This window comes from Neoarius graeffei, chromosome 20 (assembly GCF_027579695.1).
Source record: "Neoarius graeffei isolate fNeoGra1 chromosome 20, fNeoGra1.pri, whole genome shotgun sequence".
Classification (NCBI taxonomy): Eukaryota; Metazoa; Chordata; class Actinopteri; order Siluriformes; family Ariidae; genus Neoarius; species Neoarius graeffei.
Window position 1 is genome coordinate 63351566 of NC_083588.1, and position 274460 is coordinate 63626025.

At 43.6% G+C, this 274460-nt stretch overlaps 2 protein-coding genes, 1 long non-coding RNA gene and 3 pseudogenes across 3 annotated transcripts; 3 read left to right on the forward strand and 3 right to left on the reverse strand.

Moving 5' to 3' along the window:
* Positions 1–29652: 29652 nt before the first annotated feature.
* Positions 29653–30423, reverse strand: LOC132869346 (electron transfer flavoprotein subunit beta-like; annotated as a pseudogene).
* Positions 30424–33260: 2837 nt separating this feature from the next.
* LOC132869089 (deleted in malignant brain tumors 1 protein-like) lies at positions 33261–156710 on the forward strand. Its single transcript, XM_060902442.1, has 18 exons — positions 33261–33328; positions 44074–44103; positions 47745–48059; positions 48934–49248; positions 54750–54814; positions 85447–85582; positions 107631–107660; positions 113772–114086; positions 128613–128927; positions 129012–129290; positions 135605–135919; positions 136004–136282; positions 141136–141450; positions 141535–141813; positions 147128–147442; positions 147527–147805; positions 154186–154500; positions 154585–156710. The coding sequence occupies exons 1-18, from the start codon at positions 33298–33300 to the stop codon at positions 154866–154868; spliced, it is 4212 nt and encodes a 1403-aa protein (XP_060758425.1). The 5' UTR covers positions 33261–33297; the 3' UTR covers positions 154869–156710.
* A 9622-nt stretch (positions 156711–166332) lies between these two features.
* Positions 166333–175691, forward strand: LOC132869090 (deleted in malignant brain tumors 1 protein-like). The gene is made up of 6 exons (XM_060902443.1): positions 166333–166411; positions 167132–167446; positions 167531–167809; positions 167981–168328; positions 168408–168539; positions 175182–175691. The coding sequence occupies exons 1-6, from the start codon at positions 166333–166335 to the stop codon at positions 175334–175336; spliced, it is 1308 nt and encodes a 435-aa protein (XP_060758426.1). The 3' UTR covers positions 175337–175691.
* On the reverse strand, positions 169900–172069 carry LOC132868916 (uncharacterized). The gene is made up of 3 exons (XR_009650896.1): positions 171463–172069; positions 170208–170372; positions 169900–169929 (listed from the first exon to the last, which is right to left on the reverse strand). It is a non-coding gene; the product is annotated as an uncharacterized LOC132868916 (long non-coding RNA).
* Positions 175692–176102: 411 nt separating the features above from the next.
* On the forward strand, positions 176103–190749 carry LOC132869091 (zona pellucida sperm-binding protein 3-like; annotated as a pseudogene).
* Positions 190750–242029: 51280 nt separating this feature from the next.
* Positions 242030–242799, reverse strand: LOC132868915 (electron transfer flavoprotein subunit beta-like; annotated as a pseudogene).
* Positions 242800–274460: the final 31661 nt, after the last annotated feature.

The following is a 274460-nucleotide window of genomic DNA, read 5'->3' on the forward strand; positions in this document are numbered from 1 at the left end:
TGTTCTGACCATCAAATACTTTTATTCCATATTTTGTTGCGTAAGCCTGGCGACTTGTCCAGGGTGTACCCCGCCTCTCACCCATAGTCAGCTGGGATAGGCTCCAGCTCGCCCATGTCCATGTACAGGATAAGCAGCTACAGATTATGGATGGAGGGATGGATTTTGTTGCTTTTTTGGGTTTTTTTGGGTTTTGTTTTTGAGTAGAGTTTTTATTTCATCCTCGGTTGGTTCAGCAACACATGCCGCCATTTTCTTCTTCTTCTGTAGGGTTTTTTTGGTGGTTGATGCATTACCACCAACAACTGGGCTGGAGTGTGGAACAGGAGTTTTTTTTCGGGGGGGGCTATATTGTAGCTATTTCTGTTTCTTTTAAATACTTGATAACAAAGTGATATGTCTGACTTGATGCACTCTGCCATGTTGTTTTTCTCTCCTCATGATATATGAGCTGATAGCCCAGTCATAGAGCAGCCAATCAGAACACGTGATTGCTCATATCCGCTCATATCCCATGAGGACAGTTGAGGGTTATACCTGTTAAAACTGTTAATATTATAGTCAGGCTGTCTGTTGTTGCCCAAATGAGGATGGGTTCCCTTTTGAGTCTGGTTCCTCTCGAGGTTTCTTCCTCATGTCGTCTGAGGGAGTTTTTCCTTGCCACCGTCGCCACAGGCTTCATCATTGGGGATAGATTAGGGATAAAATTAGCTCATGTTTTAAGTCGTTCAAATTCTGTAAAGCTGCTTTGCGACAATGTTTATTGTTAAAAGCGCTATACAAATAAACTTGATTTGATTTGATATCCAGTGAATGTGGATAGAATAAAAGTAAATAGCCCAAAAACACAACTGTAGTAATCCATGTTATGTCAAGAATCGCTCAACCAAGTAAAGAGAAACGACATCCATGATTACTTTAAGACATGAAGTGACTTTTAATTCGAGGGAATGGATGCAGGCTGAAGGAGTTAAAAAATCATTAAACCCACCTACTTTTTTCTTATCTTATTTTTAATATTTGTATATGTAAATACTTAATTTATCTAGAAGTTTTCTCTATTTTCTATTCTCTGTTTATCAGTGGCAGCTGCTGGTTTTTAAAACAGGGGAAGCCCATTTTACGCATTCATCGTAAAACCTGTAGGCCGGATATCAAAGCATAGAAAGGTGTGCCCCATTAGCATAGTGAACTCGACAACCCTACCTAGTGGCAGAAAGTATTTTTGCTTGTACATTTCATGTTATAGTCTGGCTTGCCAGGCTAGTGCCTCATATCCTTAATCAAAAATATCAAACATCCAAAAATCACCTGCTATTCAACGAAGAGCCTTGAACATCATACCCTGATATGCAACAGAGTCTTTAACACAACACCCAGCTGTGCAACACATCCTTGAACATCTTCTGCAACACAGTCTGGAAATTCATAACCAGGTAGGCTATGCAACACACAGAACCTTGAATATTATACCCAGGTATAACCTATAACACAGAGCCCACCATTCTCTTAACATTACTGAACAATATACACACTTCAGATTCATGAACATGAACACTATTTATACACAAATTCTGCCCTCCGCTCCTTTTCCAGAAAATGGTCTGTGACCCTGTCATACTAGCTGGTTGTGCTTTCCAGAGACTTCACCAATTTCTGTTAGCAGCTAGCACTGCAGATCCCAATAAGGCTCAAGCTAGCCTACAACCAGATTGAACTACAAATGAAATAAACGAGTGAATTCACGAATGATCAAACTGATAGAATGGATGAAAGTTAACGGAGCACAACGAGTAATATTTACATTTATTTACAGAGTAATGTACAGAGACATCAATGAGAAGAAACGTTTATATGAAAAGAAATTCGGACAGCACTTTAGCACACAACTACACTTTCTCGACATCCGCTAGGGACTGACTGATCATACTTCCGTGTTCCTCGCCGAAGTACCGCCCTCCTCATGTCTTTCAAACACTACCTCCAACAATCCTTCATCAGCCCGGCTTCTTGCCCCTCCCACTGTCTCATTTAGTCCCAGAGAAGCCCAGCTTCCCTGGAAGTGACGATTTTGTTGATTTTACCAATAACAACTAGCCGAAATTGGCTGTTCAGAGCCGTCTCGTAGACTGCAACGGATACCCGGCTGCCAGTCAGTGTTGCCAGATACTGCTGACGTTTTCCATCCCAAAATATGTTCAAAACCCGCCAAAATGCACTTAAAACCGCCCAATCTGGCAACACTGCTGCCAGTCCATAGAGCCCATTGAAATAAGAAAGGTTACAGCCTGGCAGCAAAGGTGATTCTCGTAGCGAACTGCAAGTTCGTCAGACATCACTCAAATAAGTTACAGGATAGTTATGAACATAAATACAATCTTGGGCATATATTATGTTATGCAAGTTATTGTTTTAATGAGAATTCAACGTCGTAGACGCCGCAGTTTGGGGAGAGAATTTTAGGGGAAGCTCGGCTTCCATTGTTGTCTCTGAGAAATCGCCCCTGACACACACAAAGTTCTATCTAATCTAATCTAATCTAATCTAATCTAATCTAATCTAATCTAATCTAATCTAATCTAATCTAATGTTAAAGACTTACATGAGCAGCGGCTACAATTATCAACACCTTAATGACCTTTTGGCCATTGCAAAAGTAGAAAAGACTTTCAGTACGTAAATTGTGCACAAATAATTACTCAAACTTCCACTGGAAAAATAATGAGTTGATTCCCGATTACTTAGTGTATCAGATCATGTGACACCATTCCACAATTATCAACACCCAGATGATTATTTATTAAAAAAAATAAAAAAAAATAATCGGTATGTGGTATTAAGTTAACAAAGCAGTTTTTATTTTAAATTTGTTTTCCATAGACTTATATTTAGTACAAAATATCTTTTATATAAATATATGGATGTCGGCATTTATGTAAATGAGGAAGTAATTCTAATGTTTGGAAACAAATGAACTGATAATGTTTAACCTGCGTCAGAAAATCTTTTTGTTTCACTTTCTACCCTCTTTCGAAGTATTTTCGTAGATCACATTTTGTTAATCATTCGTTGTTGTTTGTATTAATTTCTAGTTTTGTAGTTTACCAATAATTCAAACAATGCTCTCATTTGTTGCAATTAGATTCAGATTGGTGAAGCTTCAGTATTTTCAAACAAGTGATTTTATTAAATGAGATTTTAAATTTACAACTAAAAATATAAAATGTCTACTGATATTGTAATATGTGGTAGATATTTGTAACAAATTGCAAAAAAATATTTTCTGAATGGAATAGAAAAATCTGAATATTTCAAGCATGTAATTTTTTATATGCTCGGAATTTAATTCTGGTCTAATTCTATTTATTGCAATCGGATTCCAAATCCTCTATAAACATTCCATTCTGTTATCAATCAGAAAAAAAAGTATTATAAATCACAGCACTTTTATTTTTTTAAAGTACTTCATCTACTTCAACAATATTACACAAAGATCGATCCATAACAGTTGTAAATGTCCCTTAATCCCACAGGGTGTCGATAATGGTGGACACCGGTGAAAGTGATCACTATTATCGACACCTTACGTGATTCTCAAATGTGTGTTTAGATACAAAACGGCGACTGTCAAATGAAAGAGTAAGAAACAAAGTAGGTTTTGACAAGGAGATCATGAAATATCAGTGAATTTGATCAGTAAAAACATGTCCATGATCTTTCCACCGTGCTTACCTGCGATGAAAATGTCTGGGTTTTCCTAAAAATTGCTGATCGTGTTAAAAAAAATTCCATCTCAGGTAACGAGCTGTGTCATCAGATGACAAGATCAAAGGGCAAGGGGGGGGGGGGAGTCTTCAAGTTGACTAATTAACCAATAATAACTCTTGTAACTGAAACACACCTTTGTAAAATAGGTTTTTATTGGTAAATGTGAAAAGCTGTCGATAATCATGGACTGTCGATAATTCTAGCCGCTGCTCTATTGACTTCTCTTTTATAAAGTACCTTTAATAGCTGTAGTTTATTGGAACTCAGAGGTTCACAAAAATTGCTGGTGCGGCCTGGTCACAATTTGAGTTTGATGCCCCTGATCTAGAGAGTAAACCAAATGTATTCAAATGAAAAGTACACTTACCAGCCAGCAGAGAAACTCCAAGAACGCTGACTATGGAGAGAAAATAAAGAGGAGGAATTTCATTAAACCATGTGGTGATGTAAAAACCCTCAGATGTTTGTCAAATAATCTTAGTAACAATAAATTAAACAGAAACATAAATAAACCTCAGCTATATTTAAATATACTACAGTATGCTGTGCTGCAATTCATTTGTTTCTAGAGTAACAGCTCATTCACAGGGACTTGTTTCTCAGACACGCCGTAGAAATTAAGACTAATTAAGAAGGAGTTTCATAAGTGTTCGACAACATCACATGTAACTATAAATGGATAAAAAGTATCATGTGTTATGTTTTAATAATAAAAAATGTAATTGTGGGCTAATTGCTGTGCTATAAGTGGAAAATAATCAACTGTGGGGTGATAATAAAAACTCCACAATGCCATTTTGTGTACAGGTCTGGTGTGAATTCTATATAGTGTGAAAAAGTTGAGTCCTACAGATGATTTCATGATTATTTTTTTGCACGTTCATATTGGCCGAATGAAACAAGACAAGCAAAGTCTGAACCTAATAATAAAATTAAACTATTGTATCCCTTTGTCAAATATTTCTATTTTTTATTCTATCCATATTCACTGGATATGAGCAATCATGCGCTATGATTGGCTACTCTACTACTACACAGTAAAAAATGGAGTGTCAATATTGCAGTGTAAACCTATTTTCCTCTGGATAGAGTAGTTATAACACTATGCAGAGTAAAATCGTCTAAATGGTAGTGTCAAAAGTGAGAGTTAATTCCCACTTGCACACAACGACAAAATCTACTCTGCAGGGTGATGATTCCCCGCGAAAATACAATATAGAGTCAGATTAACTCTGAAAATCTTACACTATCTATAGTGTTAAATATTTTTACACACCTCATTGTTAATTTTGACACAAAATAGAGTAAAATTAACTCTAAAAATCTTACACTGGCTATAGAGTAAATTTTACACTGATTTTGAGTGGGACCAAATGTTATCTGACAGAGAGTTAAATTCAACTCTTAAAGAGTAAAATTGACACTATGATTTTTACTGTGTAGGATATCAGCTCATATACCATGAGTAGAGAAAAACAAAATGGGGGCGCTTCAAGTCAGATGTATCACTTTGTTATCAATATTTAAAAAACCAGATATTACTAAAAGAATGTAGTTTTTTTCCTCAATATCTCCTGTTCCACACTCCAGCCCAGTTGGCGGCATTAATGCACCTTTAAGTTGGTTTGCCAACTGCCAAAAAACCTTAAAGAAGAAGAAGAAAAACAAAATGGCGGAGCGTGTCGCTGAACCAACTGAGGATGAAATAAAACTTCTGCTCGAAAACAAAACCCCAACAAATACAAAAAAAAAGCAACAAAATATGGAATGAAAGTTTTTGATGGTAAGAACGTATGTTTTTTAAAAAAATTCAGGAATTATTATTATTATTATTATAGCATTTTTCACAAACGTTATAATAATGTCACTGGTTTGTTTACATTCTAAGCGGAAATGATTTTGTCTGACATTTTGTATAACGTTTTTATTTCTCATATTTGCAAAAAAAATGCTCTGTTTTTCAAAATCCAGTGAATGCGGATGGAATAAAACAGTTATTTCACTCAATCTCATCGTACATGACTTATAGACAACTCAGTGCTACGTGCCTCGTCGGCTATCAGCTCATGTACGACTCGATTTTGCAGAATAACTGTTAAATATGCTGTGATCAATTTTTGTTAGTTTGTTTGTTTTGATGAGGGGTGCCAAAAATTCTGGAGAAAAGAATTTCCTCTTAAAGACCAGAAAATAAACATAAATAATTCTCACAAATGTTGAAGATTACTGTCTGAGCTCAGCAGTTCTCATTTCAATGGTCTGGGGTTCTTGTACGTCTTAAGCTGCACTTAAACCGAGTGCATCTTGTGAAAGTTAGCAGTTCCTCAAAGAAGACGTGAAACAGTTCACCGCAAAAGTTTGCTACATCTGACAAGTCAAAATAAGTTCAGTGTGTCTCAAACAGGAGTGATCGTGATACCGATATTGAAATATAGTTTATTACAAATTTTTATTCCATCAACGTTTTCCAAAATGTTGATCATAACTGTATTGGAAATATGTTAGATTTTACATAACTTTATGGAAACATGATTTATGTAAGTGTAGTAAGTAAAGTAAATTGTATTTATAGTGCACATTTAAACACAGCTTACGCTGACCAAAGAATCTCATCTCATCTCATTATCTCTAGCCGCTTTATACTTCTACAGGGTCGCAGGCAAGCTGGATCCTATCCCAGCTGACTATGGGTGAGAGGCGGGGTTCACCCTGGACAAGTCGCCAGGTCATCACAGGGCTGACACATAGACACAGACAACCATTCACACTCACATTCACACCTACGCTCAATTTAGAGCCACCAGTTAACCTAACCTGCATGTCTTTGGACTGTGGGGGAAACCGGAGCACCTGGAGGAAACCCACGCGGACACGGGGAGAACATGCAAACTCCACACAGAAAGGCCCTCGCCGGGCACGGGGCTCGAACCCAGAACCTTCTTGCTGTGAGGCGACAGCACTAACCACTACACCACCGTGCCACCCACAATATTTCTTGTATTTGTAATACAACCCCGATTCCAAAAAAGTTGGGACAAAGTACAAATTGTAAATTAAAACAGAATGCAATGATGTGGAAGTTTCAAAATTGCATATTTTATTCAGAATAGAACATAGATGACATATCAAATGTTTAAACTGAGAAAATGTATCATTTAAAGAGAAAAATTACGTGATTTTAAATTTCATGACAACAACACATCTCAAAAAAAAGTTGGGACAAGACCATGTTTCCCACTGTGAGACATCCCCTTTTCTCTTTACAACAGTCTGTAAACGTCTGGGGACTGAGGAGACAAGTTGCTCAAGAGATGCAGGCTTCTGAACTGAGCGCTGATAACAACTTGGGTCGTCCTTCTCTTCTTTAGTCCGAATGACACGGCGTCCCTGATTTCCATAAAGAACTTCAAATTTTGACTCGTCTGACCACAGAACAGTTTTCCACTTTGCCACAGTCCATTTTAAATGAGCCTTGGCCCAGAGAAGACGTCTGCGCTTCTGGATCATGTTTAGATACGGCTTCTTCTTTGAACTATAGAGTTTTAGCTGGCAACGGCGGATGGCACGGTGAATTGTGTTCACAGATAATGTTCTCTGGAAATATTCCTGAGCCCATTTTGTGATTTCCAATACAGAAGCATGCCTGTATGTGATGCAGTGCCGTCTAAGGGCCCGAAGATCACGGGCACCCGGTATGGTTTTCCGGCCTTGACCCTTACGCACAGAGATTCTTCCAGATTCTCTGAATCTTTTGATGATATTATGCACTGTAGATGAAGATATGTTCAAACTCTTTGCAATTTTACACTGTCGAACTCCTTTCTGATATTGCTCCACTATTTGTCGGCGCAGAATTAGGGGGATTGGTGATCCTCTTCCCATCTTTACTTCTGAGAGCCGCTGCCACTCCAAGATGCTCTTTTTATACCCAGTCATGTTAATGGCCTATTGCCAATTGACCTAATGAGTTGCAATTTGGTCCTCCAGCTGTTCCTTTTTTGTACCTTTAACCTTTCCAGCCTCTTATTGCCCCTGTCCCAACTTTTTTGAGATGTGTTGCTGTCATGAAATTTCAAATGAGCCAATATTTGGCATGAAATTTCAAAATGTCTCACTTTCGACATTTGATATGTTGTCTATGTTCTATTGTGAATACAATATCAGTTTTTGAGATTTTTAAATTATTGCATTCCATTTTTATTTACAATTTGTATTTTGTCCCAAGGCGGCACGGTGGTGTAGTGGTTAGCACTGTCGCCTCACAGCAAGAAGGTCCGGGTTCGAGCCCCGTGGCCGGCGAGGGCCTCTCTGTGCGGAGTTTGTATGTTCTCCCCGTGTCCGTGTGGGTTTCCTCCGGGTGCTCCGGTTTCCCCCACAGTCCAAAGACATGCAGGTTAGGTTAACTGGTGACTCTAAATTGAGCGTAGGTGTGAATGTGAGTGTGAATGGTTGTCTGTGTCTATGTGTCAGCCCTGTGATGACCTGGCGACTTGTCCAGGGTGTACCCCGCCTTTTGCCCGTAGTCAGCTGGGATAGGCTCCAGCTTGCCTGTGACCCTGTAGAATAGGATGAGCGGCTACAGATAATGGATGGATGGATATTTCATGGTGTTGCTTCATGTCTTACTTGCTGACATTCCTTGTAATTCAGTTTATATTGCCAAAAGGAATTAATAAACCAATAATAATAATAACAATAAAATCTATTCCCCAGCTGAAAACCCTGAGGTTGGGTCAAGCACTGGGGATGATGATCAGAGCGTCTGCCACCTTGTTTTCCTCTGACGGTAGACACGGTGTGGAACAACTCACTAGCTTGGGTTGTGTCCCCAGCTGGGGCCATAGATCAGAAACCTGAACAAGAGCATCATCAGATTGAGGAGCAGTGGTGTCCAGGGCAGCTTCAGAAGCAAAGGGAAAGGCAGCAGCTTTAGCCACAGCGCTAGCCAAAGCCAAAACAGAAACAAGCAGGACCTCATTCTCTCTGATCTAAAGCAGCAAAGTTATCCTGGCTTTCAGTTTGGCAGTTTTCTCAGACAGATGGGCACAACTTCTACAGGGAACCAGCTGAGAAGCAGAGTGGGGACATACCAGCTCCATGCTAAAAACAAACTACACTCGCAAAATAAACCACACTAGTGCTAACAAACTAAAGAGTCTTTCCTTAAAATCCTCTGAAATCCACTAAATTGTAGTCCAGTTCAGGGTTTTTTTTTTTTTTTTACCTAAAGCCTGGTATTTCCTCAAGTCTGCCATTAGTTTAGACCTCTGTCCAATTGTAAGGCAGTACAACTGTAAGACATGTCTCTGCGTGCGAGTTTAATTAAACATGCACTGTAAATGTCTTTCTCTGAAGAATGTCTTCACAATAAAACAAATATTTAAATTCTAACATCATACCAAGACGAAACAGGTTTTATTTAGTATGTTAATATTTGCATATTTAATCAAACAAGCCTCATTACAAAAATATCAGCAATCAACTGGCAAAGGTTCATCGTAATATATATTGTGTGTGTTTGAGGTTTTTAAAAAAAAATTGTTATTCAAATTAAGAACAAGCCAAATGTATTGATAAAAATGTTGAATTTACCAAGCATTAAATCGAGATGAAGTCTCAGCATCCTGGTCCCTTCAGTTTGGTGGTAATCACAGTGTCCACTGCTGCGGTCTTCTCACAGCGAAACTCATGAGCTTGATGATTTTCTTCTATATATCTGAAGAGGTGGAGTTTACTTTTTTGCCATTTCCTGTTTCTGTGACTGGTTAAAATATACAGTAAATTTCACTTCTACTCTATCACAAGTATTAGTCTACAGTTATTAAAGTGAGTTAAATGCAGATAAAGTTAAAGTGAGGTAAAGTAACAGTCGTAAATATAAAATTATAAATTATAACCAGGGAATCGATCTGTGTCCTTCATGCCATGATCGCCCTACCCCATTTAATGCCAAGAAAGGCTGGTTAATGAGCTGAATTATATTGATGGACACAGAAAAGACCTTTTACACTCTCTGTTCAGCAGAGTACATGAATCAGCTAAATCCATAAAACCCATGTTGTGCTGAATATACTTCAAGTTTGAAGAACTACACTTATTAGAAACTTGTTAGAGTTCATCAATGGTCTAAAATGTTGAAAAAACAACAACAACCCCAAAACACTTCCTCTTGTAGCTTCCTGTCATCTAACCATCCTACAGAGAGGTGACAAATGTAACAGAGCCATATCTTTTTTTGTCACCAGTCTGCATCACTACATAGAACCCCAATTTCAAAAAAAAAAGTTGTGACACTGTAAAACATAAATAAAAACAGAATGTGAAGATTCGCAAATCATGGAAACCCTATATTTCATTGAAAATAGTATAAAGACAACATATCAAACATTGAAACAATGTTATTGTTTTTTGAAAAAAATATGCTCATTTTGAATTTGATGTCAGCAACAGGTTTCGAAAAGTTGGGACGGGGCAACAAAAGAGTGAAAAAGTTGTGTAATGCTAAAAAAAAAATAAAAGCCTAATTTGGTTAATTGGCAACAGATCAGTAAGACGATTGGGCAAAAAAAAAAATAGCATCCCAGAGAGGCGGAGTCTCTCAGAAATAAAAATGGGGAGGAGTTCACCGCTCTGTGAAAGACTGCGTGGGCAAAAAGTGCAACAATTTAAGAATAATGTTCCTTAATGTAAAACTGCAAAGAATTTGCGGATCACATCATCTATAGTACATAATATCATTAAAGATTCAGAGAATCTGGAGAAATCTCTGTATGCAAGAGACAAGGCTGAAAACTGACATTGGATGCCTGTGATCTTCAGGCCCTCAGGAGACACTGCATTAAAAGCCGACACGTGTCTGTAGTGGAAATCACTGTATGGGCTCAGGAACACTTCAGAAAACCATCGTCTGTGAAAACAGTTCATTACTGCATCCACAAATGCAAGTTACAGAGTAAAAAAAATCTGCTCGCGTGAATGTGGTGTTAATTAACAGGATAAATAATAATAATACAAGTGTATTATATGGCTGAGAAAATCCATGTATTATGGTCCAGAATGTCTGTTTGTGTTGACATGGAGCTCCTATCCGTCATTTAATAGACACTCCACTTCCCAAAATCTCATCATCTGCCTGATAATAAAAACAACATGGCTGAATCCGGTAAGTGCCCAGCACAGCAAGATAATTCTTCTGTGAGCCAAAAACATAATGATAAGAAATGCAGTCAAGCTAGAATAAACAATGGCAGTGCCTTTCCAAGATGGAGTACTTTACTCCCTCCCGGTGAAGGAGATGAAGCTGGAAGTAGAACGAACAACATTTACAGATACAGCCGTAAACACAATCTATATGAAGCTCTGAAGTGTTCAAATGACTGATGTTTTTATACCTTAGAGAGCCAGGTGAGACAATGCTTCATATGAACTACCTTCATGCATGACATGTATGTAATGCTAGCTACAGTGGAGCTTGAAAGTTTGTGAACCCTTCAGAATATTCTATATTTCTGCATAAATATGACCTAAAACATCAGATTTTCACAAGTCCTAAAAGTAGATAAAGAGAACCCAGTTAAACAAATGAGACAAAAAATATTATACTTGGTCATTTATTTATTGAGGAAAATGATCCAATATTACGTATCTGTGAGTGGCAAAAGTATGTGAACCTCTAGGATGAGCAGTTTATTTGAAGGTGAAATTAGAGTCAGGTGTTTTCAATCAATGGGGTGACAATCAGGTGTGAGTGGGCACCCTGTTTTATTTAAAGAACAGGGATCTATCAAAGTCTGATCTTCACAACACATGTTTGTGGAAGTGTATCATGGCATGAACAAAGGAGATTTCTGAGGACCTCAGAAAAAGCATTGTTGATGCTCATCAGGCAGGAAAAGGTTACAAAACCATCTCTAAAGAGTTTGGACTCCACCAATCCACAGTCAGACAGATTGTGTACAAATGGAGGAAATTCAAGACCATTGTTACCCTCCCCAGGAGTGGTCGACCAACAAAGATCACTCCAAGAACAAGATGTGTAATAGTCGGCGAGGTTACAAAGGACCCCAGGGTAACTTCTAAGCAACTGAAGGCCTCTCTCACATTGGCTAATGTTAATGTTCATGAGTCCACCATCAGGAGAACACTGAACAACAATGGTGTGCATGGCAGGGTTGCAAGGAGAAAGCCACTGCTCTCCAAAAAGAACATTGCTGCTCATCTGCAGTTTGCTAAAGATCACATGGACAAGCCAGAAGGCTATTGGAAAAATGATTTGTGGATGGATGAGACCAAAATAGAACTTTTTGGTTTAAATGAGAAGTGTTATGTTCGGAGAAAGGAAAACACTGCATTCCACCATAAGAACCTTATCCCTTCTGTGAAACATGGTGGTGGTAGTGTCATGGTTTGGGCCTGTTTTGCTGCATCTGGGCCAGGACGGCTTGCCATCATTGATGGAACAATGAATTCTGAATTATACCAGCGAATTCTAAAGGAAAATGTCAGGACATCTGTCCATGAACTGAATCTCAAGAGAAGGTGGGTCATGCAGGAAGATAATGACCCTAAGCACACAAGTTGTTCTACCAAAGAATGGTTAAAGAAGAATAAAGTTAATGTTTTGGAATGGCCAAGTCAAAGTCCTGACCTTAATCCAGTCGAAATGTGGAAGGACCTGAAGCGAGCAGTTCATGTGAGGAAACCCACCAACATCCCAGAGTTGAAGCTGTTCTGTACGGAGGAACGGGCTCAAATTCCTCCAAGCCGGTGTGCAGGACTGATCAACAGTTACCGCAAACGTTTAGTTGCAGTTATTGCTGCACAAGGGGGTCACACTAGATACTGAAAGCAAAGGTTCACATGCTTTTGCCTCTCACAGATATGTAATATTGGATCATTTTCCTCAATAAATAAATGACCAAGTATAATATTTTTGTCTCATTTGTTTAACTGGGTTCTCTTTATCTACAGTGGTGCTTGAAAGTTTGTGAACCCTTTAGAATTTTCCATATTTCTGCTTAAATATGACCTAAAACATCATCAGATTTTCACACAAGTCCTAAAAGTAGATAAAGAGAACCCAGTTAAACAAATGAGACAAAAATATTATACTTGGTCATTTAATTGTTGAGGAAAATGATCCAATGTTACATATCTGTGAGTGGCAAAAGTATGTGAACCTTTGCTTTCAGTACCTGGTGTGACCCCCTTATGCAGCAATAACTGCAACCAAACGTTTCCGGTAACTGTTGATCAGTCCTGCACACCGGCTTGGAGGAATTTTAGCCCATTCCTCCGTACAGAACAGCTTCAACTCTGGGATGTTGGTGGGTTTCCTCACATGAACTGCTCGCTTCAGGTCCTTCCACAACATTTCGATTGGATTAAGGTCAGGACTTTGACTTGGCCATTCCAAAACATTAACTTTGTTCTTCTTTAACCATTCTCTGGTAGAACGACTTGTGTGCTTAGGGTCGTTGTCTTGCTGCATGACCCGCCTTCTCTTGAGATTCAGTTCATGGACAGATGTCCTGACATTTTCCTTTAGAATTCGCTGGTATAATTCAGAATTCACTGTTCCATCAATGATGGCAAGCCGTCCTGGCCCAGATGCAGCAAAACAGGCCCAAAGCATGATACTACCAATACCATGTTTCACAGATGGGATAAGGTTCTTATGCTGGAATGCAGTGTTTTCCTTTCTCTAAACATAACGCTTCTCATTTAAACCAAAAAGTTCTATTTTGGTCTCATCCATCCACAAAACATTTTTCCAATAGCCTTCTGGCTTGTCCACGTGATCTTTAGCAAACTGCAGACAAGCAGCAATGCTCTTTTTGGAGAGCAGTGGCTTTCTCCTTGTAACCCTGCCATGCACATCATTGTTGTTCAGTGTTCTCCTGATGGTGGACTCATGAACATTAACATTAGCCAATGTGAGAGAGGCCTTCAGTTGCTTAGAAGTTACCCTGGGGTCCGTTGTGACCTTGCCGTCTATTACGCGCCTTGCTCTTGGAGTGATCTTTGTTGGTCGACCACTCCTGGGGAGGGTAACAATGGTCTTGAATTTCCTCCATTTGTACACCATCTGTCTGACTGTGGATTGGTGGAGTCCAAACTCTTTAGAGATGGTTTTGTAACCTTTTCCAGCCTGATGAGCATCAACAACGCTTTTTCTGAGGTCCTCAGTGGCCGACTAGTGTTTATATTAAAGAATATAAATGATTGTTTCGATTAATATTTGCAGCTTTCAAGGCGAACCTCAAAAATGTCTGATCCACATCCAATAAACAATTCACATTAACTCAACTGAAATTGATACTCGCGTTTCTGACGTCCAGTTTTTAAAAATTGGCTATACTTCCTTAGGAGGCTGCGGTCCTTTAACATCTGCAGGAAACTCCTGTGGATGTTCTATCAGTCTGTGGTCACCAGTGTCCTGTTTTACACCGTGGTGTGCTGGGGGGGGCAGCACATCCAAGAAGGACACATCCAGGCTGGACAAACTGATCAGGCGGGCCGGCTCTATGGTCGGCATGAAGCTGGACTCTCTGGTGACGGTGGCAGAGAAGAGGTCTATGGACAAACTGCTGAACATCATGGATGATGCCAGTCACCCTCTGCACACCGTCATCATCAACCAGAGGAGCCTGTTCAGTGACAGAATGCTCCTTCCCAAGTGCAGGACGAACAGACTCAAAAACTCCTTTGTCCCTCACGCCATCAGACTGTACAACTCCTCTCTGGGGGGGAGGAGGGGGAACAGGAGGACAGAGGACGGGAAGGAGCAGTAGCCTAGCCTAACAATAAGCAATACCGGACAATGTGCAATATAAAGTGCAATATCTCTCTTGCCGTCGCCGCCCCCCCTTCTCCCCACCTTTCCCCCCTCCCCCCTTCCTCTCTTCCCCATATCTCATCTCATCTCATTATCTAAAGCTGCTTTATCCTGTTCTACAGGGTCGCAGGCAAGCTGGAGCCTATCCCAGCTGACTACAGGCGAAAAGCGGGGTACACCCTGGACAAGTCGCCAGGTCATCACAGGGCTGCTCTGATTGATATTGATGAGTAATCCAGTGGAAACCGATCAGGAGAGCGAGAGAGAGCCTGAACGCTTTTCCAGGACTCAAAAAGCACCGGCAGTTTCCCGATGTCCTGCGAGCAGAGTTTTTATTCTGTTGTACCGACTTCAACCTGCTGTTACTCCCAAAGTATTGAACAGATCTTAATCAGATACATTTCTGTGGAAAGCAGAGATTATAAGCTTTTTAATGACACTATTCACAATAGAAAATATTCAAGAGTTAAGCAATGGCAGGTTTGGAAACTTAGGCTACATCCACACGACAACGGCAACGAGATTTTATAAAAAAAAAAAATTGCGTCCACATGGGCAACGGATCAGTAAAATATCAGGTCCATATGGCAACGCAACGCTTGCTGAAAACTATCCAATACACATGCCACACCTCTAGGGGCGCTGTAAGACGGTCCCATCGGAGACACCAGAACAATAGAAGAAGTAGACGCATGCGCATAAACCCCTTCTTCTACCTGGTGTGAAGCACTCTCAGGAACAAACACACAACAACAAGAAGAAGATGGCTGCGACTCCACGAGGAAATCGTGCCTTCTGTGTGTACAAATTAGTTTTATTAGTGTGCATAGTTTTATATAACTTAATTTTCTTATTGTGTGTGAACATTTTGAAAAGCATTTTTCTATAATTTATATAACTTTTTATATTGTGTGTGAACATTTTGAAAAGCAGTCTTATCCAATAAAAAAAAAGAAATTCAAGAAATGGTTCAGTTACTTGTTTATTTAAAAGAAAAGCTGTATACAAAAGTGAATGCAATGCAGTGGTTCATACAAAACAGCGAGAGTGCTGCTTGTTCTAGTCATGTGGTTGTGACGTCATCGTAAACAAATCCGTTCTACTCATCCAGACGACTTCGCAACGGCGCCGTTGCCAGATTTTTCCACTCTGGAACCCGTTCTCAAAAAATATCGTTGTGGGGCAACCAAAACGCCGGTGCCGTGTGGACGCCAGGCCGAAACGATAAACAGTTTTATCAGATTCACCTGAATCCATTGCCATGTGGACAGGGCTTTAGATGAATGTCTTTATGGACAGTTTTCACAGCGAACATCTGATCTGCCTAGCAGTAAACATAAATTTACCCCATGATGTAACTGTCAGTGCTTTTTTTCTTTGTCACCAATATGAGAAGGTAACATCACTCATCTTCACACTTTATGCTGTACACAAGATAAACATGAACCTGCCCACAGAAGTGGTATTACTATAAATATCCCTGTGGCTAATGTATGTGGTTGATTGTTTTAACGATAGCAGGGCTTTAGATTCTGTGTTGGAGCAGTGTGAAGTTACAGAAGCATGGAAATATAAAATGCAAAAATGTCGGAACGCTTCCAGAACCCTTGATGGCTAAAATACAGCAACATACAGCTATGAGGAGAAAAAAATATTAGCGAGACCACTTTTAATAGTGACCACCAATAAAAGTAGTCTCTTATTTATTTATTTTTTCCTCAAAGCTGTATATAAGTTCAATTCAACTTCATTTTAGTGCTAAAGTGCTTATCGTCACAACGCAGCTTTAGATTATAAACCTGGAGTATATGGAAATGTGTGTGAGCATGCTGTATGTTCTTCTTTTATCTTTTTTCCATCTCGTACAGAGTGTGAATGACATCAGCACATAAGGTTAACGCTTAGCAAGACACAAGAAAGTAAACATACAAAATAAAATGTACTGCAGATGCTTATTGAGGAAACCAGAGGCATCAGCAGCAAGGAGAAACTGCCTGAGAGGACATGAGAAAGAAACCCTGAGATGAAGCAGACTCAAAAGGGAACCAATCCTCTGCTGGGAGACGTTGAATAGTACTATAAATTAAAGCAGGCATAGTACCATACATAGTATCAAGTTGATTGATTGATTGATTGATTGATTGATAATAGTTTATTTCGAACATGTAAACAATGAATAAATAGACAGAAAATAAGAAAAGCAAAACAGCATTTGCAACAAGAACACATAAAAAGCCACTAAATTAGAAAATAAACCATAAATAATATAGGTAATAATAATATAATATCCAAAACAAAAACAAAAATACGGGCGGCACGGTGGTGTAGTGGTTAGCACTGTCGCCTCACAGCAAGAAGGTCCTGGGTTCGAGCCCCGTGGCCGGCGAGGGCCTTTCTGTGTGGAGTTTGCATGTTGTCCGCGTGGGTTTCCTCCGGGTGCTCCGGTTTCCCCCACAGTCCAAAGACATGCAGGTTAGGTTAACTGGTGACTCTAAATTGAGCGTAGGTGTGAATGTGAGTGTGAATGGTTGTCTGTGTCTATGTGTCAGCCCTGTGATGACCTGGCGACTTGTCCAGGGTGTACCCCGCCTTTCGCCCGTAGTCAGCTGGGATAGGCTCCAGCTTGCCTGCGACCCTGTAGAAGGATAAAGCGGCTAGAGATAACGAGATGAGATGAAAACAAAAATACAAACAAGGACGCACTAATGCCGCTTTTCCACTACCAACACGGTAGTCAATATAAATTGATTATCTAGCTTCCTTATATATACAGTATATATATATATATATATATATATATATATATATATATATATATATCAGTGGCGGCTGCTGGTTTTTAAAACAGGGGAAGCCCATTTTACGCATTCATCGTAAAACCTGTAGGCCGGATATCAAAGCATAGAAAGGTGTGCCCCATTAGCATAGTGAACTAGACAACCCTACCTAGTGGCAGAAAGTATTTTTGCTTGTACATTTCATGTTATAGTCTGGCTTGCCAGGCTAGTGCCTCATATCCTTAATCAAAAATATCAAACATCCAAAAATCACTGGCTATTCAACGAAGAGCCTTGAACATCATACCCTGATATGCAACACAGAGTCTTTAACACAACACCCAGCTGTGCAACACATCCTTGAACATCTTCTGCAACACAGTCTGGAAATTCATAACCAGGTAGGCTATGCAACACACAGAACCTTGAATATCATACCCAGGTATAACCTATAACACAGAGCCCACCATTCTCTTAACATTACTGAACAATATACACACTTCACATTCATGAACATTATATGATGCACACTATTTATACACAAATTCTGCCCTCCGCTCCTTTTCCAGAAAATGGTCTGTGACCCTGTCATACTAGCTGGTTGTGCTTTCCAGAGACTTCACCAATTTCTGTTAGCAGCTAGCACTGCAGATCCCAATAAGGCTCAAGCTAGCCTACAACCAGATTGAACTACAAATGAAATAAACGAGTGAATTCACGAATGATCAAACTGATAGAATGGATGAAAGTTAATGGAGCACAACGAGTAATATTTACATTTATTTACAGAGTAATGTAAAGAGACATCAATGAGAAGAAACGTTTATATGAAAAGAAATTCGGACAGCACTTTGGCACCCGACTACACTTTCTTGACATCCGCTAGGGACTGACTGATCATACTTCCGTGTTCCTCGCCGACGCCAAAGTACAGAGCCCGCCCTCCTCATGTCTTTCAAACACTACCTCCAATAATCCTTCATCAGCCCGGCTTCTTGCCCCTCCCACTGTCTCGTTTAGTCCCAGAGAAGCCCGGCTTCCCTGGAAGTGATGATTTTGTCGATTTTAACCAATAACAACTAGCCGAAATTGGCTGTTCAGAGCCCTCTCATAGACTGCAACGGATACCCGGCTGCCAGCCATAGAGCCCATTGAAATAAGAAAGGTTACAGCCAGTGTTGCCAGATTGGGCGGTTTTAAGTGGATTTTGGTGGGTTTTGAACATATTTTGGCTGGAAAACGTCAGCAGTATCTGGCAACGCTGGTTACAGCCTGGCAGCAAAGGTGATTCTCATAGTGAACTGCAAGTTCGTCAGACATCACTCAAATAAGTTACAGGATCGTTATGAACGTAAATACAATCTTGGGCATATATTATGTTATGCAAGTTATTGTTTTAATGAGAATTCATCGTAGATGCCGCAGTTTGGGGAGAGAATTTTAGGGGAAGCTCGGCTTCCCTTGTTGTCTCTGAGAAATCACCCCTGATATATATATATATATATATATATATATATATATATATATATATATATATATACACACTGACACAGTCCGGTCCAGTCCATCCATGCCTGAGTTTGTGGGACTTCCATGCCGGCTCCAGGCCTGATCCGGGACAGGAATTCAGTCCTGCCCTGCTGTAGGCCATTTTCCTTGAAGGCACTCCCACACCTGCTACCACTCCTCTCCCATCAGCCAGGGCCTTCTTAAGAGCTGTTTAGAGCTACTCCAGTTACCAGACTTTCTCTTGCAGACTTTCCTCGCCTCGCTACAGCCCTTTGGTATTGGGAGTTCTCGATTCCCCCTGCCTGTATCGTTCCATGGGTTTTTTGTCTAGTTTTCTGTCCAGTTTTTGCCCTGTTTTCCCGCCTGTTCTTCTGGATTGTGTTTTTGTTTCCTCTGCCTGGGTTTCCCTTGTCCCTGTTTTCTTCAGTTTTTGTGAAGCTTTTTCTGTCCTGTTTTGTCCCTGACCGTGCCTACCTGCTCTTCTGTGTTTTGACCTCTTGGCCTGTTCTTTGACCGCTGGTTTTTTCCTGAGCCCAGGGGTGCAGATCTGATGTCAGGATTAGGGAGGACACAAGTGATTTTTTTTTTGCCCATATGCCACTCATTCTATGCAGAGATGGAATGCAGAGTCAGAAATGTATTTGTCAAACATTATTTGTTCCACAATTTCTATCTAGAATATGAAGTCTGAAAATACATTTGTTTGTACAATTTTGAATAATTTAGGGGATTTTTTTTATTTGGAGGGGGACAATTCATGTTCTTCAGAAATTGGGGGGGGCATGTCCCCCCCCCCGGGATCTGGACCCATGCCTGAGCCCTATTGTACCTCTGCCCTCAACTTCATTAAAGAAGTTCTTTTCTGTACACTGCCTGTTTTGAGTCTGCTCTTGGGTCCTCGCCTCACCTCGCCATTTCTGACACACATAGAACACTGTATATCAGGGGCGTCAGAAGCATTTTTAATGTGGGGGGGACACACTGGTGGGGGGGGACACACTGGCGGGGGGGTCGTCCCCCAGAAAATTAATTAATTAATTAGATGCCATTTCCTGCATTCTGGTGTATTTTTAACAGGTTGTTAAACATCTAATTTTACCTACAAAAGTCACTTAATTCAATGACTATTTTAGAGACTCAACAATAAGTCCTCATTCAACTCGTCCATATATTCATCAGCCTGTTTTTAAACCCACTGCTGTGCCTAAGATAATGAAATGAATGTCTCGTCTCGTCTTCTTCTGCTTATCCAGGACCGGGTCGCGGAGGCAGCAGTCTAAGCATGGAAGCCCAAACTTCCCTTTCCCCAGACTCCTCGGGAAGAACACCGAGGCGTTCCCAGGCCAGCCGAGAGATATAGTCCCTCCAGCGTGTCCTGGGTCTTCCCCGGGGCCTCCTCCCGGGGGGACATGCCTGGAACACCTCCCCAGGGAGGCGTCCAGGAGGCATCCGAAAAAGATGCCCGAGCCACCTCAGCTGGTTCCTCTCGATGTGGAGGAGCACCGGCTCTACTCCGAGCTCCTCCCGAGTGACTGTGCTTCTCACCCTATCTCTAAGGGAGCGCCCAGCCACCCTGCGAAGGAAACTCATTTCAGCCGCTTGTATCCGCGATCTTGTTCTTTCTGTCATTACCCAAAGCTCATGACCATAGGTGAGAGTCGGAACGTAGATCGACCGGTAAATTGAGAGCTTCGCCTTTTGGCTCAGCTCCTTCTTCACCATGACGGACCGGTAAAGCGACTGCATCACTGCGGAGGCTGCACCGATCCGCCTGTCGATCTCACGCTCCATCCTTCCCTCACTCGTGAACAAGATCCCGAGATACTTAAACTCCTCCACTTGAGGCAGGACTTCTCCACCAACCTGGAGAGGGCAAGCCACCCTTTTCCGGTCGAGAACCATGGCCTCGGACTTGGAGGTGCTGATTCTCATCCCAGCCGCTTCACACTCGACTGCAAACCGCCCCAGTGCATGCTGAATGTCCTGGTTTGAAGAAGCCAACAGGACAACATCATCTGCAAAAAGCAGAGATGAAATCCTGTGGTTCCCAAACAGGATTCCTTCCGGCCCCTGGCTGTGCCTAGAAATTCTGTCCATAAAAATTATGAACAGAACCGGTGACAAAGGGCAGCCCTGACGGAGTCCAACATGCACTGGGAACAGGTCTGACTTACTGCCGGCAATGCGAACCAGACTCCTGCTCCGTTCGTACAGGGACCGGACAGCCCTTAGCAAAGAGCCCCGAACCCCATACTCCCGAAGCACCCCCCACAGAATACCATGGGGGACACGGTCGAATGCCTTCTCCAGATCCACAAAGCACATGTGGACTGGTTGGGCAAACTCCCATGAACCCTCGAGCACCCTATGAAGGGTATAGAGCTGGTCCAGTGTTCCGCGACCAGGACGAAAACCGCATTGTTCCTCCTGGATCCGAGGTTCGACTATTGGTCGAATTCTCCTCTCCAGTACCCTGGAGTAAACTTTCCCTGGGAGGCTGAGAAGTGTGATTCCCCTATAATTGGAGCACACTCTCCGGTCCCCTTTCTTAAAAAGAGGGACCACCACCCCAGTCTGCCACTCCAGAGGCACTGTCCCCGACCGCCACGCGATGTTGCAGAGGCGTGTCAACCAAGACAGCCCCACAACATCCAGAGACTTGAGATACTCAGGGCGGATCTCATCCACCCCCGGTGTCTTGCCACCGAGGAGCTTGCAAACCACCTCAGTGACTTCGGCTTGGGTAATGGACGAGTCCACCTCTGAGTCATCAGCCTCAGTCTCCTCAGTGGAAGACATGACGGTGGGATTGAGGAGATCCTCAAAGTATTCCTTCCACCGCCCGACAATGTCCCCAGTCGAGGTCAACAGCTCCCCACCCGCACTGTAAACAGTGTTGGCAGAGTACTGCTTCCCCCTCCTGAGGCGCCGGACGGTTTGCCAGAATTTCTTCGAGGCCGACCGATAGTCCTTCTCCTTGGCCTCCCCGAACTCCTCCCAGTTCCGAGTTTTTGCCTCCGCAACTGCCCGAGCTGCAGCACGCCTGGCCTGCCGATACCCGTCGGCTGCCTCAGGAGTCCCGGAGGTCAACATGGCCCGATAGGACTCTTTCTTCAGCTTGACGGCATCCCTTACTTCCGGTGTCCACCACCGGGTTCGGGGATTGCCGCCACGACAGGCACCGGAGACCTTGCGGCCACAGCTCCGAACAGCTGCGTCCACAATGGAGGTAGAGAACATGGTCCACTCAGACTCAATGTCCCCCGCCTCCCTCGGAAGCTGGGAAAAGCTCTCCCGGAGGTGGGAGTTAAAGACCTCCCCAACAGAGTGCTCGGCCAGACGTTCCCAGCAGACCCTCACCATACGTTTGGGCCTGCCAGGTCTGTCCAGCTTCCTCCTCCGCCAGCGGATCCAACTCACCACCAGGTGGTGATCAGTTGACAACTCAGCCCCTCTCTTCACCCGAGTGTCCAAGACATAGGGTCGGAGATCAGATGACATGACTACAAAGTCGATCATTGACCTCCGACCTAAGGTGTCCTGGTGCCACGTGCACTTATGGACACCCCTATGCTCGAACATGGTGTTCGTTATGGACAAACTGTGACTAGCACAGAAGTCCAATAACAAAACACCACTCGGGTTCAGATCGGGGAGGCCGTTCCTCCCAACCACGCCCCTTCAGGTGTCACTGTCATCGCCCACGTGAGCATTGAAGTCCCCCAGTAGCACAATGGAGTCCCCAGTCTGAGCACCCCTCAGTACCTCTCCCAGGGACTCCAAGAAGGCCGGATACTCTATACTGCTATTTGGCCCGTAGGCACAAACAACAGCAAGAGCTCTCTCCCCAATCCGAAGGCGCAGAGAGGCGACCCTCTCGTTCACTGGGGTAAACTCCAACACATGGCGGCTGAGCTGGGGAGCTATAAGGAAGCCCACACCAGCCCGCCGCCGCTCACCACGGGCGACTCCAGAGAAGTGGAAAGTCCAGCCCCTCTCGAGGAGCTGGGTTCCAGAGCCCAAGCTGTGCGTGGAGGTGAGCCCGACTATCTCTAGCCGGTACCTCTCAACCTCCCGCACAAGCTCAGGCTCCTTCCCCCCCAGCGAAGTGACATTCCATGTCCCAACAGCCAGCCGCTGTGTCCGGGGATCAGGTCGTCGAGGCCCCTGCCTTCGACTGCCACCCAATCCACACTGCACCAAACCCCTACTGCTACCTCTGTGGGTGGTGAACCCACAGGAGGTCGGGCCCACGTCACCTCTTTGGGCTGAGCCCGGCCGGGCCCCATGGGCAAAGGCCCGGCCACCAAGCGCTCGCATACGAGCCCCAACCCCGGGCCTGGCTCCAGGGTGGGGCCCCGGCTGCGTCCTACCGGGCGACGTCACGGTCCTGGATTTTTTCTCCATAGGGGTTTTTTGGTGAACTGCTCTTGGTCTGGCCTGTCACCTAGGACCTGTCTGCCTTGGGAAACCCTAACAGGGGCATAATGCCCCCGACAACATAGCTCCTAGGATCATTCAAGCACACAAACCCCTCCACCACAATAAGGTGGCAGTTTTAGGAGGGGTGAAATGAATGTGACACAATTTATCACCAACAATGACTTTATGGGTGCATTTTACTTACTTTTTTTGTGTTTACTTTTTTATTTAGTTTTAGATGTAACACAACATGCCACTGTGCCAAGCAATAGTGACCCTCAACTGTATGTTTAAAAAATAAGAATATTCATAATTTCACACAGTGAACTGGCATGACATGGCATCATGCGAACTTCATAACACAAAATCACACAACGGTGACACAAAAAAAAAAAAAACTTCACACAATGAACAGGTGCAATTTTGTTCACCACCAACAGTGATTTTAGTGGGTGCATTTTACTTTTTTCTGATTTAGTGATACTCATAACAAAAATGGCATGGCATCATGCAGTCTTCATAACACACAATCACACTGTGTCAAGCAATGACACATAAAAGAGAACTTCACACAATGAACAAGTGCAGTTTTGTCAACCTACATGCAATGGTGGTACTACAGTAACTTTTATAGATTAGTATAACAAATAGATTTATAGATATAACTCCTTACATTGGTGCCACCACAATTTCTACCACTTCATAACTTTTATCCCCCTTTCCTTCACAATCCACCTGGAATAACATCCATCTCTCTCCATTACTTTCCTTTCTACTATTCCTTCCCCATACACTGATTTCCCATCTTACTTTCCAGAAAACTGCCAAAGACCAGACAAAACAAGTTCTTCAGATCACAACAGGGAATCAATAAATATCATCAGAGCAGACTTGACCTCATTCTTGGCATTACAGTAAGGCAGGCCTACTGGGTTTGAATTAAATGATAGCTAACATTAAGCTAGCTGATACATCACCTAACATTGACTAGCCAGCTAACTGTACTAACATTTCCATTGGGACAAAAAAAAACCCTGTCCTGTGGGTAAATTTCGACTGACTTTTCGCTTCTTTGTAAAGAATGTCCTTATGTCCATTGTGTCTGGGGAGGAGCAAATACTGCAAACAATCCATCAACCAAGAATACCCCATTAGGCTAAGCTTATTTCACTGTTTAGTTGAATATTAATTTAACGTGGCCTAGGGTTAATTTTGAGGGCAGATAACAAAAGAATAAGGTTTTAGCAAAAGCTAGACATTGTGAGGTTGCAATGGGGATGACGTCACCTCCTCCACTTTCCAGCAGCTGCACCAACATTTCTGTGCTCGCGCTGAGATTCATTTCCCTCGCGCGCGGTGAGCTGTTGTCGGTAACGCCCGGAAAACCCGGAGTGGATTTTCAGTGCTCTGTGTCTCTTATCAATCAAGTGGAATGGATTCTTTCACGAAGCAATAGAAACGGCGCTAGGTGAACTCATATTTTATGTTAAATGTGGGGGGGTCCAAACGAAGAATTATGAAATGTGAGAGGGACACGCCCCCTTCATATTCAATGGTGGCGACGCCCATGCTGTATATTAATTATTACTTCAACTATTCAGGTGGCGGCACGGTGGTGTAGTGGTTACTGTCGCCTCACAGCAAGAAGGTCCGGGTTCGAGCCCCGTGGCCGGCGAGGGCCTTTCTGTGCGGAGTTTGCATGTTCTCCCCGTGTCCGCGTGGGTTTCCTCTGGGTGCTCCGGTTTCCCCCACAGTCCAAAGACATGCAGGTTAGGTTAACTGGTGACTCTAAATTGAGCGTAGGTGTGAATGTGAGTGTGAATGGTTGTCTGTGTCTATGTGTCAGCCCTGTGATGACCTGGTGACTTGTCCAGGGTGTACCCCGCCTTTCGCCCGTAGTCAGCTGGGATAGGATCCAGCTTGCCTGCGACCCTGTAGAAGGATAAAGCGGCTACAGATAATGAGATGAGAACTATTCAGGTATCAATTCTCTATGACTGTATCATTTAATTAAAGCAAAAGCCAAGCACAACTTTATTCATCACACACTTGTGAAATTTCCTCTCTGCATTTAACCCATCTGAAGCAGTGAACACATGCGCGCGTGTACACACACACGTGAGCACCCACGTGCAGTGAACCGGTGCTACAGGTGCTCTAGCCCCTGCCCCTTTTCTGTTTACTGTCCAAAGTGCCCTTTTCATAGGGACTGTTTTTTTTTTAATATTTGTAAAAGATAAGTTAGCTCCAACATCAATATTCTCTACAATTTGACAATAATATATGAAATTATAGATTTATAAAATAACGTTTTTCTATGTAAATGTGGGCATCAATCCGTGACGTCATGCATTCAGTGAGCCTCCGTGCAGAAAGCGCATGCAGGCGGTTGGCAGTGGGAGACAGTGCGAGGAACGGCATGGTGAGGTCACACTGAAAGTCTCCTTTCATTTCTTATCTGAACATGCAATATTGTGCAGCTTAGAACACAACAGTAAATGCGTAGGGTTGTTTATCATTTAATGAAGCCGCCTAGGCTATATTTAAACCGTTTGCTCCATCCATTTCATTAACGTGGCAGATTCGGAAACTTTAGTTTGAACGACAGCATTAATAACATATTCTAGCAGCTTCGAAAACTTAAGGCTGAATGACGACGTCCACAACATATTCTATCAAGACACACAGAATGTTCAGTTGCAATTGAAATTTAGTTTTGAATAAAGTTAACTTGTGTGAAAAATTTGTTCCAAGTGCCCTTTTTTGAATGTTGAGCCCCTGCCCCTCCAAAGGTCTTTGCACGGCCCTGCACGTGAGCAATGAGCGCGCGCACACACACACACACACATACCCAGAGCAGTGGGCAGCCATGCTAACAGCGCCTGGGGGGCAGTTAGGAGTTCGGTACCTCAGCCCAAGGCCGTCCCACATTAACCTAACCGCATGTCTTTGGATTGTGGGGGAAACCGGAGCACCTGGAGGAAACCCACGCAGACACGGATGCCCCTTTTCCATCAAAGCAGTTCCAGGGCTGGTTCGGGGCCAGTGCTTAGTTTGGAACCGGGTTTTCTGTTTCCACTGACAAAGAACTGGCTCTGGGGCCAGAAAAAACGGTTCCAGGCTAGCACCAACTCTCTGCTGGGCCAGAGGAAAGAACCGCTTATGTCAGCGGGGGGCAGAGTTGTTAAGACCAACAACAATAACAAGACCGCGAAAGATCGCCATTTTTAAGCAACAAGAAGCAGCAGCTGTACAAACGCGAAGTCAGCCATTATTATTATTACTGTTGTTGTTGCTGCTGCTGCTGCTTCCGTGTTGTTTTTGCTTCGATATTCACGCCAAGGTTTATGCAAACGTAGCAACGTAACTGACGTGGCTTCCCTTAGCACTGCGAGCTATGGAAAAGCAAACTGGTTCTCAGCTGGCTCGCAAGTTGAACGAGTTGTGAACCAGCACCAGCACTGGCCCCGAACCAGCCCTGGAACTGATTTGGTGGAAAAGGGGTATCTGTAAGCAGCAGAAAAGTGCAATGGACATGAAATGAGCAGCGTAACTAGTCCTGAGTACAGCAGAGTCAGAGTCTTATTTTTGCTGAGCCGGGAGGAGTTGAACAGTCTAATGGCCTGAGGGACAAAAGACTTTGGGCGCAATTCACTCATATGCATAAGTAAAAAAAGCACACAGTGATGCAGTTTTCAGTCAGTTTTGCATGTTCTCCCTGTGCCTGTGTGGGTTTCCTCCAGGTGCTCTGATTTCCTCCCCCAATTCCAAAAAAGTTGGGACGCTGTGTCAACTGTAAATAAAAACAGAATGTGATCATTTGCAAATCATGAAAACCCTATATTTCATTTAAAATAATACAAACACAATATATCAAATGTTGAAACTGAGAATTTTTATTGTTTTTTGAAAAATATATGTTCATTTTTAATTTAATGTCAGCAACATGGTTCAAAAAAGTTGGGACAGGGGTGTTTTTACCACTGTGATGCATCACCTCTACTTTTAACAACACTCTGTAAACGTTTGGGAACTGAGGAGACCAATTGCTGTAGTTTTGAAAGAGAAATGTCCCATTCTTGCCTGATATACAGTGGGGCAAAAAAGTATGTAGTCAGTCACCAATTGTGCAAGTTCTCCCACTTAAAAAGATGAGAGAGGCCTGTAATTTTCATCATAGGTACACTTCAACTATGAGAGACAAAATGAGAAAAAAAAATCCAGAAAATCACACTGTCTGATTTTTAAAGAATTTATTTGCAAATTATGGTGGAAAATAAGTATTTGGTCAATAACAAAAGTTCATCTCAATACTTTGTTATATACCCTTTGTTGGCAGTGACAGAGGTCAAATGTTTTCTGTAAGTCTTCACAAGGTTTTCACACACTGTTGCTGGTATTTTGGCCCATTCCTCCATGCAGATCTCCTCTAGAGCAGTGATGTTTTGGGGCTGTCGCTGGGCAACACGGACTTTCAATTCCCTCCAAAGATTTTCTATGGGGTTGAGATCTGGAGACTGGCTAGGCCACTCCAGGACCTTGAAATGCTTCTTACGAAGCCACTCCTTCGTTGCCCGGGTGGTGTGTTTGGGATCATTGTCATGCTGAAAGACCCAGCCACGTTTCATCTTCAATGCCCTTGCTGATGGAAGGAGGTTTTCACTCAAAATCTCACGATACATGGCCCCATTCATTCTTTCCTTTACACGGATCAGTCGTCCTGGTCCCTTTACAGAAAAACATGATGTTTCCACCCCCATGCTTCACAGTAGGTATGGTGTTCTTTGGATGCAACTCAGCATTCTTTCTCCTCCAAACACGACAAGTTGAGTTTTTACCAAAAAGTTCTATTTTGGTTTCATCTGACCATATGACATTCTCCCAATCCTCTTCTGGATCATCCAAATGCTCTCTAGCAAACTTCAGACGGGCCTGGACATGTACTGGCTTAAGCAGGGGGACACGTCTGGCACTGCAGGATTTGAGTCCCTGATGGCGTAGTGTGTTACTGATGGTAGCCTTTGTTACTTTGGTCTCAACTCTCTGCAGGTCATTCACTAGGTCCCCCCGTGTGGTTCTGGGATTTTGCTCACCGTTCTTGTGATCATTTTGACCCCACGGGGTGAGATCTTGCGTGGAGCCCCAGATCGAGGGAGATTATCAGTGGTCTTGTATGTCTTCCATTTTCTAATTGCTCCCACAGTTGATTTCTTCACACCAAGCTGCTTACCTATTGCAGATTCAGTCTTCCCAGCCTGGTGCAGGTCTACAATTTTGTTTCTGGTGTCCTTTGACAGCTCTTTGGTCTTGGCCATAGTGGAGTTTGGAGTGTGACTGTTTGAGGTTGTGGACAGGTGTCTTTTATACTGATAACGAGTTCAAACAGGTGCCATTAATACAGGTAACGAGTGGAGGACAGAGGAGCCTCTTAAAGAAGAAGTTACAGGTCTGTGAGAGCCAGAAATCTTGCTTGTTTGTAGGTGACCAAATACTTATTTTACCGAGGAATTTACCAATTAATTCATTAAAAATCCTACAATGTGATTTCCTGGATTCTTTCCCCCATTTTGTCTCTCATAGTTGAAGTGTACCTATGATGAAAATTACAGGCCTCTCTCATCTTTTTAAGTGGGAGAACTTGCACAATTGGTGGCTGACTAAATACTTTTTTGCCCCACTGTACATTTTCAGTTACTCAACAGTTCAGGGTCTCCGTTGTCGTATTTTGCGCTTCATAATGCACCAAATGTTTTAAATGGTAGACAGGTCTGGACTGTAGACAGGCCAGTTTAGCACCCGGACTCTTTTGCTACGGACGCATGCAGTTGTTTTTTTTTAAATTAGAAAATGGCCTTTATTTATAACGAGTGCACGATCAAACACACTCTCACAACAAACAACTGGAAGCAGGATGGATAAGTTAACGGAAAACAGACACCGCGTGCTCAAATCAAGTAGTGTACAAGTGCTAATCTGGGAAAGGTTTCCAATTTGAGTACCAAGTAAGTAAATATACAGAACACCGCATAAAAAGCAACAACTGTTCCTACATCAGCACTTTTGTCTTGAAACATGAGAAAGTGTCTCTCGGCATTAATCTACACCAGACTGTGGAGTGAAACTGCTACATAAAACAGTGGGCAGGTTCAAAGGACCAAACAAAGCTGGAGTCAGAATACAGAAGGGAGCAGACTCTACTCCAGCCAGGTGGTCAGAGGATCAGTGAGAGGGTCGAGATAATGCAAGGATGTCCATGGGGTTTGATTCAGGGTTTGTGGCAATGAAAGGAAAAAAAAATCACAATGACCATGTGTCCTGCTCCACCTGTTCCTTTCGCCTTTATATCCTTCCTGCCTCCTTCAGTTTGCCCATCAGGTCCTCCACTGGCTCCACTTTCATTCCTGCCTGCCTCTGTGGAGGATCATCCACCCGCAGCACCTCCAGCCAAGAGCTCACATCCACTCCCAGGTCTCCTGGCTTCACGTTGCCGATCTTCTTTTTCTTGGCTTTCATGATGTTAGGCAATGTGGCGTATCGGGGTGTGTTGAGGTGAAGGTCAGCAGTCACCGCGGCAGGCATGTTGATTTTAATCGTCTCCAGTCCTCCATCAATCTCTCGCACCACTTTCAAATTATCTCCTTCAAATGTCACCTCAGAGGCGACAAGACAGCAGCGGTCATCTGACCCGTCTGATTACAGTCATCGTCAATGGCCTGTTTCCCGAGGATGATGAGGGAAGCGTCCTCTTTCTTGGCCAACACGGCGAGGATCTTGGACACCTGGAGAGGCCCGAGAGAGTCGTAGTCCTTTCCGGAAACCTCCACATGAATGCCGCGGTCGGCCCCCATAGCCAGCGCTGTGCGGATGGTCTCCTGCACTTGCTGAGGTCCACAACTCACAGCCACAACCTCCTTCACCAGCTTCTTCTCCTTCAGCCTGATGGCCTCCTCCACCATGATTTCACAGAAAGGATTCATCAAGTGTTTCACACCATCCGTAACGACACCAGTGTTGTCAGGCTTCACTCGGATCTTTACAGCATAGTCGATAACCCGCTTAACTCTGACTAGAACCCGGGCGGTCATGATGGTAGCCCTTGGCTAGCTGAGGAATCACACACATGCAGTTTTAATATGTGCAGAAAGCGATTTGGCATCATCTTGCTGAAAGAAGGAAGGCCTTCCCTGAAAAACATTTTGTCTGGATGGCAGCATATTGATCTGAAAAGTGTTTATATCGTTCAGCCTTAATGATGCCTTCCCAGATGTACAAGCTACCCATGTCATGTGCACTAATGCCCCCTCATACCATCACAGATGCTGGCTTTTGAACTGTGCACTGATAACAAGCCGGATGGTCCCTCTCCTTTTTAGACTAGAGGACATGGGGTCCATGATTTCTTAAAATAATTTCTACTTTTGATTCGTCAGACCTCGGGACAGTTTTCCACTTCGCCTCAGTCCATCATAAAAGAGCTCGGGCCCAGAGAAGGGGGCAGGGTTTCTGGATATTGTTTATATCTGGTTTTTACTTGCATTTATGGATGCAGTAATGAACTGTTTTCACAGACGATGGTTTTCTGAAGTGCTCCTGAGCCCATACAGTGATTTCCACTACAGACACATGTCTGCTTTTAATGCAGTGTCTCCTGAGGGCCTGAAGATCACAGGCATCCAATGTCAGTTTTCAGCCTTGTCTCTCGCATACAGAGATTTCCCCAGATTCTCTGAATCTTTTAATGATATTCTGTACCATAGATGATGTGATCCACAAATTCTTTGTAGTTTTACATTGAGGAACATTATTCTTAAATTGTTGCACTGTTTGCCCTCGCAGTCTTTCACAGAGCGGTGAACCCCGCCCCATTTTTATTTCTGAAAGACTCCGCCTCTCTGGGATGCTCTTTTTTTTCTCAATTGTCTTACTGATCTGTTGCCAATTAAACAAATTAGGTTTTTATTTTATTTTTTTTTAGCATTACACAACTTTTTCACTCTTTTGTTGCCCCGTCCCAACTTTTCTGAAACGTGTTGCTAACATCAAATTCAAAATGAGCAAATATTTTTCCAAAAACACTAAAAATTTCTGTTTCAGTGTTTGATATGTTTTCTTTATATGATTTTCAATGAAATATAAGGTTTCCATGATTTGCAAATCTTCACATTCTGTTTTTATTTGTTTTACACAGTGTCACAACTTATTTATTTATTTGGAATTGGGGTTATACTGTATGTAGTGATGCAGATTGGTGACAAAAAAAGATATGGCTCTGTTACATTTGTCACCTCTCTGTAGGATGGTTAGATGACAGGAAGCTACAAGAGGAAGTGGTTTTTTTTTCTCCAATATTTTAGACCACTGATGAACTCTAACAAGTTTCTATGAAGTGTGGTTCTTCAAACTTGAAGTATATTCAGCACAACATGGTTTTACGGATTTAGCTGATTCATGTACTCTGCTGAACAGAGAGCGTAAAACAGGGGTGGGCAATTATTTTTTCCATGGGGCCACATGAGAAACAGAAAATTTTGTGGAGGGCCGGACCAAAAGGCTGAACTAAATTATGCATATTAATTGTATTTCTTTATATAAAGCAGTAAATAACATTGTTTTTACAAGCTGCTAAGACTGGTAAGAGTATGGAAAAAACGAGGTTGCCTTACAAAAAATGTCATTTATTCAATCAAATTTCCCAAAACAATGGTTAACAAAATGTGAAAGTTTGTACCTTTTTTTTTCAGTCACATTCACCCCAAAACACAATAAAGACATCACAATATTGTCTTTCTACTCCAAATATCAAGCACCAAGTCCACCAAGCACTCTTTCATAAATTCCCCCTCCAAGAATGGCTTACGGTTTTTAGCGATTTTGTGGGAAAGCATAAAGCTGGTCTTGGTTGCTGCATCCCTGGATGTGTGACGCTTGGTAAAAAAGCCTTGCTGCTTTTCTAGCTTAGCCAGCAAAGCTTCCGATGTCCGCGCTATTTCAGCATCAGTCAAGTTTCGGTATTTCTCAGCGTGCTTCGTCTGGTAATGCCGCCTCAAATTGTAGTCTTTGAACACAGCGATCTGCTCTCCGCAAACTAAACACACGGCTTTATCTCTGACTTCAGTAAATAAATACTTAGCAGTCCATGTTTTGTTGAAAGCCCTGCATTCTGCATCTACCTTTCTTCTTTTTGCGGACATTTTGGGGGCTAAAGTCTTCTTGTGATCTGCTCCCAACAACGTCGATTCGGTGTAGGTATCAGATCTACAGATCGGCTCAGGCTCCAGCACCTGCTGGTGACGTCACACTATGTGATTGGCTGGACCGTTTGAAGGATGATGTACAAGTTTGTGGTTGGTCTGGACAAATTACAGAAGTAGTTATCGCGGGATTAGGTTTCGTGGGATTTCATGTCATGTTCATGTCGCGCGCATTGCGTTTTTGTTGAACACAACTTCAAAATAAAAGCAATGCACATTCAGTCCATGCATGGGGTAAAATTAGAAAATACGTTTATTTTGTAATTTCTAATTAACCTTACGTGGGCTGGTCAGAATGAACCAAAGAGCCGGATGCGGCCCGAGGGCCGTAAAATGCCCAGGTCTGGTGTAAAAGGTCTTTTCTGTGTCCATCAATATAATTCAGCTCATTAACCAGCCTTTCTTGGCATTAAATGGGGTAGGGCGATCATGGCATGAAGGACACAGATCGATTCCCTGGTTATAATTTATAATTTTATATTTACGACCGTTACTTTACCTCACTTTAACTTTATCTGCATTTAACTCACTTTAATAACTGTAGACTAATACTTGTGATAGAGTAGAAGTGAAATGTACTGTATATTTTAACCAGTCACAGAAACAGGAAATGGCAAAAAAGTAAACTCCACCTCTTCAGATATATAGAAGAAAATCATCAAGATCATGAGTTTCGCTGTGAGAAGACCGCAGCAGTGAACACTGTGCTTACCACCAAACTGAAGGGACCAGGATGCTGAGACTTCATCTCGATTTAATGCTTGGTAAATTCAACATTTTTATCAATACATTTGGTTTGTTCTTAATTTGAATAACAATTTTTAAAAATCTCAAACACACACACACACACACACACACAAAAAAAAAATATATATTACGATGAACCTTTGCCAGTTGATTGCTGATATTTTTGTAATAAGGCTTGTTTGCAAATATTAACATACTAAATAAAACCTGTTTAGTCTTTGTATGTTGTTAGAATTTGTTTTATTGTGAAGACATTCTTCAGAGAAAGACATTTACAGTGCATGTTTAATTAAACTCGCACGCAGAGACATGTCTTACAGTTGTACTGCCTTACAATTGGACAGAGGTCTAAACTAATGGCAGACTCGAGGAAATACCAGGCTTTATGTAAAAAAAAAACAACAACCCTGAACTGGACTACAATTTAGTGGGTTTCAGAGGATTTTAAGGAAAGACTCTTTAGTTTGTTAGCACTAGTGTGGTTTAATTTGCGAGTGTAGTTTGTTTTTAGCGTGGAGCTGGTATGTCCCCACTCTGCTCCTCAGCTGGTTCCCTGTAGAAGTTGTGCCCATCTGTCTGAGAAAACTGCCAAACTGAAAGCCAGGATAACTTTGCTGCTTTAGATCAGAGAGAATGAGGTCCTGCTTGTTTCTGTTTTGGCTTTGGCTAGCGCTTTGGCTAAAGCTGCTGCCTTTCCCTTTGCTTCTGAAGTTGCCCTGGACACCACTGCTCCTCAATCTGATGATGCTCTTGTTCAGGTTTCTGATCCATGGCCCCAGCTGGGGACACAACCCAAGCTAGTGAGTTGTTCCACACCGTGTCTACTGTCAGAGGAAAACAAGGTGGCAGACGCTCTGATCATCATCCCCAGTGCTTGACCCAACCTCAGGGTTTTCAGCTGGGGAATAGATTTTCAATTTTAGAAGAACATGAAGATTTTCTTCTGTTTCACCTCATGCTCAGTTAGTCATGTTTCAGACCCTGTGTGGTTCATGGAGCCGAGTGCACACTGCTATGCAGCATCCTTCATCTCCAGTCAGGCTTCCAGCAGCTCCACCTCTGTGTTCCTCAGAGCCATGCCATGGCCTCTCCAACCAGCTACACTGATTATGGGAGAGTCAATCATCAGAAATATCAGAAGAAGTACTGCTGTTGTCCATACTCTTTCATGAGCTAAAGTTGCTGATATCCTGCATCACCTGCCCAGTCTGCTGAACAGGGGTGGTGCCAGAGATTTTCTTTTGTTGGTTCTTTTGCTGGGTTGCTTGACTTTTTAGTGAGGGTGCTCTGAAATTTAGGGTTTTCCATTTATGTGCTGGTGGCCACGGTATAATTACCTCTGCCAAGGAGGTTATGCTTTTGGTTTGTTTGTTTGCTGACTGTAAGCAGGATTATGCAAAAATGACCAGACTGATTTTCCTAAAACTTGGTGGAAAGGTCTAGCATGGGTGAAGGAAGAACCCCTTCAATTTTCGAGTGAATCTGACTCACAAGGTGGCTCGATGAATTTAAGTTTCATATGAAACTTAGCATATAAAATTAGCTCATGTTTTAAGTCGTTCAAATTCTGTAAAGCTGCTTTGCGACAATGTTTGTTAAAAGCGCTATACAAATAAACTTGACTTGACTTGATATGTCTGTTAAGGTTCTCAGTCATTCAGATCATCGTAAACCATAGGTGCTAAAGAAGGCAACTGGACTTGCTTGAAATCCTTGAAGACGTTTCACCTCTCATCCAAAAGGCTTCTTCAGTTCTGTCTGACTAGTGGGGAGTTTCAGGTATTTATCCTCTAGTGGACCAAAAGCAACCCTAAGGAGAGTTGTTGAGGTCACATGGGTCATTGACCCTCTCAGCCATCCTGTCAGTGTTAGGGTCCCTGGAGGCTGGGTGTGAACAGTGTTGGCAGGCTAAAGGGTCGTTGGCTCCCTCTGCCATCTTATGAGTCATTGAAGGCTGCTAACGCCATTCACTCCCATCCTCCAGGGACCCTAACAACCTACAGGATGACTGAGAGGGTCAACGACCCATGTGACCTCAACGACTCTCCTTAGGGTTGCTTTTGGTCCACTAGAGGATAAATACCTGGAACTCATCACTAGTCAGACAGAACTGAAGAAGCCTTTTGGATGAGAGGTGAAATGTCTTCAAGGATTTCAAGCAAGTTTTTTTTTTTTTTTAGCAGAATTTAGTTTCAATTTCTCTAACATTGCAGCATTTGGCCTTGGAGGAGGTCTGTGCTGTCCGAGTGCCCTTCTAATTTCTACTGCAACACCCCTGACACATGTACAGGCATGTGCAGTTACAATGCTTAACCCAAGGCAAGATATTCAGCTCATGGGATATAGAATATAATATATTGTGTATAATTTATTGTGTGAATATAAAATTTTACACAATTATGTCACGACCAGGGCTTGCATACATGCAGAAAGCAAAACAGTTTGTGCATATTTCAGTCTCAGATTCTGAGATCACAAACTTCTACTGCCACAGTTACCAACACCTCGACTAATGAATCAGCAGTATTCTGCTGCATGGAGCTAATGTTATACACTCTCAGAAAACAAAGTACATAATTGTACCTTTAACGGTACAATGGCTTGTCACTGGGGCAGTACCCTCTACGGTACTTATTCGTACCATTTATATCCTGATTGAGAAAATATATGTACTTTTTGGACCCTAAAAAGGTACACATAGTTACCTTGAAGTCCAGTAATGAGCCCTAGAGGGTACATTAGTGTAGATTGTACCTTGGGGGACAGAAATGGCCTCCTACTGTACCCCTATTTCTGACAGTGTATGAATGAGCATCACACAGAGATAACTATAAGGACTCAGAATTTGTGCCTCAACTGCCAAATGCATTAAATTTATAATTTGAAATGGAGGGGAAAATCATACACTTACCCCTGGATATCTTCATAACAAAACTACGCATCTGTTGATTGAGATATTTATGAAGTGGAAAAAAAGATCCATTGTGATATCACTATTGTTAAGGAACAAAAAAAGAAAGAAAGAAAAGCTGAGCTCTTACTAACAGGACGTGAATAAGATCAAAAGTTCTCTGTGTGCTGCATCCACTGGCTGAATCAGATCACCTGTGTTGGACTTACATTCTTTCATCTAAAATAATAGTTTATTTTATGAATATATTAATTTATTTTTCAAATGATAAATTCTGGGCAGCACGGTGGTGTAGTGGTTAGCGCTGTCACCTCACAGCAAGAAGGTCCTGGGTTCGAGCCCCAGGGCCGGTGAGGGCCTTTCTGTGTGGAGTTTGCATGTTCTCCCCGTGTCCGCGTGGGTTTCCTCCGGGTGCTCCGGTTTCCCCCACAATCCAAAGACATGCAGGTTAGGTTAACTGGTGACTCTAAATTGAGCGTAGGTGTGAATGTGAGTGTGAATGGTTGTCTGTGTCTATGTGTCAGCCCTGTGATGACCTGGCGACTTGTCCGGGGTGTGCCCCGCCTTTCGCCCGTGGTCGGCTGGGGTGGGCTCCAGCTTGCCTGCGACCCTGTGGAAGGATAAAGCGGCTAGAGATAATGAGATGAGATGAGATGATAAATTCTACTATTCACACATTAAAAATTTTAAATAAACCAAAGAAAGTTCTTGGGGGTGTTAAAGGGGTGCTGTAGCTCTTGTAGGGGTAGCTACAGCATCCCCGGGCCCCTCCATGGTGCTACCCATGCTGTTGAACAAGTACCCATCTGTGCAGAATGTGATTGTCTATGTTGGGTGTACTGACATCCTAGACCAGAGGTCAGAGATCATAAAGGTGGACTTTAACAAGCTTTTCAGCTTTTTTTTTTTTAATCCTGTGGAAAACCGGTCTACATCTTCAGTCCAATTCCACCCCTTGGAAGAGGATCTGGGCGTTTTAGCCCTACTTTAACTCTGCACAGTTGGCACCACGGGACTTGCCCTTCATACAATGTAGGCTTTATTGAAAACTTTAGGTTTTATTGACAACCTCTTAAACTAGATAAAGACTTTATAACAGAATTCACTGACTTCCTGTCCCATAGTGTTCCATTATATGATCGCTTGTTGATTCTGGGTGATTTTAATATTCATGTTTGTTGTTGGGGTAAACCCATGGTTAATGAGTTCAGTCATGTCCTGGATTCCTTTGGTCTTCTCCAGCATATAAATAAGACTGCTTATGTACTTGGACATACTCTCAATCTTATTATGCCTTTTGGATTTTCTATTGATAAATATTGAGGATGCATGTTTCTCTGATCATAAGCCTATTGTGTTCAATGTCCCTTTATCGAGTTTTCTGTCTATTGCTAGAACCCCTGACTACTACTTCCATTATTTTAACTTATCCACTGCTAATATGCTTGCTGAATGTTATCAGAGAAACGCACGGGCGCAGATAGAGGGGGGGACGGGGGGATTCGTCCCACCCAGATTTAAATTCACCTCGTTCGGTCCCCCCCACTTATAGGGAGGAAAAAACGTCTATGCTGTCTTTCTTTGCATAAGGCAAACCTCAGGGAAAAATCAAAAGACTAATTACCATTCGGTTTATTGAGGTGCACAGCAGTGTATACATAGTTGCAACTGCGCAGACTGCACAGGTTGCGAGCTCGAGCTTGGTTGCTATGGTTACCCACAAGTTTGACAGGTATATCGGGGACAGCTCCTCCTAGTTCAGGACCCCAACACGGCATGATGAAGGGTGCCAAAAGGCAGAAAACGATTGCATCGTTTTTTTTCCAAAAAAAAAAAAGACTGTAAGTAAACTGTGCCTTACTTTATCATATCACCTTGCAATTTTTTGATAGTCTGTTCAAAGTAATGTCGTAGTGAAAGTAAAATCGTACGGAGTAGAGATGCCTTTCTGGTAGCCTCCTTCTTTCGGTGGCAGCCTGTAGATACAGTGCTCAGAAGGCAGTTTTAATGTTTAATCTGGCGTTCCCTGCCATAATTTCAGCGAGCATATTGTTTGATAAGGAAACTTTGTGAAGAGTTGTTGACTGACTGCCGCTCACGCAACACACAGGCATAGTTAGAAAGTCAGGATGCACTGGTTTACACTTTACACACACACACATAGCCCAGCCTCTCGCTATGGTTAACAGTTGGAACTTAGCGGTTTTAAAACTAGTTTTGCAGTTTCTGTGCGTGATGATAATGTGCAAACTTTGGATTTCCATAGGCTATGTTAAAATGTTCTCATTGTCCTGGCCTGCAGGTAGTTCCTGGTGATGGCAGTGAGGGAGGTGAAATAACATGTATACACACTACCGTTCAAAAGTTTGGGGTCACCCAGACAATTTTGTGTTTCCCATGAAAAGTCACACTTTTATTTACCACCATAAGTTGTAAAATGAATAGAAAATATAGTCAAGACATTTTTCTGGCCATTTTGAGCATTTAATCGACCCCACAAATGTGATGCTCCAGAAACTCAATCTGCTCAAAGGAAGGTCAGTTTTATAGCTTCTCTAAAGAGCTCAACTGTTTTCAGCTGTGCTAACATGATTGTACAAGGGTTTTCTAATCATCCATTAGCCTTCTGAGGCAATGAGCAAACACATTGTACCATTAGAACACTGGAGTGAGAGTTGCTGGAAATGGGCCTCTATACACCTATGGAGATATTGCACCAAAAACCACACATTTGCAGCTAGAATAGTCATTTACCACATTAGCAATGTATAGAGTGGATTTCTGATTAGTTTAAAGTGATCTTCATTGAAAAGAACAGTGCTTTTCTTTCAAAAATAAGGACATTTCAAAGTGACCCCAAACTTTTGAATGGTAGTATATATATATATATATATATATATATATATATATACACACACTATATATATATATATATATATATATATATATATATATATATATATCATCTCATTATCTCTAGCCGCTTTATCCTTCTACAGGGTCACAGGCAAGCTGGAGCCTATCCCAGCTGACTACGGGTGAAAGGCGGGGTACACCCTGGACAAGTCACCAGCTCATCACAGGGCTGACACATAGACACAGACAACCATTCACACTCACATTCACACCTACGGTCAATTTAGAGTCACCAGTTAACCTAACCTGCATGTGTTTGGACTGTGGGGGAAACCGGAGCACCCGGAGGAAACCCACGCGGACACGGGGAGAACATGCAAACTCCACACAGAAAGGCCCTCGCCGGCCCTGGGGCTCGAACCCAGGACCTTCTTGCTGTGAGGCGACAGCGCTAACCACTACACCACCGTGCCGCCATATATATATATATATATATATATATATATATATATATATATATACACACAAAATGGAATCATTTGTTGACAGCTCAGTCCCCCCCAGTTCAAAAATCCTATCTGCGCCCCTGGAGAAACGCCAATTTCAACCTCTGCTGAGCTTCTTTCAAGCCCAGATGAATTCATTTCCCTTTTTGATTCCTTCTGCTCAGCCATGTTAGATTCAATACATCACATATCACATCACATATCGATGTTCCAAACTCAAACCCCAACAGTAGTGGGATAACTTGTTGGAAAACTAAGTGCAGATGGAAAAAAAAGATCATCTCACAGTTTCTTTTGAAGTTTTTAAAAACTCTCTGCAGAATTATCAGAGAGCAGCCAAAAGAAAGTAAGGGCTAAAGATTCCTCTGATATAATCAATAAACATTCTCACAGACCTAAACATTTTATTCAGCACCATTAATTCTATCATCAGTCCCCATGTATCTCATAATGTTGAAGCATCTCCTGATACACAGGACTTTCTCAGTGGCTATGGGCCATTTCTTCTCACCTATGGTGTCCATCCTGGGACCATTTCTTTTTTGCTTGTCCATGCTGCAACTTGGTAATATTTTTAGGAAATATAACATCTCCTTTCACTTCCATGCTGATGCTTCACAGCTGTATCTCCCACTACAATCTAGCGATTCACTACAGCCGCTCCTGGATTGTCTTGAGGACATTAAAGGTTGGATGGCAAATAATTTCCTCCAGGTTAATTGTGATAAAACTGAATTTGTCATTTTTGGTCCTTCCAAGTGGGGCAGCACGGTGGTGTAGTGGTTAGCACTGTCGCCTCACAGCAAGAAGGTCCTGGGTTTGAGCCGGCGAGGGCCTTTCTGTGTGGAGTTTGCATGTTCTCCACATGTCTGCGTGGGTTTCCTCCGGGTGCTCTGGTTTCCCCCACAGATTAGGTTAATTGGTGGCTCTAAATTGACCGTAGTTGTGAATGGTTGTTTGTTTCTGTGTCAGCCCTGTGATAACCCCGCCTCTCGCCCATAGTCAGCTGGGATAGGCTCCAGCTTGCCTGCGACCCTGTAGAACAGGATAAGCGGCTACAGATAATGGATGGCTGGATGGATGGTCTTTCCAAGTCCAGAAGCTGTCTCACCAGCAAGTTAGACCACCACATCCCTTATGTTAAGTCACATGCCAAAAAAAAAAAAACAACAACAACCCAACCCTGGGTGTTATTTTTGATTCTGTGCTCTGCTTTGACAAAACATTTTTGTTGTTCAAAATAGCTACTACCGGTTAAGAACTATTTTGAAACTCAAATCATTTATATGTCCTTCCATGATCTGGAAAAAAGGAATTCACTCCTTTATTATATCACAGTTTTCCTCAGTCCTTAATACAGTACAGCACAGATATCGTAAACACTGATATTGTAAAGTTATGGATAATGTAAAGTGATTTTCATTTCCCGGCATAAAGTCCATTCAATATGATATAAAACTTTTGGCTTATCATAAACTTGCTTATCATAAATTTTAGGTATAATGTAAAGTCCTTCTGATGTCCCCAGGGGCCATAAATTACACTTATCATAAAGTTTTCCTGTCAAGCACCCCAGAAGCCTGCAAAGTTATCTTAACTCAGAGCCCCCACTGTGTCTCCTCAGCCCATTACTTCATTAGCCTGGAGTGATTGTTAAGTAATTACTGATTGCACTTGACCATTGTTTGTGTTAAGCTTTTTAATGAGTGTCAGGCTGCAGTGAGTAATTATCAATTGCACTTGAGGATCTTGCTGGGCTTGAGCTGATCTGATCAGTAGTTAAGTGGTGATTTGGGGACAGTATAAAAGAGCAAGCTGTTTTCTCAATTGTAAATCAGTCTCAAAATGGCAAGCGAGATCACACCAAAGAAGCGCAAGTTGGAATCAAACACACTGGAAGTAAAGTATCAAGCCCTCAAAGCTGTTGAGGCTGGTCAGCTCAAGAAGAGTGAAAGTGTGTTTCTTTGCTCTCTATTAAAAAGTGACTTTAGGCTTATCATAAAGTTCTGATATCATAAAGTTTTTTCCAATATCCCAAGGACTTTACGATATCAGTGTTGTACTGTATCACAATTACAGATGGTCCAGCTGCAAGACTGTTGATTGGTACTAAAAGGCATGAACATATTACCCCAGTTCTGGTCTCTCTTCACTGGCTTCCTGTTCATTTTAGCATTCAGTTTAAGATCCTATTGATTGTTTTTAAGGCTCTTAATGGGCAGGCCACATTTTATACCTCAGACCTTATCCATCTGCGTTCGGCCCCTTGGTCTCTTAAATCTGCCAGAGAAGTTCTTTTACAAGTCCCTCAGTCACATCTTAAACTAAAAGCTCTTCTTCTTCTTCTTGTATGTCAGTCGTAGTTGACTGTTTACTGCAGATTTGATAGCTAGCTCAGGAGAGCTACCCAGGGTGGCCGTTGAGGATGTAGAGCAGTTCTCATCCAACCATCCACACCGAAGAGCATAAATAAATAAATAAATAAATAAATAAAATTTACTTACTACACTTACATAAATCATGTTTCCATAAAGTTATGTAAAATCTAACATATTTCCAATACAGTTATGATTAACATTTTGGGAAACGTTGATGGAATAAAAATTTGTAATAAACTATATTTCAATATCGATATCACGATCACTCATGTTTGAGACACACTGAACTTATTTTGACTTGTCAGATGTAGCAAACTTTTGCGGTGAACTGTTTCACGTCTTCTTTGAGGAGCTGCTAACTTTCACAAGATGCACTCGGTTTAAGTGCAGCTTAAGACGTACAAGAACCCCAGACCATTGAAATGAGAACTGCTGAGCTCAGACAGTAATCTTCAACATTTGTGAGAATTATTTACGTTTATTTTCTGGTCTTGAAGAGGAAACTCTTTTCTCCAGAATTTTTGGCACCCCTCATCAAAACAAACTAATTAACAAAAATTGATCACAGCATATTTAACAGTTATTCCATAAAATCGAATCGTACATGAGCTGATAGCCAATGAGGCGCGTAGCACTGAGTTGTCTATAAGTCATGTACAATGAGATTGAGTGGAATAACTGTTTTATTCCATCCACATTCACTGGATTTTGAGAAACAGAGCATTTTTTTTTTGCAAATTTGAGAAATAAAAACGTTATACAAAATGTCAGACAAAATCATTTCCGCTTAGCATGTAAACAAACCAGTGACATTATTATAGCATTTGTGAAAAATGCTATTATAATAATTCCTGAAATTTTTTTTTTTAAAACACACGTTCTTACCATCAAAGACTTTCATTCCATATTTTGTTGCTTTTTTTTTTGTATTTGTTGGGGTTTTGTTTTCGAGCAGAATTTTTATTTCATCCTCAGTTGGTTCAGCGACATGCTCCGCCATTTTGTTTTTCTTCTTCTTCTTTAAGGTTTTTTGGCAGTTGGTAAAGATGCATTACCACCACCAACTGGGCTGGAGTGTGGAACAGGAGATATTGAGGGAAAAAACTACATTCTTTTAGTAATATCTGTTTCTTTTAAATACTTTATAACAAAGTGATATATCTGACTTGAAGCGCCGCCATTTTGTTTTTCTCTACTCATGGAATATGAGCTGATATCCTAGTAGTAGAGTAGCCAATCATAGCGCATGATTGCTCATATCCAGTGAATATGGATAGAATAAAAAATAGAAATATTTGACAAAGGGATACAATAGTTTAATTTTATTATTAGGTTCAGACTTTGCTTGTCTTGTTTCATTCGGCCAACATGAACGTGCAAAAAATTAATCGTGAAATCGCCTGCAGGACTCAACTTTTTCACACTATATAGAATTCACAACAGACCTGTACACAAAATGGCGTTGTGGAGTTTTTATTATCACCCCACAGTTGATTATTTTCCACTGATAGCACAGCAATTAGCCCACCCCTTACAGAAAAAACACATGAATTTCCCATGTATTTCACATGTGATCACATGTTACCACATGTGGTAACATGTGGAATACATGGTATCAGATTTTGTAACGTGTTACCATGTAGAGCACATGTGTAAAACATTCCCACATGTGATTCACATAAAATTGGGCCAAAACCACAGGTTTCCCATGTGCAAAACACATTTTCCACATATTTCACATGTGAGAAATCACATGTGAAGTTCATGTGGTTTTTCTGTAAGGGACAATTCCATTTTTTATTATTAAAACATAACACATGATACTTTTTATCCATTTATAGTTACATGTGATGTTGTCGAACACTTATGAAACTCCTTCTTAATTAGTCTTAATTTCTATGGCGTGTCTGAGAAACAAGTCCCTGTGAATGAGCTGTTACTCTAGAAACAAATGAATTGCAGCACAGCATACTGTAGTATATTCAAATATAGCTGAGGTTTATTTATGTTTCTGTTTAATTTATTGTTACTAAGATTATTCGACACATCTGAGGGTTTTTACATCGCCACATGGTTTAATGAAATTCCTCCTCTTTATTTTCTCTCCATAGTCAGCGTTCTTGGAGTTTCTCTGCTGGCTGGTAAGTGAACTTTTCATTTGAATACATTTGGTTTACTCTCTAGATCAGGGGCATCAAACTCAAATTGTGACCAGGCCGCACCAGCAATTTTTGTGAACCTCTGAGTTCCAATAAACTACAGCTATTAAAGGTACTTTATAAAAGAGAAGTCAATAGAGCAGCGGCTAGAATTATCGACAGTCCATAATTATCGACAGCTTTTCACATTTACCAATAAAAACCTATTTTACAAAGGTGTGTTTCAGTTACAAGAGTTATTATTGGTTAATTAATCAACCTGAAGACCCCCCCCCCGCCCTTTGATCTTGTCATCTGATGACACAGCTCGTTACCTGAGATGGAATTTTTTTAGCGCGGTCAGCAATTTTTCGGAAAACCCGGATGTTTTCATCGCAGGTAAGCATGGTGGAAAGATCATGGACATGTTTTTACTGATCAAATTCACCGGTATTTCATGATCTCCTCATCAAAACCTACTTTGTTTCTTACTCTTTCATTTGACAGTCGCCATTTTGTATCTAAACGGACGTTTGAGAATCACGTGAGGTGTCGATAATAGTGATCACTTTCACCGGTGTCCACCATTATCGACACCCTGTGGGATTAAGCGACATTTACAACTGTTATGGATCAATCTTTGTGTAATATTGTTGAAGTAGATGAAGTACTTTAAAAAAATAAAAGTGCTGTGATTTATAATAATTTTTTTTTCTGATTGATAACAGAATGGAATGTTTATAGAGTATTTGGAATCTGAATTTGGGCTATTTACTTTTATTCTATCCACATTCACTGGATATGAGCAATCACGTGTTCTGACTGGCTACTCTATGACTGGGCTATCAGCTCATATATCATGAGTAGAGAAAAACAATACAGCAGAGTGCATCAAGTCAGACATATCACTTTGTTATTAAGTATTTAAAAGAAACAGAAATAGCTACAATATAGCCCCCCCCCGAAAAAAAACTCCTGTTCCACACTCCAGCCCAGCTGGTGGTGGTAATGCATCTTAAAGTTGGCTTGCCAACCACCAAAAAACCCTACAGAAGAAGAAGAAAATGGCAGCATGTGTTGCTGAACCAACCGAGGATGAAATAAAAACTCTACTCAAAAACAAAACACAAAAAAACCACAAAAAAGCAACAAAATCCATCCCTCCATCCATAATCTGTAGCTGCTTATCCTGTACATGGACATGGGCGAGCTGGAGCCTATCCCAGCTGACTATGGGTGAGAGGCGGGGTACACCCTGGACAAGTCGCCAGGCTTACGCAACAAAATATGGAATAAAAGTATTTGATGGTAAGAACATATCTTTTTTTTATTTTTCAAGAATTATCAAATTTTTCACATATTGCTCTCTTCATTTCACCGGTTTGTTTACATTCTAAGTGGAACTGATTTTGTCAGAGGTTTTGTATAAAGTTTTTATTTATCAAATTTGCAAAAAACAAAAAAATATATAAAAATGCTCTGTTTTCTCAAAATCCACTGAATGTGAATAGAATAAAACAGTTATTCCACTCAATCTCGTATATGGATTATAGACAACTCAGTGCTACGCACCTCATCGGCTATCAGCTCACGTACGACTCAATTTTGTGGAATAACCGTTAATTATTATTTTTATAATTTACTATTTACTCTTAGATCTCAAATGCATTAAGAAGGTAAGAAACTCATCCACTAATTACCTTTTGACGAGGCACACCTGTTAAGTGAAAAGCATTCCAGGTGACTCCCTCATGAAGCTGGTTAAGAAAATGCCAATAGTCTGCAAAGCATCATGAAGGTAAACGCTGGATACTTTGAAGAATCTAAATATCAAGCACTTTCTTATTTACCACACAATTCCATAAATAATATAAATGAGAACCCCTGATAGAATGGTGCAAGTGTGTATGATGATAATCAGCCGTTTTGGTCCTTGGTCACTCTCTTATATCAGCGCTACATCAACTTTTCTTTTTTTGTTAAAACATATTTGTCAGGGCGGCACGGTGGTGTAGTGGTTAGCGCTGTCGCCTCACAGCAAGAAGGTCCGGGTTCGAGTCCCGTGGCCAGCGAGGGCCTTTCTGTGTGGAGTTTGCATGTTCTCCCCGTGTCCGCGTGGGTTTCCTCCGGGTGCTCCGGTTTCCCCCACAGTCCAAAGACATGCAGGTTAGGTTAACTGGTGACTCTAAATTGAGCGTAGGTGTGAATGTGAGTGTGAATGGTTGTCTGTGTCTATGTGTCAGCCCTGTGATGACCTGGCAACTTGTCCAGGGTGTACCCCGCCTTTCGCCCGTAGTCAGCTGGGATAGGATCCAGCTTGCCTGCGACCCTGTAGAACAGGATAAAGCAGCTAGAGATAATGAGATGAGATGAGACATATTTGTCAGTCTCTCCACTGGGTGCTACAGTCCAGATTTTAGACTGAATCACACTAGAGGAGAACATGCAACACATTTCTGAGTCTTTTTAGATGCAGGTCTGTCTGCATCAGACACAGCAGATCGATGTCACGTCCACGCACATTTGTGCTCTGTACATGTACCGCACGCTGCAAGGACTAATTACCATGCACCTGTTCCAGATCAGAACGCAATCACAGCACACGCTTATAAGGACTCCGAACACACACAGTTTTGGGCAAAGTATATGCATTGTACTTAGCAGCCCACTTACATCTGTCCAACTGACCATTACTGACAGAAAACTTTGCCATAATGATGGATGTACAAGATGAGTTTATTTACAGGCAAACAATACAAAACCATGAGACAGAGGCGGGGTTGTGAAACAGGCAAGGGTAATTTGAGGATCAATTAGGATGTCAGAGAACATGCAAATCAGAGTCGAGGAAACAGAACACAGAATCGAGAACCAGAGAAGCACAAAACAATTTAAGGCTCAATAACTTGGAGTATTAAGTACAACACGTATACTTCACAGAAAACTGTGTGCGTTTGGAGTCCTTTAAAGCATGCGCTGTGATTGCACTCTGATCTGGAACAGGTGCATGGTAATTAGTCCTTGCAGTGTGCGCTGCGTGTGGTAGTCTTTTGTGCGCACTACGTGTGGTAGTCTTTCGCACGCACTGCATGTACAGAACGCATATGCGCGTGGACGTGACAAGAGATCTCTATTCTTTTAATTTTTCCTCATTTTGGCCTGTTTTGTGGTTAGGTTCTGATAACTGTTCTTACAAATTAGCAGATAAAATTTCCTTTTCTTAGTTTTTTTTTACTACCTTGTACTGTTCCTGTTTTTTTTTTTAGGTTTTTTTTGTTTCATATTTTTTCTCTTTTAATATTTTGTTGATTATTTTTCAAATTTTTTAAAGCTACTATAAGTTTTATTTCTATTTTTTCTTTCTCTTCCTTTAATTTTTTCTCTCCCTCTGTTAGAAGTGTCATTAATACACATGAATAATTATTGATGACAGTCCCTAACAACGTGGATTAAAAAATAGTAATGGATTGAATGTTAAAAGGTGTTAGCGTATCATATAATATTCATTACCCAATGCAAATTATGGAAAGTTCATTGTTCATTATGTTAAAAAAAAGCATTTTTGAAAAATGAATAGGATTGACTTCCATTACTTCATTGTATTATGGTTAATTAACACTAACGTGTTTTGTTGTTTGTCTTAGATGGCGCTAACATACGATTTGCTGGTGGCAATCACTCCTGCTCTGGTAGAGTGGAAGTATATTATAATAGCCAGTGGGGAACAGTGTGTGATGACGACTGGGACATGAATGATGCGCGGGTGGTGTGTCGACAGCTTGGATGTGGTGATGCTGTCACTGCTCATCAAAGTGCACACTTTGGTCAGGGAAGTGGCCCAATATGGCTGGATGATGTTCGGTGTTCCGGAAATGAAAGCAGCATCACACAGTGCCCTCATAATGGATTCGGATCACACAACTGTGGCCATGGTGAAGATGCTGGTGTTACTTGCTCAGGTACAGAAAAACTCTTATGATGATCTCGTCATCCATGTGGTTATATTCGTATTGCATTGATTAACCTTTATTGGTTTGTACAAAAAGTCCACAAGTGGAGCACAATTATTTTTCTGACACTTTAGTAACTTTTAGTAAATTTTAACTGTTTGAACTTTTGGGACAATTTACTTTTTACTACCTGAGATCTCAGAGGTTTATTTGTTATTTCTATTTTCATGGTTTTTTTTTTGTTCAAATCAAAACAACAGTATACCTCGAATCCAACTTTGACTGATGATGTACTAGGTACTGTTTTTTTTTTCCTTCCACAGTACTCACTTTAAGTTACTTACTTTTTTTTGAGATACTGTGCTGCGAAAGGTCTTTATTGCTTTCAATATAACTCCTTTAAAACTTCAGTCTGTTGTTCCGTGTGTCATTGGGGTAGATATTGCAGGTCTGATCCAATAATGGGTCAGGTGAGTCTCAGCAGTCTCCTCATCGGATCTAGAATTAAAGTTAGCCCTAATTTTCTTGTTTGATATTACACTGTCTTAAAGTAACAGGTGCAAGTAGGAGCTACATAAGTTTTATTTCTATTTTTTCTTTCTCTTCCTTTACTTTTTTCCCTCCCTCTGTTAGAAGTGTCATTAATACACATGAATAATTATTGATGACAGTCCCTAACAACGTGGATTAAAAAATAGTAATGGATTGAATGTTAAAAGGTGTTAGCGTATCATATAATATTCATTACCCAATGCAAATTATGGAAAGTTCATTGTTCATTATGTTAAAAAAAAAGCATTTTTGAAAAATGAATAGGATTGACTTCCATTACTTCATTGTATTATGGTTAATTAACACTAACGTGTTTTGTTGTTTGTCTTAGATGGCGCTAACACACGACTCGCTGGTGGCAATCACTCCTGCTCTGGTAGAGTGGAAGTATATTATAATAGCCAGTGGGGAACAGTGTGTGATGACGACTGGGACATGAATGATGCGCGGGTGGTGTGTCGACAGCTTGGATGTGGTGATGCTGTCACTGCTCATCAACGTGCACACTTTGGTCAGGGAAGTGACCCAATATGGCTGGATAATGTTCAGTGTTCCGGAAATGAAAGCAGCATCACACAGTGCCCTCATAATGGATTCGGATCACACGACTGTGGCCATGGTGAAGATGCTGGTGTTACTTGCTCAGGTACAGAAAAGCTCTTATGATGATCTCATCATCCATGTGGTTATATTTGTATTGCATTGATTAACCTTTATTGGTTTGTACAAAAAGTCCACAAGTGGAGCACAATTATTTTTCTGACACTTTAGTAACTTTTAGTAAATTTCAAATCAACCTAACTGGATACAAATATCCTCAGAACTGGGTAACAGCAGCTACACATTTCACAACATGATGACATTAGCTGGCTGTCATTTTAGCATCTATTTCGATAATATCGTGTTCACTGGGTTATTAAAACCCTTTGAGGAGCGGGTCGAGCGGCAGACACAGCAAGAAGCCAGGATGCAGTTAGCTTGGGTGTTTACTGGTAATGATTGTGCAAGACAGTAAAAGCACAAGATCCATCAGTCGCAATGTCTGAGAGAAAAATCTCCTACGTTACACTTGCATACATGTCAACCTTTGGTCAATCAAACCTGTATAACCAACCTCCAAAATCCGTATTTCCCTTATAAAATCCGTATAAGATGCAAATTAAAATAATTTACCTAAAATTTGAATGATAATTAACAATGATTGTGGCAGCGGGGGCGTGGTCAAGCTCCGGTCTGTGACAGGAGGGCGGAGTCAGGGAAGGTAAGTGGCAGAATCACTACACCTGAGAGCAATTAACCTGTGTTTGTGTGTCTTCCCAGTGACCGCGCCCTATTTAAGGAGGGAGAGCGAGAGCAGAGGGGAGCTTCCCTGGACGAGACGCTAGTGTGTCTCTCTCTGTATGTGCCGAAATATTGTTCGACTGAAAAGTGTGGCAATAAAGCCTTGTGTTACACCTGATCTCTGTCCTGCCGTCCTCTGTGCTCCACCCACACGTTCGAACTGGTTACAGTGATATATCCCAGTTACTTTTTATTCAATATTAATAACAATAAACCTTCAGAATGAATACAAAGTATTTTTCCAGTCTCACCTGTGAAAGGTAATCCCATGTGATCTCGTTTGGACGGTAAACCTGTTGGTACAGTTAAACGCAGCACATGAATGAGGCATCTTTATTCTCGGCTACTGTCTAGACGCTATACCAGAGACGGTTGAAGAATCTCCACTTTGCCACATCCAATATGGCGGCGAGGATGACGTATGATTCTACGCAGAAGGCGGCGTCTATGTTTATATGTCTATGACTTCACGGTTGGCGGGATTCTCGCAATGCGGTGTGCGCATGATCAAAAGTGGAACGAAGTCTCGCTACCACAAGATAACGCACGATTTCATGAGACTCTTTACTGGCTGTCTGTGCTGTACAATACGTTTATCATCGTGGGAATTGAGTATAGCTCTAAATATTGAAGTTTTTTTAAAGAATCCGTATAACTTTATTTATACGCCCGTATACTACGTTTATTGAATCAAATCCATATAAAATACGGACATTCCGTATAGGTTGACATGTATGCACTTGGCTGTGTGTTGGAGCTCTTGTTTGGGCACAGAATATGAGTATAGCCTTTGTCCATGCATCGAACTGCAAGCAACCTACAGTACCATTACTTTTGAGCAAATTGATACAGAATAATATAACTGGGTTTAGAACTGACTGAAACAATGAGTACCATTCATCATCGATACCGCTTATCTATCAGGGTCACAGGGGAAGCTGGAGCCAGTCCCAGCCGATTTTGGGTGAAAGGTGAGGTAGAGGTCACCAGTCTATTGCAGGGTTAACACAGAGCTGAACAAACATTCACACCTATGGGCAATTTAGAGTAGCCAGGTGACCTAATCCACATGCCTTTGGACTGTCAGAGGAAACTGGAGCACCCGGACAAAACCACACAGGCACAGAGAGAACATGCAAACGCCAACAGAAAGACCCCAGTCAGCTGTGAGGTTCGAACACATAACTTTCTTGCTGTGAGTTGACAGTGCTAATCACTGAACCACTGTGCCACCCACGAATACCATGAATATATGAATATGCTGCACGTTCACTCACCTTCCACTTTAACAGGGATTTATTCTTGATTCTAAGATCCCTAGTGGAACCCAATGTGTTCTTCTGTTCTGCTGTTGCATGCTGAGATGCTTTTCTGCTCACCATGGTTGTAAAGAGTGATTATATGAGTTACTATGAGTTCCTTCCTGGCAAAAAAAAAGCTCAAACCATGAATCTGTCCATTTCCTTCTGACCCTGTCTTATCAACAAGGCGTTTGTTTCCACCCACAGAACTATCACTCGTTCGATGTTTTTTGTTTTCTGCACCATTCTGTGTAATAGAATAGAATGCCTTTATTGTCACTATACACATGTACAGTGAGATTAAAGCATCTCCAATATCAGTGCAAACAGCGTGTAGAGAGGGAGAGAGAGAGGAAGGGGGGAAGGGAAAAAGAGAGAGAGAAAAAAAGAGGCGGGGTAAGGTGCACAGTCTGAGGTGTATGTGTTGTGTTACACATTATGGAGTGAGGTATTGCACAAAGTATTGCACAGTGACAGTCACATTGTAAATTATTGCACGAGAGAGTCACATTATAAGATAAAAATATTACACATTATGAATTATTGCAAGGTAAGGTGCACAGACTTGAGGTGTATGTGTTGTGTGTAAGGTGCACAGTCCTGAGGTGCATGTGTTGTGTGTAAGGTGCACAGTCCTGAGGTGCATGTGTTGCGTTTCACATTTTGGAGTGTGGTATTGCACATTATAAAAGTATTGTATAGAGAGTCACCTTATAAAGTACTGCACATTTATAAATTAGTAAAATAGTAAAATAAAATAGACTATAAAGTCAGAGCATATCCGAGTTCAGGGCGGTTATGGCTTTTGGAAAGAAGCTGTTTTTTAATCTATTTGTCTTTGCCCTGATGCACCTGTAGCGCCTCCATGAGAGCAACAGGTCGAACAGATCAAAGCCAGGGTGGAAGCTGTCCTTGATAATATTCTTAGCTCTGCTAAGGCAGCGGGAGGTGTAAATGTCCATCAGGGAGGGGAGAGGGCAGCCAATGATCTTCTGTGCTGCCTTTACTACCCTCTGGAGCTTGTCCCTGTCTACAGCAGTGCAGCTGCCGTACCATACTGTAATACAGTACGTCAGTATGCTCTCGATGGATGAGCGGTAAAAGGTCAGCAGCAGGTTGGAGCTTAAGTTGTACTTCCTGAGGACTCTCAGGAAGTGTAGCCACTGCTGAGCCTTCTTAATGACTGCTGTGATGTTCTCTGACAAGGAGATGTCGGCGGAGATGAGGACACCGAGAAACCGGAAGGTGTGGACCCTCTCCACATACTTGTTGTTGATGTAGAGGGGGGCTAGGTCATTGCTGTGCTTCCTGAAGTTAACAATGAGCTCTTTGGTTTTCTTGGTGTTCAGAGTGAGGTTATTTTCTGAACACCAGGCTGCCAACTTCAGGACCTCCTCTCTGTAGGCTGCCTCGTCTCCCTTTGAGATGAGTCCGACCACTGTGGTGTCTTCAGCAAACTTGATGATAAGGTTGTTGTTGTTGTGGGTCGGACTACAGTCGTGGGTGTACCGTAGAGGCAATACAGGAGGGGGCTCAGCACACAGTCCTGTGGAGAGCCGGTGCTCAACGTGCAGGTGGAGGAGAAGTGGGGGCCAAGTCTCACAGTCTGGGGCCGGTTAGTAAGGAAGTCCTTTAACCAGGCACATGTGAGAGGGGGGAGGCCGAGAGTGTTCAGTTTACTAATAAGGATGTCCGGGATTATTGTATTAAAAGCTGAACTGTAATCCACAAAGAGTATGCGGACGTAGCTCTGCTGCTGCTCCAGGTGATTTAGCGCAGAGTGGAGAGCTACGGCAATGGCGTCCTCTGTGGATCTGTTTGTGCAATATGCGTACTGGTAGGGGTCGAAGTCTGGGGGGAGGTGGTCCTTGATGTGCTGAAGAACTAGTCTCTCGAAGCACTTCATGATTACCGGGGTGAGGGCCACAGGATGGTAATCATTCAGGCTGGTGACGGGAGACTTCTTCGGCACTGGGATTATTGTTGCAGATTTTAGGCAGGGCGGGGTGACTGCCTGAGCCAGAGAGAGGTTAAAGATCCTGGTGAAGGTAGGGGCGAGCTGGTGGGCGCATGCTCTGAGCACCTTACCAGGTACACCATCTGGGCCGGCAGCTTTCTTGGGGTTCACTGCCAGGAGCACCTGTCTGACATCGTGCTCCTGTACAGTGAAAGGAGTGGTGTAGGAACTGTGTGGTGGTGGGGGCAGGGCTCTAGAGACTGTTGTGTGTGAAAACCCCAGGAGATCAGCAGCTTCTGAAATACTCAAACCGGTCCATCTGGCTCAAACCAACACCCATACCACAGTGACAGAAAGTCACACTTTGAGATCACAGTTTTTCCCATTCTGATGTTCGAACATTGTGAACATTATCTGAAGCTCCTGGTTTGTGTCTGCATGATTTGATGCATTGCGCTGCTGTCAAGGGATCGGCTGATGAGAGAACTGTATAAAATAAAACAGCAGGTGGATGGGTGTACCTAATAAAGTGGCTGGTGAGTGTCAGAATACAAACTGTGGGGTGTGTCTCCTAGTGGGGCATGAAGGAATTGCATGGGAGTAGGGATGAAAAATAACATGCTAAAATGGGATTTCCAGTTTTTGTTGGAAAGAGAAAAAAAGCTGAAATTTTTGGCTAAACCCAGTAGGCCTGCAACGAAGTGTAACATCTAACACTGTACATATAATGTTCATAATAATTAAAACCGGCCAGTAATTTAAAAGGCTGTTTGTTTGCTTTGCTCTCTGCACTGCGGTCATTCCGTCCGCTCTTCAGACTGTTTGTGCACATGCAGTCGTTTGACGGCAATCTTTTTGAGGAAAAATGGGCAAAACTTCAATACTCTGATATTTGTTCATCTGAGATTCTGTGGTTCAGATATGAAATGGACTTTTAAGTGTCAAAACAAATTGAGAATTCTCAGAATTCAAAGTTCAAGCTTTTCTTCAACCTCAACTGGGTTTTTTTTTTTCAAATATTATTTCATTTTATGGCTCCTGAGTAAAAGTGACAGAAACAATCAGTCATTATTAGTGGCTGATAGTACATCATTAATAAAACCTTCTACCTTTTTGTATAACAAATCAGGACATAATCCACCCGTGTTCATCACTGTGAAAGGTATAGTAAAATAAATTAGTTCTGTTCTACAGTTCAGTGGGTAAAATCTTAATGATGATGGTTTCTCTCTCAGCATTTCTGGCTCCTTACATTGGTGTTGGAGTGACGGCAGGACTGCTTCTCATCTTAGTTCCAGACATCATTTGCTTTGTGAAGACACAAAAAAGACAGAAATTTCTGCTGGATAAGAAGAAGGATTCACAGCGTGAGTTGCTAAAGTCATAAACATTTCACTATATTTATAAAGCACCCACTTTGATGACCAAATTAATTAAATTATTTTATACCACAGGGCCATTTCACACACTACAGTCTCTAGTGTTTACACAGAAGGGTGTGGAAAATTTTTGAATATACCTTAAAACCACCTGCCTAATATTATGTAGGCCCTCCTTGTGCCACCAAAAAAGCTCTGACCCATCAAAGCATGGACTTCACAAAACCTCTGAAGGTGTGCTGTGGTATCTGGCACCAGAACATTAGCAGCAGATTCTTTAAAGCATATACGCAGAGCCATGGCCTCACTTTTTGTTAATAAATGCCTTGAGACCTCAAGAATGGCACAGGAATAGTTTTAAGCACTAACAATAAATCTAATATAGTAATTTTTCCAATTAAAGTGATTCATATAGGTAGCAGGCTGACTGAATGACCTTGACGTCTGTAATGTCACAGCAGGAAGTCTATCGGTCTCATCGCCATTTCCACGATACTAAAACATAGAGCTGACTGCAACTCCGAGCCTCCATTTTGAGCTAATTTATCGCCATGCCACGTAGATGTGTTACTGGCCGGTGCTGCAACATGATAGAAAGTGGATTTACGTTGCATTCATGGCCCAAGAATGTTCAAACTGCAAAGATTTGGATGCGTTTTGCGAGAAGTTCACGGGCACATTGGACGGCTATGAAGTGGTCTCTCCTCTGCTCTGCACATTTTACTGAAGACTCGTACAAGACCTCTGATCTGTTGAGGAGCGTTGGCGATAAGCCCGTATTGAAAGAGGGTGCAGTACCAACAATTAAAGGAAAAGAAAACTACAAGAAAAGGAAAGTATTTATTTTATTTATTTATTCATTTTTTTAAAAAAGGAAAGTAAGTTCAGTTGCACCAGTTCTCCCGGAGTGTGAGCCGAGGGTTGTTGGTAAAACCCATGACGGAATGGGATGTGACATATCACTTGGGTAGTGACCTCCCCGCGGTTGTTGCTAAAACAGGTGATGTCCTGTCCTGGGTTTTAGTAATTGTCTGAGCTGAGCAGTAATGGCGGAGTACTCAGTATGGAGAAAATGGAGAATGAGTGGAGCAGCCATCTGATTTCTCCGCTGGATATTGCCGCCAATCTTGCCCTTACGTGGAAGAAGTGAATGAATGGAGAACTGAACGAACAACTGAAAGTCAGATTGTTTCAAAACAATTGGCCACAAGGTCGGCCTTCAAGAAGCGAGAACACAGACGCGTAAGCTGCGACTCTCATTTGGATACAAAACAACAAAAACAACACATTGTTTACCTGCATTTAGATTAATACATGTAACTTGTATTGTGTGTTTAAGTTACCGGTATAATATTATTTAATTTGCTTCAGAATGTGATTCTCAGTTCATCTGATTATTTAATGAGCCTTTTACGTTTTATCAGTGAAAATGCATGCATGTACATGTATGTTGCATAAGTTATAACACCCATCCTGTTTTAATGAGAGTCAACCCACAATCAATGAAGTCAAATCAGTCTTAGTTGAGCGAGTCGGTAACGCTATTTCTTACTTTCACCATAAATTTTTATTTATATGACTTTGGTCTATAGCTGTAAAAGGCCTCGGCCTTAAAACCGGTTCCCGCTGTGACGTCACGCACTCAGGGCTGGCTGGCTCAGCGGGGCAGCTCCAATCACAACTTTGCGGTCGATTTTAACTCTCAAAATATTTTTAATTCCCATTTATGCAGCATACAAGAGTCAAGGATGGAGATACTATCCACTCAGAAATTTATTTAGAAATAGGGGTTCTGCGTATCTGCTTTAAGTCCTGTAAGTTGTGAGGTGGGACCTCCATGGATCCAATTTGTTTCTCCAGCATATCCCCCAGATGCTTGATTGGACTGAAATCTGGGGAATTTGGAGGCCAAGTCAACACCTTGAACTGGTTTTGATGTTCCTCAAACCATTCCTGAACAATTTTTTGTAGTGTGGCAGGGTGCATTAACCTGCTGAAAGAGGCCAGTGCCATTAGGGAATACTGTTGCCATAAAGTGGTGTATTTGGTCTGTAACACCATTTTGGTAGGTGGTACGCATGGATGCCAGGACCCAAGGATTCCCAGCAGAACATCACTCTGCTTCTGCCGGCTTGCCTTCTTCCCATATTGCATCCTGGTGCCATCTCTTCTCCAGTTAAGTGACGCACATTCGGCCGTCCACATGATGTAAAAATCTGATTTATCAGACCAGACCACCGACTACCATTGCTCCATGGTCCAGTTCTGATGCTCACATGGCCTGGTCTCATAAGCTGGTGGAGGCAGTGTGATGCTCTGGGCAACATTCTGCTGGGAAAGCTTGGGGATATGCTGTTTTGGTGGCACAAGGGGGATTATTTTCCTGTAACAGCACAATACTGAGCATGCTATTCAGAGCTCGTTGAAATTGAATATTGATATACAAATCATGTCTACACTTATATATATATATATATATATATATATATATATATATATATATATATATATATATATATATATATATATATATATATATTTTAACACAATCTTTTTATAGGTGCCCAAAGCCCCCAAAAAGAGAGAGAGACAGGTGATGAAGCTGTCTTTCAAATCACCGAAACTGTTTTCCATGAGAAGAAAGATTTCGACAACTCTGATGATGAAAACATTGATTTTGATGGTTATGAACAAAGAAGTGCCATGGACAATGACTGTATGACTGAAGTCGTCTACGTAAACTATGTAGAGTAGTGTGGAGAATTAAATATTTATCCAGTATCTATAGTCCACAGAGAGTAACATGGCTACTTTTTTTTTGCACTTTAAATACTATATTAATATGTAACAGCTTATTTTTTTATTTAAATATTTATTGCTACCCATTTCTCTCACTGCTACTTGACATTAAAATAGTTTAGTGGTCTAATACAAATTGGTTCTTACAATAAATTTTATTTGTATTTTTTATTTAAAATATTGAAATGCATCAAGATTAAAATAACCAGTCAGTGTTTTCCATAAACTGATGACAAATACAGAAATCAGAAAATACTGATCACACAGAAACTTCTGAAATAGTCCAGCGAAGTCTACTGATATTTTAAAATTAAATTCAGGCCAAGCTTATTAAAAATTAATATTCCATTTATTCAAATACTGCACTATAGTCTAAACATTTTAATTTTTATTTGCTGTTTATCTGTTAATTTTATGTGGATTTTTTTACCTTATTCTTTCAACTTCATATTTTGTGAATTTGTTTTGATGTATGTGTTTAATCCATTTACTTTTATTTGCTCTTTTAAATTGCATAATATATAATCAGTCTTAGGGCGGCACGGTGGTGTAGTGGTTAGCGCTGTCGCCTCACAGCAAGAAGGTCCTGGGTTCGAGCCCCGGGGCCGGCGAGGGCCTTTCTGTGTGGAGTTTGCATGTTCTCCCCGTGTCCGCGTGGGTTTCCTCTGGGTGCTCCGGTTTCCCCCACAGTCCAAAGACATGCAGGTTAGGTTAACTGGTGACTCTAAATTGAGCGTAGGTGTGAATGTGAGTGTGAATGGTTGTCTGTGTCTATGTGTCAGCCCTGTGATGACCTGGCGACTTGTCCAGGGTGTACCCCGCCTTTCGCCCGTAGTCAGCTGGGATAGGCTCCAGCTTGCCTGCGACCCTGTAGAAGGATAAAGCGGCTAGAGATAATGAGATGAGATGAGATGTCCAAAAGTAAGTGAACACCTGCCTTTCTCACACACACACGTGTGCACAGTTCTTCCCCAAACTGTTGCCACAAAGTTGGAAGCACACACTGGTATAGAATGTGTCTTTATGCTGTAGCATTAAGATTTCCCTTCATCACAACTAAGAGGCTTAAACCTATTCCAGCCCCCAAGGGCGCGGCTCTCTCAGTTACACATAAGTCAATTTTTTGCATACTTCCAGTTACACAAACTTCATTTGCACATATTCTTCTTAACTTCAGAAAGTAGATTGATGAAAAAGGCATGATTTATTTCAAATAGAGTCACAATCTTGTGTATTTTGGCTGTCAGGAAAACATGGAATATTGCCTTCTGCATTTCCCACGTGAATATCATTGAAATCCATTCAAACCATAAACCAGGGTCTAAGTTTGAGAATAAATGCAAAGGTAGAGCTCAGCTATATTATAAATCGCCTCAAAGGAAGGTATTAGTTTCGATGTATGACATAAACCTTGAAAAGAAGTAAATATACCAAATGACGTGTGTGCTGGGCCTGTGTATAAAGACGTGTTTGACATGTGGAGCTTCGTTAATAAAAATGCACTATTGAGGAAAAGGTGCAAAAAAAAGCATGTTCCAGTGTTCACACTTGAACTCATGCTGAGTAGATATTATTAAAATGCATTAAAACTATACAGCCTTTCGATTTCATAAAATCAGTGAAATTTTGTTCTCTCTGAAATTTGGTCATTATGATGTATGTTTATTTCTGTAGTATTAAAAAACAAAACAAAACAGGCCATTCTGTGGCTGGGAAGTTATTTAATTTGAGGGAATTAAAGCAAATAATGTGCATGAAATTAAATCGCTCGCTTCCCGCAGTCAAGCAGACAGAGGAAGTCCGTGTGCGCATGCGCAGGTTTACCTTCTTCTTTTGGGTTTTACGGCAGCTGGCATCCACAGTGTTGCATTACTGCCATCTACAGGTTTCCCTTTGAGCGTGCACTGACAGTTCCATCATTCTGTCGCTAAACGAACAGCTGATCACACCGAGGTGCTCACTGAGCGACATATTAGTTTGGTCCTGCGTTTCCTTTCCTTTGTATATAACATAACGTCTTTTCTTCCTGCTTTCTGTGACTGTAGTCGGTCCTTCACGTTTCATTTGCACACTCACGTCCTCCTGTTTCAAATTTGTATCCCACAATGCCTTGCGTGAATGGGGAAAGCCCACCACGTGATGCATGACACAGTATCTTGAATTGAGTCATGGTGAAGCAGGAAAAAATGTAGGGCCACGTGGCTCTAAAGTCATTAATTGTTTTATTTAAAAAAAACCTAACAAATTCAGTAGCTTTCGGTCACTAAACAAAAATAATTGGGCGTCTGGGAAAATTCTTTTTATGACCTAAACTTGAAAAATCTGAAAGGCAGTCTACCTTTAATTATCACTAGTGACTGGTGGCTAATTTCTCTGTGGAAGAAGAGATCAAGATGAGTGAAGGATCAATCAGCTTACTGAATGAAAATCATCTGGCCTCTGCACCTAGAACATCATTGTCAATTAAAGCCAAAAAATAGCTGACATGCAAAGAAAGACAAGCATAAGATTATGCATCATAACAAATGTACCAGCCAATAAACCCCATGTTACAATCTGAATGTGTGAAAGACTAAACAGTAATGCATCAGCCTATGGAAAGCCAATGGGATGGAGGGGAAAAACATTCTGACTCAGAAGTTACTTTTAGAAGACCACCACAGGCTGCTTTGTTAAACAAAATGCATGGCCAACAATACAATTTTGCCAGCACTGCTGAGCCTCTTAGCTAATCCCCTCGCAAGTACATATCCACATTGAGGTAGTGTGATTCTGCACCTGCAGTCTTCTGAATTATGATCAATTTAAGAGTTGGTCCTCGTTTATTTTTATTTGTAGCTAGTGTTCATATGTTACTTTCCAAAATGTATTGGCATGTAGGTACTGCAGTATATCCCTCTCCATTGTCTGAACTAGCTTTAGCAAGCTACACAATTTATGTCCCGACAATGAAATTCAAAAAAGTTGGAGTCAAGTTGGTGCTTTCCCTTGACAACATGCAATAAATTCAATTCTGATTGGATGTTTTTCTCAAAGGAAGCAAAGCAGTTTTCATCATTTATTCCTTACATGAAGGCTAATTAGATCTCACACAGCAGTGTCAGCCACACAACACCTGATGAAATTTAATATCATTGTTAAATAAATACTCAGATTGTCTCAAACTAAACTGTGTTTTATTGTCATCAAATATAGCTCCTTTTTTGTTCTTTTCAAATCTCAAATCACCTCCCTTGCTTCCTCTGATGAGCTGCTATTGTTAGTCAGTGGCGGCTCCTGAATTTTTTTTCAGGGGGGCAATTTTCCCCCGTTATGTCTACACGGACCATAAATGTCCACAGGACTGAAGTAAATTGACCTAGGTAGCAAGTCAATAGTCAACCAAACCCAGAAAAACACCACGGTGACTGGAGTCCTCAGTTTCGTCTTTGCCTCGTAGAGCTAACTCGAACACTCCACAAAATTTCACGCGTTGGATGAGCCGGTTTAATATGTGCCTGTTCTTGCTCACCTCATCGTTGTGGCAGTGAACTGCTAGCCTGTAGCCCTCATCCAGCTGTGTAGCGATGTTCACTCTCCCAAAAGCCGAAAATTTCAGGCAGCTGCCCATGTGAATCTTTGATGACTCATGTTTTTTTATTTTCTCCGACAAATGATGCATGTCCGAAACTCCAGTGACCGTCCAAGCAGTGTTGTCCGTGGAGCCACCTCCAGGGTGGGAAAGTAAGCAGAGGGAGCAGAAAACCACTGAGGCGTCCTTGCAGCCAGCTCGCCAGGATTTGCGCTGGGACCATGTTGAAGTAAAACCTCGAGTATATGATTTCCCCCCCTTGTTGAAATTTGTTTTATGTTTAGATTTGGTCGAGGGGGTCCAGCTTGTTTTGTTGCCAATTTAGCTTGATTTGATCGCTGACTAAATGGAACTTCTTTTAAGGACCGCACTGAATTGCTTTCCGCATCCATCTCACATCAGAAACTGAGCGGATCGAACCGTAGACATATAAACATAGACACATTGAGCTGGTGGCCCCGTTGCTGGGATACGTCAGAGTGTCCGCCATATTTGATGTGGCAAATCTTCCCCGTAAACCAATGCAAGTAAATGGACTGAACTTCATAAAGCCCCTTTCTACAATAATATTTTACTCGATGCCTTTTATTCACCCATTAAGACACACACGTATATATTTGGAAACAAACCGGCATCAAAACAACATATATAACTTTTAATGTGATGGTTATAAATAGTGTGCGAAATACCCTGTACACTGCGAACTAGCGACAGATACGCGATGGATAGCTCAGGTAAGCTAATCAGTCAGCATACCGTAGCAAGCTACCAAAACCTGAGGCCACAATAACCAACCTACAAGACTGAATATGATAAATGATGGAAATAGTGGAAAAACTGGAAATAGTGAATGAAATAAAAATGTACTGTTTTATTTATTGAGTCACCACACAGACCTACTCTCGTTGAATAAAGTGAGCTGAATGAGCGCCAAACTGAGTTCAGCCAGGTTCTAACGTCATACCAAAACAAAATACATCACTGATTCCTTCACATTCAGAAAGGTTAAAAACATTCATCATACGTTCAAAAACATTCATCATAGTGTGGCACTGTATTATCTCATTCTCACTGCTTATAACTCTACACCCACCCGGTGGAGATGAGCTGGGAAACTGAAGACTGAAGGAACAGTATTGAAAAGTATTTTTCCAGTCTCACCTGTGAAAGGTAATCTCATGTGATCTCGTTTGGATGGTAAACCTGTTGGTACAGTTAAACACAGCACATGAATGAGGCATCTTTATTCTCAGCTACTGTCTAGACGCTATACCAGAGACGGTTGAAGAATCTCCACTTTGCCACATCCAATATGGCGGTGAGGATGACGTATGATTCTACGCAGAAGGCGGCGTCTATGTTTATATGTCTATGGGATCGAACGCAACTTTGCCGCGCTGCGCAGTGACGTAAGCACGTTAGGGCAAGCCCCCCCGGAACCCATAGAGATTGCATTGAAGTGTCAGTCAGGAGAAAAAAATATATTAACATGGGACTCTATCAGTGAACTCTTGGGCGATTTTCAACATGACTGAAATCGCCCCAAAAGGTTGCGGTACTCTAGAAGCAAGACCACCCTGATTGGACAATGATACCCAGAGACAGATTAAAACAGCCTAGAGTAGCACTGGTGAAAGTTTGTTTTAAAAAAAGAAAAAAAAACTTTTTTTTTTCGTTTTGGCAGTGCGTCGCCCAATCGCCCTTATGCACCAGCCGCCCTTGATGTTAGTAATCATTCATCATGACTCTTCCAAACTACTCTCTGTTAGCTGAGTTGATTAATGAATGGGTGCCACTCAACTGTTGGTTGCTGTTGGGCTAAAGTTCATGTATAAATGACTCACATTTGTGAGTGGAAAATAATGGTAATGATGACAATTTTGGGTAGAACGCATAAACCTGACTTCAGTGAAGAAGAGCTGGAGGTTCTAGCTTGGTCAGTGACAAAACACCATGCCTTGCTGTATGGTACAGGAGCACTGAAGGCTGAGCTGTGGCAAAAGAATCCTATTTGGTCCCAAATCACCCAAGAGGTGGGTTCAGTGGAGGGATGTAAACACCGCATCTCTGACCTTAAACATAAATGGAGAGATCTGTGCACCTCTGTGAAGGCAAGGTTCTCCAGAAGCCGGAGATATACAACTGTTACAGGTGGTGGACCACCATCATCACCTGTGAATCTGACGTCACTGGAAAAGCAAGTGGCATTCACTCTCTTCACTGTCCATGTGCTTGGAGAGGCAAGTGGAGTTGATGCTGATCAAGGTAATACCTTACTTAGACTTAGATGCTCCTGTGTCTTGTGATGCATGAGGCAGTTAAGCTTGTCCAGCACTTTCGGTCTGCAGCCAGTGTTATTGCATCTTTCCATCCTCTACCAATGAGTTGCAAGTTTCTGTCAATTGTTTGGCACCAGTTCATTTTTGGACATCCCCTCCGATGTTGTTCCTGGGGATTCCATCGTAGAACTTGGTTGGCAAGTCTTGTTGGTGGGAGTCTAACAACATGTCCCAGGCAGCTCAGTCGTTGTTTACAGATGATTGTGGTGTTGGTAACTTGCCAGCGCCCCCTATAACGATCCCACAATCCCTTGCGCGCTCCACCCGGATGTGACGTAAGGTGGAACTGCTTTAACTGTGTCGAGAGCGCCTCGGTTCGCCATCTCGTGTTCTGACTACTGGAGTGGTCGGACGGACTGTTGGCACACTCGCCTACAGTGTTGAGACTAACCGCTATTGTCTGAGAACAGCCTGTTCAAATTAGTTTCGGCCGAACTTTTGAACGACCCGCTAAGTTTCAGTGATATAGTGGTTTCGATTCTAAACCTTTGCAAAGTTTAACTACAGTTAAGTAGTTTTCCACGCTAAGAGGCATTTGCGGACAGCTTCGCTCCTCTCAGCCTTTTCTCGTCGACGCATCACCGGAGGTTTCTCCTGAAGCACCATGGGCCAGCTAGGCCTCCATCTCCCTGCTTCGTTAGCCGCGGTTGGACGCAACTCGCCGCTAACCTCCTCTCCTCGGACCGCGACACTCAGCGCGGACATCGGAGAACGAACTTCCATCGCATTGAGTAGGCACTTGGGCAAATTTTAATTTGTAGCTTATTCAGATGGTTGTTAGGGTCATGTTTAAACTTTGAGCTGTTTAGCATACCCGCTCAGACACGGAAGGTGTTTGTTTTTATTGTTGTTTTGGTTCTGTTTTTTTTTTTTAACTTGTTAGACAGGGTATCTTGCATGATATCTTTCCTTAACTCCATCGCTAGCTTCCCTATCTGATTAGCAGCGCAGCGACAAGTTTGTTATTTTAAGCTCCGAGGCTGGACCGCTACAAGGCCTAGTCCTCTCTATCCAACACCTATTACACACACTCACACACACTCTCTCTCTCTCTCTCTCTCTCTCTCTCTCTCGTTGAGTTCTTTGCCTAGATAGTCTGTTGGAAATTAAGTACAGTGTTTGTATCCAGCTGTAACGTGGTCAGATTCTCCTTAGCAACTTATTGCTAGCTACCTCAGGGTGATACGCTAGCTGGTAGGCTTGTGTTCTCGACTAGGCCTGCAGGCGCCATATTTCCCAACGCCATTTTGTTACCTCCCTCATTGAGTTACCTGTGATACGACACCTAGGCACTGACCGCCATTTTGTTTAAGCATTGCTAGAGTGGCTAGTCATTAGCATCTGCCCACAGATACCTACACAAAGCACACATTAGCCACAGAGCTAATCCTTTGTTCTATTTAGCTAACATTCCTTTGTTTTAGCTAACATTCCTTTGTTTTAGCTAACGACAAGCTAGGTCATACACACACACACCTCCACACACATGCACACACAAGGGATTCTCTTTTCCTATCTCTTTCTCTCTCTTTTCCTCAAATTTATGGTCCAGGTGTAATTGTTCCATTGTTTTGTCTTGTTATTACCTTTGCCCGACATTGAATGTATTTTGTGAGATTATTATTAGTGAGTAGTAGACAAATAAAAGCTAATCAAATTGAATTACATTTTACTTGTTCCTGTTGTTTATTCACAAGGTCAACTATTTAGAACTCCTTTTTCCTTCAGAATTTAGCTTTTGTATACAACTGGGTTTCCCATCTAATGCAGAGCTACCATTAATCTTGAATGTAACCATTCACGGTGAGTATTAAGATTAATAATTTAAGATTTTATGAGACTGATCTTATTTATAAAGTGATTAATTCAATTATCAATTATTACATAATTTATAATTTAATTAATGCTAATTCCACCTACATTAAAGTGGTGCCCCGTGTGAGGCATAGTTTAATGACCTTGTGAATTTCTCAACAATAACTTGTAAACTGCTGTCTACCATAAAATCAACTGCCAAGGTATAACACAGGTGACTTTAATGGTGAATAATTAACAGTGTGTTAATCACAGAACTGAAATTCAGCTGTCAACCACAGTTAGCTGATAAACTGGTTTAATTGATTAGTGCATTAGAGTAATATCTAATCCAGGTACTTAATTAATATTATTAATAATAATTATTATTAACTAATATTATTAATTAAGCTAATTAATACAAGTGAAACATTAGTGAAAAACAAAGTAGCTAAGAAACCACAAACCAATTATTTAGCAACTTGGATTAAATTAAATTCTAACCTAATCAACACCTAGTATTAATTTCCTTTAAGTTAATTAATACATTTCGAACAAAATGTCGCATTCCCCATCAAGTGAGTCAGAAGGGCCCCTCCTCTCTCTCTTCGACGTTGTAGGTGATTTAGGCCAAGTCCTGGAGGATAGGAGAAATTACTTCTGTGGTCTGGACCAAAAGGCTCACTTTGATGAAATACACATAGCTGTTAGGGAACTTAAGGAGCGCACTATGACTCTCCCAGAAGGGCTACCCAAATTGTTCATGGTCTACTATAAGGAAATGGAACATGTGTGTATGACCCTCGAACAAGAGAAAAGAACACTAAAACGACAACTGGCCGAAGCTCAAAGGAGAGCAGACAGCGCGGAGAGTAGCCTCGTGGGCCTGAGAGCCACACAAGATGAACTGAAGCGCGAAATAGAATGCCTCAGAGAAGAAGTGACGCAAGCACGTCGCTCAGATGAGGGATCGGCCAAATCCTCCCAAGAACAGAGTTCCGCTCTGGAGGAGGAAGAACCTGAGCTTAGAACGGTAGATCAGACACCGCACTCAAGCTCAACTCGCGTGAAAGCCGCGCGATCGCCACCTCGTGGCGCTGGGAGTTTTTACTTTACTCCCCACTACACCCCCTCGCGCTTCAATATCGCTGCAGCCTCTAGCCCGCAGAAAACGCCGCACTACGTACCCTCAGATTCCTCTGACGGAGAGGCCACCTACAAGCCGAAACGCAGACATAGGCGATATGAGAGCAGCTCAAATAGCGAAGACAGCGAGGACCCCTACAGGTCAAAATCAAAACGCCTCGTCGCAGAACGCAAAACTAGGATCCGCCAAATCGACGTCCTTGCGAAAGACATAGAGCGTTTTGAGCCGGAAAATCATAGACACCGAAGCGTTAATGATTATTTCCGGGAAATCGAATGTAGCCTCCTGGACCTGCCAGAGGCTACGTCGCATGAAAAGGCCAGACTAGTCTGGAAAACTTTAGGCAGTGGTGTACGAGCATTCGTTGAGACCCTACCGCAGTCAGTTCTCGACAACTACAAGAAAATACGTAAGTACTTGAAAGAGGAATACTCATTGTACGAGGACGAGACTGCTGCGACGATGGGTGCCATTCTAATCAGACAGAAACGAAGCGAACACCCTCGCGAGTACTACCGTCGGCTCCGCGCGGCATACTTTCAGGGCAGAAGCGAGCCCGGGCTAGAGGAAGATCGCAACTTCAAGTCCCTCTTCCTCCATAACCTTCACCCGTGCATCCGTAACCAGGTAACACTCGCGTGTCGCCAGCGCCCCCATACCATGAGAGAAATGTGTCGCACCGCACAACTAACGTGGGAGACGTTCGTCCGACCCACGGACCGCCACGAGGACGATCCCAGAGTCCTCAGCCTATATGAGCAGGAAGGTCAGTCCTTAGGCCTAGAAGGGGGTGAAGCCCCAAACCGCGGACCCCCTTTGGCGAACCCAAACCCCGGCCACCAGACGTCGAGTCATCCCAAAGGCAACTGGAAAGTTCGACAAGCTGGAGCCAAGGGGGAACAGGGCCCCAACGCCAAAGGGCAAGGTAACCGCAAACCTGGCAGTCATGGCCCTAAATCTCAGAGTAGCGGACAGTCAAGGCCCCATCGCAACTCCTCTAGAAGGGGGCAGAGCCCTAAGCTAGCTACCGCTAAACAAGCCAACCAAGAGCCGCTTGGGATGGCAGAACTGAGGGCCGAACTAGCACGGATTAGACAAGCCGACCAAGAGCCGCTTGGGATGGCAGAACTGAGGGCCGAACTAGCACGGATTAGACAAGCCGACCAAGAGCCGCTTGGGATGGCAGAACTGAGGACCGAACTAGCACGGGTTAAACAACTGCTGAGCAATAAGAACAGGAAGGGTAAGCCGAGCAAGGACAGGGACGAACCGTCAGCATGACTAGGTCGGGACCCATCCCCACCACCACGTGTCTACCTCGTGGGGTGGGGAAAGGACCCCTGCCCAATAGGCAGCGATGAGTTGAAACCACCCCCCCCGGTAGTGAAGCCTGACCCGCAGGATGCACCCCTGACGCAGTTTCTTGGAGATTTGGTTAGGAAAGGCAACGCCAAGCGTATCTATACCCCAGTGGTGGTAGAAGGCAACGTTTCCCTCCAAGCTCTCTTGGATACTGGGTCGGAAATCACCCTGATGTGTTCCAAAGTCTTTGCAGAGGTTTCTGATGCGCGGCGCACGCAAGGTAGACCCATCAGAACCGAACGTTGTGACGTCAACTTGGTTAGCTTCACCCAGAATCAAGCCCCAGTAACAACCATTGCATGGTTAGAACTCACGTTCCAGGGCATGTCCATCACTCACCCCACTTACATCTGCTCTGTTGGGGTAGAACCGTTCCTCATTGGCCAAGACCTACTAGATAGGCTAGCGCCCCTCATTGACTGTCGCCGTGGGCAACTGTGGGCTCAGGTCGCGTCCCCACAGACCCCAGATCCTCGTCGTCATGATCGAGCCCGTTGCGATGAAGTTAGCGTGGATGCTACTCCACCGATAGCTGAGTCAGGGCAGGTCCTCGAGACCACTCCGCTCCACCCTGAGCCGAGTCAAGAAGCACCAAACTCAACTGACACTCTTCTCAACCGCAACGCGCTTGATGGCCACCCGTCTTTCCTTTGCTTTCTTGGCGAATCTGCCCCAACCAGGTACTACCCCTGGATATCTGGCAACATTACTGTCAACGGCGTCACGGCACCGGGCGTCAGGTTAGCGCTTTGGTCAGAGAAGTCAGCCATCAGCCAAACGTGGTTCGACATAGTGCGTCAGAGCACTCCTTCCCCTGTCTTTGTGCAGAAGAGCCACCGGCTACTGTCAGCCGAACAACCACAGAGCCCCACCAAAGCTACGGGCGTCTGCGCCGTGTCGCTCGCCATCGGTCAGAGAGAATTTCTCCATTGCTTGAGTGTTGTCCCCGGACTTCCTGACTCACTGGTCATCGGGGCAGACATCTTGGTCAGACTGGGAGCCCAACTGGACCTAGTCAACCGGGTCCTCTGGACCCAAGCCGACGCCGCTAAGCACCCGTTCCAAGCTGACCCGGAACAAATGCGGTCAGGACAAACGATTCCCCAAGCCTGCCATGTCGCTAGCGAAATCGATGTTGTCATTCCCGCTAGGACTGCTGGTTTCCCTCTTAAGCTGGTCATCATGAAAGACCAACAGTTTCATAGCTCCCAGGCGTTCTTCCAGCCTCTCAGATTCTTCATGGAGCTCGACTTAGCCGTGTGTGGGACTCCGCTGCTTGAAGTGAGTCATCGTTCCGCTTACCTCCTGGTTCAAAACTCCACGCGGGACGCCATCACGATCCCCGCCCGTTGGCCTTTAGGCCTTCTGATAGACCAGGCATTCCATGACTTTGAACTCACCATTCCAGTCATCGGTGAGCTGCCAACACCGGACACTCATTCCGATCCAGTGGAACCTCTCTGGGTTACTCTTCCTTTCCACATGATCCGCGTCGAACCTCACGACATGCTTCGCGACGAGCGCATAGTCATGACCAAAACTGACGCCCCAAAACACATGCTGGTGTACGCTCTTGCCACGCAATCGAGCAACGTCACCCCTGCAACTGAGGTCATTGATTCAGCTTTAGGTGAACCGTACCCAGGCTTTGAACAAGAAGTTCAACAACAGCTGGTGAAAGCTGACAGCCTGACCACGGGCGCCCAGAGACGACAGCTCCGTGAACTGTTCTACGACTTCAAGGCGATCTGGGCACGAGATTCCAATGACTGCGGAGTCACGAACATCCACACCGTCCGAATCCCAACAGATCTGAACGCTCCACCGACGTTCGTGCGGCAATACAAAATCCCGTTAGCCGCATACGACTCAATACAAGAAACACTGGACACTCTGCTGGAAAAGCAGATCATTCGCGAGTGTAACTCGACGTACAACTCCCCCTTGTGGCCGGTGCTGAAACCGAACGGCAAGTGGCGCCTCACCATTGACTATAGGCAACTGAACAAGCAAGTGCCCTTGTCAAGATGGCCCATGATCCATCTGGATCAAGAACTTGCCAAGGTGAAGGGTGCAAAGTTCTTCTCCACCACCGACATGGCGAGTGGATTCTGGACCATGCGCCTGGATCCAGCTGATCAGCACAAGCTGGCCTTTTCCTTTGGGAACCGCCAGTTAACCTTCAACCGATGTCCGTTCGGCTACGCGAACTCCCCCGCTGAATTCAACATCTTCTTGCATAAGGCAATGAGCGATGCCGCAGCTCGTGGCAACTTGATCTATGTCGATGACATCCTCATTAGGTCACAGACTTTTGATGCACACCTTGAAGAGATACGCCATGTTCTGTCTCAGCTGTCCAGAGCAGGAGCGAAGCTCTCTGTCACCAAAGGGCAGTGGTGTCGCACCAAAGTCGAATACGTTGGGCTGTGCGTCGGGCCAGATGGCATTGAACCCCAGTCGGGGAGGGTGCGGGCTATCCAAGATATTAAAGCCCCATCCAACGTACCCGAACTCAGGAGCTTCTTAGGGGTCTGCAACTACTCCCAACAGTTCATCGAGGACTACGCGGAGATAGCGCGACCGCTCACCGAGCTCCTCCGAAAGGATAAACCCTTCCAGTGGAGCGACCCTCAAGAACTCGCGTTCAAGAGCATGAAGCAGAAGCTCTGCTCCGCTCCCTGCCTCGTGTATCCCGACAAAGACAAACTGTTCTTCTTGGAGGCTAGTTTCTCCACCCACTGCCTGAGCGCCGCACTGTCACAGCAGCATGACAAAGATCGCCGCGTCGTCACATACGCCAGTCGGCCCCTCAGTGCTGTGGAGTTGAAATTTTCAGACTGCGAAAAAGCCCTGCTGGCCATGGTCTGGGCTGTTGAACACTTTCGCAGTTACATTGGTGGCCAGAAGGTGGTGATAGAGACCAATCATCAACCGGTCTCGTTCTTGAACAGCCAGAGGCTGAGAGAGGGAAGAGTTTCGAACAGTCGCATTGCAGCTTGGATGATGGCATTACAGGGCTACGACGTCGAGGTGAAGTACGCTCAGAACCACAAGATGGCGCTTGGCCGAGGCCTGGCGGAATGCCAGCATTGCGACTGCGAGAATAGTCCGGATCAAACCGAACTAACAACCGTACCTGCTCTCCCCTCCGACCACCACTACTATGATGAGAACGTCTGCAAAGACCTCCCCACAGCTTACATAGATGGATGCTCATTCCATCATGAACGCAAAGTCCAAGCCGGTGTCGGTATCGTATGGGCGAACGGCCCTATACTAGGGAAATACCAACATCGACTCGGGGCTAAGACTAGCCAATATGCGGAGGTAGCAGCCGTGCTCATCGTCCTGCAACAAGCTGCCCGTGAGAACATCAAGCAGTTAGTTCTCTGCTCCGATTCAAACTATGCCAGGCATAGCTTCGTCTCACACTTCCCCTCGTGGAAGGTGAAGGACATGAAAAACGCAAGGGGCAAGGAAGTGAAACACTCCGAACTCTTCCTAGCATGCGATCGACTCGTAACCGAACAGGGAATGTGCGTCTACTGGAAGAAGGTGAAGGGACATTCTCAAGTCCCAGGACCTGACAAAGTCGGTAACGATGAGGCAGATGGCCTCGCCAAAGCGGGAGCCGTAGACGGCCCCCTTTGGGAATTCCAGCCGTCATGGCTTCCCGAGACGCCACGCCATAACGTAACCGCGATTACTCGCCGACAGGCTAGAGCAGGTCAAACTGACGCAGTACCCCAAGCGGGAACAGTGCAACTCGGCCGACTGCCCCAGGACAGGAAAGGGAAAGGGATCCCGTGATCCACCAAATCCGTAAGTTCCTTGCGGACCCTGTGGCGTTCCCAGTTTCCCCACAAGAGTTGCAACAGTCCCGAGACTTAAGTCACCTTCACAATCTCAAAAACGGCTTAAAACTCGAGAAAGGACTCCTGGTGTACACACCACGCAACCAGGGACCTCCCCAGTGGGTCGTGCCCACAGATCATAGGGGGGTCATGTTGCAGTACGCTCACGACAGCCCGTGCGGGGGCCATAGGAACGCTCAGGCGACCTACCAGACACTCCAACAGATTGTCTATTGGCCCTTCATGATTTAGGATGTTACCGAGTATGTCAAAGGGTGTTTGATTTGCTGCCAATTCCGACCAGCCCAACCGTTGAACCGCGCCCCCCTGCAAAGCAAAGGCATCTCATTCCCCTGGTCTAATCTCCAGATAGACTGGGTCGGACCGGTGCCGAAATCGGCTCGAGGTAATAAGTACCTCCTGACCGTCACTTGCGCGTTCACGAAGTGGGTGGAATGCTTGCCCGCCCCCAACGAAATCGCAGAGACCACCGCTCTCCTCCTTATGAACCATGTGTTCAGCCGTTGGGGCTTGCCCCTATCCATTGATTCCGACCGAGGTACTCATTTCACCGCAGAGGTCATGAGAGTGTTGTGGGAGATGCTCGGAGTCAAGGCAAAATTCCACATTGCGTATCATCCTCAGTCTTCCGGTCAGGTTGAACGTGCCAACCAAACCATCGTGAGCATGCTTCGCAAGTATGTCAGCCACCATGGCAAAGATTGGGACATCAAACTCCCTCTGGTGCTGATGGCCATTAGGTCCACTCCTCACCGCACCACCGGAGTCACCCCGTTCGAAATGATGACTGGCCGCGAAATGGTTCTCCCCTTACACCTCCTCTACCGACCAGAGGACCTAAGCGTTGCCACTGCGTACACCGCACACCAGTACGTCACCGACTTGCAACGCCACTTGCAGGCCACATTTGCGTGGGCCCAGGAACACCTCGAAAAGAGTGCGAAAGGCCAGAAAGCTTACTACGACAGAAAGGCGACACACCGTGAGTACGAAGTAGGCGACAGAGTCCTATACTTCAATTTCACCAAACCGGTAGGAGTAGCCAGAAAATTCTTACCCCGTTGGTCCGGTCCTTTCGAAATCGTCGGTAAACTGTCCCCCGTCGCCTACGGCATCAAAACTTCGAAGCCCAGCCAGGCACCTTCGTATAGATGGGTCCATAGCAACCAAATAAAGCTCTTTGAGCAGTCCACACTCCATAGGGGGGTGGACAAACAATAAGTTATAGCCTGCCCAACTTAGTTGCATGCCTCTCAATCCATAAGCGTGCATCTATAAGTAACCACCCTTGTTACCACCCAAATTGGAATAACAAACTCCTGTATGTTGCAGAATGGCCCCTCTCTGGATCCTCGGCATCTTCCTAGTCCTGCAGACCACACGGGCAGGTAGCATAGTGGAACCAGGTCCGCCGAGCGGCATCATTCTCCAAGATGCCCCAGGACTGCTTCTCACCAATTGCCGCGTCCACACCCAGCGCGTGTACACCCGCCTTGATCCTTGGGACGTGTATCGTAAGCATTTTAGGTCACCCACACAAACAAACCTCGAAACCGGACCTGACTCCGAGATTGGGTCCAACATCGAACACGCCAAGCGTACCACAGCTCACATGCTCGAACAGTTACAGAAGTTCATAGTCACTGAGGAGGAACTCAGCGGCAAAACACGCCCTAAACGGTTCCTCGGAGGACTACTTACTGCTGCATCCGCCATCAGCTCTCTGTTCTCACTGGGCCTCTCTGCCGTTAACACCGTTAGCCTGACCGCGGTCAAACGAGAAATGAACATTCTTAAGGAAGAAATGCCAGAAATCCAGGGTAGACTACTAACTCAACAGGAGGAGCTGCAGGGCCTAGGCAAAACCCTGCAGGGAACCATACTAACCGTTAACATGCATTCTACATTAATCAAGAACACAGTACATGCCGTAGACAGGCTAACGACAATCATGAGAAGCGAAGTCAAGTACGTCCGAGTAATCCGAGACCTAATGCAGGACCTGATGAGAGAAGTAAGTAGCTCTCTCAGTACTCTGAGTGGAGGTAAAATCCCACCATATTTGATACCGCTCAGCATGGTTGACAGCATACTCCGATCTACTACCACGACTAACGTTTACTCATCACAGATTCACCTGGCTTATAGTCTTGGCAGTGCTATTCCCATTTTTGTGAACCCTCAAAACCTAGAAATAGGCTTCATCCTCAATCTTCCCGTTATTGAACGGCAAAACATATACAAAATCAAATCTGTCCTTAATGTAGGTTTCTGGAACAATGACGTACACGTACGTTTGCAGACACCTCCTACCATAGCCTATCACGATGACAACCCCTCTATCTACCTCATCCCTAACTTAGACATGTGCACCTCTACCAAAGATATCCACTGGGTCTGCCCCAGCAATCCCTTTATCCGAGACACCACAGACCGTCTCTGTGGATTGACAAAAGTCCCCGATCAGAAGTGTGCAGGCAAATTGTGTATTAAAGATGAAAGAATCGGAACTAGAGTAGAAAGAGCTGGTAATCGGTGGCTAATCAACACTCCCCAAACTGAGATTCTGATATCATATGATCAACATAACACTGCCACTAGAATGAAGATCCCTAACGAAACCTCTCTCCTAAGTGTCCCACTAGGAGCCACTGTTCACGTGGGTGACATCACCCTCCATCACCTTAGCGCTGACCAGTATGAGACTGAGATAGAAATGCCCGATGCCTTCCCAGGTCACGAACTTGAGATAAACTCCACCCTCCAAGCAGAACTACTGCTGGAAGGGACCAAAACCGTGCAATTCAATCTTAAGCCCACTGGCATCGCTACCACTTTCTTGAATAACCGCGCAAACCCCTCGTCCGATCAAGGATCTTTAATAAGCCAAATTGCGCTGGGATTTCTAGCTAGCGGTTGGGTTATCACAGTCTTCATAGCCATCACTCTACATAGGTACATACTGACACTACACCGCAAACTGGACAAAACGATCTACGCACCTGAGAAATTAGATCGTGGCATTGTCCGATTCTCCATCAGGCCTAAGGCCTCCACTAACTTTCTTGAAGAGTAGGCTTGCTAACACGCTAACTAACCCCTCTTTTCCATTTTCTTTTATGGAGTTTTGATTATTATTTTTTTTGGTTTGCTGTGCGAAATGTTGTATGTAGAAGGTAGTTAAGTAGCAATAGTGTAATTGTTTTCATGCCCAAGTGCCTATGCTTTCATGCCCAAGTGCCTATGCATCTTATGGACTGTATGAAATGAATTGAACTGTTGAACTGTGTCTGAAAGACTTTTCACAGAAAGGACCCTTGGAACTACCTCATCGTGGAACTACCTCATCGTGGAACTACCTCATTGTGGAACTACCTCATCGTGGGTCGCGGACTAAACACCATGTGCCCATAGGGTATCACTCCTTTCAGCGCCTATGGCCAAGGGGGGAATGTTGGTAACTTGCCAGCGCCCCCTATAACGATCCCACAATTCCTTGCGCGCTCCACCCGGATGTGACGTAAGGTGGAACTGCTTTAACTGTGTCGAGAGCGCCTCGGTTCGCCATCTCGTGTTCTGACTACTGGAGTGGTCGGACGGACTGTTGACACACTCGCCTACAGTGTTGAGACTAACCGCTATTGTCTGAGAACAGCCTGTTCAAATTAGTTTCGGCCGAACTTTTGAACGACCCGCTAAGTTTCAGTGATATAGTGGTTTCGATTCTAAACCTTTGCAAAGTTTAACTACAGTTAAGTAGTTTTCCACACTAAGAGGCATTTGCGGACAGCTTCGCTCCTCTCAGCCTTTTCTCGTCGACGCATCACCGGAGGTTTCTCCCGAAGCACCGTGGGCCAGCTAGGCCTCCATCTCCCTGCTTCGTTAGCCGCGGTTGGACGCAACTCGCCGCTAACCTCCTCTCCTCGGACCGTGACACTCAGCGCGGACATCGGAGAACGAACTTCCATCGCATTGAGTAGGCACTTGGGCAAATTTTAATTTGTAGCTTATTCAGATGGTTGTTAGGGTCATGTTTAAACTTTGAGCTGTTTAGCATACCCGCTCAGACACGGAAGGTGTTTGTTTTTATTGTTGTTTTGGTTCTGTTTTTTTTTTTTAACTTGTTAGACAGGGTATCTTGCATGATATCTTTCCTTAACTCCATCGCTAGCTTCCCTATCTGATTAGCAGCGCAGCGACAAGTTTGTTATTTTAAGCTCCGAGGCTGGACCGCTACAAGGCCTAGTCCTCTCTATCCAACACCTATTACACACACACTCTCTCTCTCTCTCTCTCTCTCTCTCTCTCTCTCTCTCTCTCTCGTTGAGTTCTTTGCCTAGATAGTCTGTTGGAAATTAAGTACAGTGTTTGTATCCAGCTGTAACGTGGTCAGATTCTCCTTAGCAACTTATTGCTAGCTACCTCAGGGTGATACGCTAGCTGGTAGGCTTGTGTTCTCGACTAGGCCTGCAGGCGCCATATTTCCCAACGCCATTTTGTTACCTCCCTCATTGAGTTACCTGTGATACGACACCTAGGCACTGACCGCCATTTTGTTTAAGCATTGCTAGAGTGGCTAGTCATTAGCATCTGCCCACAGATACCTACACAAAGCACACATTAGCCACAGAGCTAATCCTTTGTTCTATTTAGCTAACATTCCTTTGTTTTAGCTAACATTCCTTTGTTTTAGCTAACGACAAGCTAGGTCATACACACACACACACACACACCTACACACACACACACACACACACACACACACACACACACACACACACACACACACACACACACACACACACAAGGGATTCTCTTTTCCTATCTCTTTCTCTCTCTTTTCCTCAAATTTATGGTCCAGGTGTAATTGTTCCATTGTTTTGTCTTGTTATTACCTTTGCCCGACATTGAATGTATTTTGTGAGATTATTATTAGTGAGTAGTAGACAAATAAAAGCTAATCAAATTGAATTACATTTTACTTGTTCCTGTTGTTTATTCACAAGGTCAACTATTTAGAACTCCTTTTTCCTTCAGAATTTAGCTTTTGTATACAACTGGGTTTCCCATCTAATGCAGAGCTACCATTAATCTTGAATGTAACCATTCACGGTGAGTATTAAGATTAATAATTTAAGATTTTATGAGACTGATCTTATTTATAAAGTGATTAATTCAATTATCAATTATTACATAATTTATAATTTAATTAATGCTAATTCCACCTACAGTGGACACTGGCTGCTGGTTGGGCTGAGATCTGACTTCCTCGTTTGTGATTAAGTCACTGCATCTGATGCCCAGGATTTTTCGGATACACTTAAGGTAATACCTAGTGAATAACAATTCCTAATTAATTTGTTTGAAAATTGAACAGTATCCTAAATCATTCATGTCATAAATAATGGAAGCAAAATATGCCATTGTATGCAGTGGCAGGATCAAGCCATGTGTGATGTGGCAGGGGGAAGCCATGGCCTAATGGTTAGAGGAGCAGCTTTGGGAGTAAAAGGTCGCTGGTTTGATTCCCTGGACCAGCAAGAATGGCTGAAGTGCCCTTGAACAAGGCACCTAACCCCAAACTGCTCCCCAGGCTGCTCTGGGTATGTTGTACGTCACTCTGGATAAGAGCATTTGCTAAATGCCTGTAATGTAATGTGCTGTTCTCATATCCAGAGCAGACAACAGGTGGGTAGACCATACATTGCCATTTGGAGTGATCCATCTGTGAAGGGTGAATGCAGAGAACAGGAATTGTTTTACAAATTACTTGGAACCCCTAGACATGTCTCAGGAGACTGGAATGACTGGGGATGGGAGTATGCCTGCTGTGGAGTCTGTGGAGTGTGAGAATGCACAGTAATACCTAGACAATCCAGCAACAGAATATCGGTGCCTGATAGAAACTGAGAGGAGAGAGAAGAGACTGGCAGATGGGTGAGAAGAAAAGGAGCACCAACAGCAGTTCTGCCAGTTCATCTGTAGCATGTTAGTCAGCATAGATGCCAGTCAAAGTTCAATTAATGGTGCGCTATGCAAACTGGCAGTTGTCTTTCATTCAGTTCAGGGTGTGCAGTCTTCCTTTTCCTCATTCAACCAAGGTCTCAATGCCAAGACAAGGGCCAGGCATTGCTAATGAAATAAATGTTTCCTGATATTTGTTTTATGTAATCTGGTATTATTGGAGGCAGCACAGTGGTGTAGTGGTTAGCAGTGTCACCTCACAGCAAGAAGGTTCTGGGTTCAAGCCTAGTGGCCGACGGGGGCCTTTCTGTGCGGAGTTTGCATGTTCTCCCCGTGTCCGCGTGGGTTTCCTCCGGGTGTTCCTGTTTCCCCCACAGTCCAAAGACATGCAGGTTAGGTTAACTGGTGACTCTAAACTGACCGTAGGGGTGAATGTGAGTTTGAATGGTTGCTTGTCTCTGTGTGTCAGCCCTGTGATGATCTGGCAACTTGTCCAGGGTGTACCCTGCCTCTCGCCCATAGTCAGCTGGGATAGGCTCCAGCTTTCTGCTTTCCACAGAAATGTATCTGGTAAAGATCTGTTCAGTGCTTTGGGAGTAATGGCAGGTTGAAGTCGGTACAACAGAGTAAAAACTCTGCTCGTGTGACGTCGGGAAACTGCCAGTGCTTTTCTTTTTGAGTCACGGGAAAGAGGTCAGGCTCTCTCTCTCTCTTCTGATTGTTTTCCCACTGGATTATTTGTGAATATCAATCAGATAACTTTTATAGGGATGTTCTCTCACTCTCACTGTTTCTGATGAAGAATTCAGCAAAATTTTCCCTCTGCTAGTTTTGATGTTCTGATTCACAGGAGACTTTGAAGTGAGTTTTCATAGCTTTACCTACTTATTTTTTTCAAATCAAACTGATTCCTGTAAATAAATCACTATTTTAGAATATAACTGGAGTTTTTTTGATGAAAAATATTGAGATCTTAGTAGTCTGAATGATATTTAAAAAAAAAAACAGAAGACAGAAACGCGAGTGTCAATTTCAGTTGAGTTAATGTGAATTGTTTATTGGATGTGGATCAGACAGTTTTTTCGAGGTTCGCCTTGAAAGCTGCAAATATTAATCGAAACAATCATTTATATTGTTTCATATAAACACTAGTAGGCCCTACTGAGAAACACAAAGGCCTACAGAGCACAAAGAGGGGATTAGAAATAATCTTTTATTACTTTTTTATTTTGATAGAGAATGGTAGATGTAAGACATTCAATGCTTATTTGTGCGTATTTTATAATTAACATTGATTTCTCCTTCTTTGTGATGTATAAATGAGAGTTAAGATCAGCTTTCTATTGCACAAATAAAGCCATTTGGTGAAACTTTGAAGAAGAGAGTGTACTGATTGAATGGTTTTACCTAATTGACATAATCAATACTAATTAAATATTAATTTGCATAATTTGTTTTTACTAATTTTTTAAACTTTGTATTCAGTACACAACCACCTATGTGCTGCCAATTTCCATGTAAATATCTTGAAATATAGAAAAGTTATTAAGAAAAAACATTTGATCTCATTGGTTAATGAGGCCCATTTTGGACCATGTGATCCTCATACAGAATATTACGGCAGTTTTCGAAAAATGAATCCGTTTTTTCAATCGATGATTTGTACAAGCAATAGTTCAAGAACGGATAAATATGTTTTAAATCTGTAAAAAGGCTGTTGTTTTGAATTCTGAATATAAAATCTACCCGGCTGATTCTAATTAGCACAAGTAGGAGAACTAATTAGTGCAATCAATGTCATTCCACTTTATCTCATCTCATCTCATTATCTCTAGCCGCTTTATCCTTCTACAGGGTCGCAGGCAAGCTGGAGCCTATCCCAGCTGACTACGGGCGAAAGGCGGGGTACACCCTGGACAAGTCGCCAGGTCATCACAGGGCTGACACATAGACACAGACAACCATTCACACTCACATTCACACCTACGCTCAATTTAGAGTCACCAGTTAACCTAACCTGCATGTCTTTGGACTGTGGGGGAAACCGGAGCACCCGGAGGAAACCCACGCGGACACGGGGAGAACATGCAAACTCCGCACAGAAAGGCCCTCGCCGGCCACGGGGCTCGAACCCGGACCTTCTTGCTGTGAAGTGACAGCGCTAACCACTACACCACCGTGCCGCCCCTCATTCCACTTTATTACACATAATTTTTTTAATGAATTGAAATATTAGTATTTCTTTTTTTGTGCAGTTTTTTTTGTGTGTGTCAATACCAAAGCCTGTTCAACATTTCATGTGGATAGCTGCACTGGAAATATGTTTAAAAGAAGAATAGTTGACATGTGGAATACTTATTCCCCCCCCCCACACACACACACACTGTATGCTATATCCTTTAAACACAACACATCTTAACCTAATTTGACACTTACGGGAAATTTTAGAGCAACATATGAGAACGACCTCTCCACCCCCATCACCATGGTCATGATCATCATCAAAACAACAAGTAAGGGAACATTTTTTGGAAGAATGGCGTTCATCCCTTCATTCCAGTTCCAGAGAAGCAGTTCTGGCATCTTGACATGGCCCGACACCTTACTAGGACCCTTTATATTGCTTTTTGCGTCTTTTGTTTTATTTGTAACCCATCTGTTAGGACACAAGATGAAGGGAAATAACAAGAGGAAGTGAATATTTCTGACACTGCATGTACTCTGCGGGTTTGAAGAAATTTTGCTTACAAGGGTGCTTTGGGCTCTTCTTCGAATGTTAAGTACATGCAACAGAAATAGTTTTTTTTTAAATTTCTGCCTTTTATGAACTGAAACTGGCCAAAAAAGAAACTCCGCCTCTTGAGATGTTTGAGAAAAAAGGTTTGTTATGAGAAGACGGCAGCAGTGGACACTGGAATTAGCGCCAAAGCGAACAACACCTCAAGGAGCAGGATGCTGAGAGATCGTCTCACTTTAACACTTGGTAAATTCAACATTATCAATACATCTGGTTTGTTCTTAATGTTATTATATACGGTAATTACTGATAGAAGATATTTTTACAAGTATTTATTATTAACTAGTCTTTGGATGATGTTAGAATTTAGAAATCGAACATGATTCTCATCTCATTCTCATCTCATTATCTCTAGCCGCTTTATCCTTCTACAGGGTCGCAGGCAAGCTGGAGCCTATCCCAGCTGACTACGGGCGAAAGGCGGGGTACACCCTGGACAAGTCGCCAGGTCATCACAGGGCCGACACATAGACACAGACAACCATTCACACTCACATTCACACCTACGGTCAATTTAGAGTCACCAGTTAACCTAACCTGCATGTCTTTGGACTGTGGGGGAAACCGGAGCACCCGGAGGAAACCCACGCGGACACGGGGAGAACATGCAAACTCCGCACAGAAAGGCCCTCGCCGGCCACGGGGCTCGAACCCGGACCTTCTTGCTGTGAAGTGACAGCGCTAACCACTACACCACCGTGCCGCCCCTCATTCCACTTTATTACACATAATTTTTTTAATGAATTGAAATATTAGTATTTCTTTTTTTGTGCAGTTTTTTTTTTGTGTGTGTCAATACCAAAGCCTGTTCAACATTTCATGTGGATAGCTGCACTGGAAATATGTTTAAAAGAAGAATAGTTGACATGTGGAATACTTATTTCCCCCCCCCCCCCCCCCCCCCACACACACACACTCACACACTGTATGCTATATCCTTTAAACACAACACATCTTAACCTAATTTGACACTTACGGGAAATTTTAGAGCAACATATGAGAACGACCTCTCCACCCCCATCACCATGGTCATGATCATCATCAAAACAACAAGTAAGGGAACATTTTTTGGAAGAATGGCGTTCATCCCTTCATTCCAGTTCCAGAGAAGCAGTTCTGGCATCTTGACATGGCCCGACACCTCATACACACACACACACACACACCTCCACACACACACACACACACACACACAAGGGATTCTCTTTTCCTATCTCTTTCTCTCTCTTTTCCTCAAATTTATGGTCCAGGTGTAATTGTTCCATTGTTTTGTCTTGTTATTACCTTTGCCCGACATTGAATGTATTTTGTGAGATTATTATTAGTGAGTAGTAGACAAATAAAAGCTAATCAAATTGAATTACATTTTACTTGTTCCTGTTGTTTATTCACAAGGTCAACTATTTAGAACTCCTTTTTCCTTCAGAATTTAGCTTTTGTATACAACTGGGTTTCCCATCTAATGCAGAGCTACCATTAATCTTGAATGTAACCATTCACGGTGAGTATTAAGATTAATAATTTAAGATTTTATGAGACTGATCTTATTTATAAAGTGATTAATTCAATTATCAATTATTACATAATTTATAATTTAATTAATGCTAATTCCACCTACAGTGGACACTGGCTGCTGGTTGGGCTGAGATCTGACTTCCTCGTTTGTGATTAAGTCACTGCATCTGATGCCCAGGATTTTTCGGATACACTTAAGGTAATACCTAGTGAATAACAATTCCTAATTAATTTGTTTGAAAATTGAACAGTATCCTAAATCATTCATGTCATAAATAATGGAAGCAAAATATGCCATTGTATGCAGTGGCAGGATCAAGCCATGTGTGATGTGGGAGGGGGAAGCCATGGCCTAATGGTTAGAGGAGCAGCTTTGGGAGTAAAAGGTCGCTGGTTTGATTCCCTGGACCAGCAAGAATGGCTGAAGTGCCCTTGAACAAGGCACCTAACCCCAAACTGCTCCCCAGGCTGCTCTGGGTATGTTGTACGTCACTCTGGATAAGAGCATTTGCTAAATGCCTGTAATGTAATGTGCTGTTCTCATATCCAGAGCAGACAACAGGTGGGTAGACCATACATTGCCATTTGGAGTGATCCATCTGTGAAGGGTGAATGCAGAGAACAGGAATTGTTTTACAAATTACTTGGAACCCCTAGACATGTCTCAGGAGACTGGAATGACTGGGGATGGGAGTATGCCTGCTGTGGAGTCTGTGGAGTGTGAGAATGCACAGTAATACCTAGACAATCCAGCAACAGAATATCGGTGCCTGATAGAAACTGAGAGGAGAGAGAAGAGACTGGCAGATGGGTGAGAAGAAAAGGAGCACCAACAGCAGTTCTGCCAGTTCATCTGTAGCATGTTAGTCAGCATAGATGCCAGTCAAAGTTCAATTAATGGTGCGCTATGCAAACTGGCAGTTGTCTTTCATTCAGTTCAGGGTGTGCAGTCTTCCTTTTCCTCATTCAACCAAGGTCTCAATGCCAAGACAAGGGCCAGGCATTGCTAATGAAATAAATGTTTCCTGATATTTGTTTTATGTAATCTGGTATTATTGGAGGCAGCACAGTGGTGTAGTGGTTAGCAGTGTCACCTCACAGCAAGAAGGTTCTGGGTTCAAGCCTAGTGGCCGACGGGGGCCTTTCTGTGCGGAGTTTGCATGTTCTCCCCGTGTCCGCGTGGGTTTCCTCCGGGTGTTCCTGTTTCCCCCACAGTCCAAAGACATGCAGGTTAGGTTAACTGGTGACTCTAAACTGACCGTAGGGGTGAATGTGAGTTTGAATGGTTGCTTGTCTCTGTGTGTCAGCCCTGTGATGATCTGGCAACTTGTCCAGGGTGTACCCTGCCTCTCGCCCATAGTCAGCTGGGATAGGCTCCAGCTTTCTGCTTTCCACAGAAATGTATCTGGTAAAGATCTGTTCAGTGCTTTGGGAGTAATGGCAGGTTGAAGTCGGTACAACAGAGTAAAAACTCTGCTCGTGTGACGTCGGGAAACTGCCAGTGCTTTTCTTTTTGAGTCACGGGAAAGAGGTCAGGCTCTCTCTCTCTCTTCTGATTGTTTTCCCACTGGATTATTTGTGAATATCAATCAGATAACTTTTATAGGGATGTTCTCTCACTCTCACTGTTTCTGATGAAGAATTCAGCAAAATTTTCCCTCTGCTAGTTTTGATGTTCTGATTCACAGGAGACTTTGAAGTGAGTTTTCATAGCTTTACCTACTTATTTTTTTCAAATCAAACTGATTCCTGTAAATAAATCACTATTTTAGAATATAACTGGAGTTTTTTTGATGAAAAATATTGAGATCTTAGTAGTCTGAATGATATTTAAAAAAAAAAACAGAAGACAGAAACGCGAGTGTCAATTTCAGTTGAGTTAATGTGAATTGTTTATTGGATGTGGATCAGACAGTTTTTTCGAGGTTCGCCTTGAAAGCTGCAAATATTAATCGAAACAATCATTTATATTGTTTCATATAAACACTAGTAGGCCCTACTGAGAAACACAAAGGCCTACAGAGCACAAAGAGGGGATTAGAAATAATCTTTTATTACTTTTTTATTTTGATAGAGAATGGTAGATGTAAGACATTCAATGCTTATTTGTGCGTATTTTATAATTAACATTGATTTCTCCTTCTTTGTGATGTATAAATGAGAGTTAAGATCAGCTTTCTATTGCACAAATAAAGCCATTTGGTGAAACTTTGAAGAAGAGAGTGTACTGATTGAATGGTTTTACCTAATTGACATAATCAATACTAATTAAATATTAATTTGCATAATTTGTTTTTACTAATTTTTTAAACTTTGTATTCAGTACACAACCACCTATGTGCTGCCAATTTCCATGTAAATATCTTGAAATATAGAAAAGTTATTAAGAAAAAACATTTGATCTCATTGGTTAATGAGGCCCATTTTGGACCATGTGATCCTCATACAGAATATTACGGCAGTTTTCGAAAAATGAATCCGTTTTTTCAATCGATGATTTGTACAAGCAATAGTTCAAGAACGGATAAATATGTTTTAAATCTGTAAAAAGGCTGTTGTTTTGAATTCTGAATATAAAATCTACCCGGCTGATTCTAATTAGCACAAGTAGGAGAACTAATTAGTGCAATCAATGTCATTCCACTTTATCTCATCTCATCTCATTATCTCTAGCCGCTTTATCCTTCTACAGGGTCGCAGGCAAGCTGGAGCCTATCCCAGCTGACTACGGGCGAAAGGCGGGGTACACCCTGGACAAGTCGCCAGGTCATCACAGGGCTGACACATAGACACAGACAACCATTCACACTCACATTCACACCTACGCTCAATTTAGAGTCACCAGTTAACCTAACCTGCATGTCTTTGGACTGTGGGGGAAACCGGAGCACCCGGAGGAAACCCACGCGGACACGGGGAGAACATGCAAACTCCGCACAGAAAGGCCCTTGCCGGCCACGGGGCTCGAACCCGGACCTTCTTGCTGTGAAGTGACAGCGCTAACCACTACACCACCGTGCCGCCCCTCATTCCACTTTATTACACATAATTTTTTTAATGAATTGAAATATTAGTATTTCTTTTTTTGTGCAGTTTTTTTTTTGTGTGTGTCAATACCAAAGCCTGTTCAACATTTCATGTGGATAGCTGCACTGGAAATATGTTTAAAAGAAGAATAGTTGACATGTGGAATACTTATTCCCCCCCCCCCCCCCCCCCACACACACACACTCACACACTGTATGCTATATCCTTTAAACACAACACATCTTAACCTAATTTGACACTTACGGGAAATTTTAGAGCAACATATGAGAACGACCTCTCCACCCCCATCACCATGGTCATGATCATCATCAAAACAACAAGTAAGGGAACATTTTTTGGAAGAATGGCGTTCATCCCTTCATTCCAGTTCCAGAGAAGCAGTTCTGGCATCTTGACATGGCCCGACACCTTAGGACCCTTTATATTGCTTTTTGCGTCTTTTGTTTTATTTGTAACCCATCTGTTAGGACACAAGATGAAGGGAAATAACAAGAGGAAGTGAATATTTCTGACACTTCATGTACTCTGGGGGTTTGAAGAAATTTTGCTTACAAGGGTGCTTTGGGCTCTTCTTCGAATGTTAAGTACATGCAACAGAAATAGTTTTTTTTTTTAATTTCTGCCTTTTATGAACTGAAACTGGCCAAAAAAGAAACTCCGCCTCTTGAGATGTTTGAGAAAAAAGGTTTGTTATGAGAAGACGGCAGCAGTGGACACTGGAATTAGCGCCAAAGCGAACAACACCTCAAGGAGCAGGATGCTGAGAGATCGTCTCACTTTAACACTTGGTAAATTCAACATTATCAATACATCTGGTTTGTTCTTAATGTTATTATATACGGTAATTACTGATAGAAGATATTTTTACAAGTATTTATTATTAACTATAGTCTTTGGATGATGTTAGAATTTAGAAATCGAACATGATTCTCATCTCATTCTCATCTCATTATCTCTAGCCGCTTTATCCTTCTACAGGGTCGCAGGCAAGCTGGAGCCTATCCCAGCTGACTACGGGCGAAAGGCGGGGTTCACCCTGGACAAGTCACCAGGTCATCACAGGGCTGACACATAGACACAGACAACCATTCACACTCACATTCACACCTACGCTCAATTTAGAGTCACCAGTTAACCTAACCTGCATGTCTTTGGACTGTGGGGGAAACCGGAGCACCCGGAGGAAACCCACGCGGACACGGGGAGAACATGCAAACTCCGCACAGAAGGGCCCTCGCCGGCCCCGGGGCTCGAACCCAGGACCTTCTTGCTGTGAGGCGACAGCGCTAACCACTACACCACCGTGCCACCCCACAGTGTTATTCTGTACGGAATTATTATAAAGTCTTAAATTCCAGTGAGTTGTTTTTAAATGTCCAAGCGACTTTTTCAATCCATGCGCGATTCATGGCTATTTATTTTTATGACAACCGCACATGCTGTGTGTGACATGCGCAGATTCCGCACATTTGTTCACGCTATTTTCACTCGACATCACACACGCATGGTGCTGCTTCTCAGTAGTGGAAATGAAACGCTCAGTATCGGGACAAGTGAAGCACAGGTCTCAGGTGTTCCTCCCACGATATACGGTAGAATGGCCGTGCATTACACCCAGTCAAAAGGGCAATGGATACGCGCACTGCAAACTGTAGAACTGACATTAACATCACTCATGGTGGTCGCAATGACTGCACGCGGCATGTCAACTACAAAAAAAACATATGGAGTATGCTGAAATGGCGAGTCAGGCGGAAAGTTAATCTGGGGGTATCCAGCAGTTTTTTACGAAATCTGTGGATGAAAAGACACGGAACGTGACCCGTGCTGAAGCGGTTGACCTGTGCTTGGAGTTGAACTTGCCGATTAGTGCCATGAAATGTGAGTTAAACTTATTCAGTTTCTTTTTACATTTATGATTTTTATTCACTGAAATATCAAACACTGGCTGTACTTCTTTAATTCAAAGTCTTTTCAGTGTTGCAAGTGCAAATGTACATGTAGTATGATCAAAAACAGAATTTTATGATTAGTGCTGTTGGGATTGTGGCAAAAAATGGATCATTCCACTGTTTTAAATACAATTATAAATGTCATTTTATTCAATGTCTCTTCTGAAGCATTATGCTGAAGTATTTATATATTGGGACATTAAGATAACAATGTCAGACTCTCTTTGGCATGAAATAAGAAATTTTTAAAAAATTTTTATTAGAATCCGTTAACAGGTAGAACATTTTGCCAGGCAATATAATATAATACTTTTGAGGAGTTACATTCAATACCAATGATTGGTAGTCAACCGTAATGTCTGCAAACAGGGAACACTATTATATTTATAAAAATGTGAGAAATTGTATGCTCTAGAAATTTGTTGAGTGGAAATTCAGTTGAGATGGCTGCTCGTGTTTTGTTTATTCAATTCACACAAAACAGTTCTTTTTAATAATTTAAATGTTAAACATATTGGTATATACACCTCTTTATAATGGAAATGCGCATAAATTAATGTTATTGAAAGTCATTCCAAAATACTGAAAAATGTTTTCAAGAATACTGAAATTCAAAATTTGGGGTAGGCATCTCTGTATAGGGCGCGGTCACTGGGGAAGACACACAAACACAGATTAACCAACATCAGGTGCAGTGATTCTGCCACTTACCTTCCCTGACTCCGCCCTCTGGTCACAGACCGATGCTTGACCACGCCCCTGCTGCCACAAATATATATTATGTATTATTTTTATCATTAAATGATTTTATTTTTCTGTTATGGACCCTCTTGTGAGTCTGAAATAAAGATTGAATTGAATTGAAATGTAAAACATGCCAAATCTGACAAAATTTAAAGAAAGAAAGAAAGAAAGAAAGAAAGAAAGAAAGAAATGTTCCACACAGGGAGACGGTGGTTTGTCTTTGGTATTAGGTTCAGACTTTGACATAGAGCTGTTACTACAGAAACAACTAGTAGTTATCACCCGTGAACCTGATTTCGTCTGAATGGCTCAGTGGAGAGTTGAGTATATGTGTATATATGTGATATACAGTGGTGCTTGAAAGTTTGTGAACCCTTTAGAATTTTCTATATTTCTGCACAAATATAACCTGAAACATCATCAGATTTTCACACAAGTCCTAAAAGTAGATAAAGAGAACCCAGTTAAACAAATGAGACAAAAATATTATATTTGGTCATTTATTTATTGCGGAAAATGATCCAATATTACATATCTGTGATTGGCAAAAATATGTGAACCTTTGCTTTCAGTATCTGGTGTGACCCCCTTGTGCAGCAATAACTGCAACTAAACATTTGCGGTAACTGTTGATCAGTCCTGCACACCGGCTTGGAGGAATTTTAGCTTGTTCCACCGTACAGAACAGCTTCAACTCTGGGATGTTGGTGGGTTTCCTCACATGAACTGCTCGCTTCAGGTCCTTCCACAACATTTCCATTGGATTAAGGTCAGGACTTTGACTTGGCCATTCCAAAACATTAACTTTATTCTTCTTTAACCATTCTTTGGTAGAACGACTTGTGTGCTTAGGGTCGTTGTCTTGCTGCATGACCCGCCTTCTCTTGAGATTCAGTTCATGGACAGATGTCCTGACATTTTCCTTTAGAATTCACTGCTATAATTCAGAATTCATTGTTCCATCAATGATGGCAAGCCGTCCTGGCCCAGATGCAGCAAAACAGACCCAAACCATGATACTACCACCACCATGTTTCACAGATGGGATAAGGTTCTTGTACTGGAATGCAGTGTTTTCCTTTCTCCAAACATAACGCTTCTCATTTAAACCAAAAAGTTGTATTTTGGTATCATCCATCCACAAAACATTTTTCCAATAGCCTTCTGGCGTGTACACGTGATCTTTAGCAAACTGCAGATGAGCAGCAATGTTATTTTTGGAGAGCAGTGGCTTTCTCCTTGCAACCCTACCATGCACACCATTGTTGTTCAGTGTTTTCCTGATGGTGGACTCATGAACATTAACATTAGCCAATGTGAGAGAGGCCTTCAGCTGCTTAGAAGTTACCCTGGGGTCCTTTGTGACCTCGCCAACTATTACATGCCTTGCTCTTGGAGTGATCTTTGTTGGTCGACCACTCCTGGGGAGGGTAACAATGGTCTTGAATTTCCTCCATTTGTACACAATCTGTCTGACTGTGGATTGGTGGAGTCCAAACTCTTTAGAGATGGTTTTGTAACCTTTTCCAGCCTGATGAGCATCAACAACACTTTTTCTGAGGTCCTCAGAAATCTCCTTTGTTTGTGCCATGATACACTTCCACAAACATGTTGTGAAGATCAGACTTTGATAGATCCTTGTTCTTTAAATAAAACAGGGTGCCCACTCACACCTGATTGTCATCCCATTGATTGAAAACACCTGACTCTAATTTCACCTTCAAATGAACTGCTAATCCTAGAGGTTCACATACTTTTGCCACTCACAGATATGTAATATTGGATCATTTTCCTCAATAAATAAATGACCAAGTATAATATTTTTGTCTCATTTGTTTAACTGGGTTCTCTTTATCTACTTTTAGGACTTGTGTGAAAATCTGATGATGTTTTAGGTCATATTTATGCAGAAATATAGAAAATTCTAAAGGGTTCACAAACTTTCAAGCACCACTGTATATGTCAGGGGTCGGCAACCTTTTTGCCATGTAGTGCCAATTAGAAATTTTCTTGTTAGTTAGTGTGCCATTCAAATAGGTGTTGTTAAGTATGTGTAATTAGACACCACATGTTTTAGACGGGGCGGCACGGTGGTGTAGTGGTTAGCGCTGTCGCCTCACAGCAAGAAGGTCCTGGGTTCGAGCCCCGGGGCCGGCGAGGGCCTTTCTGTGTGGAGTTTGCGTGTTCTCCCCGTGTCCGCGTGGGTTTCCTCCGGGTGCTCCGGTTTCCCCCACAGTCCAAAGACATGCAGGTTAGGTTAACTGGTGACTCTAAATTGAGCGTAGGTGTGAATGTGAGTGTGAATGGTTGTTTGTGTCTATGTGTCAGCCCTGTGATGACCTGGTGACTTGTCCAGGGTGTACCCCACCTTTCGCCCGTAGTCAGCTGGGATAGGCTCCAGCTTGCCTGCGACCCTGTAGAAGGATAAAGCGGCTAGAGATAATGAGATGAGATGATGTTTTAGACGGATATGGATATTTAATGCATTGAGCAAATGTAAAACACCATTGCACTTGTTTTATGCCATTAACCTCACACACAAGGTTTAAAAACACCCCCCCCCCCACACACACACACACATTGGATAACAACATTGCAAGCAGCTTATACAAATTCACAAAATAACATCCAAAATCTTTCAGTAGGTAACAGGCCCAAGTTATTCACAATAAAGACGTAGCAGCCTAATGGAAATGGAACTGATGAATAATAAAACTGCAGAAAAAAAATTAAATAATGAGTGTCAGAGAACATTGACAAGTAGCCTACATAAAGCGGCTTAACAATAAACTGCAAATTTGAAGTAGCCTTGTTACAAAATAAATGTTTTGCCTATCAGTCAGTGTGATCCCTGGCCCTGCTTCCCCTTACTTAGCTCCGAGATGTGGGGATGGTAATTGGTCACTTTGAGTTGGACGCATGCTTCCGAATGGCCCGTTGTCAGACAACTTCGGGAAGGGCAAAGTGCATTCTTCATGTGCGAAAATATCTGTTCACACAGATATGTTGATCCGAACACTAACAATAAAGCCAGTGCGATATTGCGAAGACAGTTGAACTTTTCGGGTAAAGATGCCCAGCAGGGTTCATTGGCTTTAAACAGCAGAGCTCCTCTCTCACAGTCACATCACAATATCTTGCCATCACTGCCAAATGTGCCACATCATTCACATCTACGCTTTCGTCAAGCGCAATGCTAAATACCGCTGGATCTTTTATGCCAGTTGTTTGCTGCACCCTTACGTTTTCTGCCATTTCACCAATTCGTCACTCAACAGTTCTGGCTGATACGGGCATGTCTTTTATTCTTGATTTTATTGTCTCTTTATTTGGCAGCCCCTCAAAAAGACTATCTGAGCCGGAGAGAAAGGCCTCCTTAATGTATTCACCGTCTGTGAATGGCTTTCCATGTTTAGCTATGCAGTGAGAAATTATATAGCTAGCTTCAGTGGCATTGTTTTTAGCTGAGGTAAAGACTTTTAAAGTGTGGGCTTGCTTCCCATATCCGCACACTGCGCGTGAGATTGATTCGTCCCTATCTGCCTGATCTTTGAAAGTCTTTTCGTGCTTTGCCTCGAAATGACGTTTAAACACTGGATGTTCGACACACAACACTTTCAAAACACAACGTGCACACAGCACGGTCCCTCTGAGAAACAAACCCATATTCTTTGGTCCACGAGGAGAGGAAAGCCCAGACTGTTGGCTTCTTTGTCATCTTAGCGCAACTGCTGCATCAAGTGGGCCCATCTCGAGAGAAATATGGGGAGGGGAAAGTGTTGCCAGATTGGGTGGTTTTAAGTGCATTTTGGCGGGTTTTGAACATATTTTGAGCTGGAAAACGTCAGCAGTATCTGGCAACACTGGGAGGGGGGCGCTATATTGTTGCATAGTCATGCTAAAAGAGCAATTTCGCCATGCAACAGCCAATGACAGTTCAAGATGACATCTGAACATTTTTAATGTGTTGAATAATTAGGTTTGTGTATCATCATCAGTGTGCCACTGGAAATTCCTTGGCGTGCCAGTTGTGGCACGCGTGCCTAGGGTTGCCGACCCCTGGTATGTATATGTTTTCACTGTGTTCTGTCAAAATGACGTAAATCGCTCCCGGCATGTCCTCAGTGACGTAGACTCGGCCCTAGCCGAAGTCTCCAGGTTGCGAGGTCCCATAAAATCAAAACTCTCAGGCGAGTGGGGGAGGGGATTCTCCACGGAGGCTGTGTGCAGTGTGTTAGTGTGAGCATGTAGCCTACAGGAAATGAATCGTGTGTTGGATTAGCACTAATCCCATGTTTTGGAAAATTGATAATGTTGTCTTGGGCCCCTCTGGGGTGTCATTTTTACCTAACAGCATTACTGTAGAGTTACCATCCAATATCACACTCGATACGTCAAACAGTTTTCTGCTTACATCTCTCACATCCACACACTCGCAGCAACATTAAGACTAATCCCCATGCACCTGTTCCTGATTAGAACTCAATCACAGTGCAGACATTTATATAAGGACTCTGAGTAACACACAGATTTTGCGAAAGCTTTGTATTTTGTGTCGCTTTTCTGGTTTTGACCCTGTTTGTGTTTTTGGACTGTGAGTATTGGATCCCTCTGATATCCTGTCTGTGCCTCACTCCATCATTGCCTGTTTTTCAGCTTGTTTTGGATCTGTTTGATAGCGTGTTTTCAATAAAACTCTTCCTCCAAAACTCTTACATCCGTCTATCACCCTTACATGACACAAACTGTCAACTGTCCAACAAACTAGTGGACTAATAAAATTGTTTTAATTTGTTTTATATGAAACTGTCGTGAATATTTTCCATAAAATGTGTGAGTAAATAATCCGATGTTATTTTTTGAAAAGCAAATTAAAAATAATCATCACTGGATAGAAATAAAGATACAAATTTGGTTGTCCGGTGGTCAAGTGTTTTATGAGATATGTTGCTTTGCACTTAGGATCAGGTTCCCTGTGGTGAGACACGTTTGTCGTTCGGTCAAAAGCCATCAAAAATCAGCTTAAGCACAGGGTTCCACTTAGCGCAATTTGTGTGATTTTTTTTCCCCTTTGTGATGGTCACAGAGGTGATCTGATCCATTTAAATAGCTGCCGGAACACCGAATGAAATGAAAATAGCTGCCGGATCCAACGACGGAGGTTCTGGATCTTGTTCCGTCATGTTCCGGCTCAAATTAAGCCCTGGAAATGACGTCAGAGAGCAAATGATCCCGCGAGCGCAGTGAGTTTCTAAGATGGCCGCAGAGCTGAAGATGAAACTGACAAACTCCCGATGTGTCGTGTTCTGGGCCAAACGGCTGACTCGCTGTATTGGAGCTGTTAGAGAGCAGCAACTGCAAGTCGTGCGGATTCATCTTTCTAGATGAGCTGCTTTGCAGGCTGCTTTAGAACATCCCCACACCAAAACTAGCTCTATCAGTATTTACTCACCACGGAAACCAGTTTAACCTTTAACTGAACCACACTCCTGCCTGTCATTACAGTTTAAATCTCCATATTAGTGGAGTCCCATAGGCACAGAGGGGGGAGACATAAAGAAACCCATCGAGTCGTGTTCTGATGGTTTCGGTCCTGTGTGTGTGTGTGTGTGTGTGTGAGAACCAGGGCTTTACATTAGTACCCGCCCACCCGCCAAATGTGGGTAAAATTCAGCTTTGGTGGGTAATAACTTTAATCTCACTAGCCACTTTGGCGGGTGGTTTATTCTGTGGTATGACAATATATTTTAATTGTAGTTTTCACTGAAGGCATCTGATATAATAAACGCATTGCAATTAGGGCTGTGCGATATATCGAATATACTCGATATATCTCCGAAAATTCTGTGTGAGATACATAAAATTATTATATCGTAACTATCGAGTATTTTATGGTCATCTTCCGATTTGCGTTTGTTTCGTGTTTGTTGCATTTGTTTAAAACCTTTTCTGGTGGTTTTCTCCCTGTCCCTCAGGCAGTAACGTTAGAGGCTGCGTAAGGGTAAAAAAAACAATAACGTCACGCACTCGCCAACCAATCCCGGGCAACGTCTTGGTGCTGAAAGGAACTTGTGGGAAGATTTTCTAGTTTCAGTTTACAGCGCTGACTCAGTTTGTGCAATCACTGGTGTTGCATAGGCTACCGTGTAAGCTCTGTCAATTTCAGCAACAAATTAAAAATGGAAGCGGATGAATTGGTTCCTAAAAGAACTAGTAAGGGGTCAGTCATCTGGCATTTTTTTGGATATCGTGAGGAGGACGTGGAAGAGCAAATTCCAATTTGTAAAGTGTGCAAAAAAACCCTGTCATCACGAAAGGCAGCAGCACTACAAATATGTTCCATCACCTGAAAACTCACCCGGTACAGTATGCAGAGTCTCTTAAACTCCAAACTACTTGCCCACGAGCTAAACCCCCCACGAGCTAAACAAATGACCATAGCGGCCTTGTTCTCCAAAGCCACCCCATATGAGAAAACGAGTCAGAGATGGAGAGCTATAATGGATGCAATCACTAATGTCATTGCTGAAGACATGATCCCAATTAGTATAGTGGAAAAACCAGGCTTCAAAAAATTACTAAACACACTCGATCCCAAATATGAGGTGCCTGGTCGCAGACATTTTACAGAGAAGGCAATACTGGAATTATTCACATCTGAGAAGCAGAGCCAGAAAACATTCAGTTCAAAAGTGTGCAAAGAGAAAAATTATGTTTTGCAGATCTCTCTCTCTCTCTCTATTGTGAATGTTCCAGTGGTTCTCAGTAGTCAGGTTAATAGCTTGGAGATCTATTTTTTTAAAATAATTTAATGAATGAGCACTTTTCTTATTTAGGCTAAATGTCTTTCTCAGTGTTGAGCTTGCACTTTATTGATTTGAGCTCTGAGCGGCTCTGTATTGTATTGCCCCTTTGTTGCAATTTTCAAGATTGTTTTTTCAGTTTGTGCCACATCTTTGTTGAATAAAAATAGTCTTATTTCAATTCAATTGTGATTAATCACGAACATGAAAATTTAAAATGTGTTGTTGAAAACCACCTGTAAAGTTAACCAAGAATGTTATTTAATCTGCAGGGATTTTAGTGAAAACAGTAGAGAGTAAAAGTATGGGGTCCTTTAGAGGAGATTTCAATATATCGAGATATATATTGTTGTAACGTTCCCTACGTGTGGGTGGAGCACAGAGGACGGCAGGACAGAGATCAGGGGTAAATAGCGGCTTTATTGCCAAACTTTTCAGTCTAACAATCTGTATACTTTCAATACACAGAGAGACACACATGCACTAGCATCTCGTTCAGGGATCAGCTCTCCTCTGCTCTCAGCTCTCCCTCTTTAAATTGGGCGCGGTCACTGGGAAGACACACAAACACAGGTTAATTGTTCTCAGGTGTAGTGATTCTGCCACTTACCTTCCCTGACTCCGCCCTCCTGTCACAGACCGGTGCTTGACCACGCCCCCGCTGCCACATACCCCCACCGCCCGACTCAGGCCAGGCGGCTGTCCGGCCTGCAGCCGACTCCCCACCCCCCCTTGACGGGAGAGGAAGTCCGCCACGACCATCTGCACCCCCGGCCTGTGGACCACCTTGAAATTAAAGGGTTGGAGCGCCAGATACCAACGGGTTATCCGCGCGTTGGCATCTTTCATGCGGTGGAGCCACTGGAGGGGCGCGTGGTCCGAACAGAGGGTGAAAGGGCGCCCCAGCAGGTAGTACCAGAGGGCAAGGACCGCCCACTTGATGGCCAGACACTCTTTCTCTATGGTGCTGTAGCGCCCCTCATGCACCGACAACTTCCTGCTGATGTACAGGACAGGGCGTTCCTCCCCCTCCACCTCCTGGGACAAAACAGCCCCCAGCCCTCTGTCCGACGCATCGGTCTGCAATATAAAGGGGAGAGAAAAGTCAGGGGAGTGTAGAAGTGGCCCCCCACACAGTGCAGCCTTTACCTCAGAAAAAGCCCGCTGGCATTGCTCTGTCCACTGGACCAGATCGGTTGCCCCCTTTTTAGTGAGATCAGTCAGCGGGCTGGTAATGTCCGAATAATTAGGTATAAACCTACAATAATAGCCAGCCAGCCCCAGGAACTGTCTCACCCCCTTTTTGGTCTTGGGCCTCGGGCAGGCCGCAATTGCTGCTGTCTTGTTAATTTGGGGACGCACCTGCCCATTGCCCAAGTGGAAGCCCAGATACCGTACTTCCACCCGCCCAGTCGCACACTTCTTTGGGTTGGCTGTGAGCCCCGCTCGCCTCAGCGACCTAAGGACGGCCCTTAGGTGTTCAAGGTGCCTCGGCCAGTCATTACTATATATGATTATGTCGTTGAGATAGGCGGCCGCATAGGTGGCGTGGGGGCGGAGGACCCTGTCCATCAGCCGCTGAAACGTAGCGGGCGCCCCAAACAGCCCAAACGGAAGTGTGACGAATTGGTGTAACCCAAACTGTGTGGAAAAGGCCGTTTTTTTCTCGGGATAGTGGAGTCAAGGGGATCTGCCAATATCCCTTCGTCAAATCCAGTGTCGAATAAAAGCGAGCCGTGCCTAGTCGATCGAGCAACTCATCAATACGAGGCATTGGGTACGCGTCGAATTTAGACACCACGTTGACTTTTCTATAGTCCACACAGAACCGGACCGACCCGTCGGCCTTGGGTACCAAGACCACCAGGCTGCTCCAGTCACTGTGGGACTCCTAGACAATGCCCATTTCGAGCATGGTCTGAAGTTCTTCCCGAACCACCTTTTTTTTGTGTTCGGGTAGCCTGTAAGGGTGGCTACGCACTACCACCCCCGGGGGCGTCTCTATGTGGTGCTCTATGAGGTTAGTGCGACCAGGCAGGGGCGAGAACACATCCGAAAACTTGGTCTGCAACTGGGCGACCTCCGTGAGTTGGGTCGGGGAGAGGTGGTCTCCACAGGGGACCGGAGAGGTACATGATGCCAATGTCCCTTTTTGAACCTCCGGCCCCAGCTCCGCCTCCGGAACCACCGACACAAATGCCACGGGGACCTCCTCATTCCAGAGTTTAAGCAGGTTGAGGTGGTAAATCTGTAGCGCCCCACCCCTGTCCGTTCGCCTCACCTCATAGTCGACGTCCCCGACTCGCCGTGTGACCTCAAAGGGTCCTTGCCACTTGGCAATCAATTTAGAGCTCGACGTGGGCAACAGTACGAGTACCTTATCTCCCGGTGTGAACTCCCTAAGGCGCGTACCCTTGTTGTACAGGCGGGCTTGCCGTTCTTGGGCCTGCCGCAAATTCTCCTGGGTTAAGTGGGTGAGCGTGTGGAGTTTTGCGTGCAGGTCCATAATGTATTGAATTTCGTTCTTACTTTGTGAAGGTCCCTCCTCCCAATTTTCCTGCAGCACGTCTAGAATGCCGCGCGGCTTACGCCCATACAATAATTCGAATGGTGAGAACCCCGTGGAGGCTTGGGGGAACTCTCGCACTGAGAACAACAAGGGCTCGAGCCACTTATCCTAATTACGTGCGTCCTCACATACGAATTTTTTAATGATATTTTTGAGGGTGCGATTGAACCGTTCTACTAAACCATCCGTTTGTGGGTGATACACGCTGGTGCGGATCGGCTTAATTCCAAATAACACATACAGTTCGCGCAGTGTCCGTGACATAAATGTAGTGCCTTGATCAGTCAGAATCTCTTTCGGGATTCCGACTCGGGAGATGACGCGGAAGAGTGCCTCGGCAATACTGCGTACTGAGATATTGCGCAGAGGCACTGCTTCCAGGTATTGCGTTGCATAGTCCACCAGGACTAATATAAAGCGGTACCCTCATGCTGACCGATCTAATGGCCCGACGAGAACCATCCCAATTCTTTTGAACGGGGTCTCGATTAAAGGTAGAGGGCGCAAAGGCGCTTTTGTAATGGCCACTGGATTTACTAATTGTCATTCGCGGCACGCCGTACACCACCTACGGACATTGCCGTGAATCCCCGGCCAATAGAATCGGGCCATTATTCGGGCTAGTGTCTTATCCTGCCCTAGGTGTCCAGCCATGGGATTAAAGGGAGCCGCCTGGAATACCAATTCCCGGCGGCTTTTTGGAATTAAAAGCTGCGTGACTCGCTCTTTCGTCTGAGTGTCCTGCGTCACTCGGTATAATCTATCCTTCATAATAGAGAAATAGGGGAAGGACAGAGTGGCGTTCGGCGGGAGCGTTTGACCATCGATTACTCTCACTTGGTCAAACGCATGTCACAGAGTCTCGTCTCGTGATTGTTCTAATGGGAAATCCGCAAGGGATTCCCCAATAGAGAGAGGAGGAGCCAGCGGCTCCTCACTCTGATGCGGAGATGACATAGACGGCTCTGTGACAGCTGCTCCCGCCAAAGCGACCCCGGAACCTCCCCCTGTCAAATGGCAAGACCCACTCTTTACTAAGCGGGTCATTAACCCCCGAAATCCCGGCCAATCAGTCCCCAAAATCAAAGAGTGGGTAAGGCGAGGATTAACCGCTGCCTTCACTATAAATTTTTCCCCTCTGAAGAAAATGTGGACTGACACCAAAGGGTAGCTGTGAACATCCCTGTGCACACACAACACCTTCACCCCCTGTGCTTCCCCCAATGCCTCGTTTTGCACCAGGCTTTGGCGAATTGAGGTCTGATTACAACCCAAATCCACCAACGCCTGATATGTAGCCCCTTGGATACTCACCGGTATGCGATATGCTCCGGCCCGATCGAGGGTGGCCTCTGGCACGTCGGGGATCCGAACCACCGTGCCCACTTCCATTGCCGTGCACTGTTGTTGAAGGTGGCCCGGCTCCCCGCAACGCCAACAAACCGGCCCGGGCTTTCCCTCTGCACCGGTGTTCTGGGGCTCACTCACCTGAGGGGGGGGAGAGACAGACATAGAAGGGAGAAACGGGAGGGCACTGTGGATGCGGCGGGCCAGCTGGGGTGGAGCCGGCCCCCGTCTCCACGGTGGGGGAATGGGGTGAGGATGGGACACAGAAGGAGGGGGAGAGAGAGAAGAGGAGAGAAAGGTCGACGTTGTCTGCTGTCCTGCCGCCGGAACAGCCGTGAAATGATCCTCCGCCAGCTCGACTGCCTGATCCAGCGACGCCGGGCGGTGGCACTGGACCCACTCTGCGGTTCCTGCTGGTAAGCGGGCGATGAATTGTTCCAGCACCTCCTGGTCGATGATCCCCTTAGCGTTACGGTCGTTGGCCCTCAACCACCACCAGCAGGCCTCCCGGAGCTGCTGGCCAAACGCGAACGGCCGGCCGACTTCCTCCAATCGTAGAGCGCGGAAACGCTGGCGCTGTTGGTCCGGCGTGCACCCCACGCGCTGGAGGACAGCCCGGTGGAGGTCTGCGTAGGCCAGCCGGTGGTCGGCGGGGAGCTGTAGCGCGGCCAGCTGTGCCTCTCCTGTTAGGAGGGGGAGGAGGCGCGCCACGCGCTGCTCCATCGGCCACCCCGAGGCTTCCGCGATCTGTTCAAACAGCGTGATGAACGCCTCGGGGTCGTCCTGCGGGCCCATCTTGGTGACGGTGAGGGGAGACGGGCCCGCGGCCGGAGCGCTGGTGGACCCCGCCGACGCGAGGAGGTGCTGGAACGCCTCGCGGTCTTCCTGCTGGGCCTGCACCAGGGCTTCGAAGCATCGCTCTTGTTCCTTCCGGAGTGTGACGAGCGCCTGGTGCTGGCTTTGCTGGGCCGTGGCGAGGGCGTGGACCAGGTCGGCGAATGGGGAGGATTCCATGGGGCTGCTTGGTTGGTGCTCCACTCTGGTTCCTGGGTTTCAGCACCACTGTAACGTTCCCTACGTGTGGGTGGAGCACAGAGGACGGCAGGACAGAGATCAGGGGTAAATAGCGGCTTTATTGCCAAACTTTTCAGTCTAACAATCTGTATACTTTCAATACACAGAGAGACACACACGCACTAGCATCTCGTTCAGGGATCAGCTCTCCTCTGCTCTCAGCTCTCCCTCTTTAAATCGGGCGCAGTCACTGGGAAGACACACAAACACAGGTTAATTGCTCTCAGGTGTAGTGATTCTGCCACTTACCTTCCCTGACTCCGCCCTCCTGTCACAGACCGGCGCTTGACCACGCCCCCGCTGCCTCAATCGTATATCGTGAAATGGAGAAAATGTATCGGGATGTTCATTTTTTCCCATATCGCACAGCCCTAATTTCAATGTAATATTACGCGCCTACAACTCCCATGAGCACCTGCATAAACATTCTGACAACATGTTAGAATTGTTTAGAACGTTCGTTAACGTCTCAGATAAAATCAGTGATACGGTAACCTGCGGTTAATGAACGAAGCAACAAAGTTGCTGACGACTGACAAATGCACTATGTGGCGGCATATAGCTTGAGTTTCAAACCCTGCTGCTCAGGGGAAAAGGGGCAGAGATGATCAGGGCCGGAGCAGCATTTTAAAATCACCGAGGTCCGTGATGCGCAAAGCGCGCGCCGAAACATTTCCGCCATATTTAAATGAGAGGGTGAATTACACATCACACAAGAGATCTATTCCTGAAATTACTTTTAATGGTGTTTGAACTGAATATCGTCAGTTTTGAAAAAAAAATCCTGTATGTGGCAAGAGTAAGAATAATTTAAGCTTGTTTAATGGTTTGATCTGGCCCAAGCAATGAGGACAAAAGACCTTTTGTCGACCTGTGGTCGAGTCGCACAATGGAGCCTTATATCAGCCTCACGATTCATTACATAACAGATGAGTGGAAACTGGCCAGCAGGTGCTTGCAGACTTTGTATTTCCCTAATGACCATACGGGTGAGGCAATAGCAGAAGGATTAAAGGATGCGCTGGAGGAGTCATGGGGCCTCAGGGAAGAATCCCAAGTCTGTATTAACACCGACAACGGCGCAAATGTGATGAAGGCAGTGACGCTAAATGACTGGAGAAGACTGCAATGCTTCGGCCACAGGCTGCATCTCGCCATTGGTAGGTTAAAGTGTTATATATATATCATCAATATATAGCATCAAGACCAGAGCAGCAGCAGAAATTCAAGCACTGCTTGAGAAGCAAGCTGAAGCTATACCTGCCACAGAGTCACCCCCACAAACAAGCACTGCAGCTGCCGGTGGAGCTGTGGAGAGAGAGGCAAAGAAGGTGAAACGAAGTCTGGGCAGTTTTTTTCAAAAAAGCATCCACTCAGCCTGGCCCAGCTGCTCTCTCTGATAGAGATGCCATTGAAGTGGAGATAAAAGGCTACCTGCAGTCAGTGGAAGTTGACGGAGAAGCTAACCCACTAGAGTGGTGGAAGCTGCACCAGGCTAATTTCCCAAGGGTGGCAAACCTCGCAAAAAAATATCTTTGCATTCCTGCCACCAGTGCCCCTTCAGAGAGGGCATTTAGCACTGGTGGCAACATTGTCACATGCCACTGGTCTGCATTAAAGCCAGAGGCTGTGGACAAGCTTGTGTTTCTGGCTAACAACCTATAAAAGAGTTTGGGAACTTGGGAAGCAAGTGAACTGGAGTAAACACTAAGGCCATGTACACACGTAGCCGGGTATTTTTAAAACCGAACATTTTCCCCCCCTCCGTTTATAAAAATGTTTTATCCACACCACCTCGTCTTCGAAAAAAATCCCTTCCACACATAACCGAACATCTGCGTTTTCAATCACATTCGTAAGCATTCCAAACCTGTAGATGGCATTATTTCCCCAAATCCTACCCCCTAATCACATCAGAATAGCCCTCTGTTGGCATCACGTCTGCCTAAACATAAAACATGGCGCCAAGCTCGTTCGTCTGGACAGACTCGGAGACAGAATTGCTTCTAAACACAATTTTGGAGTATAAACTTCAAAAGACGCAAGAAAACGTTGATTGGGAATCTTATCAGTAGTTGGGCTTCTAAAATTAAACATGTAAATAGCACCTGCACAATAATTAACGCTTTCAAGGCACTACTCCGATCCATTACTCTTTGTCCATGCTTAATCTGGCTTCTGCAGTAAACAAAGGTTGCACGTTTGACGTCAGGGCAGATTTGTTGTCATTTTTTTGGCGCAGATTGTGACATTCTAAAACGCAAACCTCCGGTTATCTCTGTCTACACGAAAAGGCATACACGGAGTTTTCAAAAATCTTCACTTTGCCCGGAGTTTTTTAAAATATTCGTTTTTGATGTGTTTTCATGTGGATGACAGGCCAAAACGTAGAAAAATATCTTCGATTTAGCAGATACCCGGCTACGTGTGGACGGGGTCTAAAGTTCAGTGTTGCAGCTTGTGATTTTAATTTGAAATATGCTGCTTTTTGTTATTGTTGTTTTTTGTGTTATTAGAATATCTATTTATTTTTTGTGTTCTTTAAGATGTGGAAAATTTAATGTTTGGTGTCTTTTGCACTATTTTGGATTGCAGAACCTTTTCACTGTTTTTGCCATTTGCCTGATAGAAAACCTCTCTTACTTGAAGTACTGTTTACAATATCCACTTTATTTTTGTAAGAATTTTGTACTTCTGAGGCGCTATCCTTACTTCTGTTGTTCTTCTGCACAATAAATGCTCAAAAAATCACATTATATCTTTGCTTTGTTGTTGTTGTTGTTGTTTAAATCAATTTAGCTTTGCTAAGGGACTACAAAACCCATTCAGAAACACTTCCATTATAAGTTTTACACCGCAACATTTATATCATGATATATACTGTTACCGTGAATAGATTCAGTTTATACTGTGATATGAATTTTGGGTCATACCGCCCAGCCCTACCTGACAATAATGACTCTATATTTATAATGAATATTTATTGGAATGTCTCAACAATAAACATAAACTAAAATATATAAAGACATGGTAAAAATAAACTTTTTTGAAAATAAAACTAGTTCTCATCCCTGAACTAAGTCAATGGCAGGATAGGATCAACATCAAGGCAAACTAAAAGACTGTATAAGAACTTTGTAAAAATAAACTTTTTCGGAAAAAAAAGACTAGTTCTCATCCCTGAACAATGTCAGTGGTAGGATAGAATCAACATCAAGGCAAATTTAAAATGTATAAAAAATTTTGTAAAATAAACTTTTTTGAAAATGAAACTAGTTCTCGTCCCTGAACTAAGTAGCTAAAGTCAATGGCAGGATAGGATCAACATCAAGGCAGAGCATTACTGGTATTTAGTCAGAATCATCCGATAGACTAAGTTCTGAGTGGCAGTCACTGTCAATGTTCATCTTCATCAGAATCATCGGACCCTGAAACATAGCTGAAGTTCAATTTACTTTCGTCATCTTGAGATGGTCTTCCAGGTTTTTCAACTTGTAGTTCTTCGTCTAGTATGAACAGTCTTCTGGTTCTCTTCTTTGGTATCCCAGACGATTTTTCATCTCAGTCTTTTTCTGTCCCCTTGCTTTTTCGGCGTCTTGTAGATAAGTATTTACCAACTGCAGTATTCAAAATTTCTGCAAGTTCCTTTTGGCTCCACACATGATAGTTCACAGCAATAAGCATCTGATTTTGGAGCACTTTGTGTCCCATAGCAAGCCTTTTATCAGTTTGAATGTTCAGAAGGATTGAAAAACCTCTTTCTGTGGTGCTATTGGAGACTGGAATACTCAGGCAAATCTTGGCTAGCATACACAAATTACTAAACTCCTTCTTCCTGTCAGTTAAGATATTGCTCCAGAACTCAAGGGGTTCCACTCCGACATATTTGGATTTTTTAAGTCTCTTCAACTCTGTCCACTCTATGAAAACTCTTTTTGCATCGAAGTTCTGGTGTTCCAATGTCTCCTTGAAATGTTCTGACAACCACGTGATTGCATCGGTGCCAAATGTTTTATCTGATGAAATCCAGTCCCGGCTGTCCATGAACGTCTGCATGTGGGAGAAGATATCTTCATTGAATAATCTAAATCGTTCAGTCATTTTGGACATCAATGAAGGGATGATTTGAGATTTTATAGTCTCTGCAGGGTTTTTCTCACAGTCTGTAATGTGATCCAGACTGAGTGTTACATACTCTCTGTTGTGTGCTTTTCGAAGTCGATGACCTCTTCTGTGTATAATCACCTTTTATAGAAAATCCAGTGGCAGATTCATCATTATCTTTCTCCAGTTTATAACAGTCAGCAGAAGAATGTATATCCGGTGTATCGCCAAACTCAGACAACTTATTGATAGCAGTATTCAACGTATCGATGACTGTCCAAGCCAATACATGTTCTTTCTCAAAAGCCAGAGAAATTGCTGCAGGTGCCAGAATGAAATCTTTGTAAACAGCAACTGTTTTCAAGAACTGATATGATTTGAGCTTCTTAATGAAGCCTTGAACTTTCCCTTGTAGACCAGCCCCTTTTATAGTTTTCATCTCCAATCCCTCACATAGACTTTGAGTCAGGGGTATCCATCCATGTAGTAGAATCCTTAGTCCTCGGAGACGGTGGCTAATGAATCTTGTCCCATATGTTCTAGGAAATGTATAAGAATCAATGTCTAATGATTGACATGCATTGCTATACATTCTGCGGAGTTTTCCTGACTTCTTGTGCAGTTTATATATTTGTATCATAAAATCGTCCACCGCCTTGATTTGACTGTTAGCAAGTAGAACATCTTTCAAAGCCAATTCTGCCCGATGGTTAACACAATGAATTGTCAATATCCATGATCTTTCATTTTTCAATCTGGTGAGAAGACCGGTGTGTATGCCAGTATTTATACTCGCTCCATCTGATGTAGCCAAGACCATACATTTCAGGTAATCTGTATTGGAGATGCCCAGGTCGTGGAATGATTGATCGAGACAAGATTTTAGCCCTTCTGCATCTGCCCCACCATGGTCCTTGACATCTTCAAGTCCAACACAATAATATACCAGCAAGCCATCTTTAACAGTCCTCACAAACACCAATTCTTTCTCGGAACCTGTTTTTTTGGGCTCACTACCATCTGTCAAAATGCCGAAAGTCCCCTCTGTGCACAATAATACTGCTATTTTCTCTCGAATAGCATCAGCTATGTACAACCCCGATTCCAAAAAAGTTGGGACAAAGTACAAATTGTAAATAAAAACGGAATGCAATGACGTGGAAGTTTCAAAATTTCATATTTTATTCAGAATAGAACATAGATGACATATCAAATGTTTAAACTGAGAAAATGTATCATTTAAAGAGAAAAATTAGGTGATTTTAAATTTCATGACAACAACACATCTCAAAAAAGTTGGGACAAGGCCATGTTTACCACTGTGAGACATCCCCTTTTCTCTTTACAACAGTCTGTAAACGTCTGGGGACTGAGGAGACAAGTTGCTCAAGTTTAGGGATAGGAATGTTAACCCATTCTTGTCTAATGTAGGATTCTAGTTGCTCAACTGTCTTAGGTCTTTTTTGTCGTATCTTCTGTTTTATGATGCGCCAAATGTTTTCTATGGGTGAAAGATCTGGACTGCAGGCTGGCCAGTTCAGTACCCGGACCCTTCTTCTACGCAGCCATGATGCTGTAATTGATGCAGTATGTGGTTTGGCATTGTCATGTCGGAAAATGCAAGGTCTTCCCTGAAAGAGACGTCGTCTGGATGGGAGCATATGTTGCTCTAGAACCTGGATATACCTTTCAGCATTGATGGTGTCTTTCCAGATGTGTAAGCTGCCCATGCCACACACACTAATGCAACCCCATACCATCAGAGATGCAGGCTTCTGAACTGAGCGCTGATAACAACTTGGGTCGTCCTTCTCCTCTTTAGTCTGAATGACACGGCGTCCCTGATTTCCATAAAGAATTTCAAATTTTGATTCGTCTGACCACAGAACAGTTTTCCACTTTGCCACAGTCCATTTTAAATGAGCCTTGACCCAGAGAAGACGTCTGCGCTTCTGGATCATGTTTAGATACGGCTTCTTCTTTGAACTATAGAGTTTTAGCTGGCAACGGCGGATGGCACGGTGAATTGTGTTCACAGATAATGTTCTCTGGAAATATTCCTGAGCCCATTTTGTGATTTCCAATACAGAAGCATGCCTGTATGTGATGCAGTGCCATCTAAGGGCCCGAAGATCACGGGCACCCAGTATGGTTTTCCGGCCTTGACCCTTACGCACAGAGATTCTTCCAGATTCTCTGAATCTTTTGATGATATTATGCACTGTAGATGATGATGTGTTCAAACTCTTTGCAATTTTACACTGTCGAACTCCTTTCTGATATTGCTCCACTATTTGTCGGTGCAGAATTAGGGGGATTGGTGATCCTCTTCCCATCTTTACTTCTGAGAGCCGCTGCCACTCCAAGATGCTCTTTTTATACCCAGTCATGTTAATGACCTATTGCCAATTGACCTAATGAGTTGCAATTTGGTCCTCCAGCTGTTACTTTTTTGTACCTTTAACTTTTCCAGCCTCTTATTGCCCTGTCCCAACTTTTTTGAGATGTGTTGCTGTCCTGAAATTTCAAATGAGCCAATATTTGGCATGAAATTTCAAAATGTCTCACTTTTGACATTTGATATGTTGTCTATGTTCTATTGTGAATACAATATCAGTTTTTGAGATTTGTAAATTATTGCATTCCGTTTTTATTTACAATTTGTACTTTGTCCCAACTTTTTTGGAATCGGGGTTGTACTGTATGAACTGAATTCCCTTGCATTCCTCCTGTCCTCAATATTCTTTCCTTCAACTAACTTAGCACTGGAATCCTTCATACACTTCACGAGAACATAGTAGTTTTTGAAAGGCATTCTCTCATTGATTAATCTGTATGCTGCCTTGAATAGTTTCATATAACATTCTTTTGTGTATGTATCGAAGCATTTGTTTATTTTGGGTTGGGTTGACAAACTCGATGGCCCAGCTTGACAGTCAGCTGACTCCTGATGGGTCAATTGTCTCAGCTTGAATAGCACGTTTGTGTATATCTGAATCCAAATGTCTCAGTAGGTGGTGCTTGCTAATGCTTCCTGTAATGCCATCTATGAACCTCATTGCTGACTCTCTCGCCTTTCCACTTGGCAAAGATTTCTTCGTAAAATCGGCATGTGCCTTGCATAACTTGCAGGAAACTCTCTCCAGAAGCACTTTGCCGCCAACTTCCCTCGTATCAACATCAAAGTTGTCAGAAAACGTGAATTTTTTGAATGTAGCGAGTGTGCTTGTCTTTGAACTGTCGAATTTGGACATGTTTATTTTAGTTTCATTTTCGTTACCTGAGATTTCATTTCTGCTATGTACTACAAGCGGTGCCTAGAAAAAATGACCGGCTATTTGGTGGTCGACTGTTCCTTAATTTCCAAACCTTTGTTCGATTTATGCTTCTTGGGGAATGTATCAGTCTTAGGATGAATTGCACATACGTAAACCCCGTGAAATTCCGCAAAATCTACTCAAAATCAATGCGCACCTCGAACTGCTGGTTGTTGTTTTTTTTCGAGCACCACCGGTTAGCCCGGCAGAGGAAATGACATCATCACTCATAAAATTACATACGGAATTGAACGAAAATAGTTGTGATGGCCCTTTTCACCAAATAGATAGTTATTTATATTAAAATTCTTGCCGATTTTCTGAAAATTGGACATTGAAATCGTCACGGCTGATTATAAGGCCCTGACAATATGGTGTCGCGGCCGATATGGTGGCCGGAGCCGATCGGCCGCGACTTATTGTAATCACTGACCCATCGAGTTGAGTTCTGATGGTTTCGGTCCTGTGTGTGTGCGCGTGTGTGTGTGCTCCTGCCACCCCAGGAAACCCAACAGCTGGGTAGTGAGTAACCCATCGAGTTATGTTCTGATGGTTTCGGTCCTGTGTGTGTGTGTGTGTGTGTGTGTGTGTGTGCCTGCCACCCCAGGAAACCCAACAACTAGTGAAGTAGAGTAGTAGTCGGGGCAGTATAGTAGTGAGTAACTGTTGTCGCCCGACATTTTGTGCAACATAAGGAAACAGTATAGTAACTATAACGGTGGAAAAATAAAACAAAAGAGGCTGGCTATGATATAAGAAAATTCCACAACCCAGAAACAGATGGGAGCTCTGCTTTTAGGCAGTGCCTAAATCTATATATTATATTCAAATATAGCTGAGGTTTATTTATATTTCAGTTTAAGATGGCTTTGAGATTTTGCATCACTGGTTTAATCAAATTCCTCCTCTTTGTTTTCTCTCCATAGTCAGTCTTCTTAGCGCTTCACTGCTGGCTGGTAAGTGCATTTTCTTTCTTTTTTTTTTTTGCATTTGAATAAATTCTTCAAAATTATTCAGGATTAGGTCTCTAACAGTAAAGTCGTTGGGTCCAGCAACATTTAAATGCTTTTTTTTTCACTCCTTAAGCAAGTGCATGCAAAGCCACACCTCCAGAACCTCCATAGTTCAACTACAGTTAGCATTAACAATCCCAGTCATGACATCCTTATTAAGTACGCTTGGCCATGCAACTGCTTAAAAACCACGTTACAACACTATAAATACAATAAATTCATCTTATACTGATTTATCAGAATGCCACTGCTGTGTTGTTTTTCTTTGTAATGATCTCTAATGTGTTTTTATGCTTATGTGTGAACATTATTAGCTGCATGTGAGTTAGGTAGCATTACATACATGTCATTGAAGGTAGTTCATACGAAGCATTGTCTCACCTGGCTCTCTAAGGTATAAAAACATATTTACTTGATTCTATGTGTAAAGCAAGTCATTTGAACACTTCAGAGCTTCATATACCGTAGATTGTGTTTACGGATGTATCTGTAAATGTTGTTCGTTCTACTTCCAGCTTCATCTCCTTCACCGGGAGGGAGTAAAGTACTCCATCTTGGAAAGGCACTGCCATTGTTTATTCTAGCTTGACTGCATTTCTTATCATTATGTTTTTGGCTCACAGGAGAATTATCTTGCTGTGCTGGGCACTTACCGGATTCAGCCCTGCTGTTTTTATTGTCAGGCAGATGATGGGATTTTGGGAAGTGGAGTGTCTATTAAATGACAGATAGGAGCTCCATGTAAACACAAACAGACATTCTGGACCATAACACATGGATTTTCTCAGCCATATAATACACTTGTGCTTAGGCTAACGCTTAAACGGCTACTTCAACATGACTAGCTTTAATTTTTTAAAGTATTATTATTTATCCTGTTAATTGACACCAATGACCAAGGCTTAAATTAAGAAATTAAAATAGTATGGATCCAGGAAAAGGAATTTGTATAGAGAAATTATTCAGCAGTACACTGGAATGATTAACATTTATTATAGGGCAGGTGAGGAGACTTGGGATGAGTTTTCAGCTTTTGTAGATTGTGCGAAATTCTTTGCAGGTTGTATCACATTCATATTGCATTAGACAGGATTTACTCTACCCTCTTACCACAAGATAGTTTCTCAGAGTGTCACATATATTGGCCTTCAGGCTTCATTTTTTTCTCTCATTATTTTTGAGACATTGAGGGGAGATATGGGACATTATTTTGGGAGACTTGGGACAAAAATAAAATACCTAGCTTGATTCTACATGTTTAATTTTTATTTATTATCTTGTAAACTTGTCCCGTATGAACTGTATGAACACACAATGCTGGTACAGCAATAGAAAATGTCAGTTTACCCAAAACCTGACTCCACAAAACAGTTCCATCCTCAGTAAGGTTCATCCTCATGCAGGGACACACCCACATTTTTAACAAACATTTTAAAACTATTTTATATTTGTAAACCGTAAGAAAAACCCAGAACATGATGAACTGTCCCAACTCTCCCCATCTGGACATTTTGGAAAAAAAAATCCTTAAATGTTTTTTCTTCAGAATTTAATTTGAATAAATAATTCAATATGGGGGTGGCACGGTGGTGTAGTGGTTAGCGCTGTCGCCTCACAGCAAGAAGGTCCTGGGTTCGAGCCCCGTGGCCGGCGAGGGCCTTTCTGTGCGGAGTTTGCATGTTCTCCCCGTGTCCGCGTGGGTTTCCTCCGGGTGCTCCGGTTTCCCCCACAGTCCAAAGACATGCAGGTTAGGTTAACTGGTGACTCTAAATTGAGCGTAGGTGTGAATGTGAGTGTGAATGGTTGTCTGTGTCTATGTGTCGGCCCTGTGATGACCTGGCGACTTGTCCAGGGTGTACCCCGCCTTTCGCCCGTGGTCAGCTGGGATAGGCTCCAGCTTGCCTGCGACCCTGTAGAACAGGATAAAGCGGCTACAGATAATGAGATGAGATGAATTCAATATGGTAACTTGAGCCTCATCTCATCTCATTATCTCTTGCCGCTTTATCCTTCTACAGGGTCGCAGGCGAGCTGGAGCCTATCCCAGCTGACTACGGGCAAAAGGCGGGGTACACCCTGGACAAGTCGCCAGGTCATCACAGGGCTGACACATAGACACAGACAACCATTCACACTCACATTCACACCTACGCTCAATTTAGAGTCACCAGTTAACCTAACCTGCATGTCTTTGGACTGTGGGGGAAACCGGAGCACCCGGAGGAAACCCACGCGGACACGGGGAGAACATGCAAACTCCACACAGAAAGGCCCTCGCCGGCCCCGGGGCTCGAACCCAGGACCTTCTTGCTGTGAGGCGACAGCGCTAACCACTACACCACCGTGCCGCCCCCCCAGCGTACATTACACCATAAAATGGAGGTGGAGGCGAAGGAGAAAATACAAGTTTTGGTTGAATAAAATATTGAACTACACAAACCTTACTGGAGTGTTCAGCTTCATGGCTCCAAAGGAAGGAGGTTACTGTAAGGGGCAGCATCTAACTTCTTCCCTACTGATTCAAGTTTTTTATTTGGATGGAAAAGCATTTCAGAATAATTTCAAATGTTTTTCAAATACTTAAAATGAAAGGGAACCAATAGTTTTGGCCATGTCTCCTCATTCAAGGAAAAAAAAAATTCTTAACCCATGAAAAGAGTGAAAATCTGGACACACTTTGTCTCAACTCTTCTTACCAGATGGAGACACCTCCTGGTTTAGAGAATACAAATAGAATAGTCAGAATGAAAGTGTGTATAAATGGTCTTCCCTTCAGGAAACAGATGAGTTCCTGTACTCAAAGCACATCACACTGTAGTAAGACATTTTCAGATCTTCTTTTATGATAAAACTATTTTTAACTTTGACACACTGTGCAAGCACATGGTATAATAAAAAGCAAGACACACAAATGTTGTACAATACAATAATACAAAAATATCAAATAGATTGACTGACTGTTCTTCACCACTATCATCATCATCATCATCATCATCATCTTCGTTTGTAATCCTCCAGGCCTGGAGTACAAGTGGTATAAACCTGTAGAATGCAGCAGATCCCAAAACTGTGACCGGTTATGGCTCGAAAATCTTTACACAGTGAAGAAGAGAATGAAATATAATCTGAATTCAGTGATGCGTATACAGTACCAGTCAAAAGTTTGATCACACCTACTCATTCATAAGAGTTTTTTTTGGTCAGTAATGGTGTGGTTAGACAGATGTAAGTGGAAGAAGAGTTTATTTATAGGCATGCAAGCAATACAAAGCCATAAGAAAAGGGCAGGGTTGTGAAGCAAGCAAGGGTCCTTTGAGGTGCAAACAGAGTAATGGAGGCAATCATAAATCAGATTCGAGGTAAAGGGAAAATAGAGCTGATAGCCAGAGAAGCAAAAACAATACAAGGCTTGGTAACCAAGAGATGCCGGTTACAACACATATACTTCACAAAGTCTGTGTGCTTAGAGAGTCCTTATAAGTGCACGCTGTGATTGTGCTCTGATCAGGAACAGGTGCATAGTAATTAGTCCTTGAGGCGCACTCTGCAAGTTCAGACCACAAATGCACGTGGATGTGACAGAACCTCCCCCCAAGGAGCTTCCTCCCAGAGTTAAAATCGTCCTTGGTTGGCCCTGGGAATGAGGACCTGGTGCTGGACGAGGTTCCCTCAGAGCTCCACTCTAGCTCGGGATGGACATGGCACCGGAAACTGGGCTTAGGCGAAGGCTTGGGTTCTGATCGGGCTTTGAATGGGAGCATGGACACAGGTAGAGGCTTTGCTTCAGGCTTGAATTTGGAAATGGACAAGAGGATGGCTAGGGGCTCAGGCATAGACATGAGCGTGGACTCTGACATAGATATGGGCTTGAGTGTGGCATTAAACATGGGCTCAGGCATAGACTCAGACATGGACTCAGGCCTAGACATGGGCTTGAGCATGGGCATGGACTCAGGCGTGGATGTGGGTTTGTACTCTGACTTAGACTCTGACCTTGGCATGGGCTTGGGCATAAACATGGACATGGATTTCATTCAAGTTGATCCATCTCTGCTGAATTTCCCTTTCAAAAAGCCATGCAGTAATGCTGGAATATTTAAAGAGCTGTCTGTTTATATACAGTTTATCTACAACTAGTGACAGACCCTGACTGTCTGAACTCTTTAAATGGGGTTACAATACTTTGGGGAACAGCTTACTGATATTTTTTTTACAACTTTATATTTTTTATGCATATTAAAGCTAGGCGGCGTTTCGATTTCATAAAATCAGTGAAATTTAGTTCTCTCTGAAATGTGGTCATTGTGAGATGTTTATTTATGGAATATCTAAAAAAAATATCAGGCCATTCTGTGGCTGGGAAGTTATTTAATTTGAGGGGATTAAAGCAAATAATGTGCATGAAATCGCTCGCTTCACGCAGTCAAGCAGACAGAGGTAGTCCGTGTGCACATGTGCAGGTTTACCTTCTTCTTCTTTTGGGTTTTACGGCAGCTGGCATCCACAGTGTTGCATTACTGCCATCTACAGGTTTCCCTTTGAGCGTGCACTGACAGTTCCATCATTCTGTCGCTAAACGAACAGCTGATCACACCGAGGTGCTCGCTGAGCGCCCATATTTATTAGTTTGGTCCTGCGTTTCCTTTCCTTCGTATATAACATCTTTTCTTCTCACTTTCCGTTACTGTAGTTGCTCTTTCACGTTTCATTCGCACACTCACGTCCTCCATTTTTCTCTCCTGTTTCAAATTTGTATCCCACAATGCCTTGCATGAACGGGGAAAGCCCACCACGTGATGCATGATGTAGTATCTTGAATTGGGTCATGGTGAAGCAGGAAAAATAGTGGATAATTTAGGGCCACGTGGAGATAAATTCATTAATTGTTCTGTTTAAAAAAAACTAATAAAATTGGAAGTCTGTGATTCAAATTCAGGAGCTTTCAGTCCACTAAACAAAAATAATTGGGTGTCGGGAAAATTATTTTTATGACCCACACTTAAAATCTTAAAGGCAGTCTACCTTTAAGTCTTGCATAGACTAATCTTATTGATTTAATTTATTCACTCATCTCCTCTATGGGGATGTCGACTCATCCAGCTGTAGAAAAAAAGAGTGAGCAGAAGCTAAAATAATTTTTAAAAAGGTTATAAAAAGCTGGAATATTCAATGTAATATTTCAGACTAGATGAAATCAACTTTACAGGCAGCTAAACATTTTTGTAAAAATCTGCTGGAAATTTTTATTTTACTTTGCATTTTGCTTTAATGGAAGGTTTATACTGTATTCACTGATTTACCTGTTTTCTGATTTGTTTTTGTTCTTTGAAAATGTTTTTAATTCTTTTCATTTCATTCCATTCTTCCTCCTCTTAGTTTTTGTCTCTCATGTTTTGTCCTGTTTTGTTTTGTTTTTATTTGTGCTGTTATTTAGTTCTCTTTTGTATTTTATTTTGAATGCAATTTTTATTAATTTTCTAATCTGTATATTTTTCTTTCTTTCTCTCCCTTTACTTTCCTTTTCCCTCTTTCAAGTAGCTTTAATTGTCCATAAAAATGAAATTTTTTATAATATATTGCTAAGAAAATCCTGATCCAAATCTGGAGGTGGTGGGTTAAAAATAGTAAGAAATTGGATTTAAAATGTGTTAACATGCAGTATAACATTTAATTACTTAATTCAAATAATAGTCATTATTATCAACGGCAACTTTGTTGGATGAGATTACGTTTTCGCCTCTGTTTTGTTTGTCATTTCCCAATGTAACTCAAAGTAGTGAACAGATTTTGATGAAATTTTGAAGAAAGGTGAGCCATGGGCCAAGGAACAATTGATCAGATTTTGATGCAAATCCAAATATGTGGCTTGGTGGAGGTATGAACTCTACCGAGTGCCTTTCTAGTTCATTCTGTAAAAGACCTGACTTTTTTTTTTTAGAAACGATTAGGAAAGACAGAAATGTTAGCTTAACACATAGTAGTTCAAGTGCTGTAATATAGTAATGAGATTCATCATGATTAATTAACACTAACGTGTTTTGTTGTTTGTCTTAGATGGCGCTAACACACGACTCGCTGGTGGCAGTCACTCCTGCTCTGGTAGAGTGGAAGTATATTATAATAGCCAGTGGGGAACAGTGTGTGATGACGACTGGGACATGAATGATGCACGGGTGGTGTGTCGGCAGTTTGGATGTGGTGATGCCGTCACTGCTCATCAAAGTGCACACTTTGGTCAGGGAAGTGGCCCAATATGGCTGGATAATGTTCAGTGTTCTGGAAGTGAAAGCAGCATCACACAGTGCCCTCATAATGGATTCGGATCACACAACTGTGGCCATGGTGAAGATGCTGGTGTTACTTGCTCAGGTACAGAAAAACTCATCACCTTGTCATGAATGTGTTATGAATTATATTTCTTTTTGCACTGATTAACTTTTATCACTTAGTAAAACAAACAAACAAACAAAAACCCTTAGAAGTCTAGTGCAATTATTCTGTTGACACCTTAGAGAGTTTAATAAATGTCAATCAACTTAAGTGGATACAGAGTTTCAGAACTGGGGAACAAGAGCTACAAATTCCACCATGTTGAAGTCGCTGGCTATCATTTTGGCATCTGGATAGATTACGTGAGCTAATATATTTTATATGTTATGCCAAAAAAAACCCCACTGGTTTGTTTTGCTTGCCAACCTCTGTAGATAGGCAACAGGATAAAGTGACTGACTGGGCAGTTGAAAATGTGAAGGGTGAATCTTTTTACATAGTAAAACAGTACGTTGTCATCCTTCGATACCTATTTCTGCTTTTTTTTTCATCCTGTGGGCAGCAATATAGCAGCATTTTGACAAGATGCGAACAATTCCCTTTCAATTCATTTATGCACCATGCCTATAATCTGAAATAAGAATATTTGGGGCAGTTTGCCAGGTCAACACTTACAATTGTTCTGGTTGTAGGTTTAATAAAATTAATTGATTTAACCATGCAATAGCCTCTGAAAGGCTCAGTAACAATAACACAAGACAACTGTTTCAAAATAAAATACACTGTACATTTATTTCACAGCAGTGGTGAAGCCGATATTAAAGCTGTATTGCCTTTAAGATTTTTCAAGTGTAGGTCATAAAAAGAATTTTCCCAACACCCAATTATTTTTGTTTAGTGACCGAAAGCTACTGAATTCGAATCACAGACTTCTAATTTTGTTAGTTTTTTTTTTAAACAGAACAATTAATGAATTTATCTCCACATGGTCATAAATTCTCCGCTATGCTTTCCTGCTTCACCATGACCCAATTCAAGATACTACGACATGCATCACGTTTTGGGCTTTCCCCGTTCACGCAAGGCATTGTGGGATACAAATTTGAAACAGGAGAGAAAAATGGAGGATGTGAGCGTGTGAATGAAACATGAAAGACCGACTACAGTAACGGAAAGAAAGCAAGAAGAAAAGATGTTTTGTTATTGTAGCAGTTCATATGGAGGGGTGGTGGAGCACAGAAGGACGGCAGGCCAGAACTGAGTTCACGAACGCTTTTATTTTTACTTTTCAGTAAACTTTCACTCTCTCAGACACACACGCATGCACACACTCCAGTCATCTGGTTGGGGAGAGAGCTCCCTCTGCTCTTGCTCTCTCTCTCCTTAAATAGGGCGCGGTCACTAGGGAAGACACACAAACATTAATTAACCTCAGGTGCAGTGATTCTGCCACTTACCTTCCCTGACTCCGCCCTCCGGTCACAGACCGACGCTTGACCACGCCCCCGCTGCCACATACCCCCATCGCCCGACTCAGGCCGGGCGGCCGTCCGGCCTGCAGCTGACCCCCCTCCCCCCGACGGGAGAGGAAGTCTGCCACGACCATCTGCGCCCCCGGCCTGTGGATCACCTTGAAGTTGAAGGGTTGGAGTGCCAGATACCAACTGGTGAGCCGCACGTTGGCATCTTTCATGCGGTGGAGCCACTGGAGGGGCGCGTGATCCGAACAGAGGGTGAAAAGGCGTCCCAGCAGGTAGTAACGGAGGGCAAGGACTGCCCACTTGATCGCTAGGCACTCCTTTTCGATGGTGCTGTAGCGCCCCTCATGCACCGACAGCTTCTTACTGATATTGAGGTATTTCACTCACGTGACCAAGTCATGTGATGCTGCCATTTTGGACGGCACGGCTCGAATCAGTTTGAATGCGAGGAAGGCGACAAACGAAAAACATAAAAGAAAAAGGAGCGAGATGCAGAAAACACCTTCACTATCCAGCGACGTAGGGCATTTACAGGGCGAGCAGAGGGAGAGGTATTTGCAGAAATTGAGGTTAGCAGGCTTAGAGGACGACGTTTACCTGCTTCCACCAGGATTGTTCACTGACGTACGGAAGTACACGAAGCCCTCGTCTTTACCTGACTTCGGCCCACATGATCTGTATACCTATGTCGTTAAAAACCCATCGCCATACACAGGTATTGATCTGAAAGCGTATAAGAGTTTGGATGCCTACAAATATTTTGTGTCAGGCTGGGTAACATGCCTATATCAGCGGGTCGTCCCTGGAGCCGGTGGTCGCCAACAGCTAAGGTTTGTTCACATTTTTATTTACTTTCGGTCCTCAGGATAAACAAAATGCTATTAAGTGTCATTGAAATAACTTCTTAGTCTGTTGAGACATGGCCCGTTATAAATTTGCTGTTACCATGCAATGACCATGAACTGTATTATTAGGGTCGGTGTAGTTGTAGCAGTGTATTAGCAACTAGCTGTTAGCACTAGCTAATGTCAACAACATCATAGCTGGTATGTTACTGTAGCAATGTTTACGTTCAGTCATTTGGATGACTGTTAAAACCTTTCAGTCTCAAGTTTTTCCTTTACTGGATTTACTAGTTTACTGAGCTAGCGCGCTCGGGCAAGCTGGGAGCCATCGCGCGCTCGGGCAAGCCGGGAGCCATCGCGCGCTCGCCGGCCAAGCCGGGAGCCATCGCGCGCTCGCCGGCCATGCCGGGAGCCATCGCGCGCTCGCCGGCCATGCCGGGAGCCATCGCGCGCTCGCCGGCCATGCCGGGAGCCATCGCGCGCTCGCCGGCCAAGCCGGGAGCCATCGCGCGCTCGCCGGCCAAGCCGGGAGCCATCGCGCGCTCGCCGGCCAAGCCGGGAGCCATCGCGCGCTCGCCGGCCAAGCCGGGAGCCATCGCGCGCTAGCTCAGTAAACTAGTAAATCCAGTAAAGGAAAAACTTGGGACTGAAAGGTTTTAACAGTCATCCAAATGACTGAACGTAAATATTGCTACAGTAACATACTAGCTACTGTTGTTGACATTAGCTAGCTTGCCGTCCAAAATGGTGGACACCGGGGTGTCACGTCATCCTGTGACGTCAGGTGAAATACCTCAATACAACACTGGGCGGTCCTCCCCCTCCACCTCCTGGGACAAAACAGCCCCCAGCCCTCTGTCCGACGCATCCGTCTGTAACATAAAGGGGAGAGAAAAGTCAGGGGAGTGTAAAAGTGGCCCCCCACACAGTGCAGCCTTTACCTCAGAAAAAGCCCGCTGGCATGGCTCCGTCCACTGGACCGGATCTGGTGCCCCCTTTTTAGTCAGATCAGTTAGCGGGCTGGTGACGTCTGAATAATTACTGTAGGTATAAACCTACGATAATAGCCAGCCAGCCCCAGGAACTGTCTCACCCCCTTTTTGGTCTTGGGCCTCGGGCAGGCTGCAATTGCTGCTGTCTTGTTAATTTGGGGACGCACCTGCCCATTGCCCAAGTGGAAGCCCAGATACCGTACTTCCACCTGCCCAATCGCACACTTCTTCGGGTTGGCTGTGAGACCCGCTCGCCTCAGCGACCTAAGGACGGCCCTCAGATGTTGGAGGTGCCTCGGCCAGTCATTACTATAGATAATGATGTCGTCGAGGTAGGCGGCCGCATAGGTGGCATGGGGGCGGAGGACCCTATCTATCAGCCGCTGAAACGTAGCGGGCGCCCCAAACAGCCCAAAAGGAAGTGTGACTGTGGCAGCGGGGGCGTGGTCAAGCACCGGTCTGAGACAGGAGGGCGGAGTCAGGGAAGGTAAGTGGCAGAATCACGACACCTGAGAACAATTAACCTGTGTTTGTGTGTGTCTTCCCAGTGACCGCGCCCTATTTAAGGAGGGAGAGTGAGAGCAGAGGAGATCAGCTCCGGACTAGACGCTGGCTGTGTGTGTGTGTCTGTCTAGCCAAAATACCATTGTTCACTGAAAAGTGTGGCAATAAAGCCTTTCCCAAACCTGATCTCTGTCCTGCTGTCCTCAGTGCTCCACCCACACGTAGGGACTGTTACAGTGGTGCCGAAACCCGGGAGTGGAGCACCAAACCAGCAGCCCCATGGAATCCTCCCCGTTCGCCGATCTGGTCCACGCCCTCGCCACGGCTCAGCAAAGCCAGCACCAGGCACTCGTCACGCTCCGAAAGGAGCAGGAGCAGCGCTTCGAAGCCCTGGTGCTGGCCCAGCAGGAAGATCGCGAGGCGTTCCGGCATCTCCTCGCGTCGGTGGGGTCCACCAGCGCTCCGGCCGCGGGCCCGTCTCCCCTCATTGTCACCAAGATGGGCCCGCAGGACGACCCCGAGGCGTTCATCACGCTGTTTGAACAGATCGCGGAAGCCTCGGGGTGGCCGATCGAGCAGCGCGCGGCGCGCCTCCTCCCCCTGCTCACGGGAGAGGCACAGCTGGCCGCGCTACAGCTCCCCGCCGACCGCCGGCTGGCCTACGCGGACCTCCGCCGGGCCGTCCTCCAGCGCGTGGGGCGCACACCGGAGCAACAGCGCCAGCGCTTCCGCGCGCTGCGACTGGAGGAAGTCGGCCGGCCGTTCGCATTCGGCCAGCAGCTCCGGGACGCCTGCTGGTGGTGGCTGAGGGCCAACAATCGTGACGCCGAGGGAATCGTCGACCAGGTGGTACTGGAACAGTTCGTCGCCCGCTTACCAGCCGGAACCGCGGAGTGGGTCCAGTGCCACCACCCGGCGTCGCTGGATCAGGCAGTCGAGCTGGCGGAGGATCATCTGGCGGCTGTCCCGGCGGCAGGACAGCAGATGGCATCGTCTCTTCTCTCCTCTTCTCTCTCTCTCTCTCCCCCTCTCCTCCTGTGTCCCGTCCTCGCCCCATTCCCCCACCGCGGAGGCGGGGGCCGGCTCCACCCCAGCCGGCCCGCCGCACCCGCGGTGCCCTCCCGTTTCTCCCTTCTGTGTCTGTCTCTCCCCCACCTCAGGTGAGTGAGCCCCAGATCACCGGTGCAGAGGGAAAGCCCTGGCCGGTTTGCTGGCGCTGCGGGGAGCCGGGCCACCTTCATCAGCAGTGCACAGCAATGGAAGTGGGCACGGTGGTTCGGATCCCCGACGCACCAGAGGCCGCCCTCGATCGGGCCGGAGCGTATCGCATACCGGTGAGTATCCAAGGGGCTACATATCAGGCGTTGGTGGATTCTGGTTGTAATCAGACCTCAATTCGCCAAAGCCTGGTTCAAAACGAGGCATTGGGGGGAGCACAAGGGGTGAAGGTGTTGTGTGTGCACGGGGATGTTCACAGCTACCCTTTGGTGTCGGTCCACATTATTTTCAGAGGGGAAAAATTTATAGTGAAGGCGGCGGTTAATCCTCGCCTTACCCACTCGTTAATTTTGGGGACTGATTGGCCGGGATTTTGGGGTTTAATGACACGCCTAGTCGAGAGTGGGTCCTGCCATTTGACAGGGGGAGGTCCCGGTGTCGCTTTGGCGGGAGCAGCTGTCACAGAGCCGTCTACGTCATCTCCGCGTCAGAGTGAGGAGCCGCCGGCTCCTCCTCTCTCTATTGGGGAATCCATCACGGATTTCCCATTAGAGCAGTCGCGAGACGAGACTCTGCGGCATGCGTTTGACCAAGTGAGAGTAATCGATGGTCAAACGCTCCAGCCGAACGCCACCCCGTCCTTCCCCTACTTCGCGATTATGAAGGATAGATTATACCGAGTGACGCAGGACACTCAAACTAAAGAGCGAGTCACGCAGCTTTTAATTCCAAAAAGCCGCCGGGAATTGGTATTCCAGGCGGCTCACTTTAATCCCATGGCTGGACACTTGGGGCAGGATAAAACACTAGCCCGAATAATGGCCCGATTCTATTGGCTGGGGATTCGCGGCGATGTCCGTAGGTGGTGTACGGCATGCTGCGAATGCCAGTAAGTAAATCCAGCGGCCGTTCCAAAAGCGCCTTTGCGCCCTCTACCGTTAATCTAGACCCTGTTTGAGAGAATCGGGATGGATCTCGTCGGGCCATTAGATCGGTCAGCACGAGGGTACCGCTTTATATTAGTTCTGGTGGACTATGCAACGCGATACCCGGAAGCCGTGCCTCTGCGCAATATCTCAGCACGCAGTATTGCAGAGGCCCTCTTCCACGTCATCTCCCGAGTTGGAATCCCGAAAGAGATTCTGACTGATCAAGGCACTATGTTTATGTCACGAACACTGCGCGAACTGTATGGGTTATTGGGGATTAAGCCTATCCGCACCAGCGTGTATCACCCACAAACGGACGGTTTGGTAGAATGATTCAACCGCACCCTCAAAAATATTATTAAAAAATTCGTAAGTGAGGACTCACGTAATTGGGATAAGTGGCTCGAACCCTTGCTGTTCTCAGTGCGAGAGGTCCCCCAAGCCTCCACGGGGTTCTCCCCGTTCAAATTATTATATGGGCGTAAGCCGCGCAGCATCCTGGACGTGCTGCGGGAAAATTGGGAGGAGGGACCTTCACAAAGTAAGAATGAAATTCAGTACGTTATGGACCTGCGCGCAAAACTCCACACGCTCACCCACCTAACTCAGGAGAATTTGCGGCAGGCCCAGAAACGGCAAGCCCGCCTGTACAACAAGGGTACGCGCCTTAGAGAGTTCACTCCGGGAGATAAGGTACTCGTACTGTTGCCCACGTCGAGCTCCAAATTGATCGCCAAGTGGCAAGGACCCTTTGAGGTCACACGGCGAGTCGGGGATGTCGACTATGAGGTGAGGCGAACGGACAGGGGTGGGGCGCTACAGATTTACCACCTCAATCTGCTTAAACTCTGGAACGAGGAGGTCCCCGTGGCGTTGGTGTCGGTAGTTCCGGAGAAGGCGGAGCTGGGGCCGGAGGTTCAAAAAGGAACATTGGCATCACGTACCTCTCCGGTCCCCTGTGGAGACCACCTCTCCCCGACCCAACTCACGGAGGTCGCCCAGTTGCAGACCGAGTTTTCGGATGTGTTCTCGCCCCTGCCCGGTCGCACTAACCTCATAGAGCACCACATAGAGACACCCCCGGGGGTGGTAGTGCATAGCCGCCCTTACAGGCTACCCGAACACAAAAAAAAGGTGGTTCGGGAAGAACTTCAGACCATGCTCGAAATGGGCATCGTCGAGGAGTCCCACAGTGACTGGAGCAGCCCGGTGGTCTTGGTACCCAAGGCCGACGGGTCAGTCCGGTTCTGTGTGGACTATAGAAAAGTCAACGCGGTGTCTAAATTCGACACGTACCCAATGCCTCGTATTGATGAGCTGCTCGATCGACTCGGCACTGCTCGATTTTATTCGACACTGGATTTGACGAAGGGATATTGGCAGATCCCCTTGACTCCACTATCCCGAGAAAAAACGGCCTTTTCCACACCGTTTGGTTTACACCAATTCGTCACCCTTCCGTTTGGGCTGTTTGGGGCGCCCGCGACGTTTCAGCGGCTGATGGACAGAGTCCTCCGCCCTCACGCCATGTATGCGGCAGCATATCTAGATGACATCATCATCTATAGCAATGACTGGCAGCGGCACCTCGAACATCTGAGGGCCGTCCTTAGGTCGCTGAGGCGAGCGGGGCTCACAGCCAACCCAAAGAAGTGTGCGATTGGGCGGGTGGAAGTACGGTACCTGGGCTTCCACTTGGGCAACGGGCTGGTGCGTCCCCAAATTAATAAGACGGCAGCAATTGCGGCCTGCCCGAGGCCCAAGACCAAAAAGGGGGTGAGACAGTTCCTGGGGCTGGCTGGCTATTATCGTAGGTTTATACCTAATTATTCGGACGTCACCAGCCCGCTGACTGATCTCACTAAAAAGGGGGCACCAGATCCGGTCCAGTGGACGGAACAGTGCCAGCAGGCTTTCTCAGAGGTAAAGGCTGCACTGTGTGGGGGGCCACTTCTACACTCCCCTGACTTTTCTCTCCCCTTTATGTTGCAGACCGATGCGTCGGACAGGGGGCTGGGGGCGGTTTTGTCCCAGGAGGTGGAGGGGGAGGACCACCCTGTCCTGTATATCAGCAGGAAGCTGTCGGTGCGTGAGGGGCGCTACAGCACCATCGAGAAAGAGTGTCTGGCCATCAAGTGGGCGGTTCTCGCCCTCCGGTACTACCTACTGGGGCGCCCTTTCACCCTCTGTTCGGACCACGCGCCCCTCCAGTGGCTCCACCGCATGAAAGATGCCAACGCGCGGATCACCCGTTGGTATCTGGCGCTCCAACCCTTTAATTTCAAGGTGGTCCACAGGCCGGGGGCGCAGATGGTCGTGGCGGACTTCCTCTCCCGTCAAGGGGGGGGGAGTCGGCTGCAGGCCGGACGGCCACCCGGCCTGAGTCGGGCGGTGGGGGTATGTGGCAGCGGGGGCGTGGTCAAGCGCCAGTCTGTGACAGGAGGGCGGAGTCAGGGAAGGTAAGTGGCAGAATCACGACACCTGAGAACAATTAACCTGTGTTTGTGTGTGTCTTCCCAGTGACCGCGCCCTATTTAAGGAGGGAGAGTGAGAGCAGAGGAGATCAGCTCCGGACTAGACGCTGGCTGTGTGTGTGTGTGTCTGTCTAGCCAAAATACCATTGTTCACTGAAAAGTGTGGCAATAAAGCCTTTCCCAAACCTGATCTCTGTCCTGCCGTCCTCAGTGCTCCACCCACACGTAGGGAGTCTTACAGTGACAAACTGGTGTAAGCCGAATGGTGTGGAAAAGGCCGTTTTTTCTCGGGATAATGGAGTCAAGGGTATCTGCCAATAACCCTTTGTTAAATCCAGTGTCGAGTAAAAGCGAGCCATGCCTAGTCGATCAAGCAACTCATCAATACGAGGCATTGGGTACGCGTCGAATTTAGACACCGCGTTGACTTTTCTATAGTCTACACAGAACTGGACCGACCCGTCGGCCTTGGGTACCAAGACCACCAAGACTGGGCTGCTCCAGTCACTGTGGGATTCCTCAACAATGCCCATTTCGAGCATGGCCTCGAGTTCTTCCCGAACCACTTTTTTCTTGTGTTCAGGTAGCCTGTAAGGGCGGCTACGCACTACCACCCCTGGGGGCGTCTCAATGTGCTGCTCTATGAGGTTGGTGCGGCCGAGTAGGGGCAAGAACACGTCCGAAAACTTGGTCTGCAACTGGGCAACCTCCGCGACTTGGGTCGGGGAGAGGTGGTCTCCACAAGGGACCGGAGAGGTACGTGATGCCAATGTTCCCTTTTGAACCTCCGGCCCCAGCTCCGCCTTCTCCGGAACCACCAATGCCACAGGGACCTCCTCGTTCCAGAGTTTGAGCAGATTGAGGTGGTAAATCTGTAGCACCCCACCCCTGTCCGCTCGCCTCGCCTCATAGTCAATGTCCCCGACTCGCCGTGTGACCTCAAAGGGTCCTTGCCACTTGCCGACTAATTTGGAGCTCGATGTGGGCAACAGTACAAGTACTTTATCTCCCGGTGCGAACTCCCTGAGGCGTGTACCCTTGTCGTACATGCGGGCTTGTCGTTCTTGGGCCTGCCGCAAATTCTTCTGGGTTAGGTGGGTGAGTGTGTGGAGTTTTGTACGCAGGCCAATAACGCATTGGATTTCATTTTTACTTGGTGAAGGTCCCTCCTCCCAATTTTCCTGCAGCACATCTAGAATGCCGCACGGCTTACGCCCATATAATAAGTCAAACGGGGAGAACCCCGTGGAGGCTTGGGGGACCTCTCGCACTGGAAATAACAATGGTTCAAGCCATTTATCCCAATTATGTGCATCTTCACTTACGAATTGTTTAATTATATTCTTGAGGGTGCGATTAAACCGTTCAACTAAACCGTCGGTTTGTGGGTGATACACACTGGTGCGGATCGGCTTAATACCCAACAACCCATACAGTTCATTTAGTGTACGTGACATAAACAAGGTGCCTTGGTCAGTCAGAATCTCTTTCAGGATTCCAACTCGGGAGATAACGCAGAAGAGTGCTTCCGCAATACTGCGTGCTGAGATATCGCGAAGAGGCACTGCTTCCGGGTATCGCGTTGCATAGTCCACCAGAACTAAAATAAAGCGGTACCCTCGTGTTGACCGGTCTAATGGCCCGACGAGATCCATCCCAATTCTCTTGAACAGGGTCTCGATTAATGGGAGAGGGCTCAAAGGCGCTTTTGGAATGGCCGCTGGATTTACTAACTGGCATTCGCGGCACGCCGTACACCACCTACGGACATCGCAGCGAATCCCTGGCCAATAGAACCGGGCCATTATTCTGGCTAGTGTCTTATCCTGCCCTAAGTGTCCAGCCATGGGGTTAAAGTGAGCCGCCTGAAATACCAATTCCCGGCAGCTCTTCGGAATCAAAAGCTGCGTGACTTGCTCTTTAGTCTGAGCGCCCTGCATCACTCGGTATAATCTATCCTTCATAACTGCGAAGTAGAGGAAGGACGGGGTGGCATTTGGCTGGAGCGTTTGACCTTCGATTACTCTCACTTGGTCAAATGTATGCCGCAGAGTCTCGTCTCGCGACTGCTCTAATGGAAAATCCGCGAGGGATTCCCCAATAGAGAGAGGAGGAGCCGGCGGCTCCTCACTCTGACGCGGAGATGACGTAGACGGCTCTGTGACAGCTGCTCCCGCCAGCGCGACCCCGGGACCTCCCCTTATTAAACTACGGCAGGACCCACTCTTCACTAGGTGACTCATTAATTCCCCAAATCCCGGCCAATCCATCCCCCAAATTATCGAGTGGGTAAGGCAAGGATTAACCGCCGACTTCACTATAAATTTTTCCCCTCGAAAAAAATGTGGACTGACACTAAAGGGTAGTTGTGAACATCCCCGTGCACACACAACACCTTCACCAATTGTACTCCCCCCAATGCCTCGTCTTGCACCAGGTTTTGGTGGATTGAGGTCTGATTACTACCAGAATCCACCAATGCCTGATATGTATCCCCTTGGACACTCACCGGTATGCGATACACTCTGGCCCGATCGAGAGTGGCTCCTGGCATGCCCACCTCCATCACTGAGCACTGCTGTTGGAGGTGGCCCGGCTCCCCGCAGCGCCAGCAAACCGGCCCGGGCTTCCTCTCCGCACTGGTGCTCTGATGCTCACTCACCTGAGGGGGGGGGCCGGCCCCTGCCTCCGTGGTGGGGGAACGGGGCGAGGATGAGACACAGGAGGAGAGGGAGAGAGAGGGAGACAGGAGAGGAGAGAAGAGTAGAGTAGTAGAGTAGAGTAGAGTAACTTTATTGATCCCTAGAGGGAAATTAAAGTGTCAAGTAGCTTATACAAAAATACAAAAAAAAGGTTGTCTGCTGTCCTGCTGTCGGGACAGCCACCAAATGGTCCTCCGCCAGCTCGATTGCCTGATCCAGTGACACCGGGCGGTGGCACTAGACCCACTTTGCAGTTCCGGCTGGCAGGCACGCGATGAACTGCTCCAGTACCACCTGGTCGATGATCCCCTCGGCGTCGCGGTTGTTGGCCCTCAACCACCGCCCGCAGGTGTCCCGGAGTTGCTGGCCAAACGCGAATGGTCGGCCGACTTCCTCCAAGTGCAAAGGGCGGACGCGCTGCCATTGTTTCTTGGGAGTGCACCCCACACGCTGGAGGATGGCCTGGCGAAGGTCCGCGTAGGCCAGCCGGCAGTCGGCGGGGAGCTGTTGCGCGGCCAGCTGCACCTCTCCTGTTAGCAGGGGGAGGAGGTGCGCCGCGCGCTGTTCCACCGGCCACCCCGAGGTCTCTGCTACCTGCTCAAAGAGTGTGAGGAAGGCCTCGGGGTCGTCCTGCGGGCCCATCTTTGTCAGGGTGAAGGGGGACGTGCCCGCGGCGGTGGACCCCACCGACGCAAGGAGGTGCCGGAACGCCTGTTGCTCTTCCTGCTGAGCCAGCACCAGGGCCTCAAACCGCTGTTCCTGTTCCTTACGGAGGGCAACTAGTGCCTGGTGCTGGCTTTGCTGGGCCGTGGCGAGGGCGTGGACCAGGTCAGCGAATGGGGAGGACTCCATGGGGCTGTTTGGCTCCTGCGCTCCAAGTCCCAGGTTTCGGCACCACTGGAGCAGTTCGTATGGGGGGGTGGAGCCCAGAATGACGGCAGGCCAGAACTGATTCACAAACACTTTTATTTTTACTTTTCAGTAAACTTTCACTCTCTCAGCCGCACACACGCACGCACTCCAGTCGTCTGGTTGGGGAGAGAGCTCCCTCTGCTCTCGCTGTCTCTCCTTAAATAGGGCGCGGTCACTGGAGAAGACACACAAACACATTAATTGACGTCAGGTGCAGTGATTCTGCCACTTACCTTCCCTGACTCCGCCCTCTGGTCACAGACCGACACTTGACCACGCCCCCGCTGCCACAGTTATATACGAAGGAAAGGAAACACAGGACCAAACTAATAAACATCGGTGCTCAGTGAGCACCTCGGTGTGATCAGCTGTTCGTTTAGCGCCAGAATGATGGAACTGTCAGTGCACGCTCAAAGGGAAACCTGTAGATGGCAGTAATGCAACACTGTGGATGCCAGCTGCTGTAAAACCCAAAAGAAGAAGGTAAACCTGTGCATGCGCACACGGACTTCCTCTGTCTGCTTGACTGCACAAAGCGAGTGATTTCATGCACGTTATTAGCTTTAATCCCCTCAAATTAAATAACTTCCCAGCCACAGAATAGTCTATTTTTTTTTTAGATATTCCAGAAATAAACATATCACAGGGGCGGCACGGTGATGTAGTGGTTATCACTGTCGCCTCACAGCAAGAAGGTCCGGGTTCGAGCCCCGTGGCCAGCAAGGGCCTTTCTGTGCAGAGTTTGCATGTTCTCCCCGTGTCCGTGTGGGTTTCCTCTGGGTGCTCCAGTTTCCCCCACAGTCCAAAGACATGCAGGTTAGGTTAACTGGTGACTCTAAATTGAGCGTAGGTGTGAATGTGAGTGTGAATGGTTGTCTGTGTCTATGTGTCAGCCCTGTGATGACCTGGTGACTTGTCCAGGGTGTACCCCGCCTTTCACCCGTAGTCAGCTGGGATAGGCTCCAGCTCGCCTGCGACCCTGTAGAAGGATAAAGCGGCAAGCGATAATGAGATGAGATGAGACATATCACAATGACCACATTTCAGAGGGAACTAAATTTCACCGATTTTATGAAATCGAAAGGCTGTCTAGCTTTAAACCTTAGCGTTCTCGCACAATTTAGAGAATCAGAAAACTTGGAATGTAGGTCTACATGATGCAAAATAATAGAATTTGGGGACAATTCTAACCACTGAGACATGACTCATAAAATCAACAAAATAATAGGCAACAATGTCAGGATCATTAAGTAAAAGAACCAGCTAAATTCAGTTTTATCTTTCCTCAGCGTTTCATTACGGTTACTTGCATCTCGGGTAATATTTTTGTTGTTTTTTCTAAAGGTTGCATAAAACTTAAATGGGTCGGGGTGGGAAGAAAAAACAACTGAGGTCCTTCAACTAAAACCCTTCTCTTGCCTCCTTAATGCGCCAGGCCTGTTTTCTACTATAATGATTTGGCAGCAATTATTATCTCATCTCATTATCTGTAGCCACTTTATCCTTCTACAGGGTCGCAGGCAAGCTGGAGCCTATCCCAGCTGACTACGGGCGAAAGGCGGGGTTCACCCTGGACAAGTCGCCAGGTCATCACAGGGCTGACACATAGACACAGACAACCATTCACACTCACATTCATACCTACGCTCAATTTAGAGTCGCAATTATTATTTTTTGATTAATTAAAGAAAAACACCTCATACATTTCATCTATTTATAGTGGCATTTATTTAATGTTGTGAAATGTCTGTGAAATTAGCTTCTGTTATCATGCTATATGTTATAGTAGCTTTACACAGTGGTTCCATCACCATCGTGCAGTTTGTTTGGCACATTGCTAACGGTCCAGGTGTTGTTCACAACTATAGAAATGATCACATTAGAACAGACACATTACTATATTTTAGTCTTTTCCGATGAGCTGCTGTTTAATCCAATGGATGGTAGCAGATTGTTCAGATTAATGTCTGTTCATTTCATGAATGTAAATGCCTCATTGTGCATGTACCCTTTAGTCAAGGCAAAATGAACTGCCATTTTTCCATCAATCCTTTTGTGGCCTGAATTTACTGTATCAAGCTTAAATATTTTGTATTAACCACAATCATTTTAAGGGGAAAAAAGCATGCAAAATATAAAGTTTTGAATATAGTTTGGATTTAAAAAAAAAATTGGTTATTTACAAGACTGGACAAATTCAATATTGTTCAGCATATAAGGATTGAAAACGGGGTATTTCAAAGTTTTCTCAACTGATTTTATTTCTAATATTATTTCTCTTTATTTGACGGCAATCTTTTTGAGGAAAAATGGGCAAAACTTCAATACTCTGATATTTGTTCATCTGAGATTCTGTGGTTCAGATATGAAATGGACTTTTCGGTGTCAAAACAAATTGAGAATTCTCAGAATTCAAAGTTCAAGCTTTTCTTCAGCCTCAAGTGTTTTTTTTTATATTATTTCTTTTTATGGCTCCTGAGTAAAATTGATAGAAAAAAGATCAGTCATTATTAGTGGCTGATAGTACATCATTAGTAAAACCTTCTACCTTTTTGTATAACAAATCAGGACATAATCCAATCAGGCTGGCGAATGGATCGAGTAACTGTTGTGGTCGAGTGGAGATCCAGCACGGTAGGCTTTGGGGAACAGTGTGTGATGATGACTGGGACTTAAAGGATGCAGAGGTGGTGTGTAGACAGCTTGGATGTGGTAAAGCCGTCAGCGCTCCTCATAGTGCACGCTTTGGTCAGGGAAGTGAACCGACCTGGCTGGATGATGTTCAGTGTACTGGAACTGAGAGCTACATAGATCACTGCTCACACAGTGGATTTGGAAAGGAGAACTGTGGACATGGGGAAGATGCTGGAGTCGTATGCTCAAGTAAGTTGTTACTGTTTTTGGAACCGTATCCTGTTTACAATGAACACAACTGCAAAATTATGAAATATATTTCTTTATGATCAGACTTGCAGGCTCCCACATTGACTCGGATCTCCCCAAACTCTGTGGTCTCACCTGGAGAAGTCCTTCAGTTCAGATGTACCACACCCAGCCCAACGTGCACCTCTGTAGACTTCAGTTTATATAAAAATGGGACATTAATAAAGAAGCAAACTGCAGAGTCCACAGCAACATTTTCGCTGACTGTAGATGCCTCACATCAGGGTCAGTACACCTGTGACTACTCATACAGGGAAAGTAACTCCATATCATCCAGGAGCAGCTCCATTCCCATCACTGTGGGTAAGTTCAGAGAGGATATTATACTGAATAGCATTAAGTCATTAATTATTTATTCATGCTGTTCAAATAATTGCCATTGACTACTGTTACACCCACAAGGCTTGCTTGGTGAGACAACATGAACAGGAGACCATGCATAGACTTCCCAGCCACAGAATAGTCTATTTTTTTTTTAGATATTCCAGAAATAAACATATCACAGGGGCGGCACGGTGATGTAGTGGTTATCACTGTCGCCTCACTGCAAGAAGGTCCTGGGTTCGAGCCCCAGGGCCGGCGAGGGCCTTTCTGTGTGGAGTTTGCATGTTGTCCGCGTGGGTTTTCTCCGGGTGCTCCGGTTTCCCCCACAGTCCAAAGACATGCAGGTTAGGTTAACTGGTGACTCTAAATTGACCGTAGGTGTGAAATGTGAGTGTGAATGGTTGTCTGTGTCTATGTGTCGGCCCTGTGATGACCTGGCGACTTGTCCAGGGTGTACCCCGCCTTTCACCCGTAGTCAGCTGGGATAGGCTCCAGCTTGCCTGCGACCCTGTAGAAGGATAAAGCGGCTAGAAATAATGAGATGAGATGAGAAGAGTGCTCACAGAGATGAAATAACATCAGGGTAAGTGGAAGGGTGAGAGAACAAAGAACAACGTACAGTGCAAGCTGGAAAAGAAAGAGAGAGAGAGAATACCATACATCAGCTAGGTAGCTCTTTTATGGCCCAAGCAGGCCAATCAGATAAACTACCTGTGCCTCCAGTACTAGTCAAACATTTTGGCACCCCTACTCATTCATAGGTTTTTCTGTATTTTGTATTTTCTTCATTGTAGAACAAAACTGAAAACATCAAAACAATGAAATAACATCTGGAACATGGATGGAATTATCTCATCTCATCTCATTATCTCTAGCCGCTTTATCCTTCTACAGGGTCGCAGGCGAGCTGGAGCCTATCCCAGCTGACTACGGGCGAAAGGCGGGGTTCACCCTGGACAAGTTGCCAGGTCATCACAGGGCTGACACATAGACACAGACAACCATTCACACTCACATTCACACCTACGCTCAATTTAGAGTCACCAGTTAACCTAACCTGCATATCTTTGGACTGTGGGGGAAACCGGAGCACCCGGAGGAAACCCACGCGGACACAGGGAGAACATGCAAACTCCACACAGAAAGGCCCTCGCCGGGCACGGGGCTCAAACCCGGACCTTCTTGCTGTGAGGTGACAGTGCTAACCACTACACCACCGTGCCGCCCCGTATCCAGCATTTACCTTGATAATGCTTTGCACATTATTGGCATTCTCTTAACCAGCTTCATAAGGGAGTCACCTGGAATGCATTTCAGTTAACAGGTGTGTCTCGTCAACGGGTAATTCGTAGACGAGTTTCTTGCCTTCTTAATGCATTTAAGATCAAACAGTAAATCATAGATAAATAACCCTATAACACAACTGTAGTAATCCATATTATGTCAAGAACCGCTCAGCTAAGTAAAGGGAAATGACATCCATCATTACTTTAAGACATGACGTGACTTTAAATTAATAAAAATAAAGAAAAAGCATTGAATTAGAAGGTGTGTCCAAACTTTTGACTGGAACTGACTGTATTGCTCATCAGCTACCTGGCCAGCTAGCTGACATTGATTTGTATGGGTTACTGCCATCTTTAGATTAGCTATTTTAATAATATTGAATAATATTGGATGGTATTGAGTGGTATATCAGATATATTCCATTCAGCTAGCATGATATTGAACAAGTCAAAGACGAGTAGCTGAATGGAATATATCTCATAGACCTAGAAAAAAGCCATTATTATTATTATTATTATAATACATTCACACTCTCTTCATATCAGCATTCTCGAAGGCTAACGCTAGCTGACCCGCGACTTGGTGCTGTTAGTGTGGCAGTCCAGTTACCTTCCAGCCAGTGTAGTGTAGGCCAAAGCTAGCACAGTCAAGCTGATTATTATTATTATTATTATTATTATTATTTTCCCTGTGTAATTTATTTAATTACTTTTAAAATCAACATTGACAGCTACACACAACAGAGTGACCTGGCAACCAAAATTCTCTCAAAATCTTTCCTTTTTAACAAAGCAAACCTGGCGGCCATGTTTGTTTACAAATTGTCACTGCCACTCGCTAATGCAGAAGTTGTACGTCTCCGATGTGTGACGTCGTGTTGTCTTGACAACGTGCAGTAATGTAAGAATATTGCACGCTCATTCGCCATTGGGTAGAGTGGAGTAATACATGGAGGATAAGCGATATGCTAACAATATTGCATGCTATCAATAAATCCACTAGAAGGGAACAGAATACATGTTTTATTCATGGACAAAGTGCCCTGTGCTTATATTAATAATATAGTTTATTTAGAGATGTTTTGCTTGTGGTTTTTGGCAGAGATGTGGATGATGACTGTGACTCAGTTGACAATTCCCTGTTGAACTTAAAGATCCTTCCATATGCAGCCACTACAGCTTCCTTGTCCTCCAGCAGTCATGGGATTATTCTGTCTGTGGCTTCTGCTTTAGTATCATAGCTTCCTGTTTTGCCATATCTAAGTCATCCAAGCACTTTCCTTTTACTCTGGCTTTATTCCATTGTCATCCCTGTCCATTTGTGACTCCAGATTGGGTTCTGGTTCTGCCAGGTAGGCATGCCCTGTCAGTATTGGCATCACTTTGTATTCTGCACAAGCATGGTTTAATATATGAAAAAAGAAGGAATCCAAGGCACTCTTCGTATCCAACTGTATAAAAAGCCTTTATTTTACATGGCTATTTCATCCAGAAAATATGAGCTGAGCAGCAATCCACGCGTAGCGGCACAGACAGCCTTCTTCAGGGCATGCTGCTCCAACAAACAATTTCCTCTTAAGAGGTAAACTAATTTTAAACACCTGAATGCAAACTGGGGCGGCATGGTGGTGTAGTGGTTATCACTGTCGTCTCACAGCAAGAAGGTCCGGGTTCGAGCTCCGTGGCCGGCGAGGGCCTTTCTGTGTGGAGTTTGCATGTTCTCCCCGTGTCCGCGTGGGTTTCCTCCGGGTGCTCCGGTTTCCCCCACAGTCCAAAGACATGCAGGTTAGGTTAACTGGTGACTCTAAATTGAGCGTAGGTGTGAATGTGAGTGTGAATGGTTGTCTGTGTCTATGTGTCAGCCCTGTGAATACCTGGCGACTTGTCCAGGGTGTACCCCGCCTTTCGCCCGTAGTCAGCTGGGATAGGCTCCAGCTTGCCTGCGACCCTGTAGAACAGGATAAAGCGGCTACAGATAATGAGATGAGAATGAATGCAAACTGGTAATGAATTCACAGGTATGCAGTTCAAAAAAAAACCACTAGATGGCAATACCCCTTAGGTTAAGTTCATAAGAGCTTGAAATAATTTCTTTTTTCATCAATTCCTGAGCACTTTGGATTTTTTTTCTCATCTTATGGTTTAATATATTTCTTTATGATCAGACTTGCAGGCTCCCACATTGACTCGGATCTCCCCAAACTCTGTGGTCTCACCTGGAGAAGTCCTTCAGTTCAGATGTACCACACCCAGCCCAATGCCCATCTCTGTAGACTTCAGTTTATATAAAAATGGGACATTAATAAAGAACCAAACTGCAGAGTCCACAGCAACATTTTCGCTGACTGTAGATGCCTCACATCAGGGTCAGTACACCTGTGACTACTCATACAGGGAGAGTAACTCCATATCATCCAGGAGCAGCTCCATTCCCATCGCTGTGGGTAAGTTCAGAGAGGATATTACAACCCCGATTCCAAAAAAGTTGGGACAAAGTACAAATTGTAAATAAAAACGGAATGCAATAATTTACAAATCTCAAAAACTGATATTGTATTCACAATAGAACATAGACAACATATCAAATGTCGAAAGTGAGACATTTTGAAATTTCATGCCAAATATTGGCTCATTTGAAATTTCATGACAGCAACACATCTCAAAAAAGTTGGGACAGGGGCAATAAGAGGCTGGAAAAGTTAAAGGTACAAAAAAGGAACAGCTGGAGGACCAAATTGCAACTCAATAGGTCAATTGGGAATTATTCCATTGTCATCCCTGTCCATTTGTGACTCCAGATCGGGTTCTGGTTCTGCCAGGTAGGCATGCCCTGTCAGTATTGGCATCACTTTGTATTCTGCACAAGCATGGTTTAATATATGAAAAACGAAGGAATCCAAGGCACTCTTCGAATCCAACTGTATAAAAAGCCTTTATTTTACATGGCTATTTCATCCAGAAAACATGAGCTGAGCAGCAATCCACGCGTAGCGGCACAGACAGCCTTCTTCAGGGCATGCTGCTCCAACAAACAATTTCCTCTTAAGAGGTAAACTAATTTTAAATACCTGAATGCAAACTGGGGCGACATGGTGATGTAGTGGTTATCACTGTCGTCTCACAGCAAGTAGGTCCGGGTTCGGCCGGCGAGGGCCTTTCTGTGTGGAGTTTGCATGTTCTCCCCGTGTCCGCGTGGGTTTCCTCTGGGTGCTCCGGTTTCCCCCACAGTCCAAAGACATGCAGGTTAGGTTAACTGGTGACTCTAAATTGAGCGTAGGTGTGAATGTGAGTGTGAATGGTTGTCTGTGTCTATGTGTCAGCCCTGTGATTACCTGGCGACTTGTCCAGGGTGTACCCCGCCTTTCGCCCGTAGTTAGCTGGGATAGGCTCCAGCTCGCCTGCGACCCTGTAGAACAGGATAAAGCGGCTACAGATAATGAGATGAGATGAGATGAGAACATATCACAATGACCACATTTCAGAGGGAACTAAATTTCACCGATTTTATGAAATCGAAAGGCTGTCTAGCTTTAAACCTTAGCGTTCTCGCACAATTTAGAGAATCAGAAAACTTGGAATGTAGGTCTACATGATGCAAAATAATAGAATTTGGGGACGATTCTAACCACTGAGACATGACTCATAAAATCAACAAAATAATAGGCAAGAATGTCAGGATCATTAAGTAAAAGAACCAGCTAAATTCAGTTTTATCTTTCCTCAGCGTTTCATTACGGTTACTTGCATCTCGGGTAATATTTTTGTTGTTTTTTCTAAAGGTTGCATAAAACTTAAATGGGTCGGGGTGGGAAGAAAAAACAACTGAGGTCCTTCAACTAAAACCCTTCTCTTGCCTCCTTAATGCGCCAGGCCTGTTTTCTACTATAATGATTTGGCAGCAATTATTATCTCATCTCATTATCTCTAGCCGCTTTATCCTGTTCTACAGGGTCGCAGGCGAGCTGGAGCCTATCCCAGCTGACTACGGGTGAAAGGCGGGGTTCACCCTGGACAAGTCGCCAGGTCATCACAGGGCTGACACATAGACACAGACAACCATTCACACTCACATTCATACCTACGGTCAATTTAGAGTCGCAATTATTATTTTTTGATTAATTAAAGAAAAACACCTCATACATTTCATCTATTTATAGTGGCATTTATTTAATGTTGTGAAATGTCTGTGAAATTAGCTTCTGTTATCATGCTATATGTTATAGTAGCTTTACACAGTGGTTCCATCACCATCGTGCAGTTTGTTTGGCACATTGCTAACGGTCCAGGTGTTGTTCACAACTATAGAAATGATCACATTAGAACAGACACATTACTATATTTTAGTCTTTTCCGATGAGCTGCTGTTTAATCCAATGGATGGTAGCAGATTGTTCAGATTAATGTCTGTTCATTTCATGAATGTAAATGCCTCATTGTGCATGTACCCTTTAGTCAAGGCAAAATGAACTGCCATTTTTCCATCAATCCTTTTGTGGCCTGCATTTACTGTATCAAGCTTAAATATTTTGTATTAACCACAATCATTTTAAGGGGAAAAAAGCATGCAAAATATAAAGTTTTGAATATAGTTTGGATTTTAAAAAAAAATTGGTTATTTACAAGACTGGACAAATTCAATATTGTTCAGCATATAAGGATTGAAAACGGGGTATTTCAAAGTTTTCTCAACTGATTTTATTTCTAATATTATTTCTCTTTATTTGACGGCAATCTTTTTGAGGAAAAATGGGCAAAACTTCAATACTCTGATATTTGTTCATCTGAGATTCTGTGGTTCAGATATGAAATGGACTTTTCGGTGTCAAAACAAATTGAGAATTCTCAGAATTCAAAGTTCAAGCTTTTCTTCAGCCTCAAGTGTTTTTTTTTTTATATTATTTCTTTTTATGGCTCCTGAGTAAAATTGATAGAAAAAAGATCAGTCATTATTAGTGGCTGATAGTACATCATTAGTAAAACCTTCTACCTTTTTGTATAACAAATCAGGACATAATCCAATCAGGCTGGCGAATGGATCGAGTAACTGTTGTGGTCGAGTGGAGATCCAGCACAGTAGGCTTTGGGGAACAGTGTGTGATGATTACTGGGACTTAAAGGATGCAGAGGTGGTGTGTAGACAGCTTGGATGTGGTAAAGCCGTCAGCGCTCCTCATAGTGCACGCTTTGGTCAGGGAAGTGAACCGACCTGGCTGGATGATGTTCAGTGTACTGGAACTGAGAGCTACATAGATCGCTGCTCACACAGTGGATTTGGAAAGGAGAACTGTGGACATGGGGAAGATGCTGGAGTCGTATGCTCAAGTAAGTTGTTACTGTTTTTGGAACCATATCCTGTTTACAATGAACACAACTGCAAAATTATGAAATATATTTCTTTATGATCAGACTTGCAGGCTCCCACATTGACTCGGATCTCCCCAAACTCTGTGGTCTCACCTGGAGAAGTCCTTCAGTTCAGATGTACCACACCCAGCCCAACGTGCACCTCTGTAGACTTCAGTTTATATAAAAATGGGACATTAATAAAGAACCAAACTGCAGAGTCCACAGCAACATTTTCGCTGACTGTAGATGCCTCACATCAGGGTCAGTACACCTGTGACTACTCATACAGGGAAAGTAACTCCATATCATCCAGGAGCAGCTCCATTCCCATCACTGTGGGTAAGTTCAGAGAGGTTATTATACTGAATAGCATTAAGTCATTAATTATTTATTCATGCTGTTCAAATAATTGCCATTGACTACTGTTACACCCACAAGGCTTGCTTGGTGAGACAACATGAACAGGAGACCATGCATAGACATCTTTCAAGAAACTAATTTTTTTTTTAGGAAATGAGAGTGCTCACAGGGCGGCACGGTGGTGTAGTGGTTAGCGCTGTCGCCTCACAGCAAGAAGGTCCTGGGTTCGAGCCCCGGGGCCGGCGAGGGCCTTTCTGTGTGGAGTTTGCATGTTGTCCGCGTGGGTTTCCTCCGGGTGCTCCGGTTTCCCCCACAGTCCAAAGACATGCAGGTTAGGTTAACTGGTGACTCTAAATTGACCGTAGGTGTGAATGTGAGTGTGAATGGTTGTCTGTGTCTATGTATCAGCCCTGTGATGACCTGGCGACTGGTCCAGGGTGTACCCCGCCTTTCACCCGTAGTCAGCTGGGATAGGCTCCAGCTTGCCTGCGACCCTGTCGAAGGATAAAGCGGCTAGAAATAATGAGATGAGATGAGAAGAGTGCTCACAGAGATGAAATAACATCAGGGTAAGTGGAAGGGTGAGAGAACAAAGAACAACGTACAGTGCAAGCTGGAAAAGAAAGAGAGAGAGAGAATACCATACATCAGCTAGGTAGCTCTTTTATGGCCCAAGCAGGCCAATCAGATAAGCTACCTGTGCCTCCAGTACTAGTCAAACATTTTGGCACCCCTACTCATTCATAGGTTTTTCTGTATTTTGTATTTTCTTCATTGTATAACAAAACTGAAAACATCAAAACAATGAAATAACATCTGGAACATGGATGGAATTATCTCATCTCATCTCATTATCTCTAGCTGCTTTATCCTTCTACAGGGTCGCAGGCAAGCTGGAGCCTATCCCAGCTGACTACGGGCGAAAGGCGGGGTACACCCTGGACAAGTCGCCAGGTCATCACAGGGCTGACACATAGACACAGACAACCATTCACACTCACATTCACACCTACGCTCAATTTAGAGTCACCAGTTAACCTAACCTGCATGTCTTTGGACTGTGGGGGAAACCGGAGCACCCGGAGGAAAACCACGCGGACACAGGGAGAAAATGCAAACTCCACACAGAAAGGCCCTCGCCGGGCACGGGGCTCAAACCCGGACCTTCTTGCTGTGAGGTGACAGTGCTAACCACTACACCACCGTGCCACCCCGTATCCAGCATTTACCTTGATAATGCTTTGCACATTATTGGCATTCTCTTAACCAGCTTCATAAGGGAGTCACCTGGAATGCATTTCAGTTAACAGGTGTGTCTCGTCAACGGGTAATTCGTAGACGAGTTTCTTGCCTTCTTAATGCATTTAAGATCAAACAGTAAATCATAGATAAATAACCCTATAACACAACTGTAGTAATCCATATTATGTCACGAACCGCTCAGCTAAGTAAAGAGAAATGACATCCATCATTACTTTAAGACATGACGTGACTTTAAATTAATAAAAATAAAGAAAAAGCATTGAATTAGAAGGTGTGTCCAAACTTTTGACTGGTACTGACTGTATTGCTCATCAGCTACCTGGCCAGCTAGCTGACATTGATTTGTATGGGTTACTGCCATCTTTAGATTAGCTGTTTTAATAATATTGAATAATATTGGATGGTATTGAGTGGTATATCAGATATATTCCATTCAGCTAGCATGATATTGAACAAGTCAAAGACGAGTAGCTGAATGGAATATATCTCATAGACCTAGAAAAAAGCCATTATTATTATTATTATTATTATTATACATTCACACTCTCTTCATATCAGCATTCTCGAAGGCTAACGCTAGCTGACCCGCGACTTGGTGCTGTTAGTGTGGCAGTCCAGTTACCTTCCAGCCAGTGTAGTGTAGGCCAAAGCTAGCACAGTCAAGCTGATTATTATTATTATTATTATTATTATTATTATTATTATTATTATTTTCCCTGTGTAATTTATTTAATTACTTTTAAAATCAACATTGACAGCTACACACAACAGAGTGACCTGGCAACCAAAATTCTCTCAAAATCTTTCCTTTTTAACAAAGCAAACCTGGCGGCCATGTTTGTTTACAAATTGTCACTGCCACTCGCTAATGCAGAAGTTGTACGTCTCCGATGTGTGACGTCGTGTTGTCTTGACAACGTGCAGTAATGTAAGAATATTGCACGCTCATTCGCCATTGGGTAGAGTGGAGTAATACATGGAGGATAAGCGATATGCTAACAATATTGCATGCTATCAATAAATCCTCTAGAAGGGAACAGAATACATGTTTTATTCCATGGACAAAGTGCCCTGTGCTTATATTAATAATATAGTTTATTTAGAGATTTTTTGCTTGTGGTTTTTGGCAGAGATGTGGATGATGACTGTGACTCAATTGACAATTCCCTGTTGAACCTAAAGATCCTTCCATATGCAGCCACTACAGCTTCCTTGTCCTCCAGCAGTCATGGGATTATTCTGTCTGTGGCTTCTGCTTTAGTATCATAGCTTCCTGTTTTGCCATATCTAAGTCATCCAAGCACTTTCCTTTTACTCTGGCTTTATTCCATTGTCATCCCTGTCCATTTGTGACTCCAGATTGGGTTCTGGTTCTGCCAGGTAGGCATGCCCTGTCTGTATTGGCATCACTTTGTATTCTGCACAAGCATGGTTTAATATATGAAAAAAGAAGGAATGTAAGGCACTCTTCGAATCCAACTGTATAAAAAGCCTTTATTTTACATGGCTATTTCATCCAGAAAACATGAGCTGAGCAGAAACCCACGCGTAGCGGCACAGACAGCCTTCTTCAGGGCATGCTGCTCCAACAAACAATTTCCTCTTAAGATGTAAACTAATTTTAAATACCTGAATGCAAACTGGGGCGACATGGTGATGTAGTGGTTATCACTGTCATCTCACAGCAAGAAGGTCCGGGTTCGGCCGGCGAGGGCCTTTCTGTGTGGAGTTTGCATGTTCTCCCCGTGTCCGCGTGGGTTTCCTCCGGGTGCTCCGGTTTCCCCCACAGTCCAAAGACATGCAGGTTAGGTTAACTGGTGACTCTAAATTGAGCGTAGGTGTGAATGTGAGTGTGAATGGTTGTCTGTGTCTATGTGTCAGCCCTGTGATGACCTGGCGACTTGTCCAGGGTGTACCCCGCCTTTCGCCCGTAGTCAGCTGGGATAGGCTCCAGCTTGCCTGCGACCCTGTAGAACAGGATAAAGCGGCTACAGATAATGAGATGAGATGAGATGAGAACATATCACAATGACCACATTTCAGAGGGAACTAAATTTCACCGATTTTATGAAATCGAAAGGCTGTCTAGCTTTAAACCTTAGCGTTCTCGCACAGTTTAGAGAATCAGAAAACTTGGAATGTAGGTCTACATGATGCAAAATAATAGAATTTGGGGACGATTCTAACCACTGAGACATGACTCATAAAATCAACAAAATAATAGGCAACAATGTCAGGATCATTAAGTAAAAGAACCAGCTAAATTCAGTTTTATCTTTCCTCAGCGTTTCATTACGGTTACTTGCACCTCGTGTAATATTTTTGTTGTTTTTTCTAAAGGTTGCATAAAACTTAAATGGGTCGGGGTGGGAAGAAAAAACAACTGAGGTCCTTCAACTAAAACCCTTCTCTTGCCTCCTTAATGCGCCAGGCCTGTTTTCTACTATAATGATTTGGCAGCAATTATTATCTCATCTCATTATCTCTAGCCGCTTTATCCTGTTCTACAGGGTCGCAGGCGAGCTGGAGCCTATCCCAGCTGACTACGGGCGAAAGGCGGGGTACACCCTGGACAAGTCGCCAGGTCATCACAGGGCTGACACATAGACACAGACAACCATTCACACTCACATTCATACCTACGGTCAATTTAGAGTCGCAATTATTATTTTTTGATTAATTAAAGAAAAACACCTCATACATTTCATCTATTTATAGTGGCATTTATTTAATGTTGTGAAATGTCTGTGAAATTAGCTTCTGTTATCATGCTATATGTTATAGTAGCTTTACACAGTGGTTCCATCACCATCGTGCAGTTTGTTTGGCACATTGCTAACGGTCCAGGTGTTGTTCACAACTATAGAAATGATCACATTAGAACAGACACATTACTATATTTTAGTCTTTTCCGATGAGCTGCTGTTTAATCCAATGGATGGTAGCAGATTGTTCAGATTAATGTCTGTTCATTTCATGAATGTAAATGCCTCATTGTGCATGTACCCTTTAGTCAAGGCAAAAAGAACTGCCATTTTTCCATCAATCCTTTTGTGGCCTGCATTTACTGTATCAAGCTTAAATATTTTGTATTAACCACAATCATTTTAAGGGGAAAAAAGCATGCAAAATATAAAGTTTTGAATATAGTTTGGATTTAAAAAAAAAATTGGTTATTTACAAGACTGGACAAATTCAATATTGTTCAGCATATAAGGATTGAAAACGGGGTATTTCAAAGTTTTCTCAACTGATTTTATTTCTAATATTATTTCTCTTTATTTGACGGCAATCTTTTTGAGGAAAAATGGGCAAAACTTCAATACTCTGATATTTGTTCATCTGAGATTCTGTGGTTCAGATATGAAATGGACTTTTCGGTGTCAAAACAAATTGAGAATTCTCAGAATTCAAAGTTCAAGCTTTTCTTCAGCCTCAAGTGTTTTTTTTTTTAATATTATTTCTTTTTATGGCTCCTGAGTAAAATTGATAGAAAAAAGATCAGTCATTATTAGTGGCTGATAGTACATCATTAGTAAAACCTTCTACCTTTTTGTATAACAAATCAGGACATAATCCAATCAGGCTGGTGAATGGATCGAGTATCTGTTGTGGTCGAGTGGAGATCCAGCACGGTAGGCGTTGGGGAACAGTGTGTGATGATGACTGGGAATTAATGGATGCAGAGGTGGTGTGTAGACAGCTTGGATGTGGTAAAGCCGTCAGCGCTCCTCATAGTGCACGCTTTGGTCAGGGAAGTGAACCGACCTGGCTGGATAATGTTCAGTGTACTGGAACTGAGAGCTACATAGATCGCTGCTCACACAGTGGATTTGGAAAGGAGAACTGTGGACATGAGGAAGATGCTGGAGTCGTATGCTCAAGTAAGTTGTTACTGTTTTTGGAACCGTATCCTGTTTACAATGAACACAACTGCAAAATTATGAAATATATTTCTTTATGATCAGACTTGCAGGCTCCCACATTGACTCGGATCTCCCCAAACTCTGTGGTCTCACCTGGAGAAGTCCTTCAGTTCAGATGTACCACACCCAGCCCAACGTGCACCTCTGTAGACTTCAGTTTATATAAAAATGGGACATTAATAAAGAACCAAACTGCAGAGTCCACAGCAACATTTTCGCTGACTGTAGATGCCTCACATCAGGGTCAGTACACCTGTGACTACTCATACAGGGAAAGTAACTCCATATCATCCAGGAGCAGCTCCATTCCCATCACTGTGGGTAAGTTCAGAGAGGATATTATACTGAATAGCATTAAGTCATTAATTATTTATTCATGCTGTTCAAATAATTGCCATTGACTACTGTTACACCCACAAGGCTTGCTTGGTGAGACAACATGAACAGGAGACCATGCATAGACATCTTTCAAGAAACTAATTTTTTTTTTAGGAAATAAGAGTGCTCACAGGGTGGCACGGTGGTGTAGTGGTTAGCGCTGTCGCCTCACAGCAAGAAGGTCCTGGGTTCGAGCCCCGGGGCCGGCGAGGGCCTTTCTGTGTGGAGTTTGCATGTTGTCCGCGTGGGTTTTCTCCGGGTGCTCCGGTTTCCCCCACAGTCCAAAGACATGCAGGTTAGGTTAACTGGTGACTCTAAATTGAGCGTAGGTGTGAGTGTGAATGGTTGTCTGTGTCTATGTGTCAGCCCTGTGATGACCTGGCGACTGGTCCAGGGTGTACCCCGCCTTTCACCCGTAGTCAGCTGGGATAGGCTCCAGCTTGCCTGCGACCCTGTCGAAGGATAAAGCGGCTAGAGATAATGAGATGAGATGAGAAGAGTGCTCACAGAGATGAAATAACATCAGGGTAAGTGGAAGGGTGAGAGAACAAAGAACAACGTACAGTGCAAGCTGGAAAAGAAAGAGAGAGAGAGAGAGAATACCATACATCAGCTAGGTAGCGCTTTTTTTGGCCCAAGCAGGCCAATCAGATAAACTACCTGTGCCTCCAGTACTAGTCAAACGTTTTGGCACCCCTACTCATTCATAGGTTTTTCTGTATTTTGTATTTTCTTCATTGTAGAACAAAACTGAAAACATCAAAACAATGAAATAACATCTGGAACATGGATGGAATTATGTGGTAAACAAAAAAAAGTGTTCGAAAATGTTTATTTTAGATTCTTCAGCGTATCCAGCATCTCTCATCTCATCTCATTATCTCTAGCCGCTTTATCCTTTTACAGGGTCGCAGGCAAGCTGGAGCCTATCCCAGCTGACTACGGGCGAAAGGCGGGGTTCACCCTGGACAAGTCGCCAGGTCATCACAGGGCTGACACATAGACACAGACAACCATTCACACTCACATTCACACCTACGCTCAATTTAGAGTCACCAGTTAACCTAACCTGCATGTCTTTGGACTGTGGGGGAAACCGGAGCACCCGGAGGAAACCCACGCGGACACAGGGAGAACATGCAAACTCCACACAGAAAGGCCCTCGCCGGGCACGGGGCTCGAACCCGGACCTTCTTGCTGTGAGGTGACAGCGCTAACCACTACACCACCGTGCCGCCCCGTATCCAGCATTTACCTTGATAATGCTTTGCACATTATTGGCATTCTCTTAACCAGCTTCATAAGGGAGTCACCTGGAATGCATTTCAGTTAACAGGTGTGTCTCGTCAACGGGTAATTCGTAGACGAGTTTCTTGCCTTCTTAATGCATTTAAGATCAAACAGTAAATCATAGATAAATAACCCTATAACACAACTGTAGTAATCCATATTATGTCACGAACCGCTCAGCTAAGTAAAGAGAAATGACATCCATCATTACTTTAAGACATGACGTGACTTTAAATTAATAAAAATAAAGAAAAAGCATTGAATTAGAAGGTGTGTCCAAACTTTTGACTGGTACTGACTGTATTGCTCATCAGCTACCTGACCAGCTAGCTGACATTGATTTGTATGGGTTACTGCCATCTTTAGATTAGCTATTTTAATAATATTGAATAATATTGGATGGTATTGAGTGGTATATCAGATATATTCCATTCAGCTAGCATGATATTGAACAAGTCAAAGACGAGTAGCTGAATGGAATATATCTCATAGACCTAGAAAAAAGCCATTATTATTATTATTATTATTATTATTATTATTATACATTCACACTCTCTTCATATCAGCATTCTCGAAGGCTAACGCTAGCTGACCCGCGACTTGGTGCTGTTAGTGTGGCAGTCCAGTTACCTTCCAGCCAGTGTAGTGTAGGCCAAAGCTAGCACAGTCAAGCTGATTATTATTATTATTATTATTATTATTATTATTATTATTTTCCCTGTGTAATTTATTTAATTACTTTTAAAATCAACATTGACAGCTACACACAACAGAGTGACCTGGCAACCAAAATTCTCTCAAAATCTTTCCTTTTTAACAAAGCAAACCTGGCGGCCATGTTTGTTTACAAATCGTCACTGCCACTCGCTAATGCAGAAGTTGTACATCTCCGATGTGTGACGTCGTGTTGTCTTGACAACGTGCAGTAATGTAAGAATATTGCACGCTCATTCGCTATTGGGTAGAGTGGAGTAATACATGGAGGATAAGCGATATGCTAACAATATTGCATGCTATCAATAAATCCACTAGAAGGGAACAGAATACATGTTTTATTCCATGGACAAAGTGCCCTGTGCTTATCTCATCTCATCTCATTATCTCTAGCCGCTTTATCCTTCTACAGGGTCACAGGCAAGCTGGAGCCTATCCCAGCTGACTACGGGTGAAAGGCGGGGTTCACCCTGGACAAGTCGCCAGGTCATCACAGGGCTGACACATAGACACAGACAACCATTCACACTCACATTCACACCTACGGTCAATTTAGAGTCTCCAGTTAACCTAACCTGCATGTCTTTGGACTGTGGGGGAAACCGGAGCACCCGGAGGAAACCCACGCGGACACGGGGAGAACATGCAAACTCCACACAGAAAGGCCCTCGCCGGCCCCGGGGCTCGAACCCAGGACCTTCTTGCTGTGAGGCGACAGCGCTAACCACTACACCACCGTGCCGCCCCGCCCTGTGCTTATATTAATAATATAGTTTATTTAGAGATTTTTTGCTTGTGGTTTTTGGCAGAGATGTGGATGATGACTGTGACTCAATTGACAATTCCCTGTTGAACCTAAAGATCCTTCCATATGCAGCCACTACAGCTTCCTTGTCCTCCAGCAGTCATGGGATTATTCTGTCTGTGGCTTCTGCTTTAGTATCATAGCTTCCTGTTTTGCCATATCTAAGTCATCCAAGCACTTTCCTTTTACTCTGGCTTTATTCCATTGTCATCCCTGTCCATTTGTGACTCCAGATTGGGTTCTGGATCTGCCAGGTAGGCATGCCCTGTCAGTATTGGCATCACTTTGTATTCTGCACAAGCATGGTTTAATATATGAAAAAAGAAGGAATCCAAGGCACTCTTCATATCCAACTGTATAAAAAGCCTTTATTTTACGTGGTTATTTCATCCAGAAAATATGAGCTGAGCAGCAATCCACGCGTAGCGGCACAGACAGCCTTCTTCAGGGCATGCTGCTCCAACAAACAATTTCCTCTTAAGAGGTAAACTAATTTTAAATACCTGAATGCAAACTGGGGCGACATGGTGATGTAGTGGTTATCACTGTCGTCTCACAGCAAGAAGGTCCGGGTTCGAGCCCCGTGGCCGGCGAGGGCCTTTCTGTGTGGAGTTTGCATGTTCTCCCCGTGTCCGCGTGGGTTTCCTCCGGGTACTCCGGTTTCCCCCACAGTCCAAAGACATGCAGGTTAGGTTAACTGGTGACTCTAAATTGAGCGTAGGTGTGAATGTGAGTGTGAATGGTTGTCTGTGTCTATGTGTCGGCCCTGTGATGACCTGGCGACTTGTCCAGGGTGTACCCCGCCTTTCGCCCGTAGTTAGCTGGGATAGGCTCCAGCTCGCCTGCGACCCTGTAGAACAGGATAAAGCGGCTACAGATAATGAGATGAGATGAGAACATATCACAATGACCACATTTCAGAGGGAACTAAATTTCACCGATTTTATGAAATCGAAAGGCTGTCTAGCTTTAAACCTTAGCATTCTCGCACAATTTAGAGAATCAGAAAACTTGGAATGTAGGTCTACATGATGCAAAATAATAGAATTTGGGGACGATTCTAACCACTGAGACATGACTCATAAAATCAACAAAATAATAGGCAACAATGTCAGGATCATTAAGTAAAAGAACCAGCTAAATTCAGTTTTATCTTTCCTCAGCGTTTCATTACGGTTACTTGCACCTCGGGTAATATTTTTGTTGTTTTTTCTAAAGGTTGCATAAAACTTAAATGGGTCGGGGTGGGAAGAAAAAACAACTGAGGTCCTTCAACTAAAACCCTTCTCTTGCCTCCTTAATGCGCCAGGCCTGTTTTCTACTATAATGATTTGGCAGCAATTATTATCTCATCTCATTATCTCTAGCCGCTTTATCCTGTTCTACAGGGTCGCAGGCGAGCTGGATCCTATCCCAGCTGACTACGGGTGAAAGGCGGGGTTCACCCTGGACAAGTCGCCAGGTCATCACAGGGCTGACACATAGACACAGACAACCATTCACACTCACATTCACACCTACGCTCAATTTAGAGTCGCAATTATTATTTTTTGATTAATTAAAGAAAAACACCTCATACATTTCATCTATTTATAGTGGCATTTTATTTAATGTTGTGAAATGTCTGTGAAATTAGCTTCTGTTATCATGCTATATGTTATAGTAGCTTTACACAGTGGTTCCATCACCATCGTGCAGTTTGTTTGGCACATTGCTGACGGTCCAGGTGTTGTTCACAACTATAGAAATGATCACATTAGAACAGACACATTACTATATTTTAGTCTTTTCCGATGAGCTGCTGTTTAATCCAATGGATGGTAGCAGATTGTTCAGATTAATGTCTGTTCATTTCATGAATGTAAATGCCTCATTGTGCATGTACCCTTTAGTCAAGGCAAAATGAACTGCCATTTTTCCATCAATCCTTTTGTGGCCTGAATTTACTGTATCAAGCTTAAATATTTTGTATTAACCACAATCATTTTAAGGGGAAAAAAGCATGCAAAATATAAAGTTTTGAATATAGTTTGGATTTAAAAAAAAAATTGGTTATTTACAAGACTGGACAAATTCAATATTGTTCAGCATATAAGGATTGAAAACGGGGTATTTCAAAGTTTTCTCAACTGATTTTATTTCTAATATTATTTCTCTTTATTTGACGGCAATCTTTTTGAGGAAAAATGGGCAAAACTTCAATACTCTGATATTTGTTCATCTGAGATTCTGTGGTTCAGATATGAAATGGACTTTTCGGTGTCAAAACAAATTGAGAATTCTCAGAATTCAAAGTTCAAGCTTTTCTTCAGCCTCAAGTGTTTTTTTTTTTTATATTATTTCTTTTTATGGCTCCTGAGTAAAATTGATAGAAAAAAGATCAGTCATTATTAGTGGCTGATAGTACATCATTAGTAAAACCTTCTACCTTTTTGTATAACAAATCAGGACATAATCCAATCAGGCTGGTGAATGGATCGAGTAACTGTTGTGGTCGAGTGGAGATCCAGCACAGTAGGCTTTGGGGAACAGTGTGTGATGATGACTGGGACTTAAAGGATGCAGAGGTGGTGTGTAGACAGCTTGGATGTGGTAAAGCCGTCAGCGCTCCTCATGGTGCACGCTTTGGTCAGGGAAGTGAACCGACCTGGCTGGATAATGTTCAGTGTACTGGAACTGAGAGCTACATAGATCACTGCTCACACAGTGGATTTGGAAATGAGAACTGTGGACATGGGGAAGATGCTGGAGTCGTATGCTCAAGTAAGTTGTTACTGTTTTTGGAACCGTATCCTGTTTACAATGAACACAACTGCAAAATTATGAAATATATTTCTTTATGATCAGACTTGCAGGCTCCCACATTGACTCGGATCTCCCCAAACTCTGTGGTCTCACCTGGAGAAGTCCTTCAGTTCAGATGTACCACACCCAGCCCAACGTGCACCTCTGTAGACTTCAGTTTATATAAAAATGGGACATTAAAAAAGAAGCAAACTGCAGAGTCCACAGCAACATTTTCGCTGACTGTAGATGCCTCACATCAGGGTCAGTACACCTGTGACTACTCATACAGGGAAAGTAACTCCATATCATCCAGGAGCAGCTCCATTCCCATCACTGTGGGTAAGTTCAGAGAGGATATTATACTGAACAGCGTTAAGTCATTAATTATTTATTCATGCTGTTCAAATAATTGCCAGTGACTACTGTTACACCCACAAGGCTTGCTTGGTGAGACAACATGAACAGGAGACCATGCATAGACATCTTTCAAGAAACTAATTTTTTTTTTAGGAAATGAGAGTGCTCACAGGGCGGCACGGTGGTGTAGTGGTTAGCGCTGTCGCCTCACAGCAAGAAGGTCCTGGGTTCGAGCCCCGGGGCCGGCGAGGGCCTTTCTGTGTGGAGTTTGCATGTTGTCCGCGTGGGTTTTCTCCGGGTGCTCCGGTTTCCCCCACAGTCCAAAGACATGCAGGTTAGGTTAACTGGTGACTCTAAATTGAGCGTAGGTGTGAAGGTGAGTGTGAATGGTTGTCTGTGTCTATGTGTCAGCCCTGTGATGACCTGGCGACTTGTCCAGGGTGAACCCCGCCTTTCGCCCGTAGTCAGCTGGGATAGGCTCCAGCTTGCCTGCGACCCTGTCGAAGGATAAAGCGGCTAGAAATAATGAGATGAGATGAGAAGAGTGCTCACAGAGATGAAATAACATCAGGGTAAGTGGAAGGGTGAGAGAACAAAGAACAACGTACAGTGCAAGCTGGAAAAGAAAGAGAGAGAGAGAGAGAGAATACCATACATCAGCTAGGTAGCTCTTTTATGGCCCAAGCAGGCCAATCAGATAAACTACCTGTGCCTCCAGTACTAGTCAAACGTTTTGGCACCCCTACTCATTCATAGGTTTTTCTGTATTTTGTATTTTCTTCATTGTAGAACAAAACTGAAAACATCAAAACAATGAAATAACATCTGGAACATGGATGGAATTATGTAGTAAACAAAAAAAAGTGTTTGAAAATGTTTATTTTAGATTCTTCAGCGTATCCAGCATCTCTCATCTCATCTCATTATCTCTAGCCGCTTTATCCTTCTACAGGGTCGCAGGCAAGCTGGATCCTATCCCAGCTGACTACGGGCGAAAGGCGGGGTTCACCCTGGACAAGTCGCCAGGTCATCACAGGGCTGACACATAGACACAGACAACCATTCACACTCACATTCACACCTACGCTCAATTTAGAGTCACCAGTTAACCTAACCTGCATGTCTTTGGACTGTGGGGGAAACCGGAGCACCCGGAGGAAACCCACGCGGGCACAGGGAGAACATGCAAACTCCGCACAGAAAGGCCCTCGCCGGGCACGGGGCTCAAACCCGGACCTTCTTGCTGTGAGGTGACAGCGCTAACCACTACACCACCGTGCCGCCCCATATCCAGCATTTACCTTGATAATGCTTTGCACATTATTGGCATTCTCTTAACCAGCTTCATAAGGGAGTCACCTGGAATGCATTTCAGTTAACAGGTGTGTCTCGTCAACGGGTAATTCGTAGACGAGTTTCTTGCCTTCTTAATGCATTTAAGATCAAACAGTAAATCATAGATAAATAACCCTATAACACAACTGTAGTAATCCATATTATGTCAAGAACCGCTCAGCTAAGTAAAGGGAAATGACATCCATCATTACTTTAAGACATGACGTGACTTTAAATTAATAAAAATAAAGAAAAAGCATTGAATTAGAAGGTGTGTCCAAACTTTTGACTGGAACTGACTGTATTGCTCATCAGCTACCTGGCCAGCTAGCTGACATTGATTTGTATGGGTTACTGCCATCTTTAGATTAGCTGTTTTAATAATATTGAATAATATTGGATGGTATTGAGTGGTATATCAGATATATTCCATTCAGCTAGCATGATATTGAACAAGTCAAAGACGAGTAGCTGAATGGAATATATCTCATAGACCTAGAAAAAAGCCATTATTATTATTATTATTATTATTATAATACATTCACACTCTCTTCATATCAGCATTCTCGAAGGCTAACGCTAGCTGACCCGCGACTTGGTGCTGTTAGTGTGGCAGTCCAGTTACCTTCCAGCCAGTGTAGTGTAGGCCAAAGCTAGCACAGTCAAGCTGATTATTATTATTATTATTATTATTATTATTATTATTTTCCCTGTGTAATTTATTTAATTACTTTTAAAATCAACATTGACAGCTACACACAACAGAGTGACCTGGCAACCAAAATTCTCTCAAAATCTTTCCTTTTTAACAAAGCAAACCTGGCGGCCATGTTTGTTTACAAATTGTCACTGCCACTCGCTAATGCAGAAGTTGTACGTCTCCGATGTGTGACGTCGTGTTGTCTTGACAACGTGCAGTAATGTAAGAATATTGCACGCTCATTCGCCATTGGGTAGAGTGGAGTAATACATGGAGGATAAGCGATATGCTAACAATATTGCATGCTATCAATAAATCCACTAGAAGGGAACAGAATACATGTTTTATTCATGGACAAAGTGCCCTGTGCTTATATTAATAATATAGTTTATTTAGAGATTTTTTGCTTGTGGTTTTTGGCAGAGATGTGGATGATGACTGTGACTCAGTTGACAATTCCCTGTTGAACCTAAAGATCCTTCCATATGCAGCCACTACAGCTTCCTTGTCCTCCAGCAGTCATGGGATTATTCTGTCTGTGGCTTCTGCTTTAGTATCATAGCTTCCTGTTTTGCCATATCTAAGTCATCCAAGCACTTTCCTTTTACTCTGGCTTTATTCCATTGTCATCCCTGTCCATTTGTGACTCCAGATTGGGTTCTGGTTCTGCCAGGTAGGCATGCCCTGTCTGTATTGGCATCACTTTATATTCTGCACAAGCATGGTTTAATATATGAAAAAAGAAGGAATCCAAGGCACTCTTCGTATCCAACTAGATAAAAAGCCTTTATTTTACATGGCTATTTCATCCAGAACATATGAGCTGAGCAGCAATCCACGCGTAGCGGCACAGACAGCCTTCTTCAGGGCATGCTGCTCCAACAAACAATTTCCTCTTAAGAGGTAAACTAATTTTAAATACCTGAATGCAAACTGGGGCGGCATGGTGGTGTAGTGGTTATCACTGTCGTCTCACAGCAAGAAGGTCCGGGTTCGAGCTCCGTGGCCGGCGAGGGCCTTTCTGTGTGGAGTTTGCATGTTCTCCCCGTGTCCGCGTGGGTTTCCTCCGGGTGCTCCGGTTTCCCCCACAGTCCAAAGACATGCAGGTTAGGTTAACTGGTGACTCTAAATTGAGCGTAGGTGTGAATGTGAGTGTGAATGGTTGTCTGTGTCTATGTGTCAGCCCTGTGATTACCTGGCGACTTGTCCAGGGTGTACCCCGCCTTTCGCCCGTAGTCAGCTGGGATAGGCTCCAGCTTGCCTGCGACCCTGTAGAACAGGATAAAGCGGCTACAGATAATGAGATGAGAATGAATGCAAACTGGTAATGAATTCACAGGTATGCAGTTCAAAAAAAACCCACTAGATGGCAATACCCCTTAGGTTAAGTTCATAAGAGCTTGAAATAATTTCTTTTTTCATCAATTCCTGAGCACTTTGGATTTTTTTTCTCATCTTATGGTTTAATATATTTCTTTATGATCAGACTTGCAGGCTCCCACATTGACTCGGATCTCCCCAAACTCTGTGGTCTCACCTGGAGATGTCCTTCAGTTCAGATGTACCACACCCAGCCCAATGCCCATCTCTGTAGACTTCAGTTTATATAAAAATGGGACATTAATAAAGAACCAAACTGCAGAGTCCACAGCAACATTTAGACTGACTGTAGATGCCTCACATCAGGGTCAGTACACCTGTGACTACTCATACAGGGAGAGTAACTCCATATCATCCAGGAGCAGCTCCATTCCCATCACTGTGGGTAAGTTCAGAGAGGATATTACAACCCCGATTCCAAAAAAGTTGGGACAAAGTACAAATTGTAAATAAAAACGGAATGCAATAATTTACAAATCTCAAAAACTGATATTGTATTCACAATAGAACATAGACAACATATCAAATGTCGAAAGTGAGACATTTTGAAATTTCATGCCAAATATTGGGTCATTTGAAATTTCATGACAGCAACACATCTCAAAAAAGTTGGGACAGGGGCAATAAGAGGCTGGAAAAGTTAAAGGTACAAAAAAGGAACAGCTGGAGGACCAAATTGCAACTCATTAGGTCAATTGGGAATTATTCCATTGTCATCCCTGTCCATTTGTGACTCCAGATTGGGTTCTGGTTCTGCCAGGTAGGCATGCCCTGTCTGTATTGGCATCACTTTGTATTCTGCACAAGCATGGTTTAATATATGAAAAAAGAAGGAATCCAAGGCACTCTTCGAATCCAACTGTATAAAAAGCCTTTATTTTACATGGCTATTTCATCCAGAAAACATGAGCTGAGCAGCAATCCACGCGTAGCGGCACAGACAGCCTTCTTCAGGGCATGCTGCTCCAACAAACAATTTCCTCTTAAGAGGTAAACTAATTTTAAATACCTGAATGCAAACTGGGGGGACATGGTGATGTAGTGGTTATCACTGTCGTCTCACAGCAAGTAGGTCCGGGTTCGGCCGGCGAGGGCCTTTCTGTGTGGAGTTTGCATGTTCTCCCCGTGTCCGCGTGGGTTTCCTCCGGGTGCTCCGGTTTCCCCCACAGTCCAAAGACATGCAGGTTAGGTTAACTGGTGACTCTAAATTGAGCGTAGGTGTGAATGTGAGTGTGAATGGTTGTCTGTGTCTATGTGTCAGCCCTGTGATGACCTGGCGACTTGTCCAGGGTGTACCCCGCCTTTCGCCCGTAGTCAGCTGGGATAGGCTCCAGCTCGCCTGCGACCCTGTAGAACAGGATAAAGCGGCTACAGATAATGAGATGAGATGAGATGAGAACATATCACAATGACCACATTTCAGAGGGAACTAAATTTCACCGATTTTATGAAATCGAAAGGCTGTCTAGCTTTAAACCTTAGCGTTCTCGCACAATTTAGAGAATCAGAAAACTTGGAATGTAGGTCTACATGATGCAAAATAATAGAATTTGGGGACGATTCTAACCACTGAGACATGACTCATAAAATCAACAAAATAATACGCAACAATGTCAGGATCATTAAGTAAAAGAACCAGCTAAATTCAGTTTTATCTTTCCTCAGCGTTTCATTACGGTTACTTGCACCTCGGGTAATATTTTTGTTGTTTTTTCTAAAGGTTGCATAAAACTTAAATGGGTCGGGGTGGGAAGAAAAAACAACTGAGGTCCTTCAACTAAAACCCTTCTCTTGCCTCCTTAATGCGCCAGGCCTGTTTTCTACTATAATGATTTGGCAGCAATTATTATCTCATCTCATTATCTGTAGCCGCTTTATCCTGTTCTACAGGGTCGCAGGCGAGCTGGAGCCTATCCCAGCTGACTACGGGCGAAAGGCGGGGTTCACCCTGGACAAGTCGCCAGGTCATCACAGGGCTGACACATAGACACAGACAACCGTTCACACTCACATTCATACCTACGGTCAATTTAGAGTCGCAATTATTATTTTTTGATTAATTAAAGAAAAACACCTCATACATTTCATCTATTTATAGTGGCATTTATTTAATGTTGTGAAATGTCTGTGAAATTAGCTTCTGTTATCATGCTATATGTTATAGTAGCTTTACACAGTGGTTCCATCACCATCGTGCAGTTTGTTTGGCACATTGCTAACGGTCCAGGTGTTGTTCACAACTATAGAAATGATCACATTAGAACAGACACATTACTATATTTTAGTCTTTTCCGATGAGCTGCTGTTTAATCCAATGGATGGTAGCAGATTGTTCAGATTAATGTCTGTTCATTTCATGAATGTAAATGCCTCATTGTGCATGTACCCTTTAGTCAAGGCAAAATGAACTGCCATTTTTCCATCAATCCTTTTGTGGCCTGAATTTACTGTATCAAGCTTAAATATTTTGTATTAACCACAATCATTTTAAGGGGAAAAAAGCATGCAAAATATAAAGTTTTGAATATAGTTTGGATTTAAAAAAAAAATTGGTTATTTACAAGACTGGACAAATTCAATATTGTTCAGCATATAAGGATTGAAAACGGGGTATTTCAAAGTTTTCTCAACTGATTTTATTTCTAATATTATTTCTCTTTATTTGACGGCAATCTTTTTGAGGAAAAATGGGCAAAACTTCAATACTCTGATATTTGTTCATCTGAGATTCTGTGGTTCAGATATGAAATGGACTTTTCGGTGTCAAAACAAATTGAGAATTCTCAGAATTCAAAGTTCAAGCTTTTCTTCAGCCTCAAGTGTTTTTTTTTTATATTATTTCTTTTTATGGCTCCTGAGTAAAATTGATAGAAAAAAGATCAGTCATTATTAGTGGCTGATAGTACATCATTAGTAAAACCTTCTACCTTTTTGTATAACAAATCAGGACATAATCCAATCAGGCTGGCGAATGGACCGAGTAACTGTTGTGGTCGAGTGGAGATCCAGCACGATAGGCTTTGGGGAACAGTGTGTGATGATGACTGGGACTTAAAGGATGCAGAGGTGGTGTGTAGACAGCTTGGATGTGGTAAAGCCGTCAGCGCTCCTCATGGTGCACGCTTTGGTCAGGGAAGTGAACCGACCTGGCTGGATGATGTTCAGTGTACTGGAACTGAGAGCTACATAGATCACTGCTCACACCGTGGATTTGGAAAGGAGAACTGTGGACATGGGGAAGATGCTGGAGTCGTATGCTCAAGTAAGTTGTTACTGTTTTTGGAACCGTATCCTGTTTACAATGAACACAACTGCAAAATTATGAAATATATTTCTTTATGATTAGACTTGCAGGCTCCCACATTGACTCGGATCTCCCCAAACTCTGTGGTCTCACCTGGAGAAGTCCTTCAGTTCAGATGTACCACACCCAGCCCAACGTGCACCTCTGTAGACTTCAGTTTATATAAAAATGGGACATTAATAAAGAAGCAAACTGCAGAGTCCACAGCAACATTTTCGCTGACTGTAGATGCCTCACATCAGGGTCAGTACACCTGTGACTACTCATACAGGGAAAGTAACTCCACATCATCCAGGAGCAGCTCCATTCCCATCACTGTGGGTTAGTTCAGAGAGGATATTACAACCCCGAGTCCAAAAAAGTTGGGACAAAGTACAAATTGTAAATAAAAACGGAATGCAATAATTTACAAATCTCAAAAACTGATATTGTATTCACAATAGAACATAGACAACATATCAAATGTCGAAAGTGAGACATTTTGAAATTTCATGCCAAATATTGGCTCATTTGAAATTTCATGACAGCAACACATCTCAAAAAAGTTGGGACAGGGGCAATAAGAGGCTGGAAAAGTTAAAGGTACAAAAATGAACAGCTGGAGGACCAAATTGCAACTCATTAGGTCAATTGGCAATTATTCCATTGTCATCCCTGTCCATTTGTGACTCCTGATCGGGTTCTGGTTCTGCCAGGTAGGCATGCCCTGTCAGTCTTGGCATCACTTTGTATTCTGCACAAGCATGGTTTAATATATGAAAAAAGAAGGAATCCAAGGCACTCTTCGTATCCAACTGTATAAAAAGCCTTTATTTTACATGGCTATTTCATCCAGAAAACATGAGCTGAGCAGCAACCCACGCGTAGCGGCACAGACAGCCTTCTTCAGGGCATGCTGCTCCAACAAACAATTTCCTCTTAAGATGTAAACTAATTTTAAATACCTGAATGCAAACTGGGGCGGCATGGTGGTGTAGTGGTTATCACTGTCGTCTCACAGCAAGAAGGTCCGGGTTCGAGCCCCGTGGCCGGCGAGGGCCTTTCTGTGCGGAGTTTGCATGTTCTCCCCGTGTCCGCGTGGTTTCCTCCGGGTGCTCCGGTTTCCCCCTGTTGGGGTCAAATTTTTTTATATGGAGATTATGATCAGAATATGAATCAGAATCAGTAGGTTGAATAAAGATATAGGTATATGTAGTATGTAGAATCTTAGTGAAAAATATTAATTCTCCTTATTCTGATGAATACACCAAACGACCTTAGTCCGGCCGGGCATTGGGCAATGTTTGGGAACATTTTGTTTATGAATGTGTATTTTGAATGTGTATTTTGAAAACAGAGTCTGAAGGTCTGTCTTAGTGTCAGACCACACTCAGAAATAGTAGACTTAAAGTTCACGATCATGCTTATTCATTCAGTTGAATCTTAGGTCATGGCTTCATAAAGGCTATGAAATATACTGAAATATATTGAAATATACTATGGTAATGATTAATGTTAGTTTTATAGATCCCGTAATTAATGATTAATTCCGTGATTAATGTTAGTTTCATAGTTCTAGATTAGTTTCATAATTATAATTAAGATCTTATGATTCTAAGGATTTTTAGTTTAAGAGCATTAACCTAATTTAGTTATAAGTTTAATCCTGTTAGTGGTTTAATTGTTCTCTCTCTATCAGACATATTCTCATTGTTCTTGTGGTTAAGTTGTTCTTATTTTTTTTTATGTTTATCCTCTTACAATATTCATTATTAAGAGCATTTGTTATTTTACTTATGTTGATGGAATCAAAATAATCAAGATGTAATTTACTGACATTTACATTCATGTGTTCAGAATTATTCATGTTAATTATAAGAATTATTCAGATCCTTTCTGTGCAAACTGTGTGCTGTTGACCTTCTACAGTGTCTATGTTTAAACATTCCAAGAATCAGACATATCTGTACCTTACTGTCAGCAAAAATATGTTATTATATTATGATCATTACACATTACATAGACACACACTCTACATAGACACACACTCATTACACACACACACACACACACACACACACACACACACACATGAAGACAAAACATAAACATAGCAACACTATAATACAGTCCCACAAATGTTTTCATTCTGACGAAGCAAGCGAATAAACTGACATGTGAACAACCCACACGTGTTCTCCTGTCCGTTTCTGAGCAAATTGACTCGTCCCGGGCCCGAGGGGAAGGCATCAGCACGAAGGAATCGGGGTCTCTTTCTGGGCGAACCCAACAATTTGGTGTCAGAAGTGGGATACTGCCAACCAGGTGAGTAAATTTAATTTTAATTTAATTTGATTAGGTTATTGATTGGTTGACCGCCTGGTTGGTAGTAATTTCAAAAAAAAAATAGAGACCCATAATTCAGGTTGGTAATCCTCGTGCGGAGGCACGGGACGTAAGGAACCTCGTAAACTTTTTAGAGATTAGATTAGACACTGTTTACGGGACGAGACGGGGCTAGTAGAGCCACGGGATTGAGCTGGTAAACCTCGTAATTTGTTTACGGGACGGTGAGCCTCGTGAAGAAGCTTCAAGGGGGAGAACTGTCACGAGAAGAGCGCGCTTTTAATCTTTGATTCCTTCGTGCGGCCATGGGGGGTAGTTGTGGTAGTAAAGAGGTACTCAGACCCGATTCTGAAGACACTCCACGGGATTGGATGAATCGATGTGATTTGGGATTCTATACTGTTCCTTGGCTGGACCTTTTAGCCGATTGGTCCACGAAACAATTTCAGTCTCGGTTAATTTATCCTCGTGCAGGGACTTTTAGACCAGAGTATCTCGTTTCGGCACACAAACAGATATATGAAGGATTCGGCAACCCAGAATGGGATTATGATTACATGACCAAAGGTTATTTAGAGTGGATTAGAATGAAGCCAATTTGGGATCATTTTCATAGAATTAAAGAGACGAAAGAACAAAAGAATTCAATACCACATCCCAAGCGTAATGCAGAGGTGAAACCTGCTTTATTTAGATCCCTAGCCTCTGCTCCCCCGCTGGTACTCGAGGAAACAAGAAACATTCCTGTAGATACACCGGCGAACGCTTCATGTCCCGCTGATAACGTTCCTAGCGCATCTCATAACACAGGCGCTAGAAGAAAAACTGTAATGAGCAGAAGAAACGAGACAAACGAATCTAATACGGATTCTGACGATGAAATAAACACAGCTTGTGTGTGGGCGCGAAGAGGAAGAGGGTTTAAGATCAATCCGCCTTCAGCATCAGAATTAAAAGACATTATCAAGTTATTGCCTTCGATAAACAACCCAATCAATTTCGTGGACATGCTCGTAAGAATGTGCAGGCACAAACAAATGGTTGGTGCAGATTATCGTTTTCTCATGCATGCTGTTCTTGGGGATAAATATGATGAAGATGCATTGCTAGCCGCCGTACCTTGCTTGAAACCCGAAACGGACGAGTATGAAGTGACGGAGGTGAAGGTGGACGAAGATGGTCAGACTACGACCAAAGAAGTAATGAAGTTTTACTGGAAAGAGACTGATAGAGCTATGAGAGAATTAAGGGAACAATTGACGCGTTATCTGCTCTCACGAAGACAGGCTAGCCGTGATCTGTCACAGGTTACTAATTGTAAACAGGAGAAGGCTGAACTAACTTCCAAGTTTTTGACACGCTTTAGCGAGACGTGGACTTGTTTGGGAAATATGCCACTGAACCAGCAGCAAAGCAATCCTCTCTTTATCTCGACATTTCTGAATAATTGTCGTCCTGATGTACAAAAGGTGTTGAAACATCATTTGAGTGACCGGAGTAATATGGTAGTGAGAGCTCTAGGGGAGAAGATTAGAGTTTTGGAGGGAGATGAGCTTTTGGATCATCAGGTGGCTTGTCTTTCTGTTGCTAGTGGTTACTCACAACAGAATTGGGGTGATCCACAAGACAGGGCAGGGAATAAGGGATTCCCTGGTGATAGATTGTGCTATTATTGTGGTAAAGAAGGACATTGGAAGCGCGAGTGTAGAAAGAAACGGATAGATGAGGATAAGGCACGGCAAAGAGCTGCTTCTGCTTCTTCTTCTAATCTTCAGCGTGGTGTGTCTCTTCCTTCTTCTCCCCCTCCTCCTCCTCTTGCTTTGCCTACGGTGAGCGTAGGCCCATATCGAGCATAGAGCTGCCTACAGAGCTGTGACCCCATGATGTTACATTGTTCTTTCGACTCTTATCTAGCTAGTGATTTGCCTGTTGTAGAATTGGTTGTGGATGGAAAGGTGCTCCCTTTCTTAATTGATACTGGTGCCACAATGTCCTCGGTGGGAAAGTCATACGAGGGTCCGATGTCTAACAAAACTGTTCGCTCTGTGGGAATTGATGGGGTCCCTTTTTCTTCCCCTTGCACTCCTCCGTTATTGGTAACCTGTCTCGCTGACCCAGCACTTCGTAAACATCACTCTTTTGTGTTGATGTCACAGTGTCCTTTTAACTTAATGGGACGGGATCTAATGAGTCTATTACATTTATCCATTTCGTTTCAGGGATCTAAGATGACAATTTGCACTCCTGACTCGCTGCCTCCTGCTTTATCTTATCTTTCTTCACATGTGACTGTGCCAAATATTTCTGCTGTTTGCATGACTTCTGTAAACCCTGTTCTTCCCTCTGCTGACCCTTCTACGGCTTTGGTTGAAATCCCCTCCTCTCTTTGGGCTGAACAGAAGGATGAGGTAGGCCTGGTTAATTGTGTTCCTTATGAAGCTAAGCTGAAACATTTGCTCCCTGTTTATGTTAACCAGTATCCTCTCTCTGAGGATAAAGTCAAAGGGATTGATGTCATCTTACAGTCTCTCCTTGAACAAGGCGTGGTGAGAGAGTGTATCAGCCCGTACAATACACCTGTCAACCCCGTGCCCAAGCCAGACGGTACCTGGCGTTTTACGCAGGACTTGCGTAAGATTAATGAACTGATTGTTCCTGTAGCACCTATTGTACCTGACGTTTCTTCTGTAATATCACAAGTTCCTGCTGATCATTGCTGTTTCTCCGTCATTGATCTCTGCTCTGCTTTTTTCAGCGTTCCGGTTGGAGAAAACACACAGCCTTTGTTTGCGTTCACGCACAGACGGAAGCAGTATACTTGGACACGCCTACCACAAGGTTTTATTGATTCTCCAGCTGTATTTTCAGCTGTAATTCGTAACGCACTTTGTGACCTCTCCCTCCCCCAGGGCTCTGTGATCCTGACCTACGCCGATGATCTTCTGATATCTGCTGAGTCCCTAGAAATCTGCCAAGACGCATCATTGCGCCTGCTCCAACATCTGGCGAAAAAGGGTTTCAAGGTTTCCAGAACCAAGCTCCAGTTCTGCAAGGACGCTGTTAAGTATCTGGGCTTTGAACTCTCACAAGGTTGTCGTAAGCTGTCAGCTGATCGGGTGCAGGCGATTCTAGACACGAAACGCCCTGCCACTAAGCATGCCCTCATGTCTTTTCTGGGTCTTATCAATTATTGCAGACAATGGATCCCTGACTGCTCCTCCTATGACAAGATTCTCCGTTCTGCAATCTCTCATCAAGACCCACAGCGACATCCTTTGACCTGGACTGACACTATGATTAACGCTTATCACTCCCTCAAAAGTGCTCTCTGCTCCGCCCCTGCTCTGGGTTTGCCTGACTACTCCAAGCCCTTTCATCTCTACGCCTGCGAACAACAAGGTACGGCGTCTGGTGTTTTGGCTCAGGAGCATGGAGGGGGGATTCGTCCGTGTGCGTTCTTATCTAAAACATTAGACACTGTTGCTCAAGGCTTGCCTGCGTGTCTAAGAGCTGTCGCCGCCTGTGCCATGATGGTTTCAGATGCAGAGAAATTGGTTTTGTCTCACCCACTGATCTTGCACTCGTCACATCAAGTTAAACAGGTATTGCAAAATTTACAGACTCAACATATGACTGCGCAGCGACGCTCCGGATATGAAACCATTCTCTTTTCTACTGACAATCTTGAAATTCGTGTCACATCCTCTAACACTGTAGGTCACGCTCTCGCACGCCTTCTTAACTCTCAGGGCGACACTTTAGAGGACACTGATCATGATTGTCTATCTGAAATCCTGCATACTACCAGTATCAGGCCTGATCTTTCCTCCAGCCCTCTGGAGACTGGGGAAGTAATCTTTGTTGATGGCTCTTGTTCTAAACCTTCAGATAATGTTTTCCTCTGTGGTTATTCTGTGTGTTCCCTGCCTGACATTGTACACGAGGCCTATGCTCTCCCTTTCTCTTCCGCTCAGGCAGCTGAATTGTATGCACTAATGCGTGCTTGTATTTTGTTTCAGGGCAAGGACGTCACAATCTACACAGACTCTCGTTATGCCTTTGGGGTGGCTCATGATTTTGGGAGGATTTGGCAGTCACGGGGCTTCCACGCCGCAGATGGGAGGCCCATTTCACACTCAACTTTAGTACAAAATCTTATTGATTCTTGTCATCTCCCTAGGTCACTCGCTATAGTCAAGACTAAAGCGCATGCCTCGGGAAACACCCCTGAACGCATGGGTAACTCTCTTGCTGATCGTATGGCAAAATTTGCTGCTGCTTCTGGTGTCATGTCTCCTGGTCTAGACTCTTCATCATGTAATACATCTTGTCTTGCTAGTAGTCTGATCCCAGATTTAGACCTTATCTCTTTACAGGCTTCAGCTTCTCCAAATGATTCTGCCTTTTGGCAGCTACAAGATGCTTATGTCGCCTCTGATGGTCTATGGTACAGCCAAGATGGCCGCCTTTGTCTTCCATCACATTGCCTTCCCTTCCTTGTGCGTGAATTTCATGGCGTAACACACCGTGCACGAAGGGGGGTAAAGGGGGACATGAATAAACTTTTTTGTATAGCCAATCTAAACAGTTTGGTGGATTCAATTCTCGAGAGATGCCTCATTTGCGCACAGAACAATCACTCCAAAGCAGTCGCGAAACACGAGTGTTTACCCATACCGACATCTCCATTCTTAGAATGGCAAATCGACTTCACACACATGCCTCCCTGTGGGCCGTTTAAATATCTTCTGGTGATTGTGGATAAATTTTCTAAATGGGTAGAAGCCTTTCCGTGTTCTAGAGAGAATGCAAAGGTAGTGACTCGTACGCTGGCAAAAGAAATAATACCTCGTTATGGGGTTCCAGATGCCATAGACTCAGACAAAGGTACCCCTTTCGCCTCAAAGGTCACACAAGATCTGTGTAAGTATCTTTCATTAAACTGGCGCTTTCACATTCCATACCATCCTCAATCTTCTGGTATCGTAGAGCGTACTAATCAAACATTGAAAGACAAACTAACTAAGGCTATGCAGACCACGGGTTCCAGAAATTGGGTAGACCTATTACCAGCCACACTGGCTGAAATTCGCATGACATCGAAGCCTAGTCTCGGCGGCTATTCTCCCTACGAGATCATTTTTGGGCGACCGTTCCCTGTCCCCTGGAGAAAAGGGACTCCGGCCCTGGGTACCTCTGATTTGAAGACACACATGGATGAGTATTCTGCAGCCCTTATCGATAAATTGCATGAAATTTGTACTAAAGTCAATAGTACGATATCATTTCCACCATCAGCAAACACACACCCCTTCCAAGTGGGAGACAAGGTGTTGGTGAGACTTTTTAAACGATTCGGACAATTGGGAGAACCTAGATATAGTGAGCCTGCAGAAATAGTCGCCATTACTCGTACTGCTGTCTTAACTGACCTTTTTCCACAGTGGATCCATGCCACCCGACTGAAGAAGGCTCGATAATAAAGTTGTGTTACAATAATCAGTTGCTATTAACGCTTTTTGTGTCCCTATCCAGTCTCTTTCTCTCTCTCTCTTTCTCCCTTTCTCTGTGCTATAGAATTGACCTGTGTGCAAACGCTGACTGAGTTGTGCAGCCCGGCTGACTGAGAATCCGTTACTGCCTGTGAGACGTTGTGAACGAGAAGGGGGAAGAGATCTTGCGTCCAGTCTGGAATCCGAACCGCGAACCGTTTGGAGCCGTGGAACCGAACCACCTCACTACAACCATGATGGTCCACATCGCGGGTCTCGTGACATCACTGCTCGGGGCAGGGCTACCTGCCCGAGCCTTCAGGATCACTTCCTTGCTCGGGGCAGGGTTACCCGCCCGAGCCTTCGTGACTATTCTCCTATTGCTCGGAGCAGGGTTACCCGCTGGAGCTGGACCTCGAGACAACATCTTCTGGCAATTCGCTAACTGGACTGCACGGGCTCACACAAATGAAAGTTGTTATGTATGTCATTTGATGCCATCCTCCACTATTATTACACGCCCACCTTTGCCGTTATGCTCTGAAGCTTTATATTATGCTTGGGGGCCAAAAGGCCAACCTTCTAAATTTTGGGGCCCTTTCTGTAATTACTATCCTCACCCTTCTGTGGTAGCAAAGTTAAACCAAACTTCTTCAGTACATGGCACAAACACCTCCGACATTATATTACAAGATTCTATTCTCACTACTCTAAAAGTAGATATGCCTTCTAATTTTACTTTCCCTCATTGTTTTAGAATGAATTACTCTCAAAAAAGTAACATTTATTTAGGACACATTCCTAAGTCTCAATGCAAGCAGATATATGATCAGAATTCCGTCACCTCTCCATGTCCTCGCTGGGTCCCGAATTCATGTCGATGTAACCCTCCGCTAACCGATTGTACACTCAACAGTATCGGATATATCAAGAATACATGTAGGGCTCATCCTAATTGCGTTCCACCACACCCTAATAATTATCTTGGTGTTAAATTAGCATTAAACTGGTACTGGTACTGCGGTAATAGTAATCTCCTTGTTTCGTTTCCCACCAAGTGGTCAGGCATTTGCGCTCCCATACAACTCAAAAACGCTATCACTGCTATCCATCCTTTCTCTGCTCATCGCCCAAAACGAGATGTTATTCATAATTTTCCGCCCCTGGAACATCATCTTACTACCAGGTGGCACCGGTTTTGGACATCAATGTTTCCTCATTTTGGTGTAGCTGATTTATGGAAGAATGTAGAATTAACACATTATCGCTTGGCCAGCTTTGTTAATGAAACCATTAAAGCCGTCGATGGTATTAGAACAGAATTAACCTCCCTGCGTCTAATGACTACTCAAAATCGTATGGCCCTTGATATTTTGTTAGCAGAAAAGGGGGGTGTTTGTGCTATGATTGGAGACAGCTGTTGCACTTTTATTCCCACTAATGATAACCCGGATGGTGAAATAGGTGCAGCCGTACATCAAATGAGACAAATTGCTCAACAACTAGAACATGATGAACATGGGGATACGGCAGGGTGGGTGTGGTTTTCTGGACTGTTTGGTAATTGGTCTAGTTGGTCTGCTATTTTTTCTATGTGTATTCCTGTAGTGGTGATTGTTCTTTTGTTTATTTTCCTGGGACCTTGCATTTTAAGATGTTTGATGGACAGAATGCATAAGATGATAAATAGTCTTACCCGCAAACCTCTGCATAGAGAGAACAATGTATATTATCGTCCTGCTAGGGTGTAACACTAATCTTAATCATAATCTTACTTACATGTTTACTTAATCAAAATCTAGTTAATACTATGATTAGTATTAAAGGGGGGAACTGTTGGGGTCAAATTTTATTATATGGAGATTATGATCAGAATATGAATCAGAATCAGTAGGTTGAATAAAGATATAGGTATATGTAGTATGTAGAATCTTAGTGAAAAATATTAATTCTCCTTATTCTGATGAATACACCAAACGACCTTAGTCCGGCCGGGCATTGGGCAATGTTTGGGAACATTTTGTTTATGAATGTGTATTTTGAATGTGTATTTTGAAAACAGAGTCTGAAGGTCTGTCTTAGTGTCAGACCACACTCAGAAATAGTAGACTTAAAGTTCACGATCATGCTTATTCATTCAGTTGAATCTTAGGTCATGGCTTCATAAAGGCTATGAAATATACTGAAATATATTGAAATATACTATGGTAATGATTAATGTTAGTTTTATAGATCCCGTAATTAATGATTAATTCCGTGATTAATGTTAGTTTCATAGTTCTAGATTAGTTTCATAATTATAATTAAGATCTTATGATTCTAAGGATTTTTAGTTTAAGAGCATTAACCTAATTTAGTTATAAGTTTAATCCTGTTAGTGGTTTAATTGTTCTCTCTCTATCAGACATATTCTCATTGTTCTTGTGGTTAAGTTGTTCTTATTTTTTTTTATGTTTATCCTCTTACAATATTCATTATTAAGAGCATTTGTTATTTTACTTATGTTGATGGAATCAAAATAATCAAGATGTAATTTACTGACATTTACATTCATGTGTTCAGAATTATTCATGTTAATTATAAGAATTATTCAGATCCTTTCTGTGCAAACTGTGTGCTGTTGACCTTCTACAGTGTCTATGTTTAAACATTCCAAGAATCAGACATAATATCTGTACCTTACTGTCAGCAAAAATATGTTATTATATTATGATCATTACACATTACATAGACACACACTCTACATAGACACACACTCATTACACACACACACACACACATGAAGACAAAACATAAACATAGCAACACTATAATACAGTCCCACAAATGTTTTCATTCTGACGAAGCAAGCGAATAAACTGACATGTGAACAACCCACACGTGTTCTCCTGTCCGTTTCTGAGCAAATTGACTCGTCCCGGGCCCGAGGGGAAGGCATCAGCACGAAGGAATCGGGGTCTCTTTCTGGGCGAACCCAACACCCCCACAGTCCAAAGACATGCAGGTTAGGTTAACTGGTGACTCTAAATTGAGCGTAGGTGTGAATGTGAGTGTGAATGGTTGTCTGTGTCTATGTGTCAGCCCTGTGATGACCTGGCGACTTGTCCAGGGTGTACCCCGCCTTTCGCCCGTAGTCAGCTGGGATAGGCTCCAGCTTGCCTGCGACCCTGTAGAACAGGATAAAGCAGCTACAGATAATGAGATGAGATGAGATGAGCTGAGTACATATCACAATGACCACATTTCAGAGGGAACTAAATTTCACCGATTTTATGAAATCGAAAGGCTGTCTAGCTTTAAACTTTAGCGTTCTCGCACAATTTAGAGAATCAGAAAACTTGGAATGTAGGTCTACATGATGCAAAATAATAGAATTTGGGGACGATTCTAACCACTGAGACATGACTCATAAAATCAACAAAATAATAGGCAACAATGTCAGGATCATTAAGTAAAAGAACCAGCTAAATTCAGTTTTATCTTTCCTCAGCGTTTCATTACGGTTACTTGCATCTCGGGTAATATTTTTGTTGTTTTTTCTAAAGGTTGCATAAAACTTAAATGGGTCGGGGTGGGAAGAAAAAACAACTGAGGTCCTTCAACTAAAACCCTTCTCTTGCCTCCTTAATGCGCCAGGCCTGTTTTCTACTATAATGATTTGGCAGCAATTATTATCTCATCTCATTATCTGTAGCCGCTTTATCCTGTTCTACAGGGTCGCAGGCGAGCTGGAGCCTATCCCAGCTGACTACGGGCGAAAGGCGGGGTACACCCTGGACAAGTCGCCAGGTCATCACAGGGCTGACACATAGACACAGACAACCATTCACACTCACATTCATACCTACGCTCAATTTAGAGTCGCAATTATTATTTTTTGATTAATTAAAGAAAAACACCTCATACATTTCATCTATTTATAGTGGCATTTATTTAATGTTGTGAAATGTCTGTGAAATTAGCTTCTGTTATCATGCTATATGTTATAGTAGCTTTACACAGTGGTTCCATCACCATCGTGCAGTTTGTTTGGCACATTGCTAACGGTCCAGGTGTTGTTCACAACTATAGAAATGATCACATTAGAACAGACACATTACTATATTTTAGTCTTTTCCGATGAGCTGCTGTTTAATCCAATGGATGGTAGCAGATTGTTCAGATTAATGTCTGTTCATTTCATGAATGTAAATGCCTCATTGTGCATGTACCCTTTAGTCAAGGCAAAATGAACTGCCATTTTTCCATCAATCCTTTTGTGGCCTGCATTTACTGTATCAAGCTTAAATATTTTGTATTAACCACAATCATTTTAAGGGGAAAAAAGCATGCAAAATATAAAGTTTTGAATATAGTTTGGATTTTAAAAAAAAATTGGTTATTTACAAGACTGGACAAATTCAATATTGTTCAGCATATAAGGATTGAAAACGGGGTATTTCAAAGTTTTCTCAACTGATTTTATTTCTAATATTATTTCTCTTTATTTGACGGCAATCTTTTTAAGGAAAAATGGGCAAAACTTCAATACTCTGATATTTGTTCATCTGAGATTCTGTGGTTCAGATATGAAATGGACTTTTCAGTGTCAAAACAAATTGAGAATTCTCAGAATTCAAAGTTCAAGCTTTTCTTCAGCCTCAAGTGTTTTTTTTTTATATTATTTCTTTTTATGGCTCCTGAGTAAAATTGATAGAAAAAAGATCAGTCATTATTAGTGGCTGATAGTACATCATTAGTAAAACCTTCTACCTTTTTGTATAACAAATCAGGAGGTAATCCAATCAGGCTGGCGAATGGATCGAGTAACTGTTGTGGTCGAGTGGAGATCCAGCACGATAGGCTTTGGGGAACAGTGTGTGATGATGACTGGGACTTAAAGGATGCAGAGGTGGTGTGTAGACAGCTTGGATGTGGTAAAGCCGTCAGCGCTCCTCATGGTGCACGCTTTGGTCAGGGGAGTGAACCGACCTGGCTGGATAATGTTCAGTGTACTGGAACTGAGAGCTACATAGATCACTGCTCACACCGTGGATTTGGAAAGGAGAACTGTGGACATGGGGAAGATGCTGGAGTCGTATGCTCAAGTAAGTTGTTACTGTTTTTGGAACCGTATCCTGTTTACAATGAACACAACTGCAAAATTATGAAATATATTTCTTTATGATCAGACTTGCAGGCTCCCACATTGACTCGGATCTCCCCAAGCTCTGGGGTCTCACCTGGAGAAGTCCTTCAGTTCAGATGTACCACACCCAGCCCAACGTGCACCTCTGTAGACTTCAGTTTATATAAAAATGGGACATTAATAAAGAACCAAACTGCAGAGTCCACAGCAACATTTTCGCTGACTGTAGATGCCTCACATCAGGGTCAGTACACCTGTGACTACTCATACAGGGAAAGTAACTCCATATCATCCAGGAGCAGCTCCATTCCCATCACTGTGGGTAAGTAACATTTTCTGGACTTTTTTTAACCAGTACCAGACACATTTTCAAGTTCTGATTGCAGTCTAGTTTTGTTAATTTCTTCATTTTCAGTTAGACTCACACTAACTGGCTTTTATATTTGAAATTCATGACAAAAAAAAAAAAAAAAACCTCACTGTTGTTTTCTAGTGAACTTGCAGCAGCCCAATATCTCCTTCCATGCTGATGATGAAGGCTTCCATCGGGGGTTAAACAGATGGTTCCATAGGGAGTCTGATGGACCAGAAGTGGCAAAGGGCTATGGCTTCTCCATCATCTGCTCCACTGAACCTCAGTATCCAGGAGGTTCCTTCCACTTGGAGTTCAGTGAATCCAACATCACCAGGACTCAGACATCTGTTAACCACTCAGCCGTCTTCCTTTTTCCTGAAGCAGATTTTGTCCATCCGGGAAATTACAGCTGTACTTATGAAGTGAACGTGTCTACACGCATCTTTACCTCCACTGCCACTGAACCCTTGGTCATTGTTGTGAAAGGTATAGTAAAATAAACTAGCTCTGTTTTTGTGTTCTGCGGTTTAATATTTCAAAAGCTTGATGATGGTTTCTCTCTCAGCATCTCTGGCTCCCTACATTGGTGTTGGAGTGACGGCAGGATTGCTTCTCATCTTAGTTCCAGTCATCATTTGCTTTGTAAAGACACAGAAAGGATGGAAATTTCAGCTGGATAAGAAGAAGGATTCACAGCGTGAGTTGTGAAAGTCACAAACATTTAATTATATATTTTAAAAAAAAGTCCCATTGAAGATGGAACTAATATCACTTTGGTTTATATCACAGCCCTGTTGCATCTGTAAATCTGATTAATTTTCTTGAACAACAGTTCTGACAGTAGTGCAGCTACAGATCACAGGTTTATATTTACAAGTGGCGACATAGTGGTTAGCACTGTCGCTTCACAACAAGAAGGTTCTGGGTTCGAGCCCAGCAATCAACGGGGGCCTTTCTGTGTGGAGTTTGCATGTTCTCCCCGTGTCTGTGTGGGTTTCCTCCAGGTGCTCCGGTTTACCTCACAGTCCAAAGACATGCAGGTTAGGATAATTGGTGGCTCTAAATCAACTGTAGATGTGGCTGTGAATTGTTGTTTATGTGTATGTGTCAGACCTGCAATGATTATGGCAACTTGTTCAAGGTGTACCCTGCCTCTCACCCATAGTCAGCTAGGATAGTCTCCAGCTTGCCTGTGACCCTGCACAGGATAAGTGGTTACGGATAATAGATGGATGGATGTATTGCTGACATGGTGTAAGTTTCCTACAAGGACATGTTTCTTAAAGGTCATAGGCAGTGGTCAGAGGTGAAATGTAGAATATCAACTTTATTGTCTAGAAGAACGACCCAAAAAGCGAATTCAGTTTCCTTAGTGTCTAATTTGTAGGTTGTGTAAAATGTCTGAAAGCGATAGTGATTTTGAAGTAGGAACTCTCCAAATTGAATATTGAGAGGTGAAACCATATATGTATGAACCTATGGCCGGAAGCAATCGGTGAATCCCAGATAGCAGAGGGTCGTTGATTCGACGTGGAATCATCGGCATGTTCTTCGACCTATACGCCGTCGAATCACCGACGTTGATTCAACACCGCTTTGCTCATACGAGTTTGCGTTGAAACGACGTTGAAAAGTGGATGGTGGTCGACAGAGAATAGACCCCCTTTCACCCTTTATTCAACTACGTATTTTGGTCGATTTATAGTTGAATTTTCGGCGATGATTCATCCAACTTTACTTCCTGTTTTATGTACAACAGGAAGGCTACAAATTAAGCAAAACAGGCTAAATTAAACTAGCTAACAATAAAGCATCGGGGCTCTTGCCTAGGATGAACACACACATGCATACTTCAACCATGAAAGTGAAACTTAATTTATATCAATGTGCGTAGGCTACGTCCTGTTTTATGTACAACAGGATATAAAAATGCATGCAACAATGCACCTCTCCTAATGTTTGTCAAGCTATCTAATGAGGCATAACTTTTAACATTTATAAGGAACAGAACACACTTGAACAAGTTCTTAGAAACATTTTATGATTTATTTATAATTGTGGCCTATATAATCCTGCGGCGCAGACACCTGTACATGGAAACAGAAAAACATAACCAAAATTAATTTGATGCAGCATTGATAAAGAAAGTCAGCAGTAGGCTATGGGTTTCTAAATGCCACCCTACCTCATTATTTGGACATGGGGAAAAACTATATTTAACATCCAAAGAGGGATGGAGGGAGGAAAATTAAAACAAAAGAAAGAAATGAAATATAGAGTAGAGAATATTTGATAAAATTAAGGATGTTTTTATTCAGTAAACATTTAAAAAAATGTTCTACAACACTCTAGCCTAGTGACTTACCAGTAACAAAATAGACTTGAAGTATTCAGATCCGCTCTGCATAAAGCAGCTAAACACTCTCTCTGTCTCCTGGCAGAAAGCTCCTTGGTTTGCTTGTGTCTCAATCACAGCTGGTATTCTGTAGAAAGACTTCTTTTCCCCTTTCCCATCAGCTTTGTTAGAACCCTAACACAGCACAAAAGTTTACCATTGTAGATTTATGATGAACCCGTGGGTTCACATACCGCGCGCTGCCTTTATTTCCCCCAAATCACGAGTTTGTTGGTCTTCCAATGTGGCGCAGGGTTTGTTTACTTCCGGTTTCGGGTGACGTCAGTGAAAGGGGTCTAATGGGGGCATTACCGCCACCCACTGGATTGGGGTGTAAAGCAGTCTGAACAAAACGTGTAAACATAAACATAGGAGAAATGAACCCGTTTTTCTAACTCGTCCTCACTTAGTCTACTTTTCTTTTTTGATTAGTCTGGATTTGATATTGTAAATTTAAATGTGAATCAATGTATATTCATCGGACATGAACAAATGAATAAATCTTGAGTAATCTTGAGGTGTGTGTCCGGGGCGCGGTGTCGCGGGGGGGGATCGAACGAACCCTCCGATCCCCCTGGCTACGGGCCAGTTGCTCATCCTACCAATGTTGAAAACTGGCCGGCAAAAGTGACGATGGTTCAACGTCGTATATTCAACCTTCTCTGACGGTCGACAGATCAACCTTTACCCACGTTGATTCAACGGTGATAAATCGACCCTCTCAGACGGCGGAGAAATCGACGTTTCACGGCGCCGTTTCAACGTTGATTTTCTGACTTACGACGGAAACCGACCATTCTGACCAAGAATCGGCGCCGTTTCAACGTCCCTCTGCTATCGGGTGACATATGTGTCTCACTGGTTTGACCGTGCGGCCTCGGAATCGGACAGCGACTCGGCCGACTCTGATCGCGGTGACCCCAGACCTCAACAAGACTCGCGCCCAAACGATTTATCCTGGTAGTTATGATAAATTCCTACTTTTGTCGTAATACTAAATAAGAGCCCTTTTGAAGAGTAATTAAACCGCCCTCCCTAGTGGATATAGGGAACGATTACTGGACAGTGCGCCGGTAGGCCACATTAGCCTGCCATCCGCGGCATTATACTATTTATAGCCGACTCTAAACGAGGAAATATCCCTTTGTCTCATTTCCACAATGATTGTACAGGATCCCTCAGGATTCGTGACTGTCAATTGCAAGCAAAAGTAAAAAATGTTTACCTCCAATCTTCTCCTTTTTGCTTGAGCATTGCTGCTCCATTTCTTCTTTGACTGCTTGATTTTGTTTCACACGCACAATCCACTCTCCATCTTGTCTCCTCTTCCGGAAAAAAATAACCCTCTGGCTTCACGTGCACAATCCACTCTCTCAGAAAAATGTAAACTTCTTCCTGAACCGGTCCCATTGTTACAGTTCACTGCACAACAATAAGGCATGTTTTTTCTTTGGAAATTCCACAACGATTTGTACAGGATCCCTCAGGATTCTTGACTGTCAATTGCAAGCAAAAGTAAAAATGTTTACCTCCAATCTTATTTTTGCTTGAGCGTTGCTGCTCTGTTTCTTCTTTGACTGCTTGATTTTGTTTCACGCGCACAATCCACTCTCTCCACCTCATCTCCTCCTCTTCCGGAAAAAAACAACCCTCTGGCTTCATGCGCACAATCTACTCTCTCCGCCTCGTCTTCTCTTCCGGAAAAAAACAACCCTCTGGCTTCACGTGCACAATCCACTCTCTCTGCCTCTTCTCTCTTGGAAAAACTTCTTCCTGAACTGGTCCTGTTGTGACAGTTCACTGCACAACAATAAGGCATGGTTTTTCTTCGTCTCCTCTTTCGTAAAAAGCCAACCTACTCGCTTTGCCTCTTCTCCTTTTTTGGAAAAAGCCAACCCTCTCGCTCCGCCTCTTTTCCTTTTTCGTAAAAAGCCAACCCTCTCGCTCTGCCTCTTCTCCTCTTCCAGAAAAAGCCAATCCACTCTCTGTCTCTTCTCCTCTCTCGGAAAAAGGTAAAAACTTCTTCCTGAACCAGTCCCATTGTTACAGCGCACTGCACAACAATAAGGCATGGTTTTTCTTTGGAAATTCCTGAACGCACGTCTGCACTCAAGCCGAATGGCAATGTAAGTAAACAGAAGTGGACTCAACTCAAGCTGTTTGTTTGTCTTAAATGACATCATGCGCCGAGTGGTCACGAAAATAGCCGAACAGAAATTCGCCGCGATCCGCGCTAACTTCATCTCATCTCATTATCTCTAGCTGCTTTATCCTGTTCTACAGGGTCGCAGGCAAGCTGGAGCCTATCCCAGCTGACTACGGGCGAAAGGCAGGGTACACCCTGGACAAGTCGCCAGGTCATCACAGGGCTGACACATAGACACAGACAACCATTCACATTCACACCTACGGTCAATTTAGAGTCACCAGTTAACCTAACCTGCATGTCTTTGGACTGTGGGGGAAACCGGAGCACCCGGAGGAAACCCACGCGGACACGGGGAGAACATGTAAACTCCGCACAGAAAGGCCCTCGTCGGCCACGGGGCTCGAACCCGGACCTTCTTGCTGTGAGGCGACAGTGCTAACCACTACACCACCGTGCCGCCCTCGCACTAACTTTATTTTAATTATTATTTATTAACAATACTTCTTGGGACCAGAAGAAAATTACAGAGGGTTTAACATATAAAGTTTCACTCACTCATCTCATTTTCATCCGCTTATCCGGGACCGGGTCGCAGAGGCAGCAGTCTGAGCATGGAAGCCCAAACTTCCCTCTCCCCAGACACCTCGGGAAGAACATCGAGGCGTTCCCAGGCTAGCCGAGAGACATGGTCCCTCCAGCATGTCCTGGGTCTTCCCTGGGGCCTCCTCCTGGGGGGACATGCCTGGAACACCTCCCCAGGGAGGCGTCCAGGAGGCATCCAAAAGAGATGCCCAAGCCACCTCAACTGATTCCTCTCGGTGTGGAGGAGCAGCGGCTCTACTCCGAGCTCCTCCCGAGTGACTGTGCTTCTCACCCTATCTCTAAGGGAGTGCCCAGCCACCCTGTGAAGGAAACTCATTTCGGCCGCTTTTATCCGCAATCTTGTTCTTTTGGTCATTACCCAAAGCTCATGACCATAGGTGAAAGTCGGAACGTAGATTGATTGTATAAAGTTTCAAATGTGCATAAAATTAAAACCTTTGCCTATGAGCTTTAAGTATTTCTGGAAGGAGTTTTTAGTGTCAGCACTTTTAAAAAGTCAGAGGTAAAGCTATAATTTTTTCAACAAGGGAATGCCTTCACCGCAGAAGAGTTTGCAGAGAAACACTTTGTAGTTTCTCAGTTACATGACAAGCTGCTGCTGTATTTGTTTTTTTCACTTCAAGAAAGAGAAAAAAGAGGCTGGTGAGGGAACAGCTGTTTATGGCTGCTATAACATAAGTGAGAGCAGGAACTAACTTGTGTTGCAGACCTTGCAAAACAAGTCAATATAAATGGATAAAAAGTACACTGCCTGGCCAAAAAAACCTTGTCATTTGAATTTAAATAAACACATAAGAGCCTTTGATTGGATAATTACTGCAGCGATTAATATTTCAGCTGCAACAATTCTTTTAACCCTAACTGAAGCAGTCAGTAGCTTCTCATTTCTTAAACAAACATATCGGAAGATGCATCCCATGGCCATGGAAAAGATGTGACTGTGTTTCAGAAGGTCAAATTATTGACCTGCAGCAAACATCCATTATCCGTAATGGCTTATCTTGTGCAGGGTTGCGGGCAAGCTGGAGCCTATTCAAGCTGACTATGGGCAAGGGGCGGGGTTCACCCTGGACAAGTCACCAGGTCATCACAGGGCTGGTGCATAGAGACAACCAACCATTCATACACTCATTCACACCTACAGTCAATTTAGAGCCAACAATTGACCTAACCTGCATGTCTTTGGACTGTGGGGGAAACCGGAGCACCCAGGGAAAACCCATGCAAACACAGGGAGAACATGCAAACTTTGCACAGAAAGGCCCCTGTCAGCCACTGGGCTTGAACCCAGAACCTTCTTGCTGTGAGGTGACCGTGCTAACCACTACACCACCATGCTGCCCTGCATTAAGCAAAGAAAACAGTTTAGGAGATTGCTGAAGTGTCTGGAATTGGGTTAAGTCCAATGTTGTCCAACGCATTATTAAAACCTGGAAGGATAGTGGTGAACCATCAACTTTGCAGAAGGAATGTGGTCAGAAAAAACTCCTGACTGACCATGATCGGAGATCACTTAAGCACTTAGTGAAGCTGAATCATAAAAATCAACAGCAGAACTCACGGCTATGTTTAATAGTGAATGTAAGAGCATTTCCACATTCACAATGCAATGAGAACTCACAGGTGGTATTTTCCAGAGTGGTTCAGGAAGCATGAGGAATCATTTTCACACGTGAATTAACCACCACAGAGTCCCAACCTTGACCCCACTGAATGTCTTTGGGATGCTGGAGAAGACTTTACAGAGAGGTTCAACTCTCCTGTTGTCAAGACAAGATCATGACAAACAATTAATGCAACTCTGGATGGAAATAAATTTCGCAATGTTGCATAAGATTGTTGAAACAATGCCATGGTGAAATTGCACCATAATCAAATCTAAAGGTGGTCCACAGAAATATTAGTGTGTGAGACTTTTTTTTTTTTGGCCATGCAATCTATATTTCATTCATGGAAAAAATTAATCAATGGCAAATTTCTTAGGCACAAGAAGACAATCATCATTGTTGATTATTTTCTTGTAACAGCATGACAGTTTTATTTATGACTTGTATTATCCATCCATCGTCTGTAACCGCTTATCCTGTGCAGGGTCGCGGGTTACATGTATTATTCTTGTTTAAATTGAATATATCTTGATATTGAAAAATGACCTGGAAATGTTTGTGTATTTTGACTTAATCAACTTGTAGGGCCCAAAAACACATACGAGAGTCCCCAAGGAGAGATTGAGATGGATGATGTTTATGAAACCACTTTCTACCAGAAGGAAGATTCAGAGGATTCGGATAATGACTACCACAATGTTGATGCTGATGAACAAAGAATGGACATGAACAATGACTGAGGATGAAGAGGATTCGGATAATGACTACCTCAATGTTGATGCTGATGAGCATAGAAGTAACGTGGACAATGACTATGAGGATGAAGAAATTTATGCAAACTGTGTAGCATAGTGTGAAGAACTAAAAAAGTGTCCAATATTCACAGTCCAGAAACAATAACATGGTTAAATGAGGTAATTTTCCATCGTTAAGATATCATTATTGTTAATTATACATGGTTTAAATTACACACACTTCAGAATCAGTTTGTTCTTTACTCATTAATCTTTTCAGATGTAACAAGATTAAAAACTTTTAATTTAATTTTCTTACCGGTTTCATACACATTTATGTTACGACTCCTTAACATTGAAATAATTTAGAGAGCAAATAAATTGGTTATTTTAATGTTAAATATTGAAGATTAAAATCAACAGTCAGCATTGTACAGTGTTTAGATGTTTTACAGCCGTACAGAACCTGTTTTTATATATATATAATTTTTTTTAGTGGATTTGGGCCAATCTTTTAAAAAAATATAATTAAAATTTTAATTTAATAAACTATTTTTGTATAGTCTAAAATTATTATTGGGTTTTATTACATTCTGTTTAATCTATTGACTCTCTCTTATATTTCTGTCATAAATAATCAGTATTATGAATAGCACATTGGGATTTTGTAGATTTTGGATCAAAAATTGAAATTTTGGTGCAAATAATTATACAAGTATTTATTTGTGATAAAAATGCAATTAGTTTTATTACCTATTTAAAATTGTTAGAAATGTATGTTAAAGAACTTGTGGTGGTATGTATATGCTCCTTTTGCTATGAAGAGCATGTATGATTTTTAAATTAATCATTTGTATGTTTGTGACAACAAAGCATTGAAGATTTATATAAATAAAAGTATAATGATCTGATTCACTAAAAAACCTGGAATTCCCCATTCAAAGTTAACCAGTTCCTGAAGATAGATAGATAGATAGATAGATAGATAGATAGATAGATAGATAGATAGATAGATAGATAGATAGATGAATTAATGTGAGTTGCATGATTTTTTTTAAATTACAACCAGTGAATAAAATGCAACACAGTGCAATGTTCTTTATTCACCATTATACACAATGTTTCTCATAAGATCTCTTTATAGCCTTGCCACAAATTGCACTTTGTTGTATTATTTTCTATTCATGCTTGCTCTATAACTTATAATTTGTTTTGTATTAATATACATTCACTCTACAGTGGATATAAAAAATTCTACCCATCCTTGTGAAAATTGCATGTTTTCTGATGTGAGAAATGAAACCAAGATACATGTTATAAAAACAGACTGCAGGATACAAATGCAGGTTAAAGATTTTGTTAAAAGCTGCACAAACAGACAGGCCCAAAACAAGAGACAATATTGAGGGCCAGAAAAGAAAAAAAAAAGCCAGAAAGGTCAGGTGTTCAATAAGGTCTCATCTCATTATCTCTAGCCGCTTTATCCTGTTCTACAGGGTCACAGGCAAGCTGGAGCCTATCCCAGCTGACTACGGGCGAAAGGCGGGGTACACCCTGGACAAGTCGCCAGGTCATCACAGGGCCGACACATAGACACAGACAACCATTCACACTCACATTCACACCTACGCTCAATTTAGAGTCACCAGTTAGCCTAACCTGCATGTCTTTGGACTGTGGGGGAAACCGGAGCACCCGGAGGAAACCCACGCGGACACGGGGAGAACATGCAAACTCCGCACAGAAAGGCCCTCGCCGGCCACGGGGCTCGAACCCAGACCTTCTTGCTGTGAGGCAATGGCGCTAACCACTACACCACCGTGCCACCCGTTCAATAAGGTATCAAAGGAAAAAAGAAAAAAGTCCTCAAACAAGGACTATAATTATATTTTATTTCTGTGTTTACCAAATTGCTTTGCGAGGTCATGTGTCCTAGATAATTAAGACAATTGTGGACAATAATTGGTCCAATCAAAAGTAGGGGGTAGTAAACTTCTAATTGCTGTCATCTGTTAGGTAGTCTAATTAGTAACTCAACAGGCCTAGAAGCCTGAATTACTGCATAAATAGGAAGTGCTCTGGCAGTAGTGGTGTCCTTGCAATCATTTGTTAATAGATTATAAATAAGTAAGAGTAGGTGTGCTGTTAGTCTTTGTAGTTGGTTTATCAGCAGCATAGTGGCAAAGTTTGGGGAATAGCCAAGCTCTTGCTAGACTTGACACTGATGTTTTACAGCATCTTTCATTGCAAATTAATGCTGGGTTGCCTTCTCAATAGACTCAAGGTAGCTTTCAAGCTGGAAGCTCTGCAGTAGCCCCACTTGGACTGCAACTTCAAAATCCTTCAGCTGCTGAAGGCCAGCAAGTAACTTGGTAACTGGTGAAACAACTGACTTGGTGTTTTTCCAGTAGCACCACAAATCCCAACCCCAATGTATTTTATAAGACTACCTTGTCCTGTTCTCTCGGAGGGTAATAACAAGGTGCAGTGAGAATGCAGTGTATGTTGAGGTGATTGAAAGATCTACTTGGGGCTGATGCATCCTTTGATGTAGCTCTTCACACACTGGGAGGTTGTGCTGCTAAAGGGATGGATGCTTCCTGATTCCTCATCTATGAATCAGCAATGCATGACTGCAACAGCAAGTTGATTTTTAAGTCTTCTTTTGCATAAGTACCTTTAAGTTTTGCTTCAGCTTTTCTGGATGGCTTTACACATTACCTCTTTCAGGTGACTGCAAATGAGCTGGTCTATATGTGGCTCCATGTATGGCTCTAGTGCCTCCAAGTGGCTCTTCACTTCTGAGAAGTGCTGGTGCTCAGGTCCTCATGGAGTGTCTCTATCCAAGGTAAGTGTGGCCTCATACAAATAAATCTGCTTGGACTTCCTTGGGAGGCTGTACTTGGTTGTGATGGCCTTGTTCCACTGCTTTCCAGGCTCCACAATGTGAGTAGCAGTGGTCTTATGCCTGCTTGGATCCCACATGCTTCAGCCCCAGCTGCTGAGGAGCCCCTTGTCTTTTTCCCTTGAGGATCATGATGGGTTTGTGTCCTGGTTAGGTTGTAGCTTGTTTGAGGAATCTACTAATGAGATCTCTCTTGTTGTAGAGGACTGGCTATTCCAAAGGCCCTCCAACCAGTATTATCTGGGTGAGCTTATAAATATTGAGGCTTCAGTACTGCAGTTCCACCATGTGCCCCTGTGTGTCCTTGTAGACAGCTGTGTGGCCACTCCTGTCCCTGACATGAATGCTGTCCCAAGATATTACTTCATTGATAACCATGGGTGAGTGAGCTTCTGTGGAGCCTCTGTAAGCTGACTTGAACTGTCCTAACTGACTCCTTCCAGGTGCCTGATTGGTGCCAAGCTTACCCAGTCCAGTTCCCACTTCATGCCTAACACTCAAGCAACTAAGCTGAGGTTTCAGCTGGAAGCTTTCAGATTTCAACAAGGGAACAGTAGCTTGGAAGTGTTAGGGTTTTGCTGGGATTCGAACCTGGTTCGTTGGTGTGATGATCCAGCAAACCCCCACTAGGCCACCAGGGGGATGACTCAAATGCAGAGGCGTGAGGCAGAAGTAGAAAAAGTAACAAAAGGTTTATTTATACTATGTACACTATATACAATCCAGGGCAAAACAAAAAAACAAAAACAAAGAGTATAATACAAAAGTGCAAAAGGAAAAAGGCAAAAATGCAAAAAGCTCAGAAGATCCACAAAACACAGTACAAAGGAAACTGGAGATCAACATAACAGCACAAAGACTCCGTGACAAGAGGACTGAACTCAGGGGTATAAATACACAAACTAATTAAGGACACAGGTGAAGATAATTAGGACTAAACAGGCAATTAACAAAAACACAAAACACAGGAACAGTGGCGGCCTCTAGAGGCCAAAATAAACATGACACGAAAAGGAAATAACAGTGGCCTCTAGAGGCCAAAACAGTTCAAGTCCTAACAGGACCCCCCCCTCTAGGAGCGTCTCCTGACGTTCCCAGGGCGATCCGGATGGGCCGAATGGAAGTCCCGACACAGTTCTTTATCAAGGACATCCCGAGCAGGAACCCAGCAGCGCTCCTCAGGACCATAGCCCTCCCAGTCCACCAGATATTGCAACCCGCCGCGGACCCGGCGGGAGTCAAGCAGGCGATGCACAGTGAACACAGTCTGCCCCTGGAAGATGCGGGGGGGTGGGGGGTTCCTAGGGGCAGGGGCATACGTAGACGTCAGAACAGGCCGCAACAGGGAAACATGGAAAGTGGGGTTGATCCTCAGAGTCCGGGGCAACTGGAGCCGGTAGGAGACAGGGTTCACCCTGCGCACCACCTTGAAGGGGCCAATGTAGCGAGGAGCAAGCTTGCGGTTCTCCACCCGCAGCGGAAGGTCCTTAGTGGACAGCCAAACCCGCTGCCCAGGGCGGAAAGTGTGTGCAGGTCTTCTATGGCGGTTGGCCTGAGTCTGGTTGGTTCTGGAGGTCTGTATGAGAGTCTTCCTGACCTTGCTCCAGGTCTTGCGACACCGTCTCACATATTGGTTGACCGAGGGCACCCCCGCGTCCTCCTCCTGGTCCGGTAACAGAGGTGGCTGGAACCCGAATTGGCACTGGAATGGCGACAGCTTGGTGGCCGATGACTGCAGGGTGTTGTGGGCGTACTCTGCCCATGGCAGCCAGGTGCTCCACGATGTCGGGTTATCCATAGCCAGGCCTCGCAGGGTGGTTTCCAGGTCCTGGTTGAGCCTCTCCGTCTGACCATTGGACTGTGGGTGAAACCCCGAGGAGAGGCTGGCAGTGGCTCCGATGACCTTGCAGAACCCATGCCACACTCGGGAGGAGAACTGGGGCCCTCGGTCTGAGACGATGTCCTGTGGAAGACCAAAGACTCGGAAGACATGATTAAATATAAGTTTCGCTGTTTCAAGAGCAGAGGGGAGTTTGCACAGAGGTATGAAGCGGCAGGCCTTGGAGAATCTGTCAACAATGACCAAAATGACCGTGTTACCTTGTGACTCAGGGAGACCCGTGATGAAGTCGACTGCCACGTGGGACCAGGGACGCCGGGGAATGGTCAGAGGATGCAGGAGACCCTGGGGACGCTGTCGTGGGTTCTTGGTTCTGGTGCAAACCTCACAGGACAGGACAAATGACCTTACTTCCTGCTCCATGTTAGGCCACCAGAAGCGTCTTTTCAGGAAGTCCAGGGTCCTCCGAGCTCCCGGGTGGGCGGTGAGAGGGGAAGAGTGACCCCACTGGAGAACCTTGGCCCGGGCTTGATGTGGGACGTACAAGAGGCCCGGTGGCCCTGTCCCAGGACCGGGGTCCTGGCGTTGGGCTCGTCGGACAGCCTCCTCAATACCCCAGCGGACAGGGGCCACAATCCGGGACACAGGGATAATAGGCCCGACTTCATTCTCCCTGTTAGTGGCAGAGAACAGCCTGGACAGTGCGTCAGGTTTGGTGTTCTTGGAGCCGGGGCGATACGAGAGGGTGAAGTCAAACCGACTGAAAAACAGGGCCCACCTAGCCTGTCGAGGGTTAAGTCTCTTGGCTTGCTGGAAGTACTCCAGGTTCTTGTGGTCAGTCCAAACCAGGAATGGATGTTGCGCTCCCTCCAGCCAGTGCCTCCACTCCTCAAGGGCCAGTTTGACCGCTAGCAGTTCTCGATCCCCCACATCGTACCGGGACTCCGCAGGACTCAGGCGGTGGGAGAAGTAAGCGCAGGGGTGCAGCTTTCCTTCTGAACGTTGAGAGAGCACCCCGCCGACACCACTGTCCGAGGCGTCCACCTCCACGATGAATGGTTGGGAGGTGTCCGGGAGGACCAGAATTGGTGCCGTGCAGAAGCGGTCCTTGAGGTCTTTGAACGCCTTTTCTGCCTGAGGAGACCAGCCATAAGATCCACCTGTCCCTTTGGTGAGGTCTGACATGGGTGCTGCTACAGAACTGAAGTTCCTGATGAACTTGCGGTAGAAGTTAGCGAATCCTAAGAACCGCTGAACCTCCTTAACGGACTTGGGAATAGGCCAGTCCCGGACGGCCAGGGTCTTGGCAGGGTCCATTTGGAGTTGGCCTGTCCGTACAATAAATCCCAGAAAGGAGACCTCGGGAACATGAAATTCGCATTTCTGGGCCTTGGTGAACAGATTGTTCTGTAGCAGCCTCTGGAGAACCTGGCGGACATGGTGGCGGTGCTCCTGCACGGTCTTGGAAAAGATAAGGATGTCATCGAGGTAGACAAAGACGTACAGGTTAATCATGTCCCTTAAGACGTCATTGATTAGGGCCTGAAAAACAGCTGGTGCGTTGGTGAGTCCGAAGGGCATCACCTGGTATTCGTAGTGCCCAGACGGGGTGTTAAAGGCAGTCTTCCACTCGTCTCCCTGTCGGATACGGATGAGGTGGTATGCGTTCCGTAGGTCCAACTTGGTGAAGACGGTGGCGCCTTGGAGCAGGTCGAAAGCAGTGGACATCAGCGGAAGGGGATATCGGTTGCGCACAGTGATCTTATTCAGGCCCCTGTAGTCAATACATGGTCGAAGCCCCCCATCCTTCTTGCCGACAAAGAAGAAGCCGGCACCAGCAGGTGAGGTGGAGGGTCGAATGAACCCAGAGACCAGGGCGTCTTTGAGGTATTCCTCCATGGCCTTGCGTTCTGGCTGAGAGAGGGAAAACAGTCTGCCACGAGGAGGGGTAGTCCCAGGGAGCAAGTCGATGGCACAGTCGTAGGCCCGGTGCGGAGGAAGAACGGCGGCCCTGCTCTTGCTGAATACCTCCTTGAGATCCCAGTACTCTGTGGGAACTTGAGATAACTCGGTGAGATCAGGGGGCTCGGCAGGAGACACAGGAGAGCTAGAGAGCAGACAAGAGGCATGGCATGCAGGGCCCCATTCCACAACCTGGCTTGTTACCCAGTCTATGTGAGGGTTGTGGCGAGTAAGCCAAGGAAGGCCTAGAATAACTGGGAACTCAGGTGAAGGAATCAGGTGCAGGGATATTTCTTCCTTGTGACCTTGAGACTGGAGGAAGACTGGAGAAGTAACTTGGGTGACTCTTCCATCACCTAATGCTTGGCCATCGAGGGCAGACACAGACAGAGGGATTTCAAGAGGTGCAGTAGGTATATTGATGCTTTGGGCGAAGTGAATATCCATAAAGTTCCCAGCCGCCCCTGAGTCTATCAAAGCTTGACAAGAGTGGACAGACTCACCCCAGGAGATGGAGACCGGGATGTAGATTCCTTGGCCAGGGAGTCCGGGAGAGAGGGTGGGCCCCGTCACAACCCTCCCTCGGCTGGACGGGGCGGTCCTTTTCCCAAGAGTTCGGGACATGATGCTCGGAAGTGACCAGGGTTGCCACAGTAGATGCAGCACTTGTCCCTCCTTCTGCGCTCCCTCTCAGATGCGGAGAGGCGAGTACGACCCACTTGCATGGGTTCTGGACAGTCACTGAAGGAGGTAGACGGTTTCCAGGTAGAGGCAGGGAGGCTGGGGGGGCTCAAGGCCTGGTGGCGTTCTCTCATCCTGTTGTCCAGACGAATAGCATGTGAGATAAGGGTTTCGAGGTCACTTGGGCATCCAATAGAGGCCAGACCGTCCTTGATGGGATCAGACAGACCATGGTGGAAGGCTGACACCAGGGCAGTCTCGTTCCATCCACTTACTGCTGCGAGCATTCGGAATGAGATGGCATAATCTGCGACGCTCCCTCCTTGCCTGATGGACATGAGCTTTCGGGCTGCGTCGGTACTGATGTCCGCCTGATCGAAGACCCGAAGCATCTCTTCAGAAAACAGCTGGAAATCAAGGCACTCAGGTCCCTGTCTTTGCCAGATAGCAGTAGCCCAGGCTCGCGCCTTACCAGCTAATAAGGTGATCACAAAGGCAATCTTGCGGCGATCCGTAGTGTAGGTCGTAGGCTGAAGCTCAAAGGTGAGTTGACACTGGGTAAGGAACTCTCGGCACTCACTGTGCTTGCCGTCATACCTCTGTGGTGCAGGAAGGCTGGGTTCGCGAGGTGAAGGCAGCATGGCAGGAGGCACAGGAGCGGGAGCTGGAGCTGGATCAGGAGATGCAGGCAGAGATGTCAGCTGTGCCAGGGTCTTCACGATTTGCTGAAGCAGTTCCTCGTGGCGAGCAAGGGCCTCACGTTGGCTGATGAGCGTACGTCCATGAGCGTCCATGGTCGCTCCGAAGCGTGTCAAAGCTGCCGTAATTCCCTGAAGGTTGGCCGGGTAGACAGTTGAAGCAGCCTCTGCTGAGTCGGTCATGACGGAGTCTTTCTGTTAGGGTTTTGCTGGGATTCGAACCTGGTTCGTTGGTGTGATGATCCAGCAAACCCCCACTAGGCCACCAGGGGGATGACTCAAATGCAGAGGCGTGAGGCAGAAGTAGAAAAAGTAACAAAAGGTTTATTTATACTATGTACACTATATACAATCCAGGGCAAAACAAAAAAACAAAAACAAAGAGTATAATACAAAAGTGCAAAAGGAAAAAGGCAAAAATGCAAAAAGCTCAGAAGATCCACAAAACACAGTACAAAGGAAACTGGAGATCAACATAACAGCACAAAGACTCCGTGACAAGAGGACTGAACTCAGGGGTATAAATACACAAACTAATTAAGGACACAGGTGAAGATAATTAGGACTAAACAGGCAATTAACAAAAACACAAAACACAGGAACAGTGGCGGCCTCTAGAGGCCAAAATAAACATGACACGAAAAGGAAATAACAGTGGCCTCTAGAGGCCAAAACAGTTCAAGTCCTAACAGGAAGGTAATGCATGGTGTACCAGGGTTGACTGGCCTGTTCAGCTGTCAGATTTTGATGTATACTGTTTTGCCAGGTTTGTATTGCCTGCAGGTTGAAGGCAACAGCAGCATCTGTTGATGCTGACAGAGGTGGAAAGTAACGAATTACATTACTCGCGTTACTGTACTTGAGTAGCTTTTTTGTGTACTTATACTTTTTCAAGTAATTTTTAAAGAGTGTACTTTTACTTTTACTTAAGTATGTTTTCTTTTAAGTAGTGTACTTCAGTACATTTTACATCACAACCGTTACTGAGTAAAAAATAAATAAATTAAATAAATAATAATAAAAAAGGCTAAAACGGAGAAGGGGAAATGCGTTCTGGAAATGAATCACGGGAAGGACAGTTGCCGCGCGCGCGAGTCTCACACAGACGATGGCGGACATGCACCGGCGCTTTAAGGGGGGCAGGGGGGGCTCAAGCCCCTGGGCCACAGCCAATCAGGGGCCTTGTAATATTAATAAAATAATAAACTGTCAGAATCGTGGGCCTACATTAATGTACGGATAGAAATAAGGTTAGAAATAAATGAGCGCACAGTAGCCTGCTGTAAGAGACATGGCGGATGTGGTTCGCGAAACGAACACCCACAACTGGACCAGAATAAAATGTAAGGCCCCGGTCACACCGCCCGAACTTTGCTGGAGCGTTCCTGGAGCGGTGAAAAAAATTCATCACCGCTCGTAACCGTTCACCACCGTTAACAAAAGTTGGCCCCCGTTAAAGCAACACCGTATACGCTCGGCCACCGCTGATGTTTCTCGAGGGGCCCTCCTACCGCTCCAAAAGTTTTGAGCTGCACAAAATATTGCGAGCGGTGAGGAGGGGGAAATTTTCCGCCCCGGCAAAGTTCACCCCCGCTCCACCAACGCCCAGTCAAAGTTTGGCACCGCTAGACGCAAGTTCGTGGATGCTTGGGTCCGCTAGGCCAACGCAGAAATCTTGAACGCTGGACCACCGTTGCTTCGCCAGCGTTGCCCGGGCGGCGATTAAACGTTGCACAAACTTCGGTGGAGCGGTTGTAAGTGTTTTACGAGCGGACACGGGGTTGCTGGAACGGTGTCGGGCGTTGAAGCAGCTATCCATGGCGGCGATGAACTTTGGTTTGGCGTTGGTATAGAGGTGTCGGAGCGGGACCAGAATTTGGCTATAAATACGGGGAGAAATGGACCAGGAGCTCATTTGGAATCGAGCTGCCGTTGAGTTCAGACCTCATCTATATCGAATTTGCTCAAAGTTACAGTAAAACTGTATCACCATGGATGCTGAGAGACTTGCTATGATTGGTGCACTAGTCCAGCAGCAGAATCAGAACCTCCTCAGATTGCAACAAGCTGTTGACAGATTTTTTTGATTTGATTTGATTTTATTCGATCATAATGTAAAATGAAGTACAAAATACTTTAAAATCAGGATTACACAAGAAAGCGCAAGCACTTATTTCCATTGTGGTCCCATTAAAACACGTAAAACAGCAATGGCAACGTTATGATTTGACTTAATATTGACTCACTGTACTATGTAAATGGTGAAAATAATAATAATAATAATTATAATAATAATAACAACAACCACAATAATAAAATAATAATAATAATAATAATAATAATAATAAATTGACTTAAATTGACTAGACTAGTAGACAATGAAAATGAATTGTATAGACTAGACTGGAATTTGATTATAAAATTTGATTTCAAAAAGTATTACTAGTACCTATGGATAACAATTATAAAGTAAAATGTTGTATATATTAATAGTAAATATTAAATGATGATTAAATAATGATAAAGATAATATAATAGCAAATAATAATAACATTAAGGAAAAGACAGCAAAAACATAATGAAAATAGAAATAATCTGACTGACAGCAAACAATAAACAAAAAATAAAGTAATATGAATGATAATAAAAAAGTATAAAGTAATATAAATAATAATATTAATAACAAACGTTTTTATAGATAAAAATATAATAAGATCAACTAGACAGTGAAAAAAGGGGAAAAGCTATACAGACAACAGAACAGTAATAAGAATTTTAACTAGAAAAAAAGAAGGAGAAGAGAGAGAAGAAGGAGAGACAGAGTTGTGTGGGTCAGACAGTGGATACTGAGAAGGCCTGAACATGGACTGTATGACAAGCTGATGGTGGAGCTTCTATCAAAAATCTATCAGAACTTGTATCAAAACGATCCGTTCAGCTCCGTAGTCACAAGCGGTATGCCGCCCCCGCCGAGCCAAGCCCGCATGCGCAGAACGCCGCTAAACCAACGCTCGCTACCGCTAAACCAACGCTAAAGCAACGCCGGCTTCAGCGGTGCACCGCTAAGCCAACGCCCGTGTTTTCGATTTTTTTTCCCATTTTGTGCGCAGTGACGAGCGTTGTCGAAATTCGGCCCCCCCTCCCTACCGTTCAAGGAACGCTCCAGCAAAGTTCGGGCGGTGTGACCGGGGCTTAACAAAATGTAACGTCACGCACGAAAGCGCGCCAAAGACTGCAGACTACAGAGACACAAATTTAGAGGCTTTGAAAGATGAAGCGTTCACATGTTAGCGGGGCGCATAAAAGGAAAAAGAGAGAGATGCAGGTAATGATAGAATCACTGCCTAAAGTCACAGACTTTTTTAAGGTAAGGATCACCAATCTGTTCAGAATATCAGCTACTTATCAGTTATCAGCCTACCAGCAGCTCGGCTATGTGCAGCTAGGCTAGATATGCTATGATCTGTCCAGCAGTAAAATAAATCAGTTGTGATTTGAATACGTGTCGTGTGATTTGAACTTATACGAATTTACCACTGTCTTAGTAGTAAATCCTTATAAATATAAGGATGAATCCTTATAAGGATTTATAAATAAATATATATGCCATGTATGATTTACTCCTGAAAGTGGCCCCTTTTGCATTTTCCTCATACAAATTTTTTATGAAAATCTAGTATGTATGAAGTGAACATTGTGCATGGTTTTTACAGATAATGTGTATGATGAATTACACTGTCTTTGTATGCTTCATGTAATGTTTGTGGTTTTAAATTATATTTTACAGTTTAAAATGTATATGCCTTTTATATGTAAATCCACACAAACATATATGTTTTTGTTTGAATTGTGGATGTATCGTAAAGGTATTCTATGATGGCTCTCTATGTTTTTTATATGTCAACCTACTGAAAAAGACAGGTTTATTGTATGACTTCTTTAGGTTTATAGATGTTTTTATATGTCGATCAATTACTATAAATGTAAAAATAGAAGAGGTTTTTTTGGATGAATTGTTCAGGTTTATCTATGTTTTTAAAATGTCAACCAATTACTGTCAATGTAATGTTGACATATAAAAAACATAGAGAGCCATCATAGAATACCTTTACGATACATCCACAATTCAAACAAAAACATATATGTTTGTGTGGATTTACATATAAAAGGCATATACATTTTAAACTGTAAAATATAATTTAAAACCACAAACATTACATGAAGCATACAAAGACAGTGTAATTCATCATACACATTATCTGTAAAAACCATGCACAATGTTCACTTCATACATACTAGATTTTCATAAAAAATTTGTATGAGGAAAATGCAAAAGGGGCCACTTTCAGGAGTAAATCATACATGGCATATATATTTATTTATAAATCCTTATAAGGATTTATCCTTATATTTATAAGGATTTACTACTAAGACAGTGGTAAATTCGTATAAGTTCTTTACTGTTTTTTTTCGTATGGGATATAATCCTGTTAGTATAATAGCATATTTCTGTGGGGATAATAAAATGTCTAAAACGGCATCTACTGAAGAAATTGATGAAAAGATTGTAGCCTATAATTGTCACAGTTCAGGCAGCAGACAGAGTAAGCATACTGAGGGGAATAGCAATACAAAGCTAGCGCAGATCCTCATTTCTCGCTAGCTGTGTTGGGTGTGTTGTTAACCCGTGTGGATTTAAGTGAAATACTTGAGAAGTTCTGTGGTCAAAACAACGTTTTAAGGTAAGGACACTTGATTATTAATGTTTGCCCGCCGTGGCTTGTTGTTGACGAAAGGCCCACGTGATTTTGCCTTATGCAGCTACTGCTAGCGTCATGCTTTGAACTAGGTTAAGCTCATTTGCGCTAAAGGATGGGTTTATTGAAGGACTTTGATGTAGCTAGTTTCTTTTTAAAAAATCGTATGCTCAAAACAGTATGCCCGTGTTCATCATGTTTAACTTTTTTCTTGATGGAGTGCGTGAAATATTGTTGCAAGTGGTATTTCAATGCAGTCATGTCAAAAAGGCAGTTGAATGCACGGTCTTATTCAAGGAGAAGGAAGACTTGCATGATGATTGAACATAGATCGGTAAAATAGACCCTAGTAGGACTTGGTTTCGTGTATTTCGGTCTGTAGAGTTATGAGTTTGGCCGCTGTCCATGGTGTTTACGTTTCATGTGGCCGCCGAGCCAAGTACCTTGACTTGCAGTGAATGTTTGTTTTCATGCCGCCGAGCTATTTTTATGTATTTTATTTTTTAAAAGGACTTGTCTGTAGGTGTGTGTTTTATGTTTACACATAGGTCTACATTATCGCGCACGCGCGCTTGTGTGGTTATCTCTGGCCATGCCCCTGCGTGAAAGTTACGCAGTATCACTGTCCTGTCCGTGGTAATAATCAGAACCGGCTCTGTAATGATAATGCGCGTGTTCTTCTCTCCCTCTGTGGTCGGATGTGTTGAGCGATGTGAGCGTGGGCCTTGTGCAGCTACGCTGAGCCAAACGTAACCTATCGTAGGCTTCTAGGCTAATTACGCGCTTACACTGTAAATGCTTGACACGTATTGCAAATAAAATAAGAGTGTTTTCCTGGCCAATGGTAAGGGTAGGGTTGACAGGTAGCCTATGAGGGGCCTAGCCCCTGGGCCACGGGTATTGATAAAGCGCCCCTGTGGACATGGAGGAGACCGAGGAACCTGTGGTGGACGACCCTGCAGAAAACGCAATTTCTTCCAGTAATGAAGTGCACCCCTGGCCCTACATACGTGATCACTTCAGCTTCGTAGAGAAAAGGGGTGGCAGTTTCATTATGCAATGCAGATTATGTGTGCCCAAGAAGACAACCATTGCGGCATACAAAAATTCGACGTCTAATCTGCGCAAGCATGTTGAGGTAAGTATTGTCATTGGCATAATGTTTCCTTTCCATAGTAAAACCGACAATAGGCTGGTTATATTCCAAAAATAGTGGATGGCATTGCTAATGTTGAAATAGCAACCTGTTGGTACTGTAACATAACGGTAACTAGTCTGTTATTCGGTTGGCTAATCATGCAAGCAAGTTAGCTCGCCAACCTGACGTGATCAGTCCTCCTACCATTCTACATCCAACAGGCCAGAAAGGAATACTAAGCAAAACAAATAATGTTTGAATTGAATTGTTCAATAACACACAGTGCACACAGGCAAGCTACGAGATTTCGGTGCAACATTTCACTTTCATATTTCATGTACAATGCTTTGTGTGTGGTCAGGGCGATGTAAACGACATGACTGTGTGTATTGACCTTTTTTGTTTGTCTCAGTTTTAATGCAGCATTATTCTAAGCATTCAATTTGATACACTTCCTTTACATAAAACACCTGGGTTGAGATGTACATATATCCTTGTTTCCTCTTCTTTTTCATTTTTGCACAACACAATGGAGGCAGAAAACACCCATTGTTAAAAGTAACGTTTTACTTTTACTCAAAGTACATTTTAAATGATCTACTTTTTACTTTTACTTGAGTAGATTTTTTGTCTGGTAACTTTACTTGTACTTAAGTAAAATTTCATCAGAGTAACAGTACTTGTACTTGAGTATAATATTTTAGTACTCTTTCCACCTCTGCTAATTTGTAAGAACAGATATCAGAATCTAATCACAAAACAGGCCAAAATGAGGAAAAATTAAAAGAACAGAAATCTCGTCACGTCTACGCACATATGCATTCTGTACATGCAGCGCGTGCGAAAGACTACCACACATAGCGTGTGCGAAAGACTACCACACGCAGTGCGCACTGCAAGGACTAATTACCATGCACCTGTTCCGGATCAGAGTGCAATCACAGCGCACGCTTTAAAGGACTCCAAACGCACACAGTTTTGTGTGAAGTATACGTGTTGTACTTAATACTCCACGTTATTGAGCCTTACTGTATATTGTTTTGTGCTTCTCTGGTTCTCGACTCTGTGTTCCGTTTCCTCGACTCTGATTTGCGTGTTCTCTGACATCCTAATTGATCCTCAAATTACCCTTGCCTGTTTCACAGCCCCACCTCTGTCTCATGGTTTTGTATTGTTTGCCTGTAAATAAACTCTTCTTGTATATCCATCGTTATGGCAACGTTTTCTGTCAGTAATGGGCAGTTGGACAAATGTAAGTGGGCTGCTAAGTACAATGCATCTACTTTGCCCAAAACTGTGTGTGTTCGGAGTCCTTATAAGCATGTGCTGTGATTGCGTTCTGATCTGGAACAGGTGCATGGTAATTAGTCCTTGCAGCGTGCGGTACATGTACAGAGCACAAATGTGCGTGGACGTGACATCGATCTGCTGTGTCTGACGCAGACAGACCTGCATCTAAAAAGACTCAGAAATGTGTTGCATGTTCTCCTCTAGTGTGATTCAGTCTAAAATCTGGACTGTAGCACCCAGTGGAGAGACTGACAAATATGTTTTAACAAAAAAAAGAAAAGTTGATGTAGCGCTGAGATAAGAGAGTGGCCAAGGACCAAAACGGCTGATTATCATCATACACACTTACACTATTCTGTCAGGGGTTCTCATTTATATTATATATGGAATTGTGTGGTAAATAAGAAAGTGCTTGATATTTAGATTCTTTAAAGTATCCAGCGTTTACCTTCATGATGCTTTGCAGACTATTGGCATTTTCTTAACCAGCTTCATGAGGGAGTCACTTGGAAAGCTTTTCAATTAACAGGTGTGCCTCATCAAAAGGTAATTAGTGGATGAGTTTCTTACCTTCTTAATGCATTTGAGATCTAAGAGTAAATAGTAAATTATAAAAATAATAATTAACAGTTATTCCACAAAATTGAGTCGTACGTGAGCTGATAGCCGATGAGGTGTGTAGCACTGAGTTGTCTATAATCCATATACGAGATTGAGTGGAATCAGGGGCGGTCCTGGGGGCGGTCCGACCGGGCAGCCGCCCGGGGCGGCATCGCGGGGGGGGCGGCATGAGCGCGGGCGCGAAAAAAAAAAACGGTCCCAAAAAAAAAAAAAGGTCCCCCCCCAAAAAAAACCCGAAAAAAAAAAACAAGACGGGCGGGGGGGGTGAACATTTTGGATGGGGAAGCCCAATACCAAAGTTGCGCAGGTGACGTTATCAGTGTGTGTGTGTCTAACTTGTCGTTGCCCCATAATATGCACAATCCCGCCAGCGGAACGTTGTACTAGTCATCAAAAAGACTTTACTACCATAGTACTACACTACTATGACATTACACAGAGTCTTAAGTAATACATTACGACTTGATCATTGCCATTCTGGTAACATCAAATTTATAACGGGCCATGTCCGCGACGTACAACACACGACGAGAAATGTTTAAAAGACCATGTAAAGCTGTTAACATTCTGTTGGCTAATACAGAGCCCAACGCGGGGGGGGGGCAGCACGAGCGCGGGCGTGAAAAAAAAAAAACGGTCCCAAAAAAAAAGTGGTCCCCCCCCCCCGAAAAAAGTGGTCCCCCCCAAAAAAAGCCCGAAAAAAAAAAACAAGATGGCAGGGGCCCAGCAGGGGGTTTCGCCTGGGGAGTAAATCACTCTAGGATCGCCACTGAGTGGAATAACTGTGGATGAATTCTATTCACATTCAGTGGATTTTGAGAAACAGAGCATTTTTTTTTTTTTGCAAATTTGATAAATAAAAAATTTATACAAAACCTCTGACAAAATCAGTTCCACTTAGAATGTAAACAAACCGGCGAAATGAAGAGAGCAATATGTGAAAAATTTTATAATAATTCTTAAAAAATAAAAAAGATATGTTCTGATCATTAAATACTTTTATTCCATATTTTGTTGCGTAAGCCTGGCGACTTGTCCAGGGTGTACCCCGCCTCTCACCCATAGTCAGCTGGGATAGGCTCCAGCTCGCCCATGTCCATGTACAGGATAAGCAGCTACAGATTATGGATGGAGGGGTGGATTTTGTTGCTTTTTTTGTGTTTTTTGGGGGGTTTTGTTTTTGAGTAGAGTTTTTATTTCATCCTCGGTTGGTTCAGCAACACACGCCACCATTTTCTTCTTCTGTAGGGTTTTTTTGGCGGTTGGCAAGCCAACTTTAAGATGCATTACCGCCACCAACTGGGCTGGAGGGTGGAACAGGAGGTTTTTTTTCACTCAACCAAATAAAGAGAAACGACATCCATTATTACTTTAAGACATGAAGTGATTTTTAATTAGAGGGAATGGATGCAGGCTGAAGGAGTTAAAAAAAAATCATTAAACCCACCTACTTTTTTCTTATCTTATTTTTAATATTTGTATATGTAAATACTTAATTTATCTAGAAGTTTTCTCTATTTTCTATTCTCTGTTTATCCTGTAATGATGCTACTGGAATTTTCCTTTCCCTGAGAGAACCCTCCCAAAGGGATCAATAAAGTTCTAATCTAATCTAATCTAATGTTAAAGACTTACTTGAGCAGTGGCTACAATTATCAACACCTTAACGATCTTTTGGCCGTTGCAAAAGTAGAAAAGGCTTTCAATACGTAAATTGTGCACAAATAATTACTCAGACTTCCACTGGAAAAAGAATGAGTTGATTCCCGATTACTTAGTGTATCAGATCATGTGACACCATTCCACAATTATCGACACCCAGATGATTATTTCAAGTCAAGTCAACTTTATTGTCATATATGCTATACATGCTCGACATACAGCACAGATGAAATTTCAGTCCTCTCTGACCCACGGTGCAAACAGGCAATGCAATAAATAAAAATAGAATAATTGAAATAAACAATATAAACACTCTAGATAAGAAATAGACATAGACTAAACACTCATATATATACACGTGTGCGCACACACACACACATATAAATTGGAGCAAAAGGCCATAAAATAAACAGTCAAGGGCACTTGAGGTATAGCAGGTAAACATGAGATAAGCAGTATAAACAATAAACTAATAGCTGTTAAGGTGAGGTAGTGCGGAATAGTGCAAATGAGCGAGGTAAAGTGAAATGTGCAGGGTTGTCTGTAAAGACATCTTCTCTGGGGAACTGTGAGGGTGACATGATGTCAGATGCTGAAGGGGGGTAGGGGGGTGCAGGGGCAGAATCTGTGGCACGGGGCAGAGGGGGGAGGCTCCGCAATCTCCTCCCTGACGGCAGCAGACTGAAGAGGCTGTGAGATGGGTGGGTGGGGTCACCTGCAATCCTGATGGCTTTGCGGGTGAGGCGGGAGTTATAGATATCCATAAGAGAAGGGAGAGAGACACCAATGATCCTCTCAGCTGCTCTCACGATGCGCTGCAGAGTCTTGCAGCAGGACACGGTGCAGGCGCCGTACCACACGGTGATGCAGCTGGTCAGGATGTTCTCGATGGTGCCTCTGCAGAAAGTGTGCATGATGGGGGCCGGGGCTCTTGCTCTCCTCAGTTTGTGGAAGAAGTACAGACACTGTTGGGCTTTTTTGGCCAGTGATGCGGTGTTGTTGCTCCAGGACAGGTCTTCAGAGATGTGCACACCCAGAAACTTGGTGCTGCTCACCCTCTCCACTGCAACACCATCGATAGTTAGTGGAGCATGCTGGGTGTGCGCTCTCCTGAAGTCCACAACAATCTCCTTCGTCTTCTCCACGTTCAGGTGGAGATTGTTGTCCTTGCACCACATGGCCAAGCGGCTCACCTCACTCCTGTAGATTGTCTCATCGCCACTGTTGATGAGACCCACCACAGTCATGTCATCCGCAAACTTAATGAAGAGGTTGGAGCTGGATGTTGGTGTGCAGTCATGGGTCAGCAGAGTGAAGAGGAGGGGGCTCAGCACACATCCTTGGGGGGGCCTCCGTGTTCAATGTGATGGTGCTGGAGGAAGAGTTGCTGCCGACCCGTACAGCCTGTGGTCTCCCAGTCAGGAAGTCCAGCAGCCAGTTGCACAGGGAGGTGTTGAGTCCCAGCTGGTCCAGTTTATGAATGAGCTGTTGAGGAATGATTGTGTTGAATGCTGAGCTAAAGTCTATGAACAGCATTCTAACATACGAGTCTTTTGTCTCCAGGTGGGTGAGGGCTGAGTGGAGGGCAGTGGAGATGGCATCATCGGTCGAGCGGTTGGACTGATATGCAAACTGGAAAGGGTCCAGGGTGGGGGGGAGCACAGACTTGATATGCCGCATGACTAGCCGCTCGAAACACTTCATGAGGATGGGAGTGAGTGTGACCAGGCGGTAGTCATTGAAGCAAAGGGAGACGGCTTCTTCGGGACTGGGATGATGGTGGTGGCTTTGAGGCACGTGGGGACAACAGCCTGGCTCAACAAGATGTTGAAGATGTCTGTAAAGACATCTGTGAGCTCCTCGGCACAGTCTCTCAGGACACGACCAAGAATGTTATCAGGACCCAGGGTTTTCCATACATTTTCGTCCTGAGAGCTCTCCTCACGCTGTCTGGGGACCAGAGGTGGAAAAACTGGATTGACAAAGTAAAAGTCCTGCTTAGGTTTTCCTTCTGCCTGTGCTCTCAACACAGGTGATTTCACCAATTAGCTCATCAACCTGGCTTAGGGGATGTGGTAATTAGGATCAGCTGGTTCATTGAATTGGCTGGAGCAAAAATGTGGCAGGGTTTTTACTTTCTGCACCCGGGTTTTTCCACCTCTGCTGGGGACAGCATCAACACCTGGTCGCTGGGAGGTGGTGGGGTCTTCTGTGCCGTGGAGCTGTTGTCTGCCTCAAAGTGAGCGAAGAAGTCGTTCAACTGATTCAGCAGAGAGGTGGAGTTATCACAGGTCTGCGGTGAGGGCTTGTAGCCTGTGATGGTCTGAATCCCCCGCCACAGGTTTCTGGTGTCTCTGCTGTCGTTGAAGTAGTCAGCAATGTTCTTGGAATACTGTCTCTTGGCCACCCTGATGCCTCATGATATGTTTGCCCTAGCTGTCCTCAGGCCCACCTTGTCCCCAGCTCTGAAGGTGGCGTTCCGAGCCCTCAGGAGCCTGTGGACTTCCCCTGTCAGCCATGGCTTCTGATTTGCCCGAATGGAGATGGTTCTGGTGACTGTAACGTCGTCCATACACTTCCTCATGTAGGCAGTGACGGTCTCCGTGTACTCCTGGAGATCTGTAGTGTTGTTGTAGATGGCCACCTGTCTGAACATGCTCCAGTCATGCCCCTTTTCCACCAAAGCAGTTCCAGGGCTGGTTCGGGGCCAGTGCTTAGTTTTGAACCGGGTTTTCTGTTTCCACTGACAAAGAACTGGCTCTGGGGCCAGAAAAACCGGTTCCAGGCTAGCACCAACTCTCTGCTGGGCCAGAGGAAAGAACCACTTACGTCAGTGGGGGGGCGGAGTTGTTAAGACCAACAACAATAACAAGACCGTGAAAGATCGCCATTTTTAAGCGACGAGAAGCAGCAGCTGTACAAATACGAAGTCAGCCATTATTATTATTATTATTATTGTTGTTGCTGCTTCTTCCATGTTGTTTTTGCTTTGATATTCGTGCCAAGGTTTATGTAAACGTAGTGCCGTAACTGACGTATACAGTGACGTAATGACGTATACAGTGATGTAATGACGTGGCTCTGCTTAGCACCGCAACCTATGGAAAAGCAAACTGGTTCTCAGCTGGCTCGCAAGTTGAACGAGTTGTGAACCAGCACCAGCACTGGCTCCGAACCAGCCCTGGAACTGATTTGGTGGAAAAGGGGTATCAGTGGTGGAAAAAGAGTCCTGGAGTGCCTCTGAGGACCCCTCTGGCCACACACATACCTGCTTTGTAGCTGGTTTGGTGACTTTAACCAGCGGCCTGTATGCTGGCATTAGCATAACAGTGGAGTGATCTGAGGGCCCAAGGTGGGGGAGGGCTTTGTAGGCGCCTTTATACATGGTGTAAACATTGTCCAGAGTATTGTTTCCACATGTGGGAAAGTTGATATGTCCATAGAGTTTTGGAAACACGCTCCTGGGGTTTGCATGGTTGAAATCCCTAGTCAGGATGAGGAAAGCATCTGGGTGGGCTGTCTGCTGCTCACTGTTGTGCTGATAGAGTTCATTCAGTGCTTCACTCCTGTTGTTATTGGAGCCGGGAGGGATGTACCCAGTATATTGCTACCAGCAATATGGCAGTAAATTCCCTCGGCAGGTAGAATGGCCGGCACTTAATAATTATAAACTCCACCAGTGGTGAGCAGTGTTTGCAGACCACGACAGCATCGCGGCACCAGGCATCACTGATGTAAACACAGAGTCCTCCACCGCGAGTCTTCCCCCCACAGATTCTGCCCGTACACCCCCCTGCCCCCCCTTCAGCATCTGACATCATGTCACCCTCATAGTTCCCCCCCCTCAACACACACACACACACACACACACACACACACACACACACACACACACACACATAAATTGGAGCAAAAGGACATAAAATAAACAGTCAAGGGCACTTGAGGTATAGCAGGTAAACATTAGATAAGCAGTATAAACAAACTAATAGCTGTTAAGATGAGGTAGTGCGGAATAGTGCAAATGAGCGGGGTAAAGTGAAATGTGCAGTCCCTGAGTTCAGTGTGTTAATGAATGTTGAGAGGGTGTGTGTGTGTGTTGGGGGGGAACTGTGAGGGTGACATGATGTCAGATGCTGAAGGGGGGGCAGGGGGGTGTACGGGCAGAATCTGTGGCATGGGGCAGAGGGGGGAGGAGGGGCAGAACAGGGAGGGAGTTGAGCCTCCTGACCGCCTGGTGAAAGAAACTGTTCTTGAGCCTGCTGGTTTTGGCCCGGAGACTCCGCAGTCTCCTCCCTGACGGCAGCAGACTGAAGAGGCTGTGAGATGGGTGGGTGGGGTCACCTGCAATCCTGATGGCTTTGCGGGTGAGGCGGGAGTTATAAATATCCATAAGAGAAGGGAGAGAGACACCAATGATCCTCTCAGCTGCTCTCACAATGCGCTGCAGAGTCTTGCAGCAGGACACGGTGTCCGTACCACACGGTGATGCAGCTGGTCAGGATGTTCTCGATGGTGCCTCTGTAGAAAGTGTGCATGATGGGGGCCAGGGCTCTTGCTCTCCTCAGTTTGCGGAAGAAGTACAGACACTGTTGGGCTTTTTTGGCCAGTGATGCGGTGTTGTTGCTCCAGGACAGGTCTTCAGAGATGTGCACACCCAGAAACTTGGTGCTGCTCACCCTCTCCACTGCAGCACCGTTGATAGTTAGTGGAGCATGCTGGGTGTGCGCTCTCCTGAAGTCCACAACAATCTCCTTCGTCTTCTCCACGTTCAGGTGGAGATTGTTGTCCTTGCACCACATAGCCAAGCGGCTCACCTCACTCCTGTAGATTGTCTCATCGCCATTGTTGATGAGACCCACCACAGTTGTGTCATCCGCAAACTTAATGAAGAGGTTGGAGCTGGATGTTGGTGTGCAGTCATGGGTCAGCAAAGTGAAGAGGAGGAGGCTCAGCACACATCCTTGGGGGGGTCCCCCATGTTCAATGTGATGGTGCTGGAGGAAGAGTTGCTGCCGACCCATACAGCCTGTGGTCTCCCCGTCAGGAAGTCCAGCAGCCAGTTGCACAGGGAGGTGTTGAGTCCCAGCTGGTCCAGTTTATGAATGAGCTGTTGAGGAATGATTGTGTTGAATGTTGAGCTAAAGTCTATGAACAGCATTCTAACATACGAGTCTTAGGTGGCCACCTGTCTGAACATGCTCCAGTCAGTGGTGGAAAAAGAGTCCTGGAGTGCCTCTGAGGACCCCTCTGGCCACACACGTACCTGCTTTGTAGCTGGTTTGGTGACTTTAACCAGCGGCCTGTATGCTGGCATTAGCATAACAGTGGAGTGATCTGAGGGCCCAAGGTGGGGGAGGGGGAGGGCTTTGTAGGCACCTTTATGCATGGTGTAAACATTGTCCAGAGTATTGTCTCCACATGTAGGAAAGTTGATATGTCCATAGAGTTTTGGAAACACGCTCCTGGGGTTTGCATGGTTGAAACCCCTAGTCAGGATGAGGAAAGCATCTGGGTGGGCTGTCTGCTGCTCACTGATGTGCTGATAGAGTTCATTCAGTGCTTCACTCCTGTTGTTATTGGAGCCGGGAGGGATGTATAATGCTACCAGCAATATGGCAGTAAATTCCCTCGGCAGGTAGAATGGCCAGCACTTAATAATTATAAACTCCACCAGTGGTGAGCAGTGTTTGCAGACCACGACAGCATCGCGGCACCAGGCATCACTGATGTAAACACAGAGTCCTCCACCGCGAGCCTCCCTCAACTAGCACTCTGTCTGACCAGTAGCATGTTAGCCGGGCTAGCTGGCTAACATAATAATTTTTTTTCAATAAAATTTTTTTATTTTTTTTTATTTATTAAAAAAAATAAATAATAATAAAAATAAATAAATAATAATAATAATAATAATAATAATCATCACCGGTATGTGGTATTAGATTCAGATTGGTGAAGCTTCAGTATTTTCAAACAAGTGATTTTATTAATTGAGATTTTAAATTTAAAACTAAAAATATAAAATGTCTACTGATATTGTAATATGTGGTAGATATTTGTAACAAATTGCAAAAAAAATTTTCTGAATGGAATAGAAAAATCTGAATATTTCAAGCATGTAATTTTTTATATGCTCGGAATTTAATTCTGGTCTAATTCTATTTATTGCAATCGGATTCCAAATCCTCTATAAACATTCCATTCTGTTATCTCATCTCATCTCATCTCATCTCATTATCTCTAGCCGCTTTATCCTTCTACAGGGTCGCAGGCAAGCTGGAGCCTATCCCAGCTGACTACGGGTGAAAGGCGGGGTTCACCCTGGACAAGTCACCAGGTCATCACAGGGCTGACACATAGACACAGACAACCATTCACACTCACATTCACACCTACGCTCAATTTAGAGTCACCAGTTAACCTAACCTGCATGTCTTTGGACTGTGGGGGAAACTGGAGCACCCGGAGGAAACCCACGCAGACATGGGGAGAACATGCAAACTCCACACAGAAAGGCCCTCGCCGGCCACGGGGCTCGAACCCGGACCTTCTTGCTGTGAGGCAACAGCACTAACCACTCGCGGGACCCGCCGCAAAGCAGTGCGGCGCGGGACAAATTTTGAAAGCTCATTGCGGGCGCGGGCGGGACCGGAAGTGCACATATGCGTGCGCGGGCAGGAGCGGGAGTGCACATATGCGGCGCGGGCAGGAGCGGTGATAAGCTGCAGTCCCGCTAACTAAAAACGTGTTTGAAATAAAATTTATAAATTATTAATTTATGTCTATCATATATAATTTGTGCTGGATATTTTATTTGCCATTAATAAAAACATTTTAAGATGCCTAAATTTGCTGAGAGAGTCAGATTGCCAAATTGAGTGAGGAATGGCATCTTAAATTTGCCATTGATCACCCTAACGGGCGATCCTTTGAGCACTCTAATGACTCGCCGTTCACACCCAGCCTCCACTAACATGATGCCTCAATGACACCTTAGATGAGCTGGTCATCAGAATTCTGATTCTGATCCAGGAGAGGATAAATAACTCTTGTTCGTTTCTCGATTATTTTTCTCTTCCGTGTTTGAGATCTCCGATCATGGCAGAAGAGCAGAGCTCCTTTACTGAATCTCACAGTGCTTCAAAAGTAAGTGCTGCTTTAAAAAGAGGTACATTTACCGTTTAAAAAGTCAAGAGTCCTGAAATCGGACATTTGGAAGTCGTTCTCACTCGTGTGTGACGCGGATGGAAATCAGCTGCCCTTTGCTTGCTGTGATAAGTGCCAAAAGGTTCTGACATACAACGGCCATAAATCAGGTAGTTAGAAATGCTTAACAAATGTAAACTGGGTTAGCCTAATGTTTTGTATGGCTGAACAAATATACCAAATTTCCACTTGGAATTACGTGCTCGCCTGTCTTTTATTATTAGGGCCCGAGCCCTATGGGCGAAGGCCCTATTGTTCTTGTAAGAGTTCACTATTATTAGGGCCCGAGCCCTATAGGGCGAAGGCCCTATTGTTCTTGTAAGAGTTCACTATTATTATTCTTCTTTATTTTTCTCCGCTGTTGGGCCATTTTCGGGGCGCTTGCCATGGGCGAAAACGCGCGAAATTTGGCGCCACTTCCGAGAATTGCCACCGCTACTCAGAACCAAAAGCCCACACTTGGCCGGGGCTCAGGGCCTCTATAGCGCCCCCTAAGTCGTTGTGATTTTGGCCTCCCGCATTAAGGTGCCTGGTTGCCATATAGTTTGTAGTAGTGGCATGCCATTTGGTATGCATATGTATCTCACTAAGCCGGACAAAAATGTAATGCCAATGCATTAGCCACGCCCAACAGGAAGTGAGGTAATTTCACTTTTGTGTGAAATGCATGGCCACGAAGACGGCGCAACTCCTCCTAGACCGTTCATAGGAATGTCACCAAAATTGATACACATCATCTAGAGACATGGCTGACAAAAGTTACTAAATACGTTTCACGTAGGATAAACCGTTCAGAAGTTATACGTCAATCAATTTTCACTTCAAAATTTTACATGCTAAAAAATTCATAACAAATCTTCTAATTGCTCAAAACTGCTCATACTTCACACGCTTATCACTCATTGGGCTTCTGACATGTTACCCAATTTCTGTGATATTTCGCCACTGGGGGCGCTATTTTTGGGCAAAAAATCCAATCTTTCCTCAAATTTGGTCAAACTTCACGGCCACCCTCTTACTACCTCCCATGTCATGTATACCACATTTTGGGAATTTTCGTCCATGGGGGGCGCTGTTTTTGGCCGACGCAATTTCTCCAAAACGGGTTTTTCGTAAATTATTCCATAATGCTTTTCCTTCACACCACTACCTTGTGATAGTACGTTGCTGTTGTAGACGCTTATTTTTCCAACTCATAATCGCTCATGTACAGCATAGCGCCACCTTCTGACATTGGAAAAACCAAAAAATTTAATCTTCAGAAATCTATATCTCATCTTCTATTTACTCAATTGTCATCAAACTTCATACGCAAACTCTTCATAGCTCACCTGACATGTACGCCAAATTTCGTGCACTTTCGCCCCTGGGGGTGCTGGTTATGGCAGATATGATATTGCAGCTTCTGATTTGTCAAACTTGGCAAGCAAACTCTTTACAAGACCCTTATTGGGGCGCTTGCCATGGTCGACAACGCACGAAATTTGGCTCCTTTTTCTTAGACTGCCACCGCTACTGAGAACCAGAAGCCCAGATCCAGGCGGGCCTCAGGGCCTCTATAGCGCCCCCTAACTCATTGTGATTTTGGCCTCCCGCATTAAGGTGCCTGGTTGCCATGTAGTTTGTAGTAGTGGCATGCCATTTGGTATGTATATGTATCTCACTAAGCCGGACAAAAATGTAATGCCAATGCATTAGCCACGCCCAACAGGAAGTGAGGTAATTTCACTTTTGTGCGAAATGCATGGCCACGAAGACGGCGCAACTCCTCCTAGACCGTTCATAGCAATGTCACCAAAATTGATACACATCATCTACAGACATGGCTGACAAAAGTTCCTAAATACGTTTCACGTAGAATAAACCGTTCAGAAGTTATACGTCAATCAATTTTCAATGCAAAATTTTACATGCTTAAAAATTCATAACAAATCTTCAAATTGCTCAAAACTGCTCATACTTCACACGCAAATCACTCATTGGGCCTCTGACATGTTACCCAATTTCTGTGATATTTCGCCACTGGGGGCGCTATTTTTGGGCAAAAACTCCAATCTTTCCTCAAATTTGGTCAAACTTCATGGCCACCCTCTTACTACCTCCCATGTCATGTACACCACATTTTGGGAATTTTCGTCCATGGGGGGCGCTGTTTTTGGCCAACGCAATTGCTCCGAAACAGGTTTTTGGTTAATAATTCCATAATGCTTCTCCTTCACACCACTACCTTGTCATAGTACGTTGCTGTTGTAGACACTTATTTTTCCAACTCATAATCGCTCATGTGCAGCATAGCGCCACCTACTGACATGGGAGAAACCAAAAAATTTATTCTTCAAAAATCAATATCTCATCTTCTATTTTCTCAATCTTGATCAAACTTGATACGCACACTCTTAACAGGTCACCTGACATATTTGCCAAATTTTGTGAACTTTTGCCACTGGGGGCGCTGTTTTCAGGCAACAATTTATATCTCGGCTTCTGATTGGTCAAACTTGATCAAACTTTACAAAACAACTCTTCATAGGTCCCTTGACATGTCTACCAAATTTGGTGAACTTTCACCACTGGGGGCGCTCATTGCGCTGTAGCAGTTGCAGGAGAGGTGTTTACAATCATGAGGCACCAGGAGTATGTTGTTTTGGTTGCCTTAACCACACATGACTTGTGGACCACTGGGGGCGCTCATTGCGCTGTAGCAGTTGGAGGAGAGGTGTTTACAATCATGAGGCACCAGGAGTATGTTGTTTTGGTTGCCTTAAACACACATGACTTGTGGGGAATGGGTAGGCAGTCAGGAGCAAGTGTTGTAGCGTTACATACAGACTAATAGATGTCTAACAGAAGACAATCCTATGTAGCTATAGCTTGGTGACTGATGAGGTAAATACATTAATTTGGTTGGGAAACCATGGCATAAAATGTTCTGTCCATGACTACATCTCAGCGCACCGTGTACTCTGTGTCCAATTCTGTGCTTTGTCACCATTGTGGGAGTAATGTCTCTTGCCAAAGAAGCTGTGGAAGGTATTTCACGGGGACGCATGCCCCCGCCCCCCTTGGCCGCTGGCGCGAGGGCCCGTCGAGGCCGCTTGCGGCTTTAATTATTCTTCCGTCTTCTTTATTTTTCTCCGCTGTTGGGCCATTTTCGGGGCACTTGCCATGGGCGAAAACGCACGAAATTTGGCACCAGTTCCGAGAATTTCCACCGCTACTCAGACCCAAAAGCCCAAACTTGGCCTGGGCTCAGGGCCTCTATAGCGCCCCCTAAGTCGTTGTTATTTTGGTCTCCCGCATTAAGGTGCCTGGTTGCCATGTAGTTAGTAGTAGTGGCATGCCATTTGGTATGCATATGTATCTCACTAAACCGGACAAAAATGTAATGCCAATGCATTAGCCACGCCCAACAGGAAGTGAGGTAATTTCACTTTTGTGCGAAATGCATGGCCACGAAGACGGCGCAACTCCTCCTAGACCGTTCATAGGAATGTCACCAAAATTGATACACATCATCTACAGACATGGCTGACAAAAGTTACTAAATACATTTCACGTAGGATAAACCGTTCAGAAGTTATACGTCAATCAATTTTCGATGCAAAATTTTACATGCTTAAAAATTCATAACAAATCTTCTGATTGCTCAAAACTGCTCATACTTCACACGCTAATCACTCATTGGGCTTCTGACATGTTACCCAATATCTGTGATATTTCGCCACTGGGGGCGCTATTTTTGGGCAAAAAATCCAATCTTTCCTCAAATTTGGTCAAACTTCACGGCCACCCTCTTACTACCTCCCATGTCATGTATACCACATTTTGGGAATTTTCGTCCATGGGGGGGCGCTGTTTTTGGCCGACGCAATTGCTCCAAAACGGGTTTTTGGTAAATAATTCCATAATGCTTTTCCTTCACACCACTACCTTGTGATAGTACGTTGCTGTTGTGGACGCTTATTTTTCCAACTCATAATCACTCATGTACAGCATAGCGCCACCTTCTGACATGGGAAAAACCAAAAAATGTATTCTTCAAAAATCTACATCTCATCTTCTATTTACTCAATTGTCATCAAACTTCATACGCAAACTCTTCATAGCTCACCTGACATGTACGCCAAATTTTGTGCACTTTCGCCCCTGGGGGTGCTGGTTATGGCAGAAATGATATTGCAGCTTCTGATTTGTCAAACTTGGCAAGCAAACTCTTTACAAGACCCTTATTGGGGCGCTTGCCATGGTCGACAACGCACGAAATTTGGCTCCTTTTTCTTAGACTGCCACCGCTACTGAGAACCAGAAGCCCAGATCCAGGCGGGCCTCAGGGCCTCTATAGCGCCCCCTAACTCGTTGTGATTTTGGCCTCCCGCATTAAGGTGCCTGGTTGCCATGTAGTTTGTAGTAGTGGCATGCCATTTGGTACGCATATGTATCTCACTAAGCCGGACAAAAATGTAATGCCAATGCATTAGCCACGCCCAACAGGAAGTGAGGTAATTTCACTTTTGTGCGAAATGCATGGCCACGAAGACGGCGCAACTCCTCCTAGACCGTTCATAGGAATGTCACCAAAATTGATACACATCATCTACAGACATGGCTGACAAAAGTTACTTAATATGTTTCACGTAGCATAAACCGTTCAGAAGTTATACGTCAATCAATTTTCAATGCAATATTTTACATGCTTAACAATTCATAACAAATCTTCTAATTGCTCAAAACTGCTCATACTTCACACGCAAATCCCTCATTGGGCTTCTGACATGTTACCCAATTTCTGTGCTATTTCGCCACTGGGGGCGCTATTTTTGGGCAAAAAATCCAATCTTTCCTCTTTCCGTCTTCTTCTTCTTCTTCTTCTTCTTCTTCTTCTTTATTTTTCTCCGCTGTTGGGCCATTTTCGGGGCACTTGCCATGGGCGAAAACGCACGAAATTTGGCGCCAGTTCCGAGAATTGCCACCGCTACTAAGAACCAGAAGCCCAAACTTGGCCGGGGCTCAGGGCCTCTATAGCGCCCCCTAACTCGTTGTGATTTTGGCCTCCCGCATTAAGGTGCCTGGTTGCCATGTAGTTTGTAGTAGTGGCATGCCATTTGGTACGCATATGTATCTCACTAAGCCGGACAAAAATGTATTGCCAATGCATTAGCCACGCCCAACAGGAAGTGAGGTAATTTCACTTTTGTGCGAAATGCATGGCCACGCAGACGGCGCAACTCCTCCTAGACCGTTCATAGGAATGTCACCAAAATTGATACACATCATCTACAGACATGGCTGACAAAAGTTACTAAATAGGTTTCACGTAGCATTAACCGTTCAGAAGTTATACGTCAATCATTTTTTAATGCAACATTTTACATGCTTAAAAATTCATAACAAATCTTCTACTTGCTCAAAACTGCTCATACTTCACACCCAAATCACTCATTGGGCTTCTGACACGTTACCCACTTTCTGTGATATTTCGCCACTGGGGGCGCTATTTTTGGGCAAAAATTCCAGTCTTTCCTCAAATTTGGTCAAACTTCACGGCCACCCTCTTCCTACCTCCCATGTCATGTATACCACATTTTGGGAATTTTCGTCCATGGGGGGCGCTGTTTTTGGCCGACGCAATTGCTCCAAAACGGGTTTTTGGTAAATAATTCCATAATGCTTTTCCTTCACACCACTACCTTGTGATAGTGCGTTGCTGTTGTAGACACTTATTTTTCCAACTCATAATCGCTCATGTACAGCATAGCGCCACCTACTGACATGGGAAAAACCAAAAATTTTATTCTTCAAAAATCTATATCTCATCTTCTATTTACTCAATTGTCATCAAACTTCATACGCAAACTCTTCATAGCTCACCTGACATGTTCGCCTAATTTTGTGCACTTTCGCCCCTGGGGGTGCTGGTTATGGCAAAAATGATATTGCAGCTTCTGATTTGTCAAACTTGGCAAGCAAACTCTTTACAAGACCCTTATTAAGGCGCTATTATTATTAGGGCCCAAGCACCGTACAGTGCGAGACCCTATCGTTGCCATGTGTCCAATTCTGTTCTTTGTCGCCATTGCGGGAGTAATGTCTCTTGCCGAAGAAGCTGTGGAAGGTTTTTCGCGGGGACGCATGCCCCCGCCCCCCTTGGCCGCTGGCGCGAGGGCCCGTCGAGGCCGCTTGCGGCTTTAATTAGGGCCCGAGCCCTATAGGGCGAAGGCCCTATTGTTCTTGTAAGAGTTCACTATTATTAGGGCCCGAGCCCTATGGGCGAAGGCCCTATTGTTCTTGTAAGAGTTCACTATTATTAGGGCCCGAGCCCTATGGGCGAAGGCCCTATTGTTCTTGTAAGAGTTCACTATTATTAGGGCCCGAGCCCTATGGGCGAAGGCCCTATTGTTCTTGTAAGAGTTCACTATTATTATTCTTCCGTCTTCTTCTTCTTCTTCTTCCGTCTTCTTCTTCTTCTTTATTTTTCTCCGCTGTTGGGCCCTATTGTTCTTGTAAGAGTTCACTATTATTATTCTTCCGTCTTCTTCTTCTTCTTCCGTCTTCTTCTTCTTTTTTATTTTTCTCCGCTGTTGGGCCATTTTCGGGGCGCTTGCCATGGGCGAAAACGCACGAAATTTGGCACCAGTTCCGAGAATTGCCACCGCTACTCAGAACCAGAAGCTCAAACTTGGCCGGGGCTCAGGGCCTCTATAGCGCCCCCTAAGTCGTTGTGATTTTGGCCTCCCGCATTAAGGTGCCTGGGTGCCATGTAGTTTGTAGTGGTGGCATGCCATTTGGTACGCATATGTATCTCACTAAGCCGGACAAAAATGTAATGCCAATGCATTAGCCACGCCCAACAGGAAGTGAGGTAATTTCACTTTTGTACGAAATGCATGGCCACGAAGACGGCGCAACTCCTCCTAGACCGTTCATAGGAATGTCACCAAAATTGATACACATCATCTACAGACATGGCTGACAAAAGTTACTAAATACGTTTCACGTAGGATTAACCGTTCAGAAGTTATACGTCAATCAATTTTCGATGCAAAATTTTACAAGCTTAAAAATTCATAACAAATCTTCTGATTGCTCAAAACTGCTCATACTTCACACGCAAATCACGCATTGGGCTTCTGACATGTTACCCTATTTCTGTGATATTTCGCCACTGGGGGCGCTATTTTTGGGCAAAAATTCCAATCTTTCCTCAAATTTGGTCAAACTTCACGGCCACCCTCTTACTACCTCCCATGTCATGTATACCACATTTTGGAAATTTTCGCCCATGGGGGGCGCTGTTTTTGGCCGACGCAATTGCTCCAAAACGGGTTTTTGGTAAATAATTCCATTATGCTTTTCCTTCACACCACTACCTTGTGATAGTACGTTGCTGTTGTAGACACTTATTTTTCCAACTCATAATCGCTCATGTACAGCATAGCGCCACCTACTGACATGGGAAAAACCAAAAAATTTATTCTTCAAAAATCTATATCTCATCTTCTATTTACTCAATTGTCATCAAACTTCATACGCAAACTCTTCATAGCTCACCTGATGTCTACGCCAAATTTTGTGCACTTTCGCCCCTGGGGGTGCTGGTTATGGCAAAAATGATATTGCAGCTTCTGATTTGTCAAACTTGCCAAGCAAACTCTTTACAGGACCCTTATTGGGGCGCTTGCCATGGTCGACAACGCACGAAATTTGGCTCCTTTTTCTTAGACTGCCACCGCTTCTGAGAACCAGAAGCCCAGATCCAGGCGGGCCTCAGGGCCTCTATAGCGCCCCCTAACTCGTTGTGATTTTGGCCTCCCGCATTAAGGTGCCTGGTTGCCATGTAGTTTGTAGTAGTGGCATGCCATTTGGTACGCATATGTATCTCACTAAGCCGGACAAAAATGTAATGCCAATGCATTAGCCACGCCCAACAGGAAGTGAGGTAATTTCACTTTTGTGCGAAATGCATGGCCGCGAAGACGGCGCAACTCCTCCTAGACCGTTCATACGAATGTCACCAAAATTGATACACATCATCTACAGACATGGCTGACAAAAGTTACTAAATAGATTTCACGTAGCATAAACCGTTCAGAAGTTATACGTCAATCAATTTTCAATGCAACATTTTACATGCTTAAAAATTCATAACAAATCTTCTACTTGCTCAAAACTGCTCATACTTCACACGCAGATCACTCATTGGGCTTCTGACATGTTACCCACTTTCTGTGATATTTCGCCACTGGGGGCGCTATTTTTGGGCAAAAATTCCAGTCTTTCCTCAAATTTGGTCAAACTTCACGGCCACCCTCTTCCTACCTCCCATGTCATGTATATCACATTTTGGGAATTTTCGTCCATGGGGGGCGCTGTTTTTGGCCGATGCAATTTCTCCAAAACGGGTTTTTGGTAAATTATTCCATAATGCTTTTCCTTCACACCACTACCTTGTTATAGTGCGTTCCTGTTGTAGACACTTATTTTTCCAACTCATAATCGCTCATGTACAGCGTAGCGCCACCTACTGACATGGGAAAAACCAAAAATTTTATTCTTCAAAAATCTATATCTCATCTTCTATTTACTCAATTGTCATCAAACTTCATACGCAAACTCTTCATAGCTCACCTGACATGTACGCCTAATTTTGTGCACTTTCGCCCCTGGGGGTGCTGGTTATGGCAGAAATGATATTGCAGCTTCTGATTTGACAAACTTGGCAAGCAAACTCTTTACAAGACCCTTATTAGGGCGCTATTATTATTAGGGCCCGAGCACCGTCCAGTGCGAGACCCTATCGTTGCCATGTGTCCAATTCTGTTCTTTGTCGCCATTGCGGGAGTAATGTCTCTTGCCGAAGAAGCTGTGGAAGGTATATCGCGGGGACGCATGCCCCCGCCCCCCATGGCCGCTGGCGCGAGGGCCCGTCGAGGCCGCTTGCGGCTTTAATTATTCTTCCGTCTTCTTCTTCTTCTTCTTCTTCCGTCTTCTTCTTCTTCTTTATTTTTCTCCGCTGTTGGGCCATTTTCGGGGCACTTGCCATGGGCGAAAACGCACGAAATTTGGCACCAGTTCCGAGAATTGCCACCGCTACTCAGAACCAGAAGCCCAAACTTGGCCGGGGCTCAGGGCCTCTATAGCGCCCCCTAAGTCATTGTGATTTTGGCCTCCCGCATTAAGGTGCCTGGGTGCCATGTAGTTTGTAGTAGTGGCATGCCATTTGGTAGACATATGTATCTCTCTAAGCCGGACAAAAATGTAATGCCAATGCATTAGCCACGCCCAACAGGAAGTGAGGTAATTTCACTTTTGTGCGAAATGCATGGCCACGAAGACGGCGCAACTCCTCCTAGACCGTTCATAGGAATGTCACCAAAATTGATAGACATCATCTACAGACATGGCTGACAAAAGTTTCTAAATAGGTTTCACGTAGGATTTACCGTTCAGAAGTTATACGTCTATCAATTTTCGATGCAAAATTTTACATGCTTAAAAATTCATAACAAATCTTCTGATTGCTCAAACCTGCTCATACTTCACAAGCAAATCACTCATTGGGCTTCTGACATGTTACCCAATTTCTGTGATACTTCGCCACTGGGGGCGCTATTTTTGGGCAAAAATTCCAATCTTTCCTCAAATTTGGTCAAACTTCACGGCCACCCTCTTTCTACCTCCCATGTCATGTATACCACATTTTGGAAATTTTCGTCCATGGGGGGCGCTGTTTTTGGCCGACGCAATTGCTCCAAAACGGGTTTTTGGTAAATAATTCCATAATGCTTTTCCTTCACACCACTACCTTGTGATAGTACGTTGCTGTTGTGGACACTTATTTTTCCAACTCATAATCGCTCATGTACAGCATAGCGCCACCTACTGACATGGGAAAAACCAAAAAATTTATTCTTCAAAAATCTCTATCTCATCTTCTATTTACTCTATTGTCATCAAACTTCATACGCAAACTCTTCATAGCTCACCTGACATATACGCCAAATTTTGTGCACTTTCACCACTGGGGGCGCTATTTTTGGGCAAAAAGTCCAATCTTTCCTCAAATTTGGTCAAACTTCACGGCCACCCTCTTCCTACCTCCCATGTCATGTATACCACATTTTGGGAATTTTTGTCCATGGGGGGCGCTGTTTTTGGCCGACGCAATTGCTCCATAACGGGTTTTTGGTAAATAATTCCATAATGCTTTCCCTTCACACCACTACCTTGTGATAGTACGTTGCTGTTGTAGACACTTATTTTTCCAACTCATAATCGCTCATGTACAGCATAGCGCCACCTACTGACATGGGAAAAACCAAAAAATTTATTCTTCAAAAATCTATATCTCATCTTCTATTTATTCAATTGTCATCAAACTTCATACACAAACTCTTCATAGCTCACCTGACATATTCGCCAAATTTTGTGCACTTTCGCCCCTGGGGGTGCTGGTTATGGCAAAAATGATATTGCAGCTTCTGATTTGTCAAACTTGGCAAGCAAACTCTTTACAAGACCCTTACTGGGGCGCTTGCCATGGTCGACTACGCACGAAATTTGGCTCCTTTTTCTTAGACTGCCACCGCTACTGAGAACCAGAAGCCCAGATCCAGGCGGGCCTCAGGGCCTCTATAGCGCCCCCCGAGCACCGTGCAGTGCGAGACCCTATTGTTACCATGTGTCCAATTCTGTGCTTTGTCACCATTGTGGGAGTAATGTCTCTTGCCGAAGAAGCTGTGGAAGTTATTTCGCGGGGACGCATGCCCCCGCCCCCCTTGGCCGCTGGCGCGAGGGCCCGTCGAGGCCGCTTGCGGCTTTAATTATTCTTCCGTCTTCTTCTTTATTTTTCTCCGCTGTTGGGCCATTTTCGGGGCGCTTGCCATGGGCGAAAACGCACGAAATTTGGCACCAGTTCCGAGAATTGCCACCGCTACTCAGCACCAAAAGCCCAAACTTGGCCGGGGCTCAGGGCCTCTATAGCGCCCCCTAAGTCGTTGTGATTTTGGTCTCCCGCATTAAGGTGCCTGGTTGCCATGTAGTTTGTAGTAGTGGCATGCCATTTGGTACGCATATGTATCTCACTAAGCCGGACAAAAATGTAATGCCAATGCATTAGCCACGCCCAACAGGAAGTGAGGTAGTTTCACTTTTGTGCGAAATGCATTGCCGCGAAGACGGCGCAACTCCTCCTAGACCGTTCATAGGAATGTCGCCAAAATTGATACACATCATCTACAGACATGGCTGACAAAAGTTACTAAATAGGTTTCACGTAGCATAAACCGTTCAGAAGTTATACGTCAATCAATTTTCGATGCAAAATTTTACATGCTTAAAAATTCATAACAAATCTTCTGATTGCTCAAAACTGCTCATACTTCACACGCAAATCTCTCATTGGGCTTCTGACATGTTACCCAATTTCTGTGATTTTTCGCCACTGGGGGCGCTATTTTTGGGCAAAAATTCCAATCTTTCCTCAAATTTGGTCAAACTTCACGGCCACCCTCTTTCTACCTCCCATGTCATGTATACCACGTTTTGGAAATTTTCGTCCATGGGGGGCGCTGTTTTTGGCCGACGCAATTGCTCCAAAACGTGTTTTTGGTAAATAATTCCATAATGCTTTTCCTTCACACCACTACCTTGTGATAGTATGTTGCTGTTGTACACACTTATTTTTCCAACTCATCATCGCTCATGTACAGCATAGCGCCACCTACTGACATGGGAAAAACCAAAAAATTTATTCTTCAAATATCTATATCTCATCTTCTATTTACTCAATTGTCATCAAACTTCATACGCAAACTCTTCATAGCTCACCTGACATATACGCCAAATTTTGTGCACTTTCGCCACTGGGGGCGCTATTTTTGGGCAAAAAATCCAATCTTTCCTCAAATTTGGTCAAACTTCACGGCCACCCTCTTCCTACCTCCCATGTCATGTATACCACATTTTGGGAATTTTCGTCCATGGGGGGCGCTGTTTTTGGCCGATGCAATTGCTCCAAAACGGGTTTTTGGTAAATGATTCCATAATGCTTTTCCTTCACACCACTACCTTGTGAAAGTACGTTGCTGTTGTAGACACTTATTTTTCCAACTCATAATCGCTCATGTACAGCACAGCGCCACCTACTGACATGGGAAAAACCATAAAATTTATTCTTCAAAAATCTATATCTCATCTTCTATTTACTCAATTGTCATCAAACTTCATACGCAAACTCTTCATAGCTCACCTGACATATACGCCAAATTTTGTGCACTTTCGCCCCTGGGGGTGCTGGTTATGGCAAAAATGATATTGCAGCTTCTGATTTGTCAGACTTGGCAAGCAAACTCTTTACAAGACCCTTATTGGGGCGCTTGCCATGGTCGAGAACGCACGAAATTTGGCTCCTTTTTCTTAGACTGCCACCGCTACTGAGAACCAGAAGCCCAGATCCAGGCGGGCCTCTGGGCCTCTATAGCGCCCCCTGAGCACCGTTCAGTGCGAGACCCTATTGTTGCCATGTGTCCATTTCTGTGGTTTGTCGCCATTGTGGGAGTAATGTCTCTTGCCGAAGAAGCTGTGGAAGGTATTTCGCGGGGGCGCATGCCCCCGCCCCCCTTGGCCGCTGGCGCGAGGGCCTGTCGAGGCCGCTTGCGGCTTTAATTAGGGCCCGAGCCCTATAGGGCGAAGGCCCTATTGTTCTTGTAAGAGTTCACTATTATTAGGGCCCGAGCCCTATGGGCGAAGGCCCTATTGTTCTTGTAAGAGTTCACTATTATTATTTCTTCTTCCGTCTTCTTCTTCTTCTACTTCTTCTTCTTCTTCTTCTTCTTCCGTCTTCTTCTTCTTCTTTATTTTTCTCCGCTGTTGGGCCATTTTCGGGGCGCTTGCCATGGGCGAAAACGCACGAAATTTGGCGCCAGTTCCGAGAATTGCCACCGCTACTCAGAACCAGAAGCCCAAACTTGGCCGGGGCTCCGGGCCTCTATAGCGCCCCCTAAGTCGTTGTGATTTTGGCCTCCCGCATTAAGGTGCCTGGGTGCCATGTAGTTTGTAGTAGTGGCATGCCATTTGGTACGCATATGTATCTCACTAAGCCGGACAAAAATGTAATGCCAATGCATTAGCCACGCCCAACAGGAAGTGAGGTAATTTCACTTTTGTGCGAAATGCATGGCCACGAAGACGGCGCAACTCCTCCTAGACCGTTCATAGGAATGTCACCAAAATTGATACACATCATCTACAGACATGGCTGACAAAAGTTACTAAATACGTTTCACGTAGGATTAACCGTTCAGAAGTTATACGTCAATCAATTTTCGATGCAAAATTTTACATGCTTAAAAATTCATAACAAATCTTCTGATTGCTCAAAACTGCTCATACTTCACACGCAAATCACTCATTGGGCTTCTGTCATGTTATCCAATTTCTGTGATATTTCGCCACTGGGGGCGCTATTTTTGGGCAAAAATTCCAATCTTTCCTCGAATTTGGTCAAACTTCACGGCCACCCTCTTACTACCTCCCATGTCATGTATACCACATTTTGGAAACTTTCGTCCATGGGGGGCGCTGTTTTTGGCCGACGCAATTGCTCCAAAACGGGTTTTTGGTGAATAATTCCATTATGCTTTTCCTTCACACCACTCCCTTGTGATAGTACGTTGCTGTTGTAGACACTTATTTTTCCAACTCATAATCGCTCATGTCCAGCATAGCGCCACCTACTGACATGGGAAAAACCAAAAAATTTATTCTTCAAAAATCTATATCTCATCTTCTATTTACTCAATTGTCATCAAACTTCATACGCAAGCTCTTCATAGCTCACCTGACATATACGCCAAATTTTGTGCACTTTCGCCAATGGGGGCGCTATTTTTTGGCAAGAAATCCAATCTTTCCTCAAATTTGGTCAATCTTCACGGCCACCCTCTTACTTCCTCCCATGTCATGTATACCACATTTTGGGAATTTTCGTCAATGGGGGGCGCTGTTTTTGGCCGACGCTATTGCTCCAAAACGGGTTTTTGGTAAATAATTCCATAATGCTTTTCCTTCACGCCACTACCTTGTGATAGTGCGTTGCTGTTGTAGACACTTATTTTTCCAACTCATTATCGCTCATGTACAGCATAGCGCCACCTACTGACATGGGAAAAACCAAAAATTTTATTCTTCAAAAATCTGTATCTCAACTTCTATTTACTCAATTGTCATCAAACTTCATACGCAAACTCTTCATAGCTCACCTGACATGTACGCCAAATTTTGTGCACTTTCGCCCCTGGGGGTGCTGGTTATGGCAGAAATGATATTGCAGCTTCTGATTTGTCAAACTTGGCAAGCAAACTCTTCAAAAGACCCTTATTGGGGCGCTATTATTATTAGGGCCCGAGCACCGTACAGTGCGAGACCCTATCGTTCCCATGTGTCCAATTCTGTCCTTTGTCGCCATTGCGGGAGTAATGTCTCTTGCCGAAGAAGCTGTGGAAGGTATTTCGCGGGGACGCATGCCCCCGCCCCCCTTGGCCGCTGGCGCGAGGGCCCGTCAAGGCCGCTTGCGGCTTTAATTATTATTATTATTATTATTATTATTATTAGTGCTGTAAAAAATGTCGCGTTATTGCGTTAACTTGACTCAATTTTAACGGCGATAATTTTTTTTTTATCGCGAGATTAACGCTCTGTGACATGATGTAGGTTTTTCATAAGCTTTTGAAACTAGTAGAGATGGGATTTATGGCTCTTTGATGGGATCCGCATCTTTGTGATCCGTTCTTTGAAAAAAGCCGTTCAAAAGACTGGCTCATTTGGCTCTTTTTAAATATTTTTTCAGTTTTAAGAAGACAGCATCGATCAGATTCAATGCAATATTTATCAAAGAACAACTTAAAGTTAATATAATAGTGTACTTTATATTATAATCAAGCATGTCAAGCCTACCGTCCCTGTGTAACCTGTCTCTCTCATTAGAGTTGTAGACTAACTCAAGTAGGAAATCATTTCACTGAGTGAAGTGGAAGAAGAGTGAAGTTCACTTCTCTTGCTAACTCTGCTTTGCAATAAAAAAAAAAAAAACACACACCTTTGGTACAAAGCAAACCCATTCACTTTTTGATGCTGAGCAGAGAATTACAATGGTTTCTCATGTGATGAAAATGTGCGATTCGCGATTAAATATTTTAATCGCTTGACAGCACTAATTATTATTATTAGAGACACTACTTGCTGAATTCAGAAACAAGGTAAATAATAACAAACGTGAACTTCACGTTTGTTATTATTTACCTTGTTTCTGAATTCAGCATGTAGTGTCTCTAATAATAATAATGAACGTGAGCTGTAGATATTTATGCTCAAATCCACTCAAAGTAGGGGGGGGGGCACCATCACGCTGTGTCAAGACAAGAACTTTCCTGAGAAATAACGCGAACGTCTGCATTATGCGGGATTTGCGGGCGGGAGCGGGACAAAATATGGCAAGTGCGGGCGGGAGCGGGACTGAAAATCATAATTTTTTTGTGTGCGCAGGCGGGAGCGGGACTGAAAATCATAATTTTTTGCGGGCGCGGGCGGGAGTGTGACTGTACAATGCGGGCGCGGGACGGAAAAATCCGACCCGCGCAGACCTCTACCGTGCCGCCCCATTCTGTTATGAATCATCTCATCTCATTATCTCTAGCCACTTTATCCTTCTACAGGGTCGCAGGCAAGCTGGAGCCTATCCCAGCTGACCACGGGCGAAAGGCGGGGACTTGTCCAGGGTGTACCCCGCCTTTCGCCCGTGGTCAGCTGGGATAGGCTGTTATGAATCAGAAAAAAAAAATTATTATAAATCACAGCACTTTTATTTTTTTAAAGTACTTCATCTACTTCAACAATGTTACACAAAGATCGATCCATAACAGTTGTAAATGTCGCTTAATCCCACAGGGTGTTGATAATGGTGGACACCGGTGAAAGTGATCACTATTATCGACACCTCACGTGATTCTCAAACGTGTGTTTAGATACAAAATGGCGACTGTCAAATGAAAGAGTAAGAAACAAAGTAGGTTTTGATGAGGAGATCATGAAATATCAGTGAATTTGATCAGTAAAAACATGTCCATGATCTTTCCACCATGCTTACCTGCGATGAAAACGTCCGGGTTTTCCGAAAAATTGCTGACCGCGCTAAAAAATTCCATCTCAGGCAACGAGCTGTGTCATCAGATGACAAGATCAAAGGGCGGGGGGGGGGGGGGGGGGGGTCTTCAAGTTGATTAATTAACCAGTAATAACTGTTGTAACTGAAACACACCTTTGTAAAATAGGTTTTTATTGGTAAATGTGAAAAGCTGTCGATAATCATGGACTGTCGATAATTCTAGCCGCTGCTCTATTGACTTCTCTTTTATAAAGTACCTTTAATAGCTGTAGTTTATTGGATCTCAGAGGTTCACAAAAATTGCTGGTGTGGCCTGGTCACAATTTGAGTTTGATGCCCCTGATCTAGAGAATAAACCAAATGTATTCAAATGAAAAGTACACTTACCAGCCAGCAGAGAAACTCCAAGAACGCTGACTATGGAGAGAAAATAAAGAGGAGGAATTTCATTAAACCATGTGGCGATGTAAAAACCCTCAGATGTTTGTCAAATAATCTTAGTAACAATAAATTAAACAGAAACATAAATAAACCTCAGCTATATTTGAATATACTACAGTATGCTGTGCTGCAATTCATTTGTTTCTAGAGTAACAGCTCATTCACAGGGACTTGTTTCTCAGACACGCCATAGAAATTAAGACTAATTAAGAAGGAGTTTCATAAGTGTTCGACAACATCAAATGTAACTATAAATGGATAAAAAAGTATCATGTGTTATGTTTTAATAATAAAAAATGTAATTGTGGGCTAATTGCTGTGCTATAAGTGGAAAATAATCAACTGTGGGGTGATAATAAAAACTCCACAACGCCATTTTGTGTACAGGTCTGGTGTGAATTCTATATAGTGTGAAAAAGTTGAGTCCTGCAGGTGATTTCACGATTATTTTTTTTGCACGTTCATGTTGGCCGAATGAAACAAGACAAGCAAAGTCTGAACCTAATAATAAAGTTAAACTATTGTATCCCTTTGTCAAATATTTCTATTTTTTATTCTATCCATATTCACTGGATATGAGCAATCATGCGCTATGATTGGCTACTCTACTACTAGGATATCAGCTCATATACCATGAGTAGAGAAAAACAAAATGGCGGCGCTTCAAGTCAGATATACCACTTTGTTATCAAGTATTTAAAAGAAACAGATATTACTAAAAGAATGTAGTTTTTTTCCCTCAATATCTCCTGTTCCACACTCCAGCCCAGTTGGCGGCGATAATGCACCTTTAAATTGGTTTGCCAACCGCCAAAAAACCTTAAAGAAGAAGAAGAAAAACAAAATGGTGGAGCATGTCGCTGAACCAACTGAGGATGAAATAAAAATTCTGCTCGAAAACAAAACCCCAACAAATACAAAAAAAAAAGCAACAAAATATGGAATGAAACTTTTTGATGGTAAGAATGTATGTTTTTTAAAAAAATTCAGGAATTATTATTATAGCATTTTTCACAAACGTTTTAATAATTTCACTGGTTTGTTTACATTCTAAGCGGAAATGATTTTGTCTGACATTTTGTATAAAGATTTTAATTATCATATTTGCAAAAAAAAAAATGCTCTGTTTTTCAAAATCCAGTGAATGCGGATGGAATAAAACAGTTATTTCACTCAATCTCATCGTACATGACTTATAGACAACTCAGTGCTACACGCCTCGTCGTCTATCAGCTCATGTACGACTCGATTTTGCAGAATAACTGTTAAAGATGCTATGATCAATTTTTGTTAGTTTGTTTTGATGAGGGGTGCCAAAAATTCTGAAGAAAAGAATTTCCTCTTAAAGACCAGAAAATAAACGTAAATAATTCTCACAAATGTTGAAGATTACTGTCTGAGCTCAGCAGTTCTCACTTCAATGGTCTGGGGTTCTCGTACATCTTAAGCTGCACTTAAACCGAGTGCATCTTGTGAAAGTTAGCAGCTCCTCAAAGAAGACGTGAAACAGTTCACCGCAAAAGTTTGCTACATCTGACAAGTCAAAATAAGTTCAGTGTGTCTCAAACATGAGTGATCATGATACCGATATTGAAATATAGTTTATTACAAATTTTTATTCCATCAACGTTTTCCAAAATGTTGATCATAACTGTATTGGAAATATGTTAGATTTTACATAACTTTATGGAAACATGATTTATGTAAGTGTAGTAAGTAAAGTAAGTAAATTGTATTTATAGAGCACATTTAAACACAGCTTACGCTGACCAAAGAATCTCATCTCATCTCATTATCTCTAGCCGCTTTATCCTTCTACAGGGTTGCAGGCAAGCTGGAGCCTATCCCAGCTGACTACGGGCGAAAGGCGGGGTACACCCTGGACAAGTCGCCAGGTCATCACAGGGCTGACACATAGACACAGACAACCATTCACACTCACATTCACACCTACGCTCAATTTAGAGTCACCAGTTAACCTAACCTGCATGTCTTTGGACTGTGGGGGAAACCGGAGCACCCGGAGGAAACCCATGCGGACACGGGGAGAACATGCAAACTCCACACAGAAAGGCCCTCGCCGGCCACGGGGCTCGAACCCGGACCTTCTTGCTGTGAGGCGACAGCGCTAACCACTACACCACCGTGCCGCCCACAATATTTCTTGTATTTGTAATACAACCCTGATTCCAAAAAAGTTGGGACAAAGTACAAATTGTAAATTAAAACGGAATGCAATGATGTGGAAGTTTCAAAATTGCATATTTTATTCAGAATAGAACATAGATGACATATCAAATGTTTTCTCAGTTTAAATGTATCATTTAAAGAGAAAAATTACGTGATTTTAAATTTCATGACAACAACACATCTCAAAAAAAAGTTGGGACAAGGCCATGTTTCCCACTGTGAGACATCCCCTTTTCTCTTTACAACAGTCTGTAAACGTCTGGGGACTGAGGAGACAAGTTGCTCAAGAGATGCAGGCTTCTGAACTGAGTGCTGATAACAACTCGGGTCGTCCTTCTCCTCTTTAGTCCGAATGACACGGCGTCCCTGATTTCCATAAAGAACTTCAAATTTTGATTCGTCTGACCACAGAACAGTTTTCCACTTTGCCACAGTCCATTTTAAATGAGCCTTGGCCCAGAGAAGACGTCTGCGCTTCTGGATCATGTTTAGATACGGCTTCTTCTTTGAACTATAGGGTTGTAGCTGGCGACGGCGGATGGCACGGTGAATTGTGTTCACAGATAATGTTCTCTGGAAATATTCCTGAGCCCATTTTGTGATTTCCAATACAGAAGCATGCCTGTATGTGATGCAGTGCCGTCTAAGGGCCCGAAGATCACGGGCACCCAGTATGGTTTTCCGGCCTTGACCCTTACGCACAGAGATTCTTCCAGATTCTCTGAATCTTTTGATGATATTATGCACTGTAGATGATGATACGTTCAAACTCTTTGCAATTTTACACTGTCGAACTCCTTTCTGATATTGCTCCAGTATTTGTCGCCGCAGAATTAGGGGGATTGGTGATCCTCTTCCCATCTTTACTTCTGAGAGCCGCTGCCACTCCAAGATGCTCTTTTTATACCCAGTCATGTTAATGACCTATTGCCAATTGACCTAATGAGTTGCAATTTGGTCCTCCAGCTGTTCTTTTTTGTACCTTTAACTTTTCCAGCCTCTTATTGCCCCTGTTCCAACTTTTTTGAGATGTGTTGCTGTCATGAAATTTCAAATGAGCCAATATTTGGCATGAAATTTCAAAATGTCTCACTTTCGACATTTGATATGTTGTCTATGTTCTATTGTGAATACAAGATCAGTTTTTGAGATTTGTAAATTATTGCATTCCATTTTTATTTACAATTTGTATTTTGTCCCAAGGCGGCACGGTGGTGTAGTGGTTAGCTAGTGCTGTCGCCTCACAGCAAGAAGGTCCGGGTTCGAGCCCCATGGCCGGCGAGGGCCTTTCTGTGTGGAGTTTGCATGTTCTCCCCGTGTCCGCATGGGTTTCCTCCGGGTGCTCCGGTTTCCCCCACAGTCCAAAGACATGCAGGTTAGGTTAACTGGTGACTCTAAATTGAGCGTAGGTGTGAATGTGAGTGTGAATGGTTGTCTGTGTCTATGTGTCAGCCCTGTGATGACCTGGCGACTTGTCCAGGGTGTACCCCGCCTTTCGCCCGTAGTCAGCTGGGATAGGCTCCAGCTTGCCTGTGACCCTGTAGAATAGGATGAGCGGCTACAGATAATGGATGGATGGATATTTCATGGTGTTGCTTCATGTCTTACTTGCTGACATTCCTTGTAATTCAGTTTATATTGCCAAAAGGAATTAATAAACCAATTATAATAATAACAATAAAATCTATTCCCCAGCTGAAAACCCTGAGGTTGGGTCAAGCACTGGGGATGATGATCAGAGCGTCTGCCACCTTGTTTTCCTCTGACGGTAGACACGGTGTGGAACAACTCACTAGCTTGGGTTGTGCCCCCAGCTGGGGCCATGGATCAGAAACCTGAACAAGAGCATCAACAGATTGAGGAGCAGTGGTGTCCAGGGCAGCTTCAGAAGCAAAGGGAAAGGCAGCAGCTTTAGCCAAAGCGCTAGCCAAAGCCAAAACAGAAACAAGCAGGACCTCATTCTCTCTGATCTAAAGCAGCAAAGTTATCCTGGCTTTCAGTTTGGCAGTTTTCTCAGACGGATGGGCACAACTTCTACAGGGAACCAGCTGAGGAGCAGAGTGGAGACATACCAGCTCCACGCTAAAAACAAACTACACTCGCAAATTAAACCACACTAGTGCTAACAAACTAAAGAGTCTTTCCTTAAAATCCTCTGAAATCCACTAAATTGTAGTCCAGTTCAGGTTTTTTTTTTTTTACATAAAGCCTGGTATTTTCTCGAGTCTGCCACTAGTTTAGACCTCTGTCCAATTGTAAGGCAGTACAACTGTAAGACATGTCTCTGCGTGCGAGTTTAATTAAACATGCACTGTAAATGTCTTTCTCTGAAGAATGTCTTCACAATAAAACAAATATTTAAATTCTAACATCATACCAAGACGAAACAGGTTTTATTTAGTATGTTAATATTTGCATATTTAATCAAACAAGCCTCATTACAAAAATATCAGCAATCAACTGGCAAAGGTTCATCGTAATATATATTTTGTGTGTGTGTGTGTGTGTGTGTGTGTGTTTGAGGTTTTTTTTTTTAAAAATTGTTATTCAAATTAAGAACAAGCCAAATGTATTGATAAAAATGTTGAATTTACCAAGCATTAAATCGAGATGAAGTCTCAGCATCCTGGTCCCTTCAGTTTGGTGCTAAGCACAGTGTCCACTGCTGCAGTCTTCTCACAGCGAAACGCATGAGCTCATGATCTTGATGATTTTCTTCTATATATCTGAAGAGGTGGAGTTTACTTTTTTGCCATTTCCTGTTTCTGTGACTGGTTAAAATATACAGTAAATTTCACTTCTACTCTATCACAAGTATTAGTCTACAGTTATTAAAGTGAGTTAAATGCAGATAAAGTTAAAGTGAGGTAAAGTAACAGTCGTAAATATAAAATTATAAATTATAACCAGGGAATCGATCTGTGTCCTTCATGCCATGATCGCCCTACCCCATTTAATGCCAAGAAAGGCTGGTTAATGAGCTGAATTATACTGATGGACACAGAAAAGACCTTTTACACTCTCTGTTCAGCAGAGTACATTAATCAGCTAAATCCATAAAACCCATGTTGTGCTGAATATACTTCAAGTTTGAAGAACCACACTTCATAGAAACTTGTTAGAGTTCATCAATGGTCTAAAATGTTGAAAAAACAACAACAACCCCAAAACACTTCCTCTTGTAGCTTCCTGTCATCTAACCATCCTACAGAGAGGTGACAAATGTAACAGAGCCATATCTTTTTTTGTCACCAGTCTGCATCACTACATAGAACCCCAATTTCAAAAAAAAAAGTTGTGACACTGTAAAACATAAATAAAAACAGAATGTGAAGATTCGCAAATCATGGAAACCCTATATTTCATTGAAAATAGTATAAAGACAACATATCAAACATTGAAACAGACTAATGTTATTGTTTTTTGAAAAAAATATGCTCATTTTGAATTTGATGTCAGCAACAGGTTTAGAAAAGTTGGGACGGGGCAACAAAAGAGTGAAAAAGTTGTGTAATGCTAAAAAAAAAAATAAAAGCCTAATTTGGTTAATTGGCAACAGATCAGTAAGACGATTGGGCAAAAAAAAATAGCATCCCAGAGAGGCGGAGTCTCTCAGAAATAAAAATGGGGCGGGGTTCACCGCTCTGTGAAAGACTGCGTGGGCAAAAAATGCAACAATTTAAGAATAATGTTCCTTAATGTAAAACTGCAAAGAATTTGCGGATCACATCATCTATAGTACATAATATCATTAAAGATTCAGAGAATCTGGAGAAATCTCTGTATGCAAGAGACAAGGCTGAAAACTGACATTGGATGCCTGTGATCTTCAGGCCCTCAGGAGACACTGCATTAAAAGCAGACACGTGTCTGTAGTGGAAATCACTGTATGGGCTCAGGAACACTTCAGAAAACCATCATCTGTGAAAACAGTTCATTACTGCATCCACAAATGCAAGTTACAGAGTAAAAAAAATCTGCTCGCGTGAATGTGGTGTTAATTAACAGGATAAATAATAATAATAAAAATGTATTATATGGCTGAGAAAATCCAAGTATTATGGTCCAGAATGTCTGTTTGTGTTTACATGGAGCTCCTATCCGTCATTTAATAGACACTCCACTTCCCAAAATCTCATCATCTGCCTGATAATAAAAACAACATGGCTGAATCCGGTAAGTGCCCAGCACAGCAAGATAATTCTTCTGTGAGCCAAAAACATAATGATAAGAAATGCAGTCAAGCTAGAATAAACAATGGCAGTGCCTTTCCAAGATGGAGTACTTTACTCCCTCCCGGTGAAGGAGATGAAGCTGGAAGTAGAACGAACAACATTTACAGATACAGCCGTAAACACAATCTATATGAAGCTCTGAAGTGTTCAAATGACTGATGTTTTTATACCTTAGAGAGCCAGGTGAGACAATGCTTCATATGAACTACCTTCATGCATGACATGTATGTAATGCTAGCTACAGTGGTGCTTGAAAGTTTGTGAACCCTTCAGAATATTCTATATTTCTGCATAAATATGACCTAAAACATCAGATTTTCACACAAGTCCTAAAAGTAGATAAAGAGAACCCATTTAAACAAATGAGACAAAAAATATTATACTTGGTCATTTATTTATTGAGGAAAATGATCCAATATTACGTATCTATGAGTGGCAAAAGTATGTGAACCTCTAGGATTAGCAGTTCATTTGAAGGTGAAATTAGAGTCAGGTGTTTTCAATCAATGGGATGACAATCAGGTGTGAGTGGGCACCCTGTTTAATTTAAAGAACAGGGATCTATCAAAGTCTGATCTTCACAACACATGTTTGTGGAAGTGTATCATGGCATGAACAAAGGAGATTTTTGAGGACCTCAGAAAAAGCATTGTTGATGCTCATCAGGCAGGAAAAGGTTACAAAACCATCTCTAAAGAGTTTGGACTCCACCAATCCACAGTCAGACAGATTGTGTACAAATGGAGGAAATTCAAGACCATTATTACCCTCCCCAGGAGTGGTCGACCAACAAAGATCACTACAAGAACAAGATGTGTAATAGTCGGTGAGGTCACAAAGGACCCCAGGGTAACTTCTAAGCAACTGAAGGCCTCTCTCACATTGGCTAATGTTAATGTTCATGAGTCCACCATCAGGAGAACACTGAACAACAATGGTGTGCATGGCAGGGTTGCAAGGAGAAAGCCACTGCTCTCCAAAAAGAACATTGTTGCTCATCTGCAGTTTGCTAAAGATCACATGGACAAGCCAGAAGGCTATTGGAAAAATGATTTGTGGATGGATGAGACCAAAATAGAACTTTTTGGTTTAAATGAGAAGTGTTATGTTCGGAGAAAGGAAAACACTGCATTCCACCATAAGAACCTTATCCCTTCTGTGAAACATGGTGGTGGTAGTATCATGGTTTGGGCCTGTTTTGCTGCATCTGGGCCAGGACAGCTTGCCATCATTGATGGAACAATGAATTCTGAATTATACCAGCAAATTCTAAAGGAAAATGTCAGGACATCTGTCCATGAACTGAATCTCAAGAGAAGGTGGGTCATGCAGGAAGATAATGACCCTAAGCACACAAGTTGTTCTACCAAAGAATGGTTAAAGAAGAATAAAGTTAATGTTTTGGAATGGCCTAGTCAAAGTCCTGACCTTAATCCAGTCGAAATGTGGAAGGACCTGAAGCGAGCAGTTCATGTGAGGAAACCCACCAACATCCCAGAGTTGAAGCTGTTCTGTACGGAGGAACGGGCTCAAATTCCTCCAAGCTGGTGTGCAGGACTGATCAACAGTTACCGCAAATGTTTAGTTGCAGTTATTGCTGCACAAGGGGGTCACACCAGATACTGAAAGCAAAGGTTCACATGCTTTTGCCACTCACAGATATGTAATATTGGATCATTTTCCTCAATAAATAAATGACCAAGTATAATATTTTTGTCTCATTTGTTTAACTGGGTTCTGTTTATCTACAGTGGTGCTTGAAAGTTTGTGAACCCTTTAGAATTTTCCATATTTCTGCTTAAATATGACCTAAAACATCATCAGATTTTCACACAAGTCCTAAAAGTAGATAAAGAGAACCCAGTTAAACAAATGAGACAAAAATATTATACTTGGTCATTTAATTGTTGAGGAAAATGATCCAGTATTACATATCTGTGAGTGGCAAAAGTATGTGAACCTTTGCTTTCAGTACCTGGTGTGACCCCCTTATGCAGCAATAACTGCAACCAAACGTTTCCGGTAACTGTTGATCAGTCCTGCACACCGGCTTGGAGGAATTTTAGCCCGTTCCACCGTACAGAACAGCTTCAACTCTGGGATGTTGGTGGGTTTCCTCACATGAACTGCTCGCTTCAGGTCCTTCCACAACATTTCGATTGGATTAAGGTCAGGACTTTGACTTGGCCATTCCAAAACATTAACTTTATTCTTCTTTAACCATTCTCTGGTAGAACGACTTGTGTGCTTAGGGTCGTTGTCTTGCTGCATGACCCACATTCTCTTGAGAGTCAGTTCATGGACAGATGTCCTGACATTTTCCTTTAGAATTCGCTGGTATAATTCAGAATTCATTGTTCCATCAATGATGGCAAGCCGTCCTGGCCCAGATGCAGCAAAACAGGCCCAAACCATGATACTACCACCACCATGTTTCACAGATGGGATAAGGTTCTTATGCCAGAATGCAGTGTTTTCCTTTCTCTAAACATAACGCTTCTCATTTAAACCAAAAAGTTCTATTTTGGTCTCATCCATCCACAAATCATTTTTCCAATAGCCTTCTGGCTTGTCCACATGATCTTTAGCAAACTGCAGACGAGCAGCAATGCTCCTTTTGGAGAGCAGTGGCTTTCTCCTTGTAACCCTGCCATGCACATCATTGTTGTTCAGTGTGCTCCTGATGGTGGACTCATGAACATTAACATTAGCCAATGTGAGAGAGGCCTTCAGTTGCTTAGAAGTTACCCTGGGGTCCTTTGTGACCTTGCCGTCTATTACATGCCTGGCTCTCGGAGTGATCTTTGTTGGTCGACCACTCCTGAGGAGGGTAACAATGGTCTTGAATTTCCTCCATTTGTACACAATCTGTCTGACTGTGGATTGGTGGAGTCCAAACTCTTTAGAGATGGTTTTGTAACCTTTTCCAGCCTGATGAGCATCAACAACGCTTTTTCTGAGGTCCTCAGAAATCTCTTTTGTTCGTGCCATGATACACTTCCACAAACATGTGTTGTGAAGATCAGACTTTGATAGATCCCTGTTCTTTAAATAAAACAGGGTGCCCACTCACACCTGATTGTCATCCCATTGATTGAAAACACCTGACTCTAATTTCACCTTCAAATTAACTGCTAATCCTAGAGGTTCACATATTTTTGCCACTCACAGATATGTAATATTGGATCATTTTCCTCAATAAATAAATGACCAAGTATAATATTTTTGTCTTATTTGTTTAACTGGGTTCTCTTTATCTGCTTTTAGGACTTGTGTGAAAATCTGATGATGTTTTAGGTCATATTTAAGCAGAAATATAGAAAATTCTAAAGGGTTCACAAACATTCAAGCACTACTGTACTTTTAGGACTTGTGTGAAAATCTGATGATGTTTTAGGTCACATTTATGCAGAAATATAGAAAATTCTCAAGGGTTCACAAACTTTCAAGCACCACTGTACATCACAAAGAAGGAGAAATCAATGTTAATTATAAAATACGCACAAATAAGCATTGAATGTCTCACATCTACCATTCTCTATCAAAATAAAAAAGTAATAAAAGATTATTTCTAATCCCCTCTTTGTGCTCTGTAGGCCTTTGTGTTTCTCAGAAAGGCCGACTAGTGTTTATATTAAAGAATATAAATGATTGTTTTGATTAATATTTGCAGCTTTCAAGGCGAACCTCTAAAAACTGTCTGATCCACATCCAATAACCAATTCACATTAACTCAACTGAAATTGATACTCGCGTTTCTGACGTCCAGTTTTTAAAAATTGGCGATACTTCCTTAGGAGGCTGCGGTCCTTTAACATCTGCAGGAAACTCCTGTGGATGTTCTATCAGTCTGTGGTCGCCAGTGTCCTGTTTTACACCGTGGTGTGCTGGGGGGGGCAGCACATCCAAGAAGGACACATCCAGGCTGGACAAACTGATCAGGCGGGCCGGCTCTGTGGTCTGCATGAAGCTGGACTCTCTGGTGACGGTGGCAGAGAAGAGGACTATGGACAAACTACTGAACATCATGGATGATGCCAGTCACCCTCTGCACACCGTCATCATCAACCATAGGAGCCTGTTCAGTGACAGAATGCTCCTTCCCAAGTGTAGGACGAACAGACTCAAAAACTCCTTTGTCCCTCACGCCATCAGACTGTACAACTCCTCTCTGGGGGGGAGGAGGGGGAACAGGAGGACAGAGGACGGGAAGGAGCAGTAGCCTAGCCTAACAATAAGCAATACCGGACAATGTGCAATATAAAGTGCAATATCTCTCTTGCCGTCACTGCCCCCCCCCCCTTCTCCCCACCTTTTCCCCCCTCCCCCCTTCCTCTCTTCCCCATATCTCATCTCATCTCATTATCTAAAGCTGCTTTATCCTGTTCTACAGGGTCGCAGGCAAGCTGGAGCCTATCCCAGCTGACTACAGGCGAAAGGCGGGGTTCACCCTGGACAAGTCGCCAGGTCATCACAGGGCTGCTCTGATTGATATTGATGAGTAATCCAGTGGGAAACCGATCAGGAGAGAGAGAGAGAGAGAGAGAGAGAGAGAGCCTGAACGCTTTTCCAGGACTCAAAAAGCACCGGCAGTTTCCTGACGTCCTGCGAGCAGAGTTTTTATTCTGTTGTACCGACTTCAACCTGCTGTTACTCCCAAAGTACTGAACAGATCTTAATCAGATACATTTCTGTGGAAAGCAGAGATTATAAGCTTTTTAATGACACTATTCACAATAGAAAATATTCAAGAGTTAAGCAATGGCAGGTTTGGAAACTTAGGCTACATCCACACGACAACGGCAACGAGATTTTATAAAAAAAAAATATCGCGTCCACATGGGCAACGGATCAGTAAAATATCAGGTACATATGGCAACGCAACGCTTGCTGAAAACGATGCAATACACATGCCACACCTCTAGGGGTGCTGTAAGACGGTCCCATCGGAGACACCAGAACAATAGAAGAAGTAGACGCATGCGCATAAACCCCTTCTTCTACCCGGTGTGAAGCACTCTCAGGAACAAACACACAACAAGAAGAAGATGGCTGCGACTCCACGAGGAAATCGTGCCTTCTGTGTGTACAAATTAGTTTTATTAGTGTGCATAGTTTTATATAACTTAATTTTCTTATTGTGTGTGAACATTTTGAAAAGCATTTTTATATAATTTATATAACTTTCTATATTGTGTGTGAACATTTTGAAAAGCAGTCTTATCCAATAAAAAAAAAGAAATTCAAGAAATGGTTCAGTTACTTGTTTATTTAAAAGAAAAGCTGTATACAAAAGTGAATGCAATGCAGTGGTTCATACTAAACAGCGAGAGTGCTGCTTGTTCTAGTCATGTGGTTGTGACGTCATCATAAACAAATCCGTTCTACTCATCCAGACGACTTCGCAACGGCGCCGTTGCCAGATTTTTCCACTCTGGAACCCGTTCTCAAAAAATATCGTTGTGGGGCACCCAAAACGCCGGTGCCATGTGGACGCCAGGCCGAAACGATAAACAGTTTTATCAGATTCACCTGAATCCATTGCCATGTGGACAGGGCTTTAGATGAATGTCTGCATGGACAGTTTTCACAGCGAGCATCTGATCTGCCTAGCAGTAAACATAAATTTACCCATTGATGTAACTGTCATTGCTTTTTTTCTTTGTCACCAATATGAGAAGGTAACATCACTCATCTTCACACTTTATGCTGTACACAAGATAAACATGAACCTGCCCACAGAAGTGGTATTACTATAAATATCCCTGTGGCTAATGTATGTGATTGATTGTTTTAACGATAGCAGGGCATTAGATTCTGTGTTGGAGCAGTGTGAAGTTACAGAAGCATGGAAATATAAAATGCCAAAATGTAGGAACGCTTCCAGAACCCTTGATGGCTAAAATACAGCAACATACAGCTATGAGGAGAAAAAAATATTAGCGAGACCACTTTTAATAGTGACCACCAATAAAAGTAGTCTCTTATTTATTTATTTTTTCCTCAAAGCTGTATATAAGTTCAATTCAACTTCATTTTAGTGCTAAAGTGCTTATCGTCACAACGCAGCTTTAGATTATAAACCTGGAGTGTATGGAAATGTGTGTGAGCATGCTGTATGTTCTTCTTTTATCTTTTTTCCATCTCGTACAGAGTGTGAATGACATCAGCACATAAGGTTAACACTTAGCAAGACACAAGAAAGTAAACATACAAAATAAAATGTACTGCAGATGCTTATTGAGGAAACCAGAGGCATCAGCAGCAAGGAGAAACTGCCTGAGAGGACATGAGAAAGAAACCCTGAGATGAAGCAGACTCAAAAGGGAACCAATCCTCTGCTGGGAGACGTTGAATAGTACTATAAATTAAAGCAGGCATAGTACCATACAACAGTATCAAGTTGATTGATTGATTGATTGATTGATTGATTGATTGATTGATTGATTGATTGATTGATTGATTGATAATAGTTTATTTCGAACATGTAAACAATGAATAAATAGACAGAAAATAAGAAAAGCAAAACAGCATTTGCAACAAGAACACATAAAAAGCCACTAAATTAGAAAATAAACCATAAATAATATAGGTAATAATAATATAATATCCAAAACAAAAACAAAAATACGGGCGGCACGGTGGTGTAGTGGTTAGCGCTGTCGCCTCACAGCAAGAAGGTCCTGGGTTCGAGCCCCGGGGCCGGCGAGGGCCTTTCTGTGTGGAGTTTGCATGTTCTCCCCGTGTCCGCGTGGGTTTCCTCCGGGTGCTCCGGTTTCCCCCACAGTCCAAAGACATGCAGGTTAGGTTAACTGGTGACTCTAAATTGAGCGTAGGTGTGAATGTGAGTGTGAATGGTTGTCTGTGTCTATGTGTCAGCCCTGTGATGACCTGGCGACTTGTCCAGGGTGTACCCCGCCTTTCGTCCATAGTCAGCTGAGATAGGCTCCAGCTTGCCTGCGACCCTGTAGAAGGATAAAGCAGCTAGAGATAATGAGATGAGATAAAACAAAAATACAAACAAGGACGCACTAATGCCGCTTTTCCACTACCAACACGGTAGTCAATATAAATTGATTATCTAGCTTCCTTATATATACAGTATATATATATATGAATGAATAGCTTGTTTATTCTCCTGGCCTCTCCCTCCTTGGTGTATCTCTTCATCTGGCCACCCGGTTGAAGAGATACACCAAGGAGGGAGAGGCCAGGAGAATAAACAAGCTGTTCTCCACTGAACCAGCCAAGGTGTACTCTCAGTGGCAGGGGAACAACAACCGGTCAGACCCACCAAGAGCTGAGGTGGAAAAATACTGGAAAGACATATGGGAAAGAATGGCATCACACAACACCGATGCCCAATGGTTAGTGGACCTAAGAGCTGACCACAGCAACCTCCCAGAACAAGAACCAGTAACCATCTCAATGGCAGACATCCAAGAAAGAGTGTCAAAGATGAAGAGCTGGACAGCACCAGGCCCCGATATGATCCATACGTACTGGCTGAAGAAGCTAACTGCACTCCATGAACGCCTAGCAGCACAGATGAACCAGCTGCTGAGGGATGGAACCCACCCAGAATGGCTAACCCAAGGCAGGACAGTCCTAATCATGAAGGACCCCCAGAAGGGACCCATCCCATCCAACTACCGGCCAATTACCTGTCTCTGCACAACATGGAAGGCCCTGTCAGGCATCATTGCGGCAAAAATGAGTAAGCATGTGGCTCAATACATGAGCGAGGCACAGAAAGGGATTGGCAGTAACACCAGAGGAGCCAAGCACCAGCTACTGGTTGATAGAACAGTCGCCCGAGACTGTAAGAAGAGACAGACCAACCTGTGCACTGCCTGGATTGACTCCAAGAAAGCCTACGACTCAATGCCACACACATGGATACTGGAATGTCTGGAACTGTATAAGATCAACAGGAACCTAAGGACCTTCATCCAGAACTCAATGGAAATGTGGAAGACAACCCTAGAGGCCAACTCAAAACCCATTGCCCAAGTCAACATCAAGTGCGGCATATACCAAGGAGATGCGCTATCACCACTGCTGTTCTGCATAGGCCTGAACCCCCTCAGTCAGATCATCACGAAGAGCGGCTACGGGTACCGATTCCGTAGTGGGGCAACAATCAGCCACCTGCTCTACATGGATGACATCAAGCTGTATGCCAGGAACGAGCGAGAAATAGACTCGCTGATCCACACCACCCGGATCTACAGCGATGACATAGGGATGTCATTCGGATTGGACAAGTGTGGCCGGATGGTCTCAAAGAGAGGCAAGATGATCCGGACTGAGGGGATTGACCTACCAGAGGGCAACATAGGTGATATCCAAGACAGCTACAAGTACCTTGGCATCCCACAGGCTAATGGAAACCATGAAGAAGCCACAAGGAAGTCAACCACAGCCAAATACCTCCAGAGAGTAAGGCAGGTCCTGAAAAGTCAGCTGAATGGTAAGAACAAGGTCCGAGCCATCAACATGTACGCACTACCAGTCATCAGATACCCCGCTGGCATCATAAACTGGCCAAAGGAGGAGATAGAAGCCACAGATATCAAGACTAGAAAGCTCCTCACCATGCATGGAGGGTTCCACCCCAAGTCCAGCGCCCTGAGACTATACACTAAGCGGAAAGAGGGAGGCCGAGGGCTAATGAGCATCAAGACCACGGTCCAGGATGAAACATCGAAAATCCGAGAATACATCAGAAAGATGGCCCCAAAGGATGAACTGCTAAGTGAATGTCTCAGGCAGCAGAACCCTGATGAGAGTGCAGAGGAGGAGGAGGAGGAACAGACAACCTGGAGAGACAAACCCCTACATGGTATGTACCACCGTCAGATAGAGGAAGTGGCTGATATCAAGAAATCCTACCAGTGGCTGGATAATGCAGGACTGACAGACAGCACAGAGGCACTAATCATGGCAGCACAAGAACAGGCCATAAGCACAAGAGCCATAGAGGCCAGGATCTACCAGAGTAGATCAGACCCAAGATGCAGACTGTGCAAAGAAGCCCCTGAAACAGTCCAGCACATAGTAGCAGGGTGTAAGATGCTAGCTGGATCAGCGTACATGGAGAGGCACAACCAAGTGGCTGGGATAGTATACAGGAACATCTGCAACCAGTATGGAATAGAAGTACCCAAGTCCCAATGGGCCATACCACAGAAGGTGGCTGAGAACAACAGGGCCAAGGTTCTGTGGGACTTCAGCTTCCAGACTGACAAACAGATCCTGGCTAACCAACCGGACATAGTGGTGATGGACAAAGAGCAGAAGAGGGTGGTGGTGATAGATGTGGCGATCCCAGCTGACGCCAACATCAGGAAGAAGGAACATGAGAAACTTGAGAAGTATCAAGGGTTGAAAGAGCAGCTGGAACGGATGTGGAAGGTCAAGGGTTGTGTGGTCCCCGTGGTAGTGGGGGCACTTGGGGCAGTAACCCCCAAACTGGGAGAGTGGCTCCAGCAAATCCCAGGAACAACATCTGAAGCCTCAGTCCAGAAGAGCGCAGTCCTAGGAACATCGAAGATACTGCGCAGAACCCTCAAACTCCCAGGCCTCTGGTAGAGGACCCGAGCTTGAGGATGACATGGATACCACCCCCCCCCCCACCCCCCCCCCCCCGGGGGTGAGAAGGAGATTATTATTTATATATAAAATATATATATATATATATATATATATATATATATATATATATATATATATATCAGTGGCGGCTGCTGGTTTTTAAAACAGGGGAAGCCCATTTTACGCATTCATCGTAAAACCTGTAGGCCGGATATCAAAGCATAGAAAGATGTGCTCAATTAGCATAGTGAACTAGACAACCCTACCTAGTGGCAGAAAGTATTTTTGCTTGTACATTTCATGTTATAGTCTGGCTTGCCAGGCTAGTGCCTCATATCCTTCATCAAAAATATCAAACATCCAAAAATCACTGGCTATTCAACGAAGAGCCTTGAACATCATACCCTGATATGCAACACAGAGTCTTTAACACAACACCCAGCTGTGCAACACATCCTTGAACATCTTCTGCAACACAGTCTGGAAATTCATAACCAGGTAGGCTATGCAACACACAGAACCTTGAATATTATACCCAGGTATAACCTATAACACAGAGCCCACCATTCTCTTAACATTACTGAACAATATACACACTTCAGATTCATGAACATTATATGATGCACACTATTTATACACAAATTCTGCCCTCCGCTCCTTTTCCAGAAAATGGTCTGTGACCCTGTCATACTAGCTGGTTGTGCTTTCCAGAGACTTCACCAATTTCTGTTAGCAGCTAGCACTGCAGATCCCAATAAGGCTCAAGCTAGCCTACAACCAGATTGAACTACAAATGAAATAAACGAGTGAATTCACGAATGATCAAACTGATAGAATGGATGAAAGTTAACGGAGCACAACGAGTAATATTTACATTTATTTACAGAGTAATGTACAGAGACATTAATGAGAAGAAACGTTTATATGAAAAGAAATTCGGACAGCACTTTGGCACCCGACTACACTTTCTTGACATCCGCTAGGGACTGACTGATCATACTTCCGTGTTCCTCGCCGACGCCAAAATACAGAGCCCGCCCTCATCATGTCTTTCAAACACTACCTCCAATAATCCTTCATCAGCCCAGCTTCTTGCCCCTCCCACTGTCTCGTTTAGTCCCAGAGAAGCCCGGCTTCCCTGGAAGTGACAATTTTGTCGATTTTAACCAATAACAACTAGCCAAAATTGGCTGTTCAGAGCCCTCTCATAGACTGCAACGGATACCCAGCTGCCAGCCATAGAGCCCATTGAAATAAGAAAGGTTACAGCCAGTGTTGCCAGATTGGGCGGTTTTAAGTGGATTTTGGCGGGTTTTGAACATATTTTGGCTGGAAAACGTCAGCAGTATCTGGCAACGCTGGTTACAGCCTGGCAGCAAAGGTGATTCTCATAGCGAACTGCAAGTTCGTCAGACATCACTCAAATAAGTTACAGGATCGTTATGAACGTAAATACAATCTTGGGCATATATTATGTTATGCAAGTTATTGTTTTAATGAGAATTCATCGTCGTAGATGCCGCAGTTTGGGGAGAGAATTTTAGGGGAAGCTCGGCTTCCCTTGTTGTCTCTGAGAAATTGCCCCGATATATATATATACTGTCACAGTCCGGTCCAGTCCATCCATGCCTGAGTTTGTGGGACTTCCATGCCGGCTCCAGGCCTGATCCGGGACAGGAATTCAGTCCTGCCCTGCTGTAGGCCATTTTCCTTGAAGGCACTCCCACACCTGCTACCACTCCTCTCCCATCAGCCAGGGCCTTCTTAAGAGCTGTTTAGAGCTACTCCAGTTACCAGACTGTCTCTTGCAGACTGTCCTCGCCTCGCTACAGCCCTTTGGTATTGGGAGTTCTCGATTCCCCCTGCCTGTATTGTTCCATGGGTTTTTTGTCTAGTTTTCTGTCCAGTTTTTGCCCCGTTTCCCCGCCTGTTCTTCTGGATTGTGTTTTTGTTTCCTCTGCCTGGGTTTCCCTTGTCCCTGTTTTCTTCAGTTTTTGTGAAGCTTTTTCTGTCCTGTTTTGTCCCTGACCGTGCCTACCTGCTCTTCTGTGTTTTGACCTCTTGGCCTGTTCTTTGACCGCTGGTGGTGCAGATGGTGGTGATGCTGGTGGTGCAGCCCAGGGGTGCAGATCTGATGTCAGGATTGGGGGGGACACAAGTGATTTTTTTTTTTTTTGCCCATATGCCACTCATTCTATGCAGAGATGGAATGCAGAGTCAGAAATGTATTTGTCAAACATTATTTGTTCCACAATTTCTGTCTAGAATGTGAAGTCTGAAAATACATTTGTTTGTACAATTTTGAATAATTTAGGGGATTTTTTTTTATTTGGAGGGGGACAATTCATGTTCTTCAGAAATTGGGGGGGGCATGCCCCCCCCGGGATCTGGACCCATGCCTGAGCCCTATTGTACCTCTGCCCTCAACTTCATTAAAGAAGTTCTTTTCTGTACACTGCCTGTTTTGAGTCTGCTCTTGGGTCCTCGCCTTACCTCGCCATTTCTGACACACATAGAACACTGTATATCAGGGGCATCAGAAGCATTTTTAATGTGGGGGGGACACACTGGGGGGGTCGTCCCCCAGAAAATTAATTAATTAATTAGATGCCATTTCCTGCATTCTGGTGTATTTTTAACAGGTTGTTAAACACCTAATTTTACCTACAAAAGTCACTTAATTCAATGACTATTTTAGAGACTCAACAATAAGTCCTCATTCAACTCGTCCATATATTCATCAGCCTGTTTTTAAACCCACTGCTGTGCCTAAGATAATGAGATGAATGTGACACAATTTATCACCAACAATGACTTTATGGGTGCATTTTACTTATTTTGTGTTTACTTTTTTATTTAGTTTTAGATGTAACACAACATGCCACTGTGCCAAGCAATAGTGACCCTCAACTGTATGTTTAAAAAATAAGAATATTCATAATTTCACACAATGAACTGGCATGACATGGCATCATGCGAACTTCATAACACAAAATCACACAATGGTGACACAAAAAAATAACTTCACACAATGAACAGGTGCAATTTTGTTCACCACCAACAGTGATTTTAGTGGGTGCATTTTACTTTTTTCTGATTTAGTGATATAACAAAAATGGCATGGCATCATGCAGTCTTCATAACACACAATCATACTGTGTCAAGCAACGACACATAAAAGAGAACTTCACACAATGAACAAGTGCAGTTTTGTCAACCTACATGCAATGGTGGTACTACAGTAACTTTTATAGATTAGTATAACAAATAGATTTATAGATATAACTCCTTCTTACATTGGTGCCACCACAATTTCTACCACTTCATAACTTTTATCCCCCTTTCCTTCACAATCCACCTGGAATAACATCCATCTCTCTCCATCGCTTTCCTTTCTACTATTCCTTCCCCAGACACTGATTTCCCATCTTACTTTCCAGAAACCTGCCAAAGACCAGACAAAACAAGGAATCAATAAATATCATCAGAGCAGACTTGACCTCATTCTTGGCATTACAGTAAGGCAGGCCTACTGGGTTTGAATTAAATGATAGCTAACATTAAGCTAGCTGATACATCTCCTAACATTGACTAGCCAGCTAACTGCACTAACATTTCCATTGGGACAAAAAAAAACCCTGTCCTGTGGGGAAATTTTGACTGACTTTTCGCTTCTTTGTAAAGAATGTCCTTATGTCCATTGTGTCTGGGGAGGAGCAAATACTGCAAACAATCCATCAACCAAGAATACCCCATTAGGCTAAGCTTATTTCACTGTTTAGTTGAACATTAATTTAACGTGTCCTAGGGTTAATTTTGAGGGCAGATAACAAAAGAATAAGGTTTTAGCAAAAGCTAGACATTGTGAGGTTGCAATGGGGCTGACGTCACCTCCTCCACTTTCCAGCAGCTGCACCAACATTTCTGTGCTCGCGCTGAGATTCACTTCCCTCGCGCGCGGTGAGCTGTTGTAGGGAGCGCCCGGAAACCCCGGAGTGGATTTTCAGTGCTCTGTGTCTCTTATCGATCAAGTGGAATGGATTCTTTCACGAAGCAATAGAAACGGCGCTGGGTGAACTCATATTTTATGTTAAATGTGGGGGGTCCAAACGAAGAATTATGAAATGTGAGGGGGACACGCCCCCTTCATATTCAATGGTGGCGACGCCCATGCTGTATATTAATTATTACTTCAGCTATTCAGGTGGCGGCATGGTGGTGTAGTGGTTAGCGCTGTCGCCTCACAGCAAGAAGGTCCGGGTTCGAGCCCCGGGGCCGGCGAGGGCCTTTCTGTGCGGAGTTTGCATGTTCTCCCCGTGTCCGCGTGGGTTTCCTCCGGGTGCTCCGGTTTCCCCCACAGTCCAAAGACATGCAGGTTAGGTTAACTGGTGACTCTAAATTGACCGTAGGTGTGAGTGTGAATGGTTGTCTGTGTCTATGTGTCAGCCCTGTGATGACCTGGCGACTTGTCCAGGGTGTACCCCGCCTTTCGCCCATAGTCAGCTGGGATAGGCTCCAGCTTGCCTGCGACCCTGTAGAAGGATAAAGCGGCTACAGATAATGAGATGAGAACTATTCAGGTATCAATTCTCTATGACTGTATCATTTAATTAAAGCAAAAGCCAAGCACAACTTTATTCATCACACACTTGTGAAATTTCCTCTCTGCATTTAACCCATCTGAAGCAGTGAATACATGCGCGCGTGTACACACACACACGTGAGCACCCACGTGCAGTGAACCGGTGCTACAGGTGCTCTAGCCCCTGCCCCTTTTCTGTTTACTGTCCAAAGTGCCCTTTTCATAGGGACTGTTTTTTTTTTTTTTATATTTGTAAAAGATAAGTTAGCTCCAACATCAATATTCTCTACAATTTGACAATAATATATGAAATTATAGATTTATAAAATAACGTTTTTCTATGTAAATGCGGGCATCAATCCGTGACGTCATGCATTCAGTGAGCCTCCATGCAGAAAGCGCATGCAGGCGGTTGACAGTGGGAGACAGTGCGAGGAACGGCATGGTGGGTCACACTGAAAGTCTCCTTTCATTTCTTATCTGAACATGCAATATTGTGCAGCTTAGAACACAACAGTAAATGCGTAGGGTTGTTTATCATTTAATGAAGCCGCCGAGGCTATATTTAAACCGTTTGCTCCATCCATTTCATTAACGTGGCAGATTCGGAAACTTTAGTTTGAACGACGGCGTTAATAACATATTCTAGCAGCTTCGAAAACTTAAGGCTGAATGACGACGTCCACGACATATTCTATCAAGACACACAGAATGTTCAGTTGCAATTGAAATTTAGTTTTGAATAAAGTTAACTTGTGTGAAAAATTTGTTCCAAGTGCCCTTTTTTGAATGTTGAGCCCCTGCCCCTCCAAAGGTCTTTGCACGGCCCTGCACGTGAGCAATGAGCGCGCGCACACACACACACACACACATACCCAGAGCAGTGGGCAGCCATGCTAACAGCGCCCGGGGAGCAGTTAGGAGTTCGGTACCTCAGCCCAAGGCTGTCCCACATTAACCTAACCGCATGTCTTTGGATTGTGGGGGAAACCGGAGCACCTGGAGGAAACCCACGCAGACACGGATGCCCCTTTTCCATCAAAGCAGTTCCAGGGCTGGTTCGGGGCCAGTGCTTAGTTTGGAACCGGGTTTTCTGTTTCCACTGACAAAGAACTGGCTCTGGGGCCAGAAAAACCGGTTCCAAGCTAGCACCAACTCTCTGCTGGGCCAGAGGAAAGAACCGCTTACGTCAGCGGGGGGCAGAGTTGTTAAGACCAACAACAATAACAAGACCGCGAAAGATCGCCATTTTTAAGCGACAAGAAGCAGCAGCTGTACAAACGCGAAGTCAGCCATTATTATTATTACTGTTGTTGTTGCTGCTGCTGCTGCTTCTGTGTTGTTTTTGCTTCGATATTCACGCCAAGGTTTATGCAAACGTAGCAACGTAACTGACGTGGCTTCCCTTAGCACTGCGAGCTATGGAAAAGCAAACTGGTTCTCAGATGGCTCGCAAGTTGAACGAGTTGTGAACCAGCACCAGCACTGGCCCCGAACCAGCCCTGGAACTGATTTGGTGGAAAAGGGGTATCTGTAAGCAGCAGAAAAGTGCAATGGACATGAAATGAGCAGCGTAACTAGTCCTGAGTACAGCAGAGTCAGAGTCTTATTTTTGCTGAGCCGGGAGGAGTTGAACAGTCTAATGGCCTGAGAGACAAAAGACTTTGGGCGCAATTCACTCATATGCATAAGTAAAAAAAGCACACAGTGATGCAGTTTTCAGTCAGTTTTGCATGTTCTCCCTGTGCCTGTGTGGGTTTCCTCCAGGTGCTCTGATTTCCTCCCCCAATTCCAAAAAAGTTGGGACGCTGTGTCAACTGTAAATAAAAACAGAATGTGATCATTTGCAAATCATGAAAACCCTATATTTCATTTAAAATAGTACAAACACAATATATCAAATGTTGAAACTGAGAATTTTTATTGTTTTTTGAAAAATATATGCTCATTTTTAATTTAATGTCAGCAACATGGTTCAAAAAAGTTGGGACAGGGGTGTTTTTACCACTGTGATGCATCACCTCTACTTTTAACAACACTCTGTAAACGTTTGGGAACTGAGGAGACCAATTGCTGTAGTTTTGAAAGAGAAATGTCCCATTCTTGCCTGATATACAGTGGGGCAAAAAAGTATTTAGTCAGTCACCAATTGTGCAAGTTCTCCCACTTAAAAAGATGAGCGAGGCCTGTAATTTTCATCATAGGTACACTTCAACTATGAGAGACAAAATGAGAAAAAAAATCCAGAAAATCACACTGTCTGATTTTTAAAGAATTTATTTGCAAATTATGGTGGAAAATAAGTATTTGGTCAATAACAAAAGTTCATCTCAATACTTTGTTATATACCCTTTGTTGGCAATGACAGAGGTCAAATGTTTTCTGTAAGTCTTCACAAGGTTTTCACACACTGTTGCTGGTATTTTGGCCCATTCCTCCATGCAGATCTCCTCTAGAGCAGTGATGTTTTGGGGCTGTCGCTGGGCAACACGGACTTTCAACTCCCTCCAAAGATTTTCTATGGGGTTGAGATCTGGAGACTGGCTAGGCCACTCCAGGACCTTGAAATGCTTCTTACGAAGCCACTCCTTCGTTGCCCGGGTGGTGTGTTTGGGATCATTGTCATGCTGAAAGACCCAGCCACGTTTCATCTTCAATGCCCTTGCTGATGGAAGGAGGTTTTCACTCAAAATCTCACGATACATGGCCCCATTCATTCTTTCCTTTACACGGATCAGTCGTCCTGGTCCCTTTGCAGAAAAACAGCCCCAAAGCATGATGTTTCCACCCCCATGCTTCACAGTAGGTATGGTGTTCTTTGGATGCAACTCAGCATTCTTTCTCCTCCAAACACGACAAGTTGAGTTTTTACCAAAAAGTTCTATTTTGGTTTCATCTGACCATATGACATTCTCCCAATCCTCTTCTGGATCATCCAAATGCTCTCTAGCAAACTTAAGCAGGGGGACACGTCTGGCACTGCAGGATTTGAGTCCCTGACGGCGTAGTGTGTTACTGATGGTAGCCTTTGTTACTTTGGTCTCAACTCTCTGCAGGTCATTCACTAGGTCCTCCCGTGTGGTTCTGGGATTTTGCTCACCGTTCTTGTGATCATTTTGACCCCACGGGGTGAGATCTTGCGTGGAGCCCCAGATCGAGGGAGATTATCAGTGGTCTTGTATGTCTTCCATTTTCTAATTGCTCCCACAGTTGATTTCTTCACACCAAGCTGCTTACCTATTGCAGATTCAGTCTTCCCAGCCTGGTGCAGGTCTACAATTTTGTTTCTGGTGTCCTTTGACAGCTCTTTGGTCTTGGCCATAGTAGAGTTTGGAGTGTGACTGTTTGAGGTTGTGGACAGGTGTCTTTTATACTGATAATGAGTTCAAACAGGTGCCATTAATACAGGTAACGAGTGGAGGACAGAGGAGCCTCTTAAAGAAGAAGTTACAGGTCTGTGAGAGCCAGAAATCTTGCTTGTTTGTAGGTGACCAAATACTTATTTTACAGAGGAATTTACCAATTAATTAATTAAAAATCCTACAATGTGATTTCCTGGATTCTTTCCCTCATTTTGTCTCTCATAGTTGAAGTGTACCTATGATGAAAATTACAGGCCTCTCTCATCTTTTTAAGTGGGAGAACTTGCACAATTGGTGGCTGACTAAATACTTTTTTGCCCCACTGTACATTTTCAGTTACTCAACAGTTCAGGGTCTCCGTTGTCGTATTTTGCGCTTCATAATGCACCAAATGTTTTAAATGGTAGACAGGTCTGGACTGTAGACAGGCCAGTTTAGCACCCGGACTCTTTTGCTACGGACGCATGCAGTTGTTTTTTTTTTTAATTAGAAAATGGCCTTTATTTATAACGAGTGCACGATTAAACACACTCTCACAACAAACAACTGGAAGCAGGATGGATAAGTTAACGGAAAACAGACACCGCATGCTCAAATCAAGTAGTGTACAAGTGCTAATCTGGGAAAGGTTTCCAATTTGAGTACCAAGTAAGTAAATATACAGAACACCGCATAAAAAGCAACAACTGTTCCTACATCAGCACTTTTGTCTTGAAACATGAGAAAGTGTCTCTCGGCATTAATCTACACCAGACTGTGGAGTGAAACTCATCTCATCTCATTATCTCTAGCCGCTTTATCCTTCTACAGGGTCGCAGGCAAGCTGGAGCCTATCCCAGCTGACTACGGGCGAAAGGCGGGGTACACCCTGGACAAGTCGCCAGGTCATCACAGGGCTGACACATAGACACAGACAACCATTCACACTCACATTCACACCTACGGTCAATTTAGAGTCACCAGTTAACCTAACCTGCATGTCTTTGGACTGTGGGGGAAACCGGAGCACCCGGAGGAAACCCACGCGGACACGGGGAGAACATGCAAACTCCACACAGAAAGGCCCTCGCCGGCCCCGGGGCTCGAACCCAGGACCTTCTTGCTGTGAGGCGACAGCGCTAACCACTACACCACCGTGCCGCCCCTGGAGTGAAACTGCTACATAAAACAGTGGGCAGGTTCAAAGGACCAAACAAAGCTGGAGTCAGAATACAGAAGGGAGCAGACTCTGCTCCAGCCAGGTGGTCAGAGGATCAGTGAGAGGGTCGAGATAATGCAAGGATGTCCATGGGGTTTGATTCAGGGTTTGTGGCAATGAAAGGAAAAAAAAATCACAATGACCATGTGTCCTGCTCCACCTGTTCCTTTCGCCTTTATATCCTTCCTGCCTCCTTCAGTTTGCCCATCAGGTCCTCCACCGGCTCCACTTTCATTCCTGCCTGCCTCTGTGGAGGCTCATCCACCCGCAGCACCTCCAGCCAAGAGCTCACATCCACTCCCAGGTCTCCTGGCTTCACGTTGCCGATCTTCTTTTTCTTGGCTTTCATGATGTTAGGCAGTGTGGCGTATCGGGGTGTGTTGAGGTGAAGGTCAGCAGTCACCGCGGCAGGCATGTTGATTTTAATCGTCTCCAGTCCTCCATCAATCTCTCGCACCACTTTCAAATTATCTCCTTCAAATGTCACCTCAGAGGCGACAAGACAGCAGTGGTCATCTGACCCGTCTGATTACAGTCATCGTCAATGGCCTGTTTCCTGAGGATGATGAGGGAAGCATCCTCTTTCTTGGCCAACGCGGCGAGGATCTTGGACACCTGGAGAGGCCCGAGAGAGTTGTAGTCCTTTCCGGAAACCTCCACATGAATGCCGCGGTCGGCCCCCATAGCCAGCGCTGTGCGGATGGTCTCCTGCACTTGCTGAGGTCCACAACTCACAGCCACAACCTCCTTCACCAGCTTCTTCTCCTTCAGCCTGATGGCCTCCTCCACCATGATTTCACAGAAAGGATTCATCAAGTGTTTCACACCATCCGTAACGACACCAGTGTTGTCAGGCTTCACTCGGATCTTTACAGCATAGTCGATAACCCGCTTAACTCTGACTAGAACCCGGGCGGTCATGATGGTAGCCCTTGGCTAGCTGAGGAATCACACACATGCAGTTTTAATATGTGCAGAAAGCGATTTGGCGTCATCTTGCTGAAAGAAGGAAGGCCTTCCCTGAAAAACATTTTGTCTGGATGGCAGCATATTGATCTGAAAAGTGTTTATATCATTCAGCCTTAATGATGCCTTCCCAGATGTACAAGCTACCCATGTCATGTGCACTAATGCCCCCTCATACCATCACAGATGCTGGCTTTTGAACTGTGCACTGATAACAAGCCGGCTGGTCCCTCTCCTTTTTAGACTAGAGGACATGGGGTCCATGATTTCTTAAAATAATTTCTACTTTTGATTCGTCAGACCTCGGGACAGTTTTCCACTTCGCCTCAGTGCATCATAAAAGAGCTCGGGCCCAGAGAAGGGGGCGGGGTTTCTGGATATTGTTTATATCTGGTTTTTACTTGCATTTATGGATGCAGTAATGAACTGTTTTCACAGACGATGGTTTTCTGAAGTGCTCCTGAGCTCATACAGTGATTTCCACTACAGACACATGTCTGCTTTTAATGCAGTGTCTCCTGAGGGCCTGAAGATCACAGGCATCCAATGTCAGTTTTCAGCCTTGTCTCTCGCATACAGAGATTTCTCCAGATTCTCTGAATCTTTTAATGATATTCTGTACCATAGATGATGTGATCCACAAATTCTTTGTAGTTTTACATTAAGGAACGTTATTCTTAAATTGTTGCACTGTTTGCCCTCGCAGTCTTTCACAGAGCGGTGAACCCCGCCCCATTTTTATTTCTGAAAGACTCTGCCTCTCTGGGATGCTCTTTTTTTTTCTCAATTGTCTTACTGATCTGTTGCCAATTAAACAAATTAGGTTTTTATTTTATTTTTTTTTAGCATTACACAACTTTTTCACTCTTTTGTTGCCCCGTCCCAACTTTTCTGAAACGTGTTGCTAACATCAAATTCAAAATGAGCAAATATTTTTCCAAAAACACTAAAAATTTCTGTTTCAATGTTTGATATGTTTTCTTTATATGATTTTCAATGAAATATAAGGTTTCCATGATTTGCAAATCTTCACATTCTGTTTTTATTTGTTTTACACAGTGTCACAACTTATTTATTTATTTGGAATTGGGGTTATACTGTATGTAGTGATGCAGATTGGTGACAAAAAAAAGATATGGCTCTGTTACATTTGTCACCTCTCTGTAGGATGGTTAGATGACAGGAAGCTACAAGAGGAAGTGGTTTTTTTTTCTCCAATATTTTAGACCACTGATGAACTCTAACAAGTTTCTATGAAGTGTGGTTCTTCAAACTTGAAGTATATTCAGCACAACATGGTTTTACGGATTTAGCTGATTCATGTACTCTGCTGAACAGAGAGTGTAAAACAGGGGTGGGCAATTATTTTTTCCATGGGGCCACATGAGAAACAGAAAATTTTGTGGAGGGCCGGACCAAAAGGCTGAACTAAATTATGCATATTAATTGTATTTCTTTATATAAAGCAGTAAATAACATTGTTTTTACAAGCTGCTAAGACTGGTAAGAGTATGGAAAAAATGAGGTTGCCTTACAAAAAATGTCATTTATTCAATCAAATTTCCCAAAACAATGGTTAACAAAATGTGAACGTTTGTACCTTTTTTTTTCAGTCACATTCACCCCAAAACACAATAAAGACATCACAATATTGTCTTTCTACTCCAAATATCAAGCACCAAATCCACCAAGCACTCTTTCATAAATTCCCCCTCCAAGAATGGCTTACGGTTTTTAGCGATTTTGTGGGAAAGCACAAAGCTGGTCTTGGTTGCTGCATCCCTGGATGTGTGACGCTTGGTAAAAAGCCTTGCTGCTTTTCTAGCTTAGCCAGCAAAGCTTCCGATGTCCGCGCTATTTCAGCATCAGTCAAGTTTCGGTATTTCTCAGCGTGCTTCATCTGGTAATGCCAACTCAAATTGTAGTCTTTGAACACAGCGATCCGCTCTCCGCAAACTAAACACACGGCTTTATCTCTGACTTCAGTAAATAAATACTTAGCAGTCCATGTTTTGTTGAAAGCCCTGCATTCGGCATCTACCTTTCTTCTTTTTGCGGACATTTTGGGGGCTAAAGTCTTCTTGTGATCTGCTCCCAACAACGTCGATTCGGTGTAGGTATCAGATCTATAGATCGGCTCAGGCTCCAGCACCTGCTGGTGACGTCACACTATGTGATTGGCTGGACCGTTTGAAGGACGATGTACAAGTTTGTGGTTGGTCTGGACAAATTACGGAAGTAGTTATCGTGGGATTAGGTTTCGTGGGATTTCATGTCATGTTCATGTCGCGCGCATTGCGTTTTTGTTGAACACAACTTCAAAATAAAAGCAATGCACATTCAGTCCATGCATGGGGTAAAATTAGAAAATACATTTATTTTGTAATTTCTAATTAACCTTACGTGGGCCGGTCAGAATGAACCAAAGAGCCGGATGCGGCCCGAGGGTCGTAAAATGCCCAGGTCTGGTGTAAAAGGTCTTTTCTGTGTCTATCAATATAATTCAGCTCATTAACCAGCCTTTCTTGGCATTAAATGGGGTAGGGCGATCATGGCATGAAGGACACAGATCGATTCCCTGGTTATAATTTATAATTTTATATTTACAACCGTTACTTTACCTCACTTTAACTTTATCTGCATTTAACTCACTTTAATAACTGTAGACTAATACTTGTGATAGAGTAGAAGTGAAATTTACTGTATATTTTAACCAGTCACAGAAACAGGAAATGGCAAAAAAGTAAACTCCACCTCTTCAGATATATAGAAGAAAATCATCAAGATCATGAGTTTCGCTGTGAGAAGACCGCAGCAGTGAACACTGTGCTTACCACCAAACTGAAGGGACCAGGATGCTGAGACTTCATCTCGATTTAATGCTTGGTAAATTCAACATTTTTATCAATACATTTGGTTTGTTCTTAATTTGAATAACAATTTTTAAAAATCTCAAACACACACACACACACACACACACAAAATATATATTACGATGAACCTTTGCCAGTTGATTGCTGATATTTTTGTAATAAGGCTTGTTTGCAAATATTAACATACTAAATAAAACCTGTTTAGTCTTTGTATGTTGTTAGAATTTGTTTTATTGTGAAGACATTCTTCAGAGAAAGACATTTACAGTGCATGTTTAATTAAACTCGCACGCAGAGACATGTCTTACAGTTGTACTGCCTTACAATTGGACAGAGGTCTAAACTAATGGCAGACTCGAGGAAATACCAGGCTTTATGTAAAAAAAAAACAACAACCCTGAACTGGACTACAATTTAGTGGGTTTCAGAGGATTTTAAGGAAAGACTCTTTAGTTTGTTAGCACTAGTGTGGTTTAATTTGCGAGTGTAGTTTGTTTTTAGCATGGAGCTGGTATGTCTCCACTCTGCTCCTCAGCTGGTTCCCTGTAGAAGTTGTGCCCATCTGTCTGAGAAAACTGCCAAACTGAAAGCCAGGATAACTTTGCTGCTTTAGATCAGAGAGAATGAGGTCCTGCTTGTTTCTGTTTTGGCTTTGGCTAGCACTTTGGCTAAAGCTGCTGCCTTTCCCTTTGCTTCTGAAGCTGCCCTGGACACCACTGCTCCTCAATCTGATGATGCTCTTGTTCAGGTTTCTGATCCATGGCCCCAGCTGGGGACACAACCCAAGCTAGTGAGTTGTTCCACACCGTGTCTACTGTCAGAGGAAAACAAGGTGGCAGACGTTCTGATCATCATCCCCAGTGCTTGACCCAACCTCAGGGTTTTCAGCTGGGGAATAGATTTTCAATTTTAGAAGAACATGAAGATTCTCTTCTGTTTCACCTCATGCTCAGTTAGTCATGTTTCAGACCCTGTGCGGTTCATGGAGCCGAGTGCACACTGCTATGCAGCGTCCTTCATCTCCAGTCAGGCTTCCAGCAGCTCCACCTCTGTGTTCCTCAGAGCCATGCCATGGCCTCTCCAACCAGCTACACTGATTATGGGAGAGTCAATCATCAGAAATATCAGAAGAAGTACTGCTGTTGTCCATACTCTTTCATGAGCTAAAGTTGCTGATATCCTGCATCACCTGCCCAGTCTGCTGAACAGGGGTGGTGCCAGAGATTTTCTTTTGTTGGTTCTTTTGCTGGGTTGCTTGACTTTTCAGTGAGGGTGCTCTGAAATTTAGGGTTTTCCATTTATGTGCTGGTGGCCACGGTATAATTACCTCTGCCAAGGAGGTTATGCTTTTGGTTTGTTTGTTTGCTGACTGTAAGCAGGATTATGCAAAAATGACCAGACTGATTTTCCTAAAACTTGGTGGAAAGGTCTAGCATAGGTGAAGGAAGAACCCCTTCAATTTTCGAGTGAATCTGACTCACAAGGTGGCTCGATGAATTTAAGTTTCATATGAAACTTAGCATATAAAATTAGCTCATGTTTTAAGTCGTTCAAATTCTGTAAAGCTGCTTTGCGACAATGTTTGTTAAAAGCGCTATACAAATAAACTTGACTTGACTTGATATGTCTGTTAAGGTTCTCAGTCATTCAGATCATCGTAAACCATAGGTGCTAAAGAAGGCAACTGGACTTGCTTGAAATCCTTGAAGACGTTTCACCTCTCATCCAAAAGGCTTCTTCAGTTCTGTCTGACTAGTGGGGAGTTTCAGGTATTTATCCTCTAGTGGACCAAAAGCAACCCTAAGGAGAGTTGTTGAGGTCACATGGGTCATTGACCCTCTCAGCCATCCTGTCAGTGTTAGGGTCCCTGGAGGCTGGGTGTGAACAGTGTTGGCAGGCTAAAGGGTCGTTGGCTCCCTCTGCCATCTTATGAGTCATTGAAGGCTGCTAACGCCATTCACTCCCATCCTCCAGGGACTCTAACAACCTACAGGATGACTGAGAGGGTCAACGACCCATGTGACCTCAACGACTCTCCTTAGGGTTGCTTTTGGTCCACTAGAGGATAAATACCTGGAACTCATCACTAGTCAGACAGAACTGAAGAAGCCTTTTGGATGAGAGGTGAAATGTCTTCAAGGATTTCAAGCAAGTTTTTTTTTTTTTAGCAGAATTTAGTTTCAATTTCTCTAACATTGCAGCATTTGGCCTTGGAGGAGGTCTGTGCTGTCCGAGTGCCCTTCTAATTTCTACTGCAACACCCCTGACACATGTACAGGCATGTGCAGTTACAATGCTTAACCCAAGGCAAGATATTCAGCTCATGGGATATGGAATATAATATATTGTGTATAATTTATTGTGTGAATATAAAATTTTACACAATTATGTCACGACCAGGGCTTGCATACATGCAGAAAGCAAAACAGTTTGTGCATATTTCAGTCTCAGATTCTGAGATCACAAACTTCTACTGCCACAGTTACCAACACCTCGACTAATGAATCAGCAGTATTCTGCTGCATGGAGCTAATGTTATACACTCTCAGAAAACAAAGTACATAATTGTACCTTTAACGGTACAATGGCTTGTCACTGGGGCAGTACCCTCTACGGTACTTATTCGTACCATTTATATCCTGATTGAGAAAATATATGTACTTTTTGGACCCTAAAAAGGTACACATAGTTACCTTGAAGTCCAGTAATGAGCCCTAGAGGGTACATTAGTGTAGATTGTACCTTGGGGGACAGAAATGGCCTCCTACTGTACCCCTATTTCTGACAGTGTATGAATGAGCATCACACAGAGATAACTATAAGGACTCAGAATTTGTGCCTCAACTGCCAAATGCATTAAATTTATAATTTGAAATGGAGGGGAAAATCATACACTTACCCCTGGATATCTTCATAACAAAACTACGCATCTGTTGATTGAGATATTTATGAAGTGGAAAAAAAAGATCCATTGTGATATCACTATTGTTAAGGAACAAAAAAAGAAAGAAAGAAAAGCTGAGCTCTTACTAACAGGACGTGAATAAGATCAAAAGTTCTCTGTGTGCTGCATCCACTGGCTGAATCAGATCACCTGTGTTGGACTTACATTCTTTCATCTAAAATAATAGTTTATTTTATGAATATATTAATTTATTTTTCAAATGATAAATTCTGGGCGGCACGGTGGTGTAGTGGTTAGCGCTGTCGCCTCACAGCAAGAAGGTCCTGGGTTCGAGCCCCAGGGCCGGTGAGGGCCTTTCTGTGTGGAGTTTGCATGTTCTCCCCGTGTCCGCGTGGGTTTCCTCCGGGTGCTCCGGTTTCCCCCACAATCCAAAGACATGCAGGTTAGGTTAACTGGTGACTCTAAATTGACCGTAGGTGTGAATGTGAGTGTGAATGGTTGTCTGTGTCTATGTGTCAGCCCTGTGATGACCTGGCGACTTGTCCGGGGTGTGCCCCGCCTTTCGCCCGTGGTCGGCTGGGGTGGGCTCCAGCTTGCCTGCGACCCTGTGGAAGGATAAAGCGGCTAGAGATAATGAGATGAGATGAGATGATAAATTCTACTATTCACACATTAAAAATTTTAAATAAACCAAAGAAAGTTCTTGGGGGTGTTAAAGGGGTGCTGTAGCTCTTGTAGGGGTAGCTACAGCATCCCCGGGCCCCTCCATGGTGCCACCCATGCTGTTGAACAAGTACCCATCTGTGCAGAATGTGATTGTCTATGTTGGGTGTACTGACATCCTAGACCAGAGGTCAGAGATCATAAAGGTGGACTTTAACAAGCTTTTCAGCTTTTTTTTTTTAATCCTGTGGAAAACCGGTCTACATCTCCAGTCCAATTCCACCCCTTGGAAAAGGATCTGGGCGTTTTAGCCCTACTTTAACTCTGCACAGCTGGCATCATGGGACTTGCCCTTCATACAATGTAGGCTTTATTGAAAACTTTAGGTTTTATTGACAACCTCTTAAACTAGATAAAGACTTTATAACAGAATTCACTGACTTCCTGTCCCATAGTGTTCCATTATATGATCGCTTGTTGATTCTGGGTGATTTTAATATACATGTTTGTTGTTGGGGTAAACCCATGGTTAATGAGTTCAGTCATGTCCTGGATTCCTTTGGTCTTCTCCAGCATATAAATAAGACTGCTCATGTACTTGGACATACTCTCAATCTTATTATGCCTTTTGGATTTTCTATTGATAAATATTGAGGATGCATGTTTCTCTGATCATAAGCCTATTGTGTTCAATGTCCCTTTATCGAGTTCTCTGTCTATTGCTAGAACCCCTGACTACTACTTCCATTATTTTAACTCATCCACTGCTAATATGCTTGCTGAATGTTATCAGAGAAACGCCACCAGAACCTCAATTTCAACCTCTGCTGAGCTTCTTTCAAGCCCAGATGAATTCATTTCCCTTTTTGATTCCTTCTGCTCAGCCATGTTAGATTCAATACATCACATATCACATCACATATCGATGTTCCAAACTCAAACCCCAACAGTAGTGGGATAACTTGTTGGAAAACTAAGTGCAGATGGAAAAAAAAGATCATCTCACAGTTTCTTTTGAAATTTTTAAAAACTCTCTGCAGAATTATCAGAGAGCAGCCAAAAGAAAGTAAGGGCTAAAGATTCCTCTGATATAATCAATAAACAGTCTCACAGACCTAAACATTTTATTCAGCACCATTAATTCCATCATCAGTCCCCATGTATCTCATGATGTTGAAGCATCTCCTGATACACAGGACTTTCTCAGTGGCTATGGGCCATTTCTTCTCACCTATGGTGTCCATCCTGGGACCATTTCTTTTTTGCTTGTCCATGCTGCAACTTGGTAATATTTTTAGGAAATATAACATCTCCTTTCACTTCCATGCTGATGCTTCACAGCTGTATCTCCCACTACAATCTAGCGATTCACTACAGCCGCTCCTGGATTGTCTTGAGGACATTAAAGGTTGGATGGCAAATAATTTCCTCCAGGTTAATTGTGATAAAACTGAATTTGTCATTTTTGGTCCTTCCAAGTGGGGCAGCACGGTGGTGTAGTGGTTAGCACTGTCGCCTCACAGCAAGAAGGTCCTGGGTTTGAGCCGGCGAGGGCCTTTCTGTGTGGAGTTTGCATGTTCTCCACATGTCTGCGTGGGTTTCCTCCGGGTGCTCTGGTTTCCCCCACAGATTAGGTTAATTGGTGGCTCTAAATTGACCGTAGTTGTGAATGGTTGTTTGTTTCTGTGTCAGCCCTGCGATAACCCCGCCTCTCGCCCATAGTCAGCTGGGATAGGCGCCAGCTTGCCTGCGACCCTGTAGAACAGGATAAGCGGCTACAGATAATGGATGGCTGGATGGATGGTCTTTCCAAGTCCAGAAGCTGTCTCACCAGCAAGTTAGACCACCACATCCCTTATGTTAAGTCACATGCCAAAAAAAAAACAACAACCCAACCCTGGGTGTTATTTTTGATTCTGTGCTCTGCTTTGACAAAACATTTTTGTTGTTCAAAATAGCTACTACCGGTTAAGAACTATTTTGAAACTCAAATCATTTATATGTCTTTCCATGATCTGGAAAAAAGGAATTCACTCTTTTATTATATCACAGTTTTCCTCAGTCCTTAATATCACAATTACAGATGGTCCAGCTGCAAGACTGTTGATTGGTACTAAAAGGCATGAACATATTACCCCAGTTCTGGTCTCTCTTCACTGGCTTCCTGTTCATTTTAGCATTCAGTTTAAGATCCTATTGATTGTTTTTAAGGCTCTTAATGGGCAGGCCACATTTTATACCTCAGACCTTATCCATCTGCATTCGGCCCCTTGGTCTCTTAAATCTGCCAGAGAAGTTCTTTTACATGTCCCTCAGTCACGTCTTAAACTAAAAGCTCTTCTTCTTCTTCTTGTACATCAGTCGTAGTTGACTGTTTACTGCAGATTTGATAGCTAGCTCAGGAGAGCTACCCAGGGTGGCCGTTGAGGATGTAGAGCAGTTCTCATCCAACCATCCACACTGAAGGGCATAAATAAATAAATAAATAAATAAATAAATAAAATTTACTTACTTTACTTACTACACTTACATAAATCATGTTTCCATAAAGTTATATGTAAAATCTAACATATTTCCAATACAGTTATGATCAACATTTTGGGAAATGTTGATGGAATAAAAATTTGTAATGAACTCTATTTCAATATCGGTATCATGATCACCCATGTTTGAGACACACTGAACTTATTTTGACTTGTCAGATGTAGCAAACTTTTGCGGTGAACTGTTTCACGTCTTCTTTGAGGAGCTGCTAACTTTCACAAGATGCACTCGGTTTAAGTGCAGCTTAAGACGTACAAGAACCACAGACCATTGAAGTGAGAACTGCTGAGCTCAGACAGTAATCTTCAACATTTGTGAGAATTATTTATGTTTATTTTCTGGTCTTTAAGAGGAAACTCTTTTCTCCAGAATTTTTGGCACCCCTCATCAAAACAAACAAACTAATTAACAAAAATTGATCACAGCATATTTAACAGTTATTCCATAAAATCGAATTGTACATGAGCTGATAGCCAATGAGGTGCGTAGCACTGAGTTGTCTATAAGTCATGTACGATGAGATTGAGTGGAATAACTGTTTTATTCCATCCGCATTCACTGGATTTTGAGAAACAGAGCATTTTTTTTTGCAAATTTGAGAAATAAAAACGTTATACAAAATGTCCGACAAAATCATTTCCGCTTAGCATGTAAACAAACCAGTGACATTATTATAGCATTTGTGAAAAATGCGATTATAATAATTCCTGAAATTTTTTTTAAAAACACACGTTCTTACCATCAAAGACTTTCATTCCATATTTTGTTGCTTTTTTTTTTGTATTTGTTGGGGTTTTGTTTTCGAGCAGAATTTTTATTTCATCCTCAGTTGGTTCAGCGACATGCTCCGCCATTTTGTTTTTCTTCTTCTTCTTTAAGGTTTTTTGGCAGTTGGTAAAGATGCATTACCACTACCAACTGGGCTGGAGTGTGGAACAGGAGATATTGAGGGAAAAAAAAACTACATTCTTTTAGTAATATCTGTTTCTTTTAAATACTTTATAACAAAGTGATATATCTGACTTGAAGCGCCACCATTTTGTTTTTCTCTACTCATGGAATATGAGCTGATATCCTAGTAGTAGAGTAGCCAATCATAGCGCATGATTGCTCATATCCAGTGAATATGGATAGAATAAAAAATAGAAATATTTGACAAAGGGATACAATAGTTTAATTTTATTATTAGGTTCAGACTTTGCTTGTCTTGTTTCATTCGGCCAACATGAACGTGCAAAAAATTAATCGTGAAATCGCCTGCAGGACTCAACTTTTTCACACTATATAGAATTCACACCAGACCTGTACACAAAATGGCGTTGTGGAGTTTTTATTATCACCCCACAGTTGATTATTTTCCACTGAGAGCACAGCAATTAGCCCACCCCTTACAGAAAAAACACATGAATTTCCCATGTATTTCACATGTGATCACATGTTACCACATGTGGTAACATGTGGAATACATGGTATCAGATTTTGTAATGTGTTACCATGTAGAGCACATGTGTAAAACATTCCCACATGTGATTCACATAAAATTGGGCCAAAACCACAGGTTTCCCATGTGTAAAACACATTTTCCACATATTTCACATGTGAGAAATCACATGTGAAGTTCATGTGGTTTTTCTGTAAGGGACAATTCCATTTTTTATTATTAAAACATAACACATGATACTTTTTATCCATTTATAGTTACATGTGATGTTGTCGAACACTTATGAAACTCCTTAATTAGTCTTAATTTCTATGGCGTGTCTGAGAAACAAGTCCCTGTGAATGAGCTGTTACTCTAGAAACAAATGAATTGCAGCACAACATACTGTAGTATATTTAAATATAGCTGAGGTTTATTTATGTTTCTGTTTAATTTATTGTTACTAAGATTATTCGACAAACATCTGAGGGTTTTTACATCGCCACATGGTTTAATGAAATTCCCCCTCTTTATTTTCTCTCCATAGTCAGCGTTCTTGGAGTTTCTCTGCTGGCTGGTAAGTGAACTTTTCATTTGAATACATTTGGTTTACTCTCTAGATCAGGGGCATCAAACTCAAATTGTGACCAGGCCGCACCAGCAATTTTTGTGAACCTCTGAGTTCCAACAAACTACAGCTATTAAAGGTACTTTATAAAAGAGAAGTCAATAGAGCAGCGGCTAGAATTATCAACAGTCCATAATTATCGACAGCTTTTCACATTTACCAATAAAAACCTATTTTACAAAGGTGTGTTTCAGTTACAAGAGTTATTATTGGTTAATTAATCAACCTGAAGACCCCCCCCCACCCTTTGATCTTGTCATCTGATGACACAGCTCGTTACCTGAGATGGAATTTTTTTTAGCGCGGTCAGCAATTTTTAGGAAAACCCGGATGTTTTCATCGCAGGTAAGCACGGTGGAAAGATCATGGACATGTTTTTACTGATCAAATTCACTGGTATTTCATGATCTCCTCATCAAAACCTACTTTGTTTCTTACTCTTTCATTTGACAGTCGCCATTTTGTATCTAAACGGACGTTTGAGAATCACGTGAGGTGTCGATAATAGTGATCACTTTCACCGGTGTCCACGATTATCGACACCCTGTGGGATTAAGCGACATTTACAACTGTTATGGATCGATCTTTGTGTAATATTGTTGAAGTAGATGAAGTACTTTAAAAAAATAAAAGTGCTGTGATTTATAATAATTTTTTTTTCTGATTGATAACAGAATGGAATGTTTATAGAGGATTTGGAATCTGATTGCAATAAATAGAATTAGACCAGAATTAAATTCCGAGCATATAAAAAATTACATGCTTGAAATATTCAGATTTTTCTATTCAGAAAATTTTTTTTTGCAATTTGTTACAAATATCTACCACATATTACAATATCAGTAGACATTTTATATTTTTAGTTGTAAATTTAAAATCTCATTTAATAAAATCACTTGTTTGAAAATACTGAAGCTTCACCAATCTGAATCTAATTGCAACAAATGAGAGCATTGTTTGAATTATTGGTAAACTACAAAACTAGATATTTATACAAACAACAACGAATGATTAACAAAATGCGATCTATGAAAATACTTCGAAAGTGGGTAGAAAGTGGAACAAAAAGATTTTCTGATGCAGGTTAAACATTATCAGTTCATTTGTTTACAAACATTAGAATTACTTCCTCATTTACATAAACGCCGACATCCATATATTTATATAAAAGATATTTTGTACTAAATATAAGTCTATGAAAAACATATTTTAAATAAAAACTATGTTTTGTTAACTTACCACATACTGATGATGATGATGATGATGATGATGATGATTATTATTATTATTTTTTTTTTTTTAATAAATAATCGTCTGGGTGTCAATAATTGTGGAATGGTGTCACGTCGGGAATCAACTCATTCTTTTTCCAGTGGAAGTTTGAGTAATTATTTGTGCACAATTTATGTATTGAAAGTCTTTTTTACTTTTGCAACGGCCAAAAGATCATTAAGGTGTTGATAATTGTAAGTCTTTAACAGTAAAGTTGGTGGGTTTAATGATTTTTTTAAGTCCTTCAGCCTGCATCCATTCCCTCGAATTAAAAGTCACTTCATGTCTTAAAGTAATCATGGATGTCGTTTCTCTTTACTTGGTTGAGCGATTCTTGACATAACATGGATTACTACAGTTGTGTTTTTGGGCTATTTACTTTTATTCTATCCACATTCACTGGATATGAGCAATCACGTGTTCTGACTGGCTACTCTATGACTGGGCTATCAGCTCATATATCATGAGTAGAGAAAAACAATACAGCAGAGTGCATCAAGTCAGACATATCACTTTGTTATCAAGTATTTAAAAGAAACAGAAATAGCTACAATATAGCCCCCCCCGCCCGAAAAAAAACTCCTGTTCCACACTCCAGCCCAGTTGGTGGTGGTAATGCATCTTAAAGTTGGCTTGCCAACCACCAAAAAACCCTACAGAAGAAGAAGAAAATGGCGGCATGTGTTGCTGAACCAACCGAGGATGAAATAAAAACTCTACTCAAAAACAAAACACAAAAAAACCACAAAAAAGCAACAAAATCCATCCCTCCATCCATAATCTGTAGCTGCTTATACTGTACATGGACATGGGCGAGCTGGAGCCTATCCCAGCTGACTATGGGTGAGAGGCGGGGTACACCCTGGACAAGTCGCCAGGCTTACGCAACAAAATATGGAATAAAAGTATTTGATGGTAAGAACATATCTTTTTTTTATTTTTCAAGAATTATCAAATTTTTCACATATTGCTGTCTTCATTTCGCCGGTTTGTTTACATTCTAAGTGGAACTGATTTTGTCAGAGGTTTTGTATAAAGTTTTTATTTATCAAATTTGCAAAAAACAAAAAAATATATAAAAATGCTCTGTTTTCTCAAAATCCACTGAATGTGAATAGAATAAAACAGTTATTCCACTCAATCTCGTATATGGATTATAGACAACTCAGTGCTACGCACCTCATCGGCTATCAGCTCACGTACGACTCAATTTTGTGGAATAACCGTTAATTATTATTTTTATAATTTACTATTTACTCTTAGATCTCAAATGCATTAAGAAGGTAAGAAACTCATCCACTAATTACCTTTTGACGAGGCACACCTGTTAAGTGAAAAGCATTCCAGGTGACTCCCTCATGAAGCTGGTTAAGAAAATGCCAATAGTCTGCAAAGCATCATGAAGGTAAACGCTGGATACTTTGAAGAATCTAAATATCAAGCACTTTCTTATTTACCACACAATTCCATAAATAATATAAATGAGAACCCCTGACAGAATGGTGCAAGTGTGTATGATGATAATCAGCCGTTTTGGTCCTTGGTCACTCTCTTATCTCAGTGCTACATCAACTTTTCTTTTTTTGTTAAAACATATTTGTCAGGGCGGCACGGTGGTGTAGTGGTTAGCGCTGTCGCCTCACAGCAAGAAGGTCCGGGTTCGAGTCCCGTGGCCAGCGAGGGCCTTTCTGTGTGGAGTTTGCATGTTCTCTCCGTGTCCGCGTGGGTTTCCTCCGGGTGCTCCGGTTTCCCCCACAGTCCAAAGACATGCAGGTTAGGTTAACTGGTGACTCTAAATTGAGCGTAGGTGTGAATGTGAGTGTGAATGGTTGTCTGTGTCTATGTGTCAGCCCTGTGATGACCTGGCGACTTGTCCAGGGTGTACCCCGCCTTTCGCCCGTAGTCAGCTGGGATAGGATCCAGCTTGCCTGCGACCCTGTAGAACAGGATAAAGCAGCTAGAGATAATGAGATGAGATGAGACATATTTGTCAGTCTCTCCACTGGGTGCTACAGTCCAGATTTTAGACTGAATCACACTAGAGGAGAACATGCAACACATTTCTGAGTCTTTTTAGATGCAGGTCTGTCTGCATCAGACACAGCAGATCGATGTCACGTCCACGCACATTTGTGCTCTGTACATGTACCGCACGCTGCAAGGACTAATTACCATGCACCTGTTCCAGATCAGAACGCAATCACAGCACACGCTTATAAGGACTCCGAACACACACAGTTTTGGGCAAAGTATATGCATTGTACTTAGCAGCCCACTTACATCTGTCCAACTGCCCATTACTGACAGAAAAATTTGCCATAACGATGGATGTACAAGATGAGTTTATTTACAGGCAAACAATACAAAACCATGAGACAGAGGCGGGGTTGTGAAACAGGCAAGGGTAATTTGAGGATCAATTAGGATGTCAGAGAACATGCAAATCAGAGTCGAGGAAACAGAACACAGAGTCGAGAACCAGAGAAGCACAAAACAATTTAAGGCTCAATAACTTGGAGTATTAAGTACAACACGTATACTTCACACAAAACTGTGTGCGTTTGGAGTCCTTTAAAGCATGCGCTGTGATTGCACTCTGATCTGGAACAGGTGCATGGTAATTAGTCCTTGCAGTGTGCGCTGCGTGTGGTAGTCTTTTGTGCGCACTACGTGTGGTAGTCTTTCGCACGCGCTGCATGTACAGAACGCATATGCGCGTGGACGTGACAAGAGATCTCTATTCTTTTAATTTTTCCTCATTTTGGCCTGTTTTGTGGTTAGGTTCTGATAACTGTTCTTACAAATTAGCAGATAAAATTTCCTCTTCTTAGTTTTTTTTTACTACCTTGTACTGTTCCTGTTTTTTTTTAGGTTTTTTTTGTTTCATATTTTTTCTCTTTTAATATTTTGTTGATTATTTTTCAAATTTTTTAAAGCTACTATGTTTTATTTCTGTTTTTTCTTTCTCTTCCTTTACTTTTTTCTCTCCCTCTGTTAGAAGTGTCATTAATACACATGAATAATTATTGATGACAGTCCCGAACAACGTGGATTAAAAAATAGTAATGGATTGAATGTTAAAAGGTGTTAGCGTATCATATAATATTCATTACCCAATGCAAATTATGGAAAGTTCATTGTTCATTATGTTAAAAAAAAAACATTTTTGAAAAATGAATAGGATTGACTTCCATTACTTCATTGTATTATGGTTAATTAACACTAACGTGTTTTGTTGTTTGTCTTAGATGGCGCTAACATACGATTTGCTGGTGGCAATCACTCCTGCTCTGGTAGAGTGGAAGTATATTATGATAGCCAGTGGGGAACAGTGTGTGATGACAGCTGGGACATGAATGATGCGCGGGTGGTGTGTCGACAGCTTGGATGTGGTGATGCTGTCACTGCTCATCAAAGTGCACACTTTGGTCAGGGAAGTGGCCCAATATGGCTGGATAATGTTCGGTGTTCCGGAAATGAAAGCAGCATCACACAGTGCCCTCATAATGGATTCGGATCACACAACTGTAACCATGGTGAAGATGCTGGTGTTACTTGCTCAGGTACAGAAAAGCTCTTATGATGATCTCGTCATCCATGTGGTTATATTTGTATTGCATTGATTAACCTTTATTGGTTTGTACAAAAAGTCCACAAGTGGAGCACAATTATTTTTCTGACACTTTAGTAACTTTTACTAAATTTCAAATCAACCTAACTGGATACAAATATCCTCAGAACTGGGTAACAGCAGCTACACATTTCACAACATGATGACATTAGCTGGCTGTCATTTTGGCATCTATTTCGATAATATCGTGTTCACTGGGTTATTAAAACCCTTTGAGGAGCGGGTCGAGCGGCAGACACAGCAAGAAGCCAGGATGCAGTTAGCTTGGGTGTTTACTGGTAATGATTGTGCAAGACAGTAAAAGCACAAGATCCATCAGTCGCAATGTCTGAGAGAAAAATCTCCTACGTTACACTTGCATACATGTCAACCTTTGGTCAATCAAACCTGTATAACCAACCTCCAAAATCCGTATTTCCCTTATAAAATCCGTATAAGATGCAAATTAAAATAATTTACCTAAAATTTGAATGATAATTAACAATGATTGTGGCAGCGGGGGCGTGGTCAAGCGCCGGTCTGTGACAGGAGGGCGGAGTCAGGGAAGGTAAGTGGCAGAATCACTACACCTGAGAGCAATTAACCTGTGTTTGTGTGTCTTCCCAGTGACCGCGCCCTATTTAAGGAGGGAGAGCGAGAGCAGAGGGGAGCTTCCCTGGACAAGACGCTAGTGTGTGTCTCTCTCTGTATGTGCCGAAATATTGTTAGACTGAAAAGTGTGGCAATAAAGCCTTGTGTTACACCTGATCTCTGTCCTGCCGTCCTCTGTGCTCCACCCACACGTTCGAACTGGTTACAATGATATATCCCAGTTACTTTTTATTCAATATTAATAACAATAAACCTTCAGAATGAATACAAAGTATTTTTCCAGTCTCACCTGTGAAAGGTATCCCATGTGATCTCGTTTGTACGGTAAACCTGTTGGTACAGTTAAACGCAGCACATGAATGAGGCATCTTTATTCTCGGCTACTGTCTAGACGCTATACCAGAGACGGCTGAAGAATCTCCACTTTGCCACATCCAATATGGCGGCGAGGATGACGTATGGTTCTACGCAGAAGGCGGCGTCTATGTTTATATGTCTATGACTTCACGGTTGGCGGGATTCTCGCAATGCGGTGTGCGCATGATCAAAAGTGGAACGAAGTCTCGCTACCACAAGATAACGCACGATTTCATAAGACTCTTTACTGGCTGTCTGTGGTGTACAGTACGTTTATCATCGTGGGAATTGATTATAGCTCTAAATGTTGAAGTTTTTTTAAAGAATCCATATAACTTTATTTATACGCCCGTATACTACGTTTATTGAATCAAATCCGTATAAAATACGGACATTCCGTACAGGTTGACATGTATGCACTTGGCTGTGTGTTGGAGCTCTTGTTTGGGCACAGAATATGAGTATAGCCTTTGTCCATGCATCGAACTGCAAGCAACCTACAGTACCGTTACTTTTGAGCAAATTGATACAGAATAATATAACTGGGTTTAGAACTGACTGAAACAATGAGTACCATTCATCATCGATACCGCTTATCTATCAGGGTCACAGGGGAAGCTGGAGCCAGTCCCAGCCGATTTTGGGTGAAAGGTGGGGTAGAGGTCGCCAGTCTATTGCAGGGTTAACACAGAGCTGAACAAACATTCACACCTATGGGCAATTTAGAGTAGCCAGGTGACCTAATACACATGCCTTTGGACTGTCAGAGGAAACCGGAGCACCCGGACAAAACCACACAGGCACAGAGAGAACATGCAAACGCCAACAGAAAGACCCCAGTCAGCTGTGAGGTTCGAACACATAACTTTCTTGCTGTGAGTTGACAGTGCTAATCACTGGACCACTGTGCCACCCACGAATACCATGAATATATGAATATGCTGTACGTACACTCACCTTCCACTTTAACAGGGATTTATTGTTGATTCTAAGATCCCTGTTCTTGGCTGCAGGAGTGGAACCCAATGTGTTCTTCTGTTCTGCTGTTGCATGCTCAGATGCTTTTCTGCTCACCACGGTTGTAAAGAGTGATTATATGAGTTACTATGAGTTCCTTCCTTGCAAAAAAAAAGCTCAAACCATGAATCTGTCCATTTCCCTCTGACCCTCTCTTATCAACAAGGCGTTTGTTTCCACCCACAGAACTGTCACTCACTCACTCATTCGATGTTTTTTGTTTTCTACACCATTCTGTGTAATAGAATAGAATGCCTTTATTGTCACTATACACATGTACAATGAGATTAAAGCATATCCAATATCATTGCAAACAGTGTGTAGAGAGGGAGAGAGAGAGGAAGGGGGGAAGGGAAAAGAGAGAGAGAGAAAAAAAAGAGGCAGGGTAAGGTGCACAGTCTGAGGTGTATGTGTTGTGTTACACATTATGGAGTGAGGTATTGCACAAAGTATTGCACAGTGACAGTCACATTGTAAATTATTGCACGAGAGAGTCACATTATAAGATAAAAATATTACACATTATGAATTATTGCAAGGTAAGGTGCACAGACTTGAGGTGTATGTGCTGTGTGTAAGGTGCACAGTCCTGAGGTGCATGTGCTGTGTGTAAGGTGCACAGTCCTGAGGTGCATGTGTTGCGTTTCACATTTTGGAGTGTGGTATTGCACATTATAAAAGTATTGTATAGAGAGTCACCTTATAAAGTACTGCACATTTATAAATTAGTAAAATAAAATAGACTATAAAGTCAGAGCATATCCAAGTTCAGGGCAGTTATGGCTTTTGGAAAGAAGCTGTTTTTTAATCTATTTGTCTTTGCCCTGATGCACCTGTAGCGCCTCCATGAGAGCAACAGGTCGAACAGATCAAAGCCAGGGTGGAAGCTGTCCTTGATAATATTCTTAGCTCTGCTAAGGCAGCGGGAGGTGTAAATGTCCATCAGGGAGGGGAGAGGGCAGCCAATGATCTTCTGTGCTGCCTTTACTACCCTCTGGAGCCTGTCCCTGTCTACAGCAGTGCAGCTGCCGTACCATACTGTAATACAGTACGTCAGTATGCTCTCGATGGATGAGCGGTAAAAGGTCAGCAGCAGGTTGGAGCTTAAGTTGTACTTCCTGAGGACTCTCAGGAAGTGTAGCCACTGCTGAGCCTTCTTAATGACTGCTGTGATGTTCTCTGACCAGGAGATGTCGGCGGAGATGAGGACACCGAGAAACCGGAAGGTGTGGACCCTCTCCACATACTCGTTGTTGATGTAGAGGGGGGCTAGGTCGTTGCTGTGCTTCCTGAAGTTAACAATGAGCTCTTTGGTTTTCTTGGTGTTCAGAGTGAGGTTATTTTCTGAACACCAGGCTGCCAACTTCAGGACCTCCTCTCTGTAGGCTGCCTCGTCTCCCTTTGAGATGAGTCCGACCACTGTGGTGTCTTCAGCAAACTTGATGATAAGGTTGTTGTTGTTGTGGGTCGGACTACAGTCGTGGGTGTACCGTAGAGACAATACAGGAGGGGGCTCAGCACACAGCCCTGTGGAGAGCCGGTGCTCAACGTGCGGGTGGAGGAGAAGTGGGGGCCAAGTCTCACAGTCTGGGGCCAGTTAGTAAGGAAGTCCTTTAACCAGGCACATGTGAGAGGGGGGAGGCCGAGAGTGTTCAGTTTACTAATAAGGATGTCCGGGATTATTGTATTAAAAGCTGAACTGTAATCCACAAAGAGTATGCGGACGTAGCTCTGCTGCTGCTCCAGGTGATTTAGCATGGAGTGGAGAGCTACGGCAATGGCGTCCTCTGTGGATCTGTTTGTGCGATATGCGTACTGGTAGGGGTCGAAGTCTGGGGGGAGGTGGTCCTTGATGTGCTGAAGAACTAGTCTCTCGAAGCACTTCATGATTACCGGGGTGAGGGCCACAGGATGGTAATCATTCAGGCTGGTGACGGGAGACTTCTTCGGCACTGGGATTATTGTTGCAGATTTTAGGCAGGGGGGTGGCACGGTGGTGTAGTGGTTAGCGCTGTCACCTCACAGCAAGAAGGTCCTGGGTTCGAGCCCCGGGGCCGGCGAGGGCCTTTCTGTGCGGAGTTTGCATGTTCTCCCCATGTCCGTGTGGGTTTCCTCCGGGTGCTCCGGTTTCCCCCACAGTCCAAAGACATGCAGGTTAGGTTAACTGGTGACTCTAAATTGACCGTAGGTGTGAATGTGAGTGTGAATGGTTGTCTGTGTCTATGTGTCAGCCCTGTGATGACCTGGCAACTTGTCCAGGGTGTACCCCGCCTTTCGCCCGTAGTCAGCTGGGATAGGCTCCAGCTTGCCTGCGACCCTGTAGAAGGATAAAGCGGCTAGAGATAATGTGATGTGATGTGATGTGATTTTAGGCAGGGCGGGGTGACTGCCTGAGCCAGAGAGAGGTTAAAGATCCTGGTGAAGGTAGGGGCGAGCTGGTGGGCGCACGCTCTGAGCACCTTACCAGGTACACCATCTGGGCCGGCAGCTTTCTTGGGGTTCACTGCCAGGAGCACCCGTCTGACATCGTGCTCCTGTACAGTGAAAGGAGTGGTGTAGGAACTGTGTGGTGGTGGGGGCAGGGCTCTAGAGACTGTTGTGTGTGAAAACCCCAGGAGATCAGCAGCTTCTGAAATACTCAAACCGGTCCATCTGGCTCAAACCAACACCCATACCACAGTGACAGAAAGTCACACTTTGAGATCACAGTTTTTCCCGTTCTGATGTTCGAACATTGTGAACATTAACTGAAGCTCCTGGTTTGTGTCTGCATGATTTGATGCATTGCGCTGCTGTCAAGGGATCGGCTGATTAGAGAACTGTATAAAATAAAACAGCAGGTGGATGGGTGTACCTAATAAAGTGGCTGGTGAGTGTCAGAATACAAACTGTGGGGTGTGTCTCCTAGTGGGGCATGAAGGAATTGCATGGGAGTAGGGATGAAAAATAACATGCTAAAATGGGATTTCCAGTTTTTGTTGGAAAGAGAAAAAAAGCTGAAATTTTTGGCTAAACCCAGTAGGCCTGCAACGAAGTGTAAAATCTAACACTGTACAAATAATGTTCATGATAATTAAAACCGGCCAGTAATTTAAAAGGCTGTTTGTTTGCTTTGCTCTCTGCACTGCGGTCGTTCCGTCCGCTCTTCAGACTGTTTGTGCACATGCAGTCGTTTGACGGCAATCTTTTTGAGGAAAAATGGGCAAAACTTCAATACTCTGATATTTGTTCATCTGAGATTCTGTGGTTCAGATATGAAATGGACTTTTAAGTGTCAAAACAAATTGAGAATTCTCAGAATTCAAAGTTCAAGCTTTTCTTCAACCTCAACTGGGTTTTTTTTTTCAAATATTATTTCATTTTATGGCTCCTGAGTAAAAGTGACAGAAACAATCAGTCATTATTAGTGGCTGATAGTACATCATTAGTAAAACCTTCTACCTTTTTGTATAACAAGTCAGGACGTAATCCACCCGTGTTCATCACTGTGAAAGGTATAGTAAAATAAATTAGTTCTGTTCTACAGTTCAGTGGGTAAAATCTTAATGATGATGGTTTCTCTCTCAGCATCTCTGGCTCCTTACATTGGTGTTGGAGTGACGGCAGGACTGCTTCTCATCTTAGTTCCAGTCATCATTTGCTTTGTGAAGACACAAAAAAGACAGAAATTTTTGCTGGATAAGAAGAAGGATTCACAGCGTGAGTTGCTAAAGTCATAAACATTTCACTATATTTATAAAGCACCCACTTTGATGACCAAATTAATTAAATTATTTTATACCACAGGGCCATTTCACACACTACAGTCTCTAGTGTTTACACAGAAGGGTGTGGAAAATTTTTGAATATACCTTAAAACCACCTGCCTAATATTATGTAGGCCCTCCTTGTGCCACCAAAAAAGCTCTGACCCATCAAAGCATGGACTTCACAAAACCTCTGAAGGTGTGCTGTGGTATCTGGCACCAGAACATTAGCAGCAGATTCTTTAAAGCATATACGCAGAGCCATGGCCTCACTTTTTGTTTATAAATGCCTTGAGACCTCAAGAATGGCACAGAAATAGTTTTAAGCACTAACAATAAATCTAATATAGTAATTTTTCCAATTAAAGTGATTCATATAGGTAGCAGGCTGACTGAATGACCTTGACGTCTGTAATGTCACAGCAGGAAGTCTATCGGTCTCATCGCCATTTCCACGATACTAAAACATAGAGCTGACTGCAACTCCGAGCCTCCATTTTGAGCTAATTTATCGCCATGCCACGTAGATGTGTTACTGGCCGGTGCTGCAACATGATAGAAAGTGGATTTACGTTGCATTCATGGCCCAAGAATGTTCAAACTGCAAAGATTTGGATGCGTTTTGCGAGAAGTTCACGGGCACATTGGACGGCTATGAAGTGGTCTCTCCTCTGCTCTGCACATTTTACTGAAGACTCGTACAAGACCTCTGATCTGTTGAGGAGCGTTGGCGATAAGCCCGTATTGAAAGAGGGTGCAGTACCAACAATTAAAGGAAAAGAAAACTACAAGAAAAGGAAAGTATTTATTTTATTTATTTATTCATTTTTTTAAAAAAGGAAAGTAAGTTCAGTTGCACCAGTTCTCCCGGAGTGTGAGCCGAGGGTTGTTGGTAAAACCCATGACGGAATGGGATGTGACATATCACTTGGGTAGTGACCTCCCCGCGGTTGTTGCTAAAACAGGTGATGTCCTGTCCTGGGTTTTAGTAATTGTCTGAGCTGAGCAGTAATGGCGGAGTACTCAGTATGGAGAAAATGGAGAATGAGTGGAGCAGCCATCTGATTTCTCCGCTGGATATTGCCGCTAATCTCGCCCTTACGTGGAAGAAGTGAATGAATGGAGAACTGAACGAACAACTGAAAGTCAGATTGTTTCAAAACAATTGGCCACAAGGTCGGCCTTCAAGAAGCGAGAACACAGACGCGTAAGCTGCGACTCTCATTTGGATACAAAACAACAAAAACAACACATTGTTTACCTGCATTTAGATTAATACATGTAACTTGTATTGTGTGTTTAAGTTACCGGTATAATATTATTTAATTTGCTTCAGAATGTGATTCTCAGTTCATCTGATTATTTAATGAGCCTTTTACGTTTTATCAGTGAAAATGCATGCATGTACATGTATGTTGCATAAGTTATAACACCCATCCTGTTTTAATGAGAGTCAACCCACAATCAATGAAGTCAAATCAGTCTTAGTTGAGCGAGTCGGTAACGCTATTTCTTACTTTCACCATAAATTTTTATTTATATGACTTTGGTCTATAGCTGTAAAAGGCCTCGGCCTTAAAACCGGTTCCCGCTGTGACGTCACGCACTCAGGGCTGGCTGGCTCAGCGGGGCAGCGCCAATCACAACTTTGCGGTCGATTTTAACTCTCAAAATATTTTTAATTCTCATTTATGCAGCATACAAGAGTCAAGGATGGAGATACTATCCACTCAGAAATTTATTTAGAAATAGGGGTTCTGCGTATCTGCTTTAAGTCCTGTAAGTTGTGAGGTGGGACCTCCATGGATCCAATTTGTTTCTCCAGCATATCCCCCAGATGCTTGATTGGACTGAAATCTGGGGAATTTGGAGGCCAAGTCAACACCTTGAACTGGTTTTGATGTTCCTCAAACCATTCCTGAACAATTTTTTGTAGTGTGGCAGGGTGCATTAACCTGCTGAAAGAGGCCAGTGCCATTAGGGAATACTGTTGCCATAAAGTGGTGTATTTGGTCTGTAACACCATTTTGGTAGGTGGTACGCATGGATGCCAGGACCCAAGGATTCCCAGCAGAACATCACTCTGCTTCCGCCGGCTTGCCTTCTTCCCATATTGCATCCTGGTGCCATCTCTTCTCCAGTTAAGTGACGCACATTCGGCCATCCACATGATGTAAAAATCTGATTTATCAGACCAGACCACCGACTACCATTGCTCCATGGTCCAGTTCTGATGCTCACATGGCCTGGTCTCATAAGCTGGTGGAGGCAGTGTGATGCTCTGGGCAACATTCTGCTGGGAAAGCTTGGGGATATGCTGTTTTGGTGGCACAAGGGGGATTATTTTCCTGTAACAGCACAATACTGAGCATGCTATTCAGAGCTCGTTGAAATTGAATACATATTGATATACAAATCATGTCTACACTTATATATATTTTAACACAATCTTTTTATAGGTGCCCAAAGCCCCCAAAAAGAGAGAGAGACAGGTGATGAAGCTGTCTTTCAAATCACCGAAACTGTTTTCCATGAGAAGAAAGATTTCGACAACTCTGATGATGAAAACATTGATTTCGATGGTTATGAACAAAGAAGTGCCATGGACAATGACTGTATGACTGAAGTCGTCTACGTAAACTATGTAGAGTAGCGTGGAGAATTAAATATTTATCCAGTATCTATAGTCCACAGACAGTAACATGGCTACTTTTTTTTTTTTGCACTTTAAATACTATATTAATATGTAACAGCTTATTTTTTTTATTTAAATATTTATTGCTACCCATTTCTCTCACTGCTACTTGACATTAAAATAGTTTAGTGGTCTAATACAAATTGGTTCTTACAATAAATTTTATTTGTATTTTTTATTTAAAATATTGAAATGCATCAAGATTAAAATAACCAGTCAGTGTTTTCCATAAACTCATGACAAATACAGAAATCAGAAAATACTGATCACACAGAAACTTCTGAAATAGTCCAGCGAAGTCTACTGATATTTTAAAATTAAATTCAGGCCAAGCTTATTAAAAATTAATATTCCATTTATTCAAATACTGCACTATAGTCTAAACATTTTAATTTTTATTTGCTGTTTATCTGTTAATTTTATGTGGATTTTTTTTACCTTATTCTTTCAACTTCATATTTTGTGAATTTGTTTTGATGTGTGTGTTTTTAATCCATTTACTTTAATTTGCTCTTTTAAATTGCAGTAATATATAATCAGTCTTATGAGTAGCATTTTAAGATTTGATATTTTATACAAATTTTGTTATGAAACAAGTATTTATTTGCAATTAAATGAATAATAATAATTATAATAATATCTCCAATTTTTATTTGGGTTGAACATCAAATTTACATGTTAAGTCCAAAAGTAAGTGAACACCTGTCTTTCTCACACACACACGCGTGTGCACAGTTCTTCCCCAAACTGTTGCCACAAAGTTGGAAGCACACACTGGTATAGAATGTGTCTTTATGCTGTAGCATTAAGATTTCCCTTCATCACAACTAAGAGGCTTAAACCTATTCCAGCCCCCAAGGGCGCGGCTCTCTCAGTTACACATAAGTCAATTTTTTGCATACTTCCAGTTACACAAACTTCATTTGCACATATTCTTCTTAACTTCAGAAAGTAGATTGATGAAAAAGGCATGATTTATTTCAAATAGAGTCACAATCTTGTGTATTTTGGCTGTCAGGAAAACATGGAATATTGCCTTCTGCATTTCCCACGTGAATATCATTGAAATCCATTCAAACCATAAACCAGGGTCTAAGTTTGAGAATAAATGCAAAGGTAGAGCTCAGCTATATTATAAATCGCCTCAAAGGAAGGTATTAGTTTCGATGTATGACATAAACCTTGAAAGGAAGTAAATATACCAAATGACATGTGTGCTGGGCCTGTGTATAAAGACGTGTTTGACATGTGGAGCTTTGTTAATAAAAATGCACTATTGAGGAAAAGGTGCAAAAAAAAAAAGCATGTTCCAGTGTTCACACCTGAACTCATGCTGAGTAGATATTATTAAAATGCATTAAAACTATACAGCCTTTCAATTTCATAAAATCAGTGAAATTTTGTTCTCTCTGAAATTTGGTCATTATGATATGTTTATTTCTGTAGTATTAAAAAACAAAACAAAACAGGCCATTCTGTGGCTGGGAAGTTATTTAATTTGAGGGAATTAAAGCAAATAATGTGCATGAAATGAAATCGCTCACTTCCCGCAGTCAAGCAGACAGAGGAAGTCCGTGTGCGTATGCGCAGGTTTACCTTCTTCTTTTGGGTTTTACGGCAGCTGGCATCCACAGTGTTGCATTACTGCCATCTACAGGTTTCCCTTTGAGCGTGCACTGACAGTTCCATCATTCTGTCGCTAAACGAACAGCTGATCACACCGAGGTGCTCGCTGAGCGCCCATATTAGTTTGGTCCTGCGTTTCCTTTCCTTCGTATATAACATAACGTCTTTTCTTCCTGCTTTCTGTGACTGTAGTCGCTCTTTCACGTTTCATTCGCACACTCACGTCCTCCATTTTTCTCTCCTGTTTCAAATTTGTATCCCACAATGCCTTGCATGAATGGGGAAAGCCCACCACGTGATGCATGACACAGTATCTTGAATTGAGTCATGGTGAAGCAGGAAAAAATGTAGGGCCATGTGGCTCTAAAGTCATTAATTGTTTTATTAAAAAAAAACCTAACAAATTCAGTAGCTTTCGGTCACTAAACAAAAATAATTGGGCATCTGGGAAAATTCTTTTTATGACCTAAACTTGAAAAATCTGAAAGGCAGTCTACCTTTAATTAATCACTAGTGACTGGTGGCTAATTTCTCTGTGGAAGAAAAGATCAAGATGAGTGAAGGATCAATCAGCTTACTGAATGAAAATCATCTGGCCTCTGCACCTAGAACATCATTGTCAATTAAAGCCAAAAAATAGCTGACATGCAAAGAAAGACAAGCATAAGATTATGCATCATAACAAATGTACCAGCCAATAAACCCCATGTTACAATCTGAATGTGTGAAAGACTAAACAGTAATGCATCAGCCTATGGAAAGCCAATGGGATGGAGGGGAAAAACATCCTGACTCAGAAGTTACTTTTAGAAGACCACCACAGGCTGCTTTGTTAAACAAAATGCATGGCCAGCAATACAATTTTGCCAGCACTGCTGAGCCTCTTAGCCAATCCCCTCGCAAGTACATATCCACATTGAGGTAGTGTGATTCTGCACCTGCAGTCTTCTGAATTATGATCAGTTTAGGAGTTGGTCCTCGTTTATTTTTATTTGTAGCTAGTGTTCATATGTTACTTTCCAAAATGTATTGGCATGTAGGTACTGCAGTATATCCCTCTCCATTGTCTGAACTAGCTTTAGCAAGCTACACAATTTATGCCCCAACAATGAAATTCAAAAAAGTTGGAGTCAGGTTGGTGCTTTCCCTTGACAAAATGCAATAAATTCAATTCTGATTGATTGGATGTTTTTCTCAAAGGAAGTGTAGAGTGAATAGCGTGTGGGTGGAGCACAGAGGACGGCAGGACAGAGATCAAGGTTTACAGAAGGCTTTATTGCCGAACTTTTCAGTCTAACAATATCAACCGACAGTCAGAGACACGCACGCACACACACCGTCGTCTCTGCTCGGGAAGAAGCTCCCTTCCGCTCTCCCTTTCCCTCCTTAAGTAGGGCGTGGTTTACTGGGGAAAACGCACACAAAACACAGGTTAATTACCCTCAGGTGTCGCGATTCTGCCACTTACCTTCCCCGACTCCGCCCTCCTGTCACAGAGCGGCGCTTGACCACGCCCCCGCTGCCACATACCCCCACTGCCCGACTCAGGCCGGGCGCCCGTCCGGCCCACAGCCGACTCCCCCCCCCCCCCGATGGGAGAGGAAGTCCGCCACGACCATCTGCGCCCCCGGCCTGTGGACCACCTTGAAGTTGAAGGGTTGGAGTGCCAGATACCAATGGGTGATCCGCGCGTTGGCATCCTTCATGCGGTGGAGCCACTGGAGGGGCGCGTGGTCCGAACAGAGGGTGAAAGAGCGCCCCAGCAGGTAGTAACGGAGGGCGAGGACCGCCCACTTGATTGCCAGGCACTCTCTCAATGGTGCTGTAGCGCCCCTCACGCACTGACAGCTTTCGGCTGATGTATAAGACGGGGCGATCCTCTCCCTCCACCTGCTGGGACAAAACGGCTCCCAGCCCTCTGTCCGACGCATCCGTCTGCAACAAAAAAGGGAGAGAGAAGTCAGGGGAGTGCAAAAGTGGCCCCCCACACAGTGCAGCCTTTACCTCAGAGAAAGCCTGCTGGCACTGCTCCATCCACTGGACCGGATCTGGCGCCCCCTTTTTAGTGAGGTCAGTCAGCGGGCTTGTGACGTCCGAATAATTAGGTATAAACCTACGCTAATAGCCAGCCAGCCCCAGGAACTGTCTCACCCCCTTTTTGGTCTTGGGCAGGCCGCAATCACTGCTGTCTTATTAATTTGGGGACGCACCTGCCCGTTACCCAAGTGGAAGCCCAGATACCGTACTTCCACCCGCCCAATCGCACACTTCTTCGGGTTGGCTGTGAGCCCCGCCCGCCTCAGCGACCTAAGGATGGCCCTCAGGTGTTGCAGGTGCCGCTGCCAGTCATTACTATAAATAATGATGTCGTCTAGGTAAGCGGCCGCGTAGGTGGCGTGGGGCCGGAGGACCCGGTCCATCAGCCGCTGAAACGTAGCGGGCGCCCCAAACAGCCCAAACGGAAGTGTGACGAACTGGTGTAAGCCGAACGGTGTGGAAAAGGCCGTGTTTTCCCGGGATAATGGAGTCAAGGGGATCTGCCAATATCCCTTCATCAAATCCAGTGTCGAGTAAAAGCGAGCCGTGCCTAGTCGATCGAGCAGCTCATCAATACGAGGCATTGGGTATGCGTCGAATTTAGACACCGCGTTGACTTTTCTATAGTCCACACAGAACCAGACCGAGCCGTCGGCCTTAGGAACCAAGACCACCAGGCTGCTCCAGTCACTGTGGGACTCCTCAACGATGCCCATTTCGAGCATGGCCTGAAGTTCTTCCCGAACCACCTTTTTTTTGTGTTCGGGTAATCTATAAGGACGGCTGCGCACTACCACCCCCGGGGGCGTCTCTATGTGGTGTTCTATGAGGTTAGTGCGACCGGGCAGGGGCGAGAACACATCCGAAAACTCGGCCTGCAACTGGGCGACCTCCGTGAGTTGGGTTGGGGAGAGGTGGTCTCCACAGGGGACCGGAGAGGTACAAGATGCCAATGTCCCTTTTTGGACCTCCGGCCCCAGCTCCGCCTTCTCCGGAACTACCGACACCAACGCCACGGGGACCTCCTCGTTCCAGAGTTTTAGCAGATTGAGGTGGTAGATCTGTAGTGCCCCCTCCCTGTCCGTTCGCCTAACCTCATAGTCGACGTCCCCGACTCGCCGTGTGACCTCAAAGGGTCCTTGCCACTTGGCGATTAATTTGGAGCTCGACGTGGGCAACAGGACGAGTACCTTATCTCCCGGAGTGAACTCTCTAAGGCGCGTGCCCTTGTTGTACAGGCGGGTTTGCCGTTCCTGGGCCTGCCGCAAATTCTCCTGAGTTAGGTGGGTGAGCGTGTGGAGTTTTGCGCGCAGATCCATAACGTACTGAATCTTGTTTTTGCTCTGTGAAGGTCCCTCCTCCCAATTTTCCCGCAGTACATCTAAGATGCCGCGCGGCTTACGCCCATATAATAATTCAAACGGGGAGAACCCCGTGGAGGCTTGGGGGACCTCTCGCACTGCAAACAGCAAGGGTTCGAGCCACTTATCCCAGTTACGTGCGTCCTCACTTACGAATTTTTTGATAATATTCTTGAGGGTGCGATTGAAACGTTCAACTAAACCGTCCGTCTGTGGGTGATAAACGCTGGTGCGGATCGGCTTAATACCCAGTAGCCCATACAGTTCGCTCAGTGTTCGTGACATAAACGAGGTGCCCTGGTCAGTCAGAATCTCTTTCGGGATTCCAACCCGGGAGATGACGTGGAAGAGGGCCTCTGCAATACTGCGTGCTGAGATATTGCGAAGAGGCACTGCTTCCGGGTATCGCGTTGCATAGTCCACCAGAACCAATATAAAGCGGTACCCTCGTGTTGACCGGTCTAATGGCCCGACGAGATCCATTCCAATTCTTTCGAACGGGGTCTCGATTAATGGTAGGGGGCGCAAGGGCGCTTTTGGAATGGCCGCTGGATTTACTAACTGGCATTCGCGGCACGCCGTACACCACTTACAGACGTCGCCGCGAATCCCCGGCCAATAGAATCGGGCCATTATCCGGGCGAGTGTCTTATCCTGCCCGAGGTGTCCAGCCATGGGATTAAAGTGAGCCGCCTGGAATACCAATTCCCGGCGGCTCTTTGGAATTAACAACTGGGTGACCCGCTCTTTCGTCTGAGTGTCCTGTGTCACTCGGTATAACCTATCCTTCAAAATAGAAAAATAGGGGAAGGACGGGGTGGCGTTCGGCTGGAGCGTTTGACCATTGATTACTCTCACTTGGTCAAACGCGTGTCGCAGAGTCTTGTCTCGCGATTGTTCCAGTGGGAAATCCGCGAGGGATTCCCCAATAGAAAGAGGAGGGGCCGGGGGCTCCTCACTCTGTCGCGGAGATGACGTAGACGGCTCTGCGACCGCAGCTCCAGCCAAAGCGACACCGGGACCCTCCCCTATCAACCGGCAGGACCCACTCTTTACTAGGCGTGCCATCAAACCCCGAAATCCCGGCCAATCAGTCCCCAAGATCAAAGAGTGGGTAAGGCGAGGATTAACCGCCGCCTTCACTATTGATTTTTCTCCTCTGAAATGTATGTGGACCGACACCAACGGGTAGCTGTGAATATCCCCGTGCACACACAACACCTTCACCCCTTGTGCTCCCCCCAATGCCTCGTCTTGCATCAGGCTTTGGCGGATCGAGGTCTGATTGCAGCCTGAATCCACCAACGCCTGATATGTAGCCCCTTGTACACTTACCGGTATGCGATACGCTCCGGCCCGATCGAGGGCAGCCTCTGGCGTGTCGGGGATCTGCACCACCGCCCCCACCTCCATCGCTGCACACTGTTGCTGCAGGTGGCCCGGTTCCCCGCCGCGCCAGCAAACCGGCCCGGGCCTTCCCTCTGCAGCTGTGTTCTGAGGCTCACTCACCTGAGGGGGGGAGAGACAGACACAGAAGGATGAAACGGGAGGGCACCACGGGTGCGGCGGGCCGGCTGGGGTGGAGCCGGCCCCCGCCTCCGTGGTGGGGGAATGGGGCGAGGACGGGACACGGAAGGAGGGGGGGGAGAAAGAGAGAGAGGAGAGGAGAGGAGAGGAGAGAGAAGACAATGTTATTGGTTGTCCTGCCGCCGGAACAGCTGCTAGATGATCCTCCGCCAGTCCTACGGCCTGATCCAGCAATGCCGGGCGGTGGCACTGGACCCACTCCGCGGTTCCGGCTGGTAAGCGGGCGATGAACTGTTCCAGCGCCACCTGGTCGATGATTCCCTCGGCGTCGCGATCTTCGGCCCTCAGCCACCGCCAGCAGGCGTCCCGGAGCTGCTGGCCGAACGCGAACGGGCTGCCGACTTCCTCCATCCGCAGCGCACGGAAGCGCTGGCGCTGCTGCTCCGGCGTGCGCCCCACGCGCTGGAGGACAGCCCGGCGAAGGTCGGCGTAGGCCAGCCGGCGATCGGTGGGGAGCTGTAGTGCGGCCAGCTGCACCTCTCCCGTCAGGAGGGGGAGGAGGCGCGCCGCGCGCTGCTCCATCGGCCACCCCGAGGCTTCGGCGACCTGCTCGAACAACGTGATGAAAGCCTCGGGGTCGTCCAGCGGGCCCATCTTAGTTAAGGTGAGGGGAGACGGGCCCGCGGCCGGGGCGCTGGTGGACCCCGCCGACGCGAGGAGACGCCGGAACGCCTCTCGAGCTTCCTG

Coding starts and splice junctions, on each gene's coding strand:
- LOC132869089 (XM_060902442.1), top strand. CDS start 33,298: ATGCTGAGACTTCATCTCGATTTAATGCTTG. Junction 49,249..54,749: donor TGCTGGTGTTACTTGCTCAG/GTACAGAAAAGC, acceptor AATATTATGTAG/GCCCTCCTTGTGCCACCAAA. Junction 85,583..107,630: donor TCGTCTCACTTTAACACTTG/GTAAATTCAACA, acceptor TTCTCTCCATAG/TCAGTCTTCTTAGCGCTTCA.
- LOC132869090 (XM_060902443.1), top strand. CDS start 166,333: ATGCTATATGTTATAGTAGCTTTACACAGTGGTTCCATCACCATCGTG. Junction 166,412..167,131: donor GCACATTGCTAACGGTCCAG/GTGTTGTTCACA, acceptor ATAACAAATCAG/GAGGTAATCCAATCAGGCTG. Junction 168,540..175,181: donor TAAGAAGAAGGATTCACAGC/GTGAGTTGTGAA, acceptor ATCAACTTGTAG/GGCCCAAAAACACATACGAG.